Consider the following 288,358-nt stretch of genomic DNA (forward strand, 5'->3'; position numbering starts at 1 on the left):
TGACTAATCCTCACACACCAAAGGCCTCATGGTCAAAATTTTGTATCTTTGGCAACTATGGGGTATTTACAACAGTTGCAGTGTACTGGAGTCATGTGATTTCCATTTGTGACCTTCCCAGGGCAAATCCAACAAAGTCAATGAAGCTTCATTTAACAACTGTGTGATTCACTTAACAATCATGACAAAAATTTATAAAATTGATCCTGACTCATTGCTTTACAACAGAAGTTTCTGACCTAATTATGGCCGGAAGTCAAAGACTGCCTGTAGCATGGTCAACATTACTAAAAGTCTCCCTTAAATGTCCAGAAAGATTGCATTCCCCCCATCCAGGTTCATCAAAAGTCATCTACAAGAATGGCTAACCCTATTTCAGTTCCATGACTTGGTTTGAAGCCCAATATTTGCCCCACAATTTTCTTCAGAATCTTTCTTAAAAGGGGGAGATTGGAAGTTTATTGCCCAACACAGCCAGATCCAAATATAGCCTCTTCAGCCATAATTGCCTGTTCTGAGACTGACATAACTACCCCTTGCTGAGAGGAGTGTTAACCACCACTAGAATCCAATATTCGTGCATTTCCCCTGCATCTTTAAAGGAGCCAAATGGGACATGTATCATATTTCTTTTAACTGTCTCAACAAAAAATAATCTCTGCCAAGTTTACACTGAGCATAAGTCACGTGTGATTCAGAAATAGTTGGTATAAATAATAGGGGTTTTTTCCCTAGGCTGTTGCAAATTAAATATCAATGGGGGATGACAATGCAAAATGTTCCAATTAAATCCAAACATTCACTTATTATCATACCTTCCTAAGTAATTATTGTTCTTTGAATTTTGGCATTTTCTGCTCTAATGATTTAGTGAATTAAACAGTGGTATTTGGCTTTATGTTTTGCAGTGAATCAAATAAAAATGAAAGTGAATAATGAATGGCAGGAGCCTAGAATTGATTGACTACAGTATCTATTCTGGCATTAAAAAGTGCTTTAATATCTTTCCACTGCATATGTTTTCACCTCATATGTGCATATGTTTATGCAGTTTTGGCAAATACATGAAATATGGTAAGTGATGTGGTATAAAACAAACTGCAATCATTTGACTGCTGTGAGGATTGATCCAGAGGTGGGTTGCTCCTGGTTCGGACCAGTTTGGCCGAAGTAGTAGTAGCGGAGATAGGAGCTCAGCCCACTCACCCAGATGCTTCTGCGCATGTGTAGAAGCATTGTGCGCACATACACGAGTGCACACAAGCATGGGCAAACCAGTAGTAAACCGGTTAGCAACCCACCACTGGATTGATATCAACTCTCCACATTCAGAGCCTTCAACTTCAAATGGTCTCCAACTAGTAGTTGCTGAATGAGAACTACCTATATTTTCTTATTTCTTCCTATTTATCCCTGTCTCTAATATCTATGAATAAAAAGAAGCATAAGCATGCACCCAACCACAAACATAAATATAAACATAAATATTCTGGTAAGTACAAGTGAAGAGTTACATGTAATAGCTATAGGTTTCTATTATCCAATATGGTGTCATGGCTGAAATCTAGCTCACCAAAAGCAGCCAAATCACTTTGAAGATGCAACATAATTTTATTTGCATGCTTACAAATAACAGTATCAATTGGACCCCCAGCAAAGCTTTAATACTTTGTTGAGTGTCTGTGAGCAAAAGCAGAACCATGGCTTATATATCTTTGACCCACTACATTGCAAAGCGAAGGAAGGGAAATGTAAAGTAAATGCAGACACAATGGAAATTACATTGTGCATGGCACTGGGATATTTTGAATCTCTATGGCTTTACCTTTCTTCCCAAGTCAGTACACTGGCCATGGTATCTGTGTGATACAATCAGTCAATGCAAACAATTTGGTTTATTGGGCCACAGTTCCTGACATTGTTCCCCCAATTGCCACACAGGGTCAATTCACTTGTTGGGTAAATGTTTTCTTATAAGGGAATATTCATATGTATGGGGCAAGAGGGGTCAAAGAGGTCATCTATGTCAAAACTGAATAGTTCTCTCTCAACAGAAGGGGAGGGATATGACATCGTCTATCTCCAGTCTACAACACAGTCTTTTCAACAGCTCCAAGAAGGCTCTATATCCATTTGCACCATTAAGGTGACCCTGATGACACTGATAAACCTCCAGGTGGCCTTAATGACTCTCTAAAAGAATGCAAATGACCAGCTGTCTGCAAAGAGCACAAATCTTTCCATTGTCCACCATCCATCAGAACTGAAAAAGCTTCTTGGATGAGAAGTGAAACGTGTTCAAAGAAAAGCCAGAAAGCCCAGTTGCCTCTTGAAAAAGAACCTTTGTGTCAAAGCCACTCTTCTGGTTAAAATCAAGAGCATCCTGGAATATCTCAGCAAGATGGCACCCGAAGATGAGCTGATGAGAGAATACCTGAGGCAGTGGCAGACAGGGGACCCTCCATGGATTGCTATTTACTGTCAACTTGTAAAGCATTTCCATGATTACTATCAAGTTGACATAGAAAAAGGGGGTAGAATTCCATGCATACCTTTGGCCAGAGTCAGGTCTCATATTTCTACAGCTAGTGTATGAAATGTGCATGTTCATAGCCTGCCATAACATTTTGTTGGTGAATGTGATTTATGTCACAGACAAAAGGAAGGGGACACAGGAGGTAAAGTTCAAACGTAATTAAGCAGATATCAGTTTCGGCTCCACAGAAGAACATGCCAAAATGTTGATCCTAATAAATGAATGGATTTCTTTTGAACTTTGTCTCAAGGCTCGTAAATTAATTAGGTCATCCTTTGGAAACTTCACACTTACAGTTTCTCAAGACCCAATAGCAGGGGCATCAGCTAGCAGCAAGATCCCTGATAAGCAAGAAGCTGTACTGTGTCATGAGAATATAACTATTATGAATGTTTTCTCTAGCATGGATTCACCTGTTTAATATTTAAAAGACATAGAATTCAGAAAAAAATTAAGTATTTTTAATTGTAACATTATAAATCTGAAACAGGATGATTACTTATAGTACTGCATAAGAATAACCAAATAGGGTAATAGATGTGCTTTTACAACTGGACAGCTAGATCTTATTAATAGATTTAATAACTGCTGAAATCAATCCTGTTTTTTTTTCTCTTTCCCATCCAGAAACAATTAACTTTAACAACTCTCTAGGAATATGACCATAGCCCCATGGATAGCACTAATTGTGAAAATCTCTGCCAATTGTATACCAGAGACAACCAATATGCTATTGAAGCTTATTTTCTTTTAAACACATTCCCATTGCGGATTAACAAAGGAGGACAAACAAAATTTTCTTTTCATGATACTCCCCCCCAAATATACTTTTCATTTCTACTTCAAACTTTGCATGCAATTTCAATTTACGTTGTGTACATATTTTAGAAACAATTGTATATTAATAATGTGCCCGTGAGAAAGAGATCTGCATTATTATATCGTAAGAGAAACTAGAATAACAATAAAACTGGGCTGAATTTATTGGAGTGGGTAACAATAGAAGAAGTTTTCTGCAGCTCAGGTTGGAACTGTGGAACCTCTGAGCTTGGTTGTTTGCTTGAAGTAGTTTCATTTCCCAAGTAAGTAACATCATCAGTGCTGGCTCCATTCATTGAAATGGGATTTAAGATTGTCATGATTAAATAACCTCATTGGAATAACAGGTTGACTCTAGGTTTGCCCAGGTCCAGATGCAAGCCAGTGTTTTTATTACTAGCTTTCCATTGAACATTATTAATAAATATTCTAAAATAAAAACAGCAATAAAATATTACTCCTATGTTGTATTATTATGTGACCTTTCAGAAAGGGCAGGTCACTTCTTAATCATAGCTGGAATCAATTGACTTGTTTGGTTGTGCAATTCACTAAATTATGTTGAGAGCTTCTGACTCAGTGATGTTAGAGGTTTGAGGTGAAGGAGAGGACATGTTATATTTTTGTCTTTAATATGTAGCTATCTTTTGACCTCTAACTCTCTTCTTAACAAACTTAATGAATTTTAGAAGTCTAAAATGACTTTTCTATTTTATTAAGGGCCATAAGGCAAATTTCTGAAAGTATTAATAGAGTTCCTTTCACAAAAGTAGCAAGATTGCATTGTGAATACACACACACACATACACACACACATGGCAAACTATATTTTTTAAAATTTGAAATTCATTTTAGACCTTTTTTTTACTTAAGATCAATTATGATATTTCCTACTTTCAAAAAGGATTGAGGACTAATAAGAATTTGATATTTCAATTAATATTTCTTTTGTAATTTAATTGGTTACTCTATGGCCTGAAAGCAGTGAATCACTGTTAAGCATTTTTCAGTGTGACTACTAGGGGTCAGTGTTCAACTTTATATAGTATTTATTATTTATTGTAAAATCACTTACGTGGTTGAAACACAAATTTTCTTAAAAGTTACGTTTTCTCATATATTATTTTGAAGAATTTCATCCTGCATGTTTTTCATTAGAAAAATTAAATGATTTTGGCTTTGATTTATGTTAATTAAAAATCCCCAGACAGAAAAACACGTAACAGTACTTTTAATAACTTTACTACTCTACTTATTGCCAATATTCATGCAATTCTTTTTGGGTTTTTTTAAGTGTTGAGAAAAATTGATCAGAGACTAAGGATGTAATTAATAGTGGCAAGAGGCAATGTATTAACAGTGTTAATATAGCAGTATCAGCAGTGTTTTTCCTCATAATTTTATAGACGTTGACAACATGTCAGAGAGGATTATTTTTCAAAATTAATAATAGAAACTGTAACTATAGGGTATTACATTTTATTGACTTCTTATGATTAAGCTGAATTGATCCTTGCTTACATGACTATAAATTAATATCTCCTCCATGGAAAATGTCCAGAATAACGCTTGGGAAAAAATTGAGAAATGCTATATTAGAAAGTAATTGTACTACTTAAAAGCAAACAATTATAAAATTGCCATAAACATGAGACTATGAGAATATGCTTACTAGTAGTATTAGAGAAAATAGAATCAATGTATTAGTTTGTCGAAAAGAATAATAAGAGGAGACAAAATGCAGGAAATCACAATGACAAACATAATGGATTGGAGAGTCATTACCTCACTTCACCTTAAAATGTTAGGGATGGAAGCTATCCAATGAAACTAAATACAGAGAGATTCAGTATGAACAGTAGGAAATACTTTTTCACACCACACATAGTTACAGACTTGAAAAAGAGAAGGTTTATTTGCTGGGTTTCATAAATGCTAAAATCAATCAAATTACATTTAGAAAGGAGGGTTACCTAAGTAAATTTACATGATATCTTTTCTTTGTGAGATTTAACTAGAAGCTTAAAGGAATGAAGTTGGCAATGTGTTACACTCTAATATTGCTGAGCTATAATTTCCAGCTTCCTTTATCATTGACCATGCCAGCTGGGTAAGAGTTTGTGATTCAGCAATATCTGGCAGATCATATTTTTAAAAAACTATGCAAATGGAAACTAGCTCATAATCAGAATAGTAAATCTTTCTACTTATAGTATTACCTGTCGGCATACCTTCATGATTTAAATGCAATTATTCCTTTGCCTTATGGACTAATAGTTTAAAGTATGATAGGAAACTTATTATATTCAAGATTTCGCTTTCATTTCTGTCCTCCTATCTTATATTGCATTTTTAAAGCATTCTCTTTTATTATGGATAAATAGTATAAAGGGATTTGTACTATGAGTGTAATGTGTAGATATGCAGAGTGCATATCTGCATAGATTGTTCTATCACATTTCAGTGTTATTTATTTCATTAATAAAAACAATAAAGTAATAAAAAACAGTTACCTAAATGCTGGAGTCTTCCATTAAATCTAAATGTTCTGGCCTCAGATATCTGTAAGAAAGTATATTCCTGTTCTAGGCTGCAAGTATAGCTGTACAGTCTCTAGGCTGAGACTATAAAAACCAGAAGAAGCTTTTCTTCAAGGACTCCAAGTCTGTTATGTGTTAGTGAAAGAAAATTATTCTTGGTTCTGTAAATCTGAGAATAAAATCTGTCTTTCAAGGAAAGGCACCTTTGATGGGAGGTCTTTCTATGTACATTTTTATTCTCCACAGATATTATTTTATTTATTCTCCCTTGGCCCGTGCAATTGTATTTCATACATTCCTTTATTAGGGCACTGCTTTCCTATGTTTTTACTGAACAAGGTAAAGGTTCTCCTCACACATATGTGCTAGTCATTCCAGACTCTAGGGGGCGGTCTCATCTCCATTTCAAAACCGAAGAGCCAGAGCTGTCTGAAGATGTCTCCGTGGTCATGTGGTTGGCATGACTAAACACAGAAAGCGCATGGAACGCTGTTACCTTCCCACCCAAAAGGTGGTTCCTATGTTTCCACTTGCATTTTTACATGCTTTAGAACTGCTAGGTTACCAGAATCTGGGGCAAATAACGGGAGCTCACTCTGTTATGCGGCACTAGGAATTCGAACCGCTGAACTGCCGACATTTCTGATCAGCAAGCTCAGCATCTTAGCCACTGAGCCACCACATCCCCGTTACTAAACTAGAATAGTTTCCATACATTTTAATAAATAATGCTACATTTTTATAATTTCTTTATGCAACAGTTTAAACCATAGTAAATCATGAAGTTGGATATGACATGATTTACACTTTATTTAAACATATGTTTGTACATTTCCCTAAAATTGTTCAATCTCAGTACGATGTTATTACATGTATTAATTTTGAGAGAAGATTTAGTATTTTCAGATGTTCATATACCTTTGAAGTATAAAATGTATGGAAATTGACATATGGGCAAAGTATGTGGAGTCTCTGTGTCCTATTTACTTATTGCGAAGATAACTACTCATTAATCTAAGGAATCACTTCATTAGAATTTACAATGAGTCACTTATCAATGTTGATTAGCAATGGGAAATTATAATAAAATTTGAAGCATTGAAATGCTTATGTAGAATTTTTATATATGTACATGCATCTACTAATGTATGCCCTGCATACAATTGTTTTTTTAATAGCTGTCATTTGTTTTTGATTCTTTATTCTTTGTAATGTGGTGGATTAGTTATTTTTTATTCTGTTCAATAATTAAAGAACAAATATACTGTATAATGTTTTAAAATAAGCTGCAGTAGATTTATACTATTCTTCCTTATTCGTAAATGACCAGAAACAAAAAAATTATAAGGAAAAGAAAAAGAAAAAACCTTGAAAGTAGTAAACAGTGAAAATGCAAACCCAATCTAACTTCGTTTAATTTCTCCTCATTCAATAACAATAATAATGAACAAATAAATGTCAAACCAATACCCTTTTAGACCAAATAAGTGTCTGTGTCTCTGTCTGTGTATCTGTGTTTACATGGTTTATAGTTTATTTGCAATTTTTTAAGAACATGGTTGGTCACCCAGTCAACAAGATATTCAGCTTGGATTTGACATTTTTATCCACCTTTAAGACCTTTCCAAGGATTTGGAATAGGCTGATGTTGATGTTTAAAGGTATTAAAGTAGAATATTACTATACTTTGATTATTTGTTTATGGGATTTGGATTTAATGAAGGGCTTCAGAGGCTTGAATAGTTTCTAAGAGGGAAGGAGACAAAAAGATATAGCTATATGTTTAAAGGTTTATTTATTTATCAGATTTCTACACCATCATTTCCTTGTCATCTAAGTGACAAAAATGGTAAGAATTTATTCATATATTTCTTAAATTTAGAAGTTTTGTTTCATCTCTCTCATTTTCATTTCTTGCAGTTTTTCCCTTTTTTAGTTTAGAATTGTCTTTTATTGTATGAAAAAGTCCTTAACATATATAAATAAAAAATTAAAACATGCAATTATGTGCTAGAGTTGATTATTAATTGGCTGCAAATATTTTGAAATAGGTTTGTGTTTTTGAGTTACAATATCACCATTAACATTATTAAACACATATTGTATATTATATATTCAATTTGTTTTATAATGCCCTCATGTAGCTGGAATGTAAATATATATTCTAATTTATTAACGGGCATAGCAATATTTAGTGTTCCTTTGCAAATTAAAGTATCTCAAGAATGATAGCAATCTGGAAGGAGGAGCTAGTGTCGCAACGACACAACATGCGATCTTGAAGCTCCAGGATCGCAGTCGATATTTTTGTCGCTGGATAGTCTTTTTGGACCTAAACTGTCCCGCAGAGATGGTGACAGGGAAGAGTACGTCCTGCTGATCTCAGGGACATCGCAAAGTCTCTGATTGATCTAGGAGAACCTCTTCTTGCCGGCAATAGAAGCGCAGCCACTGAAACTGCTGAAGATGGGACAGCTCCAGAACAGGAGGAAAGCGGAAAGAGAAAGTGTGCCGTTTGGTGAGGAACTTTTATTATTAGACAAGAGATTACCCAAAAAAAGCAAAGTTAAATTAAATTTGAAAACAGAAGAAAGTAAGTGAAGAAATTAAGCTACATTTCACAGTGTGTTATCCTTGTTTTTTAAAAAAAATCTTTTTTCATGGATGGAACTTTTGCAAATATTTCCTATTTTTAAAACTGAATGGATTAGTTTTTCTTCTACTACTTTTTATTCCTTTTTGTATACCAATGGATTAAGAATTTTTTCCTTTATTTTTACAATGCTGGTCTGGATGGTTTTTTTCTCCATTTAAGAAGTTTTTTTCTTTTCTCTGTAAGTTTGGATTATAAAGAAGATATTAAAAGGAATACAAAGAGGTCTGTAACAATAGAAGGAAAGTAAGTAACATTACCACTTGGAGACTGGAGGCTGGAAATATTGATTTTTTTCTTCCCTTTGGTCATTTGTTTTATACTTCAAGGTCTCTCAGCTTGTTTACTGTGAGTGATAGTGGGAAGAGCACGGGTTGTTTATACAGGTGCCCTTTGGGAGGTCTTTCAATAGCTGGAGTGGAGAGAGGAAAGACTTTGAAAGATTATAAATGAACTAGCTTCAAATCTAACAAAAAAGCTTCAAATGTTATAGTGGTAGTGTTTACAAATTGGAAAATGGTGCAACAAGAAAAAGAAACCTTAACATTGCAAATGATTATGTTTGGAATTCAAAAATCTTAGCAGTAACAGAAAAAACTGAGATGAGATTGGAGATTATAGAATGCAGTAAAATTTGATGGAAAAATTGAGGATGTTTATCAAATGGAAAAAATGGAGGACAGAGTTCTAAAAATTGAAGGGAAAGTAGGCTAGGAGTATTCATATAGAAATTTTCTGAAAAATGTGGCTTTATAGGGGTTACTGTTGATGTTCTACAGATACATTATTACAAAATAAATTTGTTCAGCATTCTTCTTTGATCCCCTTCAAAATTTGAGACTAACTCTCAAATTAGCAATAGTTTTATAAAAATTGGCTACTTACTTCTATCAGAAATTAATTATATTAATACAATTAATAATAAATGCTACTCATCATAAACAAGGTCAAGTATGATTCAATGAATCTTAGGATGAAATAAAAGTCATCTTTTTTTTCTAGTAAGACTTCAGTTTTTTTTAAAGTAGTTATATAAAGTTTCATTTTTAAAAATCTCAAAATCAGATCAGGTAAGCTCTTGAGCAATCTGTCTTACCAATAACTCGACTCAGAGAATTACAAAAGAGATGAAAGCAAACAACAACATCAACAAAAATCAAAAGCAGGCTTTGAATGTGTCAGATTGTTCTGCTATCTAGAGAAAATGGCACTTCCCTGCTTCATCTTTTGTAGAGCAAATCTTTGGGGATCTATACAAAAGCTGCTTGTGAAGTTTCACAGACCTTCTAGAATTCATGGAATAGGAGATAAAATAAAAACCAATAGCATGAAGCATTTGGCAGGTTCTCAAGCCCTGTGATAGTTCTGCTTTGTACAGAGCACCCCAAATGTTTGAATGTAATACAATGGAATTTTTGGTTGTCATGTACTACCTCTTGTAGGTATATAAATGTATTAAACAGATTTATATGACTACCCAACTCACAAAGGGTGACTCTGGATAGTGTACAACATTAAAATATCACCATCATCAACAAAAATAATTATAAAACCCAGAACTCCACTCCCTGTGATGGCAACAATCCAGACACATGATCATATAAAATATTTCTGAGGTCTGCAGACCTGCTGATACAACCATGTCTTCAGGGCCTTCTAGAAAAGTAGCAACAAGGATGTCTAGTTGAAAAAAACATCTTTAGCATAGCAAGGGAAATTATGTTCCAAAGCAGGGGTCACAAACTCAAGGCCTGGGGGCCAAATCTGGCCCACAGGGTGCTTAGAACTGGCCTGCGGGGCCACCCTGGAAACAGCAAAGAACCAGCCCATGGTGCCTCTGCCAGCAGAGGGTTGCAGGGGGCTGTCACAGCCAAAAACGGAGCTCATGAGGGCCACACGCAGCCCTCCCAAGTTCCGTTTCTGCTGGCAGAGGGTTGCAGGAAACTGTCACAGTCGAAAACAGAGCTTGGGAGCCTGTTTTTGCTGGCAGAGTTCTCAGGCCACCACAGGAGCCCCTGATATGAGTGACGCAGAGGTGGTATTCAGCATGTTCTGGCCAGTTCTGGAGAACCGGTAGTGTAAATTTTGAGTAGTTTGGAGAACCAGTAAATACCACCATTGACTGGCCCCACCCCATCTATTCTCTGCCTCCCAAGCTCTAGCTGATCAGGAGGAAATGGGGATTTTGCAGTAACCTTCCCTGGGGTGAGGAGGGAATGGAGATTTTACAGTATCCTTCCTCTGCCATGCCCACCAAGCCATGGCACGCCCACCAAGCCAAGCCCGCAGAACCGGTAGTAAAAATTTTTGAATCCCACCAGTGGAGTGATATTGAGCTACCCCAGCGACACACACACACACACGTCTCCCCCCCCCCCAAGTTCAACCCTGATGCGGTCCTCAATGAAATTGAGTTTGACACCCCTGTTCCAAAGGAAACAGGTCACTACAGAGAGGGGGCCTTCTTCTATATCATTATATTAATTAGGTACGCTTCTTTAATAGAGAGAACTCACAACATACTCTACCTTCCCACTCTGCTCACTCTGGTGGGTGGGTGGATATAACTGAGGATAGGTGGATCTTCATATGAGGGGATTGTTCCTTCTAAATCCTAGCATCAATACTGAGACATGAGGAGTAATGAATTCAAATGGTGATTGGCCTCATGTCCAAAACCTGTACATCTCCTATGTATGTGTTCATCACAGATCCTGCAAGCTGCAAACAGAGCAAAAACCAGCAGTAGTATTGGATTTAAAGTAATAATAAAAACAGCTGTTTTAAGTGTTGTTCATATTATAACATGCATACTTTGTAGACTGAAAAAAGTATTAAAATCAGCTTGGGTAATCCATTGTTCTGAATTTCCTCAGTGGTTCTAAGCATCTATAATTAATTTAGGATTGTTCATCAAGCACAGTTTTTCCTGGTTAGAGGTTGTCCCACCATGCTGATGCATGTCGGATAACCTCTGAATAAATAAATCTCAGGTGGCAATTAGCCAAAATGAATCTCTTGTGATCTCCCAAACTCTATTTATGTGTGCTGCTGGCATTATCCTGATATTTTGGCCGAAGGACTGACTTTGTTTTTGCAAATATTGAAGCATACTATTCACAAAGACAGTATTTTCATAAAAGTACAACCTTTTCATTGTGGTTCAGCAATATATTTTATAGTGCTCTTCTTATTAGTAATGCTTTCTCCATATGTTACAACTGTTAGAATTAATATAGTAGTCAAAATGTTCAAATGCTATGAGGTGGGTATACTAAACGAAATTATTTTTTTTGTTCTGTAATCAGTTACAGCGCGCGCGCGCGCACACACACACACACATGTATATATATGTGTGTGTATATGCACACACACATACATATGTGTATACACATATGTGTCAGTGGTGGGTTTTAAATCCCGTTCCAACCGGTACAGTTGTAATGGGGCCGGCAGTGTGCTTATGGATGTGCACAGCGCACGCTCACATGCACGCAGCATGTAAATGTGTCTTAGCGCTTCTGTGACACTCCAGCTGATCTGCGGAGCATTGCGTAGGCACTGCGTGGTAGCTCAAAAGTAAAAAAATAAAAATTTGATTTTGTGTTTTAGCGATTAGATAGATTTGTTGTTATAGAAATGGCCAGTTTCTGTTATTATGAAAAAGTAAAAAGTTGAGGGTAGATCTTAATGCCTTATTTTACTGCACCATGTTGTAAGAATGCCTTTTTCTTCTTTTTTCCTTGCTTTCCCCCACTATCCACTTTCCTTTTTCCTTTCCTAATTTCCCTAATATTTGCTTTTGTATTTTCTTTGTATGTCATATTATAAAATTAATAAAACTATTTCTTTTTTAAAAAAGCATACATATGCAACAGAGAAAGGATAGCAATGCAGGGGAAGAACAGTAACCATTATGATTGTTTATTTTTATGCTTTGTAATTTTATACGCATGTAATAATTTGGCATTATTAGTATTACTATTAGGCAATATCTATATATTTCTATCTATCCTGATTTTAGGACTGGAACAAAATTATTATTATTTATTTGTTTGTTTAGCATTTATTTAGCATATGGCGTACAATGTCAGGGAAATCTATACATGCTAGATACAATGAAATCCTGGCAGCCTAGATTGCTAGTTCATTTTGTTTGGTGCTTGCACATCTACCCTGCTAGCTTTATACCAAGGTAATTGGTGTACTCCAAGTTAATTGGTGTAAAGCTAGCAGGATTATTAACACCACACTACTGTCTTCCTAATTGTATTATCTAAGTTTTTCAGGCTTTTCCTTTATAGTTTCAATTTTGAAGGATCAAGCACTAAAATGAAATAAAATATAAAAGTGATATAAAAACTAGAAGTGACATAAAAAGTTATAAAAAACGTAAAATCTGTTGCAAGTTTGCTGGTGATGAGAAAGGTAAATAGCAATCCAGAAAGTCCCCGGGTACACCACAGGCCCAGAAGAATAGCATTGACAATATTTCAAGTAGCAGCTGAAGACTATTCAAGACTTAGCTCTAGCTCATAGCCCCTACCTGTGAAGCACATAGCAGCTGTAGCCATAAATCCTTGTACAGATTCCTTTGGTGCACCACTTGCACCCTTTCTTGGACACATTATCATTCATGCTTTAGTTGTATGTGGATTACTGCATTGTGCTCTACACAAGGCTGCAGGCCATTCTGAAGCTACCACTGGTCCAGAATCAGTGGTGGGTTTCAAAAATTGTTCGAACCTACTCTGTGGATGTGGCCTCCTTTGTGGGAGTGGCTTGCTGCCCATGTGACCGGATGGGAGTGGCTTGCTGCCCATGTGACCGGATATGAAGATGCCAACGACACTTGTCAGAACCACCTTAAATTACCTCACAGACAGCACCGGCATGCATAAGAATATGATGTAAACTTGTTTTTTAAAAGGCATCTTTGGTTTGAGTTAAAACAACTTCAACACACGCAATGTTCTGATTGCACCACAAACGCAGTAGTCATCCTTACCTTTCACAGAGGCACTGAGTTTTATAAATATGAGCATGATAGTGTAGAATAATCATATCCAAGGATCAGTGGTGGGTTTCAAAAATTTTTGGAACTTCTTCTGTAGGTGTGGCCTGCTTTCCAGGTCCACTGGTGGAACCTCTTCTAACCGGTTCGGTAGATTTGACGAACCGGTTCTACCGAATAGGTACAAACTGGTGGGAACCCACCTCGAAGAGCCGAGGTGGCGCAGTGGTTAAATGCAGCACTGCAGGCTACTGCTAGATCAGCAGTTCAGCGGTTCAAATCTCACCGGCTCAGGGTTGACTCAGCCTTCCATCCTTCCGAGGTGGGTAAAATGAGGACCCGGATTGTTGGGGGCAATATGCTGACTCTCTGTAAACCGCTTAGAGAGGGCTGAAAGCCCTATGAAGCGGTATATAAGTCTACTGCTATTGCTATTGCTATTGCTCTGTCCAGAATGCACTGGAGTGCAATTCAAGGTGCTGCTTGTCATCTCTAAAACCCTACATGGCATAGCCCTTAGATGGCTGCAGGAACATCTCTCTCGCATTGTGTTTGTGCATTCAATAAGATCAGACAGAATCAGTATACCTGAATGCCACCCATTAAGCTCTGTCATCTCCCAGGACTTACAAGGAGCATTGATGAAGAAAAGAATGTTATTTTTGTTGCTGCACCTCAGTTTCCTCTCCTCAGCTCCAAACTTGTCTACTTTCAAGAAAGCATTGAAAATGTTGCTTTTTTTTTTTTTTTTACAGGGAAGGATATTTGTGGTATCACAGTGTGGTTGAATTTCATGGAATTGATGGTTTTCCTTTCCCCTGAATAACTATTAGAATTCTGTTTTAATTCTTCTGATGTTTTAATCTTCTTATTCAGCATAAGACAGGGTATGATAATGCATTGGTTTTAAAAAAGAGCCGAGGTGGCGCAGTGGTTAAATGCAGCACTGCAGGCTACTTCAGCTGACTGCAGTCCTGCAGTTCGGCTGTTCAAATCTCACCGGCTCAGGGGTGACTCAGCCTTCCATCCTTCCGAGCTGGTTAAATGAGGACCCAGACTGTGGGGGCGATGTGCTGACTCTATAAACCGCTTAGAGAGGGCTGAAAGCCCTATGAAGTGGTATATAAGTCTAACTGCTATTGCTAACTGCTATTGCTATTGGTGTAGAGTCAGTAACCAGGACATTCCACATTTTATATCTGTGGGATGTTTGTGGAGTTATAAGATCTGGTCCTGAAGTGTTTTCTCCAGCAATAATCTATATTGAATTCAATGGCTCTAAATACAGTAAGTGTGTTTAGTAATGCACCTTCAGCTTCCAAACTCTATTTCAGAAGGTTGTAGCTTAATGGGAGATCCTGTTCAGGAAAAAACGTGTAAGCTTTGCCAATCAATACACAACGTACTAAACTAGCTGTACTGAGGGGCTTCTGTTTCTGTATTTAGGAATCAGGTGACTTGTCTTCTGCCAACCTAAGCTGAAAACCATTTCATTGATTTAAGCAACAACTCCAGAGTAAATGGACTGTACATTGCAGCCTTATTGACACCATTAGCGTCTAATCCACACAGAATATAATGTATACTATGAAGCCGTTTTAAGAACTACTTACTATCTATTTTAATTTCCATTAAAATGAATAGAAATGGATTTTCTTTTCTTCATCAATGCTCCTGCCTGAAAGCATTGAGTTATAAACTAAGAAAATGAAACATGCATATTATAACATTGTTTTTGTCAAATATAAAATGAATTTCTGGGAAATATATATCTCCACCTGCCTTGCTGGTGACATCTGGAAGCAATCAGAGGTAGAAGGCATGGATAATTGCAGATTCTTGTCTCAGTTTGCTTCACTGAAGGTTTATTGACACAGGCTTACATGTGGTGAAGCTGAATACCTCACTGTAGAAATGATTAAAAAAATAAATAAAAAAACAACCTGTTTGTAAAGGTAAGACTTCATAACAAAGAATATGGGATAATTGTATCAAATACACCAGTGGTTCCCAAACTTGGCAACTTTAAGACTTGTGGACTTAAAAGTGACTTGTGAAGTCCACAAGTCTTAAAGTTGCCAAGTTTGGGAACCACTGAAATACACGTTCTAGTTTGCGATGTCCATTTTTATAATGGAAAAGTGTTGACTCTGTATAATCTCACTTCCCTGTGGAATTTATTTGTTCACTCCTCAAACTTTTATGACTGGGGACCTAAATATAGCTGGTCTTCCATATGTAGCACTCAGAGACTCTCTTTGTATAAGTGAGCCAATGTGTTCTAACTTAGATTAAATTTGATTAAAATAAAATATTAACATTAAAGGAGAAATTGGTAAAACATTTCTATTTCTTAAATAAATATCAATCAAAGTCAACTAGAATTAACTGAGATGAAGATAATTTATAGTGAATGGCACTTACATGTGGAATTTTGGTAGACAAAAGTCCACCCAATTTTACCAATTTTATTTTCTACAAAAACGCTCTAAGCTGTATTTAATGTTACTTACTCAAAGCCATCATTATAGTACAGTTAACACAATACACTGCACTTTATTGTTTAGACACTATGAGAAAGGTATGTAATCCCCCTCTTTCTGTCTCTCTGTCTCTTTCTGTCTGTCTTTCTCTGTCTTTCTTTGTCTCTCTCTTTCTCTTTCTATGTCTCTCTCTTTCCGTCTCTCTCTTCCGTTCTGTCTCTCTTTCCATCTCTCTCTCTTTTTCTATTTCTCTCTCTCTCTTTCTCTCTCATCTATATCTGCCTGCCTGCCTGCCCGCCCGCCCGCCCGCCCGCCCATCCATCCATCCATCCATCCATCCATCCATCCATCCATCCATCCACATACCTCTATTATCTGTCTACCCATCTATTATCTATTAACCTGTAAGAAAGGAATGTAATGTAATGTAAACTCTCTTTCTCCCCCTATTATCTGTCTGTCTGTCTATCTGTCTATCTGTCTATCTGTCTATCTGCCTACCCGTCTAGCCATCTAGCCGTCTACCTACCTACCTACCTACCTACCTACCTACCTACCTACCTACCTACCTACCTACCTACCTACCTACCTATTATCTATCTGCCTGTACCCTGCTTTGGAGGAATCAGGATGTGATGGTTCCTTGTTTATATTTAACATCTACACAAAACAATTGAGTAAGGTTGTTTGAAGTCAAGTCATGCGTTAGTATTATCCATATACTGATGATACTAGCAGTATTCTAGGCTGACCTCTTGTTCTGAGTGCCTGGATGCACTCAGGTTTTATTGAGGTTTAGAGAAGAAGAAACACTGTTTGAATAGAATAAACTAAATAAATATTCAGTTTGAAAAGAAAACTAAGCAATTGACTAGGGGAATTTATTCATTTTGGATAACAATTATTGCTCAGTATAATAAATGCTAATGTAATTTGTATTAAATACAAAGTTTTGTAATTTAAAAATAAATGAGGCTCTGGCATCTCCACAAAGTAAGAAAAATAGTCATTAGGAAGAAAATCAATGTTTTATTTAAAATGCTTACCCACACAAATTAAATTTTATTGATCATCAAATATAACCGGCATGTTCCATGTATCAAAATGTTCGGGCCAGAGTTGCCACTATTATCTATTTCCTTCTGACACTAGACAATTGTCTTCAGACAATTTTAATATAGCTAGTAAAACAAAGGACAAAGTCAGATTTTGTTATAAAGCTTGAATGCAAAGAATCTGAAATACAAATCGTATAACTATTTCTTTTTCCCATTTAGAATTTAAGGAAGGAGATGCTATAATCCATGCTTAGGTATAGATTTACCTGATTTGGTCATTTAAGTGATTGAGTACATGTAGTCCACAACTGATCCCAAAATTTATGTTGCTAAACAAGGCTGTTGTTGTTAAATGAATTTTGTCCCATTTTACCACCATCCTGGACACAGTTATTAAGCGAATCACTGCAATTGTTCAGTTAGTGGCATGGTTGTTCAGTGAATGTGGCTTCCCCATTGACTTTGCTCGTCAGAAGGTCACGAAACATAACCCTAGGACACTGCAACCATCATAAATATGGTCCATTTGCCAAGTGTCAGAATTTGAACCCGTGACCATGGGGATGCTGCAATGGTCATAAGTGTGAAAACCAATCATATGTCACTTGTGTAACTTCAAACAGTCACTAAACAATTGGTTGCAAGTTGAGGACTTCCTGTAATGCAAACATAAATGAATTGAATGGCATAATTCCCAGGCATTAAAATGGAACTGCATTTGATAATAGTTGTTCTATAGATTTTAAACTACTGTATTTTTAGGAGTATAAGATGCACCAGAATGTAAGATGCACCAAGATTTCGAAGAGGCAAATTTTTTAAAAAGAGTTTTTGAATTGTGCAGACTTCCCCAAAATGGCCCGTTTTTCGTGGAAATGGGCCTGTTTTTTTTCCACAAAAAGGGGCATGAATAGCCTTTAGGAGGCTTGTAGAGTGCTATTGGAGAAATGAGCAAAAATGACCCGTTTTTCACAAAAATGGGCCTGTTTTTTTCCCCCCACAAAAAGGACATGAATAGCCTTTAGGAGGCTTATAGAGTGCTCCTGGGAGCTGGGGGGGATTTGAGTAAAAAACCCAGCCCATTTTTTGCTCATTTCTGCCCTCCCCAGCCCCCAGAAGCACTCTGAAAGTCTCCTAAAGGCTATGCATGGCCATTTTGGTGAAGGGGCGGGGTTTTGGGAGGTAAAAAAAATGTTGTATTCAGTGTATAAGATGCACCCAGCCTCTTTTTGAGGGAAAAAGGTGCATCTTATAGTCCAAAAAAATTGGTACATGTCCTTTTTCCTTGATTATATCACAGAACCTCCATCAAAGCTGAGACCAGGCAGAACATAGAACAACTCAAAGAAGAAGTAGTGCAAGATTGGAAGATGTGGAGAGACCCGGCTCATAGAATCACCAAAAGTCGGACACGACTAAATGGATAACATCATCATCATGTCACAGAACAATACCATATCACAGTGATGGCAAACCTATGGTGCGTGCCACAGGTGGTAGGCAGAGCCATTTGTCAGAGTATGTGAGGTGCTGCCCTGTCAGCTGGCCAATGTGCATGAGTGTGCTGGCCAGCTGAGTTCACCCTTTTTTAAAGCCATTTTTCGCCCTCCCCAGGCTCCATAGGCTTTATAGGAGCCTGGGGAGAGTGAAAAGAGTCTGGAGGCTTCATGAACTTTCGTGAAGCCTCCAGAGAGCGAAAAACCGGCCCCACAGGGAATCTGGAAGCTTGGGAATGGACTTCTGGTTTGCTTGTTTTGACTGCTCCGGAGGCGTCAGGGAAGCCTCCTGAAGGTCCCTGAAGCCTTTGGAGTGCTCAAAACAACCCTCCCGGTTTGCTTGGAGGGTCATTGTGACTGCTCCGAAGGCTTTGGGGAAGCCTCCTGAAGGTCCCTGAAGCCTTCGGAGCGCTCAAAACGACCCTCCAACCAAACCAGAAGTGACTAGAGCCTGGGGAGGGTGAAAAAAGCATGCAAAAAATGGGGGGGGAAGTGCCTGTAGTGCGCGCATGTGCCCTGGGAGGTGTCGTGCATTGCATTATGGGTGTGGCACGCCTACACATGACTCCCCTGCACTCCCCCCACTTATGGTATGCAAGCCAAAAAAGGTTCGCCATCACTGTCATATCATATTTATTATTTAGAATATCATAATATGGTTAACTTAGCATGAAAAGTATTAGACAGGAAACAGGTTGTTTCCCAGTAGGCTTTTTCAATGGGAAATGGTATTTTTGAATGCTCCATTCATGCTACCTTGCACAGTCTAATTCATGGAAAAAGAAAATCAATATTAGCTGATATCTGATTTAAAAAGTTGAGCTAATACTACATAACAACCCCTTGTTCAATGACTGTTCAAGCTTACAATGGTGCTGAACAAGTGGTAGTTACAACTGGTCCTTTTACTTACATCAGCCACATTGTTCCATGGTCACATGATCACCATTTGCAACCTTCTTTTCAATCTTCCTACAAGCAAATCACTGGGGGAAGCCAGCAGGAGATCCCGAGTGGTGACCACATGATGTTTCACTTAACAATCTGTGGTGATTTGCTTAATGATGGCATCTGGAAGAACTGGAATGTCTATCACTAAGCAGTGCAGTCACGTGATACCATGCTTCATGACTGTATTGGTTATCAAAGCAAATTTCAGGCACAATTGCTGTCATTAACTAAGGACTGTCTGAAATAGTATAGGATCTCCTGCTTGAGCAGGGGGTTGGACTAGAAGACCCCCAAGGTCCCTTCCAATTCTATTCTGATTGATTCTGTACCGAAGAATGCCTGATTCTAGCCTGATAATGGATTCTTGACATTAGAATTGACTAATAAAAGACTAATAAAAGTCTGAAGATTATTGTATGGATTTCATAAAAGCTTGCTGGATAAAGGAATTCATTCCAAGCCAAAAGAAAGTCCTTTGAACTATTTATTAACCTGTACATAGATAAGAATTGCAGCCATTTAGAGGTTGCTTTAACAAGTAGACAATCCAACTCCTTTGGAAAAATCCTGCCTTTGGTAGGAAAATGTGACTGTCAAGAAAGCTAGTAGTCACTTTATCTGTCATCTGTTATCACTTCAACTGGAGCAAGCCAGAAGTTCATAGGAATGATGTAAATGCATTGCAATGTCAAAATTCAAGTTCTGAACCTTACATGGTCATTCTTGCACCTCTCCCCTCCCAGGAAAATCTCCAGCCTTCTAACCCAGGAAACAGTTAACTAGGTGACTTAAGGAAGGTTTAGCCCTTCAGCCACTCCTATACAAGTTTTAGTCGAGAATAATTATTTTGCAGATGTTTTAGAAATAAACACATGCCCTGGTTCTCTGAAACGGATTCCAGAGTTTATCCCCATTGTTTTACAAGGCATTTAACTGATTACACATACTGTCTAAAAACAAAGGCACATCAAAAGCCATCAGAGACCATTCCTGTTACTGACAGGGCTGGTCTAAAATCCAGTGCGTGAAAATATGCAGTAATGCTCCAGATAATTGCCTTACCAAAGAAAGGAGTGGGGGGGGGGGCAGGAAGGGAAAAAAGGAAGAAAAAAGTGACATTTATTGTTTGTTTAATCTTGGCTTCCAACTGTGGTGTCAGTTTGCATGTGATGAGAAAAACATGTCTAATTTTGCTGTTGATACAAAGCATCCCTAGAACATAATTATTAGCACTTGACTGCAAGGTCAAGCTATCACTTAGACTGCAAGGCCCAGTGATTCTAAGTATATAATCATGCTCACAATAGCACTGGAGATGCCATTGCTTCACATCTGAGAAGTGTGATAAACATCCACAGTTGGAGGCCTTGCCCTAATGAGGAGGGAACACTGCCCATTTCAGGCGGCAGGAGAGACTCACATGATGGAATACTTCTCTGTAACAATTTTTTTCTTACAGGGAAAGGCAGGTTTGAGGGAGGAGAGACAACAAATCTTCCCTGTCATTGTAACTAAGCTCCTTCTTGATCCTAAATGGATGGATTTATTGAAGGTTGACTTGTGTGTGATCATTAATGCTTCCTCCAAGCTGGGTGTGCTGCAGGCCCTACTGAAGATCACTTCCTCTTTAACCAGTAGAGGCTAGTTTTTAGATTTACTAATATTTACTTACTTACTTACTTATTTTATTGGCTTTTAGTTTTACTAACATTTACTTACTTATTTTATTGGATTTTAGATTTACTAACATATGCTATTTACTTTTAAAGGGATGCGATCGCTCAGTGGCTAAGACGCTGATCTTGTTGGTCAGAAAGGTAAGCAGTTTGGTGGTTTGAATCCCTAGCATCAGGTAACAGAGTGAGCTCCTGTTACTTGTCCCAGCTTCTGCCAACCTAGCAGTTCAAAAGCATGTAAAAATGCAAGTAGAAAAATAGGAACCATCTTTGGTGGGAAGGTAACAGTGTTTCATGCCCCTTGGCTATTTAGTCATGCCAGCCACATGGCCACAGAGACGTCTTCGGACAGCGCTGGCTTTTTGAAACGGAGATGATCACTGCCCCCTAGAATCGGGAATCACTAGCACATATGTGCGAGGGGAACCTTCACCTTATTTATTTATTTGTTTGTTTGTTTGTTTGTTTGTTTTTCCATCCATCCATCCATCGATCCATCCATCGATCCATCCATCGATCCATCCATCCATCCATCCATCCATCTTACCTCACAGTAATTCTGGACAGCTTATAATCATAAAAGATAAAAAATTGTTCAAGCTAAAACATAAATAACTTGATATAAAAGCAAACAATGCAGGATAATTAAAGGCGGGGAAGGCAGGAGCCAGATGAGGACAAAGTGGGATCTGTTGTTAATCGATCAATCACCTCCAATGTGATGCTCCCCCATTGGAGCCCTGAGCTAACTGGCAGAGGCAGGTCTTAGTCTCTTATGGAAATTGAGAGGATCAGCCTTACATTTACTGCTTCTTTTGAGCAGATTATGGCTGAGCACCTTTAGAAGCTTTTTGAGGAACCAAAAAAGATACACGCACAATTTCTGTTTCGCTTTGTTCTGGGAAAATTCTGGTCTGTATTGTTATGGAAGTTGCAGAATTTTTTTTTTGACTTGCCTAATTGCTCTTTGTGGGTTATCATAATGTGCCTTGGCAGTTTAGTATATATTATTGATTATTATGATTACATGGATATTTAGTTTTCTATTAATTGCCATGGGATGATTTGAGTTTGAGCAAGCAGGATTGAAATTACAGAAACAGAAATATACAAATCCCTTACAAGATAAATAGCCATCCATGGTCAAACTAAGCAAACTGAACAGCCATCTTCAGGGACTTTTGGAATGAAGGCAATATCAGAGCCACTTGGGTCTCCAGAAGGAAGTAGTTGTAGAGTATGATTCCTATCATTAAGAAAATCTAACACCTAGTCATTCTGAAAAGGGTCAGTAATTGAGAATCTGCCAAGACAATGCTGCTCTTATCACCCCTTAGTAGTTTGTGTATGAATTCAGATAAGTACTTAATGAAATTTACTTTTAATTTTACACTACTGTCACTTTAGACATCTGTTCAGTCATTTCATCTTCTAAATGAAGGAAAAGGGAGATTTCATTTTTTACAGGGGACTTGTATTCTTCCAAACATTACTTATATCTAGAAACATCTAAAAATATTTTGAGATATGCATAAGCAGCCTTTCTAAATGTAGATGCTGTATTTTGTTGTATTTTCACATACATTTTCAATATGCATTGATACTGGAGGGTACTGAAACAAAAATTTGTACCTTTCTAGATAATAATATTCTGCCTAATTTATACTCTCATGTTCATGGTATTTCACGCGTGTGAGTTTCATGTATTGGTGATCCAACATGCTTTCAGGCCTTTCCAATGACTATGCTATCTTTTATTTTGTCTCTAGATTATTTCTGGATATCTCATTTGTTGGTATCTAAAAAGGATACCATATTTATTTAATTAATATACCAACATTATTTCTTCATAAGCTTTTTTTACAATAAAATTAATAATAAGATTTGAATAAGCTTATTTAAAGTTTTAAAATGGTCTATGAATGTTTTTGTTGAATGGTAAGATTATTTTTAATATTGATTACATCACTATGCTATGGGATACTGTCAAAATATGTAATAAAAGTCATATTTTTGCACATGTTCCTTATTAAAAAGAAATATCCTTTGAGAAAAAATTGAAGAATTGTGGATATTTTATGTATCATATTCATTTCTTGAACAGTATTGATCTTTGGATTCTGCTAAACATGAACTAACTTTATGCTTCTAACTTTTATTATTCTACACCAGCTAACCAAATTGGGGAAAGGAGGAAATCCAATAAACTATTGACTTTTAGACTAAATAAAGCACTTTACTTTTGTTCATGCCACAGAAAGGAAATATAAATTCTGTATCTGTTACCCAACACTTTAAGTGTTTCATTCCAAACTGTAATGTTCTAATTTTTCATCAAAACATTTGATATAAAGCAGACATCTACAGAATGTGAGACTCCCAGAGTTATCCCAGGACCAGCCATATTTTAATCAAATTTTACCTCCTTTTCTCTCTCACAAGAATTTGTGGCTGTATTTACATCAAGAAAATCAGGAAGGCTGTTCAGCTTGATGGATTGCCAGTTTATTAATACTGTAGTACAATAATTACAATATCTCAGGTACAGTACCTGAAGTACTGTATTGAACTGACGTTTCGTCCTCCAACAGCATAGTGTTCTTTCAATCCACAGGTTGTCACTAAAAATGCTTTTTAAGTTTTTATATTGTAAACACTGCACATTTGACATTAATACCCAAATTTGATTTTAAAAGCTGAGTGGAAAGGATGTATATGCTACTATTAAGGAATCCTTGGATGAAATAAGTCAAATCATCTTAAATGTTGCTTGGAGAAGATTTTGGCCTTAGACAATAATGATTTTACTTTTTTTTTTCTACAGTTGCTTTTAAATCAAACCTATTGTTTCTTGAGCTTGAGAACTGCTGTGGATAGTTCTTGTTCTACTGTGCTGATAAATGTAAGATTTAACTGGTTTTCTTGGCTTGTTGAATACATCTTATTCTTCCAAGAAATTATCTTCATATGCACTCTTGCATGTTATGAAGCACTTATTTTGAAGTGTTTGCCCAGCCATATTAAACAGCTTTATATTTTGAATGCACTGATTCGCTAGAGTAGGAATGCCATACAGACCTGATTGTCCCTGTAATAGGCTTTAGTAGTGAGAAATATGTACAAATTTATCCCTTTCAAGATACTGATGGCGGGAAAGATGTACAGTATGACTGATTTATTGATGCCAGATTTTCCAAGAGGCAATAATAAATGATACATTCCTTTTATGATTGGCTTCTGCGAGGCGAATAAAAATTGAATGAGAAGATTAGACAGATTTTTTTCTCCTGAGAATGTTATTTTAATCTATCAGAATTGACGTGCTATACTGTACAAAGCATTACAGCAGATCAAAAGCGGAGCACTTCAAAACCAAAGGCTATGAAACTGAAATCCAATGTTAAAAATCTTTAGCAAACTAAAAATGTTTTACTGTCTTTCTGAAACTAATCAAAGACAAAACCTAATTTCACTGACCTACAAAACGATGCCAAAAATTTGTGCATATCGTGAAACTCTCCTGAGAAAAATCTCTTAAGAACACCTTCCAATGAGGGAACAAAAAACCCAGCCTACAGATTAGGACCAGCCTGCTCACTCTCGGGTGGCCTCCAGAGTTGCCCTGAGTGAGCACAACGGAAACATTGCATACTTTAAAAAAGTGTGTGTGTTTGTGTGTCTACCAGTGGTGGGTTCCTACCGGTTTGGACTAGTTCAGCTGAACCAGTAGTGGCTTGGCAGTCTGGGTTGCTGGAACTGGCAGAGCTCTCTTGTTTTTCGCTTCTGTGCATGCGCAGAACAATTTTTATTGCACTGCACATGCGCATGGTGCACACATGAGGGAATTGGCAGTAGTGCCTGCCGGAACCCACCCCTGATGTGTGTTTCTGTGTGTGTGTGTGTGTGTGTGTGTGTGTGTGTGTGTGTGTCTGTGTGTGTGTGAAAAGCCAAATAGAAGGGGCTATAATATTGGAAGTAAATAATTAAATATCATTGCATCTTTAACTAAAGAGAATAAAAATGACATCTTATGGCTGTATGGTTAAGAAATAGGTGGGACAATTTTGCTGTTATATAAGCCTCACCAAGTAAATAAATTGTTGCACCAGGCTATGGTGCTATCATGTTTTAAGATGCAATCATAATCACATGCCTAATGTTTACTGCCCAGTTGCACTCACTTCCATTATGAGGAAGTGTTTTGAGAGATTGGTAAAGAACTATATGATTTCATGCCTTGCCCCTACATTTGACTCATTACAGTTTGCCTATTGGAAGAACTGCTTCATAGATGATGCACTTTCTTGTGTGCTTCATCTTATCTTGTGGAAAAGAATACTCATGTGCGAATGCAGTTTGTTGATTTTAGTCCAGTGTTTAACACAATCATTCCTCAGCAATTGGTGAACAAACTGGCCTATTAGGTTTGAATACTCCTTTATGTAATTGGATACAGGGTTTTCTTACTGAAAAGCCTCAGTTTGTGTGAGTTGGAAGAAAAGTTTCAGACTTCATCTCCTTGACTACAGGTTCCCCACGGGGCTTTGTCTTGACTCCACTACAATTCACTTTGATGACCCACGACTGCTGTGCCAAATCTGCTACGAATCATATTGTGAAGTATGAAGATGACAAGACAGTGGTCCGGGATGACAGTGGTCCGGGTTGACAATGAAGATGCATATAGGGAAGAAGTGAAGGTTCTAGTGGGCTGGTACAATAAAAGTAATCTGGTTCTAAATGTTAATAAAACAAAGGAGATTATTGTAGATTTTATAAAGAGTCAGCATGGTTATACTCCACTCAGTATCAAGGAGGCAGTTGTAGAGGTAATCAACAATATTAAGTATCTGGGGATGCAGATAATTAACAATCTGAACTGGTCTCTCAACACGTCATCCTTGGTGAAGCATGCAAACCAGCACCTGCCTTTCCTGTGTCAGATGAGGAGACCCTACTTTTCTCCTTCTGTCCTGGCCACTTTTTACAGAGCCACAATTGAGAGCATTTTAACAAACTGCATCGCTGTTTGGTTTGATGGTAGCAGTGTCTCATGAAGAAAGATCATACAGAGAGTGGTAAGGATAGCCAAGAAGATTATAGGAAGTTTGCTTGCTGTTATTCAGGATACTGCTTATAAATGATATGTGCTTAGAGCTCAAAGCATTGTTAGAGACCCCACACACCCACTTTATGGTCTGTTGCTCCCCTGGGAAGAGGCTTTGAAGTATTTCTAGCAGGAGTACCAGATTCTGTAACAGCTTTGTTCCCTATGTCATCCATCTGGTAAACTTGCAAGATTCATTTTTCTCACCATGTACATGTATACATCCGAACTAGACTGTGTTGTTTCTCTATGTCATATAATATATGTGGGTATATGCATAATTTGGATGTATTTATTTTATCATGTTTATGTATATTGGCGGAGGTGACCCTTGGAGAGTTTTATGCAATGAAATTTCCTTTAAATGTATGATGATTAGTGTACATTCAAAGTGACAATAAAGTTATTCTAAATTCTAACTTCTAAATCTTTATGTAAGTTCATCGAATTAAGAAAAATAAAAGAAGTGGCCTGCCCACTTTTTGAAGGCTCACCTTTTTCTACTGTGTAAGCATAGTGTATCCTTTGAGCTAAAAGGATTGTAATTTATGGGAAGCTAGTTAAAATGGTATAGGAAAAGTGTCCATACATCCTTTTTAAAAAAAATAAATAAAGGATAGTCTTTTATTTCAGAAAGCTGTCTATCAGACTTATTTATTTTTCAGAAATTCACTTTTGTCCTTTATTTGGTTCATTTGATTTTCAATAATGTATTGAAATTATTGTTCCTAGTGTAAAAATGGTATCTGTTGTGGCCCAACAGGAGCCGTTGGAGCTGCCAATGGACTCCGATAGTGAGGGACCCTATAAGTCAGCTCTGGAAGATGTGGAGGACCCTGGGCAGGGTTCAGACTCTGAGCAGGAACCAGAGAGGCTGGTTGGCCACCAGGAGGTGCCTGAGGCATGGCAGATCAAAGGGAGTTGATCCCTGATGTCGGGCACTGGAGCAGTGGGGAAGATCAAAGGGAGTTTGTCCCTGATGCCAGGCAAAGAAGGGTGGAGAAATGGAGGCAGCAGTTATGGAGACAGACTCATAAGAGAAAATCAAGCCCAGGTGGTTGTGGCTTGGCTCCTCCCAAGAGAGTATATAAGAAGAGACTTTGAGTGGAGACCTTTTGCAGGACACAACCGTTCATACCAAGCTGGAGAAGCTCTTGTGTGTATTGTATCTCTTATCTGTGGGAGTCTGGGTTGCTGCCAACATCTTGCCTGTGAGTAATTGCTGTGAATAAAGTGTGGCTAAAGGTAAGCTTGTGTCGGCGTTAATCACCGGATGGAGGGGGGTCAGAACAGGTATCACTTAATGCATTCTTTGATTTGAAAAAATATGGAAACTGAATTGTCATTTAAAATAAATTTATTTTAATTAATGTTTGATTTTAGATATTTTTTAAATTATAATATATATTTTGTATGTTTTTCTTGGTTTTGCTTGTGAGTTTCCTTTATAAAGAAAAGTTATAAGTAATTATATTTCAGTAGCAAACAAGATATAAACTTAATAAAATTATTTTTATTATTCTATATTATATACTTTATTCATTAAACATGAAACTCAGCCAACTGAACTTTCAAAAATGCATTACAAATACCAGTGACTGGTGCTGCTATTATTATTATTATTATTATATTATTATTATTATTATTATTATTATTATTATTATTATTGTTGTTGTTGTACAATTGTATCACAGCGGCCAGTTGTTTCGCCGGATTTGGCATTGGTTACTAGTCGGGCCCCACCCAGGGGCCTAGGACGTCGTAACGTATTTTCGTAATATGCGTGCAGATCCAAGCAGTGCGGCTTTTTGCATTTGACTGATGGTGATTTTGTCAATTTTTAACTGTTTTAAATGTAATTCCAGTGCTTTTGGAATAGCACCCAGTGTGCCAATTACCACTGGAATTACCACTGCTGGTTTGTGCCATAGTCGTTGAATTTCGATTTTTAAGTCCTGGTATCTTGCGATTTTTTCATGTTCCTTCTCGACGACCCTGCTATCACCTGGTATTGCGATGTCTATGATTGTGACCTTATTTTTCTCAACCAGTGTGATGTCTGGTGTATTATGCGCCAGTATTTTGTCGGTTTGTATACGGAAATCCCACAAGATCTTGACCATCTGATTTTCGGTGACTTTTTCAGGCTGATGTTCCCACCAGTTTGTTGCTGTTTTAATATTATAATTTTTGCACAAATTCCAATGGATCATTTGTGCTACTGAATTGTGCCGCAATTTATAATCAGTCTGCGCGATTTTTTTACAGCAGCTGAGTATGTGATCAACAGTTTCATCAGCTTCTTTGCAAAGTCTGCATTTGGCATCATCAGAGGATTTTTCGATTTTGGCCTTAATGGCATTTGTGCGGATATCTTGTTCTTGCGCAGCCAGGATTAGTGACTCTGTTTCTTTCTTTAATGTACCTGTTTTTAACCATAACCAAGTTTGTTCACTGTCCACTTTATCTTTTATTTTTTCCAGAAATTGACCATGCAGTGCTTTGTTCTGCCAACTCTCCATTCTTGATTTTATCACATCTTTTCTGTATTCTTGTTTTGTCTGTTGGGCCTTCAGTAGATTTTTGTTCTTTACTTCGATTAATAGATGTTCTTGAGTGTCTTTTAAATAATCAGCCAGTGCATGTTTTTCTTCTTCAACTGTTTGCTTCACTTGTAATAATCCTCTGCCACCTGATTTTCGGGGCAGATATAGTCTATCAGTATCACCACGTGGATGTAAACTGTAGTGCATTGTCATTAGTTTCCTGGTTTTTCGGTCCAAAAGGTCCAAATCAGCTTGTGTCCAGTTAACTATGCCAGCTGTGTATCTTATAACTGGTATTGCCCAGGTATTTATGGCCTTGATTGTATTTCCACCATTCAATTTAGATTTCAAAATTTTCCTAACTCTGTTGGTGTACTCTCGCCTGACAATAGTTTTTACTTCTCCATGCTTGATGTTATCCAACTGCAGAATGCCTAAGTATTTGTAGGCTTCATTTTCTTTGCATTTAATTAGTTGGCCATTGGGCATTTCAATTCCCTCAGATGCAGTGATTTTGCCCCTTTTTATGGATACAGTGGCGCATTTTTCCATGCCAAACTGCATTGAAATATCGGTGCTGAATACTCGGACTGTATTTGTCAATGATTGGATTTCTATTTCTGACTTTCCATAGAGTTTCAAATCATCCATATATAGTAAATAAGAAATTTTTTCAGCTTTTTTGGCTGTTTGGTAGCCTAATTTCATTTTTTTTAAGATTACTGATAGTGGGATCATTGCGATGATGAAGAGAAGAGGTGAAAGTGAATCACCCTGGAAAATTCCTCGCTTGATATTAACCATTCCGTAGCTCTCATTCCCTACTGCCAACTCAGTTCTCCATTGTTTCATTGCCTTTTCAGTAAAGGATGTAATATTTTTGCTAATGCCAGTTGTTTCTAAGCATTTTATGATCCAACTATGTGGCAGTGAGTCAAATGCCTTTTTGTAATCAATCCAGACCATATTCAAGTTCGTTTTTCTGTTCTTACAATTTTCTAATATCATTTTATCAATTAGAAGCTGATCTTTTGTGCCCCTGCTCCTTCTTTTGTTGCCTTTTTGCTCTACTGGCAAGATGTTGTTTGTTTCCAAATAATCCATCATGTTATCTGCAATAATGCCTGTGAGTAATTTGAAGGTTGTTGGTAAGCATGTTATTGGTCTATAGTTTTCAGGTGTTGTTCCTTTAGTTGGATCTTTCTGAATCAAGTATGTTTTTCCAGTTGTCAACCATTCATCAATTTGGCCCTTTTGTAAAATTTCATTCAGTTGCCTGGCCAATATTGCATGTAAACTGGTCAGATATTTGAGCCAGAAACCATGTAATTGGTCCTTTCCAGGTGATGTCCAATTCTTTACCTTTTTAACTCGATTTTTGATCATCTCAGTTGTTATTTCTAATACTTGCATTTGTTTGTTGCCAATGCTTTTCTCAAAGTCATGTATCCACTTTGCTTCCTTGTTGTAGTCCTTTGCATTTTCCCACAATTCTTTCCAGAATTCAACTGTGGCCTGCTTTTCTGGTTTTTCACTTTTGGTGTCACCATTCACATTAAGACTTATTATACAATTGTATCACAGCGGCCAGTTGTTTCACCGGATTTGGCATTGGTTACTAGTCGGGCCCCACCCAGGGGCCTAGGACGTCGTAACGTATTTTCTTAATATGCGTGCAGATCCAAGCAGTGCGGCTTTTTGCATTTGACTGATGGTGATTTTGTCAATTTTTAACTGTTTTAAATGTAATTCCAGTGCTTTTGGAATAGCACCCAGTGTGCCAATTACCACTGGAATTACCACTGCTGGTTTGTGCCATAGTCGTTGAATTTCGATTTTTAAGTCCTGGTATCTTGCGATTTTTTCATGTTCCTTCTCGGCGACCCTGCTATCACCTGGTATTGCGATGTCTATGATTGTGACCTTATTTTTCTCAACCAGTGTGATGTCTGGTGTATTATGCGCCAGTATTTTGTCGGTTTGTATACGGAAATCCCACAAGATCTTGACCATCTGATTTTCGGTGACTTTTTCAGGCTGATGTTCCCACCAGTTTGTTGCTGTTTTAATATTATAATTTTTGCACAAATTCCAATGGATCATTTGTGCTACTGAATTGTGCCGCAATTTATAATCAGTCTGCGCGATTTTTTTACAGCAGCTGAGTATGTGATCAACAGTTTCATCAGCTTCTTTGCAAAGTCTGCATTTGGCATCATCAGAGGATTTTTCGATTTTGGCCTTAATGGCATTTGTGCGGATAGCTTGTTCTTGCGCAGCCAGGATTAGTGACTCTGTTTCTTAGAAACTTAGAGACTTATTATTATTATTATTATTATTATTATTATTATTATTATTATTGTGTGGTTAATCTTTGGTGAGATTCACAGCCTTTGGGGCTGGTTGGTAGCTCAACAGCTCGAGTCCTAACCAAGGACCTAGGAACTGTTAAGGTAACATTGGAGGATATAAGCTGTTCCAAGTAGGGTGGGTTTTTGTAGAATCAGAATGTTCAAGTCTGATAAATTTAAAATTTTCAAATAGTGAGGTAGCCCTTTAGGTATTGCTCCAAGGGCTCCAATTACAATCGGGACAACACACGATTTCTTTTTCCACAGTCGCTCAACTTCAATTTGCAAGTCCCGGTACTTTGTGATTTTTCCTTGCTGTTTATCTTCAATTCGTGCATCTCCAGGTATTGCAATATCAATGAACCATACTTTTTTCTTTTCAACTATTGTTATGTCAGGTGTGTTGTGGGCCAAGTGCCTGTCAGTTTGAATTCTGAAGACCCATAAGATCTTGAATTTCTCATTCTCTAAAACCTTCTGAACCTGATGTTCCCAGTGGGTACATCTGTACTCAAATGTAAACTTTTGGCACAATTTCCAGTGAATGACCTTAGCAATGCGGTCATGGCGTTGTAGGTAGTCAGTTTGTGAAATTTTGCTGCACCCACTGATTAAGTCTTTCTCATTATAGAGACAACATTTGCTGTTGGTGGTAACATGTTGAATTTTTGCCTTCATGCAGTTTGTGACTAAGGCTTGTTCTTGAGCTGCCAAAATAAAGCCTTCTGTTTCTTTTTTCAGTGCTCCTGATCTTAACCAGTTCCGAGTTAGCTTTTGGTCAGCTTTGCCTTCAATACTTTTCAAGTATTGGCCATGCATAGCTTTGTTTTTCCAATTTTCAGCCCGCTTCTTAATTATTTGTTTCTTATATTCAGCTTTTGACTTCGTGGTCTTTAAAAGGCCTCCTTTATTTACTTCCTTAATATTGGTTCTTCACTTTTCTGGATGTAATCATTTAAGCTGTGTTTTTCTTCTTCCACAGTCGGTTTTACTTGTAGGAGTCCTCGACCACCCTCTGCTTTTGGTAGATATAATCAGTCAACATCACTTTTAGGGTGCAAAGCATGATTCATTGTCATAAGCTTCCTTGTTTTTCTGTCCAAATTGTCCAACTCCATCTGGGTCCAGTCAATTATTCCTGCAGAGTATCGAATCACAGGTATAGCCCAGGTATTTATGGCTTTTATGATGTTTCCTCCACTCAATTTGGACTTTAATATCTTGCGAATTCATTGGATGTACTTGGCTGGTTAATTCCTTGACTTTATTATGCATTAAGTCAGAGGCCTCTAAAATCCCCAAGTACTTGTAGCCTTCTTCTGGTTTTATTGCCTTTATCATTTCTTCATTCTCAAGTTCTATTTCATCATCTTCTATGACCTTGCCTGCTTTGGTTGTCATTGTTGCACATTTGTCAATTCCAAACTGCATACAAATGTCTTGGCTAAATTCTTTTATGCTTTCAATTAATAAATTCAGTTCAGCTTTTGTTTTACCAAAGAAGCTTCAATAGCAATAGCAATAGCAATAGCAGTAGACTTATATACCGCTTCATAGGCCTTTCAGGCCTCTCTAAGCGGTTTACAGAGAGTCAGCATATTGCCCCCAACAATCTGGGTCCTCATTTTACCCACCTCGGAAGGATGGAAGGCTGAGTCAACCCTGAGCCGGTGAGATTTGAACCGCTGACCTGCTGATCTAGCAGTAGCCTGCAGTGCTGCATTTAACCACTGCGCCACCTTGGCTCTAATCATCCATGTACACCAAGTGTGAAATTTTCAGCCCTTTCTTTGCAAGTTCGTGTCTATAGTTTATCTTCTTCAAAATGATGAAGTAGGTGTGAAAGGGAATCGCCCTGGAAAATGCCTCATTTAATTTAATTTCAACTTCACCCAATACTTCTTCATTAGCTATAAGCTTCGTTTTCCAGAGGTTCATTGAAGTTTCCATGAATTTTTGTATGTTGCTGCTGATGCCAAAGATTTTCAGGCATTTCTTGATCCAGCTATGGGGAACTGAATCAAACCCTTTCTTATAGTCTATCCAAGCCATGAACAGGTTGGTTTGTCTTTTCTTTGAATTCTTCAGGATTAGTTTGTCAATCAGCAGTTGGTCCTTTGTTCCTCTTGAATTTTTTCAGCATTATTATTATACAATTGTATCACAGCGGCCAGTTGTTTTGCCAGATTTGGCATTGGTTACTAGTCAGACCCCTCCCAGGGGCCTAGGACATCGTAACGTATTTTCGTAATATGCGTGCAGATCCAAGCAGTGCGGCTTTTTGCATTTGACTGATGGTGATTTTGTCAATTTTTAACCGTTTTAAATGTAATTTCAGTGCTTTTGGAATAGCACCCAGTGGGCCAATTACCACTGGAATTACCACTGCTGGTTTGTGCCATAGTCGTTGAATTTTGATTTTTAAGTCCTGGTATTTTGCGATTTTTTCATGTTCCTTCTCAGCTATCACCTGGTATTGCGATGTCTATGATTGTGACCTTATTTTTCTCAACCAGTGTGATGTCTGGTGTATTATGCGCCAGTATTTTGTCTGTTTGTATACGGAAATCCCACAAGATCTTGACCATCTGATTTTCGGTGACTTTTTCAGGCTGATGTTCCCACCAGTTTGTTGCTGTTTTAATATTATAATTTTTGCACAAATTCCAATGGATCATTTGTGCTACTGAATTGTGCCGCAATTTATAATCAGTCTGCGTGATTTTTTTACAGCAGCTGAGTATGTGATCAACAATTTCATCAGCTTCTTTGCAAAGTCTGCATTTGGCATCATCAGAGGATTTTTCGATTTTGGCCTTCATGGCATTTGTGCAGATAGCTTGTTCTTGCGCAGCCAGGATTAGTGACTCTGTTTCTTTCTTTAATGTACCTGTTGTTAACCATAACCAAGTTTGTTCACTGTCCACTTTATCTTTTATTTTTTCCAGAAATTGGCCATGCAGTGTTTTGTTCTGCCAACTCTCCATTCTTGATTTTATCACATCTTTTCTGTATTCTTGTTTCGTCTGTTGGGCCTTCAGTAGATTTTTGTTCTTTACTTCGATTAATAGATGTTCTTGACTTTCTTTTAAATAATCAGCCAGTGCATGTTTTTCTTCTTCAACTGTTTGCTTCACTTGTAATAATCCTCTGCCACCTGATTTTCGGGGCAGATATAATCTATCAGTATCACCACGTGGATGTAAACTGTAGTGCATTGTCATTAGTTTCCTGGTTTTCAGTCCAAAATGTCCAAATCAACTTGTGTCCAGTTAACTATACCAGCTGTGTACCTTATAACTGGTATTGCCCAGGTATTTATGGCCTTGATTGTATTTCCACCATTCAATTTAGATTTCAAAATTTTTCCTAACTCTGTTGGTGTACTCTCACCTGACAATAGTTTTTACTTCTCCATGCTTGATGTTATCCAACTGCAGAATGCCTAAGTATTTGTAGGCTTCATTTTTGTTGCATTTAATTAATTGGCCATTGGGCATTTCAATTCCCTCACATGCAGTGATTTTGCCCCTTTTTATGGATACAGTGGTGCATTTTTCCATGCCAAACTGCATTGAAATATCGGTGCTGAACACTCTGACTGTATTTGTCAATGATTGGATTTCTATTTCTGACTTTCCTGCTTTTCTGGTTTTTCACTTTTGGTGTCACCATTCACATTAAGACTTTGATAAAAACGCCATTGGTCTGATCAAAATTTCTGATTTTGTTTATATTGGATGATTCGTGCCTCATATTTTTCAATTTTTCTAGCTGTTGCTGTTATCTGCTGTTTTACAATCTCTACAGCTTCATTGATGTTTCTTATATCCAATCTATATCTTCTGATTAGCCGATCTATGATTTTGTTGTTTTTAAGCCATTGCTCATGCATGTTCTTTAAGTTACTAGCATCTGCCCTTAATTTTTTGACTTTTTGTTCTAATAGTATTTTCCACTTTGGCTTTGATGCTTTTTCTGTTGTGTGACTAGGTACTTTGATTTTAATGCCAAGTTCATTAGTGACTATTACAGCTGCACTGTACATTAACTGGTTCGTTTCCAAGATGGATCCCGATTCAATTGTTGAAAACACTGCATTAACCATTTTCATGGTAGGGGCCAAAATTTTCTTAGGCACAGTTTTTAGTTATGGCAAACATTGCCTTTCCTCATAAAGCAGAAAATGCTCCATGATCTTATCCTTCAATTCTTTTTGTTTTTGAGTTAGTTCATCAGTTGGTTCAGTGATAACTGGTTCTAGTGGTGGTGTTGTTATTTCCTCCCCGAGAGCTTCTTCTGGGAGTTCTACTATAATGTCTTTAGTTGTGTCTTGAATATCAATTATTTCCGCTTGTGATATTGTTTTTTTGGTTTTGCAATTTGCCTGAATTTCCTCAAGTTCAACTTCACTAAACACTTTATTCTGTATAATAAATCGCCTTTGATCTGCTAGTCGTTGTTCACTAACATTTGAATCTGGATATTGTTGTTTCCATAATTCATACATTCGCTTTAAATAACCTCTTTTTTCTGGCTCTGAGTTATAGTAATTATGGCATGGTTTTCATCTGCACTATATTTTTGTCATTTTATTGGCTGGTCTACTTGTAGCCCAGTTGTCGACGGATGTCCAGGGACTCCAACATCCGCTGCAGCCCTTGTTAATCTGTGCGACGACCGATGCGGTATAAAATTTTTATTCGTTTCTTTCACCATATTGTATGGGTTGTCGGGTTTTTTTTATGGGGCCAGGTTGCCAACTGGCAACGGCGGAGTTGTTGTTGTTGTTGTTGTTGTTGTTATTATTATTATTATTATTTAAAAGTTATTCTATTCTAAAATTATTATTCTAAAAAGGTACTATCAAATTCCTGATTTTGGATTACCAGGATATATTTCTCCTTGGCCATATTTCACTGTAATTGTCTTAGGGTCAAAGCTGTTGAGTTAAGAGCTCATTATATTAAACTGACTGGGTGTCACAAGTAAAGGTAATGCATTTATCTGAATATACTTTGATATATTTATACCAAGAATAATAGAGTGAGAAAGGGCCTTGGTATAGCATCTCAAACAGGAGACCCTATACCATTTCAGACAAATGGATGTCCAATCTCTTCTTAAAAACCTCCAGTTTTGGAACATCCACAACTTCTGGAGCCAAGCGTTTCCACTAATTGTTCTCACTGTCAGGAAACTTCTCTTTAGTTCTAGGATGGTTCTCTCTTTGATTGGTTTCTATCCATTAGCTCTTGTTCTGCCTTCAGGGTCTTTGGTAAATAGATCTTCCATCCATTTATTCTTTTATTATTTGACTCTATGGCATATCTTGGTATGTTCAATTGACTAATAAATGAATTAACTAACTAACTATATTTGTCCATGCACAATCAATGTGTATAGGCAAGTCATTTGTAGAATATACATAGAATCAGTTCTTCAATTAACCAGGTAATTGGGGACATAAATATGCCTTTTCAATGTTAAAGGCCTAATCTCTTGGCATTAATAAAGCCACAAAGAGTCCATTTCTATTTTCCAGCTGTCAGTTTCCATATAGGAACATATGTAGTTCAAAAGACTGTAGTTCAAAAGACTTAAACTTTGTTTCAAAACCAATTTATTACATGAAATAGAATTCTTTATTGGCCAAGTGTGATTGGACACACACGGAACTTGTCTCTTCTATTTCCTACAACACAGTAACTTTAGACCCTTGCAAAAGCATGCTTTAATGAAGGCTTGTTCTAGTTGCATCATCAACAACACAATGATTAATTTAAATTCTTTCTGTACAAATGCAATTAGGGCCCAATAACTTCAATTAATAATTTAAGATCTAATGTTCAGGTTTTGATATTAAAAATATTTTCTCATTATTTAGGGATCTCTGGTTGTTTATTTCATGCAGACTTTAAAGCTTGCATATCAAATTAATTTATTCATAATAGCTATAAAAATAATTGTGGGCTTTTCAGGTTCATAGTATTTAGTATTTCATAGTATTTAATAACTTAGGTGTCTCTGAGGCTGAACATGCCATTGTTCCAAGTTAGGGTTGTAATGTTGTATTGGCAGATACAACATTATAAAGTGGGGTGCAACTAAGTAATATCACAACAAACAATATTTAACTTTTAACATAGAAAAATGATAAAACCTCATTGTTATAACCCACTAGTTGGTTTAATATAAAGATCCAGCATCTGTCCATATCTTCCAAACTTAGCCAGTCATAATAAAAAGAGAGGAGAGAAGTGGGAAAAAGTTGTAAAAATCTGATAGTGGCAGCAGTTTGAGGAAACCTTTGAGGTGATCTGGTTACAAGCCAGCTGTTCCTTAGATCCTACGGTAGTTGCAGCTGCCTGGTTGAAAAATTAGGAGGTCACATTCCAAGTATGGGTCTTCCAGATTCCAACTCGGAAATATAGTTTCCTTCCTTGGGATTAAGTTGATTGAAACCATTGCTTGCTTGGGTAGCTGAACAAGAGGGAGTTTGGCAAAGCTTTCCCACAACTCTGCTCTTCTGGTTGGCAAATTCCAAGTGGTCATATATTGTAACAATCCTGTTTGCCCTATGTTGGGCCAAGTATATGTTACGGAACTTGGTTCTGAGCATGTCTCCTTTGGCTGACATGAAGGGGTCCGAAAGAAATTGGAACTAGTAGACAGTTATGGAATAATATGCTCCACCTTCCCTTTTTATGCCCCCCTCTATCTCAGTCACTTTCCGCAGTGACAATAATAAATCTAAATTCAAGGCTTAGCTGTTATTGCATTTGGCTCACTATGAACCTAAACTATTCTAGGACTTTTCCATTTTTATAACTGTATGTTTTTTTTGAGAATGAATCCAAAGAATAATAATATTCTAACTATTTATCATGGCAGTACAATTAGAACACTACATTATATTGACAGATGTTAAAACACAAAGATATAAGGCCTGGGAATAGACATTGCAAAACAGCTGTCTGCAAAATGGTTTGGCTGCTAAGTTGTGGTCATTGGCACATGCCCATTTGCCACACCGATGGCAGCAAGTTCCTTTAATTTCATGGACAAAGGTTAATGGGCAATTTTGCTCAGTGTCTGAAAATAAGAAACTCAACCCTTTTTGCTTTCTTACTAAAGGGATCTTGTGAAAGCTAGTTACAGCAAACCAGAAAAATATCTACCATCTCCAGTGGCTAGTTTATAAGTGTAATTACATCTTGTAAAAGAGTTGTTTGTTGATTTATTTGCTGTGACTTAATACTACATTCCTATGTTAAAACGTCTCTCAGTGGTGCATTTAATTAAAATGAAAGATAAAACTTTTTAAATGCAGCAAATAAACGATCCAGTGTGGTGTAATGGTTAAAATGCTTAAGTGGTTCCAGAGATCTAGTCTGAAAAACACTCTTAAGTGGAAGCCACTTCCTGGGAAACTTTGGTCTAATCTCTTTCTATCTATCTATCTTCCTCGCTCCCTCCCTCTCTTCCTCCCCCCAGTTAACTCATAAGGTTGTTGTTTTGAAGAGGAGGGAAGCAATGTGTAGTCCACTTGAACTATTGGACAAAAGATTAGATATGAATGTACCATATAAATTAATCTATTTATTGTAATTAATTAGGATAATCAAATAAAATATTTATATTGAAATGATAACATACAAGCCATTAACAGAAATTTGACTCCAATATTATTATATAGCCACCTACTTCATTCCAAGGTTTCTGAATTCAGTGGGGTATATTTCTAAATACACATTGTATTAATACCACGACATTAAGTTTGCGTCATTTAAAGCTTAAAAAAAAAATCCAGAGCAGTCTTATCCTGATTATGTTAGCTTAATTCCCCCCCACCCCACCACCTTTACTAAAGTTCAGATAAAAACCACCCTAACGAAGCTATTCTGGAATTGAAATTTCCATTGGCAATAGGAGTTTCCATGAAAATCAAATTAGAATCAGCGACATGAACTTCCTTCCCTTGGATTGACACCTGACTTTTGGACAGGGTTTTTCAGTGGGGTCAAACAACTTCCTGTCTATCAATCCTGCATTATTGGAATTTATGGGAAAGTGGAAGCATTTTCTTAGCACATATGTATATGTGTGTATGCATTTGAGAAGTACAAAGTTTAAGTTTAATGAATTAAGAAGCAAAACATGTATGAAAGAATATTTGAGGCCAGTGGCAGGCAGGGCATCAAATAACCTGTTGGATCTGCTACAGTTACCAGTTTACATGCTAACACAGTGAAGTTAGGCAGCCAGAAGCGTGGAGGCTAAGGCAAAGATCTTGAGCAGCTAACAGTCTGAAGGTTAACACAGAGATCTTACATCATCAGCAGTTTAGGGTCTAACAGAGATCTTGAGTACACTGGTCAGAATGTTGAATTTATTATGAGATGAAAAAAAGAAAGGGAACTAGATAAAGCAAAGTTAAGAGAAGTAAGGTGGACTATGCTTGTGTTTGTTTTATTTTGGGAAAGTTAACTTTCTGGGGAAAACTAAACATGATGCACAGAGCAGACGTTGGTTAATTTCTAGGATAATTAGAAAAGCAAAAAGAAAAATGAATTGGTAAAGTAGGACATTTCTAGCTCAGAATTGAAATGTGGGCTCCTTAGTGCTCTCTGAGCTAGCTTGTTTTCTTGCAGACATTTCATTACTTGACTAGGTAACATCATCAGTGCTATTGAGGAGTGGGATTTGTTCTAAGTTTATATTCTAGTGGCTTACCCTGTCAGTGTTGGTGGGAGTAGTCTTGGGTGATCTTTGTTTGGGCTGTTTACTGTTAGCTCTTTTGGGCAATTCCTTGATTGGGATAACAAACACGGCTCCACCAGCAATCGACTCCCAGATGAGCATAAATTAACACCAAGATTAACCCCAAGCCAACAATCAAGAAGTAAACAATACCCTAATCAAGGAAGTGAGTTGCTGATTGTCATATTTTTCTCTGAATAAAAAGACCCCAAAATCCCCCAACAAAAAATAACACAGGAAATTTTTTCACTGAGCCAGGAACCTGGACTTCTTTTTATTGTTGAATGGTTGATGATGAACATTTTTATACTTTCTTGGGATGTTGGGAAACCATTACAGAAAAAAAAAGATAGTCTCTTCTTTCCTTTTCTGACTTGGGCTGAGGAGAGGGGGGCTTATTTATTTTATTTTATTTTTTATTTATTTGTTTTGTCAAGCATGTATAAGATAATAGATACAATTATGAATACATGAAATGGCTACAAATAAATGGGGTTGTTAGGACAGAGACGGTAGGAACATTGGTGCGCTTATGCGCGCCCCTTACAGACCTCTTAGGAATGGGTGAGGTCAACAGTAGACAATCTAAAGTTAAAGTTGTGTGGGTTTGAAAGTGTAACAATGGAATTGTGTAACTCATTCCAGGCAATTGATCACTCTTTTGCTGAAGTCATATTTTCTGCAATTGAGTTTGGAGTGATTTACCTTGGGTTTGTGTGGTGGTCTCTCATGAGGAATAAGACACGCAGGCAAGGTGTCTCAGAATGAGAGATCAGAACTCCCGAAACTCCCTTTTATTCTTATTACACTCATTAGCATACAATGTTATCACTTAGGGTCAGAGCTGGCTGTGGCCAGTTACTTTTATGAGTCATTCATCCTGTTTTCCACATCCCATGCGCTTTCATTGTTTCGTGTGCACTATGGGACATCCTGTGGGAGCAGGTCTCTGCAATTATTCCCACATCTCCTCCTTTTTTATATTATCAATGGAGACCTCCTCTAAGTTCAAACGGACCTTGGTTTCCATGGCCAGAGGGTCCGCCCTATTAGAGGGTTTTGCACACTTGTAGCAGGGATGGAAGGCATTGAATACAACAACAAAGTAATACCAGCAATACAATGATGGTTATTATCACAGGAATCAGTGATCTCAGCCAGGAGCCATCAGGTAGCCAGGACCTCAGAGCCCCCCATAAGTCGATGGTACCAGAGCCATCACTATGCAGGGGGTTGTTACGTACCAAGGACTCCATTTTTTCCACTGTGGCCGAAATATTAGGTTGATTATCATGAATGTACATGCAACAATGTGAATGAATCAAAGCACAAACACCACCTTTTGCAGCCAAAATAATATCCAAAGCAAAACGATTCTGCAATGTTACACTACGTATTTCCCCCAGTTCCTGTTTAATTAATTTTAGAGCAGTAATAGTTTCATTAAACATAACAACAGTCCAATTATTTAACTTATGCATTTATTGACTCCATCTGGCACTGTTGTATTAATGGCATCACAACAAGTAGCCAATCCATTCCAAGGAATCAGAGTCTCACAATTAGTGTAGGTGCCAAGATACGTTGCATTCCTCCATCGGCCTGTGCTGGAAAAAGAGTAATGAGCAGGTTCCTGCACACGGGTAGCTGCAGCATATGTGATGTCGAGCAAACTTTGCATTCTAGGCCAGGTAGCTTGTTTCCATCCTGCTTCATTTAAGGGAATAGCATGTAACACCATGCCACCTTTGCTATCAGCCAGGATATGTAAGCAAATCCAACAATTAGTTAAATTAAAAAGGTGTGAAACCTTCTTCAAGTCCTGTAAATAAGTATTGGGACCCCAGGGCCCCAAGTCATGTGTACTACACTGAGGAACATCAGCAGGCACCATGTAAGGCCGAACACAGCGAGCAGGTGTCCAGATAATTTCACCATGATCTTCAACTGCGGCGTAACCACGGCCCCAAGTAATGAGAGAGGCAGGACCTTTCCAGGATGGGTCCGGCAGACATCAGTAGTATACTTGTGGACGTGGAGAGTCTGCGGGAGAAGCAGAAAAATGCCTGCTGGCGGCCGTGAGACCTGGGGTGCCGGTAACATTAAGAAAGTTGAGAGTGTAAAGAGTAAGATTTAAAACATTTTGTATTCCAGGTAAGGTGGGGTTATTTCCCCCTTTATTTTTGGAGTGTGCAGCAAGAGCAGTTTTCAAAGTTTGATTAGCTCTTTCCACAATGGCTTGACCAGTGGAATTATAAGGAATACCAAATTTATGGATAATGGACCAGCGATGGCAAAATGCCGCAAAGGTGGAACCAGTGTAAGCCGGGCCATTATCAGTTTTCAACTCTGTTGGGTTACCCAAAATACAGAAAGTCTGAATGCAATGATTAATAACATGTTTGGTGGCTTCACCCCACTGGGGGGTGGCCATAATAAAGCCTGAATGGGTGTCAATGGAAACATGTAAATATTTCCAAGGGGCAAATGGCAAATATTGAGTCATGTCCATTTGCCACAACTGACAACTTTGCGTCCCCCGAGGGTTGACACCTTGGGGAACTGCATGTGCTTGAAGGCTACAGGTAGGACATTGTTGAATAATGGCTGAAGCCTCCTGACCTGAAAGAGAAAATTGTTTCATAACAGCTTTTTTATTCTAATGAAAATAGGCAAAATAGGCAAAATAGGCACTATCCCATGGAGTAATCGGAGAAAGGACTAAAATGGAGGAGGCTGCAGAAGCAGCTCCATCCGCCCATGCATTGCCCTCTTGAAGCATGCCCGGAAAAGGCAAGTGGCTACGAATATGGGCAGGGAAGAAGGGACAAACACGACGTTGCAAAAGGAATTGAAGGGTAAGAAAAAGGCTTAGGAGAGAGTCAACCAAAGAGGGAGAAACATAGGAATTAGGCAAAGAAATAAGAACACGATACACATAAAGGATATCCAAAATCAAATTAAAGGGTAAATGGGGAAAAGTCTGAAAAGCCAAAATCATAGTGGCAAGTTCAGCACGTTGAGCAGAGGATTGAGGCGGGGTGATTTTTGTATGCCAGGATCCGTCCTGTTGCCACACACAAGAACCATATGTTTTTCCCCCATCCACAAAAAGCGTCAACGTATCCAAGAGAGGGGAGGTTACCAAGGAAGTAGACAGAGAAAGGGGAATGTTGAGGAAAAGTTGAAAACGGGGATCAGAAGGTAAATGACAAGACATAAAACCCAACCAATCGGCCAAGGAAAGTTGTAAGACATCAGATGTGGCCAAGAGGGGTTCCCAAACAGCAAGATCAAAACCAATAAGGCATTTAGCTCGAAAGTGAGCCTTATTTATTAAAAGAGCCATTAAATGAGGCTGGGAACTGATGAACTTACGTGGGGTATGAGAGAGGTATAACCATTCTACAACGTAAACTTTTTTGTCATGGCATTGTATAAGCGCCCCAGTGGGTAACGGAGGAGTAGCAAAAATTGCCAATGAGAGTGGGTGGTCTGGTAGAGCTTGATCCACCGAATGGGTGGTCATTGCCTCATTTATTAAACTAAACACTTGCTCCTGGGCCAGAGTAAGAATTACAATAGAAGAGGGGCCTAAAGGTCCCTTTAATGCCATAAATAATGGGGCTAATTGCGAGGTGGTAAGAGCCAAAAAGGGTCTTACAAAATTTATGGTGTCTAAAATTTGCTGCAAGGCAACCAAAGTCAAAGGCGAGGGTATTTTGATGGAGAGTACCACCGAAGATGAGTACGAGGCCAAAACCTTATGGCCTAAGTAGGAAAAAGGTTCATGGGTCTGAATCTTGTCTGGGGCTACTTGAAGACCAAACATGGCCAATAATGTAACAAGCTCCGATAGCACAAGTTGTACTGTACCCTTTGGGCCAGGGGCCGCAACCAAAATGTCATCCATATAATGGTAAACCAAAAAAGTAGGATGAGAATTACGGAAAGGTTGTAATGCAAAATCCACAAAAGCCTGACACATAGTAGGGCTATTAAGCATTCTCTTTTGTACTCAGACTCAAACACCACATACTGGGTTCCATTAAGCAACATCCGAGCCAAATCTTTCCAATCCTGTGCTAGCAGTTGATAGGCACCCGCTAGAGAATTAAGAAGTCCTCTGGAGTAGTGACTGGTAATTCCATAATCCTTTACCGCAATTTTTAATTCTTTAATCATTACCAGAGGCATGGGTTCCCAGTCCAAAACAATACCTGCTTGTGTATTTTGGTATGTGACTGGAAATAGCTCAATGTCCTGCAAATCGGAGGTGTCTAAACCTCCTTCTTTTATTGCTTTTTGATAAGCTTCTCTAATAATTCCTGGCTGTTGGGCATCGCCAGAGGGGCTGTCAGCAGTAGTCTGACAGCACATGGGTTGGGAAAAACTCTCAGGAGCCGTGGGTTGGCAAACCCGTAAGTCTGGAGCAGGAGTTGTTAACATAACAGACGTTGTTTGATAAGGAGGTGGACTCAACAACGGCTGAAGAGGGGATTCAGCATGTGTCTGAATCAATGTATCAACCAATCAACTTGGTGGAGGACTGCGCCAAGTTTTTCAACATGCACTTTCTGAGCTGCAGACATTCCACCCCCCATACTTACGAATTAGAGTCAGTCGCCAGCGATGTCGTCAGGTGCACCGAGCCTATTCCAGGCAGTAAGCAGAGGGTTAGCAGGGACGTACCCATCGGCACAGGATCATGTCGGGGTCACCACGTGTGGTGATCTCTTATGAGGAATAAGACACCCAGGCAAGGTGTCTCGGGATGAGAGCTCAGAACAGAGTCCGAAACTCCCTTTTATTCTTATTACACTCATTAGCAGACAATGTTATCACTTAGGGCCAGAGCTGGCTGTGGCCAGTTACTTTTATGAGTCATTCATCCTGTTTTCCACATCCCATGTACTTTCATTGTTTCGTGTGCACTATGGGACATCCTGTGCGAGCAGGTCTCTGCAATTATTCCCACAAGTTTGTATCTATTGTGTGCTTGTATATTGTTCTGGTTGAAGCTGAAGTAGTCATTGACAGATACAACAAATGAGAAAAATATTTAGCGCACCAAGTGGTTTCAGCATTTGAGGACTTCTGTGCCTTTCCATGTTAGAATAGAAGCCCCTTCTTTCAAATATTTTCCGCAAAATATATAGAAGCCTCCTTACTTGTTCTTAGGCCTCATACAATGACATTCTGCACCTCCTCCACTGATCACCTGAATGGGCAATATTACCACAGTAGGATAAAGTACAACAGAGGAAGTCAGGCTGTTAGGCTATAACCACAAAGTATTTTTCATCCCAAAGGATACAGCAATTGTTTGTACTTTGGCTAAAATGAGATTGATTAACCAATTTGTTCAGCCTGACCAACCAAATACTGCTAAAGCCCCTAATTACTCTAGCTGAACCATCTCTTACTAGAAGGGGGAAAGAATTTTTAAGAGCAGAGAAAGAGAATTAGTTTTATAAAATGAATGCTACAAAAGCAATAACATGCACTGCTTGTTTTAGTTAGTGTGCATTTCTCACTGTTGGAACTAAGATTGCCACAAGGTATTGGAGGCTGATAGGATTTTTTTTCTCTTTTTCCTTTTGTCAGCAGAAAAAGATTTTATAGAAGACCTCCTGGATTGCTGCAAGAAAGCTATTGTCATTTCTTTGCCATAATTGGTCACGTAGATCTGCAAATATTTTTTTGTCCTTGAAGTCAGATCTTTGCCTGGAAAGACCGGTTCCTTTTAATAGAATGTGTAATTTTATTGCTGCCAGAAATTTCTTGGCAAAAGGATGTTACTACCAGGTGGCCATCCCCTTTTACCTGCCTGAATGACTCCTTCCAGAACATACAACGCCACCAGCATTCACTCAAGAATTGAGCTTCTGGTTGTAAATAGAATTTTGATGGAACTGGAACTATATAAACATTGAGTAAATTAGGAATGGAACTAAAGCTATTGCAACCATCAAGCAGATTTGACATAGCAAATCAGGTAATAGTTTCCTCTGCTAAGATCTCACCTCTACTTCTTTTTTCAGGGTCATAGCTGTGACACTTGGATTCCTACCCTGGCGGTAAAAGCCTATAACTCTGATTAATTATTGAACTGATATAAGATATTTGGCCTTATTTCATGTTCCCTTGTCCTATAGATGTTATTTATTAAATTTATATACTGTACTGCCCATCTCACGGTTTCAGCGACTCTGGACATTTACAAAATGACAAAATGATAAAAAGACAAACAATTAAAATTGAGAAAAATTAAATGAAGACTAAAAGGGCAATATGGGAGTGGAGGTCATCTCCTTCCCCCCATTAGCCAGTACCAGCATAGAGTGCTCCAAGTCCCCCACCCCAAGCCAGTCAGCAGAGTTAGATTTTAAGGAGCCTTTTTAATGTTGCTGGGTAACCTCTAGACTATACATTAGCTCTCCTTAAATTACTGCCTTTTAAAAACAATTAAAGTAGACTTTTAATTGTGAGTATTATAAAGCATGATTGTAATGGCTATTGGCATGTATGAGGGAATGGATGCCTGTAAAATATGTTTGAGATACAAATTAGCTTTAGGTGTTTACTGTCTGATGACTTTGCCCATTTGGGGCAATGATCATTTGGGGTGACCTTGCTATGATGAAGCCTAAAACTGACTTGGGACTCCCAATTTACTTTGTCCAGTTTGTGCCATGAAATTGATTCCACAATTCCAGCTTAGGCAATGCACTATTTCAGAATAGCGGTTGCACTTTGGATAGATATGTGTTCTTTATTTATTGATTATATTTTACTTCCATATTATGTATTTTAAACATTCAAAGTGACTCAAATGTATCTCTGTATTGATCCTATTCTACATGTTAGAGGTGAGAATGGGATAAGGCTTCGGCTGAAAGAATAATGATTTAGACTGCTTAGCAAATTTTGTACAGTGAAATAGTCAATAATTCCAAAATTAATTCTCATTAATTCTGATATGCTTTGGTCTTGCATTACTTCAATTAAATAAATAAAACAAGTCCTTTCTTTAAAAAACAAAACCTCATGTGATTTTGTGCTTTCAGTGGAAAAAACTCCCTTGAATTTACAGGGAATTTTAAAAGTTGATTTGGCACAGTTGAAAAATGATTAGAATTGCTGTCTCCACTGCAAATACCCAGGAGAACCATTTAACAACGAATGAAGCCTGCTGGTCTTGGCTGATGGAGAAATGTGGAAATATGTGCCACAGACTGAAAAATTCCAGGACTCCCACTGTGTCTAAAAGAAAAAAAGAAAGAAAACATCTAGACTATTGCTTTTATCAAATTCCAGAGTCATTTATTTCCAGTATAGCAAACTGATTAAAACGTGGAAAGAATTTTACTGTAGGTTAGATTTTTAATTACGCATATTGATACTGCATCATATTCTCAGTATAGACAATATTGAGCTGGAACAGGTTTCAGTTTCTCCAGCTTCCTGCTGTGAGTTTCCACAACTATTACACTGAGGTTATTGAAAAATACACACCCATGTGGAGACTGATTCTGCACTTATTTAATAGGCTTCTGTTCTTTCCAACTACATGGAAAGAAATTCGGTCTATCTCAGTCCTTAAGCTGTATATTTTCAGATCAGACTGAAGATTTTAATTGGCATAATTCAAAACCAACAATAATTTACAACACTGAAGAATTATCAGAAAATGGCAATTGGAAAACAACTTTGAGTGCTTTTATCATTTATATTTATTTCATATATTTGACCCCAAATGATAGAAACTTTTTTTTTTGTTTCTTTATCCACTATACCCTTCATAAACCAGATTAAAACAAATAGTGGTGACTTTATGGAAATTTAATAAAATGTGATGTTTTATTGCAAATTAAAGGAATTAAATGAGAATCCTTATTTAATTCACTGGAAATTTATTTAGAAATAAATGAATAGAACTGCTGTCAGACAGGCAGGTCTGACAACTGCTTCATACAAAGTCTTCTTACAATTAAAATATTAAATTAGTGGCTATCAAAATTATACTTTGAAGATTTTCAACAGATCTCTCACACTTGGGCTGTTCAAAGTACAAACACCATTTCACAATATTCTGTCCAATTTTTAGTTCAAAGAAAACTGAAGATCAAGAAAGGTTTTAGACAAAAAGTCTTAGATGTCATCACATTTTTAAAAATGTGGCAATTCCTTGAAGTGGCTTACACAAGTTAAATCTGTTTTGCAGATAAAAATATTTTAAATTCACATACCTCAATATCCTAGAAAACTTCCTCTAGAGTCTAGAACAGAGGTATCAAACTCAATTTCATTGAGAGCTGCATCAGGGTTATGTTTGACCTTGGGGGGCTGAGGCGGGCCTGGCCAGGGTGGGCCTGACATCAGGGGGCACCTGTGGCGGTCTGAGCGCTCTGCCAGTGAAAATAGGGCCCCAAGCTCCATTTTTGGCTTCCCGCAATCCTCTGCCAGGAAAAATGGAGCTCGGAGGGGCAATATCTGTTTTTGCTGACAGAGGCACTACAGGCCAGTCCTTCACTGTTTCCAGGGCAGCCTCATGGGCCAGATCTAAGCATCTTGCAGGCCAGTTCCGGCCCCAGGCCTTGAGTTTCATACCCCTGGTCTAAAACCACTCATTTCAATAAGGCACAGGAGGCTTCATGAACTTCTTTTTTCAGAAAAACTGTTCATATTTGATATTGTTGCTGTCGAAAACATTGCAGTGTTTGATTGTAAGCTCTATTCCCTCCAACATATTTTAAGTGAACCCAAAGATCCAATAACCAGTATAGGAACTGCAACAGCCGCTATGTAGAACAGACAAGTATATGATTGGTAGATCATCTACATACATTAACTGGAAGTTTTGATGAAGTACATCTACATACATTACATCAACATACATTAACTGGAAGTTATGATGAAGATTTCTCAGTCTCTAGATGCACAGATGAATTTAATCACAATTTCACTTGGAAATTGTTAACAAGCTACACTTCAGCCAAGTTGGCTGATCAAGCTTATATGCAAACTAACAAATTATTTTCTTCTATGGATAGATATTATACAGCCTGGTAAGAAAACATCTTTAGGAGAACAATCAAGTTCAGAGAATAGCAACAACAAGAGAAAGAGATGGAGAAAGAAAGCTGGGTGGAGTTTATTTTTCCCTGCATTAAAAGCTATTTCTCACAATTTATGATCTTTTAAGAATGATTGTATTTAATCAGATGAAAAGCTTTTAGAGTACAAAGGAATCAAAAGTTTCTGTAGTCAATACATTTTATTGCATTAGGCAAGTATTATTCACCTGGAAAAAATCCTATTAAAAGTTTTGCAGCATGAAATTACAAATTTCAGGATCTAATTTTTAAGAAATAAGCTATGCTTCCTAAACATCTTTTTATAACGCTAGGCAAAATCAGTGAATATGGAAGTCTATGGAATGTGGAAGATTCTTTTTGAATTGCGTTGCGTTGCTTTTTTTTTTTTTTTTGTTTCTTTTGAACTATTATTGTTTTAATTTATTTTGTCTGTGACTTTCATGCTTTTATTTTTCATTCCTTAAAAAGTTTGTCTGAGATAAATTGAATGTTTTCCTTTGACTTTCAGAAGTGGTGTCTTGCTTAGGTGCAGCTTTTTTCAATTAAGCTGTCTTTCACTCTCTTGTGGAATGTAAATGGCCTTGAATGTGTTTTCAAGAGCAAATAAATACTTTTGAAATGGAATAGTTTAAATCCTGAAGGTTTATCATTTTTTTTTGCTTTTTTATAGAAGAAACACTTATCTGTCCACTTAAATGAGAAAGCTATTATTTTTTAAAATTAGAAATTAAATTGATTAAGAATGTAGCTATTCCCCACTATCGTTGATTAAGTGTATATATGTGTAAAATTAAAAATTGACTAGGGTATATGGTAGTAATTTTGATTAACAATTTTTGGAGTTGATGATTAATTATTCTAATAACTATATTGCATTCACCATGGCCCTGTTAAGGAACCTCCAATTAGTTTTACATAACTTTTTTCTGAATCTTTATTTTTGCAACAATGTGGATCAAATAATTATAGTTGGAGATTTCAATCAAATTTTAGATTTTAAATCTAAATACTTGGCTAAACATTGATTAAAATCTCCAACCATTTGCCTATTAAATTAAACAACAATATATACATATCAGTTTAATTTAATGGGCAAATGGCAACATTTATATCCTTCACAGCAAAAATACATGCAGGGCACTTGAATCAAAACTCACTCTTTTATATTATAATAAAAATAATTAACATTGATTATTAAAAGATTGATTATTTGATAAAAGAAATGAAACAAAATTTTATTTTTAAATACATAAGCTGTTGACTTAAAACATCTAAAGAAGAAAATATGCAAATAAAATTGACCACTTATTCAAGACAACCCATAACAGAACAATATAAAACTCTTATGTCTGCTAAGCTGAAATTTAATTTCTTCAGGCATTTTATACAAAGTTTTTATTGATTCATATGCTGTGAATATATTGGGAGAAAGACCTGATAAATTATTGCTTGCCTGACTGAAACAGAAAAAACCCCCGAAAGTAATATGATTTCTACTGTCAAGAATGCTCACGGTAAAGTACACATTATTTTTGTACTATATAATACTGAATCAAAAGTTATCAAGGGAGAAATTAATCATTTTTTTAAATTTTCCAAAAATATGCATGACCAGAATATTTATTTTGCTACATGTTTATCTTTTCAGATATAATAGGTATTTTGGAAATAGGAAAACCTCCAAGTCCCATTGGTTATCCTTTAAATGATTTTTACGCCTATAATGTTGGAAGTTTACAATGTTGCTTTTCTGAATATTTTTTTATTCATCCTCTAATGAGGCTTCTATTACTGGATTGGCTCTATGAGCTTTATTTTTCATTTGTAGATATTTCTTTATCTAAGTAATATGTTTAATCTTACAATCTTGGAGAAATAAGTATTGTTGATTAGTTTGTAGAATAAACAGTTGTCTGCATTACCAGCCAAGTCTGTGATTGGATATTTTGTTTTCTCTGTGCCTGGCCAATTGTTATCTTATCCTTGTTATCCTAGTGTTCTTGCTATCTGAATGTTGATTAATAGTTGTGTGTTAAAGTGGGTTGTTGTTGTGATCTATACCATCACCTCTTCTCTTTGACCTTTGGATATTTCTTTTGAATGATTCATAGATGAGGTGTATGTGGGCTTGTGTCTGTAGATTCCTAATTTGTTGCAGTGTAAGGCTTCTAGGAATTTGACTTGACCTGATTTAGAATTTCAACAGCTTCCCAGATGAAGATATGGTTGTAATTTCCTGGGCATACTGAATTGAATAGTTTATTAATTGATTGGTCTTGCAACCTTATCAATAAGATAAAAGAAAAAGAAAATACGTAACTTTATTCCAGGATAAAATAGATGGATGGTAATATGGTGACAAAATAATATGTAGTCATATAAGGATAAATGAATCTCCCTTGCAGGATACCACAATTTGTTCAATATATTGGATTCTTAGCGTATTTAAAAACTTGGAAGTTCTCCTTACAATATACCAGGCTGTGAAACTCACGTCAACTTGGTGGCATCACATGATCCCCCCTTCGCTAAACTGGGTATGGGTGTGGCCAGCATGTGAGGCATCTGGCCCGCATGCCGGGAGTTTGACAGCCTGATATATACTGTACATTACAGCCTAGGAGGAAATAGGACAATCTGTAATTTGGATCCCAGTGGGCTGTTCTTTCCAATAGGGATGATAAGTATCTAAGACAAAGGAAAGCATGAAATTGACAGTTAATATGGCAAGTAGTATAATGAAATATAAACGTGATTTGAAAGTCTGCTAACTGCACATGTTGCGTATGCTTCCCGTAAAATATTGATGCATGAAAAAATTGTGGGGAAAATAGAGAAGGGGTATTGGTATGCTCACCAATTCAGTTGTAAATGAAAAAAGGCAGGATAAAAATAAAAAAATATTTTTTGATAACAATCTTGTCACATAAATAGTAGACAATATTGACTTTGTATATCTTACATGAATGGTTTTATAACAGAACAATAAGCATTTGAAAATTTTAGCTTTTTTTGTAGTAATTTCATTAAGGATTATAATTATGATATAAAACTAATACAAATATATAGACTTATATATAGAAGAATAAAAAAGAAAGGTCAGAAAAGAAATAAAAAAGGAAAGAATACATTAAAGAAATAGAAAGATGTAAAGAAGTAACTTCCTATCTTTATCATAATAACATAAAAATTAGTAATTTATAATCTCTTCTTAAAATACAACAAATGATCTATTTTTCCCATATCTCAAGCTATTCTCCAGATGGAAGCTAATCAAGGAGAGAAACAACTTAGAACTAAGGAGAAATTTCCTGACAGTTAAAACAATTAATCAATGGAACAACTTGCCTCCAGAAGTTGTAAATGCTCCAAGTTTTTGGAGAAGTGATTGGATAACCATTAGTCTGAAATGGAATAGGGTTTCCTGCCTAAGCAGGGGGTTGGACTAGAAAACCTCCAAGGTCTCTTCCAACTCTGTTATTCTAATTCTTATCAATAACACATCCATAAAGCATCATTATTTTATCCAGGTATCAATAAACGTCCATTAAAGGCTTATTTGAAATAACAACAAAACTATTTTAATTTGATCAAATAAACCAATTTTACATCTAACAATCTTAATCTTTGCTCCACTCAAATATTGTAGAACTTGATTTCTTTTCATTTTTTCTTTTTCTCTTCTCAATAAATTCTTCAAAGCTTTTAGCAAATCTCTTTTGTAAATCCAATATAGTTATTCTCTTGGATAATTGTATGTTCCATTTAATTATTAGGACATCAGCTGGTTTTGTTTGTATGTCCACTACAAACATTTTTTCTGCATATCATTCTGGTAGCCTATCATTTGTAAATACACTTTCAACAGTCTCAATCTTGTCATGCAGGACTTGTTATCTCCTATAAAATGATTTAAACACAGTCTCTCCACAGAGGCAGATGTCTCTGTTGGCGCTACTAAAATTAATTTCTGAGTCCATAGTTCAATTTGTTCGATGTCAGAAAAGTTTGCTTCATTCTGTAATTGTAAGCCAAGTTTATGTGCTCTTCTTTAATTTTAACTTTAGTTTCCTCTAATTCTCTCTAGTGTCCAATTTTTAAAACCTTGTTATGATGTTATTTTTTGTTTTTAAAAAAACCAAATGCATTTTCACACAGGGAGGATTATGTATCAGTAATTTCAAAATCTTATTTCAAATTTATCTGCATTTGCAACTTTCCAAAATTAAAGTTTTAATTGTCTCTGTGGTATTCACTTAAAAAATTGTTACATAGTGAACTTGTAGATAATTTTTTATTTCTTTTAAGTTTGAAGAAAAGTCACCTGGTACTGTCATATTTGTCAATCCAAATAACTGAAAAGCAGCTGAAATATAAGAACTTAGTGTCCTTTCAAAAGTGCTGAGGAGTAAGATGGCTACCCTCTCATCTCTCAGTGGTCAAAACCTACTGGAGACTAGAATCTTGTGATATGAAGCACTCATGGACAATCTCAAATCCTCTCCTTTTCCAGAGAGGAATTACCAAAGAGCCAATTTATTCCATCAGAGCTCTTTGGTGTACTTTTTTTGACAAATATGACACCAGGAGGTGACTGCATGAAAATGCTTCTGTTTTTAATAGTTTTTTAAAAAAAAGAACATGATAATAACATAATAATATTTTAAAAATTGTACACTAGGGAGAATGAGTAGATGGATTCACTTTTCACCCGTTGCAAAGGCTGGCTCGTGCAAATTGCTGAAGTTTCCAGGTTTAAAGCCAACTCCAGTAAGTGATGCTACGATCATTGGGAAATGTAATACTTCAAAGTGTCTCTGTGTTGACCTCAAAACAGTGAATACATATGCATCAGAGCATTGCATTGGGATAGCCATGTGCAATGCATCAAGAATATTTTTATGTTTTTATGTAAGATCCTCTGCTGTTGACATACAATAGTTTCCCCTTGGAATAGCTTTAACAATCAGAATATCCTTGGCATTCCATAGAGTATACAATTTTAATTCTTTTAAAGTAAATGTTTAATATGAAAAATCTGCTGTGGCGGTGCTAGCAATCCGTAGCCAACTAGAATTTGAAATTTTGACAGAAGAGAAAAAATAATGTTCTGCACAGCAAGAGAAACTAGGTAATCCACAGCATACAATTTCTATGGAGTTTGGGACCATTTGCCTTTAAGAGAAACAATTGCCTTAAATATAAATTAGTCAAGATCATCATATCTCACAGGAATTAGTTCTAAGATATCCTTTGTCAGGAAGCAGTACATTAAAGGTAAAGGTTCCCCTTGCACATATGTGCTAGTCGTTCCCGACTCTAGGGGGCATTGCTTATCTCTGTTTAAAAGCCAAAGAGCCAGCGCTGTCTGAAGGTGTCTCCGTGGTCACGTGGCTGGCATGACTAAATGCTGAAGGCGCATGGAACGCTGTTATGCTCCCACCAAAGTGGTCCCTATTTTTCTGCATTTTTACATGCTTTCGAACTGCTAGGTTGGCACAAGCTGAGACAAGCTCACTCCATTATGCAGCACTAAGGATTTGAAATGCAGAATTGCCAACCTTTCTGATTGACAAGCACAGTGTCTTAGCCACTGAGCCACCGTGTACATATCAGTACAGTAAATATATTTTAATATGTATTAATTTGTTAATATAGTATGTATTAATATCATTACTTTTATTATACACGCACACAAAGTAACCATGGAAGCTATTAGTTCAGTTACTGGAAAGCCGATGATAAAGGGAAATGAAATTTCTCTTGGGTTAACAGAACCCAGATATATTTTTGACTGGTAAAGGATACAGGTAGTCCTTAACTTACAATATTGTGTCAATACTAAATAAATACAGTACGTTGAAATGATCTGGTCATACAGAGAGAGTTACTGAATTGCATATCCTATAGAATATAAATAGTGAATGAGTGAAGAGGAAAGAGAAGGGTGGGAAAGTTATGACTGGATAAAGTTGCTGAAGTTCTCAAAAAGAGATTAAAGACCAAAGACCATATATGAATGGTATATAGTAGACCATGTATGAATGGTATGTTGGTATGTAGTGCAGGGCTGTCGTGTTGTTGTCATATGATGTATTTCTCCCATTGCTAAGTCGGAGGTGGACATGGCCAGCGTGTAACACATCTGGCCCGTGGGCTGTGTGTTTGACACCCCTGATGTAATGGAACTGATATAGAAGGATATTGAAAGATATAGCTAATGATGTTGCTATAAACAAGTTTCATCTATGTTTCTTTCTTTCTTTTTCTATCCCATGCCTTCATTTGTTTTGCTATTCCATATTCCTTTTCTATTCTCTACATATCATTGGTTATTCTTAAAGGGAATGGCATGCTGGCATTATAAACTAATATTTAAGATTTTAGGTTGCAAGGAAAAACATGATTTAGCTTTTTTTTTAAAAAAAAAAGATGAAACTTTATTTAGTGCTGTTATTTTTCTTCCAAACCCTTCTTGCAGCCAAATAAAAATTAAGCAAATAAATTAAGCAAATTAGCAAATAAAAATTAAGATTAGCAAATAAAAATTAAGATGATCTCACCATCTTCATTTGCCTTTTTTTTAAATTTCCATTGATGAAGGACTTGTTTAGTCAAGCTCTTTGGCTCAAACAGGCTATATTGAAGTCAGTGGGACTGTTTTAAGTGGTTTGAGAATGGCAGCCAGAATATTACAGTGATATCCCAAAAACTATAGGCAGCACATTTTCTGAAATCTATCTTTTCCAGTCTCATTTTCTATTTTCATTGCCAAAACATTGAGTTTGTTCGCAGTAATGTATTTTCAGCATCAACTGCTGTCTCAGATTCGTGCTTATATAAATGAATCCCTGGCATCTTCAAATGTGCAAATAAATGCTATACATATATAATTTGTTGTGACTGTACTGGGAATTTGTTTATATGTGTTGCAGGGCATTTTTCCAAGATACGTTCACCACAGAAAATTTATTGCATTTCCCTTGTATTTACTCAAAGTAATACTTTATCTATTTTTGTAACTTTTCTTTGTTCAGAATCACTAGTGTATTTGCTATTTTTAATTTATTTTTTTTCTCCACCAAATTCAAACAAAATGTTGCTCTTGCTTTCCTCCCTTTTGTCTATATGGAATTTTATTTGTCTGTATTCTTCATCTGTGTTTAATCAGCCTCCATATTACATGGTTTTGAGATTTTGAAATCTGAACAACATTTTTATCCATGGTTGTACAAATCATGTCATGCGCAGAACAACTAATTTTGGATATTCCATGCTTGAAATGAAACATGCAGTTTTTAGATGTTTGATCCATACATAAAATTATCTGAAAAGCCCCCCAGATATAGAATAAAACACAGTTGAAACATAGCTGTCCCAGACAGAAGGCGTTCAGGAATGTGATTGTTAACTTCAGGACAATGCCAAAACTTAATCATTTCCTTGGTGATACGGTGTGTAGAACATTGGTGGCAACAAGAGATGAAGACACCCATTGGCTAGGCTGTGGTTCCTTTCTTCTAGTTTTTCAAGGTTATTTTCAGAGTGCATTACCACAGGCCAGTGAGAGATTGGGCAGTGGTAGCAGCTGAGGGGAGGCTGGGGAATGAAGTAAAGGGAAACATGGGAAAGATGGGAGACAGGCAGCCCCATGTGGGCAAGTATGAAAGAGAAATACATGCACAGGAGACTTTCAATATCACTCAATTACCCCTCCAGATTTTGTTTCATCTAAAATCTGGAACAACCAAAAGGTTCTGTATTCATACTTATTTATTAAACAAATTTATGTAGCTGGCCAACTCACACACAATGATTCTGAAGACTTCAGAGTCTTCATCTCCAAGCCATTACAGACATGATAGACAACTTTGCATTGAAGAAGTTTCTTCAGTTCTGACTGAATGGGCAGAAAATATAAAGATTTATACTCCTTACAGTCATCTGGTTGTTAGTACTCTCTCTGAGAGTCGTTGATGCCACTTGAGTGACTGAGAATCTCCATAGATCTCTATATTCTTTACATTTTTGCCTAGAACTCAGAAATGTCAGCATCTTCTTCTTCATGCTTTTTCAACTATTTACATGACAGCTAGTGACATTTGAGAATCATTCATCCCTGTGGGATGGATGAAAATTTAAGAACATTTAAAGGAAAACGCAACTTACTCACTTTAGTGTTTGCAAAATGTTATTTATCTCTTTCATTCTCAATTCAGTCTTAGTCTGAATGGATTATGCACTATTTTTATCAAAGCATTCCTTTCTATAACATTTGAGCCTTGCTATTTGCAGTGCTAAGACTTGGGCAAAGATGATTATCAGAGCTTGCTAAAGGAGGTTTTGAACAGTGTTATAGTGCTAGTTCCAGAATTTAGTTTCTTCTGTTGCTCAAATGCTTTCAATCTGGAATCTATTTTCCATCTCAGTTAACATCTTTGCCTCTAATGAAAACAAAATTCACTCACTATAGGAAGCTGAAACCAGGAACTGTTGATTGGAGAACAAATAAATTGAAAGCTGACTGGAAAAAAAAGTAACATGCACATAGCAATCTTGGTCTTAAACTCCAACCCATTGTAGGCAAAATTAAATTTTAATCCACTTTTGTTTACTGTCTTCTCTTTGCTGCATCTGGCATCTTATGTGAAAATACCAGTTTATATGTCCTCCACCTTGAATCTTCTACTTTGTCACAATTAGGAGTAAGAAACAAAATCCCTATAGGGAATTATCATCATAGTCATTCTACGCCTTTCTATTGCTAGACCCCTAAGTTTTGTGTGGAAACTGTAAAGGATAGTAAGCAAACACATTTTAAAAATATCTTAACAGAAACCAAAATCATAATTGCTTCAATTAAAAAACTGCAATGCAAATGAAAATCTTGATTCTTTTCTTCCTGCTTTCTTTGTCCTTAGAAATGCATCCATATAAATGTTCTTCCTTTGAATGATAATATCTCACCTCATCTCCCCAATGACTAGTGAATATCTGTGTTATCCGAATTCCTGTTTGCATGAGGATAAAAATCATGTTCATACAGAAGGCTACATATTTTTAGAATACAGAAAAAATGTAGGTACCAGTGTTATTTAATTTTATATTTTGCAAAGTGAACCCAACCAACTTTGTTTTTAAGTTTTCAAAGTATTTATACTTCCAGGGTTAATCCTTTCCTTTCAATTCCTAAAATGAATTCCTAATTCCTAATTCCTAAACTGGTTAAGCAAGATACTGTGATACAACGCAATAGCAGAGTTGGAAGGGACTTTGGAGGTCTTCTAGTCCAACCCCCTGCCTAGGCAGGAAACCCTATATAGTTTCAGACAAATGGCTATCCAACATCTTATTAAAGACTTCCAGTGTTGGGGCATTCACAACTTCTGGAGGCAAGCTGTTCCACTGATTAATTGTTCTAACTGTCAGGAAATTTCTCCTCAGTTCTAAGTTGCTTCTCTCCTTGATTAGTTTCTACCCATTGCTTCTTGTTCTACCCTCAGGTGCCTTGGAAAATAGTTTGACTCCCTCTTCTATGTGGCAACCCCTGAGATATTGGAACACTGCTATCATGTCTCCCCCAGTCCTTCTTTTCATTAAACTAGACATCCCCACAGTTCCTGCTACTGTTCTTCATGTTTTAGCCTCCAGTCCCCTAATCATCTTTGTTGTTCTTCTCTGCAGTCTTTCTAGAGTTCCCACATCTTTTTTACATCATGGCGACTAAAACTGAATGCAGTATTCCAAGTGTGGCCTTACCAAGGCATTATAAAGTGGTATTAACACTTCACGTGATATTGATTTTATCCCTCTGTTTATGCAACCTAGTACTGTGTTGGCTTTTTTTGGCAGCTGCTGCAGATATTGGAACACTGCTATCATGTCTCCCGTAGTCCTTCTTTTCATTAAACTAGACATACCCAGTTCCTACTGTGAGTTCAAGTCCTGCCTTAAGCATGAAAGCCAGCTCGGTGAATTTGGGCCAGTCACCCTCTTTCAGCCCAACTCACCTCACAGGATTATTGTGGCGAAAATAAGATCAAAGATGTGTTGAATATGTTTGTCACCTTGAGTTGTTTATACAAATAATGAAGATGGCACACACACAAACAAATACAATATCAGCCAAGTTTCAGATGTCCCATTCATTGTTTTTAAATGAATCAACATGATTTTGTTAGTGTGAAAATAATGGATTGAGAAATATAAACAGGGCATTGTGGGCTAAGGTTCCAGGGATATACTAAACAATATCTTATTTAATGTTATTCATTAAAAAAGCCATGGTCCAAAATTCTCTATTGCAGGCCATATCTGAGCTGCAGTTCTGTGCTCATGCCAGCTTGAAGAAACTCGGTCTTTACTGAGGCCCTATGGTAGCAGTGCAAGCTAACTACATCATTGGACAATTGTCTGCTTCCATACCCTCTCAACCTTCTGTTCCAGGAAGCAATGGCCAATTGTTTCCCTTCCTATGGACAGGGCTTCCTGAAGATAGCTAGATTGATGGCTGTGCACATGAACAGAAAGACAGATAAATTTGTACAAGGTTAAAGCTTCAAAATGCACAGCAACCAGTTGATAAAAGCACCTTCCTTGCATTTTTCTGATTTCTCCTCAATAAAGTCTGATGCAGCTTCTGTCTCACAATGTATTTTTTTTAATCAGCACTCTGGTTATAAAACATATCTGATGTACAAAATATTCCTAGTTCCAAACTTGACAGAAATGCATTTTTTTAATATTACTCTTCCCCCCAGTCGAGCAACTTACTTTTTCTCTTACCTTTTTTTTAAAGTTTATGATGTGGCATTACAGATAGTTCTCTATTTGTGACAATTAAAACTAGAATTTCTGTTGTGAAGGCAGTCATTAAGTGAATCATGCCACTTTTGCTACCTTTTTTATTATGATGGTTAAGTAAATCGTTGCAGTCTTTAAGAAAATCTGGCTTTTCATATTGACTTTGAATGCCAGAAACTTTTTGGGACATGGTGAGTTCCTACCAGTTCGGACTGCTTCGGCGAGTAGGTAATAACTTGGCCTGCCATGCCTCTGAACCGGTTCTATTATCAGTGGCGCCATCTTGATTTTGGGTTCTGCGCATGCGCAGAATAACCTTCATTGCAAAATATATATTTTTTTCCCTTTTCTAACATTGTGCACATGCACAGACCTTTTTAGGTGCAAATGCGCAGGGGCACGGAGCAAAAAAAATTTGTCCGCCGAATCGGCAGTAATGTCAGCAGCAACCCACCCCTGGTCTGGGAAGGTTATTGATGGTGACCACGTGACCCCAGGACACTGCAACCATTGCAAATGATTATTTATTTATTTGATTTGTCAATCGTTTACAACAGTGGTAGTCAAACTTTTTCTACCTACTGCCCACGAATGGATCTTTCTTGATGGAAAAATTTCCTTAGCGCCCACCAGTTTTTGCGCAAGTGCGGAACATGAACATATTTCTTTTATTCAGATATGTGTTCTAAATTTGTTTCACAATTTAACAACTACTTTTACTCTTACGTTTTGATCTGCACTCCACACAGTGCTTTTTTCCCTCCTCTTTTCCCTTTTATTACAAACACCAAAAACAATGCTGTATTAGGTGCCAATTTTTATTAAGTGTCACCATCAAAACAAAATTCCTTTTCCTGCCTTCCTCTTCTTTACCTTTCTTATAGTATTTCACTATATCAAAAAGGTTCTCTTTTTACCTTTTTTATTTTCTCCTTCTTCTTCCTTTACTTATTTCTTTCTTTTATTTTATAACAAAACTTAATTTATGAACCAGACTAAACACTGCTTACTCTCCTCCTTTATTTTATCCCCTTTTCTCTATTTTTCTTCCCTCTTTTTGTTAATTTTTTTTATCTTTTCCTTTTTATCTCCTTTTTTTTTACCTTCCTTAGGGCAATGTACAAAAGTAAGGCTGAGCTAGTTAGCCCACTTATTATTATTAGCCAACAACAATTCTCTCCTGCCTATAACTTTTCTTTCTCCTATTTTGCAACTGCTCTGCTCCTCTTTATTTTATAAGATAACAAAACTTATCTGCCTGTCCCTGCTATCAGTTTCCACTCCTCCTCTTCCCATGTGTTTGCTTGTTTGTGTGCACGCGCACGTTGGTTTATTGATGTGTGTGCTCGCGCCTGGCCGCTTGCTCAAAAGGAGGTTTTAACCTCCAAAGTCCCTACCGCCCACCTGGAATCCCGAAACACCCACTAGTGGGCAGTAGGGACCAGGTTGACGACCCATGGTTTACAAGATAATAGGTATAAGAATAAACCTGAGTATGAATGAAATGTGTACGAATAAATGCTGGATGCCAAGCAACCAAATTGTGATCATGGGGACTGTTGGGATACTATGTTGGTTGTAAGTGTGAGGACTGGTTGTATGTCACATTTTTCAGTACTGTCGTAACTCTGAATTAATTGAATGGCTATAAGTCAAGCCTGTAAGCCTGTAAATTGTAAACCAGCACACCCATTTTAAAAAGTAACCCTTGTGCTAGTGGGAAAGACACATTTTGGCATAAACTACAACTTAATTCAGAAAGCCTGGAGAAAATGAGGCAAGGAGACATTCCTCTCTCCGTGAAGTGGCCAATAGAAGTGGAGAAGGTGGACTAGAAGAAAATTAGTGCAGTGGGCAAACCAGACCAGACCATGTAAACTGTCAGAAGCAGCAAAAACACAACTTTGCAAACAGATCTGTAAAGGGCATCCAGAAGTCGAGATGAGGCAGCTTCACAGCACGGATAAGCCCTTTAAGATAATTGGCACCAAGAAAGGGATTATCTGCAAGCTTTTTCTTGGCTATTAATGAGGTTGTATTATTTGCATTGTTGTTCGTTTCCTTACATGAGAAAATTGTTGGCATTTGTCCAGATTATGACTACCCGCTGAAGGGAACAGATCTCACATTGCAGGGGAAAATAGCAATAGAGAGAATGAGGCATTCTTAAACTCACCATAAACGGGTTAAGAGAGGTTCAAGTATTTATTGCGAACACTTGTGAAATGAACTGTGAGTTTCTGAGTATGAAATCTGAGCAAGAATTATGTGACAAGAATCCCATCTTACTTAATTCATAACTGCAACATACAATTTTATGTACATTCTCTAGACATTGCCATATATTGCTGCATGCTATAAAGGTAAAGGTTCCCCTTGCATATATGTGCCAGTCATTCCTGACTCTAGGGGGCAGTGCTCATCTCTGTTTCAAAGCCTTAGAGCCAGCGCTTTCTGAAGGCGTCTCCGTGGTCATGTGGCCAGCATGATTAAATGCCAAAGCCACACAGAACACTGTTACCTTCCCACCAAAGGTGGTTTCTATTTTTATACTTGTATTTTTACATGCTTTCAAACTGCTAGGTTGGAAGGAGCTGGGACAAGTAATGGGAGCTCACTCTTTACATAGTGCTAGGGATTCGAACCGCTGAAGTGCCACCCTTTCTGATTGACAAGCTCAGTGTCTTAGCCACTGAGCCACCACGTCCCTGCTGCATGCTATACATGTTTATACATGTTGTGCATGTTTATGTATAACATGTATAAACATGTTTACATGTTTATATAACATGTTTATATAAAATGTGTAAACGTGTATAGCATGTTTATGCATGCTCTACATGTTTATAAAACAAAGTAGCTATAAGGACAAAACCTGAAATTGTATTCAAAACAGCTTCCATACGCTTTATCCTTGTAATTTTTCTCTAATAGGCCAACATCTTCCAGGGAAGGAGTTCGTGCTGACAGAAAGTACTTTAACTTCTACAATTTTTACTGTGTTGTAAATTGTTTTCCTCAATTATGGGTGTAAATGTCTTTTGGCAGTGGATGTTGAATTTCCATTTCTGGAAAGAAATGGCAGTGGAAAATAATTGGACACAAACTCTACATAGCATTAGTTCTCATCATAATCAACATCTACAGAGCGATTGCATTGTACAAACTTTTAAAACATTTTGGATGGCTTTGCTTAAATATTAAAAACATTTTTTAAACATATTGGCACTGGCATCTTTGGACGGAAGTTTAATTCCCCAATATTTCTTAAAGTCACTATTTTCTGCCAGTCAATTTCTGAGGTTCCATAAAGTGCTTCAGAAATCCCAACTCCAGATGATATCACTATAAAGGCTAACAGCCTGCAGGAAAAAATGGTCTTTGTGAGTTTATCTGTATGTGTGTTCGTTTCCACATAAATCTGAATAACCCATAGCTTGAGAAGTCTAAATACAAATAGCCCTTGAATTACAAGAGTAATGGAGTTGCCCATCACGGTTGTTGTTTGTGACAATAGTAAATCAGGTCACCTGCATGATAGATTATATTTTACAACATTTTTTGTGGGGATTGTTAAACAAACCAATAGTTAGCTATGGTTCAAACTCAAATTTGCTAAAACCTGGAAGTTGATGGGTTTTGTCAAGACCATGTGACTGTGGGATGCTCCAGGTGGTAAATGCGGGCCAGTTACTGAGCACCCGACATGCAGTCATGTGACCATGGGAAGCGCAGCTCTTGGAACTTTGGGACTGGATCACAAGTACTTCCAGAGAGGTCCAATGTAGTTACAAACGGGTTGCTAAGAGACCAGTTTTAAGTTCTAGGGTTTTTGTAATGCATAATACCAAGGATTACATGGTCATTTTTAGAAGTTCTAGATGAGAAAATAGGCTTTTCTATAAAAAGCCCCATATTGTCCTAAATCAGCCTGGATTTGAAAAGCCCAAAATACTCTTTTAGGGCATATTTGGTCATCTTATACATTTTATCATAAGTACAAATAATTTCTTTGTCCTGGATTGGTCTTGCACATATTTTGGGGGATTTCTTTTTCTGAAAAATAAATTGATATCCAAAAACGTATTTGCTAAACATGGAATAGAACAAAGCTGAGCTATGAAAACTCCCCAAATCCCTCTTCTCCATGACTGCTTTTGATAAAATTCATAAAGCCTCAGATATCTTCATTGTGCCATTTAATTTGGCTTTGAATTCCACATTGTTTTATCATATTTCTCCATTGTTCTATATAAGAAACATATGCTGTAATAGTATATAAAGTAACAGCCAAGGATACATCCAATATAGGATTGTGTGCAAATGTTGCTACTTGCTACCTTGCATTATACAAACATATACTTCAGTTATTGAATAAGAGCAGAAAGCTGTTTTATCAATACATTTCCTTTTCTACCTCCTTCTAAGCTTTCAAATTTCTTTTAAGATTTCCTTCTCTTCACTTCCCAGCTTACCTTATTGTTAAAAAATAAGACAAGATTAATTCTGTGATATATTTCTCCATTTTTCTGGATTGCTTCCTTGCTAACTATGATTACTTATAAATGAACCTCAACAAGTAATGCTTGGAAATGTACTTGCAATTTATTTTACTACTGGTTCGACCACACGATCACGTGATGCTTCTGTGCATGCACAGAAGCGTCCAGGCAGGTGACTGGAGCCTCCCGCCGCTACCACTACTGGTTCGCCCGATCCAAGGCAAACCAGCAGCAACCCACCTCTGGTACTTGCCTTTGAAGAATTGAAATTTACATTATGTCCTAGTCTTCAAAATATGTTTTGTAAAACAATTTACTCTTGGTATAGGTCAGGAGAGAAATTTTCTAGAATGTTTAAAATTACTTCAAATTTATGCTGGAAATATGAACAATGTAAAGGGACATTTTATCATGTTTGGTGGACATGTAAAAAACTAAATCTATACAAAGGGTGTCAAACTCAAGGCGCCAGATCTGGTCTGCAGGGCTGCCCTGGAAGCAGCGAAGGACTGGCCTGCAGTGCCTCTGGCAGTAAAAACGGAGCTATGGGGTTGCATGCAGCCCTCCCGACCTTTGTTTTTGCTAGCAGAGGGTTGCAGGAGGTTGCCGCAGCTGAAAACAGAGCGTGGCTGCCCGTGCTCTCTGGCAAAGTGCTTGGGCCACCACAGGCGCCCCTGACACAAGTGATGTCAAGTTGGCCACGCCCTCCCTAGCCATGCCCACCAAACACAATGCTGATGTGGCTCTCAATGAAATCGAGTTTGACACTTCTGATCTATTCTGTCTAATCATCAAAGACCATAAATTATGAATTCATTTTTTTCCTGCTTTGCACAAGAAGTCCATAAGAGGGTTACAGTCAGCAATAAGCATATTGTCATTTGGAGGGATTAAAGAAGTTAATTTGGCCATTTCAGTCTGTTCCATTATCTTCATGAATCATTCCACCTTTGGAATGCATTTGGCTTTATCCACAATGCAAGCAATAATCGTGCTGCAGTTATCATATAGTTCGACACCCCTGATCTATACCATCTTCAGTGATGCACTTTCAAAATCAGGATAGTCTTTACCAATCTAAATGAAAATAAGTGATCTCTCTTGATATAAAATCACACAACAAATTTTTGAAAGAGACAGAATGAATGGAATATTTAAATAGATTGCTAGCTTTATGACCTTAATATTAATCTTTTAAGTTTGTCACGGACTTTAAAATTAATATATTACCTCTGAAATACAAACTGACTATTCCTTGAAAGATATAGTAAAATAATCAAAATACTATAATTTGTTTTTTTTAAGTTAAATACTTTTATGTCTACCTGAATTCAATAGTATTATTTACAAACAACATGTGTTGCTATTTTTCTTAATTTGATTTCGCAGAGCTGTACATATAATACATACCAATAAATCATAACAAGCCAGGAAATTTCTGTCAATATAATTCCTTCCTCAAGGTTGTTCTATATTTCTTTATAGGCCAAGGTAATTGTACACTTACTACAAGACTTCATACCAAGCGCTGCAATAAATATTGAGCGTCTAGAAATTCAACCTCACTTTCAATAACAGCAAAAGCTTTACAAATCCAACCTTGCTAGACTCAACATGCTTTACTAAAAAGAGGTCTTACATATGCTGAAAAATTGTGGAGTGCAGAACATAGAAACCAAGCCCAAAATATATATCAATCCTACAGTTTAAATCCTAGGGCTTTGCCTCCTTTCTAAACTGAGATGCCAAATAAAGCAGCTCAAAGCATTAAACTTATACATTAGCTAGATATGAAGAATCTGATTTTAAATAGAAATCAGATGTTTGGCAAATTTGTTAATGGACATTTTTATATAACAGCAGGAGATAGATAGTTAGATAGATAAATAGATAGATAGATAGATAGATAGATAGATAGATAGATAGATAGATAGATAGATAGATCGATAGATTGATCGATAGATATAGATAGATAGATAAATAGATAGGTAGATAGATAGATAGATAGATAGATAGATAGATAGATAGATAGATAGATAGATAGATATGGATGATAGATAGATAGATAGATAGATAGATAGATAGATAGATAGATAGATAGATAGATAGATAGACAGACAGACAGACAGACAGACAGACAGACAGACAGACAGACAGACAGACAGACATTAAAAATTATACCACAATTGATACAGTGGTATTTATTTTCTTTTTAGGCACTATGTTTTAACTGCATGTCTCTAGCCTAATCCTACTGCCTAATGCCAGTATGGATATTTCCAGCAATACGTATTATTCTGCAAACAGGTTCAGAGGACAAATCCTGCTATGGTTATGCACACCCTTTCTTCATTGACATTGATATTTATATATGTAAGCACCAGATTGTAACCCTGCTGACTTTTTAATGGAAAAGAAAATATTTCACTCCAGTGCTATTTATTCACTTTTAATGACACTTGACAGCGGAGAGTCCTGAGGGCCTATTCCTCTACTTTTTCGTTTCCTTCTAGGTGGCAGTTTCCTCTCAGTTTTCTTCTGCAGGCTTAATGTGTGTCGACCCAGAGTGGGCCTCTCTTTCTGCCTCTGTTGGTAGAAGAGAATAGATAAAATGGGCTCTTTCTGCCATGTTCTTTTTTCCGTCCTTTCCAATAAAGTTGTTGGGGGTAGCCATTTTTCATGCCTTATAAATATCTCTAGTGAGACAGGAGTGGAACATGTTGGAAAAAAGTCAAAGCTACTTTTACATTACAGGGTCAAAGGTTTATAGTGGAAAATAGCAAATACGATAAATCTTCAACAGAATACTCCTGTGCTAGATGGAACAGCATGTTGCAAAAAAAGTTATTAAGAGGCAAATATTTTACATACTTCTTTATACTCTAGGATTATGTACTCCTACTTACATTTTATATGAGTGAAAAAAATAGACCCATTGAAACTTCCAGATGCAAATGACCATCGAATTGCAATCTTCATATCTCGCATTCTTTCTGATGTTGCTGAAATTATGCTACCAGTGTACTAAAGCATGTGATGCGGATGTGTTATTATGGTGGCTGTGCCACATGGGAGTTCAAATCTAATATATACACAGACCACAATGATGAGAATTATTTTTATTCATCAGAGCTTAATTTTTGAAGGAACCACGTTAAACCTGGAGACACATATTATACAGATTCCCCCATAGTCTGAAGACTACATAAAATATCTAACTAGGAAAGTAGGCTTTCCTTTCATCAAAACTGGAAACAGTTAAGGTAAAGGTTCTCCTCACACATATGTGCTAGTCATTTCTGGCTCTAGAGGCGGTGCTCATCTCCATTTCAAAGCCAAAGAATCAGCGCTGTCTAAAGACATCTCCATGGTCTGTGGCTGGCATGACTAAATGCCGAAGTAGCATGGAACGCTGTTACCTTCCCTCCACAGGTGGTTCCTATTTTTCTACTTGCATTTTTACATGCTTTTGAATTGCTAGGTTGACAGAAGCTGGGACAAGTAATGGGAGCTCACTCCATTACATGGCGCTAGGGATTCAAACTGCCGAACTGCCAACCTTTCTGATCAACAAGCTCAGTGTCTTAACCACTGAGCCACCACACCCCCTTTTGAAGACAGTTAGTTAAGAAAAGATGTTTGTAGTTGTGGTGATGCTGTTATTGATGGCACATGGATTCAAACACTATATGAGTTCATCAGCATGTTATATTAAGCCATTACATATGGTTGTGGTTTTGGCTTAATGTCATGCGTATACCCATCTTTATATCATGGTTATGTGACTATATTTTATAATCATAGGTAACTCCAGCTTATATCACAAACAGTGATTAATCATTTAAATGTAAACATATAGTACTCAGTATAACATTGAAAATTCAATTTACTATTTATTGGAATTAGACAAGTTTAAGTTTCATAAAAGACATGTGCATCAAAACATATTTTTAAAAGTAATTTCACTCAGTGACCACTTCAGTGAAAGCAAGACCCATGAACTTGGTGCAAACTTTGTTGATCTTTTCATGCTGCCTCCCATCAGCAAACATGGATGCAACGTTGCTATTTAGATTTTAATCCTTTCTTATATACAAACAGGAGGAGAAAAAGATGTGCCTACTGTGAACAGTTGGTTTCACACAGGTCTGAATATTATTTCAGCTGGATAGAGGATGTTTGGGATATACATTGGACACCCATCACTTTTTTTGTCAAGGACATTTTCAGTTAAAAGCACTGCATTTTGAAAAGGGTGAAGTGGACAGCTTAATAGGTAATTTATGCATCACTCCTCTATGACCTGCAAATTTCAGTAGCTAAAGTCAAGGAGCACTGTGGAAAATTGAGACTAAAATTAAATATCAAGAAGATCAAAATCATGAAAACAAGTACAGCAACCCAGCTATAGAACTGACAAGGAAAATACTGAAATGGTGGGTAGCTTCTGTGTTTAGAATCAGAATCAGAATAGAGCTGTAAGGGACCTTGGGGAGGTCTTATAGTTTAGCTTCCTGCTTAAGCAGGAGATCCTATACCATTTCAGACAAGTGACTGTCCAGTCTCTTCTTAAAAACTTCCAGTGATGAAACACCCACAGCATCTGAAGGCAAGCTATTCCACTGGTTAATTGTCCTCATTGTTAGGAAGTTTCTCCTCAATTCCAGACTGCTTCTCTCCTTGATTAGTTTCCATACATTGTTTCTTGTTCTGCCCTCTGATGCTTTGGCAAACAAATTGACCCTTTCCCCTTTGTTGCAGCCTTTAAATACTGCAATACTGCTATCATGTTTCCCCAGGCCTTCTTTTTTGTTGATTAGCCAAACCCAAATCCTGCAACCATTCTTCATATGTTTTAATCTCCAGGCCTTCAATCGTATTAGTTGCTCTTCTTTGCACTTTTTCCGAAGTCTCAATATCTTTTTTGTAATGTGGTGATCAAAATTGGATGCAGTATTCCAGGTGTGGTCTTACTAAGACTTTATAAAGTAATACTAATACTTCACATGATTTTTATTCCATGCCTCTTTTAGACAATCAAATATTGTATTAACGTTTCTGGCTGCTGCTACACTACTGACTCTTGTTTAAATGATCATCCACTAAGACTCCAAGGTCCCTCTTACAGTTACTGTTTTTGAGTCAGGTTTTGCCTAATCTGTACTTGTACCTTTGGTTTATCCTGCCCAGGTGTAAAACCTTGCCTTTCTGCACATTAAATTTTATTTTGTTGGATAGGACCCATTCTTCAAGTCCAATAAGAGTTTTTTTAGACCCTGAGCTTATCTTCTGGGGTGTTGGCTATTGCTACCAGCTTAGTGTCATCTGCAGATTTGATGAGTTTCCCTTCTATTCCCTGATCTAAGTCATTTATGAAGATAAATCACGTGAAACAGCAGTCTCTCATTCAGTAAGTCCTCAGTTAAGCAAGGAAGAAGGTAATCAGATACTTCAAAGATTAGAAATATAGAGATATTAGTTTACTCTGGGAGATCCTATGGTTGTGAAAGTTGAAATCTGAAGAAGCAAGATAAAAAGAATACAGGTATGACCACAATTGAGCCCCAAATTTTCTGTTGCTAAGTGAGACATTTGTTAAGTGAACTTTGCCCCATTTTATGACCTTTCTTGCCACAGTTGTTAAGTGAATCACTTCAGTTGTTAAATAACATAGCTGTTAAGTGAATCTGACTTCCCCAGTGACTTTGCTTGTCAGAAGGTCACAAAAGGAGATCTAACGTCACTGCAACTATCATAAATAGTTACCAAGTTTTGTGACCATGGAGATACTGCAGTGGTCGTAAGTGTGGAAAACATTCATAAAATCACCTTTTTTCAGTGCCATTGTGACTTTGAAAGGTCACTAAATGAACTGTTGTAAATTGAGGACTACCTGTATTGATACTTTTGAATTTGGTGTGGGACAGAGTACCTAAGAATATCAAAGATCGCTAAGAAAACAAACATATGAACTCTGGAACAATTTTCACTGAAGCCACAAAACCATTGTGGAAGAGTTTTCACTCGAAGCACAAATGTGCAGACCCAATCTATCCCATGACCCAACAAAAGCGTGAACCCGCGATGTCAAAAGTGCGCTGACAACAGCGCGCCGACAACAGCGTGCCGACAGAAGTGCGATTTAATTTAAGGTAAGGTTTAGGGTTAGGTTTAGGGTTAGGTTTAGGGTTAGGTTTAGGGTTAGGTTTAGGGTTAGGTTTAGGGTTAGGTTTAGGGTTAGGGTTAGGGTTCCGTTACAGCGCGCTTCTGTCGGCGCGCTTTTGTCGGCGCGCTTTAGGGCTAATTAGTTGCTCATTTGTCGTGCGGTTTTGTCACCGCGCTTTAGTCACCGCGGTTTAGTCAGGCGCACTTTTGTTGTGCGCGCATTTGTGGTGGAACCATCTATCCTACTTTGGACATATTCTGTAAAGGCCGGGCTCTCTTGAGAAATCCATTATGCTGTGAAAAAGCAGAAGGAAACAGCAAAGGAGGATGGGTATAGGCAAGGAGATGGACTCAATTGCAGCAGCAATGGAAACCTGCTTGAGGGAACTGAAGGATGTGGGTTGGCAACAGACCATGCTGGAAAAAGTGTGTGGTAGGTTTGATGGCACTGAATCAATTATTCTTCTAGAAGGTGTTCATATAGAACAGCTGGCTGGGGAATTCTGGGAGTTGAAGTCCACGTATCTTCAGGTGGGCCAAGGTTGAGAAACACTGACATAGAAGGATATGTACAGAGTGAGAAGTGAGTTAGCAATTTGTTTAAAAAATTCTCCAGGCAAAACGAACAATTTCTTTTCTCAACAAAAAATAATAATCTTCAGAATATTAACAATACGCTTGAAGCACAAGCTAATATATGATTACTCATTTTATGCATCCTCAAAGACTTATTTTCAAAGCAAATGGATTCATCCCTTTAGAAAAAAAATGAAATAATGTTATTTTTATAGAGTTCAGCAACAACACTCCTGAGCAATCTATTTTTCATTCTGCTAATGTGAAAATATTTTTTTGACATTTTTTCATAATATCAGTAGTAGATACATTGGAATATGCCATTTTTAATGAATCATATCCCTAAAGTCCTTGTGGCTGGCTTGGTGTTATCACGCCAGATGTGAAATATTCTAATTATGTAATTCTTTCTCCTTCCTGATCAACATCAGGACAAATTATAAATATGAATGCAACCTTATTAAATGAGATTATTTATGAATGCAATTGCAATCATCACTGTATACTTAAAAGAGGTTGCAGGAATTCATTTTAGTACCAAAGGGAGTCATATTGTCTTGAGATTTTATAGGTTTTGCTTCTGACATCACTAGTATTATAATCTGGTTGCCATACAAATCTAAATATGAATGAATTGCTCTTGCATTGCCAGATAAAGTCGCTTTCCTAAAGAATCTCTTGCTTTCACGAAGTGCAGCTAGGAAATAGGAGGATCGCAGCTGCAGCAGAATGGAAATGTATGAGGAAATGACTCATCTTCCATGCTCTCACTTGGATTTGCAACCTACACAAAGAATGCCATAAAATTTATAGCAGTGTAAAATTTGGAGGCTGTTTGGCCAAAGAACAACATGTATTTCCGCTGTAGAGTTTTGGTGCATTAATTTTTTTTCAGGTTGTACATTTAATTGAAATATGTTCCTATGATCAGAAATCAAGTACAAGATACTAATTATCCCCAGGTGTCAGGGGATGAAAATGGATTGCAATTGAAATCAAGATATATTTTCTATATCATTTAGGAACTAAATAGCTGCATAAGGCAGAAAAGAACAGCGATCATTTCAAGTGCATGCATGGCTAAAATTGCAACATGGAAAAAAAAAACCTGTTATGAAATAAATGAAGACATTACTCTCATGGCTTAAATCAGTTGCATGTCAGAGAATTAAGCCTTGAAATGTGAGATACCAAGGATATCTAATTTGCAAAAAAAATAATTATAAATAATGTGCACTTTTCTACCTCACACCCAAAGCATGCTTTTAAAAATAAAACATTAGTTTTTATTATGATAAATTCTAACACATTTTGTATGGAGAATGACTTTGGATTGACATTTCTGCTCAGAAGTAGACTTCTGAGGATTGGTTTGGAAGCCTCTTTCAGCCACTGCTATACTTGTCTATACAGATCAATGTTCTAATTCAGGGGTATCCAGCATTTTGTAAATATTTTGAGGAAACAACTTGCAATAGATGAGATATGATGTAGAATTAGTAGTATTGTATTAAATACCTTCAGAAGGCTGAAATTGCATTGCTAATTAAAATGGTGGTATGTGCATTTAAGGCTTACTCTATAGTTTCCAGATGCTTCATACTTCAATGTGGCTGAAAATAGGCTGTTAAAAATCAGCAGCACCACGGGAGTTCTCCAAAACCACAATTTATCCATCTTGGTTAAACGCTGCCTGTAAAACAGGATCATATCTTCATATGTATTTTGAAAAACAACAAAACATCCAAATTGATTTATATTTAGAAGTATGTATTAATTCCTTTGAAACATCCATCTTACGAGATGTAATCTATGAGAGGGTAGTTTTGTGTAAAGTATTATTTTCTGTTGCTGTTAATTTTTTTCCTAGATCCTATTTATTTGAAATCCTGAATTGCATGGATCAAAACAACCCAGAAATCCTTCACTGCTTATGTGTAGAGCAATAATTAATTTTTGGGACCTTGTAGACCACACTAAGCATTGGGTTATCGGTTACCCTTGTATGCCCATGTTTGCTTATGGGCATACACAGACACACTGAGAGATGTACCCATGCAGGTCTGTGCATACACATGTACATTTTTCAAGGCTTTGAGCAAGGTTGGGAGGTTTCTAGAAGAACATTATTAGATCTTCTCTGTATTCTTCCATCAACACCGTGCAAGAGATTTTGAGTAATTGCACTACAGCTTTGGAAGTGCAATTCCCAGAAAGTGGCTGGCTTGATTCCATTCCCATTGGCTTCCACAGAAAGCATTTTTCTTTTACTCAGCATTAAGATGCAGCTTTTGGAGAAAGGCAAACACATAACTCATGAAACTATTTGAAATTTCCTCCTGGTTTTCTGGCTGAAAACATAACATACAAAGCTTTTGTTATCTAAGTTATGGTCCAGTAAATTAGACCTGAAATTAGAGCAACTGAAGACAAATCACTTGTGTATAACAATAAGTACATGAGACCCAATGATTGTGCGATGAAAATTTCTTTAAGGTATTGACTAGAAGTGAGCTAGAGTGCTTGTTGTTTGTTGCTGTTTGTTGCTCAAGGATGATTTCTGGAGCAGGTAGAATCTTCTTAGAAACAACAACAAAAATGCTCTTACACAGGCAATGATTATGATGTATCGGGTGCCAACGTAGTCAGGACACTCCTTGCCAAGGAAGACAGATTACAGGGATTTCATACTTTTGTTTACTACACTGAAAAAACAGCAGCAACAAAGCAGTATTGGCCAAATAGCCATTTTAGAGAATGTGTGGCTATAATGAACCTAATCCATCAGTTGAAACCACATGTGTAAGGTATAGGTTCTACAGTCTTGCATAAACCTATTTTGTAACTCATTCAAAATATCTAGTGCAGAAAATTGGTCTAACAAATATCTAAGGAATGGATAGCACTTATGTGAAAATCTCATCTTCAAAACACCATGCAGTTCAGATACAAGAAGATCAGGAAGTCTACCCTGATCTGCAGATTATACAGGGAAGTTTGGGCCGGGGGGGGGGGGGAGAGAAGATGGCAATTTTTTAAGATGGTAGAAGGCAGGAGCCCATTCTGTGCCAGGTATCATATGTAAATGACAGAATTTCATTTTATGTTCATAATATTGTAAGAAGATAGTTATTAAGTGGCTTTGGTATAGTAAATAACAATTGCAGCATTGATCTCTGAAAATTTGCTTGTCATTAAAATTGAATTTTGTTCAATAGGAAGTGAAAAGAATCAGATGTGTACCACAAGATGAATTTGGGCAAAATTCAGAAGTTAAAGTGTAAAACAGTGCCAAAACAAGATAAAATGATGAGATAAGCATCCATTTGATAATTCAGATGAAGATTATGGTGCTGGAAATAAAAAAAGTATTGGAAATAAAAAAATAGAATATAATGTAATGAAAAAGGGATTCAAGTTACCTTTTAAAAGCTATTTCTTTGTTCCATCAGGTGAGTTCTCCATATTTTTAATTACATGAACACATAGATGTATTTATTTTGTTTTCGTTTTTGCAAAACAAAATGATAGCCATTTATAATCATAGTCATACCATTTATTATTTTAAAAACCCTTCAGCATGTCATTCATATTGTTGCAATCATTATATACTCCAGGCTTATGTTAAAATGATACAAAGTTTGACCTTTTAAAAAATGTATATACTTAAAACATTTAGCTGTCTCTGAGGATAAAAGCCATCCAAGTCAGTTTATGTGATAAACTCTAACATAGTAAAATGTCATATAATAATAATATTGTTGCAATCAATCCATAAGCAAAGTAGAAAGCTTGGTTTAATAGGTGTATTTAAGTACATTTTCACTTTCACTCTTTGCTAAGAGTTCAATCTTTTGATAGGTGATAACACACAAATCCAAGAAATAAATTATATTACCCAAATTGTACTAAAATCAAAGTCCTAACTGCATTCTAATTGCCAATAAAAATGAACAGAACAAGAGATCTTGACCTAGACGTTATTTGTGTTCTGTGAAGTCGGTACATTCAGAGACCGTGGATATTTCTGTTCCTCTTGGGTTGAGTGAAAAAGACCCCTTATAAGTCCCAAAGGTGCTTTTCCAGGAGGCAACTGGACTTTCTTGTTTTTTCTTTTGAAGACATTTCACTTCTCATCCAAGAAGCTTCTTCACCTCTGACAGGATAGTGGGGAATGGAAGGACCCTCTATAAATGCATTTGAATGTTCTTTGCTGAATCATCATCAGTGCACTTTGATTGACAGCTTGATATTCTGGTAGAACCTCAATTTATACTTTCTTATAGTATGTTAAAGGAAAAGGAATACCAGGAATTTGTATGGGTTCTCCAAGAAACTGTGGCTAAATAACTGTTTGATGCAAAGCTTGGAAAAAAACAGATGATCTAGATCAGTGGTTCCCAAAGTGAGCAGTACCGCCCCCTGGGGGGCGGTGGGATGACTTAGGGGGGCGCTAAGAGGCAAGGGGGGTGGCAGGGGAGTGCTAAGAGGCAAGGGGGGCAGCAGGGGGCGCTAAGAGGCAAGGGACTAGATCATTATATGAACTATAAGGTCCCTTCCAAGTCTGTCATGAGTTTGTAGGGTAGGAAGTAGGCAGTTGCCTGAGGCCATGGCTCTTAACCCCAAGAAGTGGACAATGCCCCGCAAGCACCATCCCTCCCTTTCCCAATAGCTCACCTAGAGCGGCAGGTGCCGGGCTGGATGGCCAGCCATGGCCCTTCCCATGCAGTTCTGTCCCGCAGATGCTGCCCCGTGTCGGACGTCCTGCTTCCTCATCTGATTTGTCTTTCTCTTCATTCGCTCCATAACAAGCAGAGGATTGCACAGCCTGGGCTCCGTCTCCTCCCGCTGCCTCTCCTGGCCAGTGGTGGGTGAGGCAGCAGCTGTGCCAGATGCCCTTGGGGACCTGGACAAGCCTTGGTGCAGGGATCGGGAGGGCGGGGGGGGGGATGCAGTCCAAGGCCGACTTAGGACACGCGTCTCTTGGCCCCTAATACAACTCATGGAATCTGAAAGGACTAAAGGGGGCCTGGGCAGATGATATCCCATGCCTTACACCATCATAGACAAGTGATGCAAATTGAATATGTGACTTCTGTCATAATGTGGCTAACACAAATTATATTGTGTCGTTTAACCTTGGTATCATGACATCTGTGCTAACCTCATGGTTCCCCAATTGCCCTGTTGACACAAGGAATCATTTTGCCTTTGCCAGCTATTTTCTCAAAATATGCAATCACAAGCACTGAAACCTTTAAATGTTCATGTTGATATAATCTGTAAAATTGCTTCAAGAACTGTGTATTGTTTAAAGTTTCATGTTAGGAAATATTTGCTTGTGCAATTAGCCTTTCCCTTCCTCTTGCATATCCCACATTCCCCTTAATGCACCATGAAGAATTCAGAGCAAATTTGATGGTATATAGGATGCTGTAAAGACAAAGTGGGATCTGCTCCCCCAATGATATTTCTTACTATGGCAGAGGATATAAAGGCATGTAACAGTGTTGATTCAAGAGGTATTAAGAGAATACAAATGTTTTAAGCAAAGTGAATATTTTTTTTAAAAAAAGATTGGAATTCTGAACCATTTAAATATGAAATATTAGGTAATACTTAAGTTTAAGCCTCTTTGTTTCCCATTGGGTAAATCATCGGATACTAAATGGTGGTTGGCAGATCCTCATGCATTCCAACATACAATGCACATTTAGTTGGGAATAAATTTCTTCGGGACTGACTTTCAGTTCCAAAACAATACTGAATGATGAGGCAACAGCAATGACCTTTATTTAATAAACTTTAGACTTACATTGCTGCTGTAGATGGAATAAAAATATAAAAAGCCAGGACAAGATATTTTCCATATATTTTTGTTTTCTTTCACCTGTAACCAGCCAACGATAAGTTATTTGAATTATTTGGATAGGCATGTTGGCACTTGATAAGTCAGCAGTTCTATAAGATGAGTCCATAAAGAACACACAATATTGACATAATAAGTGTGAATCCCTTGTCACAGTAATTTTCCTATTTCTGATGAATTCATTATTCATTCATTGTTTTCATTTGCATAGTAGAATAACCCAACAAAATGTCATGCAACTGTCTATCCGGTTGATGGATAATTCAGTCTTTATTATGGTCATGTAACACATTTATATAAAGAACACAAATAACAGAATATCAATAAAAATGACAACAAAATACATGAGATTTAGTTTAGTTGATAAAATCTGTCAGTTAAGTCTTGAAATGCTCTGGAATTAAAATGTTAATTGTCTGCTCAATAAAGTATGAGACCTTATTTGACAGATAATGCATAACCTTTCCTTTTATCCTAGTAAACTAATCTGAGGTAGATAAATTATAGATATGCAAATCCCAATATAAATCACTTTATACCTTTCAGAATAGGTAGACTATTAAAGCAAAATATTTTGTGTGGAGGGAGGTGTATGTATGATTGACTGCATGTGCATGATTTTCTTTCTTTTTTCTTCCTAGCATTTTTTTTCCTGCAAGTTCAGGGTCTACTTGTTTCAGATTAACCAAATGTTGATACATTTACTGCAAAAGAAATTGACCAATCAGTTTGTTCCTTGAGCTTACCATTTTGGGCTAAAAGAGAATGATTGGCTCAAGTTCATTCAAGCAGGTCTCATGCCTAAGGCAAGGTTAGAACTCACAGTCTCCTGGTTTGTAGCCCAGTGCCATAACCACAGACCAAACTGAGAAACCAAGGATGTTGATTTTTAAAACATACTCTTTCTATGGAATGACATTATTTAAGATTGCAGCACTTTATGAAGAGGTGCAGTGGCTCAGAGGCTTGATGATGCCTGTACTCCAGTGATTGGAATCCTAGCACCACATGACAGAGAGCTCCCATCACTTGCCTCAGCTGCTGTTAACCTAGACGTTCAAAACATGTTGCATGCATTAGATAAACAGCACAGGTGGGTTCCTTCTGCTTCGGCCCAGTTCTGCTGAACTGGTAGTGGTGGCAGCGGGAGGCTCTGTCCACCTGCCCAGATGCTTCTGCGCATGCACAAAAGCATTGCGCACATGCGTGCACGATCAAACTGATAGTAAACTGGTTAGCAATCCACCACTGATAAATAGGTACCATTTATTGGGGAGGAGGGGAATGGTACTTCATGCAGCAGTACAAATTCAACCAATGCTGGACCTGCCTGAATGTGATGTCCAAATGTGGGGTGATATGGTCGTGGGAAAAGCCTCAGATGATGCTGGAGAAGGCCATCAAGTGTTATGAGTGTGGATCTAGTCTGAGCCCTGTGGTGCCCTCTGGATAGCACATGAGTGTGAACAGGACAGACTGGAAATCTCTGAGAAGAGAGGATTCATTGAAAAAGACCCTGATGTTGGGAAAGAGTAAAGACAAAAGGATAAGGGACAGCAAAGGATAAGATGGTTAGATACGTAGTGGGTATGAGTTTGGGCAGAGCAAGAGAGACAGTGAAAGACAGAGGCCTGATGTGCTATGGTCCATGTGAAGAGTCAGACATAACTTAGTGACTGTATAATAACAACAACAAATTAAAAAGAGTGTCAAAAAGCAAAAAAAGGACCAAAACACCTGCTCACCAGCAATCAACCTCCAGATGAGCAGAGATTAACCAAGATTAACACTAAACCAACAATCAAGAAGTAAACAATACTCCAAACAAGGACCCACTAACTCAAACACACAAGCTAACAGTAAACAATAGCTTAATCAAGAAATCACCAACAGTGACAGGGCAAGCCACAAGTATATAAAATGTGAACAAATTCCATTCCCTATTAACACTTGTTTCTGTTACCTAGTTTGGTAATGAAACGTCTGCAAGAAAACAACCAAGGTTAGAAAATACCAAGAACTCCTCAGTTCAACCCTGAACTACAAATATTTTCTTCTAAGGGTACCATATTTCCTGTTGTTCATTTTCTACAGTTTTCATATTGTTATGACTCATTTAGGCTCCACTTTATTGAATAGGGCCATGTTGTGATCTACTTCAAACTTTTGATGCCTTGATTCTTTAACAAAAAAAAAGGAGTACTAGGAAATAGAATAAGAGCATCTATGTCCATCCAACACCAAGGGTGTTAATGGAGAATGCACATGAAGACAAGTCAGTGACTAGGTTATCATGTGGATTTAACATCTTTAGATGTATGTATGTATGTATGTATGTATGTATGTATGTATGATGTATGTATGTATGTATGTATGTATGTATTCATTCATTCATTCATTCATTCATTCATTATTTATTTATTTATTTATTTATTTATTTGTAGAACCCACTGGAGTTGGGCAGCCAAAAAAATTCACATAACTGATGCAATCTGTGTTCTAGTATCAGTTACTGGGATGTAAGTATGTAAGGAAGGCATCTGTATGTAGCTGTGTCAGCATTTTGGCACCATTGTGGTTCACTGTGGAGGCAGCTGAGAGACAGTGTGGCATTTTCTCCTTCCCTTATCTTAGCACTTTTCATGGTGTTGCTCCAAGTGTTCGTGATTAGTTCTGACTGTAGAAATGATCCAGGAACACAGAAATATGTGCAATGCCCACTTTCTATGCATACTTAGAAAGACAGAAAGAGAAGGAGATAAAGATTTAGAGATATAGAAATATGGGGTACGTTCAAAGTGGTGCATTTACTTCATAATCCTGATTTCTCTTTTCCCCACAGCAACAACAACTCTGGGAGGTGAAGTCACCAAGCTGATTTTCCTAGCTAAGGCAGGACTAGAACTTAGTCTCCTGGTTACTGGCCAGCAATTTCACCTCAACTCCAAACTTGTTACATTACATTACGTTATGTTATGTTATGTTAACATTACAGCAAAAGCAGCTAAGATACAGAGCTCAAAATATTAACTATAACAGAAAAGTTATCTCTGCAGAAGCTACACTTTCAAAGGAAAGGAAAATAAAAAAAAACTGGGAATGTGACAGTAAATGATTGAATTTCTAATTGGAAACAGTGTTCAGTTTCTTGAAGTTGCTTTATTTGAACATAAATTATTCTAAACAACAAATGCATACTTATTAATTAAATATGTATGTAGGTATCTAAAAATGAATGTATACCATAAAATTAGATTATGATTTCCATATGCAGAAAAATGCTGGTTGAATGAATTCGGTTAAAAGCAGAAAATGATATTGGGAGGAAAAAAATAGTTGGCAACTCTGTTCCTCATCTGCTTTCTCATTTCAAAAGTGAGACAAGCACCCCAAATAGGAAGATGAGCGTCTTGCCACTTGCACATCAAATATGACTCTTTGCTTACTTAAGATATTTAAACGCATTTGAGATGAGTTTTTAAATAGGCCTTTCCCCTTCCAATAGATTTTAATAATTGCCATAAGTATGTCATTAGTTAATACTGAGCTGAAAGAAACCCAATTATTGAAATGGGTTGCTATGACATGAATCTCTGGTTAGCATATTAAAGCTACTCATTCATGTTTAATAATGGAATTGGCCCGTGGGCAATGCTGAAAAGAAAAATGATTATTATTACTTTTCTTCTCCAAACTTTAGATCAATGTTCTTTCTGGAAGGCTTCCCCACTGGCTAGGAATTTGAGGACATGCATTCCCAACACGTAGGGGGGCTGATTGATTGATTATGCAGGCTCCTAGTGACCACATAGATAGATTTTATCCATGACGAACTATCCCTAATCTGTTCTTTCAAATCTCCCAATCTCCCACATTGCCACCGTAAAAGAGGTATGAAGAGTACAGCTGGAAAAAGGTTTAGTATTATGGACCTTCCTTGCTTTTTTCCATCCTTCTCCAATTTACTGTATATGGCCACCCATCTCAATGAATGAGTCTGGATGGTGAACAGAATTAAAACAAAATAAAAAACAATTACAACACAAATGTTAAAATACAAAGTAATTGAGAAACAACAAACCCAAATCACTAACACAACCAAAATATAGGTTATGCACACAACCAGGTCTCCAGACTTTTGGAGCCTTAAAGGTTTCTTTTCTCTTTAGCTTAAAAGTGATGACAGACAGACAGACAGAAAAATGATAGATGGGTGGATGGATGGAAGGATAGATGGATTGATAGATGGATAGACAGAGAGTCAGACAAATAGACAGATGATAGATCAAGACAGAGACAGAAATGATAGATGATGATGATGATGATGATGATGATGATATAGATAGATAGACTGACTGACTGACAGAAAAGTGATAGATGATAGAGGGGTGGATGGCTGAATAAATGGATAGACAGACAGACAGTCAGACAGACAGATGATAGATCGAGAGAGACAGAGATGATAGATGCTGCTGCTGCTGCTGATAATATAGAATAGATAGAGAGAGAGAGAGAGAGAGGGGGGGGGGGGGGGAGAGAATATTAGTGACTCACTTAAGATGCAAGTTACAATGAATGTTAAGATATAACCTTTTAAAACTACTGAGGAAAGTTGACATTTCCTCTACTAGTCTTAAACTAATGTTCCTGCGCTAGCAAGCTTCAGATTTATTGGATTGCAGTTCTCATCCTAATTGCTATGAACATATTATGTCATTGTAAAAGTTTATCCAGAGGGGATGGGTGGGAGGCAGGGCTGTAACTTGTGCAAATAAACGGGATACATATTGTTGGGATTTTTATTTTGTTAAAGATATTAGAACAAGGCTTTCATTCTTGGTAGAAAAAAGCAGTTGCATTCAGTTCTCATTTATCATAAATATTTGGAACAGCTGACACATATAAACAAAACTATGGATAAAACAACTAGCTCTTCTTTGATCACTTCAATATCTGTGTCTCACTATCACTGCTTCCAACTCATAGATCTTTAGGGAACTCTGTGATAAAGTTTCATGATGCTTCTGCAGCCTTCATTTTTTAAATGTTCAGATATTAAAATCAAAAGGACTATATAAAGGAGATGTAGGAACTTTTAGATTGGGTAAAGGAGGCACAAAAGGCTTCAGTAAACAACAGCTCTTTATTGCAAGTCAAGTAAATATCCAGCTGGAGAATGGTTGGGCAGCATCCCCTTTTAAAGGGATCTGTCAGACCTCTTGACCAATGAGATTCAATCTCTGTTCCCACCAGAACAGAGTACAGTGGTGGAAACCTCTTGCAGTCAGCGGGGGGGGGGGAGGGGGAAATATCTAACACCCCTCCCCTCTAGGATGGAACAATCTAACTAGTGAAGTAGTCACACAGGTAGGCGGGCCTTTGCGTAGCTCTGCCTGACCTGCGCAAATCAGTTCTGGTGTTTCCTTCGCACAAGTCAGATGGACCTGTTGCTCCTGCAGACCCACCTGATAGAACCACCTGGAAGTTCTCACAGGCCGCGGCTGGAGCTTCTGGCATTGATTCGCTTGGAGCTCGCCATGGGCCTGCATTGAAGTCAGATAAGTCTTCCGATATTCTCGGGCTTTCCTCAGAAATGCTATTTTGTATGTAGCTTCTTTCGGTTTGTGCAGGAGTTACGTTGGGTTGTCTAAGTGCTGAGTTAGACAAGCAGTTACGGAGTTGGTCAATATGCCTTCTCCAATTTCTACCATCCTTGAGTTTTACTGTGTACGATCGAGGACTGGTAATTCCAATTATAGTTGAGGGAACCATAACATTCCCCTGATGCAATTGTGTGCATATAGCGAATCCACTATGGAGAAAGACTTGACTTTGCTTGTGGAGTCAGGGGCAGTTGAGCTGGAATAATTTGGGTGTAGCTGATCTAGGTGAGACCTAAGACAGCGGCCCATGAGGAGTTCAGCGGGGCTTCTTCCAGTAGTAGCACTGGGTGTGATGTGTTGAATGAGTAAGTAGTGATCAATTCGTGTCTGCCAATCGCCAGGGCCCATCCTATTGAGGGCTTCCTTTGTGGATGTTACCATTCGTTCTGCCTGGCCATTGGAGACCGGATGGAATGGCGCAACCAGGGCATGTCTGATTCCCTGAGCTGATAAGAATATTTCAAATGTCATGGCCATGAATTGGGCCTGTTGTCAGAGACTAATACATCGGGGAGACCATGTGTGGAGAATAGTTTCTGTAGTACCTTGATGACCGATTCTGCTGTAGTGGAATTTATCAGGACTACTTCTAACCAGTTAGAATATGTGTCCACGACTATGAAGAAGGTTTGGCCATGGACTGGTCCAGCGAAGTCAATGTGTATTGTGGACAATGGTGCTTGTGGGCGTTCCCATTCCTTGGTGGGCGTTTCTGGGGGAGCCGGTCTGGACTCCTGACAGGGCGTGCATGTACAAATGCAATAGGTGTTGTACAACAGGTACAGGGTAAGCGCTTATTAATTGTGCATTTATAGTCTGCGCAGATGCGTACAGACCTGTCAGGTTTGACAGGTGTCACAATTGGCGTCTCCCAGTATGCATGATCGCCTGGTTCTAAAATGCCCTGGCTCACGAGCTTATCGATTTTTGGCTGGAGAACAAAAGATACTCTCCTGGGCTTAAGCCTGATTGGGGCTCCTGGGGGGTCTAAGCTAAAGGAAATGGGGGTTCCTTTGTACTCACCAAGAAAGGTGCCGAAGACATCCTCAAACTCCTTAAAAATGGTGTCAGCGGCAGCTTCAGCAGCGGCTTCAGCGTTGTCCTCCTCCATGGAGTTGACTCCGGTCACTTCCATTCCCAGAGCTTGGAATCAATCAAGCCCCAGCAGGCTCTGAAGGTCATCTCTGACTACCATCATGGGGAGTTTTTTGTAGAATTTCTTGTGGCTTACCTGGAAGGTGCCTTGGCCCACGATGGGGACCTGGTTCCCCTGGTAGTCGCATAGGCGGATGTCGGGGCTTCTGAGGTATCTCTTTTGTATCTTGGGGATTGTTTGCTTCAGGACTGACCATGGAATTATGTTCAGTGACAACCTGGTGTCGATCTCCATTTCGCATGGAGAGTCCTCGATGAGGACAGTGACTTTCAGCTTTTTGGGGCGAATGGTACGGATATGTCTAACCGGAACAGTGACATTCAGCTTTTTTCTGCATCCAGGGCGGCTTTGTATGGCAGTAGTGAGGTTGGTGATTCTATGGTCTCCCTCTGAACCCTGTGGATACTTCTGCCAAGCTCCTGATTTGGGTCACTGTTTGCGGTTTTGCCCCCCCCTTGGGTTGTCCTGCGGTCGCAGGATAATCGCTGTGGCACACCTTGGCGATGTGGCCTTTCCACTTGCATCGCTGGCAAATGGCTTTGTGGAACCAGCTGGATGATTGTACATGGTTGCCTCCACAACTGGCACAGGTCAGAATTTTTGAGTTGAATTTCCGTGCCGGCTTTGTTTGGCTACTGTGCATGCAGTAGCTGTCTTCCTCCTCGCTCTCAGAACTCTCGGTCTCTGTGGTCTCATGGTGGACACGGTTACTTTTCTGCGCATCTGGAGGTGTGTTGTGGCGCTGGATGGTCTCCACTGATTGCTGATTCAAATGTTCTAACTTCATCTAGTGCAATCTGCAGAGAGAGGTTGGATCGAGCCAGAAGCCTTCTCTGCAGGTTGAGATCTCATACCTCCAAAATTATGCGATCTAGAATCAGGTCATCCAGTTCATGGAACTCACAGTGGGCTGCGGCTTTTCGGAGAGCCGCCACATATTCATTGATCGATTCACCCTCCTTTTGGTACCGGATGTTGAACTGGTACCAGCGAATGTATTTGGATGGCTTCAGTGTAGTGGGTCTTCAGCATTAGTTGAAGTGCAGACCAGGATACTGCTTGTAGTGGGGTCGGTTCTAAGAGGTTTTTTGCCATCTCAAATACTTCCCGACCACAGTATTCTAGGAACAAGTTCTTTTTCTGGGCTTCTGGAATGCCCGTGAGGTTGTTCGCTTTCAAGAAACACTCAAATCGTAGCATGTATGATTCCCAGTGTTCTGTCACTAGGTTATACGGAGTTGGTGGGGCGTACATGGTCATTCTGGTTCTCTCTGGGTGTTCAGTGATGGCTAGCTCGATGTCTCACGGGATGCTCCAGGCTGGATGTACTTGCAAGGTTTCGCTCTCTTTGTTTGCCTAGTTGTCTTCCAATCCCACCTTCGGTGCCAGTGTTAGATCAGATAAAGGAGGCACAAAAGGCATCAGTAAGCAACAGCTCTTTATTGCAAGTCAAGTAAACATCCGGCTGGAGAATGGTTGGGCAGCATCCCCTTTTAAAGGGATCTGTCATACCTCTTGACCAATGAGATTCAATCTCTGTTCCCGCCGGAACAGAGGACCTTGGTGGAAACCTCTTGCAGTCTGTCAGTGGGGGGGGGGGGAGATATCTAACAGGAACAATATTATGGTAAGATGAAACCAGAAAAATATTTAAAATATGTTTAGAATACTGTTAAATGCTTTAATATTAGAAACTCTTAGAAAAAAAAGGTTCTCTTGAAGATTTTTAAGTTCACAATTTCAGTGTTTTTATCTGGCTTCTGTCAGTCCATATGTTTTTTACAAAACAATTTGGAATACTTTGCTTTATAAAACCGTTTAGCCTTTTAAACTGTACCTCTTCCCCAACTGGGATCATTTTGTTGTATTATTGATGGCCAGTGGCTGGTTAATTCTTGATAACTAGAAGATATACTTAAAATTTCAGATCATTAAGTAATGGGAGAGTAAGTATTTATTTCAAATAACAATTATGCAGGAGATCTATGTAAATATGAATGATACTAAACAGCAATTTCAAAAAAAGAGACAGCCCCGGTGTAAAAAATTTGCACCTTTTTTCCTGTTTCTGTTTCTGTTAAAGAATTTCCACTTATCCAAAGATGTGTGTGATGATACATATACATATGCATATGCATATGCATATGCATATGCATATACATATACATATACATATACATATACATATACATATACATATACATATACATATACATATACATATACATATACATATACATATACATTCATTATCAATCAATTATTTAACTGTATCCATTATCACTTCATTTTATACATAATGCTCTAAATTTAACTAAATTTGACTTATTTTTTTTACCAAAACTGAGTCTAGCTCAGCAAAGATATGTTAAAACTGTTTAGGTGTCTATGGAAATTCTCAGTCATCCCGGTCATGGTTGTCTCAAAGGTGTTTTTCAAACGACAACTGAACAATATTTTTTTCCCTTCTTCCCTTGAGGAAGATGTTTCATTTCTCATCCAAGAAGCTCCATCAGTTCTGGCCCTGGCGCGTGCGGGCATGCACACATACACACGTTTATGTGTGTATGTGTATGTGAGTGTAGTATATGTATATCTCTCTGTGTGTAATATGTATATGTTAATGTGTGTGTGTGTAGTATATGTATATCTCTGTGTGTGTAATATGTATATGACCGTGTGTGTGTGTGTGTGTGTGTGTGTGTGTGTGTTGTTGTTTTCTGCAAAAACTGCAGAATCAAGTAAGTACAATTTATTTTCTTACAGCAACACCTTTCATGGTGGCATACAATTAAAAGCACCATGAAATAGCAATAAAAAGCCATAATAAAAACATCAATTAAAGCAAATCAGTTAAAAGCATCTGGAACACTAGACTACATGGGTAATGGTAGGGAAAACACTATTTAGCAGCACTATATGATGGCTGAAATATATAAACATGGAAAGTATAATTCAATTGCATAGGCATAAATATATCTACTAATGCATTCCTGGAGCCTTACAACTTGGTTGGAAAAAAAAAAAGTCCAGAATGAGATGTTTTGATATAGTAGTCCATTATACATTACTATGCTACACACCCATGAATTGTTAGATCTGTTTTAGTACGATCAAGTGTCTTCTTGATAAGTTGTTTGTGATCAGAAATGGAAGTGCTGTGGTGCATTAAGTCCAACCTTAGCTGGATGGCCAGTTTTAGAAGGTGGTTCTGTGAAAATCTTCTACTCCTTCATTTTGGAATATGGCAGTAATCTTTTCCAGTGCTATATTGGCCAAATTCTACTTAGTAGCTCCCCACCCCACTTCTAAATTATAAATTATCTGTGCCTTATCTTGGGTAAGGGTTACTTCAGAATGGAAGATATATTGATAATTCTGTATATTGATATATTAATCACTTCCATATTGATTTTGGTATACCACTAAATGGCCTAGGAAAGCAAAATGAAGGAAAGAGAAACAACTTAACTTTTTCTGCCACTCCAATCATTTCTTTGAACAACCAAAGCAATACCTATGTACATGGATATTACAAGATAAAATAAACAGAAATCAAATTAACTCTGATATTGATACAATGAGGTGGAAGAGCTTACTGATAAAAGCAAAGACATCGTGGTGGGTTTCCAAATTTTTTACTACTGGTTGGTTTGCATGCTCTTGCGCACTTGCGCTCATGTGCGACGCTTCTATGCATGTGCAGAAGCATCCGGGCAGTGGGTGGAGCCTCCCAACGCTACTACCATTTCGGTTGATCTGGGCAGACCTGGGAGCAACCCACCTCTGAAAGTCATGGCTAGGAGTTGGCTGTGGAACAGATCACGAACTACTCACAGGAAAGTTCCAAGTCAAGTTTAAATGAAAGAACAATGACACCCAATTTCCATAATAAACTCTTTCAAGCATATACCAGGAATTGCTTTGGTCCGGAACTTGACTGATAGGGCTCCAAAGTAACTGTGGAATGAAATTAAACAAATTATTAAGGATAAATGTGAAAAGAGACTGTGAATGACCAAGAAACAGAAGAAAGAAAACTGGATGTCAGAACAAAGGGTGGAAATTATGCTGACTATGTCAAGCTATGGAATGTCCTTGGGGAAAATGGGAATTCTCAGAATATTTCATGGCCCTCGTGTTTCTCACGAAGACAGCTAGGCACAGTCTAGATAGAATATGACAAAACAGTGTGGTTTTGGGTCAGCAAAGAAGGGAAATATAGCTGTAGGGTATAACCAGGGATGGGTTCCTGCCAGTTCTACAGTGCCATTTAGAACCGGTTCCAGCTCCCTCCCCTGCCTGTCCGCACATCATCAAGATGAAGAGCGAGAGGAGGAATTCTGGAAGTTGAAGTCCACAATTCTTAAAGCTGTCAAGTTTGAACACCCCTGGGGTTTTTTTCTAAAGATTTAGGGGTGCTAGGGTCTTGTAACTTGACAGCTTTAAGACTTGTGTGCTTCAAATACCAGAGTTTCTGAGTCAACATTTTGGTTGCTAAGCAAGAGCGTTGTTAAGTGAGTTTCACCACATTTTACAAGTTGGCCACCCCCACCCAGTCACATGGCTGGCAAGCCACTCCCACCCTAGCAAGCCACTCCCATAAAGCAGGCCACACCTACAGAAGAGGTTCTAAAAAAATTTGAAACCCACCACTGGATATAACCCTCTCCTTATATATTCAAGTTACATGCTGAATGTACAATATAGTGGATACTGAATTAGAAGATGAAAAGAAGGTTTTAAAATTGGAAAAAGAAATATCAATAATGCTATACTGATCTAGACATTTTAGTAATGAAAGTCAAGGAGCACAGTGAAAAAATGTGTTTAACTATAAAGAAGGCCTAGTTAATGGCCAGCTTGTTTAGTACTTTAAACAACTTTTAAAAAGTTGATAAATAAAATGTAGGCAGAGGAGCTGAGAACATTTCTATTGGTTTGTTTAAAGTTTTGGTTAGTAAAAATGAAAATAAACTTTTCATTGGACAAAGATAAATGATTAAAATGCACAATTTCTAAGTACATTTTAGACCAGTTTCAACCTCAATAGCTCTTTTTTTTAATGCAAGTCATGGGATCAGTTAGGAAAAAAACACCCTCTTCTAGCATTTGGATGAAGTATAGTTAAGCACGTAATTAAGCTAACGAGACTCATATGTTCCCACAATAAAAGAAAAGTAAAATTTCTAAATAAATTGAAAAGCTAAAGAACAAAACGATTGAGAAGACATCTTGAAATAATGCTAAAAATGCAAACGTTGATTATTTTTTGCACTTTTTTTCTCATGTAAATCACTGGTAAGTATGGCATCTGGTGGATGAGCAGATCGTACAGCTATTGAATTCATTCTCACAGTAATGAAGCTAAACTGATTTGAAGAAAATAACCAAGCTGCCAGAATCCCTTCAAATTGCAAAAGATGGCAAGTCACAATAAGAGACTCTGCTTTTAAAGGAAATGAAAATGACTATGAAACTGAATAGCCCTATTATAACATCTACATAAACCTAAGATTTCAGAGTATGTTTAACATATATTATTCTTGAAATTTGCATATTGAACCATGGAAGTTTCAGCTGACTTTCTATAACAGTTATCTCTCTCTGAGCTCTTTCATATTGGTGCTTTGTACAATTTGAGAATTAGTTCCTGTTTGATCTCACTACGTACTCTATTTTTGTTCCTGAAATTGTTGAAATTGTTGTACTTAGGTTAAAATCACAGCAAAGCTTGCACTATCTTTTGAATTACCATAACCTCTATAGAGTTTGCAAGTAGTCCATTTTCTAGTTGGCAAGAATTCCTGCTTCACTTGGATCTGGATTTCAATCAGCCATTACTCACCCCTAGAGGCTTAAAAACATCTGGATTTTTCTTTCTCTTCCTCCCCCCCCCCCCACTTCCCCCAGTATTCCAATCTATCTGTAGTCTTCCATTGCAACGGGCTGTAATTGATTTTTTAAAAAGGCCTGGTTGCGAAATCATGGGCATGATTACATTTCTGTTTCACAATTCACCAGGACTTTTAAATGTAGCAGGGGAATGGTAACAAAGCAGCTGGGAAGCTTCTTGTGCAGAATTTCAATGTTTTTGCTTATTTATATTTTTAAAAAGTTTTCTTTGTGATGTTTTTCAACATAGCAACTTCTCAGATTCTTTTTCTTTTCTTCTTTTTTCAAACCACTTACTAAAAAGTGGAGTTTTTTTTTTAAAGGTGGAGTAGAAGAAAAGTGATTCTTTGTACAAACACGTTGGGATTAAAATCAGCCCAGCGCTACTTACATATAAAGATGAAATGATTTTTTTCTTAGAGAACCCTCTGTCTCAGTCATTTCCAAAAGTTGTCTTACACTGGTCTTTAGAAATGCCTCTTTTTCTCAGATAATAGCTCCTGCATCTCCATCAGAATTCTTTATTCATTCTCTACAAAAACTTAATACTGGAAGAGCTCCATGCAATCAGATAATCTTTTGCATTGGGCCTTCAGACCTGCCACATTTAATGCTGTGGGAAACTGGTAGGGGAGATTGTATGGAGTGGGGTGGATATAGTTAAAATCTCTTCTCTTCTCAAAGAGTCAAGGACATCTTGCCCTGCACCTGGAGTGGCATGACTGGGAGGCATCTCCAGTTGGGACAGTGCTTGATTGGACTATGTGATGGACATGTGGGTGCTGGGCCGGGACTTGAACTTTTGTTTACGTGGAGAAAACCTGGAAACTTTCAGATTCGGATTTCCCCAGATGTGCCAATATGACATCTTTAATAAAATGGAACTTTGAGGAAATTCAAGCCTCGGATCTTCTTTCATTGGGGGGTGTTACTTGGAACCCTGACAACCTCTTTAAACCAGTTACTGTGTTGGCAGTATGAAACTAGCTTTTTCCAGCAGACAAAACCATGCTGGACTAAATCAAAATAATACATTTTAAGCTTTGCCTACACAAGTCAGGCGTTTTGTGTGTGTGAAATTATTATTTGATTTACTCTTCTAATAAGTTGATGTCAGTCCCTAAGTCATGTCTGACTCTTCTTGACTCCATGAACCATAGCATGCTAGACCACTCTGTCCTCCACTGTCTGCCCAAATTCATATTTATTACACTGATGACACTATCTAACCATCTCACCCACTGGCGTCCCCTTCTCCTTTTGCCTTCAATATTTCCTGACCCCACGGTCTTTTCCAAGGAGTCCTCCCTTCTCATTAGGTGGCTGAAGTATGTGAGCTTCAGCTTCAGTATCTATTTCCTGATACAGTGGTCCCTAATCTGTGGACTGGCCCTGGTCCGGGCATGCAAGAAACAGGTCTGTGCAAACAAGCGAAGTCCCATACACGGGATGCAGACAGCACGTGAAACCATGCCCCCTTTGGTCCGTGAAAGAACCTCTCTCCATGGAACCAGTGCCTAAACAGTTAGGAGCCGCAGGTGCTGTCCTAATACACAGAATAAAGTTATTTATTTTCTGATTTGTTTCCTCCATTGGTCTCAGTAACAGAGAATTAGCACATACTGTATACTCCCATATTCTTTATGCCTAAACTTTTTTTTTCTTGTAATGATTGTTTCTTAGAATGTAAAAAAAAAGGCTTTTCCTGCACCACCAAGCAACCACTCCACCTGAAACACCTCGAAGATTAAGAGGAAATCTGATCTGGCCAGGCTCCCAGACGCCTCAAAGATGCAAAGGAACAACTGTAAACAAAAGAGCTTAGCATGAAAAGGTAATTAGAAAAGAATCTAGTAGGAATCTGACTAGGAGAAAAGATAACCTAGACTTCTTGGTCAGAACCGTGTTTATTATTTTTTTAAAGAGAAAAACATTTAGCTCTATATTTTGCACACGCACACACCACAAATGTAGCCCGAATCAATCACACATTGTTTCTTTTGTAGCAATGTTTTATTTTTGTAATGGGAAGATGTGTTTAATTTTTACTTTCCCCCGACCTGGTAGCACTTGCAATGTATCAGCACAACTCAAGGAAACCTCCCATTTTTATTACCCTCATTTCCTTCCTTTCCTTGCAATACAAATGGTTCAACAAAGCAATTTAATATATTTGAACAAGAACATCTTCCTGGTTGACAAAATGCTTGCATTGGCTGTTATACTTCCCTCCTTATTGTGTGAAGCTCACAGGCAGGTGCAGCTGTTATTATCTCCAACTGACCTCTGACAGCCAATTATCTGCACACTTAGGATGAATGAAAAAGTGTGCTTCTTCAGTCCCAATTCCAATACAATCGGTAGGCACAGAAGGTCTTCATTAGGACCACCTATGGAGGTGAAGAGGGTCATTCCTCTCCATGCTCTCTCCATGCCAGTCAAATTGCCAGCATCCCAGGCCTTTATAGAAAAGATTCTGAACATAGTCAAGTGTGATCAATCACCTCCCAATATTGTACAAAGATTCAGGACAGGAGTGATTAGAGAGATTAACAACATGGATACCAGCAAATTTATCCAATATATTTACTGTCATTATTTTAAAAAACAAAAAACACAATTGTTCAATTCATGATGGCTATTGCAAGATGAGTTATAGCCCAATACTGGAAAAATTCAGAGCCTTAGTCATTAGATCTGATATGAAAAATTGCAGAAGATTGTTGTTATAGAAAAATTGGTATATAAAAGATGGAAGATGTTATGATATATTAGACAAGTTATCTTTGATTCATTTGGGAAAACAGTTATCCTTTTTGTAAAACACAGTAATCTAAGATATTTTTTGTTTACTCCAGTATTTATGAAAGTTGTTGATTTCTTCTTAGACTTCTTAAAATACGATCATTCTGTGATATTTAAAAACTTTTATTACTGTCTTACATTTCCTATTATTGTTTTTACTGTATATTTTATCACCAGATCACATATCCCTCACTCTGTATCTGTGGTAAGCAAAAAGATTAAAACAAAAGTATAATCAATCACCTCCCAAGTGCTAAATTACACTCCTGAATGGTGAAATGAAAATGGCAGCTAGACTTTTCATTCAAACCAATTCAAAATATTTGTTTTTCTCTATAAGCACTAACGAGGAGAGATGTAACTCCATCAATTATTAATTTTCTTTCATGTTAATGATTATATAAAGTATTTTTTGTGTTTAATCCTAGGTTATTGCAGTCTTTATTTTAAGGATGTGGCTATGTTATATTTTGAATGTTCACACACACACACACACACACACACACACACACACACAACAAAGTAATAGAAGAAAATGTAAAGTTATACAGAAAAGGACAAATATCAACTGAAGTGTACCCCTATTGTATTTTAGGAAAGTGTATCTATAATAATAATTTCTGAGCAAGCTGGTGTGGTAGTCCAGAATATATATACAGATAGATTTCAAAAACATCACATTTCCAATCCTATCCTCTTGAAAGAAGAAAGTTGGAGTTCCTTTTATCTCAAGTCCTAATAGTGTCAGTTGAAATATTTGCTTGTTTACATTCTCTGCATTTTTTCACTCTACAGATATCAAGAAAGTCCACAAGGTTTGTTTGGAACCCTTCTGTCATTTAGCATGTTTTAAATGATCAGCTTAATATGATCAGTGTAATCATCTATGAAAGAAAACTCCATTGTTTTGCAGAACAATGCCTTGTATATGTGCTTCCAATTGCTGTATATAATGCAGTAAAATTGCTGAAAAGAATCACTTTTCAGAGTGCGGCTTACAATTCTAAAATAATAAAATATTTTAAACCTATAAAAAACAGTACAAAAATAAATATAAATGGATTCTCATTATTGCCATATGCTGTAAAAGAACTACAGGAGGGAGTAACTCATGTTTATTTTATTTTAAAAGTTGTACTTGGATTCTTCTCCAGCATTTCCACTTTTTTTCAAATTAATTATCCAACTGCATAAGGAAGACTGTTAATTTCCCTTAATTATTGTTTTCCTGAATTACACACACCATCAGCTATAGAATGGATTATTGTCTCCTGGTGACTGTGTAGATTAGTCTCTGTACTTTTCTTGGCAATATTTTGGAAATGGTTTCTTCCTAGCACTGCTGCAAGAGATTGACTGATCCATGGTCATTAAGCTGGCCTTTATATAAAAAATGGGACTAGAATTTACACATAAAGCTTTTACATGATTCAAAACAATCAAAGAAGGCTTTTGGCTTTTCTTTACCAAGCAAGATGAAGTGGCTGTTGATTCAGAAACCTTCTGCGTTTAGGATAAAATTAGCTCTGTACTGGGGAGAGCAGACTAGCAACCTCAGCATTTTGGGATTCATGGTTTCTGTTGGAAGCTGTGGCCAGAAATATTTTGCCCATTTCCAGCTGATAAGCCAGTTGTTGCCTTTCCTGGAATAGGATGAACAAAGGGCAGTCACTCATCCTCCTATAATCTCATGATAGGATTACTGTAATTTGCTCTACATGGCCCTGCCCTTGAAGGCCATCCAGAAACTTCAGACAAAGTCTGTCCTTTTCTCTTAAGCTGATTTCTGACAGATGAATATGATTTCTGAGCAAGAAGATCAAAGGGAAGTAAATAAAAGGGACATAGATTTAGTTTCCTCTCCTTCCTTCCTTCCTTCCTTCCTGGTTTCCTTCCTGGCTTCCTTCCTCCCTCCCTTCCTTCCTCCCTCCCTCCCTCCCTCCCTCCCTCCCTTCCTCCCTTCCTTCCTTCCTTCCTGGCTTCCTTCCTTCCTTTAAAAGTATTCTAGGAAGCAAAGACAGAAATGAGTGGAAGAGTTGTGACAACAAGAATTGTCTAACACTAGTTTCACATTGGATGCCTTATATGTGCACAGTCTAATGAAAGTGCTAGTATAAAAAGATAAATGCTAACCTTTTTCAAATTGCTGGAATGTCTTAGTACATTTATACAATGCATTAGTGTCTCAGATCTTCTAGCTATTTAGAACTTGACAGAATGCTGCTGTGAATGAGTATCAGCTGTGGTTGTTTTCTAAGGTTGTAGCTCTTCCTGAAGTGGATTTTGCTTTTGTTTTCATGCTTGGGATTAATGGTTGACATAATTTTTGAATTTTTGTAGCAGAAGAAAGGAAATGACTGATAGTTCTGAAGGTATATCAAGACTTGGAAAAGGCTTTTTGCCCTGAATGTGTAGTGTTAGGTTCCATTATCATATCATTTATTCCTGGTATCAGAAAAAAAAGAGTTCTTAATGGATCTAGATAACAAACAATGGATTTTCCACCACCACCACCCACATGATAGCTTTCTGGAAAAGGATTTTTTTAAACTACATTTAACATTGACATTTACAGCCCAAATATGTTTTTTTAAATTATGTTTATTTCAATCATGTTTCTGATAAGACCCAATTTTAATTTAACATCTAATAATTTTGACAGTGAAAAATGCATCTTTGCCAAATAATCCAAGGAGTTAAAGCAGGGATGTCAAACTTGGTTCGTCATGTTGTCTTCACATGACATATTGTGGCTTTTCTCCCCTTCACTAAACCGGGGTTGGGTATGGCCGTGTGACGCTTCTGGCCTGCAGGCCATGAGTTTGACACCCCTGAGTTAAAGGATTGAGAGAGATAAAAGCCTCTTCAGATGTCCATAATGCTTTGTGGCACACAACCAAAGTGAAAAGATAAGTCCAGGTATTCTAATTCCATTCTCACTTTGTTCTTGTTACCTTCTTCATAAAGTATATCAGCTCCTAAAGCAAAATGTTGTTTCTGTTGATTTGATGAAGCACTTTGGAAAAATTGAGGTTGTAGAGAGGAAATTCCCATTTTCAAAATGTGCTTTGAACATTAGGAGGATGCTGATAATGTGGACCGAGTAAGTATAGCTAGCTTGTTCAATGCTTTTGCTTTTTACATGTTGCTACAGTAAATTCAGAAGACATAAAAAGAGCTAAGCGCAATTGGAATATGCACCTATCTTGGTTAACTTGGTTAAATTAACTTGGTTATTTTAGTCACTTTCTTGGACCTGTAGACATAATCCAAATTTTGCTTTGTTTTCCAGAGTATTGTCCTCTGCCAAATTAATAGTTATTCCTTACACTTCCTTATCCAGATCATTAACGGAGAAAAATGAAGAGTATTGTGTCTAGGATTGAATCATATTTCACCTCGTTGTACCAAACTGATGAGTGCCATGGGCACTCTGTGGGGGTGATTTACAACTCTGTGGATTTATCAAGCAGTCATGCAATTCATCCCCACATTTATTAATTTGCTAATCAGCACATCTTGGAATACTTTAACTCAGGGGGTCCCCAACCCCTGATCTGTGGTATGCCAGAAAAGGGGTACACAAACAAGTGAAGCTCATCCATGGGATCAGGCAGCAGACAAAACCACACCCCTTCAAGTCTGCAGAAGAAACTCTCCATGGAAGTGGTCTCTGGTTCCCAAAAAGCTAGGGGCCATTGCTTTAACTCTTCTCTAGAACTATCTATGCTATAGTTAAAATGTTTTGCATTATTAAAAAATTGCTGGTGATTTCTTCTGGAAATACAGTAAAATACTGCAATCAGTATCATTCTACCTATATTAATCATTATAACTTTGAAGGATGTTCTGGTATGTTCCTTCCTATTGTTGTTGTATTGCTATTTCCTTTCTGACATGCACACAACCAGATAATGCAAAAAAAAAAAAAAGAACTGATCAGCAGAATATATACACTCACACAAGCACACACATACATATTGGGTGTGTTCCTTTATAAGCAGAATCCAAACTGAATGTGTCAAGCCAGAGGCGTTTAATTATTTTAAGTGTTTTTAATCCATCACACCCAGGAAATATCTATCCAAAAATAACAGCTTCCTTTTGGTTATGATGATACAACTGCTTTCTACAATTAAGGAAAAAGCATAATAGCCAAAGTTTTGATCAGAGGAATGAGAGCGACATGCATAAGATAATAAAACATTTTTTAATATATTCACTTAAATGATCATTTGGCTTGCATACAAAAGTATTTTATTACTTAAATGTGGAATGTTTTATATCTCTAACTTCATAATTGCATGCACATTTTGCTTATGAGCTGAGCAATGACTGAGCCCAGTATTATCAAAAGGCTGGGACATCAGCAATAGTGTAAAGAAAAGATAATAAAGGGGCATGGGGGGGGTGGAGGTTTGTTAAAACAATAATTCTCAACCAAGTTCCAAACACTGGCATGAGAAGACCTTCTATTCAAGATGCAATTCATGAAAACATTGCTTTGGGGGTGGTGATCTGGTGAACTGCTTGAACAATGTATCAATTATTCCACCTCCAAAGTTATTTAAATAATGTAATCCAAGGTATTAAGAACTCAGTTGCCTGGAAAGCAAAGAACTGTATTGGAGGAATTGATTTATTTTGCCTAAGCTTCTTCTGATTCTACTTTAAGCTTTTGTTTATGGCGTCACTCTGACTAATTTACAACATCTGAGTTCAGAGATCACTTCTAATTATCACTCTGCCATGTATCTTTGCCATAAAAAACCCTTAAGAATAGTAAAAGAGAATAACCACAATATTATTTTTGTTCAGTTGTGTTGATCAAAAGCAGAAAAACCTATAGTAAGGTTTTATAGTAAGATAGGCTGAAAAAGAATGAGCTCTCATCCTTCAAGCTCAGGTTTCCACGATCCAAGTGAGGATAAAATAAATGAAGAGTATCATAAGTGGTTCCATGTACTCCCATTAAAAATTCAAGAGATAAGACCCTATTTCTACTGTTTTTTTTTAGACTGACTCTTAAATACCCTAATTCCTTAGAGAAACAACACAACTTACTGCCAAGGCTGTTAATTATGGTTGTTGACTGGTATGATCCATTTCCTGGATACCAAAATTGTCACATTTCCTTGGTATCCAAATCCTCACTATGGTAGTTTCCGTAAGAAACCAAAAGAGCTGAATATTCACCAGTAATAGCCATGAACTATTATGATGCCATCACTCAGCTATATCTCAGCTTATCTGCATTCACAAGTGATAGTAATAATTTGCCTCCTTATGACATGAATAATTTCTGCCTTCTTAATTACTTTGAAACTTCTGTTTTGTTTAATAAAGCTGGTATCCTTCATATATTAAGCAACAGAAAAGTTTAGTGAAGCTAACAAAATGCATGTGTATATGTTCTATTTTACTTTGGGGAAAGGAAAGTGATCCACCTCCAAGGCAATTGTAGATATCTTTTTAATTGGGATACAGTTTCTTTTCATTTTGTGGTTGGTTTGTATAGTCCTATTGTAACATACCAGACTAAACCTCTCTTTCCCTCTCTTTCATGTCTACTTTGTCTAATTACAGACAGAAAATGTTTGGGTGAAGCCTCTCTTTATCCCAGATTTTTTTTAAAAAAACCACAATTATTACAAATTGTAACTTTAAATTATGTACCCGTTCTTTTTCTTTCTCAGTGAAATGAAAATTTAGTGTATCTTCCATTACTCTTTCCTTAAATTCACCTTGCACAGCACAACTTAGCATCCCTCCATTTCTCCCTTTCTTAAAAAAAAAAAACACGCCACCACTTCCGTTATTTCAGTATGTGCAACTTGCCTTTTGATTGTTGAAAGGGATATATGTGCTTGTGGTTTGCTCTTTGCAGGGAGATACCGTGTCCATTGCCTTTAAGGGGAATGGGGTTAGTCTTCACTAGAAATCTCCTCTTTAAGTCCAGACTCCAGAGTGAAATATTTCCAGCCTTCCACCCCCAGATTCCTTTTCTAACCTTTCCTCGCTTCTTTACAAACCAATTTCCCTTCCTGGGGATCTCGTGCCCCATCCCGTCTCTCATAATCCGTCTCTCCAGCCCCGCTGCCCACCTAGTTTGAATTAGTCCTGGGTTCTCATCCAAAGTCCCATGGACTTCTTTCTCCACCCCGTTCGCCCCTCTGACAAAACTTTACTCTAAAGACGGAGGAAGGCAGCACTTCTACTACGTGGAGAGAGAGGAAGAGGTGGGTGGAGAGACATCAAGGGGGGTCTTCACGATGACTGATGGACCCCAGCCTCCGGGTTTTAGGTTAGATAAACAAGTTCTGCAGTTGGTCGGTTTCCTTGTGCTCTTCTTTTAAAAAGTCCCTCCTTCCTTCTTCTTCCCCTCCCGGTTTCTGTGGCTCTCCCTCCCCCATTTTTTTTTTTGGGCAGCTGCACTAGTGACGGCGGCGGCAACACAGCAGCAACAGAGTAGCGCAAGGGCGCCTGACAGTTGCGTGCATATGGGGTAAGTTTTGGTGGTGGGTTGAGTGGAAGGGCAGAACTGGCCGATCAAGGGGTTCAAATGGGGGCCGCTGCTGACAGTCAGGAAAGGCGGGTCGCTGATGAGACGTGAAAAGCCGATCTTCGGGATAGACTGGAAGCTTTCGAGTACATATCAGGTCCACCTCCGAAGCGGAGACACCGCTTTTGGTCAACTTTGAGACACCCTCAATCTCCCTCCTTTCCCAGACTCGGAAGACGGAGGCTTCCGAGCAGCCCTCCCAATCCTCCCTTTCAGATTGCGCTCCCGGTGCCCAGGAACCAGGTAGTCCGGTGTGTGTGTGTGTGTGTGTGTGTGTGTGTGTGTGTGTGTGTGTGTGTGTGTGTGTGTGTGTGTGTGTGTGTGGGCGAGCCAAGGCAGGGTCCCCGCGACTTTTCTCTGGGAAACCGGGCTGCTTTTCGGAGTCCTTTGCAAAGGAAGGAGCGCGGCACTAGTTGAACTTTGGAAGTGAAGGCTCTAAGGCTGAGGATTTGGAAGTGGCTCAGTCAGTGTTACTGAACGGCAGGAGGTCCTGCTAAGTGATGGAGACGGAAAGGGGAAAAGCAAATCTGCTTCTGGACGATTGGATGGGAAATGGTAGAAGAAGCCAGAAAAAGTCATTCGGGAAAGATGGGGGGCGGGGAGGAATATGAAAATGAAATCACAGCGCTAGTACCCGCGTGATGGAAACAAAGTGTGGGAGAAACAAAACAACAACAAAACGTGTTTAAAAAAAAACTTCAGCTAGGCTGCAAACAATTCCCTGGGCAGAGGCATTTTGGTAATTAAGTGAGGCTTTTAAGAAAAGTTTATGGTGACAGAAGAGGACTAAACAGCAGTAAATAAAATAAACAAACCTCACTCCATTCTTTCAAACATGCATTCCCAAATCCTGAAACTCTTTCTGGAAAAAGTTAAAAGGAAGGAGGGAGGGGTTCCCACCACTGAGCAAATTAGGAAAAAAAATGGAAGAAGGGAATTATGTAAATATATTGCAACCTTTCTAACTTAGTACCTTCTACATTCTTTGGGATGATGCCTTTTGGGTTTCCCAACCAGAATGGCCAAAGGCTTTGAATTATGGGAGCTATGATTCTAATTTATCTCGGGGATACTAAGCTAATGACCTCTGGCCAGATATTTCATACATGAAATCCAACACATAATTACTACCTAGAGGTAACCAAATTGACCTTGGAATAAGGTTTTATTCTGCTCTTGCTTGGTTATATCTGTATAAGGTAAAATATGTGGCTAAATCCAAAAAAGAGAGCTTTAAACATTCTTTCCCTGAACCATTTCAAAATGAGTAAAGCAGATAGGAAAAAAATGAAGAGTACATGTAGAAGTCCTTTAAATTTTCCATAGGTTCTACTCTCTTTGGATGAACAAACTGGCCTCTTGTCCGCAGCACTGATCTATTTTACAAAATTTCTGTGACAGCTAGAAAGCAATGAATTGGATCTGGATTTTTATTACATAATATTTGGGGTGGATCCTACATAATCAAAGAATCTGAATAAGTTCCTAGTAAGTTTTTGTGATTCCATTCAATGTTTGGATTTAATCTGTGGTATGTGAACTATTGGGATGATTTGAAATAGCCCCTTCATAGTAGTATTATGTGAGTATAAATCATTTTCTGAAACAATTCAATCTCTATCTCCTTCACTCACCTTATTTCTATTCCTTTGACACTGAAGCTGCCACTTGGGATTTAAGAATTTTGGGGGGTGGGAGAAGAGATTCATCTCTGAATCATCTTTCATGCCAATGTGATTAAAGAAAGGCCTTAAGTAAAGAACTATGATGTAGATAACATTAGTGACATAAACACTTACATATTTTTAATATAAAACCAGTAGAAACTCAAAAAGGACAAGATGCTTGAAGTACATGCAGTTAGAGAAAATACAACCAGTAATATTAAAGGTTTGGTAAAATTGGAGGAGGAAATTAATGGGGTATCCAAAAGCATGAATTCTGTAAAAAAAAAAAAAAAAGAAATAAACTGTACTGGAAATAGAATTGTACTGCAGACTGAGAAATATTGTTGACTTCTTCATTCTTAACGTTTTTGCTGTTTACAGGTATACGCAATACATTCTTTTGTTCTCTTTAAGAAGTGGTCTCCATGATATCCTCCTGCTTGTGTTTGCATGAATGAAAGCTTTCCTTCCCTGGATTGGAGCCTCACTAGTATGTGGTTTGGGCATTGTCTGTGTCTGACAATAGTAGAAAAATATATCCTTTGTCTACTTGGCAAAAAAAAAAAATCAGTTCTGTCTCAAATAATCTTTCCCTAATATTGTTGTAGGCTCCATTGTATCATCTGCATATTTTCACATGTACTCAACCTGCTGCTGCCAAAATATCAAACTTTTTGAGATTGCTAGTTCATATCTCCTGGGCCTTAGTCTCAATGGTTACTCCTTTTGGTTCAACATCCAGAGGCGTGGTGGCACAGTGGTTAGAATGCAATACTGGAGGCTACTTCTGCTGATCACCAGCTGCCAGCAGTTTGGCAGATCAAATCTCACAAGGCTCAAGGTTGACTCAGCCTTCCATCCTTCTGCGCTTGGTAAAATGAGGACCCAGATTGTTGGGGACAATATAAAACTCTGTAAACTGCTTAGTGAGGGCTGTAAAGCACTGTGAAGTGGTATATACATGTAAATGCTATTGTTATCCATTGTTACCTACAACTTTTTTCTTTTCTCAGACTGTTTTCTTTCTTCCTGGACCACTTTTCCAAAGCATCTCTAATGAGATAACACACCTTTTAGTTTTTATAACACATTATCTTAAAATACATTTCATGATAAATCTTCAGTTGCAATTCTCTAGTTCTCAAATTCCACTTCAACTCATGCTGTAGATTAAGTATAAACATATGCAACTGAAAGAGTGTCATATTTCTTCCATGTTAATGATACTTCCACTTTTCTGTCCTTCATCTGTTGTTTCCCAGAGAAAATTTTAGATGGCAAGCTCTTTGGAAGAGAGGCCTTAGTTTTCTACTTTATAAAGTATCCTGCACTGGTGAAACTTATAACTTGCTGTTGCAAGAAAGAACAGAGAAAAGCACAGAAGAACTTTGAATCAAGGAAACATGTTAATTCCTAAAGTCGTAAAATAGAAATTGCAGGTTCTAAAAAAATCAATGTATTTTAAACAATCAAGTAAAGTGTGGTAGGAAAAGAAACTGGCAGATAAAAGACTGAGCTATTTTTGATGTATTGATTTCTTCTGCTGGCATTAATAGATCTGTGGATCAGAAAATGTAGTTCTTCTTGAAGTGATAAAACTAGCAGAATTCAATTACTTTAGAGAGATGAAAGCTGGCATAGCTTAATGCTTCTCCATTAAATAAAGTTTGAGCAAGTAAAGCCCCTCTCCCAAACTAGGTTCTCTGTCCCTAATTTTTTTTATTATAGTTGAACTCATAAATCTGGATGAAAGACAGCGTAGTGATAACTGAAGTTTGGTGGAAGACAGAGAGAGAAGAGAAAAATATTCATTTGGGATAATACTAAGGGAAGTGGTTGATGGTTGAAAGATCACAGAAAAACTAGCAGAAATGAAAGCAAATACTTAATGTGAGTATTGGGAAACGATTGCAGATTGAATGGGTAGGCCATCTAAAGTGGGAATATGTCTTTACTTAGTTAGTTTACAGCAGTGTTTCTCAACCTTGACAACTTTAAACTGTGAACTTAAGCTCCTAGAATTCTCCAGCTAGCCAATTCCACACATCTTAACATTGCCAAGGTTGAGAAGCATGGACTTATAATATTTATCATCATATTATTTATCATTTATCTTGGCTAATGTGGACTAACTCTCTAACATTTAGAAAAAGATTAGCTCTGAAAGATTCCTGCAAGGTGTTCAGTAATAAGGCAATGTCCTGGATTAAAGAGATTCCTTTGAAATGCAGCATCACATTAAAGGTACTATAACAGCAGTACTGTCTGCACAGTTGGGTGTTTTTTTTTTCATTTGCTGGACAGTTCCCTTGTAAAGGGTATCTGTTTAAACAACTGGATAAGATTATGGAAGAAGATTACCCTGAGTTGTTTACAAAGACAGATAAGCCTGCCTTTGATACACCACTTCAGAAGACTGCATTAATTAGGAATATTGAAATAGTTCTCAATCAATGTCCATTTCCTTTCGATTTTACCCAGCTCCTAGCGAAAGAAATGTATAAGCAATTGGTATCTGTATAATTCTTTATAATCTCCTTTATGCCATCATCTCAGGAATAATTTCTAACAAGCCATGTGTGCCCATGAATCTTTATCTATATGCATCTACTCCATTTGTCTGTGAACTGAGTATATTTATTCTTGGAACATGAATGTAGATAGTGACAAGCGTTGGCAGAATGCTCAATTCTTCATGCTGATAAGTTTCTTTTTTAAGCTTGTGCATGGCTAAGTGAACAAATTGTTAAGAAATGCTCTGCTTTATGAATTTTTGGTCATGCTTGTTAAGGAAATCATTGCAGTCATTAAGTGAAGCACATGGTCATTGAGGGAATGTGTTCCCTCCATTGATTTTACTTGCCAGAAGCTGCTGGGAAGATCGCAAATGGTGATCAGGTGACCCCAGCACACTGTAACCATCATCAATCCATGCTGACTTTTGACCATGTGACTTCAGAGGCACTAAGTGTAAAGATTGATTATAAGTCACTTTTTTCAGCAGCATCATAACTTCAAATGGTTGCTTAACACATGTTTGCTAAGTAGAAGATTACCTGTATATGCATGCCAAGTAAATCTGTATGCAGATTTTAATTTTAAGTTTATCCTTCAGCTTCATCAGATTGCCTTTAAATGAATTATATTTTTTTAAAGTGCTATTAAACATTAAACACAACAGTAGGAAGAGAAGCATGCATAATTGGGGGGCCCAGAGCTGAGGAAAAGATAGAATGGAAAGGAAATGAAAAGATTAACTGTACAGTCTTATTCACATCTTCTCCAAAATTTACTTCCAGCAAAAAGGTTACAGATTACACTCTTAATCCCCAGTCAAGACATTTAAGAGGTAAAACAAGGGATAGAGCTAGTTTGGGATAGACATTTTGTGGTTAATAGTTTTTCACATTTGTTTATAGAATTAAACGCTGAGGAGATGATCAGAGAGAAGTAACTTCTTTAGCAGATTTATGTTTAATAATATAACTGCTCTGAGATTTAAGAAATAAATCCCAAAATAAGATAGGAAGAAAGTGTGTTTGTGTATTCAGGAAGAATTAACTGGCATCTTCCTGTTAAAAAATTCCCAAACTGCTATGTTCACAGCATGACTTTCTGATTGAAAATATGAAAATGAAAAAAGACGGAGGGGCTAGCATCTGAAAAATTTATCTTTTTTGTAAAACTAGAATTTTTTGCAGCGATCTAAATATGTAATTTAAAAACCATCAGATCTTTCCAAAGGGTAAATATAGTCCACCTTGCCTTAAGTTCCGAAAGCAAAAATCTTATTGATGTTACACTATGTCATTACCTCATGTACAAGCTTTTACTTTGTTTTTACACATTGTGCACCAACAATTTAAAGATATCTCATGTCTGTTTTGGATAAACATGCAGCTATTCTGCAATCCATTGATAGTTGCATGACAGTATTTCTGAGCAGCTAAACATCATCTTACATAAATTACCCTTCCGGTTTTTCTTCCTGAAATAAGTAAATGGGACAAAATAAAACTGGGCTGAGACATTTTGTTGAAATATTTGTGAAGAAATGGTTTATAATGCTCACATCACAGGCTGAAAAACACAATTATCTCTTGCATATTTGTAGGATGACTATGAAGGAGGTTTGCTTTTATTTTTTAAATGGCAGTGGGTTTGAGGGAGAGAAGAAAACTCTAAAAGTTGCCCCAGACAGCAAGAAAACAAACAAACAGGTCTAGATACCGAGTTCATTCAGGTACTGTATATCTCAGGCTGGAAAAGAAAAGATAAAGGGAACATCATTTATGGCTCCCTAAATCCCCTGTCACCAAGCCACGCTTGACATATTCAAAAGGAAGTTGCTCTAAAGTGTTTTGGGTGGTCTTTGATGGACCTAGAATAGGGTTGTCAAACTTGTGGCCTGCGGTCCAGATGTGTCATGCGCTGGCCATGCCCATGCCTAGTTTAGCAAAGGGGAAAAAGTCACAATACATCGCATGACAATGCCGTGAGGATGCAAGTTTGACACCTCTGACGGTGAGATAAGATAACCTGTTTCTTGCCAACAGCATCATCAGTATTTTATTCTTATTTTGCTTTAATCTGCCTTACCTGATCCTCACGATCTTCTGAATTCCCCTTGTTCTCAAATGACAAAATATTGAATACCTTAAATTAAGTAAGAGGTCACAAATGTGTGCTACATTAAATGTTCTTTGATTTACCATCCCTATAATCCTTTGTTATTGGTGGTATTGGTCAGATCTCACACATCTTGAATTCAAAGAAACATATGTTGTCCAGTGCAGGGCTGCCAAACTGAAAGAGTGGGATCGGGAGAACCACCCACCCACTTCATTATATCCTCTAACTCACCACTAGTGAGGCTATTTACTTCTGGAATTATGGTGAGAACAAAGTTGCCTGTGCACAAGTAAAAAAAAAATCACAAGGAAAAGCTCCTAATTAACTGAGGATGGTTCTTATTGAACGTCAAGAAAAGACTTAAAGATTAAGGCAAAATCAGGTTCGGTGTTCGTTTTTTCTTTCCATTTCTTTCCCTGTTTCTCTTCTTTCCATCAGGCATTAGAGGCTCTTTGCAATGTTCTTCATCACTCTGAAACTGAGCAGTTGTTAACAGTCTTCTTAATTGACTTCTCCGTCATTCAGTCTTTTCTTATATGAAAAAACAGCTGTCTTTATTACATTTCTGCTGCTCTAGTCTTTGAAACATCCCTCCTGATTCAGGAGATACAGAGTTGACTCCACCAGAGTCATATTGACATCAGGCATCCTTCTTGGGGAGTGTGAATATTGCCATGGACAAATATGTGCTGCAGTGCTTGTTCAACTATATTGTAATCCCATTGTCTTTAGTTCCACTGCTGAGACTTGCATCAGCAAAAAAACTATGTTGCTATGCAGTCGTGCAATTTGTTAACCTTATTGCATATCCCTATCTTGCCTCCACCCCCTCCCCCTATATTCAAAATCATTACTAGTTAGTATTGTCTGGATGATACACTGCTTGATTAATAAAACAACTTTTCTGGATGTGCTACAGTTCCTCTTCACCATATTGACAGTCAGTGGGAATATTTCTATATTTCTGTCAATAATAGCACTGTGATAGGAACAGGGTGGGTCTGTAGGCTTCATTTTTGGCTTTTTTTTCTATTTGATCAACCTGAATTAACTAAAACAGCAGAAATAGAAAATGTAAAAATGAGCCAAAGAATTAGGAGAGACTTTTTTCGGGGGGGGGGGAGAGCACTTCTAATTAGGATATCTTGTCTCCTCCTCCTCTCTTTTTTTAAATATCATCAGCAAGGATCAACTTCTGCCTTACTTTCTTTCATTGTCTGAATATCCTTCAGAGGAATACAAGGCTGAAATAGTTCAATTGTGGGAATCCAACATTTCAGCCATGCACAAAACTGATAAAATAGCCTGCTACTCTAGCATTTGCATGAGAAACTTGCTACAAACCTGCAGTTCTGGTGAGTACAGTTGGCGCAAAGCTAATGGGACTTCTAAAAAGTGGCTTGTTGGGAAAACTGGGACAGAGGGGATCTCTGCCATGCTACTTGCCCTAGAAGAATCCAGTCAGGTGATCTATTGTTGCTGCCCTTGCCCTTAGCTCTAGATTGAGAGAGCCGAGGTGGCGCAGTGGTTAGAGTGCTGTACTGCAGCCACTTCAGCTGACTGCTATCTGCAGTTCGGCGGTTCAAATCTCACCGGCTCAAGGTTGACTCAGCCTTCCATCCTTCCGAGGTGGGTAAAATGAGGACACAGACTGTGGGGGCGATATGCTGACTCTGTAAATTGCTTAGAGAGGGCTGAAAGCCCTAGGAAGCGGTATATAAGTCTAACTGCTGCTATTGTTTCCCACTAGTTTGCTTCATTGAGAAGCACCTACTCTGAGCTTTACAAAAGTCCATGGATATTCCATAAATGGCAGGAGTAATTTTTTTAGGAAACTGGAAAGAAAGTGGCCAGGTTGCCCCAGTTCATGGAAGATTTTAACCTCCCTGATTAAAGATTTTTTTAAAAAAATCAAGCTTAATGAGTCCAAAAGTAGAAAAAACCTATGAGACCCTACAAGAGCGGGGCTTAGGAGATGGTTAATGAAGCATGCCCAAACTATGTAGCATGAAATGTGAGAGTTAAAGAGAAATTTGTGGGAAGAAAAAGAATCTTTAGCAAGAATCTTTAGCCATGGAGAGAAATGACACCTTCCATCCCTGCCAAGTTCTTTGGGAAATACAAAAGTGATGAATCAAATTTAAAATATGCAAAAAAAATAGCGTTAGTTAGTAGCAAGCTGCATGTTATTAATCTGGGAAGAAAAATGCTAAGGTATTTTAACACCGTTATAATTCAGTATATCTGAAACGTGTAAAAAAACCCTTTATTTTTAAACATTCTTCTGCCCAAATTAATTTCCTTGATCCCTAAATTGGCCAGAGTAAATATAAAGGTTTCAAAGAATTTGGGGAACCCTATAATGCAAGGCTTCCAAACTCTTTCCAATGTTGACAATTAAAGAGGAGAAAAGAAAGCCCGTGGGTTGTAGGTGGAATCTTTTTTTCTTCATTTCCTCAAGACAAAGTCTTGTCATGTTGATTCTAAGCATTAATCTACCAGGGACAACTTGAATCCAGGGAAACATAAGAAACACATCTTTCTAGTGTACTTGACAACACATGCTTCATGCTGAGTATTTTTATTGCCATGTCAGATGCTGCTGTATCCATGTCTTAGTGAGACAACATCAAAACAGCAACAGAAAAGCTGACTGGGAAGGGACGGGGTAAAGTATTTCTTTAGTTTGAAATAACAAATAAAGATATTTTCTTGCACCAACTTGTGGTGCCTGTTTCAGAAGGCAGGGTTGTGGGGGTAGAACAGAAAAAAGATATTGCTGAAACATATTTGTTTCATGATTGTTGTAAGTGTGAAAAGGTCTAAAATCCACCAATTATGGGGGATGGCTTATATGGAGATTCTCAATCAAGCAGGTCATGGTTACCTAAAGATGCTTTCTATCAAAGGCAACTTGTTTTGCTTGAAGATGTTTCACTTTTTATGTAAGAAGAAGTGAGAATCCATAGCTGAAGAAGTTTCTTGGATAAGAAGTGAAACATCTTCAAGCAAAACAAGAATGTCCAGTTGCCTTTTGAAGGAAAGCATCTTTGGGACGAGGATTTTTCTTATTTAGGAGAATCAGTGGGGGGTTGCAGGCTGTATGCCCCGGTACAGGTGTACCGGTGCCTGCCGAGAGCACCAAGTACTGTTTTGGTACGGTGCTCTGGATGACTCAGCTGCCAATCCTCGTTTCTTACCTGTATTTGAAGGAAATGGGCCATTTGCTCAAACGTGCACAGTGTACGACACCTGTGCGAAGCTCCGCCGAGCAGCTGGAGCATCGCGGAGGGTCGCAGGAGGTAAGGACGCATGCGTGTGCTGCACGCGTGTGCTTGTGCACTGCACACATTCATGTGGTGGTCGCCAGGCCCCGTTGCACCATACCGGTTGCAATGGGATTCGGAACTCACCACTGGGGAGAATAGATATGGGGGCTGACATAAACATAAGGTTGAAAATTAGCATAAGGAAAAAGTAAAGAAATGAGAAATGTTAGAGAGGATCATAACAAGATTAAAAACGACAAAAGCATTGGAGTTCTTTTCCCTCCTCCCTTTGACATTCAGAAGAACTGCTTGAATGTATTCTAGCAGAAGAGCAAGATATAAACAGCAGCAAATCTATACATTTCCCAAGCTTTTTACTAATGAAATTTGCAGAGATGATAAAGCTTAATGATTAAGCACTCATGCCAATATAAGAGAATCCATTATACCCATGATGGTGAACTTATGGCATGTGTGCCACAGTTGGCATGCAACGCCCTCTCATGAGCCATCACCCCAGTTCACTTCTGCCACACATGTGCGCGCTTCCTGCCAGCTAGCTGGTCTTAGGGTCTCTGCTGTGCATGCATGGGAGGTGGGAGGCTCAAAATGGGATGCAGGGTGGGGGTCATATGCACATGTGTGGAGGTGGGGGAGTATGCATATATGTGGGAGTGGGGGACAGTGGTGGGTTTCAAATTTTTTTAGAACCTATTCTGTGGGTGTGGCTTATTTTGTGGATGTGGCTTGGCTGTCATGGGACTGGGCAGGTATGGCCAACTTGACATCACTAATGCACACTCAGTCACATGACTCCCCCTCCCAAGCCATGTCCATGTGGCAAACATTTTTGGGATTCCAATGAAGGGGGGGAGGTAGAAAGGGGGGAACTCCCAAAAACAGACAACTGGGGGATTAAGGGCTGAAATTAGGGAGATTGGAGAAGGCAGGACAGAAAGAAATCCAGGAGAAAGCTATCACAGGCTGGAACGAGTGAATGAGGCAGACAGAGAATGAAAAGAGATAGCGTAGCCAAGGGAAAATGAGCCTGCAGCCCCCTTCATTCACTTTGGGCAATGGGGGGGGGGCTTTCTTGCATGCCTTCCGGAGAAAGAAAGAAGGCATGCGAGAAAGCTGTTTAAATGAAGGAGGCTGCAGGCTCCTTTGCCCTTGACTATGCAATCTCCTTTTGTTCTCTGCTACCTGGACGATGAAAGGAGATCACATAGGGCGGGGGGAGCAAGTGAGGGGGCAGCCAGGAGGCAGCATTCCGGTACTGTGCCACCTGACGAACGGGTTCTAAAACGTATGCTGAATTTCACGAATGGGTTCTAGCGTACTGGTTAGAATCGGCTGAAACCCACCCCTGGTAGGGTAGTACGTGTGCATTGTATTATGGGTGTGGGTCCGCATGCACATGCACGCTTTTGGCACATGAGGACAAAAGGTTAGCCATCACTGTCCTATGCTATAAAGGGCTCTATAAGTGATGACCAACATTTAGAATTGTATTTGGAAGTTATTTTCATGTTTATCATAGTAGCTTCAAGGATTTTATATGCTTTTAATTGGAAAATATTTTTGATCTCTGTGGAAGAATGGTTATTTAATCTATGGGAATATGTTTTGATGTCTAGAACCACTACACGTCTAAAGAATAAATCTGATGTACAAATCAATATTATTTGGAAACCATTTCTGAATTATAATTCTAAATAGGAATTGTGTTTCCATTTTATTCAGGCATATAGTCTACACACTATATAAAGTATTGTTTCATTGTATTATTTCTTTTTTAGCATATTGATTCTGATTATGTTAAAATATATTAACTATTTCTACAGTTCAGTAAAAATATGTCTAGATTAGAAATTTGATATGGAATATCTTATAGTAGTCCAAGTTGTTAATTGTGTGCTATATGATATTTTAGATCTGATGGTTATTTAGCAGTTGTTGGCCATCAACAAGTATTTTAATGCTTATATTTTTTCCTTCCTTGCATTGCATCTGGAAACATGTTATTTAAAATATAAGAGATAATTGTAAGGGACATGAATTAAAAGATGAAATATATGGAGAGATATAGTGAAGGTGTTTAAAATAGTTTTCACTATGTTTCTTTTCTCCTCCGTTCAGTATTAATTTCTTTTACTTACTCTTTCTTACCACTCTGCATAATGTTGCTTATCCTGAAAGGGAATAACATAATGGTCATATACATGAGTATCTAGTGTCAACTCGCAAAGCATTCCTGGCCTGCTCTCGAGTTGCCATAGGCAGGGGGATGGGGAATGGAGCCTTGAAACTGCATCAAGGAACTTGCATTTCAGTCAAAACAAAGCACATTCTAGCTGGTAATGACAAGGTCATCTCCACACAGACCCACAGTGGCCAGAGGAAGTGACTTCTACAACCTGCAAAATTGCTTTGTTGGGGAATGTGACTGATGACACCTTGGGGGGAGACAGAGTCAGAGCCAAGGTGCAAATTAAATGAGGTCCGAGTTGGCTTCACTTGGTCTGTGCTGACATGAAGTTCCTAATAAGTAACTGGTTTTCTTTTGAAGCTTGGCTTGAGGCTCATGGTTTAGTTAGGGCATTGTCAGAACCCTGACAGCAAGCCAACTCTCCCAAAACTAATTAAAATGACTGGGATTCCTGAGTCCTGGGCTCTCTACTCACTCCCCAATACCTGGGGTGCATGGAAAAAAACTCAGGCTACCATGACAGAGGGTGGACTAGCAAGAGAGCTTGCTCCAGGTGACCCAGAGCAGGGCAGACCTTGCCCCCACCCAGGGAACTCCAGGAAACAGCCTGACATCTAGGTATCTTTTGTTTTGTGTTGTGTTGTCAGTAGGAATTCACAGCAAAATTGTATGTTGCACTTATTCCACACAAACAAAAGTCTCCTGCCCCTATGCTTTGTGTGTACCTTTTCAGTAGTACCAAAGTCCTTTTATTTTTCTACTATCCTCAAAGTAACAACATTAGAAACAATATTCTGCTTGCTGAGTATCAGTGAATATTCCATGCTACTATGACTACTTGATCAAAAGCATCTTACCCTCCAAAATTAATAACTTTCACCTGATAAACACAGAAAATACAGAATATAATATGAGCTGAAGAATATAATTTAAATGATAATATAGTTCTGGGAGGGAATGCAGAACTTACTATCTATTTTCAGAAAGAGGTGAAGGGACTTGCTTCTTTCAAATAAAAACCATTGAGACTGTTAATTCCTTCCCTCAGCTGAGTTGGGAATCATCCACAACTCATCATGAGACTACATCACTCATTGTAGTCTCAAATATTACAGCAAAGAAAGATTCTTATCCCCATTTCCTTCTCCCGCCATAGAAGTGTCATACTTTTCATGTTACAAAGGAATAAAAAGTGAGTTATTGTTTTTTTTTATTTTTATTTTTGGGTTCATTCATCAGAATCGAGTTCCTCCTTATTTTGAGGGAGGAGCACACTGAGAAGAAATATTTCTTATAACACAATACCCTGAATCATCCAACTAAAGCAAACAATAAGCAACATGAGGCAGATTAAAGGAAGTGCTACTTCCTACAGCACATATTTAATCTACAGAATTTGTTACATCTGAATATAATGATGACCATTAATTTAATGATCTGTGGATAATAAGGTTCTCCAACATGGTATATGCTATCTCCAATAAATATTCTGAATAATCAGCTGCTGGGGAATAACTGCTATTGCCTTCCTGCCTTATTTAGGTTTCCAATTTGTACCTGATTACTTATGGGGGAACATAATAGAAGAAAAATCTCTGTTCTTCTCCATTAGGCCCTTATGAACTTGTTAAGCAGTTAAGAACACAAACTCACTTAAGCACTGAAAAATCGAACTTGCTTTTTGGTTCAACAATTAACTAAACCTTTTCCAAAATAATTTGGTATGAAACAAAATCAATCATAATAGTTATATGATAAGATCAATTAAGTTACCTATTTCAGCTGCAACAGTAGGGTAAAAATGCAAAAAATAAGTATCAGGAAGAGTTTTGAGAAAATTTATTTTTCCAAATAATCTCTGTTATCGTTATATAATGTAAGTTCTTCCCACTCCTATACAGCATCCACACACATCCACAAATACATATTTAATGGACTTCATGAAAGAGATGACCAGGCTTAGTCCTAGGGTGGGGTCAAACATGTTATTAGTTTGGAGTCACTACCTTCCGATAAGAACCTAAGAAAAGCCCATACATGACACTTTTCCTGGGCCAATTTCCCTTGACTGTTAGTAAATAAGATTCTTGTGTAGAGGTAGCATGAAATAAACTCATAGTACTTATGAACTCTATCCTACCTCTGGTTTCTTGCACCTGACAAACAGTATTTGGATTTAAGCTTAGATTTTGACTCAAGTCCCACCAATAGGACATTCTGCAAAGTCCCTTAAGTTCCTCTGGAAGGGGGAAAGAAATCCACATTTTCCTTCCAAAACCAACAGTCTCAACAGGATCAAATGCCCTTGCATAAATTTTAAAAAATCCTTCTTTTCTTAGAATGGAAATTCTGGATCCATACCTTAAGTTGCACATTTATTTGCATTAGACTCATATCTACATATTTGTTACTAACAATTCTACTATTACTTGATTATCTACTGTAAACCAGAACATTTCCATAATATATTTAACTTTTTGTTGTTATTTTAATTTTCATAGATTTCAAACACATTTCTACTTAATAGACTCTGTTGGAGGTGAGCTGAGTTAGTTTGTGGCAACAAAATATCCAAGGAGTCTACTAACATCTTTTCCAGCTAATGCTTTTTATAAAAAAAGTATAAAGATCTTTAGGAACTGAACTGGGTTAATCAATGATAGCAAACAGGAATCTTTTGAAGTGAGCTGCAGCTCACAAAAGCTTATACCTTTCAGTAAAAGGTATTACCAGATTTCTTCTGATTTTTGCACTTAATAGTTAACCCCAGTGTATGCATTTCCTGTATACTCTAGTTTTATGTCTGCTTTTTATTCTCTGAGCGTCCTTGTTCTTGCTTCACTTTAATCTTCTCCTGCAGCTGTTTGCAATGTAACATTCCCCTCCAGGTGTCTCTCACTTTCTCTCAAGTGAAAGCCTTCCTAAATTTCATTTAAGGTAGCTTTTATTCCTGGCTCCCTTGCCAGGAGTAGTAAAACTGCCCTTCTAGAGCTTAATATTGCAGCAATACAAGATGACACTTCACAGGGCTGTACAATTCTGGGTTTTTTTCTTTGTTTAATATAATAGTTCTTTAAAAATATTTATATCCAAGGTTTGATAAAGTATTCGTAGAAAAGCTTTGCATATTAGGGTAGTCAGTTTTACTTTTTGAGAGTAGTTTGATAGTAGCTTATGGGACAATAGTGCTGGAAGTACAGTGAATAATGTTGGTGAAATATCCTGGTTATGAGGTTATGGTTATGCAGGAAGAATGTATAAAATATTGTTTTCTGATCCTACTAGATTCCTTGTATAGCATTCAGGCAATGGAGAAGTGGTCCTTATTTAAAGTCTAATTAAGATATTTAATCATGACTTGTTGAATAAGGAGCATGACTACTTCTGCCTTTTTCATTTTTATTGTTTGTTTTAGATTTTCAAACCAATTGTCAAGATGGTCTATAACCGTGATGGCAAACCTATGACACGCATGCCACAGGTGGCACGCGGAACCATTATTGCTGGCACACCAGCTGTCAGCTCGAGAGTGCATGTGCATCCAACCAGCTCATTTTTGGGCTTCCAGAGGGCTGGGTGAGGCCATTTCCATCCTCCCCAGGCTTCAGGAAAGCCTCCGGAGGCTGGGGAGGGCAAAAAACAGGCCCAACGGGCCAACCAGAAGTTCAGAAATTATCCATTTCCGGATTCTGCAAGGCCTCCGTTGGGCCGGGGAGGCCATGTTTGCCTTCCCCAGACTTCAAGAAAGCCCCTGGAGCGTGAGGAGGGGCCGTGTGTGCATGCGTGTGTGTGTGGGGGAATGGTCATGCACATATGCGCAAGTGGGCAGAGAGGATTGAATTGCTGTGGGCATGCATATATGCACAATAGCATGCACACGGACATTTTGGCACACCATAAGAAAAAGGTTCAACATCATTGGTCGATAATAACAGAATTCCTAATGTAGTAAAAACTACAAGAATTAGACTACTCATGAAGTACACAAATAGAAAAAACTGCACAGGTGTAGTCTTCAACATACAACCACGACTTAGCTCAACATTTCAATTTGCTAAGTAAGGCAGTTGTTAAATGAGTTTTGCTCCATTTTAAAACCTTTTTAATCCTAGTTGTTAAGCAAATTGCTAAATTGTTAAGCGAATTATGTGGTCATTAGGCAAATCTGACTTCTTCCATTGTTTTTGCTTGTTGGAAGCTTGCTGGGAAGATTATAAATGGTGATCACATGACCCCTGGACAGTGCAAGTGTCATAAATACTCATCGGTTGCCAAGTCCCTGAATTTTGATCATGTGACCATGGGGATTCTGCAATGGTCATAAATGTGAAAGCGATCATAAATCATTTTTTTTCAATGCTATTGTAACTTTGAACAGTTACTAAATGAATGGTTGTAAATCAACCTGTACAGATTAATTCAGAACAAAACTGAAAGGATGTGAGATTTTTGATAGGTGAGACTGTCCGAGGAAAGCATCCTAAAGAAGGATACATCTCCACACCCACATATACCTATCCACTGTTCCTTTCCTTAGTAGCCATACTCCTGATCTCACAAGTTTTAAAAAAATTGAGAATCCCCTTCGAAGATACGTAATATACAGGTGACCCTCAATTTATGATTGAAAATGTGCCCACAATTATGGTTGTAAATCATGCTGGTCTTTAAATGGGTCTTCAAGTGACCCTACCCAATTTGAATGCCATCGACATTTACAAGTTGATAATTTCTAGCAGAAGATGGCTTGGTCAAAGTATGCATTACAAAGGAAGAGGGCTTTGTAATCAATGGCCACATTTGCCATCTTAGCACCTGGTTTATTCATTCTATATGGAAGAGATTGAAGACCTATAAACCAGAGGTGGGTTCCTACCGGTCCGATTCAGCCGAATAGGTAGTAACTCTGGCAAACACTGATTTGTGCAGAACAATCTTCATTGAAAAAATGTTATTCCCCTCCACATTCTTAATGTTCTGCGCATGCACAGACCATTGTTAGTGCTAATGTCACACAATATTTTTCGGGCACCGAACTGGTAACAATGGTGACCCCTTCTATAAATGAAAAGTCAACATATCTGATTTCTGAAAGAATTCTACAGACTAAGCAAGATGATAGATTCTTGAAAGGAATTTAAATTTTGTTTCACTTCACTGTTCTTAGAATAATGTTAATTGCTGGCTTTTATTTGTAATTAGGGGTCAGTGAGGCCAAACAAATAATTTAAATAATCCTATTGATCTATGACGCAATAAAAATATTCAGAATGTTTTTAAAAAAACTTCAACAATATCTTTAGTTTATTCCTTAAAATGGAAGTCTTGGTGAGTTTATACATCCACAAAATTACCATAGTACTTCGAATATGATTGACCTTCGTCCCACTTTAAGACTCTCAAGAGCTTGGAGAATGGTTAGCATGCATGCAGAATTAGGAAAAAGGTTTTATGAACATCCAGATTTTTTTGTTTTGTTTTAAGATTTCCACAATTGAAGGAGCTGCTATATTTTTTAGATTCCACCAAACTGAGGAAGGAAAAAAACTTTGGTCATGTTGGTGCTTTCTTTTGTTGCAAATTAGAGGGAGGTAAAAGAGAATTAACCATATCAGAGGCACATGGTATTTCCCTGCTCATATTACAACACAAAATCTGGGCAGTTCCTTTGGACAGGGCTGGGAAGAAGAATTTGTGAGCAGAAAGGAGGCAGAACAGCAGTAAGATGATTGGAGACAAAGGTTATAAGAAGCTGACTACATTTACAGGTCTGTAAATCTACATATTAGATTGCAGCTAAATATTTCTGGTGACTAAGCATGCTTATAGTTTGTTTACCTTTAGTTTTCTAAAGATAAAGGTGCTTTGCTGGTTTTGATTCTATTTTGTTTTGCTACTCTTTGATTCTGTTCTCAAGGTTTAACTCTCAGCCTTTCAAATTAGTAGCAGTTTTATCTTTGGCTTGACAAAATTTTAAAGTTGGATGTAACAGGATTTAAGCAGGACACTTAAAGTACTGAGCTCAAACTGCAGCTATGTTACACAAAGTTTCCTTGCAGGATATTTAAGGTTTTTTTTTCTTGAAAATGTATTATTACATGTCTCTCATGGAACTGCTTTAGCTCTTTGCAAATGGAAAACTTTTTTTTTGCAGATGCTGCTTCTGGCTTTTTAACTCATGAATTAAGGACATTTTTACCTCTCAACTTTAGCTAAATAGTTTGTTATTCTTAGGACAAATCAGAAGGAAATAGTGATTCAGTGTGGCATGTTGAATGCAAGCCATATGAGGCTGTACAGAGTTAAACCTCAATTCAAACTGATGGTATGAGTTACAAAATATCAGAGAATAAAGTCTGTACCAAAGTTTTCCTCCCTGCACAAACTTCTTTTCAGCTTCTTTATCTTATGTGATGGAAAAATGCCTAGTAAGTGTTATATGTAATAGGTGCAGAATTTTCAGATCTCTTAAGGATTTTTGCAAACTATAAAATGTTTAATGAGAAAATTTTTGTTGTTTGCTGTACAGTTAATTATAGAAACAATTGCCCCTAACTTCTTCGTATTTCAACTTTTTTATTTTTCTTTAAAAAAAAAAAAAACACAAATATGTCATCATTTGTCAATCATTAAGACATTGAAGTACAATTTTTTTTTTGTTGTGTGTATCCCTCCCTCCCTCCACCCCCCCACCCCTCCTCCTCCTTCCCCCCCCCCGACTTCCCAGAACCCGTACACGGTATGGATTTTTAACTAACACAGTCTAAAATCTATTGAGAAAAAAGAAATAAAGAAATTAATGACATTCTAGATTGACCTTAGCTTCTTCTTACTGAACTGACTTTTAACAGTTTAAATCATTTCTGATCTTAAGCATAGGCTAACTGGAATTTCTTAGTCCCGTATTTATTTTGTATATAGTCAATCCATTTTTTCCAGTCTCGTTTATATCTCTCATTTGAATGATCTTTGAGATATGCCGATATTTTAGCCATTTCAGCTAAGTTTGTTACTTTCAATGTCCATTCTTGGATTGTAGGCAAGTCTTCCTTCTTCCAATATTGCGCCACCAACAGTCTTGCTGCAGTTATCAGGTGCAGAGTCAAATTGGTCTCTACCACTGTAAAATCAGTACATATACCTAGTAAAAATAACTGAGGACTAAACTTTATCCTTCTTTTAAAAACATTTTGCATGACCCACCATATTTTATCCAAAATGCCTTAACCTTTTGGCAGGTCCACCATATATGATAATATGTAGCATCGAGAGAACCACACCTCCAACATTTAGGCTGTACATTCGGATACATAGAAGCCAACTTTTTAGGATCTAAATGCCATCTATAGAACATCTTGTAAAAATTTTCTCTCAGATTTTGAGCTTGTGTAAATTTCACATTTCTTACCCAGATTCTTTCCCATGTATCCAACATTATTGGTTCCTCAATATTTTGAGCCCATTTTATCATACAATCTTTAACTAATTCTGTTTCCGAATCCATCTGTATTAATACATTATATATCCTCTTTATATGCATTAAGCTTTGATCTCTTATTTGTTTAAACAGATTATCCTCAACTTGAATAAAACCAATTTTTTGATCTATTTTCCACCTAGCCTGTAATTGCCCATACTGGAACCATGTTTGAACTACCTTCTCCTCTTTTAATACCTCTAAACATTTTAATTGTAATACCCCCCTTTCCGAGGTAAGAAGCTGTCTGTAAGTAATTCTGTCCTGTTTTTGTGCTGTATTCATATTTTCAATTGCGTGTCTAGGAATTGCCCACATGGGTATCTTGTCATTTAATTTATATTGATATTTCTTCCAGACCCGCAATAAAGCATTTCTTAAAATATGACTTTTAAAGGTCTTATCCAATTTTTTGCTGAATAACAGGTAAGCATGCCAACCAAATACCAGATCGTGTCCCTCAATGTTCAATATTCTATCATTAGTTAAATGAATCCAATCACTAATTACAGATAATGCCACTGCATCATAATATAGTTTTAAATTAGGTAGTTTCAATCCTCCTCTCTCACGTACATCTTGCATTATTTTCATCTTTACCCTCGGCTTCTTTCCTGCCCACACAAATTTGTTGATACCCTTCTGCCATTCTAAAAGGTTCGCATCTTTTTTAAGTATAGGTAACATTTGGAAGAGAAATAAAAATTTTGGTAAAATGTTCATTTTCACTGCCGCTATCCTACCCAGCAAAGATAAGTGCAATTTCTCCCATTTTTTCATCTCTGTCTGTATGCTATACCAAAGTGGTTCATAATTATGCTTATATAATTTCCCATTTGAAGTTAAAATGTTAACTCCAAGATATTTGACTTTTTTAACTACCTCACATCCTAGCATCACTCCTAATTCTTCCTTTTGTTTAATATTCATATTTATAGCTAATATTTTCGTTTTTCCTAAGTTTATTTTAAAGCCCGACACTTGACCATATTGATTAATCATATTCATTAAAACCATACTGGATTCCTGCGGTTGTTCCAATATTATGACCAAATCATCCGCAAAAGCGCGGACTCTATATTCTTGCTGCCTAATCTTGATCCCTTTTAAACCATCCAAGCCCCGTATTTTATTCAACAATACTTCCAAAGTTATAATAAACAATAATGGGGACAAAGGACAGCCCTGTCTTGTACCTTTTCCAATTTGAAAAGAGTCTGTCAGACTTCCATTGACTATGATTTGTGCTGTTTGCTGTTGGTATATTGCTTTAATTGACTGTAAAAAATTATCTCCTATCTGCATTTTTTGCAGTATCTTCAACAGAAATTGCCAATTAACTCGATCAAAGGCCTTCTCAGCATCCAAAAATATAAACGCAGCAGGGATCTGGTTGTTCTTTCCCAAATATTCTAATGCATTAATAATTAATCTAACATTACTTTTCATCTGTCTCCCTTGTATAAAACCTGTTTGGTCCGTATGTATCAATTGTTGAATGACCAACATTAACCTATTTGCTAATATTTTAGTAAAAATTTTATAATCTACATTCAGTAATGAAATGGGTCTATAATTTTTGGGTTGAGTAGTATCTTGATCTTCTTTGGGTATCAAAGATATAAACGCTGTCTTCCAAGATGGAGGGACTTTACCTTCCGTTTGAATCATATTAAATAATTCTCTAAGAGGTTCTACCATTTCTAACTGTAAGTTTTTGTAGTAAACCGCTGTCAAGCCATCTGTACCTGGTGCTTTCCCTGGCTTTAATTGCTTAATTACCTGCAGGATTTCCCCCGAGGTTATTGGTTGATTCAATTTTTGCCTGTGTTCTTCTCTAACTGAAGGTATTTTCTCCTTGTCTAAATATTTGTCTATGTCTGAACCATTAATTTTATCCCCTTTATACAGTTCTGTAAAAAATTCCCAGAAAGCCTTTTGAATCTCTTCCTGTTGGAACACCTCCTTCCCTCTGTAAATCAGTTTAGATATATTTCGAGTTTTCCTTTTTTTCCTAATCTGATAAGCTAACCATCTGCCAGGTTTGTTTGCATTACAAAAAGTATTGTGTTTTGCATATAATAAATTAGTAGCTACCTGGTCAGAGATCAACATGTCGAATTGAGATTTTAATATGTTAATAGCTTCCTTAACCTTTGTATCGTCTGGTTTCCTTGTTAACTCCAGCTCTTTTCTCTTAATTTCCTCTTCCAGTTCTGTTCGTTTTAACCCTTGCTTATTTCTATGTGTTTTATTTATATTCATCAAAACTCCTCTCATATACGCTTTGCTTGCATCCCATACAAATTCCATAGATGTACCCTTATTCATATTCAAAACAAAATATTCAGATAGTAATTTTTTACAATCATTAATATAGTTTTCATATCTAAATAAATTTTCATTCAGTCTCCAAAACCTTCTTGCCTGCACTACCCTTCCCAACTCCATCCAAACTGGGTTATGGTCCGAAAGGACTCTAGCTGCAATCTTTGTTTTCTTGACCCTAGAAAGCAAATCATTAGTGGTTAGAATAAAATCAATCCTTGAAAGGGATTGATGCCTGTCCGAGAAGAAAGTGAAGTCATATTCCTCTGCATTTCTTTCTCGCCAGATATCTCTCAATTCGAAATCATCCATAATGTCAAAGAAAGATTTGGGTAACTTTGCTCGCATCTTGGTATTTAGGCGGGAAATCTTCTTATCTCTCTTAGTGTCTATCACTCCATTCCAGTCACCCAATAGTATACAGGAACTATAGTCCCACTGTACTAATTTAGCATGAAGATTTCTATAGAATCTATCTTGCTGTTGATTGGGAGCATAAATTCCCAAAAGTAATGTCTTTTTCCCTTCTAAGATTAAGTCTAAAGCAATATATCTTCCGAAGGGATCTGCTTCTATTAATTCAGCTTTCATATCTTTTCTTAAGTATACAACTATACCATTCTTCTTTTCCATAGCAGAAGCTGCAAAATGTTGACCAAGTTTTGAGTTGATCAAATATTTTTGATCAGTTGACTTGATATGAGTTTCTTGCAAACAAATTACATCGTTCTTAAACTGTTTAAGATAATGAAATATTTTCTTCCTCTTCTGTGGAGAGTTCAGTCCGTTGACATTCCATGTTAAAATCTTAGTTGTCATCTTTGGTTGGTTGAAGCATTTTTAGAGCTTCCTGCACGGCCTGTTTAACCTTAGGTCTAGCTCCTCCCACTGCTTCCAGATTTGTTGTTGTAGTTCCTTGATCGATGGCCGATGATTGTTGATGCTGTTGCTTCTTAGCTTGTTTCTCCATACGTCTAGTAGTCATGCGGCTAGGTCTTGGTTCCATAGCACCTTGCACTTCTAGAGAAGAGAGATGCTCCATCTTGTCTGGTGGTTGTATAGTTTGCTGTCTATCCTGTCCTTCTTGTGGTCTTTCTCTAGGTCCAGATGGTGCAGGGTGTCCGGCCTTCAATATATTATAATAAAAATCTCGGGCTTTCCATACAGAGTTGAGGCGGTACCTTTGCTTATCAAATGTAAATATGATGCCGAATGGTGCATCCCATCTATACTGTATCTGACGATTTCTGAGTTCTTCGACCAAAAAAGCGTAGTCTCTTCTGGCTCTTAACATTTGAGGTGGTATCTCTTTCAAAACAGCCAGGTCTTCACCGCCAATTTGAAGCTTAGTGTTATAAGACGCTTGCAGTACCATATTTCTGAACTCTCTTGTAGTAAAATATATAACGATGTCTCGAGGAAGCTGCTTCTGCTTTGCCAGCCAGGAGTTAACGCGGTAAGCTTTGTCAATTTGCCAGCCTTGGTTGGTCCCTGGTCTTCCCATCAGGCGGTCAAAAGCTTCCGATAGGATCTGTTTCAGGTTCTCCTGTTTCTCCTCACGCAGCCCCCTTACTCTTAATGCGAACTCCATTTGTCGGTACTGTATCATAATAATTTCTTTTTCAGCATTTTCCACTTTTTGTTCCACCACCTCTGTTTTCAATGTCAAGTTAGCATTGGCATCATTAAGAACCTCTAGAGTATCTTCCACTCCAGAAATATGTTCTGTTAATACAGTTACAAGACTCAGCATGTCATCTCTAATTTTATCAACCTTAGCCTCAAATTTCTCATACAACTCCTGTTTAAGTCCTTTTATTTCACTTTTAATTTCACTTTTAATTTCTTCTTTCATTTCTTTTATTTCCTCTTTTCCCTCCTCTCTATTATCTCTAAATTTATCTTCCATTTTAATTGTCTGTGCATTAAGAGCCTCGCTTAGATTACTCAGAAAAAATTCTTTCGTTAACACATCCCCAGCAGGGGGCGTAGGAAGCGGAGGCTGCAGCTTTGTGCCAGGCACTGAGGATGTGCCCCTGGAAGTGGAGGGTGACGACTTCAAGTTAATATTTGGTTTTGAGGCCATTTCAAAATTTGTCTGCCTGCAGTTAATAAAACTCTATTGCCTAAATATGCAGCTTTAAGTAAAGAGGCTTTTATTTTGAAGTTTAAGGCTTGGCAAAAGTTTCAGTGAGTAAACATTGTAACAAGACCGTTCAACAGATTCGTCACCATTTAACTTCCAAATAAGCAAAGTTAATGAAGGAGTAAAATTCTTCTATTGTGAAACCAAAACATATGATAAGCTATCTCTTTTGTTTTGAATTCTTTTGAAGTCTTGTGAGAATTAGCAAAAAGTGTTCGTTATTACCGGAGAAACCAGCCTGCTCGGCGCCATTTTAAAAGCCTCTGAGTAAATAATTTTTCGGAGGAGAAAAAGAGAAGAAGCTAAAATGTTGATAAGCAATTATTGTCCTCGCAGTAAACGGATTCAGCTCGTGATAAGATTAAATCAAACAAAACTTAGAGCAGAGTGGGAGAGACCTACTTTGTCCTGCACAAGGCAGTTTGAAGTTCCCAGCACGGACAGCCGTTCTGCCTTGGGCTAGCCCCCCTTTCCTTGCAAGCACAAAAGCTGCAAAAATCGAAGAGCATTTGCCAGCAAAACAGTTTCTTCTTTCCCTCTTGCCTGAAGGATAAGAAAACCTGATTAGACGTCAGATGGAAGATCCTCTAAACAGGTACGTAGCCAGGAATTCGGAGGCAGCTGATTTTTTGCTGCCTTCACCAGTAGGCTCCTCCCAGGAAGTCCGCGCCCCTAACTTCTTAATTGGTTAAAATAAACAGTGTTTTAAAATGATACATTCAGATAATCCCCACCCAACACATAATAGGTCTATTAAAAAAAAAGTGAGCTATGTTTTGCTCCAAGCATCTGTCGTCTTTTAATAAAGGATTACATTTTTTCTATGCCTGTGATAGAATGTAATTTGCACAACTCCTATTAACAGTACTGTACTAATAAAAAATGCATGCTTATTTGGCTGAACAGTTGTTCCTAAGAAGATTGCAGTCTTACTCTTGCTTTCAGGCAAAATCTTTTCTTTTTTCTTTTTTAAGGAATATTTTGATGAATAGATTCTTTCCAACCTTATACTTCTGTTTTGGAACAGAGGCTCTGTCTCCCCACCCCTTGGCTATATAGAAGACAAATGAAAGCCATAAGAGAATTGTTTAGTGAGTCCTATTGTCAGTAAATCATGATGTCCCTGAGATAAATTTAAAATGCATCTGAACACATTTTTGTTTCCATACTTACCTAATTGATACAATCTGCTTAGGAGTGATGACTAAGTTTTTATGTACATAGTGAAGAAAAAAGTGCAAAGTGGGTATTTTGTTCATCCAGATGTAGTTTTTAAACATTTAATATAGCAATGTAAAGTGATTAATGGCATTATGATAATGGAGATGATAACGCTGAAGTTGCTCTAGATTTAAAAGTAGTTTCTGCTGGCAATAGCTTCTCCAGATGTTACTGAAAGATCTCTGCTTCTTTTGGAGAAAAGCAAAACAAAAAAGAAGATTGAAAGGCGTGCTTAGGACAGTAGTTCAGACAATCGTGGTTCTAGGAAGAACTTAGAATAAAAAACAGAGAGCAGAAGTTTTTGCAGGATGGGGGGAAAATGATGAGACCATTGTTGCCCCATTTGAATATGCATTGACATTACATGGACCTATGAAAGAGATAGTGCTTGTGTCATAATAATGTGATGTGATGTGAACCTTTGGTCCTTATCTCTATAATATAGATAAGCTTGAAGATGTCATATATTATTCTGAAATGCACAGCCAAATTTGAGGTTTCAACATTTAACCAAGGATTCTAATTGTAGCTGTTATTATAGATGGCTTTTTATAATAGTAGCAGAATGTAACTCCAAAATCAGTAGCCAGCCCAAAAGATACCAGAATGGGCAGGTTTTTAATAATACTAGAAATGGCAGGATGAGGCACAGAATTGGCCCCAGAAGTAATCTTCTAAGATCACAGAGGTCACTTCTTTAATCCTAAAACAAGGTACAATTTAACTCAAACATAAATATATCTCCTGTTTCAGTACTGCTTCCTGAAGACCATTCCATCAGAAGACCCTATTGTTAGATTTCAATATTGTCCCTTATCTTATAGTTATAGTTGAGGAATTTGTCTAAACTACACTCTATTCTTTATTTATACTATGTGAAATGGTTTCTGATATTACTATTACTCTTTCAGAAACATGGTGGTTTAGGCAAAATTTTGGTTTGACAGGTAACATTCTCAATCTTCGACAGATCACATCAGTAAGGAAGACTTAGTAATCCTATGAAATAAATCCAATTAGAAGAATTTGAGTTCTGTTGTTTACAAATAACAAAAACAACTAAGACAGAATTGTTCGGGATACAATATAGTCTGAAGCTTTTCCAGGGAATTCGGATTGTATACCCCAACTTCTTTCAACAGGCCCTGTGAATATTAGAAGTGTTGCTTTTGTCAGCTAGGTGAAAACAGCAGGTAATCAAGAACTGGAATGCTAATTGTTGAGAGTAGTAAAATGTAATGACTGCAAAAAGCTGACATCTGCTACAAGCCACCAATAAAAGGAAGATGTCTCTTTTTATACAAATACTACTGAATGAACAGCACCAAGTGTGATCTGGGCCAAGCCCATCTTGGCTAAAATTTATGGCCATCCTCATAAAAATTAAGAAAGGTGACAATATTTGTTCAATTCACAGTCCTACCTGTTTGCACTTCTAGAAACAAAGCACTAATTGAAACAGTAATTATAGTTGAATTTTGTCAGATTGCTGTGGCAGGTGGCCCTCATCTGAGAGATTGGAATAGAGGGCTAATTCTCTCTTGGAGGAACCAATGGTTTGCTACAAAATTTACTTTACAGCAACATGTAAAAATCTTCAGAGGTGTTGGGATTATCCAACTAGCCATATCTACCTAGGCACTCTGCTGCTCTGCAATTTTACATCAAGCACATCTAGAAGGCTGGAAGGGCTGCCCTCAGGATTCTTATAATCCTCTTTCTGTGCTTCTCAAGATGAGTTCATTGCTCAGAATAGGCCAAGTCATTTTCCAACTCAAAAAGCAAAATAAAGTTAATGGAAGGATGAAAAGATATACAGTAGCCAAACAGGAGAGGGAAAAACAGTTGTATTATGTTGGAAGCTGGTTGAGGTTTCAGTGTAACATTATTAACTGTGACTGCTTAATTAAGATACTCCAAGTAAAATTGTCCTGTCCAATGTCTAAATTGAAAAAAAAAATCCAAATGAAGTAGAACTCTCTTAAATGTTTATACAGAGTGTAAGTAACATACTGATATAGATTTTTAAAACAAACTTGAATCAGAACATGGAATATGTGTTTTCCCAAAAGGTGGAATTTCTATAATAATAATAACAACAACAACAACAACAACAACAACAACAACAATAACTCCACCATTGGTTCCAAGCCCGGATGAGAAAGGAGGAGGGTTGGGGTCAGGTTGGCAACTGGCCCCATAAAAAAACCCCACCAACCCATACAATATGGTGAAAGAAACAAATAAAAATTTTATACCGCATCGGTCGTCGCGCGGGTTAACAAGGGCTGCGGCGGATGTTGGGGTCCCTGGACATCCGTCGACAAGTGGGCTACAAGTGGACCAGCCAACAAAACGACAAAAATATAGTGCAGATGAAAACCGTGCCATAATGGCCTGTTACTACAACTCAGAGCCAGAAAAAAGAGATTATTTAAAGCGAATGTATGAATTATGGAAAGAACAATATCCAGATTCAAATGTTAGTGAACAACTACTAGCAGATCAAAGGCGATTTATTATATGGAATAAAGTGTTTAGTGAAGTTGAACTTGAGGAAATTCAGGCAAATTGCAAAACCAAAAAAACAATATCACAAGCAGAAATAACTGATATTCAAGACACAACTAAAAACATAATAGTAGAACTCCCAGAAGAAGCTCTCGGGGAGGAAATAACACCACCACCACTAGAACCAGTTATCACTGAACCAACTGATCAACTAACTCAAAAACAAAAAGAATTGAAGGATAAGATCATGGAGCATTTTCTGCTTAATGAGGAAAGGCAACATTTACCATGACTAAAAACTGTGCCTAAGAAAATTTTGGCCCCTATCATGAAAATGGTTAATGCAGTGTTTTCAACAATTGAATCGGGATCCATCTTGGAAATGAATCAGTTAATGTACAGAGCAGCTGTAATAGTCACTAATGAACTAGGCATTAAAATCAAAGTACCTAGTCACAAAACAGAAAAAGCATCAAAGCCAAAGTGGAAAATCCGATTAGAACAAAAAGTCAAAAAATTAAGGGCAGATGCTAGTAACTTAAAGAACATGCATGAGCAACGGCTTAAAAACAACAAAACCATAGATCGGCTCATCAGAAGATATAGATTGGATACAAGAAACATGAATGAAGCTGTAGAGATTGTAAAACAGTGGATAACACAACAGCTAGAAAAATTGAAAGATATGAGGCACGAATCATCCAATATAAACAAAATCAGCAAATTCGATCAGACCAATAGCATTTTTATCAAAGTCTTAATGTGAATGGTGACACCAAAAGTGAAAAACCAGAAAAACAGGCCACAGTTGAATTCTGGAAAGAATTGTGGGAAAATGCAAAGGACTACAATAAAGAAGCAAAGTGGATACATGACTTTGAGAAAAGCATTGGCAAGGATTACCTGACCTTAAAAAATGGAATTGATGAATGCCTAAAGGGAAAAGAAGGTATGTTCCATTTTTGAATGGAAGTGGTAAAACACATATAGTACGAAAAACAATGGATTAGTGCTATATAGGCTGTTGTGGATTTGTACAACAAATAGGCTGGTGATCAGTGCATGTTATACTTCCATCAACTGTGAACATCGAAATAAGTTGGAACTAGTTTAGTTTTAGTTTAGTTTTGATTTTATTTGTAGGCCGCCCTTTTCCCTGAGGGGACTCAGGGCGGCTCACAGAAACCAGGGAGAGGGGAATACAATACAATACAGTACTAAGACAACAACACATAATAAAAATGATACACAACATGCATACAACATTCGGGCGGGGTAATGGTCCTTATCCCCAGGCCTGACGGGTGAGCCAGTTCTTCAAGGCTGTGCGGAAGGCCTGGACGGTGGAGAGGGTACGAATCTCTACGGGGAGCTCGTTCCAAAGGGTCGGGGCCGCTACTGAGAAGGCCCTCCTCCTTGTGGTTGCCAGCCGACATTGGCTGGCCGATGGGATGCGGAGGAGGCCTAACCTATGAGATCTTATAGGCCGTAGGGAGGTAATTGGCAGAAGGCGGTCTCTCAAGTATCCCGATCCACTGCCATGTAGGGCTTTATGGGTGGTCAATAGCACCTTGAAGCGCATCCGGAGATCGACAGGTAGCCAGCGCAGCTCGCGGAGGATAGGTGTAATGCGGGTGAATCGGGGTGCACCCGCAATCACTCGCGCGGCTGCGTTCTGCACTAGCTGAAGTCGCCGGATGCTCTTCAAGGGCAGCCCCATGTAGAGCACATTGCAGTATTCCAGCCTAGAAATCACGAGGGCCCGAGTGACTGTTGTGAGGGCCTCCCGGTTCAGGTAGGGTCGCAACTGGCGCACCAGGCGTACCTGGGCGAATGCCCCCCTGGTCACAGCCGCTATATGATGGTCGAATGACAGCTGTGAATCCAGGAGGACTCCCAAGTTGCGAACCCTCTCTGAGGGGTGTAGAATTTGACCCCCCAGCCTGAGTGTTGGATTAGTGGCCGAATTTTTGGGAGGAAAACACAACAGCCACTCGGTCTTTTCTGGGTTGAGCACAAGCTTGTTAATCCTCATCCAGTCCATGACGGCTTCGAGCCCCCGGTCCATCACGGCAACCGCTTCATTGATTTGGCACGGGGCGGACAGATACAATTGAGTATCGTCCGCATATTGATGGTATCTAATCCCGTGCCTACGGATGATCTCTCCCAGCGGTTTCATGTAGATGTTAAATAGTAGGGGGGATAAGACCGAACCCTGCGGCACCCCATATTTCAGGGGCCTTGGGGACGATCTCTGCCCTCCCACTAACACCGACTGCGACCTGTCCGAGAGGTAGGAGGAGAACCACCGTAACACGGTGCCTCCCACTCCCACCTCCCGCAGTCTTCGCAGAAGGATACCATGGTCGATGGTATCGAAAGCCGCTGAGAGGTCAAGGAGGACCAGGATGGAGGGATGTCCTTCATCTCTGGCTCTCCAGAGATCATCCATCAATGCGACCAAGGCGGTTTCAGTGCTGTAACCGGGTCTGAAGCCTGACTGGAAGGGGTCTAGGTAGTCTGCTTCCTCCAAGGACCGTTGGAGCTGGAAGGCCACCACCTTCTCAACAACCTTCCTAAACTAAAATACTCTACTTTCTAATGAATCAGATCCAGGAGAAAAATATTACTGTATTAGTCAACATAAACAGATAAATAATGATAAAAGGTTATTAAGTAATTCATAAACCCAAGAATGAATTAGAATAATTGCTGTATAATCTGTTTAGAAAAAGTTTTCCCCCCAAATAAGGGTTTAAACATGTCTACCCCTCCATACAGATGGTAAAGAAATGGAATAAAACATAGTTAATTTAATTTTTTGTTATGAAAAATTAGAGAATGTAATGAAGAGTACAATGGTAATAAGAGGTTCTGACTGTGCAGCAGATAATTTTTTGCTAGCACCAAAACAAGTACTTTGATATGCTTTGGTTATATAATTCTAAATACGAAATAAATACAATAGGCACATGCAATAAATGAGATTATTCAGGTACATGTAATTACAGGTGCTTGTGTAATTTCGTTTTTGAGAAAAATTCATAGGATGAATTTCTGTTCATTCTCTTATTGTGATCATCAGTTATTACATGATTTTCATGACCCAAAATCCAATTTCAGGCAAATGGGAAAACTCTTGTAACCATATACAAAATATTATGTGTGCACATGACCTCTGAAATAGTACAATCTTAAAGGTTTTTTTAAATCTGTACAAATATTTTGTACATGGTTTTTTCTACTGCATGACTACATGTAGTCCTTGACTTATAACAGTTAATTTAATGATGGTTCAAAGTTACAATGGCACAGAAAAAAGTGACTTATGACCCTTTCTCACACTTACAACAATTGCAGCATTTCCATGATCATGGGATCAAAATTTAGATTCTTGGCAAGAAAGGTAATGTGTACCTGGGCTCAACAAAATTCGTAGCAAGAAAGGTAATAAAATGGAGCAAAATTCATGTAATAACTGTTAAACAACATAAATTTCGGGGTCAGTTGTGCTTGTAAGTTGAGGACTACCTGTATTTTTTCCAATTATGACCACAATTCACATGAAAATTTCTGTTGCTAAGTGAGACATTTGTAAGTGAGTTTCACCCCTTTTTACCACCTTTCTTGCTATAGTTAATAACACAAATGTGGCTTCCACATTGATTTTGCTTGTCAGAAAGTCACAAAAGACTGGGACTGCAGCTCTCATAAATATGAACCAGGTGCCAAGCATCTAAATTTTGATCACATTTTGAACACTTACAAATGGTTGTAAGTGTGAAAAAGGATAGTCAGTTTTTTCAGTCACTTTGAACAGTCACTAAACAAATAGTTGTAAGTTGAATAATATGTCTATTCACTTGCTTTTCCTATTGTCAATGGGTTGTGCATAACATGTGCAGATGGCTTGATCATTAGCACATCTTCATTCTTGTAATAAACAAATCATATGTTCTCTTTCCTAAATCATCAGTATTTATAATTTTTTGTTTGTAGAAAATAATTATGAGTAGCTTGTTTTCAAGTGGGAGAAGATTGGGCAAAAAGAAAAGATTTGTGTACAGGGTTAGTATGTTTGTATAACAAATATTTATTTTATTATTTATTTTATTTATTTGTTTGTTTTATTTCATAAAATGGATATGCTTTATGTGTACCTGGGCTCAACAAAATTCAAGATATCTGTTAGTCAAACTATTATCCAAGGCACGTGAGGGTAGAATAAGAAGCAAGGGGTGGAAACTGATCAAGGAGAGAAGCAACTTAGAACTGAGGAGAAATTTCCTGACAGTTAGAACAATTAATCAATGGAACCGCTTGTCTCCAGAAGTTGTGAATGCCCCAATGCTGGAAGTCTTTAAGAAGATGTTGGATAGCCATTTGTCTGAATGGTATAAGGCTTCCTGCCTAGGTGGGGTGGTGGTGGACTAGAATACCTCCAAGGTCCCTTCCAACTCCACTATTGTATTAAGATGAAGGATGTGCTGGTTATATATTTATCAAGATGTGCTAGTTTATATATTATCTCATATGTAGAATGATAAAATGTTCACATATGGTGATAATAATAAGTATATTTGGAAGAGCCATATCCAATCAATATTCTGCAAAAAATGAAGTTTATGTATTTTAAAGTCGGAGATTAAGATTTTAAATTACTGAGGGACCAGATCAAGGAAAGTATAGGTGACTATATGGTTCTGGAGGACTCTTTGGTTCTAAAAAGAGGAAACTCTCAGCATGGCCAAGTAAATAATGTGGTCAAGCTTTTGGTGTCCACTTGTCAAATGATAAGTTAAAGTGGTAATATTTGCTCAGATTATGAAAAATATGTGATTTTTCCTGAAATTTATCAAGAATTACTGCATTGACAATTGGATTTTTCTAGAAAGCAGTAGCTTGTTTTTAAGTGGAAGAAGAATGGGCAAAAGGAAAAGATTCATGTACAGGAAAACAGGTTTTTTATGTTTAAGTGCCAGTTCTTTGTCTTTTAATAAATTTGTCTTGTCTCCACTTGAACAGGCAAATAATACATATAATTTATATCTTTTAAGCTAATCACACTGATAAAATATTTGCAGAATTAGACCACAACTTTATCCTTCTTATTTAAAACCATCTTGATACAGAATAAATTTATACACCACAAATTATTATGGAAAAGACCACAGCAACTTCCTGTGGTAAAAAAGAGAATATAATCTGTAATTACCAAAAGAAACCAAAACTGGAATTCTAACATGATTCTGGGTTACAATGGAAACAAACTCCAAGCTCATTAAGAATTTACCACACATATAGCTCAAAGGCATAATCTATGTGCACATAATCCACCTGAAAGGCTACTATTTGAAGATAAGTGCTTATAAATTGAATTAAAGCTACAATCAACTCACTTATGTCTCACCAAAATCTGGTGAATTTAGCACGAGACTGAAACGTTCAGATTTTCTTCAATCTATATTTTCTAGTTGACTCCACTTATTTGCTTATCATATTCAAGCATAGTATTTTCCCCAGCATATGACAATCCGCTTTGAAAACTGAATCAACTTTAATAATCTGTTTATTTTATATAAAGCCTGCTGTTTAAACAAAAGCAAAAGTTAATTTTGTTTTCTATTTTCAAATCCTAAAATGTGGTAGATTATATTATATTTCAGTCTGCAATTGGTACCCCATTAAATACACCTGATGATTTAGCATAATAAATCTTCCCCTCATTGCTTGCTTACTTTTTTTGTTCATAGAGGTGACCTTTGCTGCATCTTATTTTATGAAATGGCATCTTATTTGACATTCCATTCAAGTTTTCAAGGTACTATTGTAGCTGTGTTAGCTCAATCCTTTATTCATCTTTCCTTAGGAACACTTTTGAATTTGTAACAAAACATAGAATATTTTCAACATTTCCTGATTTGGAAGTTTTTCAATGGCAGCTGAAATCACATTTTTGCCAGAATAGCAGTGGACTTATATACCGCTTCAGGCCTCTCTAAGCGGTTTACAGAGAGTCAGCATATTGCCCCCAACAATCTGGGTCCTCATTTTACCCACCTCGGAAGGATGGAAGGCTGAGTCAACCCTGAGCCGGTGAGATTTGAACCGCTGAACTGCTGATCTAGCAGTAGCCTGCAGTGCTGCATTTAACCACTGCGCCACCTTGGCTGATGATGCATATAGTGTGATTTTAAGAATACACTCCAGTTCTGAGTTCTTAACACCTCCTATGTTGTGAAATGGTGCCAAACTAGGAAATGTGGTTACATGGAACAATTTCATCATACAGCATTTGAACAAATGGCGGTAAGACCACACTTGGAATACTGCATCTAGTTTTGGTCACCACAATATCAAAAAGATATCGAAACTCTGGAAATAGTACAGAGAAGAGTGACAACAATGATTGAGGGGTTGAAGGCTAACCTATGCAGACTAGTTGCAGGAATTGGGTATGGTTAGTCTGGTGAAAAGAAGGACTAGGGATGACATGATAGCAGTGTTCCAATATTTGAGAGGATGCCACACAGAAGAGGGAGTCAACCTATGTTGCAAAGCACCAGAAGGAAGACATGAAGCAATGGATGGAAACTGAACAAAGAGAGAAGCAACCTAGAATTAAGGAAAATTTTCCTGACAGTAAGAACAACCAACCAGTGGAACAACTTGCCTTCAGAAGTTGTGGAATGTCCAACAGTGGAGGCTTTTAAGAAGGGACTGGACAATCATTTGTCTACAATAGTATAGTTCAACCCCCTGCTGGAGCAGGGGATTGAACTAAAGACCTCCAAAGTCCTTTCCAACTCCATTATTCTGTATTCAGTTCTGCTGCCTTCAAAATTATTTAGATAACAGTAAGAAACAGAAATGAACTAACTTCCTGCAGTTACTGATTTGAATTCTTTCTTTGGCACCTTTGGTTTTTAAATATCTAAATAATCCAGCAAGTCCAGACAATATGTAATTCAGGAAATGACCGAAAATACCGTTTCAAAAGGTTACACTTCTGTTGCACTTTATCATATCAGAAATGGACATCATAAAAATCTAGTTACTCTGAGGTGGAAGTTACTGTAGTGTGGAAAGAACGTGTCAGCTCAAGGCTTGGTGAGGCATTAATTCTGCTAGCAAGACTATAGTTGAGCCTTATATTGAAATGCATCTTCTCTGTTCTCTGCGTTGCAAGAAAGCATCCATGTTTTCATCCACTGAGATATCTTACCACGGGTAAATATGTGGATATTGTGTTGAATCTTATCTCTTTTATCCCAGGAGGGATATTTGATTCATTATTGACAGCTGACCATTTGACTGCTAAATATAACAAATACAAGAAGGCTGAGGAATAAATCAGTTTCTTCTATGGTTGAATTGCTCTGAAAAGTGTTATTTGTCACTCAGGAAAGCTCACTTGTGAACTACAAAGGGAAGACAAAGAGGGTGGCACAGAGAGGGATTACATTTTTAAAAGTACTGCATTACAAGATTACCAACCAATTTAAGAACAGATATGATTGGCAGACCATCCCCTGGAAATTGAATATTGTTCAATAGTCTGAGTATTTGGAAGATCAAAGGCTAAAATACATTTATAGGAGAATATCATCAGTAGTGATCAGTTTTGTGCTCTCAAAAATATGTAAACTGATAGAAACAGCTGGAACTAAACTGTTGGAGGCTGATATGGAGGAAACAAAATACGGCCCAATTGACATGTTACTGAATTGGCACAGCATTTAACAATTCATTATAGAAATTATGTTGCTTGGGTAATTTATTTTCCCACACACAGACTCTAAGCTAAAATTTATTGTGACACAAATGTTCTACGATCTCTTCAGAATTTATTTTCAGCCTTGAATCAATCCTGTGCATTGTTTTGGAGATCTGACTAAAATAAGACATGAATTTACTAGGTATAATTGTAAATTCAGAGGAGACGGAAAAGAATAACCTTGAGTTGGGGAGCTTCTTCTGTGTTAGATTTAGATTATTCTGGCTAGCATAAAGTTTAACAAATTTAGGAATACATTTTTGGTTTGAAACAACAACAACACACACACATAGATATATAGGTAGCAATGGCAAAATAACAGTATATACTGTATTCACAATATAAAGTTTAATCAAAGTTAAGCAAGAATGATTATCATATATATTTATAATGTATGATGCAGCGTGGTAAATATAATCACAGTTTGGCCTTTAGGGGGATCTTTAGAAGATTAATTTAATTTATCAGCATTGTATATCATCTAATAATAAGCTATTTTGAGTCACCTATAAAAATAATATAATATACTGTGTAAAATTTAAAACAATATAATAAAATAATATATACAACTCTTCCACCTCCTTGTTCCAATAATTTAATCAATTTGTTTTTTGTGTAGTTTATCTGGTGACACCCATGTGTATATGGGTGTGAATGCACATGCAAGTGCACTCATACACACAGACACAGTATGTCATTCATCGTTTGAAAGATATGTTAGCAATGAAGAAATCATTGGATTGGCGAAAATGTATAACTAATTCTCTAAATTATTGTTTTCTAGGCCAAACAGAACTACCTTTTGAGTATTTGCGGTGGTAGCATTCCCTTTTCTAACCACAAGCAGCATAAATGTGGATAGCTGTCATATTACAGGGTAATCCATGGTCCAATTGACCAATTTTTGGTCATTGATTATACTATATCGAAATACTATCTTTACTGTATCCAAATATTACTATTTGGATAGTATCCAAATACTATCCTTGCTGAATAGTAAACAGTTTGATCTTCTGACTGAAATTATTCAGTCACAGCCCATTTCAATTCACTGATGCCCAAGATCTCAATGCACAGTGAATTCATTTAATCATTCACTGTGTTTTCCGTGTACAAGCTTTATTATTTCCCACGTTCTTTCATTCTGTCTTTGCACTTTGGGACTTTCCTTTCCTGCACTGCAATATCAGCAACTAGACTTCCCAAAGGCTTTAATTTAACTGGATCATAAATGCCATTGATACTCTGAAAAACTTAGTACTTTCTCAATAACAAGTTCAGTTCCATCTGACCTAAGGGGCCTATCATCCAGTGTAATGTTGTCAATCACTTTTATCTTGTCTATATATGTGGCATCTTGTTAAAACCCAAGAGTGTTTACTGTTGCTTTTCCCCACGTAACACGAAACAATGCCTTTACCATTGTCACTAAAATGATAATCTGCCTCTAGCCTCTTTCTAAATCCCAATTGCCCAGAATAATATTTTAGCTGTGCAGTTGAGATGGTCTTCAGGCCTTGGGTGATCCTGAGGGAGTATATATCTTTGACATGTGCTTCTTTACTCTTCCCTCTAAGGAACACCCCCCGCTCTCCCAGCACCTCAGGACTTGAAGAAGGATCCAAATACACCCACAGTTAAATCCTCACCAGCTTCTATGGATTTTATATGAGAAGGCTATCCAGTCTTTGTTTTATAGCTGCAATTTGCTCTTTCTGTCAACAATCTCATTCTTTTTGCTTTCCCCAAATTGTACTCTACGGTCTCATTTGTGGTGCACTCAAACTTTTTGCTGAGATGATTTATATCTTGGGCAATTTTATTCACTTCAGGAAGAATACACCAGGTAACTATCAGAAGAGAATAATGGCGAGGATAAGAGAAGGGCCATGTGAGATTTGGGCCCAGTTCAAGAGCACATCTGATTTTCCATCATTGGAAATATGTATTTAATTTGAACAGCATAAGGGAGAGGAAAGGAAGGTTCTCATGAGAACTACCCAGATCTTTCCAGTTACACCTTCCCCCAGCCAGCCTTGGTAAAACAACTAGCTATTCATAGAGTCTGGGGTAACATTCAAACATATGACTAAGAAGCACTGAAAAAGAAGCATTCGTTTATTTAATGCAGCTCAGTCCAAAAGACAATATTTCTAATGGCATAAGAAAGCTATTCATTTTATTTGCATGCTTTCCATTCTCTTCCAAAGATTATAGCAAAGGAGGCGTGTAAGTCCATTGTAGGCTGAAATCATGGAAGGCCATTGCACAGAGATGAATCAAGATTGCAGCCTTCCAAAAAACAGATACAAAGGCAAATTCTTTGAGAGGTTAGTTTGATGCCTATCAAAGTTATCAAATCGCTTAGGGTCCATGTTCTAAAGGCACACAGGAAATACTGCAAAAATATCTCTGCTGAAATCTGTTTTTTTTTACTCAGTGCTTGAAGTTCTGAAAAATTAACATGGGCAGATTTATGAATTAAGGCATAAAAGAGAAGGGGAACAACATCACTTTAAATGTTTTTTCATGGTTGCTAGTGGTGATGTTTTCTATTTTTCATGATACCATTACCAGCCAGCATCTGGTGAGCATCAAATTACAAAAGATGAATGTTTGCCATTTTTTTCATGGTTTCTTTGACTTCTGCTCATCATCATTTTTTTAATATTGTTCATCCAGTCTTGTTTTTCTCACTCATTTGGTAAATCTTCTAATCTTCTTAAAATTTAGCAAACAGTGGTTACAATGATCTTATGGCTTCTGTTACCAGTATTCATGTTCAAGTAGTTGTCATTTAGCAAACACAATTAGGATTGGCAACTTAGTCAACTTAAGCAAAGGGGCCACTTAATGAAATTGCAATTGTGCTTATGGTTTTCTTCAGCTTTCCTTTGCTTTAGAGCTGAGGTGGCATAGTGGTTAGAGTACAGTACTGCAGGCTACTTCAGCTGACTGCTAGCTGCAATTCAGCAGTTCAAATCTCACTGGCTCAAAGTTGACTCAGCCTTCCATCTTTCCTAGGTGGGTAAAATGAGGACCCAGATTATTGGGGGCAATATGCTGACTCTGTAAACCGCTTAGAGAGGGCAGTAAAAAAGCACTGTGAAGCTGTATATAAATCTGCTATTGCAATTGCTGTTGACTGACCTGTGAAAGTTGTAAGGATTTGTAATGCAAGGGTTGATTTTAAAGCTTCTTTTTCATCCCCATTGTAACTGAATGATTGCTAAATGATGGAGTTTCTGGTCCCAAGCAGTGTCATTAAGTAAGGACTACCTATCTTGTAAACCATTAGGAATATGTATAAATACAATAAATGAAGATGTGATTATTAACAGTTAATTAATATGATTTAGCAGTAGCAATAGATCTGGAAGAGGGAGAGCCAGATTCTAGTCCATTTTCAGCTATGAAAGTCATCTGGAGACTCTGCACCACACAAAGTGCATTTGGGAAGAGTAGGGAAGGCGATCTCTTTAGCTGCCCAGTGAAAGGAAAAGTGTGAACCTAATAGACAAATATGTAGTCAGTTAAGCCTGAGCTCCAGAATTTATGGAGAATCACTAGATGTTAGCAAAGTTATCAGGTTCTTTTTGCTATGTGATTGTCATCTGTAGTTTAGAGTCCATGTTTGACAACCCTACTATTAATAGCAAGTTATTTTTGTAGTGTTTTGACTGCTCAAGTTCTGGGAAAATTATATAATACTTTTCTTAAGGGATACTGTGCCAGTTATCCATAATTAAGAGAGGTAGCAATTCAATATAAGATCAAACCTCAACTACAACCTGGTCCTCTGGTAGTGAGCTCAGAGAAATAAAGTTGGAACAAATTATGCTATTTCTGTTCAAATAACGGGGTTTCAATGCAGTGCAATTCCTATCAGATGCCTAGTCAATTGGGGTTCCTAAGGCTTCATCAATGCGGCTTTTAAGAATCATGTTCATTTTTCCGGGCTCTCCTCCAAACTGGTGCGGTTGCCGTGCCCAGCATTTCCGTTGTAACTGAACTTTGATATTTTGGAAGGATGTTTTAGCTTTCACAGGAGATTAGGTTTTGTTAATGCTTTTTTTCTGATTGCTTGCTTGTGGTAAAATCAGACTTTAACTTCATAGAGCAAAAGCTTATTTGCATTGCAGTTTTGATGCACATGGTTTTAAGAAGAGAAGAAAGCTTGTGAAGGAGTGCCTCAGTCTGACAAAAAAATTGGCCCAAATGACTTTACAGTATTTCATTTTGTCTGGCAGAAGCGATTCTGGCTGGTGAACACAGTTGCAAATATCATACAGCGATGTTTTGTGGCATGATTTTGATCGTTGACCAGCCTTGAAAGTTTCAACAGAATTCTTTAGCTACAACGGTTTTCAAACCAAAGCAGGGATCTGTTTCAAAGCAACAGGTTGAAGCAGATGGCTTCAAAGTGTTTTGTGGCATTTCAAAGGAGGTTATTGATTGAGTGGGTTTTTCTCTGCTTCTGGAATTGTGAACAAAACTGCTGCCATTTTATTTCTATATATGGAGAAAGAGGAGGGAAGGCTGAGTGGTTTAAGGAGTTTGCTGAGCGCTGGGGAGTAAATTTTGTCACTATATTAGACTCTTCGTCTGCCAGAGCTCCTTTCAGATTATACTGTTGGTTAATGCAGCAGTGAGTCTTCTTTGTAAGCTCTTTACTTTCTCAATGTCATCAGCCTTAAACCTGGTTAGGGGAAATGTAGTAAGAGAGGGGTTTTGTTTGTGTATTCGCTTACTTCTGCACTAGTGTTGCCAGTGCACAGGGAATTCACCTTAGCTTTCTGCACATTGAATAAAGACACAAAGCGGACTATTCCGAGAGGCACTCTTGGATTAACTGTTTCAAATGTGCATGAATGGGCAGCTTTAAAGGTCTCAAAAATGAGAAAATGGCTGCAAGGCCAACACTTAGAAATGCTAGGCCAAACTTTTGTAAATAATAGGCAGTATCAGACTTAGTAACTTCCTTTTTTTATTATTATTCCAGCTTCTTTCTCCATGACTTGGGCCTCAGTATCATTGTATTTATACCAGGTTGTGATTGCCACCTCTGCTAGTATAAATTATCTGTTGGAGAATATTATCAGTAAACTATACTACTGAAGTACTCGGGTCTTGAAAATATGCCAGGGATAGGGTTATCAGTCCTCTGGCAAAAGGTGGACATGTCTTCTTACTCCTCATGTCCTCCTGTCAGAAAGCATAACCTTAAAATCAAATATTGTCTGGCTGTGTGTGTGTTTTAGTGCCTAACAAACTTACTCTTCCCGAGCAGCTTTGCTCTGTGTGGGGCAGCACTTCCTTAAGTGCTAACCATAAGTTAACAAGCTCTGCTCTGTGTCTTTAATTAGTTGATTAGTAGCCTCCAGCCAGCTTGTCCTGCTGCATGAAAGGACAAGACCATAATCAGTTACAGACTGAAGCTTTTGCCTCTTAACTGGCCCTAGCACATTCCTGCAATTGAAAAACCAGTCTTTCTAATGCTGGTAAAAGGAATCTCATATGTATGTAGGTCCAAATACATTTTGTTTGCAGCTTTCTCCTCTAATTTTTGTTGTGGATGCCAAGAAACTTAAATAGTTTGTGTTTTCTTTCCCTCATTTATTTGGCTTTCTAATTGTCTTTGTCTTTCTATGCCTGTTCAAACATCTGATAACCCGAACCAGGCGGTACTTTGCCAGTCAAATATTGCCAGTCAGATGTGCCCACCCTCTTGTTACTCCACAAAAGCCCCCAGGGATCTGTGAATCACAAGTTGAGAACCACTACTGTAAAGGATTATACACTAATCCATTCCTGATATTTTTACCTGACCCTATAAAAAATGAGATGCTTCCTATTTTAGCTAATGAACAAATACTCAAATCAAAGTTTGAAGTAACTCAAATCAAACTCTCAATTTTCAATTTTGTAGCTATGTATCTAATCAGAGTTGATTTACAGAGACCTAATACATTAACAAGCAACATCTTTTATATCCTAAATGCATATTTTAAATAACTGCTGTTATAATACACCATGTTCAGAACAAACTAAGAGTTAAGTTCATAATTCCTGTACCAGATATACTTGGGTAAGCCCATCCATGGATAAGATGATCCTTGGTTTTTTTTAACCAAAATTGTAAAAAAAAGTATCACTTGTAAATAAATTGACCCTTTGTGTGTTTTAATTTGCACAATAAGATTACCCATGGGTAATCCACAGATTATCCTCTTCATGATATTTTGCGGGTCATGTTACTTGTAGATGAGTCCCAATGTTCCATCTATGGTGCGCAGCTGCACGGCTGCGCATGTGGCAAGAAAACACCAAACAGCAGTTTCCAACTGCCGCACAGTGATTTTTAATGACACAGGCTCCGGAAGCTGAGGGGCCTCAGATTTTCTGTCCTGGTTAGGGTTAGCACGGGTGCGGGGGGTGGGGATGGCAGAGGAGCTTATGCTGCATGGCTGGTCTCCTAGGACCTCCTAGGCGCCAGCTGCGCCGCTCAAACTACCATCAGTCGCCCCGTGTTCAGCAAAGCAAGCATGGGGAGGTCCTTTGCAGGCGGCTAGAACTGGCCACCTGCAAAGGACCTCCCCAGACTTGTTTTGATGAGCACGGGGTGACTGATAGTAGTTTGCACCAGCCGCGCCAGCTCAAACTACTGTCAGTCGCCCCGTGTTCAGCAAAGCAAGCCCGGGGAAGTCCTTTGTGGATGGCCAGTCCTAGCCGCTTGCGCCCAGTGCTGCGGCTGAAGTGAAGCCCCAAAGTCCCCACTGCCACTGGAATATCTGCTGCCACCTCCTCCTCCTCCAACAGCACTGCCAGATTTTCCGCCCGACGCTTCAGCTGAGGTGAAGCCACCAAAGCTCCCGCCGGCGCCCCCGCCCATGGCAGCTCGGAGCACCTTCAGTGTAATTCATTCTAAACTTGACTGTAAAAAATATGATTTCTGTAATAGAGTTGTCAAAGTCTGGAATGCCCTAACTGATTCAGTTGTCTCAGCTACAAATTTTCACATTTTCAGTCACAAATTGAGTTCCTTACTTCATACTTAAGTGGTCAGTAGAGGGGGCGTGCAAAAGCCTATCGTCCCTGTTATTGTATTTTTATTCTCTTATTCTTGTTTTTGTTTGACAAATTGCAATACATAAATAAAATCAATCAATAAATAGAAGTATTGTAAACATGTTAATGTGCATATTTTGCGATGATATTACCTTCATATATTCCTCATGTAACTTTGAGAGAAGGACAGTGGTTGATATTGGTATAGCTGAGATTATGAGATTCAGCCATCTTGGGTCTTTAGATCAACTAATGCTATCTAGACTTGGTGTCTATTTGTCCACCAAGATTCTCCATAGAATCCCGGTTATAGTTGAACTTTTTTTAAAAAAATATGCTTCACTTCTTATCCAGGTTCTGAACTGAGGAAGTTTTTTGAATGCGACATAAAACATTTGAAAACAAAACAAAACAACCCCCCCTCCCCAAGAAAATCCAGTTGTCTTTTGGAAAAGCACATTTGGGACAACCAATCTAATTTAAACACAATTTGAGGGCATCCAATTGAGAAACTTGTGCTAGAATGATCAGTGAATGGATTTTCCCTTTTGATGCCAAGAGTGCCAATACATTTCTTTTGTATCATCTTTATGTCAATTTTGGTTTAACATGTTGATTTGGAAGGGGCTTAAGTCAGTGTGTATCATCAGTACCTTCATGTACAAGACTTTTACCACCATCATCTGAATTGTATTATCAGTTTTATTTTCAATTCAGATTTTAATTGCTTTTGTAATGCTATATTAAGTATAAATACACATCTAGCGATGCAGTGGCTCAGTGGCTAAGACATTGAGCTTGTCGATCAGAAAGGTCATCAGTTTGGTGGTTCAAATCTCTAGTGCTGCATAATGGAGTGAGATCCCATTACTTGTCCCAGCTTCTGCCCACCTAGCAGCTCGAAAGCATATAAAAATGCAAGTAGAAAAATAGGGACCACCCTTGGTGGAAAGGTAACAATGTTCCGTGTGCCTTTGGTGTTTAGTCATGCCAGCCACATGACCACGGAGACATCTTCGGACAGCACTGTCTCTTCGGCTTTGAAATGGAGATGAGCACTGCCCCCTAGAGTCAGGAACAACTAGCACATATGTATGAGGGGAATCTTTAACTTTACATAGCTAATCAAAAATACAAGTCTTTAAATCAAGCTAAAATTTGTTTGCTGGTATGTAGGGTTTGTGTGTGCATTTGAAGCTGGATGAATATTCTTAGGTGGGTGTCCAAATGTTTGAAAAGTAATAGTTAAAAAAATGTTGCAAACATTTTAATAGTAAGTTTAAATTTTATGAGTGACAAAGGAAAGCAGTTCAAACATAGCCACTGTGTTCTTTCCAGCTAATATGCAGTGGAGCCAATCTTTCCTACAGGTATGTCCAGAACCAATGAGGGTCAGGAGTTTTACTTTCAACATCATAGCAGAAGTAGGTGGACAGAAGTAATTTGTTTCCCTGACTCTACATGACATTTTTGACCTCCTATTGAGAAGTGTTGCCCTATGGTCATTTACCATACTTTGGGTACTACAGGAAAGAAAAACAAATGTTTGGAGTAAGAACATTACAGTACCCAGATCTTTATAAAAATAGTGATTTTCCACTTGACCTACAAGATTGAGAAAGGACTCAAAGAAATGTAAGAGAGATATAAACAAGACTGGAAAAAATGGATTGATTATATACAAAACAAATACAGGACTAAGAAATTCCAGATAGCCTATGCTTAAGATCAGGAATGATTTAAATTGTTTAAAGTTAGCTTAGCAAGAAGAAGCTAAGATCAATGTAGAGATGTTATTAACCTTTTTTTAATTTATATTTTCTCAATATATTTTAGACTGTGTTTGTTAAAAATCTATACCATGTACAGGCTCTGGGAAGTTGGGGGGGGAGGAAGGTGGGGGGTTGGGGGGAGGGTGGGGGGAGGGAGGGACATATACCAGGTTAGATTTCAATGTAATGTGACTTCACATGTATACTGTTTTTCTATAATTTCTCTGTAAAAATAGGATAAGTTAAGTATACTGACATATAGTGGAAATACACCAAGGGGAGGAGGAGTGGGATAGAAGAAAGACGGGTAGAGCGGGACGGGAGAGAGGATGGGAGGGAGGGTGAGAAGGAAGGGAGGGAGTGGATCGGGAGAGAGGAGTGGTAGAGGGGGAGGGGAAGTAGGGTGGAGAGGGATGATGGAGGGAAGATAGAAAGTTGGAGGGGGGTGAAAGAAAGAGGTGTATGGAGAGGGGAAGAGGTATATTGGGTTTGTATTTTGGGGGGTATTGTTGACAAGAGGAATTGCTGTGATTATTGTTTAATGTTGTATGGCGCTGGCTATGCACAGTATATATGTGAGTGTATGAAAATGAAAAAATGGAAAATAAAAACTTAAAAAAAAAAGAAATGGTTTATGTTTAATGCTAAGGACAAATGATATTTAGACCAAACAAAATGAACTTTGGGGTCTTCTGTGCTCCCAATAATACTTTAGTGATAAAGACTCATGTTAGGTGCAATAGCATTGAGAAACTAGTTTTCTGATTTCTAATATGCTTACTTTCATTACAGGTCTTTCTTATGGTTCCTGATGACCACACCTTGTCCCATGCTTGCTCCTTACAGCAGTTAGTGCTTCATAGAGGTCCTGCAATGGACAGTTACTGCAAGTAAGTTAAATTGGAGGTGAGGAAATTTATTTTGGCCAAATACAACTTTTCAAGTTAAATTCAGATTCTGTTGGGCCCAAATTCAAAACTAATTCCAATTAATATTTTGATGCTATCTTGCCATTCATATATCTATTAGAAAACAGAATGAGATATAGTGCTAAAACACATTCAGACTGTATCACTATGAGAAAGAATTGTATTTTTGTCAATAATTATTTTAAAAGTTAGAATTAAGAAAAATACACCCAAGAATATTAAATCTGTAAAATGAAGTACCACAATAAAAACTTGCTTTTTTATTTTACTTGGTGTTTATTTTATAAATAGATAAAAAGACATTTCTTAAATGCTATTTTTTTAAAAAAGTAAGAATAAGAAATTTAAGAAAGTAAGAGAAGAAATTTTAAAAATGTAGTCTGAAGTTTGGTGTCTATACTTGGATGAGGGTTATGATTAATTTTATGTCAGCCTCCAGATGTTGGGGCTTTATCCATTTTTAAAACTATTGCTAATGTTTACCAGGATATGTGTGAAGTATAGTCTTTAACAAAGTTCTCTTTCATAAACCTAGGCTCTAATTCCAAAACAGAATCCAGGGAAATATTTCTGACCAAGAGCTGGATGAACAAGAAGTTCAAGGGGGTAATAAAGAAAGGAAAAGAAGCCCATAAAAGATTAGAAAAACTGAATGCTTGCCAAACCTATTTAGGAAGATTATGGATAGGCACCAAATGTTCCACTTACATTGTATGAACACTGTCCTTTTGGTGCTTATTTGGACCGGCATTGCAACAGCACAGAAGGATTGCACAGGTGTGGAGTGTAAGCAGCCAGAAAATTGCATTGAAGAAGTTCTAGAGCCTGGAGAATGCTGCGCCTCTTGTCTGCAGAATGGCTGTACTTGTGAAGGATACCAGTACTATGATTGTGTGAATGTGGGATTTATCAATGGAAAAGTGCCTGAAGGGCAGTCCTATTTGGTCGACTTTGGAAGCACGGAATGTTCTTGTCCCAAAGGCGGGGGTAAAATCAGCTGCCAGTTTATGTTATGTCCAGACCTTCCACAAAACTGCATTGATGCGGTTCTACCAGCAGATGGATGTCCCGAATGTGGAAGAATAGGCTGTGTCCACGAAGACCAGAAATACGCTGCAGGACATACCTTCCACATGCCTACGTGCAAAGTGTGCCATTGCCCTAATTCTGGCGGCGACTTGATGTGCTATCAGCTCCCAGATTGTAATGAATCCACGTTAACCTCCCCTAATCCATCTGATACCATGGAAGTAGAACAGCACTATGATGATCCCTACAGTTATGACCAAGAGGCACCAGAAGGAGACACCACTCAGGTGGAGCCACCCAAAAAGTATTACAGTTATTCAACACAATTGGAGCAAGAGAGCATAGGCCAAGAACAAAGTGAGGATTATGACTACCTTGCAAGCAGTGTTACTCCACCTTCACTGACTCAGTCTATTTCAGACCCAGCAATGACGCAACAAACCAGCACAAATATCCCTCTCCTAAATCGTCCAGAAAACAGGAGCAACAATGAAGATAGCAAAGTCAGGATGGATACAAGCACAGTATCAACAACCAAAGCACCACAAAGATATAAGATGACCACTACAAGTAGTGTGTTAAAGGAAGAAGTCATGACAACAACTGAGACACCCCAGAATGGGGCAGAAGTGGAGAGACAAAATGCAATCAGTCATGAGAAAATTGAGCAAGGAGAAAATCCTCCTTTTAGAATCAAGCTAAACACGAAAAAAGACCAGAAATTAAAAGTACCCAAATCATTGGATTTCAAGGAATCCAAAAGAGGTAACTTCCCTGAAGTCAAATTTAATCCGACGCCATCATCGCTGATTGCTTTAAAAGAAGACCGTAATTGGATAGTCTCCAAACAATCTCAAACACTTTATCATTACCAGCCTGATGAAGATGTGGATCCCAACTCTGTTCATACCTCCTCCAAATTATCAGAAGGTAAGATGTCGGTTTCAGTGCCTTAATGTTACATCAGTAAACAGTACAGTGGGATTGCTGCCTGTTTGCTACAGAAATGAAATGTACAGAGAGTCCTCAACTTACAACACTTCATTTAGTGACTGTTGAAAGTTACAACAGCACTGAAAAAAGTGACTTATGACCATTTTTCACACTTGTATCTATTGCAGCATCCTCATGGTCATAAGATCAAAATTCAGATGCTTAGGAACTGGTTTATAGCTTATGATGGCTTCATTGTCCAGGAGTCATGTGATCATGTGACCTTCTAACAAGCAAAGTCATTAGGGAAGCCATATTCACTTAACAACCGTGTTACTAATTTAACAACTGAAATGATTCAGTTAACAACTATGGCAAGAAATGTCGTAAATGGGGCAAACCTCACTTAACAAATGTCTGACAGAACCATTAATTTTGGGGTCAATTGGGGCCATAAGTTGAGGACTACCTGTAGTCTAGTTAACAGTTGCAGAGTCAAGCGATCACAAAAAAATCTTAGCTCTTTGTAGAATAATGATGCATAGTTTTAGTGAAAGTGAGTGGATAGCTAGTCAGCTGTATTGTAATTTACCTTTTTTTTTCTTTTTCTTTTAGAGGTTATCTAACATTTGGACTTTTTAACCATTTGATTTGATGGAAAAGAAACAAAGTTTGGGTTTTTTTTTCTTATAGATAAAAAACAATTGAATGAAATTATCATGGTTGGGATGTAGGCATTTTGAATTTATATTAGTTTTGATTAAGAAGCGAGTGTAAGTATTTTGCTATCTTTTATTGCATAATCATTATTAAAGTATTTCAACTTTTTAGCTTTGGAGACTCCCAAGGAAAGATGTAAGAATGCTCCTCCAATGGAGAAGTAGAGGCAGCCAGAGATGAGAAATTAGCATCTTCTACCAGTTACAAAGAGTTCATAACCACCCCCAGATGTCAGGAATTCTCCCCACCCTTTTTAATGAAAGCATACTGTGAATACAACAAACAGGTGGCCTTTTTACAAACGAAGATATTTTTACAGGATTGTTAACATACAGAATCATAAAATGTTAACGTATCATAAAAATGCTATTGCTATCTATTTTACTTTAATTCATATATCTTAATTAAATATATTTCACTTGACTTACACTAATTTTCCATTGACAAAGGAAAATGAAAGTTTGAATTCAAGTGGCTTTAAATATTTGATGAAAATATAAAATTATTATATTTATTGAAAAAATGAAGGGCATAAGTGTTTGGGTAATGCAAAGTAAATGTCTTATCCATATTTGTTACTGATAAAATTTAATATTATTTAAATTTTGACCCAACTGAACTCGGTAACTCCTGCATATATTATGTAACATTTGGTCAAACAGCAATGTGAACTGGTTTGTGACCTGTACTGAAAATGAAGCTGCTTGCTGCTTTGAAAGAGAAATTCTTTGTTAATAATGGCTTTGCTAAATGAGCAGTGTTTATGTTAAATCCCTCTGTGCATTAATACAAATATTAGTCCATCTCTTAGGACAATCTTTGTAGATTTGCTTTCTGTAGATAGCTTTGTCATGTGTTGAAAGGAACCAATGATGTTAACAATCTGAAATTGAAACAGAGGAGTGATTAATGTTTCCACCCAATCAATGGGTACTTCCAGTGAGCCAGTCACCCATTGCCATAAGGACACCGAGGCTATGCTCTCATGGCAAAATTGGCCAGATGTGACCATCCTATATGCATGAACGCAGTTAATACAATGTTATGTCAGTCTATTTTATGGAAATTCTAGAAGTGACGTGTCTATGGAGATTCTCAGTCATCCAGCTATGGTTGTCCCCAAAGTGCTTTTTCAAAAGGCAACTGGACTTTGTTTTTCCTTGAAGACATTTTGCTTCTTATCCAAGAAGCTTCTTCAGTTCTGACTGAGTGGTGGAGGATGGAAGGATATATATTCCTTGTGGTCATCTGGTTGCACTCTTTTTAACAGTTGTTAAGCCCACTTGGAGATTTATCTGTGCCCTTAGGATCACCTGATCCTAAGGCAAATGAGTGTGGAACGTTCTTGAAAATGTGTTGTAAACAGAATATAGGTGGTGTCTTAACAAGCTGGAAACATTGATTGTTGCACATCCAGTTGCACTATTCAGGTGACCCTGAGGGCCACAGAAAAGAAAGAATGCTAACGACCAGATGACTGCAAGGAATATAAATTCTTTCATCCTCCACCATTCAGTCAGAACCAGAGAAGCTTCTTGGAGGAGAAGCAAAACATCTTAAAGGAAAAACAAAGTCTAGTTACTTTTTGTAAAAACACCTTTGGGTCTAGAAGTGCAAGGACAAGATGGCAGCAGGGATGGTATTGACTTACCTTCCTACTGGCTCGCACACACCACCTCCACACATGCACTTTGGTGAAAAAAGGGCCTAAATAGGATGCCGTAGAGCCAGGGTGAGTGGGTGGTGCCACCAACAATTTCTGCTATTGGTTCGGATGAACTGGTCCGAACCAGTAGAATACCACCTCTGGATTGCAGTTAGAGTAATTAAAAGAAAGGCCACTATAGCACTATGGAGTTCCCTCTATAGTTACACTACTTATTATTTTCAGACAAATTGATATTACTTTTCTGGCATGAAAACATTTTAATATGCTGACCATCATATTCAATTATGCCCTTGCCACATATCTGCAAAAGCATGCAGGAAACCCTAATTGTTAAGGAGCTTGACTTTTGTTACATTTCTTCTCTGTAACAATGAGCCATGAAATGATCCCTTCCTGTTCCCATTGTGATAAGATGAGAAGTGAGATCAGATCATAATGGATGTTGCCCAAAATAAACCATGCTTGTGATCTAAAGATTGCTGGGCTTGCCTCTCCCTTTCCTGTCACTCAGAGAGCCTCCATGCTTGCATTTCTCATGTGCTTTATTGCCAGGTCTAACCTAATTGGTCATGTTTGCCATCCTAATCAGAGGGAGACCTTATGGGTTTGGAGTTCATTAAAATAATATCCTGATTCAGGTTAAAAAAAAAAGTCCCGTGCCAAAAGATAAAATCCATTTATTTGTACAGTAACTAGGCTAAATTCCTGGCTGCTGAGCATTAAAGTTGGGAAGCTGCCATCTCATGACCTAAAGCACACATGCTGAAGAAGAAGATATCTATGGAGAAAGAGAAAGAAAAAGAGATTATTCTGCATATTGGCATCATTAAACTCCCAGTGAAGGAGCAACTGGCTCTTCCATTATACAATGGAAGCAGGGGTGGGTTGCTAATCCCGTTCCAACTGGTTCGGTTGGAATGGGGCCGGCGGCGTCCTCATGCACGCGCGCAGTTCACGCATGCGTCTTAGCGCCTGCGCGATGCTCCAGCTGCTCGCGGAGAATCGCGCAGGCGCTGTATGTGCCATCCAGCTGCTCGCAGAGAATCGCGCAGGCACTGTATGTGCCATACGCCTGCGTGGAAGCGCAGAAGCCTTCAAAGACCGGTAAGGAGCGCGGGCGGGCGGGTGGGCCCTTCGCCGTTCCCGGAAGTTACTTACTTCCGGGTTCGCCGACCAACCGCTTCCCAGGGACCGCCGCGAACTGGTTGAAACCCACCCCTGAATGGAAGGCATGTGGAAATACTTTCACATGATAGCAACCTTTGGTTTCGAGAAAGAAGACTCTTGAGCAAGTATCCTCAGTGATTCTCTCGTCCTTTCCACTCTCTGCCAAAGTTCTCACTAGTCATTCAGTCAACTCTTGCTATTTGGAACAAGGGACGTCAAGCATCAGGGAAATCATGCAGTTCAAATGTGTATAAAGATTTATTGTAAGCTTAAGCTCTCTACAAGAATCTGAGCTAGTAACGGTCAATGAAAATTAATGGTAGTTAAAAATAGAAAGGAATTCAAGGTGGGCCTGACTTAGATCTCTTATGGGCATGCAGGGACTCATGACTCATGATGCATTTGACCCATCTCTCAGGCTCAGCCTGGTCATCTCCTACAAAGGGGAAACCATGCCCCTCCAAAGCTACATCTTTAAGCAAGCTTGGCAAGCAAGACCAATTATGAGTACTGGTGGAAGATCAGCAACAATTTATCCATACTTTCTGCAAACCATACTCACACTGATATAAGAAGTAGATGTACCCCCCCCCCCCTGTATTTATTCTGCCTTATTGAGAGGAAGAATGTCTGGATCAAGGAACACTAGAATTGAGGGCTTTGGTGACCAACATATTCTGTCCTGGGCTGGGATACAAACCTAAATCATTTCATGAAAACTTTGCCTAATACATGTTCTGTATCCTAGGATAGATTGGTGCTTTACCGTGTATTGGTGCTTCCAGTCAGACTAGTTGAAACATTCTCTGTGACAAAGCTGGAACAAAATGTAATAAAATACAAGTTGGCTGCTAGTAAAAGCAACTTTACATATCCTCTGCTTCTCTTCTCAATGACAACAGGGAAAGCTATGAGGTTACTTATGGTCTGTCCAGTTTTGTAAAGAAGCACCCACTGATTATGATGGCACAATGTTAAGTATTACTAGATGTTTATGTGTAGAGATGTTGAAAAGAGGTGACTATGATTTTCACGGGCAGTTTGGATCTTTTGTCCTGCCCAAGAGAGCCACTGGAAATTCCTAGGCCTAAGCCACAGAGATCAGCACCAAATCAGCACCAAGAGCCAAGGTGGCACAGTGGTTAAATGCAGCACTGCAGGCTACTGCTAGATCAGCAGGTCAGCGGTTCAAATCTCACCGGCTCAGGGTTGACTCAGCCTTCCATCCTTCCGAGGTGGGTAAAATAAGGACCCAGATTGTTGGGGGCAATATGCTGACTCTCTATAAACCGCTTAGAGAGGCCTGAAAGGCCTATGAAGCGGTATATAGGTCTACTGCTATTGCTAAATCAAAGATCCGAGCTCAAATCAAAGTTAGAAAACAAGCTAAAAGTAATTAAAAAGGTAAAATTTGTGAGGAATTACTTTTACAACTTAAACTAAGAATCCTTTATGTTTTTTTTAAATTATATATATCTTCAGCAAGAAGGTTTCTCACTGAGTTATTGTTTTGGGGAAAAAGAAGGAAGGAATATTGGGTATGGTTGCTGTTTTGAGTTATTTATAAAAATAGTAAAGGGATATAAATAAATTTGGCAAAAAGGCAATACTCAAACATGCAAAATGTAAATAAATAAATAAGATGTTAGAAGCCTGTCACAATGGAAAGTTCTCCCTTTTCCTAATGCACCTTTATTAAGCTACAATTGATCATGAAGTTTTGTAGTAAGTGGTGGTAGTTAGCCAGTTTTGGACTAGGAAGCAAAGTAAGTGAAGATAGTTCTCAGACAGGAAGTAGGCTACATTAGGAAGTACATATATCTGCAGTATTGTCAAGAAACCTTCATGAATGGGGTCACAAAGTCATCAAGAACTTGGCTGGGACTGAAGGAAGGTTTACTTGTTGTGTATTTTATATGTGATATATCAGATAGTTTAAATCTGAAGTCTTCTGAGATGTGTAAATGTGTTTCTAATAAATAAATGATTGTATTTCTTGCAACTATAATCCTTACTTGCACCCTCATATTTTGGGGCTACTGAAATAGTTCTCAGTACTGTTTTAGATGCTACTCAATTTCTTTAGTTTTCCCAATTATTTCATACTAACGATCCCAGTGTAGGCCCTGTGAGGACATTTGGCATAATTTTAAAGGTTGGCAAAGGTCTGTTGATGTTGGACTGGATAAAGTTTTGCAGCTGTACTAGTGAATTTTCTAAGCTATAGATTAACAATTTAGGCTCCAATAAGAGAAATACAGAAATAGCTAGTACCTCCAGAAATAATCATACAATTATACCTTTCCCCAATTCATTCTGTCCTAATTCTTAACTTCATTGCATCCCGAGCAATGGTCTCAATTCCCCAATAAAATTTCAATTATAAACTAAGATCAATGGAAATAAGATCCATATTGGTGATTTAGAAATGAATAATAAAATTTTCTATGCATTTTAAAGCTGCTTTTTTTTAAAAAAAAAAATCCATCCTTCATTAATCTTCAGTTGGGTTATATTGATTAAAATAATTACATAATTTCTGGAGTGAATCCACTTTTAAGAGCCTAAGTAACATATGAAAATTAGTTTTTTAAAAGGCCAACGTTTAAAATACACAGAAAGGCTGGAAAGTGACCTTAACATCTGGCTGGATGAGGTGGAAGAAAGTATCTAGTTAGGTTCTGGGCTCCAGGGAGGCAATTTTGAAAGGCCCTCTCTCTTCACATTTCAACTATTGCCCTCTGGAACAGCTGCAATTTTCAGGCCAACTTCAAAGACAGCCCCAGGTAGATAAATGCTAGCAGTTGTCTGAATGGAGTTCTTGGAGCAAGGATAAGCTTGATTAGACTTGTTCTTGTTTGTATATCAATAGAAATGTTGCAACAACACAATGGTGTACATAATCAGGACTGTGCACATTTCAGGATTAAAGCATTTGTATTATATTTTCTTATGAAAACAGGTGATCTGAACACTTTATTTTTCAAAACAGGAATGTTACAAAGAATGTGATCATTAGGATTGCTTTCTCTCATTGTTGGGGGAGTGGAATCAGATTACAAGCCTGGTGATGCTTGTTCCTCTCCTTGGAAGTAATAGTGACTCATTTGACTATATCCATATGTGTTTCATGATTAAACGCACATGTCAATGTTTCTTTCTTTGCAATTCCTTGAACCAGCACAACTGATGGCTACTACAAGAAGGAAAATCAGTGGGACAGAATGGTCGGATGCTTTTCCTTTGGTGACATTTTGAGTGCAAGATAGAGTAAAATACTTTTAAAAAATGCTTTGCTGTGCTTTAGAAATCCAAAGTGATTATCCTTGCTGACAAGAGGAATGAAATTATCTTTTTAAAGGGTCAGTTGCTAAGTGCAGTGCTCCCTTTCTCTTTCACCTTTCCCAGTTTTGGCTTAAGTAAGGTGAAAGTGGTCAGCCGTTTCCAGCTTAACAGGCCCTGACATTCCTGAAAAAAGCAATCTCCTGAGTAAATTAATTCCCTTTTTTTGACAGTTTAGAATTCTTACTTGGATTTCTATTGAGCCCAGCTCAAGAGGGCAATGCATTTCCAAAGCGGTAGACTTTTCTCAATTCGCAGGGGTTTAAGGAAAGTTATTTAGCTCAGAATTACACTGGGCACAGCTTCTCCTGGATATATACTGGCAAACTAAAAACCCAAACTAAACAGCTATTTAATAATATGACACTCTTTAGCGGAAAATCAAGAAAATTTGCAAGAGCTCATAAGGGCAGGAGAAAAAGGAAAATTTAAAAAACTAAATCTAAAGATATATATTAATAAGACAAAAGCAATGTTAGGCAACATTATTGTTCATTATTTATTTAGCATAAGGCATGATTAGTGAATGCTTGACAATGAAGAACTGCAGGTGGTAGATACTTCTCTTTTCTTGGACTCAAGAACAATTTAAGATGAAGTGTTTCTTATTGCTTATTGCTCTGCTTATTGTACTTTTTTAAACAAATAATAAAACAAAAGCAAAAGGCTGTAACATTTTTAGGATGAACAAATAAGAACTTTTTCAATAGCAATAAAGTTCAGAATAGTTGAAACAGTGGACTTTCCGATTGGTAAGGGATGTCTGTGAAAGCCACATATTGAAAAAGAAAGAACAGAAGACTGACTGTCTCCCTGAGGCAATTATTAGCATTCATTTAGTGACCATTAGAAGTTAGATGGCACTGAATAAAAGTGACTTATGGCCATTTTTTCCACACTTATGACTATCACAGCATCCCCATGGTCACATGATCAACATTTAAATGCTGGGCAACTGATTTGTCATGTGACCTTCTGACAAGCAAAGTCAATGGGGAAGCCAGAACAACTGTCACAAGAAAGTTGGTAAAGTGAGGCAAAACTCACTTGACAATTGTTGTTGTTACCTATGGAAATTTTGGGGTTCAGTTGTGGTTGATTACCTGTACCATTTCCTGAAATGACCATCCCCGGATAATAAGCCCAATCAGGTTTTTGAGTGCATGAGCTAAAATAAGCCTTCCCCCAAAATATTGCAACACAGCAGCAGTCATGAGGTGACCACGCTCGCTGCCTCCTGCACCTCAAAAATGATATGAATGATAAGACCTCCCCAAAAATAAGGCCAAGCACTTATTTTGCGGGTCAAAAGAGTATTTGTTTAACCCTCCTCTCCATCCAATCAGATGTGGTTAGTAGCATCATGTCATTAAACATCTACTTGCATTTTCTTATGTCTTTTTATTGCCTGGTGTTCAGATTTTAGCATCTGAAATGTGTAAGTTTTTAACTTATGAAGTTTCACATAATAATGTTGAATTTGTGTAGTTTTTTTGTAGTTTCTATGATTTCCATTTTTCATTTGATTTTATAATTTTGCATTTCTTGGAAAGAATAACACTGAAGGGCATGGAATAAGTTAAGATAATTACTAGAGGAATGTTTTCTAACAATGTAAGCGTGATGCAAACTTCGAGTGTTACAGGCCTTCAGGAAACTAATCATAGGAGCCAAAGAATGCAAATTGCCCTTTGTTAGTTCAGGTGGGCTAATCTGAAACAGACACCAGTCAAAGTGATTTATAATGAGTGGACTCTACTTTATAATTAAGTGGAATTAAAAGTTGCTGATTTTAATGTCAAGAAAGATGAACTATAGTCTACACATTTCAGAATACTAACTTATATGGTAAGATATCAAAGGCTATATGATAACCTGACATATTTTCAATGTTTATGCTTTTTGTCATCTTTATTAAGCAAGGATAATGCATGTTGATTCTACATTTCCATTGTTCAGATCAGGTTAGTAGTGAGGATAAAATCTTCTGCCCAATCAGGAATTCTTAACTATAACAGAATAATAGAGTTGGAAGGGACTTTAGAGGCTTTTTGGTTGAGTAAAGAACCCTTAATTGAGAGACAAGGGGCATATGAAAGAAAAGTCACTCATGCTTTACTTGTTCAGGATTATTACTTTTTTTTAGCCTTAAAGAACATGGACACTTTTATTTTTCAGAATATACTGAAAAATAATTGCATTTAATACTTCTGAACTACATGAAGTAAATGATTATTTTATTAGATTCAGATGCCTCTACATCAAAACTGGGTTTATACATCACTCAAAAAACACAATTGTGTAAGGCAAAATTGATAGCATTGTTTAATATTTTAGACACAAATGTTTTGCCAGTGCAAAACAAATAATATTTATATGAGTGTTGGCGAACCTTTTCATCATCGAGTGCCGAAACGGGAGTGCCCATGCACCGGAAGCAGGAAGAACAGCCACCCAGTGTGCATGCACGCACCAGGAAAATAATCTTCTGGTTTCTGACATGCACATGCATACCAGCCATCTGGTCTTCATGCACACATGCATGCCATAAACCAGAATACCATATGCATGCCAGAAACCGGAAGATCATCTTCCCGGCTTGCGCATGCAATTTTTCAACATTTTCACAGCATTTTTTTTCTTTTCATTATTCTTTTATACACTACTATTCATAGCATTAGTTTTCAATTCACTTTTAAACATAGCCTCTGTCACTGAAATTTTCCAACATTTTCATTACATTCAAAGTCATTTTCTTTGCATGGTGGCTTACAAGATTAGAATGTTGGATTGACCATTGGCAGCCTCGCATTCAAGACCTGCTGCTGATGCCATGGGGCAGGGTGAGCTTCTGTCATATGCTCCAGCTCCCATCGAACTGGTGGTTGGAAAGCAGGTGATTGCAAATAGATAAATGGGTACCACTTTGGTGGGCAAAAGGAGCCCCCAACTGGGCATCCTCCAGGCAACAGTGATGTCATCGGCAAATCCTTTCACCATGGAAACATTTTGGTGATTCTGACACAGAAGCATTAGTATTCCATTCAATTTTTTGTAGGCTTCTAGTTTAGCCAATTGACTTTCAAAATCATGCTTTAATTCCATGAAAATCACTTGGTGTTTTTTTTAATCCATTTTAATTTATTTAGGAATGTGCAGTGTTTGGTTCTGAGGTTGAAAAGGAGTTTGTGTATGCATCTATATGGTACTACTTGATGCTTTCTTAAAGTTGTATCTTTTACTCTTCTTTCTCTACCCTGGGCTCTTACATAGCTGCACAATCCCAGACACCAGTGGTGGGTTTCAAAAAATGTTGAAACCTCTTCTGTAGGTGTGGCCTGCTTTCTGGGTCCACTGGTGGAACCCCTTCTAACCGGTTCGGTAGATTTGATGAACCGGTTCTACCGAATAGGTGCGAACTGGTAGGAACCCACCTCCGCTAGACACCTGGCCAAAGGTATGTCTAGTTTGGGGAACTGATAAAGTCATTTTGCTGAATAATTGGTGGAATTGTAATTCTGAATGTGTAACGATGGTCATCTGCTGAGCTGTCATGTTTACTTCCGAGAAATTTTGAAGACTGTAATCATGTAGCCGCCATTAGGTATGGTTCATTTATATCCTATTAAATAGATGAAACTTGTGGCTCATAATTTATTATAGGAACATTTATTCTGGATAAACAAAATATTTCAGGCCTTTCATAGGTAACATATCTTAACTCTTTAGGGATTTTTAAAGAACAAGTCGAAAGAAATTAATAGTTTACAATGATTTTTCAGGTGGGGGAATATTTTATATTATATTGACTTTCACCAAACTACACGTACCAAGGCGACTTGTTACTCACTCAATCTTTTAGTTGAAGCCCTTCAGAGATATAAAAGCTATTATATCATTAAAATTAGCAGAGCTCAATAAAAAGTTGACTGCCTTTGTCAAGAAGTCTTAAGGAATCATTTTAGAGCATTTAAAAAAATCTATGTTAATGGAATGCATGCTTGAAGTCTTTCATTATGAATTTACCATATATGTGTGTGTGTATACACATACACACATACGTACATACATACATACATACATACATACATACATACATGGATTCAAAACTCAAACTTGGATTGTATTTTGAATTGTGACTGCATAAATTATAAGGAGGAATGATAAATACTTTTCATGATTCAAGGACTTTCTGAGTGGAAAATTGAAATAAAGAGTTTGAAGGGAAACTTGTGCCAATGAATTTGGCTTGCTTGGCTGCAATGTTTAAGGTTGCCAACTAGGATGACTTAAAACCTAATCACCCAAGCACGGTGGTTTTGTACCTAATGAGATGGGACATAGTGTATAAAGTTACTTTGAAAAATAATAAAGTTGCATATAATTTGGCTTCATGGATTCGTTTATAGATAAGAGGTGGGATAGCCGAGGTGGTGGAGTAGTTAGAGTGTAGTACTGCAGGCTACTTCAGCTAACTGCTAGCTGCAGTTTGGCAGTTCAAATCTCACCAGCTCAAGGTTGACTTAGCCTTTATCCTTCCTAGGTAGGTAAAATAAGGACCCAGATTGTTGGGAGCAATATGCTGACTCTGTAAACTGCTTAGAGAGGGCTGTAAAAGCACTATGAAGCGGTATATAAGTCTTAAGTGCTATTGCTATTACTATATGGGAAGAACATTTGTTGTATTTTAAGAGAGATTGATAATTAAATAGTTTATACTTGTGATGAAGAGGGAAGTCACTTCTTCAGATATTTCTTTTCTTTCTTTCTTTTTACTATATTCTTATTTTTTCTTTCTTTTCTATGTCTGATTTTTCCACCCAGAGCTGCACATATGATGGCATTGTAAAATGGTGATACAATGAATCATATCTGAGCTTTTCATTAAAATCACTAACAATATTATGGCCAAATACCAAGCTGTTTTTCATTGAAATCATTTCAACGGCAGGTAATGTTTGATTCAACTGATAACATTTATGCTTTTCTTGGTTCAGAACCAAAACATGTGGATATGTTGATTTTATAACAGTTTAATTCAATAGAGACATAAGAAACATGAAAGTCTGCCAAGTTTTTAAAGTCATGAATTGCAGATGTGAGTGAATATTGCTGTTATCTATATGGACCTAACTTAAGTTGTCATTTGGGTTCTAATACTGTTCTGCAAGCTCATATTTTACCTATGTGTAGCATTATTAAGATTTCCTTGTCAAACAATTGATCACTGATAATAATCAGATAAAGATGGAGAATCCTACCCTGTTATTCACTAATGGTATCAGGTTAAATTTCTGTTAAATGTATTTTGAGCAATATAATTGGTATCACAAAATAAAGAAAAGGAAAAAGTTGTCAGGATTAATGAAAATTTTATTAACAAATTAATGGATATTTTATTAATGACATTTACAATATATTAGGAAAAATTTAGCAAATATATCTAAGACCTGTCTATAGCAGCAAAATAGTCAGCCAATCCTACTCACCTTCCTACTGATAATCTTACCTACGGTAGCCTGGAAATAGAACATCTGCAAGAAAACAATTAAAATCAAAATCAATAACCACATGAATGACTGAAGCAATACATTAAATTATACAAGGACGAACTGAAAAGTACAATAAAGAAATTCAGCCTTTTTGTCAGGTTAATAAAGCATGAAGTCCAAAGATTTAAAATGGAAATAAAAGGGTTTTACTATTTATCTAGGGCAGAAGAGGAGTCCACATTTTCAGCAGTGCTATTGAGAATTATTTTTCTTCTGTTCAAGTCTGGTGTAGATGGGACAATATGAGAGGCTTAGTATCTTTATCGACGGTTTCTGAAAGGACATTGTATTTCATTGTATGTGGAGCATGATTTTTCAGGATTTACATTATCATTTTTGAAGCAATCAGCATAGCAATTTCCCTGCAACTAAGGAGTTGAAAATTATGATTCACATGACCAGCTATTCCTGTAAAGTTATGTACCTGAGTGGAGGATGGACATACTTTTTTAAAAAGTTAAAAATATAGTTAAAGAATGTCCTCCACATGCACATGCAGAGCAACAGTGTTCTGAATGGAACTCCCTAATATGCTGAAAGTCAAATTGTGGTGGTTTCCATACGTTCTAAGCCAGAGGTGTCAAACTCCAGGCCAGCAGGCCAGATCCACAGGGTGCTTAGATCTGGCCTGTGGAGCCACCCTGGAAGCAGCGAAGGATTGGCCCACTGTGCCTGTGCCAGTGAAAACAGAGCTCGAATGGGAGAGCATGCTCCATTTTCACTGGCAGAGAGCTAGCAACACTGTAACAGTAACAGAGTTGGAAGGGACCTAGTAGGTCATCTAGTCCAACCCCCTGCTCACGCAGGAGACCTAACTAGGGATTCGAACCACCAAACTGCTGACCTTTCTGATTGACAAGCTCAGTGTCTTAGCCACTGAGTCAAAGCAAAACAAAACAAAAGGAGAAATGTTTCCTCTTTTGCAGGTGTCCCCGACATGAGTGATGTCAAGCTGGCCACACACCCCCAGCCAAGTCCCCCTGCCCCCCCCCCCGAGGTCAAACACAACCCTGAGGCGAGCCTCAATGAAATCAAATTTGACACCCCTGTTCTAAGCCATCTGAATCCCAATTTGTCATACATAGTAATACATACATCAGCTATGATATGGAGAATGTAAATCAAATGGGTTGATAACATAATTCCCATTGGAACAGTATCTGGAAATTAAAATCTTCCCATTCAAGAGTTTACTTTACTGCAAGACTTTCAGATTTCGGTGGTGTGCTGACTTCTTGGTCCAGACGGTGAGTATTTATTTTCAAGCAACGTCTCCATCAAGGACATGAGATTAAAATTATTAAGGAGATGCATTCTTGCAAGTAAATGATATCATTCTTTCTTCTAATCAAAGTTAGGGATATCTCTAATTTTGAGAAAATATGTCAGCTTTGCCTTCATTATCTTTCTGAATGTGCAAGGAAAACATGAGCATGTTTTGGCTTGAACATAAAAAGCTCTTCCCAAAAAATCTAGTTGCCACAAATTAATTTTGCTTTAGGGACTTTGAATATTTGGCTGCTAAGTACATGTTTGGAATTTTTACTGGGAATGTTACTGTGGTGTGATGACATTTTCAATGATTTCTGGCAATTGTTCACTTGGATAAGCAAATAATGTTTGTTTTATTTGGTTCTCTAATAGTAACAGTTGCAAAGGATATAAGCATGAATCTGTCTTAAAATGTCAGTTACACAACTTGTGGTCCTCCAGATGTTGCTGAGTTACAATCTCTGGAATAATTTGATATTAGCAGGGGTCATTGGGAGCGATGCTTCTGTTTATGGTTTTCTGGGGAAAAAACTAGCATTTCTCAACAATGTTAACTTTAAGGAGTGTGGATCACAACTCCCACAATCCCTCCCCCACACACCGTGGATTTTACTGGGTTGAAATCAGTAGTGGGTTCCTACTGGTTCAGGTGAGCAGCGCCGTGCGCAAAACATTCTCTCAGCAAATTGGTAGTAACCCAGTTAGGAACCCATCACTGGTTGAAATCCATGTCTCTCAAAGTTGGCAGTTCTTCAAAATGAAGGTCATGATTCTTAAAGTTGACAAGAAACACTGCTATGGACCATGACATTCACATGAGTCTCAAGCTAAAACAAATTTTCTGAGATTTCCAGAAGTGCGTCTGGGCATTTGAAGTAGGCATCATTGACATGCTAATGACACACTGTTCCATTTTTCATGTTTATCTAATCCTGGAATTGTAGCTTATGTGTAGTTTGGAGTTGGTAATGGTTTGCACACGGAATGACAAGTGAAATCCAGACAACTCTGGGTATGTTGGGCATGACAGTCTATTTGATACTGAATTGGAGCTTGTCTTACTTTAAACACCAAATTTGAAGGGAAAATGAATAACTTTTCACCAGCTTTTATTTAGTATAAAGTTGTGATCTTGCACTGGAAAGTTGTTGTTAATATCAGCCAAAACCTACAACCCGTCCAGAATATGGCAGTCTCTTTCTCATCAAAGTTATGTCCCTGCTTTTCCCTCCCTGTTGTTCACCAAGTCAGAGTTCAGATCTTCACTGTTAAAATCTTATCTCTAGAAAAAGTAGAGGGTTTTTTTATGGACTGTATTACCAGAGTGGTAATTCAGCCAGAGGGACAGCTGAAGTTGACAAACAATGAATAAAGACAGATTCAAGCAAATGTAGCCTCTTATCTTCTCATCCTCTTCCCTTTCCAGTCAGCAACAGCAGCAAACTGCCAAGGAAGGACCATGGCTCTCAGTTGATAAGTTGCAGAGGGCAGTTGAAATTAGCCCAAATCTGTGTGAAATTAGGCTGAAGACTGGGTGGACTGCCTATCCTTTTCCAGTACTGTCAATGATGTGGTTCAAGTTATAGCTTCTCTTATATTAATCTATTTGGAACATATTTGTGCTGTATTTCAAAGACCGAAGCCAGTTCACCAAATTATTGACCTATCTTATGATTCATTAACCCCAGAGATCTTGTACAAAAGTCTTTGTCAAAAGTAATGTAGGAGGCAGCAGCTGTAGAAGTTGGACAATCTTCTTCCCAATTAAGTCTGAAGGGCTTTCTTTCTTTTTAATGGCAAAAATCAATCTTGGTTCATCACAATTCTGAGAGAAATTATTATATCTCATTTGACTTCTTTTATTATAACATAACTTTATTGGTTATTATTTTACTCTACAGCTTGCACATAAAGATAAAGGTTGCCCTCGCTCATATGTGCTAGTTGTTCCAACTCTAGGGGGCGGTGCTCATCTCCATTTCAAAGCCGAAGAGTCAGTGCTGTCCAAAGACATCTCCATGGTCATGTGGCTGGCATGACTAAATGCCAAAAGTGCACAGAACACTATTACCTTCCCACCAAAGGGGGTCCTTATTTTTCTACTTGTATTTTTACATCCTTTCGAACTGCTAAGTTAGCAGAAACTGGGACAAGTAATAGTAGCTCACTCCATTACGCGGCGCTAGGGATTCAAACCGCTGAACTGCCAACCTTTCTGATCAACAAGCTCAGCATCTTAGCCACTGAGCCACTGCGTCCCTTAGCTTGCACATACAATTGTATTAAATGGAACTGAGGTTGCAATCTTCAGCAAGCATTAACCTCAGTAGGAGGTGCTTCTCAACAACACATGTTTTTAGACTTCTTTGGGTTACATTTTTCATAGAAAGCAAGGATGTAAATATTTTTATCTTTCTCTGTTTGCACACAAATATATCTGGGCACATATGCACATACGTTTGTAGCCTGTTTTTCAGAGCTGGCATCAGTCAAAACATCACCATGGAATTTCAGTGATTGTGTTGCTCTGGATGTAGATTTGCCAATTGACACAAGTTTGAATGCTGGCCCTTGAACTGTATAGTCTGCCTTTTATGATTTATTTCCTTTCCAGTTTTTCCCTTGGTAGGTGGTACAGAATAGGCATTTAATCAGTTGCAGGCTGCAGACGCCAATCGAGCCTCTCAGATTGTTTACATTTCAGAGCCAGACGAATTTGGAATGTACTGTGTGGTTGACTGTATTTGAGCCTCTATAGATTTCTTAGCTTGCATTTACGAGATGATAGCCATCTTCTCTGCTGTACTGAGAAACTATTATTCACTTCCAAATAGTGGACATTACTGTTAATTGTATAGTCATAAAATCCTTGGAATGATACAGTTTCTTGAATTTACTTTAGGAATGGCCTGCATAGATTTGCTTCATGTCTTTCTGGTTTTACATATTCTATAGCCAAGTTTTAATGCCAAGCCAACTCTGTTTTCCATGCCATTATCAGTGTGCTGTGGTGCATATATGAAGAAGAGATCCTGACTATTTCCAATCCCTAAGGCTGCAAACAGTTGAAATGCAGTTAAAGTGGTGTATACGCAAAGAGCGATTCAAATGCTTCCACATTTTAGCCTAGCAAATGGTTACCCAGAGAGCTGTTTGATGAGACTCTTCGATAAAATCCTGACTAATAGTGTATACTATGTGCACTATGGACTTGCTCTTAATTTATAATTCTTGGGCATAGTAAGGGTAAATTTTAAGGATTACTGCTCCAATCAATGTACAAATTAAACTCCTTTCTTAAGAAGTAAACAAAAATATTTCTGAAACTAATTGTGTATAGTCAAGTGACTATATGGACAAATGGTTCCTCTTACGTCTTGCCTTCAGTAATAATTCAGTTCTGTTCCAAGAAGTTTCTAATAAATTCCTTGATATTATACCTCCTCTTATTCATGATCTTCCTATTCTTCTACATTGTTCAACCGTGCAGGTATACCCAATTTCTAGTCCCATTGATATAGAGCCGAGGTGGCGCAGTGGTTAAATGCAGCACTGCAGGCTACTTCAGCTGACTGCAGTTCTGCAGTTCGGCTGTTCAAATCTCACCAGCTCAAGGTTGACTCAGCCTTCCATCCTTCCGAGGTGGGTAAATGAGGACCCGGATTGTTGTTGGGGGCAATATGCTGACTCTGTAAACCGCTTAGAGACGGCTGAAAGCCCTATGAAGCGGTATATAAGTCTAACTGCTATTGCTATTGCACCATAATGCCTAAAATCTGTAAGTTTTTCTGGTCATCCCTTTTTTTAATCAGCTTAATTCAAAGGCATTTATCTTCTTCTTTCACTTTTCTTAATGTCCAACTTTTACTGCTGTAGGTTGTTACTGGAAAGAATATTACTTAAATGATTCAGTTCATTGTTGTCTTCCAAATATCCTTAACCTTCATAACCTTGTTTAAACTTGTCATTATCTTACTTGCTTTGATAATTGTTTCTTTACTTCTTCATCATATTACATCTCTTCTTGAGCCCAAAGATCAAAATTGTCTACCAATTCTTTGAGTCAGCTATATATTCATTAAGGGTGCAAGTTGTGTTACTTTGACTTCCTCTAGGTCTTTTCCTTCAGCTAATAAAGTGATTTCATTAAGGAAAACATTTATAAATCTGTGGTAGTACAGAAAGAATTCTCTCTCTTTTTTATAGCTTACAAGATATGACAGTATAGGAGTGGCTCTTAATAAATATTATATAAGATTACATTCATTTTCCTGACTATGGTCATATTAATAATGGATAAAGAGGGGGATTTTTTTTGTTCTGCCTTTTGCTACAAATTGCTCCTTTCCTGTAGCTGTTTCTGGAAACTTTGGCTTGATTTGCCTATTTGTTTTATTTATAGTGTTGCGTATGTCACACTGTAATTTGACCTGTAAGCAACAATTCATCCAAAACAGTTTGTTGCCTTATGGAAAGGAAAGAATAATAGTTCCTTCACTCCATAGAGAAAAGCATGAGGTGGTTTATATTTGTAAATAAATTGTTCTTAACATTGGTAACAGATAAAAGAATAGTATCTTCCATCACTAGACTGACAATGACAATAACTAAGAGAATATCAGATGACTGGTCTATAAGGTAAGAGAGGTAGATATTAGGACTAAGATAAGGTGACCAGATGTCCCGATTTCCGCAGGACAGTCACGATTTTGCACAATTTGTCCCGCGTCCCAGGGCATTCTTAAAAAGTCCCAATTTTTGTGACCGGACCCGGAAGTAAGCCTGCCCCACCCAGAGCCCTGTATACCCGTCCCAGCAGGCCAGTATTTTGTCCTTCTGTCTCCCCGTTGCTCAGAAAGCAACTTCAGGAAGGAGACGCCGTCTAGGACGCCTGCCGTCACGGGGAGACCGAAGGGACGCAATCTCCTTTCATTCTCCCTCTGCCTCATTCATTCATTCGGGCAGCCAGAGAATGAAAGAAATTGCATAGCCAAGGACAAAGGAGCCTGCAGCCTCCTTCATTCAAACGTTCAGGCAGTGGGGATGGGGAAGGCTTTCTCGCACGCCTTCTTTCTCTGAAGCCACGCCAGGATTCAGCAAACCAGGCAGCGCCTGCCCTTGGGATTGTGCATCAGCAGAGATCGCCTGGTTAAAAAGGAGGAGTAGCATAGCTTATTGCCCTTTATGCTCTGTTTATTAGGTAGCAGTCCTCTTGTAAGTAGGATATTGTCTATTACTTTGAAGCAAGATTTGTTTAACAAAATGTTCCACTTTTTATGTGGAATGAGACAACCAATTTTGCTTCTTTCTCAGGCAACAAATCTCCCTCCTCCTCCTCCTCCTCCTCTTTCTCCTCCATTTTCATCCAGGTAACTGCCTCATAAGCTGGATAGTAAGACCAAAGGTTGATTGTGGGGCTAATCTCTATGTGTGGCAGTATATGAAAGTTTATTTCCTTTAACTCTGAAATTTTATGTGTACAGTTTGAGGAATAGAAAGGGATAATGTGGAAGGGTCTTGGGAGTTCAGGAAAAATAAATATTTTTTTAAAGATGTTGCAGTAATACCTGCAACCACCAAACTATTTTGCCTTCATATCAGAAATACAACAGGACCCCAGACATTAACCAAACAGAACTTAAAGTTCTTGGCTTAGCACACTTTCAAGGAAAAGAAATATTTCAGTGGGACTATAAATTGGACAATGGGCTGTTCATGCCAAAAGTAGGGTTCCCAAAACTGGCAATGAGAGGGGGATGGAGGAAGGGAGGGAGAGAGAAAGAGAGAGACAGGAATGGAAGGAGATAGAGATAGAGAGGCAGGGAGGGAGAGAGAGGGAGGGAAGGAGGGAGAGAGAGAGAGAGAAAGAGAGAAGAAAGGGGGAGAGAAAGACAGGGGAGGGAAGGTGGGAGGGAGAGAGACAGAGAGGGGGAAGGGAAGGAGGGAGGAATGTGGAAGAGAAAACCAAGTACAATTTGTGATTTTTTTGGATTTTAAGCATACATAAAAATGAGACTTAAACAAAACAAAAAGACCTCTGTTCTCCAACGCTTGACTTTTTTCAAATGTTGTGCAATTTATTGACTTCAGTTTTCTTCACGTGCATCATACACTCACTTGAGAATTGATATAGAGGGCACACAAATCAGAGTGCTGTACAAGGATAGCTATTCTGTATTTTTCCATATTGCTTTTAGGCACAATCCATCAGTAAAGCAATCATAGAAAAATAATCATTTAAAATGAAAATATTTGAAATTTAATCCATCCAATGCTGAAAACACTCACTTTCCATTTATTTAAAAAAGAACATTTTCAGAGCCCTGAACGTTTGAGCAGATTCATAAGTTAGCATTGTGTGCATGTACGGATAAAATGAGTCTAAATCTAATCAAATATGGTGTTTAAATTCATAGAAATAGAGAACTTTGACTACATGATTGGAAAAGGATCATACCTCATAGATAATTCATTTATTTAATTAATTAATATTTAAATAGAAAATGAGTAAGCCACTCTAAGGCCAAGGATAAATGTGGGAGGGGATAACTTCTTTTTTTTAAAAAAAAATGGGTAGATAGTGAGAGAGTTCATTAATAGACAGATATCCCTACCAACCCGACTGGCCTAGAAGATGGCAGTCTTACTTTTTGAAGGATAAAGTGATAATGACTTTTACCTAAAGGCTCTATATTGGTAAGAAAGGCAACATAGCAATTCTTGGGGAACAGTGGAAGGCATGAAAATGCAAGCATGCTCTGTTTGTGGCTTCGCAATGCCATCAGGCTGCACACTGATTCAAAAGTTTCCCAATTCAGCAGAATTTGTAATACTTTATAGGAAAAGGAAATATTATTTAAAGCAGGTATATTTTTAGACAGAATATACAGAAAGATATATTCATTTTCACCTATATCTATTCTAAAGCATTAAAGAAAGTCAAAGGGTTAGGGTTGGGGTTAGGGCTGGGGTGGGTTCCGGAAGTCACTACTGCTGGTTCGCTCATGGCTGCACCACATGCACGCATGCACAGTACAATAAAAATTGTTCTGCGCATGCGTAAAAGCAAACAAACAAGATGGTAGCACCTATGGACAACTAGTTCAGGGATGTGGCAGGCCTGGATCATTGCCAGTTTCAACAACCCAGGCTGCCAAATCACTACCGTTCAGCTGAACTTGTCCGAACCAGTAGGAACCCACCATAAGGTTAGGATTGGCTCAGCGATTAAAGATGCTGAGCTTGTCATCTGGAAAGCCTGAGTTCAAGACCAAAATGCTGCATGACAGGGTGAGCTCCCGTTAATTGCCTCAGGTCAACTTAGCAGTTTGAAAGCATGCAAATGCAAGTAGATAAATAGGTATCACTTGGATGGGAAGGTAACATTATTCTGTGCACCTCTACGTATAGTCATCCTGGCTACATGACCACAGAAATGTCTTTGGAAAACATTGGCTTTTTTGCCTAAGAAACAGAGATGAGAATACCCCACCATCCCCCTAGAGTCAGAAATGACTGGACAGGGGAAACATTTACCTTTACCTTTAAAGAAGGCCATATTTGTGCATTGACATGTTGCTGACCTAAACAGAAAACATGGCAATCAATCCCAGTTGTGTACAATTCAATTCCAGACAACTTACATCTATCCTTTCGATTGACTTGTGATATCAAATCCCATCTGACTGGTTTCAAGGTCTCATTCTTTTGGAGCCTAAAAACAGAGTTGAATATAGTAGTACCATTCTGTAATTATCCCAAGGCAATGTGTTATTGAACTCTAGGAAAAATCACCCCAGAGCTGGCTGCATATAGAACTATTTTTTGCAGGTGACTTATGCTTCAATCTTCAGAGCATTTTTTTTCATTTTTAAAGCTTTTACATTCTTTAAAGATATTGAATAAGGTATTGGACTTTTTTTTTAAAAAAAAACATGCTCTGATATGTACCACACTAGGGTGTGTTTGTTTTTGTTTGATTTTGTTTTGCATAGAACAATATTTGATTTGCTGTTATGCATGCTTGACATTTCAGTAAGGAGGACAAGAGTGCCTGCAGAACTGAATAATGGATGTGAGGTCATTTTTTTATATCATGCTTGCCTTCATTCCAAAGCTGTAGATTCAAGCACATCTGCAGTCTCTTGCACAATTCTTAATGAAATGTTCTTAATAGGTGGCAAGTTCATGTATTTGTAAGATCACCATGGTGACACAGCATCTGTTTAAACAGAACTGTCTCCTAGAGATCTGACAGCCCAACCCTACCTCCACTTCCCATTGTGAAGTGCTTATTCCCAACTTTTTTCACTCTATGAATGAGATGCAAAGAACGATTTCACCCTACTGTTTGCTTTTTACCTTAAGTAACAAAAAATGCATATTAACTGAAAAGGAATAGTGGCTATTTTATGTAGACATTTTTAGTTAACATTCAAAACCATCATTTGATGGAAAATGCTCATAGATGCATACTCATAGCACAAAAAAGAATCTTTAAATTGATGCACTTGCACAACAGTATCTAAGTTATATAGTGCCCGGACATTTCAAAAGAATGTTTATATGCAATTTTTTAATCGTAGGTTAGCCATGGCTATCTCTGTAACATTATCTGGGTTTTTTGGTTCAGTTAATCCAATAAAAATGTAATGCTTTCATAGAGTCCATGAGGATTTATACACAGAAGATAAATTGCACAAATAATAAATATTAATCTAATTATATTACAAGTTTCTATAACCATTGTGAATACAATGTGTAAGCTGCCTTCTCCCTTCCGCCCCCACAAATATACATCATGAGATTTATAGTGTAGTATAGCAGCAATACAAGTTATAAAACAATTTAAAATATTAAAATATTAAACATTTAAAAAACCTACAGAGGTTAGAATATTGTTAAAAACTGTACCAAAACTGAAATTAAGCAGATTGATAGGCAGATGGGACAGGGATAAGGTCTTCTTACCCCATAAGCCGCTTCTAGTGGTGAGCAACCTGCCGTGGACCCCCAGACCAATTGGCTATAGCCAGGTTTTAATACCCTTCAAGAAGATCAAAAAGGAGGAGGCAGTTCTTACCCCTGGCGGTAGTGCTCCATCAAGATGGAGGTCACATCTCTTCTTGCCTTGCTGCTTCAATTCCTAGCAGATGAGATCCATAGCAGGCCTCTTCTGCTGGCTCAAATGGTATGCTTTGTCCTATTGGGAAGAGATGGCTCCTCAGATGTGGTATAGTCTATATCTAGGAGAAAATGAGTCTAACAGGGTAAGTGAGCATGCATAGACCACTATAAGATCCTGATCTCATGATGGAACAGTAAGATAAATTAGTTGCAAGAGCAATTTGTTCTAACAAAAGTTAGGAAATAACAAAACCCTTGGCCAACACATACCTCCCTATTGGGCTCCAGTTGCATGAGATCAAGACAAAGTCCTAGCTGAGATAGGAAAGCTTCCATATTCCCCAGGAACTTCTTTCTGATAGTCTCTGTTATGCTGGAAGTGCTCACTTTTGGATCATGCCTCCATCCTTTTGCAAATACTTAGAAGACTTTTTTTTGTCAAGCAGCAAATATGCTTTCATTCAAAGATAATTTAATTACTTTATATTTAATTTTATTATTTATGGTTACCTAATTTGAGTACCATTCTTGAAAAGTGATATATACAAAATTAATTCAATTATTTTAAACTGGAATCTACCCTACCTCATAAAAGTATGGTAGTCCTTTTCCTTTGAATAAAACCAAGTAGAAGTACTGTCTGAATAGAAGTATTTTGGTTGCATAAATTAATGAACCCAACCATCATTTTAGGAAAGTATCTTTTGATTATTAATTGGTCTTAAGTCAGAATACTTGAAGGTGTACCTCAGCCTACCTAGAAAGTGCTGGGCCTATGGCAACTCACTGTGGTCAACTTGGTGTAGCCAACTTGCTGTGGCCATCTTGCCATGGCCAATTGTTGAAATATTCTGCAGCAAGTTGTCTTATAGTGAACTGGCCACAGCGCATTGTGCTGCAGCAAGTTGGCTGTGGTGAATTGGCCATGCCAAGTTAGCCATGGCAAGTTGGCTGCACTAAATTATTCCTTTCTGGAATATACCAGTGTGTATAAGGCATTCCTCTATATATTATATTAAGGCTGTGTAAGCAATAATTGTATAAATGATGTGTGTGTGTGTGTGTGTGTATTTATCAGCACAAATACAAACACACACAAACACACACATATATATATGTGTGTGTGTGTGTGTGTGTTATATTTGTGCTGATAAATAAATAAAGGGACAACTTTATCAGCACAAATAACACAAATATAACAAAGGCAACAGTAAAAATATTGGATTTCTGTCGTGATGGACTCTTGTGAGGAGATAGACAGATAATGGAAGCAGTTAGCTTCCTCCCATAATTGGGGCTTACCAGGGGTTTGACACTAAATTATATATATATATATTATATATATATATATAATATATATATACAATATATATACATATATACATATATACATACATATACACATACATATATATATATATACATACATACATACATACACACACACATACTACACACACACACATACATACACACATACATATACATACATACACACATACATACATACACACACACACACACACACACATTTTCTCTATCATAATTTCCTTACTTTGTCTATAACTAAGGAGGTCTTCCAGTTCAGACCATAATATTGAATTTTCAGGAGAACAAAAATAAACAAAAATGTGTTGATTACTTCCATCTCTCCTAGCCATCTCTCTCACATGAAGTCTAATAGCAATTACAGCTCAATCCACAATGATTTCCTGGGGATTTAAGAGCTCTCCTAGTTAAAAGAATCAAAGAACAACTTAAGGATCTCAACTTTTTCATTAATCCAGAAACTATTCCCAAAACCGTGCACAAAAATTGATTACGGAAGCTAATAAACAGAGAAAGCTTCAGTAGTTAGCTGGTATTGATTTTATGTTTATTTGCTTTAGTGTAGAATGAACATGCACCATGTCTATACCTTTGAACTGAATCTAAGCAATGCCTGCTTTTTAGTTTGTACCATTGAAGAAAGTTTGACTTCTTCAGTTCTGTTTAGAAACTGCTGCTTTGATGCCTCAAACAGTGGCCTTGGGACAATCATGGTCTCAAAACATATTTCTAAAGAAATGTACTGGCTTTCAGGGGTTCCTGGGCTTTGGAAGTAAATATTTTCTCATTGTACCACATCAGCCTGATTTTGATTCTGTTTCCCATCAACAAACTCACAAATGCTCAAACTATAATTTGAGGCATTGCTATATATTCCATATTTCTAAGAATGAGACAAAAAAGATTTTATCTTCTGTCTAAATCATGGGTGTCCAACCTTTTGTCTTGCTTGGACTGAGTAAAGAGGATTTGTCTTGGTTGCATACAAAATGCATAATATATTTAATATATGTAAACACATAATCTTATGGGGCTATTTTACTAGCCATCCAGAATAGATGTGGCCTGTGGGTTATGGGTTGAACATGCTGGCCAAAATTCTTTGTCCAAGCCAGCTGTTGCAAACAGAAAGCCAAGCAAATTCAAATGTGAAAGTCTGAATTGGTGTATTGTCAAGCAGCTGGGATAATTAGCCAGAGAGCTGCTAATACAGTAGTTCCTTGACTTACAACCATAATTGAGCTCGGAATTTATGTTGCTAAGTAAAAAATTTGTTAAGTGAGTTTTGCCCCATTTTATGACTTTTCATACTACGTATGTTAAGTGGATCACTGTAGTTGTTAAATTAGTAACATGGTTATTACTGTAAGTGCATCTGGCTTCCCATTGACTTTGCTTGTCAGAAGGTTTCCAAAATGATCAACATTCTTGCAGTGCAGAAAAGTAAATGCTATTACTGTGAAATTGACATTTCCACAAAAAAAAACCCTCTATATAAAGCACAGGATGGACATTATGGAGAATGCAAAGAAGATAGTCAGGTAATTGACTGTCCAGTCATGGGAAAAGGTTCATGGGCACTGCGCTTGGGAGCCAGCCTTCTATGTCTATGGACATAGACATTCACAGCTACTAATCCCCATCAAAATGGGACTTGACCATTGCAAAGAATGCTGAACAACCATAAAAGGCTGTAAGGAACATCTTGAAATTAAAATACTTACCATGGTGAGTATCAACTGTTTCATGCATTTTTGAGTACTATCCCGGGTTTTGGATAACTAGCAAGTTTTCTAGTAAATGTTAGTTAATGCTGCATGAATTTAAAAAAACAAACCAAAAATCCAACTAATACCACATTTATTTATTTATCTGAATTCTCATTAAAGGGCTTTGGATTATTGTTATTCATTTTTCTCTACACGGTATAGTCAGATTTGCAGTATGGAATGCTTCCTTTAAAAAAAACCTGAATCCTTACATTATTCACCTGCAGCATTGTTAAATGTTGGGGTGCCATTCAGTATCAGCAGACAACCCTATTCTGAGTAAGAGTAGAATGAAGTAAAAAAATAAACTCCTTGCGGGGTTCTAAAAGTATTTATGAAGTGACATTTCACATGCTATTGTTTATCTGTGCCTGTAATGCATCCAGCTGAGGACTGCACTGTTTCCTTCTCTAAGCAAAACCAAAACAAGAATCCTGAAATCTCATTTACAGTATTTCATTGCAAGGTAAGTGTGACTAACATATGAGCCTAGTGGTACCTTTTCCTGTTGAAGCTTTTAATAGCTGATGCCACAAAGAAATTCTTGGCCTCCAGCTGCATTTCAGCATCGCCTTGGTGTTTGTGATATTAGCTAAAGGGTAGATTGCCACATATACCACTGTTTACCAATCATCTCAAGGATGGAGATATTTCAGAAGCATGAGAGATTATTAATTCCCAAGACAAGTTAACAATGAATAATGTCTTTTCTGCACAACAGGCTGTTTTCCTTTTATCTCCTCCTTGTTATAAAACTTCATTCATAAATAGGTGATCCAAGTAATTAGGGAGGAAAATAATTCTTTCATACTTATTAGAAATTCACTTAAGCTTTAGACATATATCAGAAGAAAATGGGGATTCTGCATTAACCTTCCCCTGGAGTGGGGAAGGAATGGAGATTTTACAGTATCCTTCCCCTGCCACGCCCACTAGGCCATGCCCATCAAGCCCGGCCCACCAAGCCATCCAACGCCCACCAGGCCACACCCACAGAACCAGTAGTAAAAAAATGTGAATCCCACCACTGCATAGGTTCTCCTGCTTGAGCAGGGAGCTGGACTAAAAGATCTCCAAGGTCCCTCCAATATCCTATTCTATTCTAGAGTAATAAAATGCACGAAACAGGAAAGCAGAATAAGTATTTGTAAAATAAACAACAACAAGCAAACATACAGAGAGGAGAATGATTGCTGTAAGATGAGGATGAGAGGCATTATGCAATATGTACAGGAAAAGATGCAAAAACATAATGAAATTGAACAAGAAACAATTAAGATCAACAGATGCAGAGAAAATGGGACTTTGGAATGTGTTTTGGAATGAGTGAGTTCCAATTATTGTAGATGACTAAACAAGGAACTGCAAACAGAGTGAAAAGAATTTAAAGAAATGATGAAACTAAATTTGGGGTAAAACTAAAGAAATGGTGACAGGAATGCTTTACAGATTTGTATGGGACTGATGAGAATATGTTCAAGAGTGGAGTTAAAACAAATGCTAAATATTGTGCTCAAGACAAAATTGATCAAGTCATATGTGCTGTGACAATTTTGAAAAATTGTAAATTTGCAGAGGTAGGGCACATATTTATTTTATCTATTTATTATTTTATTTAGAGAATTTATATTGTCGCCTATTCACACATGGCAACTCAAGGGAACTTACAGAGTATAAAACCTCATAAAAACAATAAAACAATAAAAGAGGAGTCATGCAATAAATTAATATACGTCACATGAGTCATTTAATGGGCTCCATCCCACTCTGGGTTCCCCAGGCCCACTGGAAGAACCAGGTCTTCCAGAAGACTGCTAGAGTGAGGGCTATTCTAATCTATAGGGGAAAGATTTTCCAGAGAGATGGGGCCACCATGGAGAAGGCCCTTCTTCTGGGTCCCACCAGGTGTATCTCCCTAGGGGATGGGATCTGCAACATTCCCTTCTTCCCCGTTCTGATAAGGTCAGGTAGATGTGACCGGCAAGAACGGTCCCTCAAATAACCTGAAGCCATGAAGGGCTTTAAAGGTGGGATAACCTGCCCCATGAGCAAATTGGCAGTCAATGCAGCTCCACAAGAGAGGTAATACAAACACACACCGAGGTCCTCACAAACCATGGGGGCTGCTGCATTTTGGCACCAACTGGAGCTTCCAGATGCTCTTCAAGGGCAGCTCCATGTAGAGCGCATTGCAATAGTCAAGACGGAAAGTGACTAGGGCATGAGTGACTGTGAGTAGGGATTGTTGGTTCAGGAAAGGACGTAACTGGCGCACAACCTGCAGTTGTGCCAAGGCCCTCCTGGCCACGACTGCCACCTGCTCTATAACTTCAGAAATTGAAAAATATGGGTGCAGTTAACATGAGGTGGCTGTGCAAAATACTTAACATGTGAAAGCTAATGATTGTAAGTATGCTGTTACCATTTTCCTATACAGAAGAAATAACAACCAGAGTGAATGCAAATTAAGTTGGTTGGGAAGGTGATTGATTGAAAAGTGATAAGGAGTAGAATTTGTAAGTGGAAAGGTGGGAAAAGCATAAGCTGGGCAGGAGCTGTACAGACCAAGTTCTGCTTTTCAGCATGATACTGAGAAATGCTTGGATGTGGAGAAATATAGTTAGAGATAGTATATAACAAAATGAATGGGACTGAATTGTTATAATGTAATTTAATGTGAGTATGTCATTGAAGGTGGCAGAATGTAATAAAATTGGTAAATAAAAGCATTGTGAGAAAAAACTAAATGATGAATAGTTCAATTTTGAAGTGGGAGAGTAAGAAAGGATGTGGAATGCCCCTTGGTTTTTTATTTATAGATAAATTATTGTATTGTTAGCTTAGAACTTGAATGATTTGCAGGAAATGTAGGTAAACTGTATGAGGCAATGAAGAATATGAATCTGAACATCAGTGTACCAAATAAGAATGAACGATTGCAATGTATGTACAAATGGTGAACAATTGAATACATAGATAAAACTATGTACCAGATAGAACAATGACTAAAGATGGGGGAATATTTAAAAAGGAGCAAATGTAAAGAGGCAATATATGGTTTGTTGCAAGCAATGAATGTTTGTCAAAAGAAGCAAAACTGATTGGGTTTAAGAGCCTATTTTGTTATGTGGAATAGTTTTGTACATCAGGAAAAGCAAAAGTAAATTGAAACAGTGGAAATGGGGTACTTAAGAAATTTTGTTACACAAAGTGATTGGGTCTAGAATGTATGACTGCTGAATGACAGAGGACTGAATGCAAAAGTGAACAAACAATATATAGGAAAAGTACATTGAGGTGGTTTGTCATTTGGAGAGAATGAATGAGGCTTGAATTGCACAACAGATACAAGAAGGAAGAGTGAGTTGAAAAGAAAGAAAGACCAGGAAAGTTGGAAAGTTGGATGTGGTTGGATGGAGTTGAGAAGAATCTAGAAAAGAGGTTAGTACTTTAAAATACAAAACACAACATATGAATTTGTGGATGGACATAGTGAAATTTAGGATGGTTTGCAAGGATGGAACATTGTGGAGCAGTAGATAGTAGTGAATAGTGTGTGTAAAAAAACATTCTTAGCTCACATCTTAGCTCACATCTATTTGTTGAGTTACTATCTTCCCTTTTTTGTGCTCTACATAACAATGCATGTCGTGTGATTGTATGTATATAAGCTTCTAAATGATAATAAATTATTGGAGATTTATAAAACAGAAACAAACAAAAATGTCTCCTTCCCATTTTTGGATGTTGGGTAGAACAAAAACATTCCCTACAATGTCTTTTATGATAGGAGATGAGGTTGGACAAGTTTGATCAAGGTTACTTGTGTTTTTGAAGTACTAAACACAAGAAAGTCTGTTTAGTATCCTCAGAACCACAATGCAGAAACAGTAAGTTGGGCAGTGATTCAAATCTCCTGAGAAATGACTGCATGTGCTTATTTACCTCTTTTGTTCACTTTCCATTAATGTTTGAATATGAATGGATTTCTAATCTTTCTGTCATTGCTGTTGCTAATATTTTGGTTGCTGGAGAGTAGCAGTAGCTGCATTAATATCAGACTAGACAAGGTAACAAATTATGTTCCACATGAATCAAAATGTTCACTAATGGGCTAAAATGAGAAAGCAGAAAATATTTTCAGTAAAACCATATTGATAAAAAATCTTCATGGCAGGATAAACTTTCAAAATTACTTCCCTGGATTGCTGCATAGGTTTATAAGCAATACAAAGAATGGTGCATCAAAAAGCAGAAAGTATATCTAAACTCTAGGGCTACTTATAATGAACAATGACTTAAATATAAACTAGAAGTTTGATATTCCTGGTCAGAATGAATGCCATTGTTAGTGGCATGAAACTAAGCACAATGACAATGTTCCACAAACGTAAGGGTTTTACTTCCTACATTGTTCTCATCCCATTTTAAAACCATTCAGAAGTTGTTTCCTTAGGGTTAAAAAGGGAACTGAGGTCACATGATCCTACTAGCTGGCCCCATTTTATCTGGAATCAATTTAACACTATTTGTGAATGGAGCTCTGTAAGCCGAAATCTTTATTGAAAAGCCAATGGTGATGCAGTTTCTCTTCCAAAGTAAGTCCTAAAGGAATGGAAATGAATCATTTGTCATGTATGGCCTCTCAGTCAAGTACTTAAATAGGAAACCACCAAAAATACCATGACTTTAGCTTGATTGGGAAAGTGTTTAAAACATCCCCAAAGATAGCAGTAGGAGATATCAAGCAAATAATGTGGATATGTTCTTGAAATCACCAGGAATTGAGTTATATTTGAAAAATATTTTTTAAACCTGTGGATAGAAGGTTTCAAAATTGAAGTACTTTTGAGTATCTGCAGAGTCTTCCTTCTCTTCCATTCAAGCTTAGCAGTGAAAACCATTGTTAATGAAAATGTAAACTAAATATCTAATTTAGCTGACCTCTGTCCCAGATAACTCAAAGTATTCAAAGTATTCATCACTATAGTTCAAGAGAATATTAAATGTTCATTTGTTTTAGGAAGAAGATCAATCAGATAATACAGCCTGATGCTTATTCTATTCTGTGCATGAGATAAGGAGATACATCTATTTGTCCCATTTGAGCACTCCAGATTTTTAATTTAAAAATCTAAGCATAGATGAATTATTTATTGAACACAGATTAATTTAAAAGATCCTATTACTCGAAGCAGAAAAAAGATCTGAAAGATTGGTTCCAAGAAGAAGCAATGTATGGAAGCATGAATTTTGAAGGATATAGCACAAGAAATTTACAAAAAGGGAGAAAAAATTGTGAAAAGGAAATTGGTATATAAATACTTATATGTGTAATTGAGGCAACATAAGCAAAGTTCCAACTAAGGTATTTGTCTTTTTGCTTCATGTTAATCTTGAATTTGGTACCCAGGATCCTATATGTTGCAAAATGTAGTGACAACCCCCACTAACTTTATACTCAAGAGTGACTCTGGATCCCACATACTTGAGAGACCGCCTACTGCCAATTACCTCCACTAGACCGATAAGATCGCATAGATTAGGCCTCCTCCGAATTCCATCAGCCAGCCAATGTCGGCTGGGAACTACCCGGAGGAGAGCCTTCTCGGTGGCTGCTCCGACCCTCTGGAACGAACTCCCCGTGGAGATTCGTACCCTCACCACCCTTCAGACCTTCCGCACCGCCCTTAAAATCTGGCTGTCCCAGCAGGCCTGGGGCTAAAGACCCTAACCCCGAATGGTATGACTGTTGTGCTTTCTTTTAATAATGTATTGTCTTATGTCTATAACTTGTTTGTCATCCCCTCCCTCCTGAATTGTGAGCCGCCCTGAGTCCCCTCAGGGAGAAGGGCGGCATACGAATAAACTAATTCCAATTCCAATTCTAGAACTTTGCCTTCAAAAATTAACCAAGGATGAATAACCGCAGATCAAGGCTTTCTTTGGAAATATGCCCACCTGCCTAAAGAACAAATCTTGCAGGATTCTATGGAGCATGTAGGACTGGGAGATGGCACTAGAATAACTGTAATTAGGGTAACACATTTTTGTTCTGTGTGCATTGTGTTTGACTTCAAAATGCAAATAAAAAATCCAGTGTGGGAACAAAAATAATATGGTGATCAGGATGATTTAAAGATCTTTGGTTGTCTTTCCCTGGCCTCACATCAAGTAATATCTCCCATCACAATATTCCATTTCAGAGATAGTTTAGAGTAGAATATTTTCATAACAATAAATTAGACAAGTTAATGTAAGCACTATGCATCTCCCTGATTCTGCTTTCTATTTTTCCCCAAATTCTTCCTTAATTCCTGAACCAATTAAAATGTTTTCACTTTTTTTCAGAAAAGATACCTCCTATCACAATATTCAATTTTAGTAGACCTTTCCATTTTATTTATAAGTATGTGCAGAAGGCTCTTCATCTGGATCATCGCTCTTATTCAGAGAAGGGGAAATTTGATCTCTTCTTCATTATCTCTTATTTTTCATTAGGTGTACTTGTCAGATTCAGAACATGTTTTTTCTATTGTCTTTCTAGGTTTTTCTTTGAAGTAGAAATTAAAATTGTAGGCATTTTTTAAAATGCAATTATTTTGATGAAATCTAGCACTAGGAGCAAATTTATCAGTGACCACATGGCTACGTTTTCTAAACCTAGGTATCCTACGGTTTCAGACATTAATGCTATAGAATACTTAGAATGACTTCGGCGTTCTTCTGCAACAAAATGTATGTGAATTAATGTTTATCAACAATAATGTTATTCTATTTGGTGATGCTAATTAGCCTTTCATTAATACCTCATTTATATTTGAATGCGCTTACTGTATCTTGGCTCACCTTGGATGTTAAGCATTTATATCTGGTTTACTGATAGATTGAACTCTTGAGTGGCTCATTAGCTTCGTGAATTTCTTCAACTGAACAGCTAATTTAGTATGCCTCAAATTATGGACCATAAACTACTCAATATAAATTCTATTAACCTTCTGTATTGAACATAGAAAGTCTGAGGATCAGCAAAGTTCAGACTTTATCAAATTAGAGAACTTCATCACCCCAAGAGAATTTCCTGTTCAATATTTGACAGTGATGCCTTATGTAATATTTCTGGACAATGAATTTAAAAAAAGACAAATCATTCTTAAATAGTTGGACAATACTGGGTCAGTATAATATATTTTTATTTATATCAATAGGTAAAACAGCTTAATTCAACTAGGTTTTATTTGTAAAATGACCTAGAAAGCTTCACAAATATGCTTTAAAAATTTGTGAAACTTTCTAGGTCATTTTGCAAATAAAACCATTCTTGAGAAAGAAATCACTGTTCTTCGGTCATATAGATTGATTCTTTTTTGGGGGGAGTCAGCTTTTAAAAAGGTTGCTTTTAAAAAGTTTTGAATCTGAAATGCTTCCTGTGCTACCATTGACAGCACTGTCTGCTGTGGCATAACTTCTTTTCTTGTGTGTTGTCAGAAACCTGCTTTTCCAAGCACTATTAGAAAAACACTATTGGAAGTCTAGGTAGATGGAAATGAATATGCAATCTTGTTTTAGAGAGGACAAGGAATGGCATGTGTACTGTAAAAATGTGTTGACTAAAATGTCAAAGGCTTTATTAGATTTCAATTCTCAATTTCATCCTATTTTACAAGGCAGTTTCATAAAGTATTTCTTTCTCCAATTTTATCCTCACTGTCTCAATCCTCTGAGTCAGGTTGGGCTGAAAGACTAAGTTATAAGCCAAAAAACATCTGGTGAGTTTCTATACCTGAGTATGAACTTAAAATGGTTCTCTCCAGTCTTAGTCTAATACCTTAGCTATTACATACTGTGTATAGCATGTACTACATCTAAATGGAGTCTGAAACAAAATACAGAATGTATGGACGGCTTTCAGCTATTCATCCTTTTTCCAGGATATAATTTCATCTCCCCTCTGTGCATTTTTGTTCTCTCCCTTGTTCAGCAGTCAGCCAATATTCTGAGGTCACTGAACACGGTTCTCACTATGTTCATTTGGAATCTATTTCCATATAAAAATTGTTTTTGAAATATGATGTTTTTGTGAGCTTCCTGATCTCTATTTCTTCTGAGTCGATGGTACCATTTTAGAACAGGAGAATGATGCTGTGTCTATTTAGAAATAAGTCATTTTCAATAGGGTTTGTTCTCTAGAATTTGTGCAATGATTGACGCCTAAATTATAATCAGATTTTTAAAGTCTACTGACGTATATATCATTGGAAATCTGCACTAGCCATCTCTGGAGTTCATCATTTGAGGAGCAATAGAAAACAAGAATCAGATTCAATCAGAGATGGGTTCCTCCTGGATTGGGTGAACTGGTAGTAGCGGCAGTGGGAGGCTCCTCCCGGATGCTTCTGCACATCCCATGCGTGGGAGCGCACCCGAACCGGTAGTAAAAAAAATTAGCAACTGACCACTGGATTCAATCTAATTATTGAGAAGCTTTCATAACTATCTGGCACTGTGCTCACATAATAACAGAATGGTATCAGTGACTTGAAAATCGTAAATTTTTAAAGATTCCAAAATAGTTTTAATTTTGGGGAGGGAATAGAAGACCCAAGTTTCCAATGTGAATTCAATATTAATATAGACCCTCAATAATTTGAGAGAGTTCCACTCACCCAAGTATTAAGATCAACTAAGAGGTTCTTTCAAAGAGGTTCTTCCATTGTTGAGAGAGGTACATTATGAAGAATTACAGGCTAGGTAAGAAACATATATGCATAAAAAAACTAATGCTGATTGAGCATGTTCAGGGTTCTTGGAATTCTGATTGTTTACAGAAGGATTATTACATCTAGAAAATCTAGGATGGAGGAAGGTAATAGAAAAGAATGGCCAGAATCCTTTACAAACAATCATATTTTGTAACAGGTGTTATCAATCTGCTCTGATGTCGCAAACATATTTCATGTAATTATACCTGTTATTTTTCAGATTCAACAAAAGATTTAATTGAAACTTGCTGTGCTGCTGGACAACAATGGGCTATTGATAACAATGAATGCATGGAAATTCCAATAAGTGGAACAAGTGGTGATATTTGCAGGTAGGTAAAATAATCTTAAAAAAAAAAAACTAAGCACAAAAATTTGAGTTTACAAATATCCTGTACATTATAATATAATCAACTTGCTATTCTTTATGTCAGGTCGATACTAGGTGGCACTACTGTCAGATCTATTACTTAGATGATGATGATGATGATGATGATATTATATTATTATTATTATTATTATGAAGCTTTTCAGATATTTTCTAATGATATTTGGGTGTAACATTGCATATATACTTAAATGTTCCACTCTAAACATTCTCAAATCTGTTCACAACTATCCTGGAAGAGGATTGTGCATTGTCAGACCTCCACAAATAATGTTTTTTTTTTTTGCAATATAACCGTTGGCATCTTATCCTTTACAAAATACTAGCTGTCATGTGAAGGCACAGGATTGTTTTGTGCAAATTTTAAAAAGGTGTCCCTGAAATGGAGAGAGTTTGTGCTCCCTCAAGCTATCAATTATAATGCCTTCTAATTATATTTGTTTTAATATTTTAATTTTATGATTATTTTTATTTTAAGCTGCCTAGAGTCACTTTATGGTGGGATGGATTGCTATAGGAATATGATAAGTAAGGAAATAAGGAAAGTGCCACAGATTCTCTGTACTTTGCTGGTACTCCCTCAACGTGGTGCCCTTATGCAAAACTCAAGTCTAAATAACTGAACATAGTGGCCCCCACCAACACTGACAGGTCAAGCTGTTGTATATGCAGTAAACAAAATGCAAGTCCCGCTCTGTTTGGCACTGAAGAAGTCTGGTATAATAATTACTGCAAGCAAACAACCAAGCTCAGAGAGCACCCAAGAGTCTCCTGTTGTATATTCCGTCAACATTCCTTGCCTGTTTGCAGATTAAGAGTTCAGTTCTTTCATATCTGCCCCTGCCTGCCTGCCTCCTGCCTGCCTGCCTGCCTGCCTGCCTGCCTGCCTGCATTTCATATAATATATGAAGGAACAGAACTCTTGATCTAAAACGTAGAGGTATTTCAGTAAAGAAAAAGAAATCTAATTATTCTAGCTGTGAAGGACAAAAAGTCTAGCACAATGGGAAATTAAATTGTTGAAGTTCACATTTAAAATGCTCCCCTAGTAAAGAGGTGTAGTATTTTAATGGATCTTTATTTTCATTCCATACGCCAGTGTCAAGCTGAACGCCTGCTCCTAAAATTCTATTAATTTCAAAGCATCTCACTGTAACATAATTTCCAAAACATAGCTAGTCTTTATATGTGGCTTTGCAAAAGAACACGTCTTGTGATAAAAACATGGCATTCGGTACTGTGACAGAATGGAGAGAATAAATACCATCTGCCATTCTGTCATGTGATCTTCCAACCATACAAACGATTTGTGATAACGGGGAGGTAAGAAAAGAGCTTGGGGCACACACATAAACAGTTGCAGGGGTTAAGAATCTGGCAGGGAGTTAGTTGTGTTGAGCTTTGAAGGGAAGAAGAAATAAAATGACTTGTGAATAAAGATGCCATTTGGCAGTCTTGGGCTGCTGATCAAACACAGATTCCAAGATGATTTTGGCATACAAATTGCTATGCAGGGAGGAGAATGACAGGACATGGGAACTATCTAGTTGGCTCAGATTTCCAGACAGAAAAATTCAATTCACCCTAAAGAAGATCGTGGTTGTTGTAGCCATAGGAGATGTCTAGTAGTCAGGCTCTAGACATTTGATTGCCCTAGACAAAATCACTTTCTGGCACCCTTTATGTTTTGGTTCATCTTCCAATTTTATTAGAAATTTCAAAAAGGCACTTCCTTATTTCTTTTTTTTTTCTTGAGTGTTTTTTTTGTTGTTGTTTGTTTTATACTTCTGATTTTCAGTCCCAGATATATATTTTTCTTGGACATTTATTTACACAGCAAATTATTTTAATTACATCAGCATCTATTGTTGTCATTGTTGTTTGTCATTATATTGATTCCTCTGTCAAGAATTCTGAACAAGTTGGGGCATGATTTTCAAACCTCACAAACATCCCAGGCCATCTCACTTCCTTTACATGGATGATTTTGCAGCTGTGTGAGAAAACACCATCTAAATGGAGTCCTTGAATGTATCATTTTCCCTGCACTTTTTTGTCTACGAACTTTATCATAAAATGTAAATGGTACATGTTTGTATTATAGCTTAAGGAGATATAAGGAGTATATCATCAAAACTTTTGTTGAAGTTTGATTTCTTCTCCATTTTTAGTGCTAACCACTGGCATTTTTATGTCTAAAGGAACATAAATTTGATTGTACTGACTCATATATAACACCTTCCTGCACCATTTAGCTATACATTTCTGTGGTTGTGCTCCGTTCTATTTATTCAGAGAAGCCTAACCACCTGCTTTATGTTAAGCAAAATGATATAAATAGAAACTGCCAGTTGTATGATTTGGTATAAATATTCATTTAAATTTGAGATAACATATTTTAAACCTATATTGCTTGTATCCTATGCCTTCCATCTTCACTGTATAAGAGTATTTGCCAGCAGCAGCCTGTGTTGTGAAAGCAATATATTTTTTAATTTGTTGCAGAATTGCCCAAAAGCAGTGCTGTGTCTCGTATTTAAAGGAAAATAGCTGCATTGCTGGCATGATTGCTGCCAGGGAAGGTGATTTATGTGGATCCGATGAAAGCGATACCTGTGGAGGATCATTTTATAAGGCAAGATATTCTGCTGAAATCTTTGTGGCATCCTTGCTAATACAAACCAGCTTATACTTGCACCGTTTTAAACCTTTAAAAAAATAATAATCCTGAATTTTACTCAATTGCAGAGCATTATGGGTAGGAGATAATTCTTAAAAGTTACTTAGCTAAGCAGTTTGGCTGTTTGCCTCCATTTCAGAGCTTAGGCCAGATGTACAATTTATCTAGCTGATAAGAATTTCATTAGTGCTTTGCTTAAGCAGTCTGTCTTCACTATTATAGTTAACAGCATGACAGGATTTTTTTAAAAAAAAACAAACGATCACATTATAGATAATTGTCGAGTTCCATGTGTGGTTAGATATATATTTTGGCTTAAAAGTAAACTAAGCAATTAAACTGATTTAAACTTTAAAAATATTTTATCTGATTATATTATTCTTTGTAAAGGTGGTGTCTGGCAAAACCTGCGATACAGTTAGTTTCTTCAACTCAAGGTCTGACACCTTATGTATGAAACCTTTTCTTCCAGATGCTAACTATATTTAAGATTTCAAAATTAATATTGAGCACAGAATAATTTTGATTGATTACAGTTGGTGTCGACTCTTAGTGACCATATACCCTGTTTCCACCAAAATAAGACCTAGCATGCTTTTTATACATATAAGCCCTACTCTTGAAATAAGCCCTACTTAATTGCCTATGCAGCCACCCATCTACCCATTCTGTTTGGTTGCTCGTAATGCCACCGACATGAGGTGAAGTGAGGAAGAGATGGAGCTGCCCCACGCACCCCACACTGATTTAGTTCAGTTCAGTTTATTGTATTTATATGCCGCCCTTTTCCCCCGAAGGGGACTCAGGGCGGCTCACAACTCGAACCGGGGAAGGGGGATACAGACAAAAAAATGTAAAAAACAAGCATAACAATATATAATTTAAAACTCACAACAGTCATACCATTCGTGACGGGGGCAACAGCTCTTTAGCCCCAGGCCTGTTGGAACAGCCAGGTTTTGAGGGCTTTGCGGAAGGCCTGGAGGGTGATGAGGGTTCGAATCTCCATGGGCAGTTCGTTCCAGAGGGTCGGAGCAGCCACAGAGAAGGCTCTCCTCTCCTGGCATAGTTGCCAGTCGACACTGGCCGGCAGATGGAATTCGGAGGAGGCCTAATCTGTGGGATCTAATCGGTCTAGTGGAGGTAATTGGCAGCAGGCGGTCTCTCAAGTACCCAGGTCCAATACCATGAAGGGCTTTATAAGTGACGACTAGCGCCTTGAAGCATATCCGGAGACCAATAGGCAGCCAGTGCAGCTCGCGGAGGATAGGTGTTACATGGGTGAACCGAGGTACACCCACGATCGCTCGCGCGGCTGCATTCTGGACAAGCTGAAGTCTCTGAATACTCTTCAAGGGCTGCCCCATGTAGAGCACGTTGCAGTAGTCCAGTAGTCCATTTACCTCAGGGCCCACACAGCCAGGTCATCCACGCTCCGACAACTGCCTTGTGGTTGCAGCAGTGGAGTGTCACTCAGCTCCTGTTCCATTGGGGCTATGAGCAGGCAGAAGTGGGCTGGCGGTCACACAGTGTTGGGTTGCCAGAGCTGCCACTATGAGCCAAGACAGGTGTCAGGGAATGGGTGGCCTGGTTTGGGGGGGGGCTGAGATAAACTGGTGCAGGATGCATGGGGAAGCTCCACCCCTTGCCTCATGGCAGCAGCACTGACAAACAGTGTGGCCTCCTGCTCCAGGACAAGCAAGCATAAGAAGTTGGCCTCCTGTACATGGGAGAAAAAATAAGACATTCTCCTCAAATATGTCCAAGTACTTATTTCAGCGCCCAAAAGAAAATAAGACTGGGTCTTATTTTCAGGGAAACACAAGTAGATTTTTCCCTCCATCAAGACCTGTCCCTGGTCCCTAATACCTTGCAATCCACCTGGCTGCTGATTATCCTCTTTTTTCTTTCCTTTCACCTTTCTCAATGTTAGAACCTTTTTGGGAGAGCTAGGGCTTTGCATAATGTGTCCAAACTAGGATATTTTGATTCTGACAGTATATTTATTCATTCACAAGGATATTTTGCATAGCCCAGTGTTGGTGAATTTATCTCTCTTATCAGCTCTTTGGTTTTCTGAGAACTTCTAAGAGCCAAGGTGGCGCAGTGGTTAAATGCAGCACTGCAGGCTACTGCTAGATCAGCAGGTCAGCGGTTCAAATCTCACTGGCTCAGGGTTGACTCAGCCTTCCATCCTTCCGAGGTGGGTAAAATGAGGACCCAGATTGTTGGGGGCAATATGCTGACTCTCTGTAAACCGCTTAGAGAGGCCTGAAAGGCCTATGAAGCGGTATATAAGTCCACTGCTATTGCTATTGCTATTGCTATTCTGGGAAATAAAGTACCAGAAAGGATACCTAAAGTGCTAGTGAAGAAAGATGAAAAATATTCTGATTAAACACATGTTACACTCATATACGATGATCAGAGAAGTGAATCACTTTTACTTTTCCTCTCTTATTGTGTCATAGGGCCATTGTCTAATAGCCTTGCTTAATAACCAACTCTCTATTAAGACATAATTAAGACCAATGCTGATATAGTTATTCAGATTTGCCAGAATCTCAGTGCTGACTATGTCAAGACCTAGGTGTGGATAGTGTGACTCTCCTGAACCTTTAATATAGCTCAATGGCTTTTGATACTATCAACTGTAGTACTTTATTGGGCAGCCTTATCAAGTAGCTACTGGAAGCCCTGTTTTGCAATGGTTCTATTTCCTCCTCACTGGGCAGTCTCAAGCAGTTGTGGTGGGGGAAGAGAGGTCATCATCTCTGGTGGCCCAGTGGTTAGAATGAAGTATTGCGGGCGACTCTGTTGACTGCCACCAGTTTGAGTCTTACTGGCTCAAGGTTAACTCAGCCTTCCATCCTTCCGAGGTCAGTAAAATGAGGATCCAGATTGTTGAGGTCAATATGTTGATGCTGTAAACCACTTAGAGATGGCTGTAAAGTACTGTGAAGCGGTATATAAAATCTATACGCTATTGCTATCCTGGTGGCTTCTACATCAGAGGGCCCCCAGAAAGGTCAGTCCTGTCTCTACTATTGTTTAACATCTCTATGAAGTCTGTGAGTGAGATTTTCCATCATCATCACCACAAGATACACTGATGCTGTATCCCAGTGCCCTGGGGTTGTCAGAATCTAGATAGGACAGAAAAGGTTGACAGAATCCTGATACGTGGGGCTCCTTTCATGGCCTTGCCAAGAAGCTGGAATGAATGACAGGAACTTACTTTGCCACAGAGCAGCACCGTGGGCTTGCTAACCTCCAACCTGACCATGTCAGCCACCTCACTCCCATTTCCACTGGTGAATTGACCTTATGAAATGGTATCTCTGAAGATTTCTCTCTTGTGCCACTGCAGAATATGTTTTTAAATTTTCCTGCGCAAATTCAGTTTTAAATTGTTGTGCCAGCATATTTGGGGAAGAGAAATATGTACCAATATTTTGTCCCTATGGTACTTATTCTTGTTTCATGTACTGTTTTATTCTTTTAGCATCTTTGTAAACTATGCAAGAATATTTCTAATTGGGTAATTTTTTAAAAGTAACATTTCCCAATTATTTTCAAAATTGTTTTTAGTTGCTGAATTAGTATTTTGTGTAGCAACCAAATCATAACTTGCGGTGTGATATAGATACATGAAACAATTTTCCTTTTTGAGAAAAATAATTCCATTTTTTTCACATATATGATACTGATTCAATAAAGGTATAAATAAAATGTGGCCATAGTATAAAATAAATAAACATTTTTGTTATAAATTGATCTGTTTTACACTTGTTGCTATCTTATTTATAACACTATTAAAATCAATACTTCTTATGAAGAAACAGTAAGTGAAAAATAAAATGAAATGCCAAGGATTTATGTAATTCCTTTAATTAGTTCTACATAGTAAACCTGTACTACACACAGACAAAACTCAGCAAAGAAGCTTCATGTAGAAATGTGATTCCTTGTCCTCCATCTTCAGCAAGGTATTTATTGTGTATAGGGATATGTGCCAGTTATGGAGAGTCAGGCAAATTCTCATTCAGCCATAAAGTTGACTGTAAATTTAATCTTGTTTTCATAATTGTTAAGTTAAAATGGTATAAGAAGAAAATATCCATTCATTCTGAACTTTCTGGAGGAAGGATAACATATGTAGTACAGGAATAAATAATTTGATTCTCTGGTATAATTTAAGGCAACGTTTTGTACATGTTCTGGTATTAGAAGTTGTTTTGTTCTGTAGTCAGCATGTAATGGATTTATATAATGCTCCCCATAGCAACAGTAATAAACCATAGTATACTGTATCATGAATGGACATAATAAGCTGTAGTGTAATTTCAGCCAAAAACATATGTTCTGGGTTAGCATGGTTTCTTTTGTCTTCTATATGTAAAAGGGTGGGGTGGGGAATTGTCTGTATGTTTTCCACTCTAAATGAAAGGAACTTAAAGTCAATTCTATAAAGAGCCCTGCTGCTGATTTATTTCTTCGCTAAGGGTGTACTAGAAGGACCTCTGAAACATCTCAACTCAGCACATGTCATGTTAAAATCATAAGTGTATTCATGGGCAATACAATGGATAGTCCTGCAAATATTTTGTAACAAAAACTATTTTTCTTTAAATTTCTACATTCTAAAGCCTTATGGAATAATTTACAGTGATGTGCAACTTCAATGAAAACAGTATAATCAAAACCCTCCATATAGAGGTAATGGCAGTATTGCACAGATAATATCTAAAAAAGAAGAAGACTAAGTTAGAGTTTAGCTCTTTGGCAAGGCTGAGTTATCTTGGTCGGAGTATGGAAATGTTTATCACTTGTCTTGAGTATCTTGAGTGATGTTTTTTGAATTCCCAGTAATCTAGAACTCTGTTTTTTTCCTGGGTATCCAAGCACTATCTAGGTTTGACAATGCTTTGTTTTCTTAGTCAAGGTCAATTAGGAAGACAGAGAGAGGTATGCATTTTGATGCCAGGAAAAAAAAAACATGAAAACCTCTGTTTAAATATTCAGGGAATTTCTGTATAATTAGTTGGTTTGAAATTTTAGGCGGTAAAATATTTAATTGATTATTACTGTGGCCCTCTAAACAAAACAACCATATTGTAATGGTTCCAAGTAATAGATCCATTGCAAGCAAGAACTCTGATGCAGGCAGATTCCTCAAAGAATAGCTTTATTGGAAATATCAAATTGGCACATATTTGGTGAAAACCAACTCTAGGAGGCCCCTTGGTTTTCACCTAATTAAAAGTAAAAGTTTTCCCCCTCAATTCAAACACTCACAAACATGGCCCAATAAAGGCAACATCTGCAGGTCTGGTGACATCACTCCACCTTCTTCCGGCCAGGTGTTAGATTGTCCTTGGTTCTCAGGACACAGTATTTTATTTTGACTACACAACCCCAGATATCTCTAATCCTCCCTCCCTATCCCTCGCTCCAGTATAGCAACACTGAAGCTCCAAAATGGCTTCAGCCGGGTCATTTTCAGTGTTGACACATATTACACTCATTATAAAGAAGAGTATAAACAATATACAGTAGGTACTAAAACTATTTTTTATTTTATTTTTCAAATGAACAAATAGACACTATTTTTTTTAAAAGACAACAGAACAAAACTTTTAGGACAGGTTCTTTGAAAAAATCAGCAGATTGACCCTATGAAGTTCTAGAACAAAGTCATGAAGTATATCTTACATGACTTGGAATACTGGTAAGGTTTAGTGCACAAACTACATGGTTTCAAAACATTATTTCTTAAGGATGTCCTTATAAGAAGAATTGGGGCCAAATAGTTTCTGGATCAATACCAATGTTACTTTTTTAAAAGAGTAGTTAAATTGAGACGTATTACAACCTGTTGTGTGTGGTTTCTTAACTTAATTCAGTTGCAGACATGGTGAGAAATGCAGCAAAATATGCTCAAGGTTGAGAATCTGATTTAAATATTTATTATGTCCTTTTCTTATTAACCATGTAACCAGTAAAGCCATTAAGGGAGGGTGCTATGGGAATAAAAAAACTGAACTGAAACAGCGTGGAAGAAGAATGTCTGAAGAATTCAGGTTAAATGGCTTTTTAAAAAGAGTCTTTTAAGTTTGCCTGGGGTGTATATGTAATATCTTCTTTTAAAGATTTTATTTTATTGAATATGTGAAAGATGGTTTTGGAATAAGTTGGTACCCTTTTGCTCTTTTGCATTTTTTGGGGGGGAGAAATAAATGTCTATCCCCCGCCCACTCCAATCTTTATATCATAGATTAGGAAATAGCTTCTATTAGTCTTTGTTTGTGGTGATGGTTTGGAGATTACAGCATTCCTCCTATTTGCTGTAGCTTGATTTAACAATTTGCAAATAGAATTATAAATTGAATATCTTGGGGGTAAATATAATTACCTGCTGAGATACATTAACTTTCTCAGCAAGAGGTAACAGGTCTATTAAAGGCAAGTTGCAAATTATTACATTAACAATAAAGTAACTATGAATGACCTCAAGGACAGATGCAGCTGTGGAGGATCAGACCACCAGAAACGTTTACCTAGGGAAGCCCACAGATTGGATATGAACACAATAGTTCAGGTATCTCTGTACAATTTTCTTGGCTGCAGAATGGAAACCGTTTGTTAATGCCTTATTATGAAATGGCTTTGACTTCACAGTCTAGCCTAAAGCCCAGTATTATCTTGTGATCTTCTGCCCAAGTATTAACCAACCCTTTTACCTTAGAGGCCCAGAGGACATCAACTGAGGCTGCTGAGATGTAGCTCTTTAAAAATCAGTGATATACTGTACTTGAATCTTCAAATTCTTTTTTTTCCCCTCTACTTGGTATCAGTGGCAAAATTAATGAGATGTAGTAAAAGATATAATGGAAAATTCATCTCATGTTTTATACCAGGGATCATATGTGATTACTTTTTTCATTTTCTATGGTTTGTTTAGTCCCTGGGATTTCTTTCCTCAAGCAATACTTTTGATTGCCTTATAAACAGTGACCTTTTGCTACAGAACTTCTGCCTCTTCTGAAGGTTTCTATATTGCTCTCAAAAACACAAACAAACAAAAACTTTCATCATCAGCTTTATTGGAACGGACCAAAAAAGTGAGGAGGAATAGTCTTGTTTCATTTTTTTTCTGTACATGCTGACCGGATTAGATATTCTAGAAGTCGAATTTATCAGGAACAAGTCTGATTGGCAAAGACTTGCTTAGGTTCATTGCCTCTGTCAGGCCTGCAATTATATCCCTTTTAAAATTTTGGCTTGCCACATTTTCTCTTATTTCATTATGCTGTTTCATTAGTATAGTTGATGGGAGGGGGGAATAGAAAGGAGTAGAATTGTGGAATGTGTTGTTGTCATTCTTTTCTAGAAGACCAAGGTCATCTTTTGTCTCCACACTTTTACACCTGACTGGAAGCAGCTGGGTGGAGATGCCAGCGTGGAAGAAGACGATTGGGCCATATGATTGATTTGTGGGTGTGGGGACAAGATTATGAACTTTTAACTGGGTGGAATCCCAGGAAGCTCTTTAGAATTGGGATTACACATATGTGCTAAGATGTTTGATTTATTAAATTTGAACTTTAAGGATCGTTTTGCCTTGGATTCTGATTTAATTCTACATGATACTTGGAACACTGAAAGCCTCCCTATCTATCATCCTTCTATTATCTCCTGCCATTTTTATTTACAAACTGTGTTTCATCCCTAATATATGCATATGTTTGTCTAGTGTGAATGCCAAAATAAAATTATAATATAGGAAAACCTTGGGAGAGTTTCCATTAAATAAAAGTTAGGTATTCTTGCTCAAAAATGGCACACCAAAAGTCTCAAAGATCATGTAATAATTGAAAAATAATTTTTCTTATTTAATATTAGAGCCTTGTGGCTGTCCAGGGGAGGTATATGTATCTGTCCACCCTATGAGCAGCTTCTTAATGTTAAGATCCCATAGGCATTTTTTTGCTAACTCTTACTTTATATGGTAGCACTCAAAATTGTCAGTGATAATATAATGGTCAGCACAAAGAAGGTTTGGGAACTAATTTGATAAAGCATCTAATGTATAAATATTAAAAATTCCTCCGAGGAAAGAAACATTATAAAAATGATGAAATAATTTCCTTTGAGATATGGTATGTCAAAGTTAATATGGTAAACAGAAACAAAACAAGGCATAAAGGGGAAAAAACAGCAGCCAACAGAATATTGCTGTTGTTGGTTTATTTGTTTATTTCCTTTAGCTGTTTCTCAAAAAATGCTTGACAAAGAGTGAGTCTGACTTGAATGAAAGTAGGAACCTGTATTAAGGAATAACTTGTGGCAATAATGGCAGCTAAATCTGCATATTTCTTCATCATTGTTGTACAGTATTTACTGATAGTTGCCTCATGGCTCTGGTTTGGATGATTCGGGATTCCTTACAGGTTTGTCATAAGTATTTCACTAAGCATGATGGCTCATGCTGGTCCTATGGAGATGATTGAGGTCAGTCTTGCCTGGTTATTTAATGGAAATTTATTTGATTATACTTGAGGAAGTGAACAGGGTCCTAAGAATGCTTCATCCTGTCACCTGTGTGTTAGATCCACGTCCTCCTGCATAATCAGAGTTTTCTGGAAATAACAAGAAGCAGGGGTAGGAAGAGGGAGGGGTTCAGCCTGCTCTTAAGAAATCAGTGGCTTCTCTTCAAGATGCCATTACTGGGATCAGGCTTTACCTGACAATATTCATCCGTCTCCAGCCTTGCATTCTGGAAAAGCTTATGGCTACAGGGATTGCTGGCCCTATTGCTGTCAGGGTTCATGCTTGAATAGAGATCCAAGGCAATTGATTGAATTTGTGAATGATCTCTGGTGGGTTGGGAAATATAAAGTGATCATGTTGTTGCTTGAGAAACAAAAATCCTAGACCTAAAAAAGCCACTGGAGAAGAAATAGCATATGAATCTTTGATAGAAGCCATGAAGTTCTATTTCCATTATGTCTAACTACAGTTGTATTAATTTTGCATATGACATGAAAGATTATCTATTTGTTTAAAAAAAGTAGAGTACTTTATATGATTTTCTGGTATGGGCAAAATGAAACCAAGAATCAGTCAAAGCAGGAAATTTAAAAATATTACTTCTCTTCATATAAAATATGGCCATGAGTGTCAGGAGTTTCGAGAATAGGTTTTAACCAGATTAGGTACAATAAAGCCCACAGAGGCTCTTGGTGGCTTCTTTAGGGCTGTCAAACAGCAAAAATGCTAACAAAATGTCAATTTGTTTTATATGGATGATCTGAAGCTTTACAGTTAATCGGAAATAGAAATCCAGTCATTGACAAACACTGTGAGATTTTTTAGCACTGGAATTTGGCCTAGAAAAAACACTATATTAGCAATAAATTGGGGCAAAATCACTATTAATAATTGATTTTAAATGCTGAGTAACCATTCAACTAGGAACCATCCAGATGACGCCTACACATAATTAGGCAATTTGCAGTTGAATAACATTAGTTGAATAACATCAAACATTAGCAAAGAATATATCCAAAGAGTTTAAAAAATTGTTTAAGGCAAAAATGAATGATGGGAACACCATCAAAGCCACCAGTACCTTGCCCATACCCGTAGCATGATACACTATTGGAATTATTAACTGGACAGAAACTGAACTAGATAGTTTATACTGAAAAACTGATAACTATCCACTATGTAGTATACCCCCATAGTGATATTTCTAGAGTACACTGGCCCTGTAGAAATGGAGACAAAGGTTTACTTTAAGTTAAACTGTTGAAGAAGAAAGAATGCATTAGTTGATTATGCAAAAACAGAGCAAACATTGATGCAAGTTAAAAATTGGAACTTACTGAATGCATGGGAAACAAAATATGAAGACTGAAATAATGCTGTAAACCAAGAACGGAATACTGGCAAGGCAAAGAATTACACGGTCATTTTCTATAAAAGAAAGGGAAAGTGGATAAAGATAAAACCTGGCAATGGCTTACAACTGGAGCATTAAAAAAAGAAACTGGAGGCTTGATTTTGGCTGCTCATGAGCAAGCTATTGATTCAGTCAAGGCCAGATTTTTTTTAAAAAAAAAACATCAAATGATCCAGAGTGCCGATTATGCAAAGAAACAGAAGAAGCAATAAATCATATATTCGTCTCATTGCAAGAAGATTTCACAAGCTAATTATAAACAATGACATCACCCAGTTGCCAAAATGATTCACTGGAACATCTGTAAAACGTAATAAAAATTAGTAGTGTTGTTGAAAAAGTGGTTTAAAATGTGCAGGCTGTAATACAATATAACCTGATAAAGTCTTGGCTCATAACGCATGAGATTTAAATGTGGTTGAAAAGAAGAATGTGTGGATAATTGATGTGGCAATGCTAGACGATAGTAGTAAAGAAGTACAGTGGTATAGAAAAGAATTGGAGGAAGTCCCAAAGATCTGAAAATCAAAGTTGAAAGATTATGATGTAAACTGCCTATGGTGGCCCCATTTGCACAACTGGATGAAAAATTCTTGGACAATAATCATAAAATTTGCATTCTGCTTTCTGTCAATTGCAAAAGACCTCATTGCTGGGATCTGCACAAATTTTACCCCAATACATTGATCTCCTGGGTTTTGGAAAGAACTTGATGGATATTAAGGCCAATATCACGAAAGAACTGACAGCTGTAATTACATATTGTTATTTATATAATAATATACTATAATAATATATACAAGTCCAGAGGTGGTATTCAGCAGGTTCTGACCAGTTCTGGAGAACCGGCAGTGGGAATTTTGAGCAGTTGGCAAACCAGTAAATACCACCTCTGACTGGCCTCGCCCACATCTATTCTCTGCCTCACAAGTCCCAGCTGATCGGAGAGAAGGGGGATTTTTCAGTAACCTTCTCCTGGAGTGGGGAGGAAATGGGGATTTTACAGGATCTTTCCCCTACCATGCCCGCCAAGTAATGCCACGCCTACCAAGCCATGCTCAAAGAACTGATATTAATTTTTTTTGAATCCCACCACTGAAGTGGTCCTCAACTAACAACCATTCATTTAGTGACCATACAAAGTTACAACAGCACTAAAAAGAGACTTATGACTGATTTTCACACACTTATGACCGTTGTAGCATCCCCATGGTCACGTGATCAAAATTCAGATGCTTGGCAACTGGCATGTATTTATGACAATTGCATTGTCCCAGGATCATATGATCATCATTTGTAACCTTTCCAACTGGCTTCCAATGAACAAAGTCAATGGGGGAAGCTATATTTGCTTAACAACCAATGATTCACTTAACTTAAAATGATTCATTTAGATTCCACTATGGCCAATAAATCATACAATGGGACAAAAAGCACTTAACAATTGCTTTGCCTAGCAGTGGAAATGTTGGCCTCAATTATGGTAGTAAGTCAAGGACTACCGGTAATAATTTCTACATTTAAACATTGTAATGTCAGGGATCCTGAGGCTTCAGACATGAATTTGAGGGCTTTATGAGAACTGTAGATTTGTTATGTCAGACTTAAGGTGGTTTTATAGGCTCTTCTTTATGTTTCTCCATCTAGAAATGCTGTCTTGGTCGAAACACAAAATAAAGTTTGATTTGTGGTCAGTTCTGGAACTTTCTTTCTAAGACTGGACTAAGTTTTTCTTTCTTATTTTTAGGTGAATTATAAAACTTTATTTCTTCTGAGTTCTAAATGGTTTTTTAAAAAATACTTTGAAGTACTTAATTTTTGCAGTTTGCAAATATGTAAATAGTATTAGATTCTGTGTCATACTGGCTTCTCTTTGACTGGAAAGATGATTCAGAAATAAATTTATAAATCAATTAATAATCCCTATGGGTTCTCTATGAGATTGTGAGAGCAGTGTTTATAATACTGCCACACACTACCTCTTTTTGATATCCATATAGCAAAAAGGCATTTTGCTAGTACTAAATTACACTAACATAATTGCTGTGTTAATGGCATCTTTCTCTTTCAGCAATGTTGTGATTGCTGCATGTTGGGCCAACAAGTAAAAAATGAGGGTCACACCTGTGAGTCGAATCCAAATCTTGGCTATCCTTGCAACCATGTGATGCTTTCCTGTTGTGATGGAGAAGACCATCTTATCTCTCCAGAACTGAAGAGACAGCCTGAACCATTGTCAACAGTGACACCTGAAAAATGTAAGAACATTATTATTGTCTATAACAGGGGGAGGCAATTATTTTTTTCCAACACGCCACTTGAGAAACTGGGACTATTGTGGAGGGCTGAACCAATAGGCTGGAATTGGCCATATATTGAGGGAGGAGGACAGTGGTGGGTTTCAAAAATTGTTGGAACCTACTCTCTGAGTGTGGCCTCTTTTGTGGGAGTGGCTTGCCACCCATGTGACCGAATGGGAGTGGCTTGCCACCCATGTGACCGGATATGAAATTATGAATTAGTACTTAGGTCGGTCCAAGTAGCTATTAGTGGCATTAAAGCATGCAAGTCTTAAAGCTGTCAAGTTACAAGATCCTTGCCAGTGGTGGGTTTCAAAAAAATTTGGAACCTCTTCTGTAGGTGTGGCCTGCTTTCCGGGTCCACTGGTGGAACCTCTTATAACCGGTTCTACCGAATAGGTGCAAACTGGTAGGAACCCACCTCTGGAGGAGGAATAAGGAGCCTCACCTCACTTCACCTCACCTCAGCCTGACTGCCGTTCTTCTACTGCAGATGCAGAAAAGTTCTCCCCCACACACACACTATTAAAAAATAATAGTGTTTAAGGTACACAAAACTGCATTTGTTACCAAAGCAACCAGGTTTTTTTAGCAAATCATATCCAAGAAATACAGGTGACTTTTAACTTCTATAGCAATGTTTCTTTGTGCAAAATTTGATTCTGTTTCTATTTCTTCTAAATGGTTTTTGAAAGACACTTAGGGAGGCCAGCAAGTTTTTAACAAAAAAGTCAGGGCAATGTATATGATCCTATTTGTTTCACGATGCAATTGTTATCCTACAGTATATCATGTGCTGCCCATATATACTAGGGAACTTGCTGAGGTTGGATTCTTCTGAAACCAAAGAGATATTAAACCATATAAATTATACAGTCGGCATTATGGGGTAGAAATGGCTCCATATTTAATATGGAAACTTCTACATAAAGGATGCCTACTTAAATAAAGCTCATGATTTTCCTTTCATAGAATACATACATCAAATGGAAAAACATCTTGCATAAAGGCAAGATGTTTGCACCTCTCTTTTTAAAGATATTTATTAGCAAATGGCAGTTTTGAATTTTATAATAAAACATCAAGAACAAAAACACATCTAAAAAAAGAAAGAATCAATCTTTCAAAAAAGACACTAGATACGCCTTGGCCTTTTTCATTATTAATTAGAAAATTATGCAGGTGAATGCATAATCAAAGAGTATTAAAGTTGAAGTGTACTTTATCGCCATGCATGATATACTTTTCTTGTTAAAGAAAAATATGTTCAATTAGTTTGTAAAGCTAGATACTATAAAAACATATATCCAATATGCTCAGATATTGAAATTATACTATCCATATCTGATAGGTTTTTCCCATACATTCAGTCTAGCAAAATGGATTTAAGAACATTTTAAAAATACTACATATAATAGTATTTTTTAAATGTTCTTAAATCCATTTTGCTAGACTGAATGTAGGGAAAAACCTATCAAAAGGCAGATATGGATAGTATAATTTTTATAGTCACTAACTTGGAATCAATGGTGCAGGACAATATAATATTTTAAAGTGTCATTTTTATCATAAAATGAATCTAAATTTAAGAAACACACTTTCCTTGGTACAGTTGAGGGAAGACAGGGGAATTCTGCATAACATCCATCACTTATGGATGATGATCCTATTACGGAAGAAGACCACAGCATCATATTGGCATGCTGGATGTATCAAATTATTTTCCCCACTTTGAGGATGCTATAATCCATGATCCATCTGGCTTTTAGACTTAGCAACTGGCATTTTACCAGTACAGTAATATTTGTACATGGCTGCAATATAGCCAAAGAAGTTCTTATGAAGTCAATAGAACCTTCTAAGTAGATCCTCTCAGGCTGTCCACAGTTGAGAACTGATTCTGTTATTTCTAGTAACTGCAGCAATTTCTTTCCTGACTGGACATAGCAACAAATTGCATACAAATAAAGAATACATATCTGGCATCTTTTAATTACTCCATCCATGGGGAAAATACATGTTTGCCTTATGTGTGGCTCTGAGTCACCAATGGTTTATATCTGGGATTAATAAATGGAAAGATGTCATTATTTTGTGTCAAATTACATCCGCTATTATAAATGATAGATGTAGTCTTTTCAATAGTTACACAGAAGATTGGAACATGCCCATTTTTTCCTGTAGAGGCTATATGGGTATAATTAAATTATTTTACATGAATGTTCCATAAGTTATATTTATAGCGGTAGACAATAATTAATGAAGTACATTATTGTTTTTGACATTTAATTTGGTTTTAAATAAAACAGGAACCCAGTCATGTAATATAGAAAATCTATTCCAGAAATAATGTAGAAAAGAATTATGCATTTCATTTTTAAAGAGAATGAGCTAGCCTTTAGAAAATCTGGAGGGTTTAAAATAAAGTTACTTTAAATGTGTGGTGTCATTTTCACCGTAAATGTACCTACTAACAAAATAAACTCTTAAATGAATGTGATGAAATTCAAGAAAAGGGAGTCGGTGATGCTATGTAAGCTCAAAGATACATGAAAGAAAAGTAGAGCTATTGCAGTTTTGAAAGAAATAACAACTTTGTGGGTGTCATCTGAAGTGAAAAATACAGCTAAGGAGTAGACTCCTATAGAAACTGGATAGGAATCCAAGCAGAAATGACTTCTGCTATAATGTCATTTTAAGTCAGGCATAATATCATTGAATAGAGACAGGTATCCAAACTCCAAGAAACAAGGTTTCATTGGATTCATCTTGCTTCAACTTTCCTTTAAAATATATTGAATATTTTTTATCCCAGTGTCAAAAAGTTCCTTTCCCCCCTCAAGCCTTCTATTTTTTTTCATATAATTTTTCATATAAACTATGAAATTTAAGAAACACCCAAACCAAAAGTACAACAACAAAAAAGTAGAGCTGTAAAAGTATTCAAGCATGAATTCCATTAGGAGCAAATTTAGCTGTTCAGTTTCCACTGGACTTCTCAGTGGCTTAGATGTTTGCATCAAATGAAATCTGATAGGGTTCATCTTTCCCTAATTAAAAATCTGCAAACACTCTCCGATTAAATGAAACTGAACTAAATTAAATTAAATTAAAACATGGTAATTGAAAGTTGCACGCAAACAGCAGCCATTATGTATTTTTAAAAGCTAAGATAGTAAAAGACTATTGGCTGAAAGTATGAACTGTGATCTATATGGTAATTGCTTATCTGGAACGTAGTCCAGATACCTACATAGATAAGTTCAGAATCCTTCTGCTGGTTCACCAGCAAATGGAACTTGCCTGGATTAGAAGTGATGAGAAACAAGGTCTTTTAGTTAGCTGTGTCGTATTTGCCCTAGGATGCCTTCTCTTTATATCAGAAATGCAAGAATTATTTTTATTCTGTCGCTTATTGTTTATTACTATTGCTTTGGTTTATTCAATGTTTGGGGTATGACAGATGGTGGAGTTTACGCTCTAATAAAAAACACTCCCTTGTGGGTTCTTTTGGGTAAATGGTGGTCTAGAAAAATTAGTAAGTTGTCGTGTTACTCAATTTTTTTTAAAAAAATGCTTTTCTGTTTCTAATAATAAACCAGGTAGCTTTTGACATGAAGTCATAAGAATGACTTTTGAGCAGTGGGAACAGTGCTAGATTAACCTTAGGTTTTTATGGGTGGGTCCCTCTATTTTGTATTGTTCATCTTTTGAGCAAGCTTTAAAAAAACACCAGAGCTTTATCTGCTTTTGCTATTTCCACCAGTAGTTCTGTCTTAGCTCATGTCATCTATGCTAATCACTTTCCCGACCAATGAAGACAGAAGTTGTATTACAACACATCTAGATTACATCAGGTCAGGGTGGTGTGATATAAAAGCTTTAAAAGAAAGCATCAGGTTTTTTTTTTGTCCAAGACAACCTGAAGCTCCAAGGCTGTTTGCAATATTTGAAAGATTTTGGGCTCCTCTTAGAAATATCATTTGTAGTGTGACAGAAATGTGAAATGATTAAATATGTGATAGTAATAATTATATTTTTTCATAAATAAAATTGAGTATAGTCCAGTCCACGGTATACCAATCATAGGCCAAATGCAGCTACCCACTGTCTGGAAAACAATTGTGAACTTTCCATGAAACCCATACAAACGCATGCACGCATACATAGGAGCACAAACACAAAATAGCTGTGAGTTCTTATCATTTATAAACTCACTTGTTTTAAATCTGAAAAGCAAGAGTACAATCAGCTCAATCAGAAGATGGTGAAATTTATATGGGCCACTGTCTGTTGTGTATGACCAAAGCAAAATCAATTTTACTTTTTCCGTTTGCCCTCTGTATTTGCTGACCAGATGAACTGTGTACTTAGAGATGAAGCAATTGCTTTTAATCAATGGGCATTTTAAAGTTCAGCTCCCCTCTCTGAGTTTTTCCTCCTGCCGGTTTACTAGATCAATAATGCTTACCGTTTAGATTCCCTTCCTTTTCCAATTCATAGCAATGAAAACAGAAGGGCTAATTTATCCCATGTGTTAATGTTTCAGCATGTTCTGAACTTTCCCAGAGCTTGCAAGCTTATAACCTGAACGTGAAAAAAAAAGATGTTTACCATTAAAAGCAAACCTTTTTTTTCCATATGTATTTCATTTTTTCTGCTTTGCCTCTGTTGCAAGTGAAGCTTATTTTGGAAATCACTGTTACATGTTATATCATTCATTGACTATGAACCATTTTTTCTACAAACTGACCACTACTTTGTGATTATCTTAATAATCTTTATGTGTAAACCATGGTGCAAGTGTTGTAGAAATTTGATAGCTATCTAATTAGATGGATAGATAGATGACAGATAGATAAAGTTTTTTTCTGCATGCATAAAACCTCTGACCTGTTGCAAATCTTAATTCATGGGTCAGTGTCTTTATTGCTTCTTATCCTACACCTTTGCCTATCATGTAGCATTTTTGCAATACCGAGTGCCACAAATAAGAACTCTTGGGATCCATCACTTGGCTGTCTAACAGGCATCCTGCAACCTTCTTATTCTCTGTAGATTTATATGGGAAGGCTCAGTAAGATAGAATGACAGGGCTGACAGTGATTATTTGTATTGGGAGTGGGAGCATTGTCAAGGGAAATGCTGCTCCAGGGCACTCAGGAGGAGGCAAGTGCTGTTGACACAAATCTTCAACTGGATGAAGATCAAATTATCTATGCCCATTGAGGATCCCCTGTCATCTGTAGTACGCTGTCCATTATTATTAAGAGGTATGTTAAACCATCTTGTAGAAGTCATTTCTTTTTAACATAGTCCCCTACACATAGTCATCTAATATGCATAGACTGTTTTCCATGAATTCTCATCTTGATTGATGACTAAGGAATGTTGTCAGTGACAGAGATAGAGGATCACCACGAAGCCTTGTCAATTAGTCATGAAGCTGAAATGTCAAACAGCCTGCCTGGGGATGACCAGGACGAGTGCCTTGCCTATCCAGGAGAGCTTTGTCAACACCTCTGTATCAACACTGTGGGGTCCTACAAGTGCTCATGTTTCCCAAGCTTTACTTTGCAAGATGATGGACTCAGCTGCAATCCAGGTAAGAAATAAATCCAGGTAAGAATATGTATGTTGGGCCCAACTACAACAGCATTACTTTCATAGTTAGTGTTTCTTCATTAATGAAGTGCCTGTTTGTTTCTAAATATATTCATAACTTAGCCACTTAAGTATGTGGTGAACTTTGATCCTTAACATTTTTTGTTTGTTTGATCACCTTTATTTTTTATCTTAAAAGATGAGATATTACATAATGTTCAAATTTCACAGGCTGAGAATACACACACACACACACACACACACACACACACACACACACACACACTTTATTCTTCAAAAATAAGACCTCCCAGATAATGCCCAATTGGGATTTTGAGCGCATGTGCTAAAATAAGACCTCCCCCCAAAATAAGCCCTCCCTGAAAATATTGCAACACAGAAGCAGCCATGAGGTAACCATGCTCGACATCTCCTGCACCTCAAAAATAATAATACCTCCCTGAAAATAAGGCCAAGTGCTTATTTGGGGGGGGGTTCCAAAAGAAAATAAGACCCTGTCTTATTTTTGGGGAAACATGGTACATGAACCCTTCTTCAATAGCTCCACCATCTCCAGGAACAAGTAATATTGTAAGCCACCCAGAGTTGCCCTGAGGTAAGATAGGCAGCCAATGAATTAGATAAATAAATAAAAGTAAGTAAATACAAATCAATTGCATTTATCCTCATATGTGGATAAAAGTTGAACAAGGTTTTTTAAAAACCAACTAAATAGCCCACAACAAACATTTAGCATTCTTTCTTATTTTCTAGGGCTTGTCTTTTTTCACTCAAACATTGTTATATCCTGAATAATTCGACATCCATAACAATCTCTACTAGATTGTCAGTGATGTGCAGCTGTAACTATCTTGTTTTACCTAATAGAAACTAGTTTAGGAATTAGTGAACTTTTATGGTGGGTATTTGAATATTCTACTTAAGCAAGCAGAATTACCTTATTATTTTGGATCAATCAGATGACAGTCTTCAAGAACATCCCCGTGGAAGTAAAAAAATCTTTTTCATTGTCAGTTGGTTCATTCAATAGGCCAAATGTTCTTGCAGTCATCTATCAGGTGCAGTCCTACTGAAAGAAGAAAAATGGGTCACAAACTTAAATAATTTTGCAAGTCTATTTGTCATGATAACTACATACTGTTTCTAGGATCCAGAGACAATGAGCTATATTGCTGGGAAATGGCAGCAAACAGCAGCTCTTTTGAGGGTTATAGAATTCTAAACGCTATCTGGGTAACCAACATGGCCTTTAATCCAGCAATTTCTTTTTATCTATTAGTAGACATTGTACTACAAGTAGTCCTCAACTTACAACAGTCAGAAGGTGGCTGAAAGACTTGCAAATGGCAATAAACACATGCTGATCATAAACACATGCCAGTTGCCAAATACCCAAATTTTGATCATGTGACCATGGGTATGCTGCTAAATGCAAGGATCAGTCATAAGTTCCTTTTTTTCAGTGCTGTTGCAATTTTGAATGGTCACAAAATGAATGGTTGTAAGTTGAGGACTACCTGTATATCTTCCAAATTTAATTCACATTTATAGATATTCCCAATGTTTCAAATGTAAGTCTTTATGAATACCATCTTTATGCATCTTATCTATATAAAGTAGAATAAGTAGATTGTTCACTTTCTGCACTGTAAGGCACAAATTATCAGTTTTTCCCTTCTGAGTGTTTCTGATTTTTTTTTAAGGAAAAAAACTGCATGACAAGTTGTATTTTCAATTTGTCAGGCCTCCTAATGTTTATATGCTTTTCCTAATACAAATAGCTTTACAAGCAGCTCCCTGCAATAAATACATATTTTTAGTGCATGGTATTTTGTATAGCATACATAACTTTACATATCTTTTAAAAATATATTTTATATATGCTTTAAAATCAGAGATCTACATTTCAAAAGCTGTAGAACTGCAAGGGCAAATTATAACTGCATTATGGTTTATGTTGTAATTTGCAGGATGCAAATTGGGTAGATAAATATTAAAACGAGAACCAAATAAAATTCTGCCCCATCCTCCTGAAAGTATGGAAATAATCACATTGGTAAAGAAGTAAAATCCAAAACACATAAGCATTTCCAGGACAACCATCAGGCTCATATATAAACTGATAAAACATTTAAATTGACACTTCAAATGTCTTTTTTCCTTCTTCTCCACCTAATAGAGAAATAAACACAGCATATGTCATGAGATTATTGAATTGTTCATTAGTAATCTCAGCTAAGCATCATTGTACTGCTTCAAGTGCTCCACTGAACATGGGCAGTAAATAAAAAAGGAGGGGGGGAGAAACATGAAAGTGGAAGAAGGATTAGTTTCCTTTGAGTTTTTTGTTAATAATAGTACAAGAAGAAAGGAGAAGAGGTGGTATTCAGCTGGTTCGGACCGGTTGGCCCAAACCGGTAGCGGAAATTGCACCCACCTGCCCCGGCTTTATGCCATCCTATTTAGGCACATTTTTGAGGCTGGGTGTATGTGCGGAGGGGGCACATGCACACAGCGAACCGGTAGTAACAAAATGTGAAACCCACTGCTGGAAAGGAGGTATTAAAAATGCTATGGAGTGAATCAGTGATTCTATTCAGAGTCAATCAGAACCTAGCCAAACCATATTTAAGCTTAGCACGTTGAACAGATTCTATCTCATGAATATATTGAACACAAACACAAACCCTCGAAATTAACCCAGTAGAAATAGTTAAGAGTAAGAGAACCCTTACTTGTGAAGTCACTTGTGCAAATACTGTTGAAAAGTAGAATTTACCCGAAAAATCTGTACCTTGTTCAATGCAATGATTTCAATTCTTTTTCAGAGAAGAGAGGAAAATATAGGAAAGGTACTATCTTAAACCTCTGCTTTCTTTCCACTGTTCAGAAAGTGTTGGAATTCATACATAATTGCCCTTGTTTAGTGACCATTCAAAGTTGTAGCACTGAAAAACTGACTTTGTGACTGGTCCTCACACTTACAACATCACAGCATCCCTGCAGCCACCAAATGAACATTCAGGTGTTTTGCAAGCTGCAGGCATGTAGGACTATTACAGCATCCCACAATCATTGCCTTTGTGCACCTCACAGCTGGCTTCTGACATGTCAATCGAGAAGCTAGCAGTAACATCACAAGTCAAGATCATGTGATGTCTCCCTTAATGACTGTGGCACTTATTGACAGAGTTATTGGTCCCAATTGTGGTTGTTAAGTGAGTGCTAACTATATTCACAATGATTAGATTACTTTTCCTCTGCTTTCCTATATGCACCCAACTTTCTAATTTTTGCTCCTAGCAATAAAGCAGAGAATGAGAGAGGCATCCAACTTTTACAAGATAGGATCAGGGCTGGCTGGTTACAGGAGCCAGTGGAAATGGAAACCATTCATTTATAATAATTTATCTTCTCCACAGAAAGAGATGCAGTCCTGGGGTGAATTGGACTGAATCAATAAATCTAGTAGACACATGAAATAAAGGTAGTCCAATACAATTCCCTTATCCAGAAAAGTTTCTTGCACAACTGCTTTTAATTATACTTCAAAATAATGTGAAAATGTGCTCTTTTGCATGTTTTCCAGGCTTTTTATTTTGAAAAGTTGGTCCAAGCATTTAATATTTCCCTGCCAAAACCAATAAGCCTTTCCCCTCTTTCTTTTGCTATGTTTTTGTCCCATTTTTGCTTCTTCTTTTGAGGAAAATTCAAGAAAATCCTTAGAAAAAGTCATGTTTTATTTGCGGAATAAATAGCAAGATTTTGATTCAGTGCAAAATGGACAGTCTGTTAACCATATGTTGCATCTTATTTTTTACCATTCTATACCATCTCTATAAATACATTTGGTTCTTCCACTCATGTAAAATTAAGGAGGAAAAATAAAAATCATAAAATTAAATTAATTTAAGTTGATTTCATCTGGCCGGTAGCTTTTATTAGACAATCCAGTTAAATTGGGCAACACTCAATATAATTAGGGAGAACAAATAATGTTAGCATATTTTTCTTTATATGTTGTCTTCATTGGAGTTCTGTTTTTAAATAAATAATGTGTGCAGTTCTTAAAATTTATGCAATAAAGATAAAAGCTTTCTGATGTTATAGTTTGAGATCTTGTCATATGTGCTGATGTTTTAAATTTAAATTCATATCTGTGATATCAGGTTCATACCATGTTTGTTGCTATCGAAAATAGACCTGTTTAAATGTACTCTATTGCACTTATTTTCTTAAATGAACAACAACTCAAAAATCTGAAACTTGACATTTAACATTACATCTCTTCCTCTATTATTATGTCCATTTTGATTTTGATTTAGTATTTACAATGCTAAAAACATTTGGTTACAAGGCAAAATTCAGTGTAACATAAGGGTTTCATAGTTAAAAATCCATATGTGAAACAGAATGTGTTGATTCTGTAATATTAATTTCATAGTGGATTAATATTGACATTTTTTCTTTTCAAATTATATCTATTCACATCCATTTCTGTCTTTATAGCAGTGAAAATGTAATACTTTAAGTACTATTTGAAATGAAAAATACTTAAATTCCAGCTTAATTTTTTTATGACCTTGTAATCAGCTTAATGGATTTCAGATGTTCATTTCTGAAAATATTGTTTATGTAAGATAAAGTCAGTGTCAAATCTTAGTGACAACAAAGAGCAAACAGCAGCCCTTTTGAGGGTTATGGGGTTTTGAACCTAGGTAACTAATATGGCCTTTGATTCAGTAGTATCTTCTGAAGATACGTAGCTCTACTAATAGACATTGTATTAAAGGTACTACAGAGCGAGGGATATGTTTATGTACCATCTCGAATCTTAGTGATCGCATGAATAGATTTTCTCTATGATATTCATGAAGTTTAGTTCAATCAGATTGCACACTTGTTGGCATTCTTAAGATCAAAGTAATGAATGACATCACCCTAATGAATATCACCTGGAGCATTTGAACATTTTTTAAAAATAATTTTTAATTTGCTTTTTTTATCTTCAATTTTTTACTTGAGTAATATAGTAAAAAATAGTAAATAGTAAATGTACATTACTAGTGGATTCTGCTGACTGACTGCTGACTGACTGCCATTCAATCTCACCAGGCTCATGGTTGACTCAGCCTTCCATCCTTCCGAGGTGGGTAAAATGAGGGACCCAGATTATTGGGGGCAATATGCTGACTCTGCAAACCGCTCAGAGAGGGCTGTAAAGCACTGTAAAGCGGTATATAAGTCTAAGTGCTATTGCTATTGCTATTTCACAAGGCCTTCTGAAGAATATTTGTTGCAAGGAAATTGTAGGGTAGAAGAATAGCAAAATAAATTTCTGTTGCATGATATAAAGTTTAATACACACACAAGGAGGGAGGGAGGGTGAGAGAGAGAGAGATTGATTGATTGATTGATTTTCAGGACTTTTTCAACTGTTTATGACTGACTTTCTTGTTTACATTTTCAACATAAATTTGACAGGCCTTTATACACTAGACAATTTCCTTTGCATCATGTAGCATCTGGTTTTTAAACTTGCCATACAAACTTAGATATATCCTTTTGGCACTTTCAAATAAATCATCGAAATTCTCCCCAGCAATGACATTGTAGTTTCTCCCATCTTAATTTGAAATAGTACACAATTAGAATTGGACATGACTGGACAGGGGTAATGTTTACCTTTTTAAATATTTGTCCTGCTGATACTTGCCTATTTTATTTTCTTCTCCATTGAAAACCTGTTTTATTCAACAATTCTGTTCAATTCCTTATTTTCATATTTTTGTTAAAAGGCTCATTTTTTCTTTGTTTATAACTTTTAAAACCAGCTGGTCTACCAACTTCTTTTAATTTAATGTTTCAATTTCCCTAAAGGATTTTCCAAAATCAAGACCAAGTCATCTGCAAAAGCCCTTGACTTATAAATTTATTTTTAAATCTTTACTCCCCATCCCCACTTCTTTTCTTATGTTTAATATTTCAAGGATCAAAAACAAGCAACAGATGAGACAGTAGGCATTCCTGTCTTATTCTTTTTACATCTCACAAGGTGCTAGAGTTTAATTTGTATCTTCCAAGAAAACCTTTTTTAAAAATATAAAGACATGAAAGAATGTAATTAAAATATTTCTGTAATATATACTTTTTTCAGATTTGAAGATGATGCACAAAATACTGCCCTTAGAGGAGAAAGCCTCTCCAGCTCCAGAAGCTTTAAAAATATTCAACCTGCAACCAACAAACACTTTACAAGTAGAACAAGATAAATGTAAAGGTGTGTCTAATATCTATCTGTCTGTCCTGTCTGTCTGTCTGTCTGTCTATATATCTATCTATCTAATTTATATAGTCACCCCATTTCATAGAACAAGGAACTCTCATGTGTTTGAAAATCATTAAAAGCTTCCTTAGCAATTTTTATTCAATACTAGTCCAAACAGCTTCCAATAGGCTGACAAAAATAAAAACAGAAGCTCAGAGGATAATGTGCTGCATAATTGCAGGTTAACTTGAAACTCAAGGTTATTTAATATTAGCTGTTTAGGACCTTGTTTGTGCAACACAGCTGTGTGTAGTAATTTCAGCCTTGTAGATAAGCTTAGCTCAGTGTGTGTTTACCAATAAAAGAATATTCAAAGAATGATTCAGCATATGAGATATGTGGTTTATTTACATGTTTATTTTCTGATGTGATGACCAGTGATATAATTATAATATAAAGAATTCACTTTAATTATTGAACATGTTTTGAAATATTGTGTTTTCCCAGATAATGGTCCCTGCAAGCACATTTGTAATATGGTGGAAGGGGAAATTGTGTGTTCTTGTTCACTTGGCTTTGTCCTTCTGTCCGATGGTATTTCCTGTGAAGGTAAGTTTGTTGAAATCAAATCCTTACTTCTCAGTTCTACCAATTGAAGGACCTTTAACAATGTCAGAATGGTTCTATTGTTTTATTTAGTTGAAAAGATAAATATACCTATGAAGCTTACATATTATATCCCTAAATTTTGGTCTATTTATTTTAACAAATAGTTGTAAAACAATTCAAGCATATGCTTTACCTTTATTTACAATTCTCTGATTCATTGCATATTCTAACTGGTCTCACTATGAAAGTTAGTTCCTTCACTGGGCAAAATATACGATTCAATTTTGCATAATTTGCAGGGTGCTTCCATATGGGTGTCTCCTAGCGTGCCTAACAGAAAGGCAAGAAACACTTATTCTATATATCTTTCCTTAATGGATATTCTGTAATAAGAAAGCATGGGAAGATTTCTATTGCAAGAAAGGGTTATTAAACTGCTCTTTGAATGGGCAGGTTAGTTGCTTCTTAAAAGACTCTGGTGAGCTACTTTACATCTCACTCTCAACCTATCCATACATGGGATTTGACCATAATGTACTGAAAATGTAAAATATGCCATTAAAATCAATGTGATATTGTAGCTTCTGCTAAAGTTTCTTCTTGGTATTCCCACCAACACTCATACGGCAAGCTACTGTATATAAACAGCTACTCCCTTTTAGCACAGGTGATGTTACTTAGTTTGTATTGAAACATGTTTTTAAAAAAATCTCCAACAACCACAAGCGTTTTACTTACACAATTTTTATTTTCCCACTTTTAATGTTAAAAGTGTACATATCCATAGATACATATATACCAGGGGTGGGTTCCTGCAAGTCCTAACCTCTTCTATAGATTCCACAAATCTAGAATGCCGTTTAGAACTGGTTCCAGCTCCCTCCCCCGCCCATCCACATATCACAAGATGAAGGTGAGAGGAGGAAGTCTGAGAGTTGAAGTCCACAAGTCTTAAAGCTGTCAAGTTTGAACACCCTCGGGTTTTTTTCTAAAGGGGTTAGGGGTGCAAGGGTCTTGTAACTTGATAGCTTTAATACTTGCATGCTTCAAATGCCAGAGTTTCTGAGCCAACATTTTGGGTTGCTAAGCAAGAGCTTTGTTAAGTGAGTTTCACCACAATTTACAAGTTGGCCATGCCCACACAGTCACATGACTGACAAGCTACTCCCACTTGGTCACATGGCTGACAAGCCACTCCCACCCATCACATGGCCAGGAAGCCACTCCCACCTGGTCACATGGTCAGCAAGCCACTCCCACAAAGCAGGCCACACCTACAGAAGAGGTTCTAAAAAGTTTTGAAACCCACCACGGATATATACATACACATTATAAAACTTGGTCTAACTTTGTGATACTTTAACTCTTGTTCTGACAGTTTAGTAGTATTAGTAAAACATCATAACATTTCTGGCTTATGTTAACATTATTGGTGTTCTTGGTTTATGGCTCTGTGCTACAAGGTAATTTTGAAATGTGGAAATGGTTCCTGTATTGTATTGTTTGCTATTAATTACATTATCCCGCTTTTCAGCCAGTGAAGCTCAGTGTAGCAGATAGCTAATACCAGTATGATCCCAGCTGCAGGGTGGGAGAATCAGTGTACTTGTTATGTCAGTGAAAGCTATTATATGTTTCCCTGGTGCAGAAACTGTTTGCATTTAGCATCAGTATACTGGTTGTCTATAACTTTGGTTCTGATGACTGAATAGCTAAAGGAAGTAGTTAGTCAGGCTTTTAGGCAATAGCAAACATGAACCTTAGCTCTGGACTGAAAATAGTTTATGCCAACCCCAAAAGGGCAATAGACCTGCAGGGTCTGAAGAAATTAGTTCTTAATACTGAGATCCCAATGGGTTCCTTTTTTCTTGACCATTCCATTTGCTTTCAGTAATTAATAAAACCCTCAGATGGAATTTCTGTTAATTAATAGGAGCCATTTCCGTGCAGGTGTGGTTGAGTTGCCAACTGTGAGCAAAATGTGTAGATGCTTGGGGAGGGAGGGAGTCAGACTATTTTAAGATATGTATAAGCTACATTTTATTTTTTTCCCATAAGTTTTGAGTCACTGCTTCTGTAAAGTGCAGGAATGAAATTCTATCACATTGCCCTAAAGAGCAACGTAATTCTCTTTCTTTCCATTCAATGCCCCATTTTGCCCTATAGTGGTTGCTCGCATGACACTTCTAAAATCTATATTGTCCAATATCTAAATACTTCAGTGTTGGAGCCTCTACAACTTCTGGAGCCAAGTCATTCACTGTCCTTTCACCATCTTGGTAACTTGTCTCTAGACTTGCTCCAGTTTATTTTAAATTGGAGTGTGTAGAACTGAACCCAATAGTTGAAGTAAGGATTATTATTGCAAAACTAGCCCTTCTCCAATCTTCTGGGCCCTTGGCTGTTCTTCAGGACATCTCAGAGGTGCTGTCCTAAGTGGTAAATGAGTGACATTTCATCTGTAATTTTAACAATATTCAAGGAAGTTGTAACTCATCATTCTATAAGTGATTAAGATATAATTCTATTATGAGCTCTGTTGAGTCAGCAGGCATAGAATCAAGACTAGAAACTAACTTTTTTAAGTATAAGTATAATCTTTATTGTCATTGTACTTAAATACAATGAAATTGGTTCTCTAAACATTTAATTAAACTTTTATTTTTCCAAGTATTTTATAATTTGCTTCTGCTTGCATTACTGGAAATGTATGTTCAATTTACACTGAAGATATGGAAAAATGTTCCTCATAGATGTTTTGTGGTTTTTACTTTCCTTTCGGCTGAAGCAAGTCCACATTTTGCATTTCCTCTTCCCAGCCAAGACCCTGCATTCAGCTGAAATCAATCAACATGCAAGTAAAACCTGTGAAATTGCTTTGACATGTACATTTTCCCAGGAGAAGCTTTTATAAATCTTGCAGATGCAGAAAAATAATTGGACACTTCTCTGTTTTCTTGTTTCCATATCGTTTGAGTTTTGATTAAATATTCAAGGTCACTTAGGGATTCATTGTACATTCTATTTTCTTTCACCTGTAATCTCTGAAGCTTTTTGACAAACACTGTGGCTTGTGGAGGATAATCTTGTAGGTCAACCTTTCCCTGCTTGGTACTTTCCAGATACTTTGAAATTGGTTGAGTATTATTGGGAATCAAAATTCTAATAGACTTGAAAAACAACAGAATGGAGAAAGTTCCTTTCCTTGGGGCAGGAAATCCAGTGTCAGGATGGCTATCCATTGTTTGAAGAGCTCAAGAAAGGGCAATAATTATGAGATATAGTTTCTGTTATCCAGCTGCTCTATCTAGTGGAAATCTGTTATTCTTGCTTAAAGGGTCTCTGTTTCCTTGTATGGTCATTCATAGAATTACATGATGTTTCTTCTGCCCTGATATCTTTTCTTGATTACAGTGTTTGATTGCCTATTTTATTCCTTGCTGCTAAATGAGATTTCTACTACTTTTCTGCCCTTAACTTGATCTTAGATCTTTGCTGGACTGTGACACAATTATTCTATCTGTAAAAATGTGCTGTTGGATGCAGAGTTTGTATGAGAAAGCATAATAAGCTACATTATGTTTCCTTCTGAGGCCCTACTATGTGTGTGTCCATTGTAGCATGTGAAGTATATATTAAATTGATTGTGGGTTTAGAAATGAAAGGGAAATAACTGAAAGGTTTCTCTGATCCACCCTTTTGCTGTTCTACCCTTAGATATCAAATTGTGCCATGTATTACAAGTCCTTCATGTGTAGAAGTTGTGGTAAGATCTTGACATTTGAAATGGAACCTAATCATTGCCATAATTTTGAATTAGATTGTATGTCCACCATATTGGTGTATTCGTGCCCAGCATGTAATGATAACAATAAAACATTTCTAGGATTGCAAATTATACAGGAAGCTGGAAAAATAAAATGTGAGATATATAAGGATCCATACAACCTAATAACCATTTGCTGCCAGTCACAGTAGGATCACAGACAAAATTCATTTCTCATTAACACATGCTGGGCATGAAACATACCACTGCATACATACTACCTAATTCAAAATTATGGCAATGATTAGGCTCCATTTCAAGTGTTAAGCTTTCACTACAGTTCCTACTTGAGCGTATAACACAAGTTATTCTTATGAGCTTCAAAGCATATTTGTCCTTTCTACTCATTCCTGTGGTTTTTTCCTTGGTTCCTTTGTTACATTATTCATATATGTCTTTGTGTCCTGTGGTGACCAAGTGATTGCTTCTCTTGTGAAATTGAATTATATTTGCTATATAAATTAGGAATATTCTATATGTAATATGTGTGCTTGCATTCATACTTTTCTAAATTCTGTCCAATTACAGTAGTTAATTATATAACGACCTTGACTGAATATATCACTTAAAGCAAAATTAAAGATGGAACACCTCCTAGAATTCCCTATAAAATAAAAAATTGCAAACATTTGTAAAATTGGCAAGAAAATTAAAAAATGCAATAATATATTTTTTTCTTTCTGGACAAATAATTTCTGCTATATCTTTACGAAGTTTCCCCTCATGCTGTAGTAAATTTGAAAAAGGTCTATTGTTTACGATATGATATGCTGGAATGTGGTCTTTTCACAGATATTAATGAATGTTATCAGATACTCATACTTGCAAGAGAGGAGAACATTGTATCAATACAATTGGATCATTTACATGTCTTCAACAACTCAGCTGCCAATCAGGATATGAATTTAGGGATGGTGAATGTGTTGGTAAGATTAGAATTAATTTTTGCATGAAAAGAATTGCTTTTTCAAGCATTTTGTAAACTTATTTGTCAAAATCTTGAGCTGAAGTACATACAGATTTTGAAGAAATGAAATTTAAAGTTACAATTAAATGTATTGTTTCATGAAATTAAATGAATTATTTGTGTAAACCCCCCCTCAAAACAACCTTGTAAAAGAATGAATTGTTAAATAAAACAATATATCGCAATCTTTGATCCCAGAATCGGATTACACAATTTATGGTTGTGAAATAGATATTCCCCAAATATTGTTGTAGCGGTTGAATATTGTTGATGCTTTGATAATACACAGGGAAAAAACATTCTCTCAATTTTAGCTTGTAATTTTGTTTGATACTTTCCAGACAAAGTGGAAAATGCCTCTATTTATCTTACTGAATAAAGGTTACCAAATTTTGGGGAGTAGTTGTTGCGCTTTTATAAATTTTCCATGATTTCACTACAGAATTGTTTTGTAATTATCAATTCTTATACAGCACAACAGGAATTCTAAATTCTTAGTAATTCAGAATACACAAAACAATTGTGATACTATTCTCATATTGCAATCAAAGAAGGAAGGATCATAATAGCTACCTACTTGTTGCAATGCTTTCAATTGTCTTTGTATGCAAGAAGACCCACTGGTAGGAGTAATTTACTTTGTTGACAAATTCAGCTTTCTCAGGAAACAAAAATTGCTACCCCTTCTTTAAGTTAATTCAATGGCCTGGATAAAGCACAGCTTGGTAATTTTAGAATCTAGACTTAATGGGTATTATCTCAATTGTGAAGCATGCAATTAATGCTGTTATATACCGTAAATTAACACATAGCCCACCCTTGAGAAAGGCTGGCCAATAATCTGTATGCTATTCCCTTCCATGTTTTGATCAAACATTTTGAAGCAACAGTGAAAAGAAATAATCTATTTCGTGCTACTTTAGATATTTGCAAATATTGTGGGCTGTTTTTTTTTTTAAAGTATTAAATCACTCCCAGCGGTGGGTACTGATTTTATTAGAGATGTTGAGGAGGTAGCTTGACCACAAAGATAATGATTTTGTTACATTCACATTTTCCATAAAAGTATTGGAGTAATACAAGTATTATCAGAGGACAAAAGTTATATTAAGAGTGGTCAACATGCCAAAGCTTTTTTTTTTTTAAAAAAAAAACACTTTGACAACTCTGACATACAGATTTCCTATGTGCAAGTAGTCCTCATTTAGCAACTATCTCAGACAATGACCATTATAGTTATAATGGGGGATGAAAAAATAACTTTGTGACCAATCCTGCATTACGACCTTCATGGGTGTGTAAAGCAAAGGAAAACCTGAAGCAAGAGCACAGTCACAGTTTCATTTAGCAACCACTTTGCTTAATGACTGAGTTGCCACTCCCAATTGTGGTTGCTAATTGATAACTACCTTATTTATAAGCATCCAGCAGCCACTTTTCATATCCTAGTTGATTTTAAATCTAGCGTATTAAAATGACAAAACATTTTCTGTGTGTTTTTCCAGTTAATTCCTGGATTCTGGGTCTACTATAAGCATCATTATATTAAGCAATTTCTAATTATTTGCTGTCACATCCAGGCTCTTACTTCTGGTTTGTGATATTATCATATTACGCTATGATTATGTGCCATCAAGCCAGCATCATTTCTCTACAACCCTACAGATGAATAATCTCCATGATGTTCTGTCCCTGAAAGAAGAAGAGCTTGAAAATGGGTTGCTGATTAAATTAAAGTCCAATAGCAATATATTGATATTCAATCCACTGTCATTAATGAGTGTATGAGTGCATCTATCACCATTGTAATGGAATCCATCCATTTTGTTGTGGGTGTCCTCTTCTTGTTCCTTCTACCTTTCCCAAATTAGAATCCTTCCAGAGAGCTATGCTCAAAATTGGATCATTTGAGCTTTGATATTAAGTATAGAAGGGTATTGTTTATCCTTTATTTATTTTTTACCAAGGAGATCTGGAAATTTGAATAACAAAAGAATTCAATGTGACTAATACTTGTGCAAAAAGTATCTGACTTTGGAGTTCTGCATTCACATTGACTATACAGATACAGAACAATTAAAACTAGGCCCATGCGTCTTCTGAATAGCTTTTATCCCAGAGCTATAATTGCACTCAACAATGAACTAAAGGGCCACCATCAGAGAGCTATTGGACAGCACTACTTGATCTCTTGTGTGGATGCTTGGGTGGTTTAGGGGCAGGTAATTTTTTGGTGGGTGGGGGTGTGTTTGGGGATTGTTATGTGTGTTGAGCCTGGTCTCTGAGTGTCATGTGAATTTCATTGTATGTGTATACTGTGTATATATGTACAATGACAGTAAAGTAAGTAAGTATAAATGTAGAAAGGCTGTTTTTCTATTTTGTTGAATTTCCTTAATGGATTGCATATACTTTTCCAGGGTTTTTACACGTCAGTATGGTGAATATTCTTTCCAAATGGAATGAAGGCTAGAAAAAGAATGATTGTTGCATCTTACATTTACTATTAGATGTTAATAGCACTTTGTATTGTTGCATTGCTCTTTATAAACTTACACATGTACATTATCAAAAGATACCACAAGAGTTTTAGAAATAGGATAGCTAAATTGTTTCTTTTCTTTTTTTTATACAAAAGATATTGATGAATGTGAAAGAGGAACTCACAGCTGCAAGATAAACTTGCATGTCAAAATACAAAAGGATCATTTTACTGTGAATCAAAGCAACGATGCATGGAAGGATTTTACAAGATCCGGAGGGAAACTGGTGTCGGTGAGTATTTTTATTCCTCAATTAATGAGTTCCAGATGCTATTCTATCACCTGCGATACATTTAATTACATTCAGTCATCTGTAATGTTATACTGTTTCCCCCATTCTTAAATAATTTTCTTTAAAATACAATAAAACAAGAAGTAAATATTAGATTTTTGAATATTACAATTTTAACTATGGGCTAAATAAAACCCTATTAGTCTGGAATTTATTGTACAATAAATCAAAACCAAATGAACAGGAAAGGAAGAACAGCTGGAAGATAGGTTGCTGATTAAGTTAAAGACTGATAGCAATATATTAATATTTATTCCACAGACATTAATGAATGTACATCACTTCCTGAGCCATGTAAAGCTGGATTCAATTGCATCAATACTGTTGGGTCTTACACTTGTCAGAAGAACCTCTTAATATGCAGCAGGGGATATCATTCAAGTGAAGATGGAACCCGATGTGTTGGTAAGAGTCAGATGAAACAACCTGGCAATTGATAGTTAGGTTTACCGTCTGTCCTTTAATCTCATTTTCAAAGAGTTTTGATACATTTCTGTAAACATGCATGTTCTGAATTCCAATCAATACATAAAAGCATCTGTTGCAAATCTTTGTAGTGCTGGTAGAGATACATTCAATGTTCTTTGGCTTACACTGGATGGCTTTAATTGCCATCCAAAACAAATTGAGTTATATATACATTGCCTACCTGCTAAATCTTAAAATAGACCTCAACAGGTGAGAAACATACGTCTGCCAAATTCTTGGCAGTGAACAGTGTTACTGATTGCTGTTGCTTTCCACTAGGCAGTGTTATTCATCAGGAAATGTTGACATTTAAACTAGTGTTTGCCAAAATAATTACTCTTGTCCTTGTTAATGCCAACAAGGGAAATAAAATCTAAAATAATTATTCCTATGAATTAATATAAGACACATACATGCATCAATAGTATAGATGTTTCGGTGATTCATGCTTCTTCTGTTCCTTGTGATTTCTAAAAACTGAAGCAAGCATAACTCAGGCATACACTGAATCATGGGAAATGCCCTTTTATGGATCAGTAGTTTTATTATAGAACACGGAGAATGGGAATAAAATAAATTAAAATAAAATAAAATATATATATAGGTCATCCAGGAACATGGACTTTGAATCATATATGAACATGAGAGATAAATTTTGCAAGTAACATAAAGTGAATATGGTGGGTTTCCAAACAATTTTTTCAAACAATGATAGGAGACATTCAGTGTTGGGATTCAAAAAAATTTACTAGCAGTTCTGTGGGCATGGCTTGGTGGGCATGGCTTGGCTTGGTGGTGTGGCTTGGTGGGGGGGCAGGGGAAGGATACTGTAAAATCTCCATTCCCATCCCACTCCAGGGGAAGGTTACTACAAAATCACCATTTCCTCCCAATCAGCTGGGACTTGGGAGGCAGAGAATAGATGAGGGCAGAGCCAGTCAGAGGTGGTATTTACCAGCTCTCTCCGAACTACTCAAAATTTCCATTACCAGTTCTTCAGAACTGGTCAGAACCTGCTGAATACCACTTCTGGAGACATTAACATGAAAACAAGATTCAGTCCATTTTACAGTGACGTACACTGGGCAAAAAGTTATCTATGTGTATTTGTAGGTATATCCCAACATAAAATCTTTCCTCATTAGTCTGTTGCCTTAGATCATTTTGTAATTCTCTAGTGCAAGGCTGTCAAAGTCCTGGCTTGCAGGCCAGATACATCAAGTGCTGGCCATGCCCCCACCCAGTTCAGCAAAGGGGGAAAATTCCCGATACATCATGTGACACTGTGATGACATAACTTTGACAGCCCTGCTCTAGTGCTTCAATATCCTTCTGGAGATACTGTCTGTGGACAGAACTTTACACAATCTTTCAAATATGGACACACCACACACTTAACTAAAACTATTAATAATGTGCAAATAATTTCCAATTTAGGGTTTGTTTTTTCATCATATTCATCCAATGGAGTAATATCAACTACAATATTGAAACTCTTTTCTTCAACTCAGATCCATATTCACATTTGGAACAGTCTGTATTGTTCTGGTCATCACTTTTTTCTCCCCTCCCTTTTTTGTGCATATTTTTAAACATTTCATTATTAGATAAAAGTATAGAAGAAGCAAAAAGTTTAAAAAGGAAAGAGAAGGATGCAAAGACAGAAGAAAAAATGACCTCTGTCTTTGTTTGCTGCAACAGAAAATAATTCAATCCTAACCTTTTGTTTTACATTCACATTTTAAGCCATTTCTATAAACTCCATCATCTCTACCATCCATTCTTCCATTGTGAGAATTAGTGTATCTTTCCATCTTGGTGCATATAAATTCTCACCATTGTCAACTTATATAGTAATAATGTTCCAGATTTTTTTTTTCAAATTCTTTATCTATCAAACCTAAAAGGAAAAGTTTACATTTGTCTTAAGAATCTGCTGAAATAAAGTAGAAATCTGATCTCAGTAGTTATTGGCTACATTTCAAGTCCATCAGAGATTATTACAAACTACCTTCTTTGCAGTTCATTTCTAACACATATTTGAAACTTCTTATGCATTTTTGACAATTTCTCCGGTTTTAAATACCAATGATAACATCTTATAGAAGTTTTCTTTCAAATTATAATTCCATGTGAATTTCAATCCATTAGAGTACATCTTTTCTCATTGGCCAATCATTATACTTTAATCAAAGTTCTTTGCCCATTGGATGATACAGTCTCTAACATATTTATTCCCTCCCTCCACCCCACTTTAAATGAGCAACTCCAAGAAAGGAAAATAATCAAGACAAAAAACTGGATAAACTGTCTAAAATAATAGAAATAAAATTATGCATGACTTAGAACAAGGCTCCTCAAACTTTTAAACAGGGGGCCAATTCACGGTCCCTCAGACTGTTGGGGGGGCAGACCAGCTGGGTGGACATGCCTAGTCATGTGACTGGGTGGGCATGGGCAATTTAACACTCCTTTGAACAATGCACACAAATTAAACTTTAATTTGTTTTGTTCCTGGGGTGTTTATTTGTTTTTGTTTGCATATAGCTCTTTTGGTTGCCTTTTCTTTTTACTATATCTTTTTTGCCCATTTTTTGTCTCCTGGGGTGTCTGTGCGCCAAAACCAGGCAAAAACTGCTCATGTTTTGGCCAAAAATGGCCCATTTTAGCCCAGTTTTGGCCTCCTGGGGTGTCTGTGCACCCTATTTTTCACCTCCCCAGCCTCCAAAACATCTTTGTAGGCCAAAATTGTTGGCCTTACCTTTCAGTTCTAGGATTTGCGAAGGTAAGTCCTGTACTTGGCCAAAGGGTGGGCAGGGTGATGTGGGTAGGGCAACCTTGTGGTCCTGCGTGGGCTGGATTAATGGCTTCAGTGGGCCGTAGTTTGAGGACCCATGACTTAGAAAAAGTCGATATTACTTCTTTTATCTATGAAAAGCAGGTTTATATAATAGCTAGATCATGTTCTATTTAGGCTAGAGAAAAGAAGGTGCTTCTTTATACTGTCTCAATCTACAAAAGTCTCAATTTTAGAACAAGATTAGTAAGATTCATCTGACTCTAAAATTCTTGTGCCTATTTGATTGTTTGTAACCCTGAATTGGGTGAAATGGTGTATCATATCATAGGGAACAATTTTTGCTCAAATGAACTAGCTTACCGAATGCCTCCAAAATTCAGGACTGAATTGAAACTTGGCAAAACTGTGGCTGCTTCAGGGCTGGAAGCTGCTAGGGCTTCAAATTCAAATATAATCTCAGTAAGTTGAATGAATAAATAAAAGCTATGGTATTCTGTTCAATCCATCAATGGATATTGATTAGGCAGGAGTAATGGTGATGTAATGCAAGTAGAAAAAGTATACGACATAATTTGTATATAATAAATCATATAGCTTTCTTCATGGTTGATGTCAGGTTTTAAACAGCAGTTCAGTTGAGTAATAACAATGTGTTATTTTTACTTAGAGGGAAATTAAGAACAGCTTGGCCAACTATCATTAACCAATCTAGGAATAGAACAGTGCTTTGAAAAATATATCTGCTATACTAAAGTAGTGGAATGCTGATGTTGGTTGTGAAATTCTTCATCTTGCTCATTTACCCTATCAACTTCCTATTTGGTTAGCACTAGTAAGATTTCCTTAGAAACTTTTGAACTTATAGAAATTAGAGCTTTGTTGTATTTAGAAACTTCACAGTTCATTCTAATATTAGTAATGAAAACATTGTGCCACTTTCCTTGTAAGTATACTCCTATGCTTAGTCTTTAAGCACTCTAACATTTGTGTGTGTGTGTGTGTGTGTGTGTGTGTGTGTGTGTATCTGTGTTAATAGAGTGAAAGCATAAGCAACCAAATAAAACTCATTGTGGTTCTAATTTTCTGAAAGAATACAATAATTAAATTTTAGATTGGATAAATGGTTTCTAGAAATAGACCATTGGAGCAGGTTATGCAGAAGAATGGAATTGTGGTAGCTTCTTTTTGCTTACAGAATTCTCAACAAATTATTCTTTTTAGTGCAATAGAGTGGTTAGCAGCAGTTTCTTCCAACATTTAGCTGGAAAACATTGTCATGAAATGGGATGCTCTTTTGACAGAATATGTACTGAAAGTAATTAAAAGCAGAAGTGATTGGAATGCACAGTTTCAAAGAAAACTAATCAAAGACTTGAACAAATGAATTAAAGGCAACTTATGTTGCTAATTGGCAGATTTAAATCATTATTAAAATCAACATTTTAATGCTTGCTGTAAAGTGAACAGAGATGCAAAGAGATGATGCTTTAATTTTTAAAAAAATCACTTTTTGATTGAAGATATTTGCTAGGCTCCTTGAAAACAAGTTAAAAAAAAGATTAAGACAGAATCTTTCTAGCCAAACTCAGGTTTTGTACATGTAGTACTGTAGAGTATATTATATGCCATTTATTTATTGTGTTGGCCATAGAAATGGTATTTGAAATTCTGGCTATAATTTATTTATCTCCAAATAAAGTTGTCTACAAGTAAATCCAAGGTTCCCAAAGGTTGTAAAAATTGTTATCCATGCTCATGATATATTATATGCTACTGCCTAGCATGATGCCTGTACTGATAGCCAATATTATATAGTAGTTAAGATATTAGACTGGAATGGAGATCATATGAATTCAAGTAAACTCCATCCATAGTTGCTGTTGCAGTAAAAACAGGAGAAGGAAGTGTTATATACCTTACTTTTTGCTCTTGAATGAAAGGCCAGATGTAAATCAATCAATCAAACAAACAATAAATTAATTTTAAAAATGTAAAGCATTTGTTGGCACACATGAATAAATGAAAGTATTATCAGTCCTCAGAGTAGGTGACCAATTGCTTGATTGGTATGGAAAGAGATCAAAGAAAGATTTCAATTTGTAATGAAATCTAATTCTGCCTTTATTATTTTATATAATTGAATTCATTTCCTACTATCTGAAAATGCCGGTTTAATAACAGAACAGAATAATAAATAACAGATTTGGAAGGGGCATTGTAGGCGTTTTAGCTCAAGCAGGAAACCCTATATCATTTCAGACAAATGTTGTTCAGTCTCTTCAAAACTTAAAACTTCCAGTATTGGAGGACCCACAATATCCACTGATTAATTGTTCCAATTGTCAGAAGATTTTTCTTAGTTCTAGATTGGTTCTCTCCTTGATTACTTTCAATCCATTGCTTCTTGCCTGTGCTCAGGACATAATAATTCAGGACATTCCAAACATCATAGGGGAATTAAGAATGTAGCTGTTTCTATATTCAATATAAGAAAAATTAAAAGGAAGCTAATGTTCGTTTGGATCCAAAAGAGAATGCTCACCAAGGCTTTGCAAGTTGAATTTCTCTTTTATTTTAAATTATAGGATTTGTCTGTAAGTATCACAGAGCTGCAGGAGGCCAGCTTTGGCAAAGGGAATTGTAATCACTAATAACAGCACCTGCAGTTTCTGGGGAAAAATTAACACCCGTCTGCTCCTGCTGCATGCTCAGGCTGCAAGCACCTTCATTCCACACATTTGCTGAAAATTGTGATACAAAAGGAGAGTGGCCATCAACTGGCTCATGGTGGTTAGAGTAATTGCTACTTTTTTGCTTCTATAGATGTTGATGAATGCCAGTCTGCCACACACCGCTGTGGAGAAGGACAGATTTGTCACAATCTACCTGGAGCCTACCGCTGTGATTGCAAGATGGGATATCAGTATGATTCATTCAGCAGAACTTGCATTGGTAAGTATGACACAGGGGAATTGATACTGCTGATTGTTGAAAAATATGGACCTTTGGACATATTTTATATACTATTGATTTCAGCATAAGTATTAATTCCTGTACTTAAGCTCAAAATAAGATAGGATGATTGCTTCTGAAGTACTCTTCATTCACATAGACTAATTTGTCTGTTTGATAATTGCATGCTCCAGTTTTATTTCAAGTATAGCAATAGATTGAAATTAACCTAAGCCAGTACATATTGATGAGCTAAAAGTCTCCAGCTCTCTGTTTTATTAAGTATCTTCACACTTGCAAAGAAAATAGGTCCTGAGTGATTTGGATGCTAGGTAACGATCTACCAGGTATTCAATTTCTGAGTGGATGCTATAATCCAGTCAGTGCAAGTAGGTACTGTAGCCTCCTGATGACACATGTCAAGTCACTTAATTTAATTAGACAAAAATGAATGGCAAATTGTTGTAAAACTTTGTGCACATTCATGCACAAGTGCACAGCATAATTGTGTAAGCTTAGCTTGGAAGATTGCCTAGAATTAGAAAGAATGGCATGAACATTTCTTCCCTTCCCCAGCTTTCTTCCCCAAGGTAGCATTGAAGTCAAAATGAGTTTGAAAGCGATGACCATGGAGATATGCTTGAAGATTTTGACCTTTGCAAATTTCTATACACAACGCATGTTATAGATTATACCTTGCTACAAGAACTTCTGGATGTTATAAATAAGTGAATTAAACTGGCAATCTCAGAAACCATCAGCCAGTTTGTGCTCCTTTGAGATTCCAATTTCAGAAAATTAGAAGAAGGGAGAAAAAGGAGGGCAGAACACTCCCCCTTTACAGAATTGCTTGTAAACCTCTAGACTACTATAATGATGATATCCCCTCCTGGTCTGTTTCTACTCCAGGTTGAATGTGCTTTGGATTCTAAATGATTTCAGCTGAAGCAGAATATCCAAGAGAACTGATTTATTTACAGTTATAATGATTGGGAAAATGTACATGAATGGACTCTTAAGAATGCTGATTTGGAACAAACAGATTTAAAGGTTATGAAACTTAAGAGTCTGAAATAAAAAAAAACACAGACAGGGGTCGGAGCTTACATAGCTTCAGGATGCTGAGCCAAAGAATATCTTCTAGTAGTAGTAAAAGTAGATCGACATTGCTGGGCCATGGGACAGGGCTTTGATGAGATAGAAATTGTAAGAGAATGATAGTTGAAAAAGGAGGTTGTGTCCCTAACTTTAGCTAATGAATTACCTTGCTTACCACAAAATTAAAATTCATGAACTCTCAGTTTAAAATCTCTAATTATAGAGAAAAAAGAAGATGACACTGACAGAGATATGCAAGCTCCATTGCTAAAGTAACAAGGCATAAAACTTACTTTAAGTTTTAAAGTTAAGTTTTTCTCAATTACAGAAAATATGACTTCAGCAACAAAGTGGTCAATGCCTGGAATGTACTACCCGACTTTGTTGTTACATCCTCAAACCCCCAAAACTTTAACCTTAGACTGTCTACAGTGGACCTCACCCTATTCCTACGGGGTCTGTAAGGGAGCGTGCATAAGCTCACCAGCGTGCCTACCGTCCTACTGTTCCATTTATTTGTATACATTTCTTATGTATATATGTATACCTGCCTATACTTATATGTTTAAATGTTATATTTATACTTATACTTGTTTGCTCATACATGCTTGACAAACCAAAATAAAATAAATAAATAAATAAATAAATAAAATAAGTCCACAACAGTCAGATATTATTGAAAAGCAACTCAGATAGATGCTTTGCTAATTCACTGATGCATGGGTGGAAACTAATCAAGGAGAGAAGCAATTTAGAACTAAGGATAAATTTCTTGACAGTTAGAACAATTAATCAGCGGAACAACTTGCCTCCAGAAGTTGTGAATGCTCCAGCACTGGAAGTTTTTAAGAAGATATTAGATCACCATTTGTCTGAAGCAGTATAGGGTTTTCTGCCTAAGCAGGGGGTTGGACTAGAAGACCTCCAAGGTCCCTTCCAACTCTGTTAGTCTGTTTTCCCAAGTAGGAAGAGGAGTCATCAGACTTGCATGAAAGTAATTTTAACCTTCCTGTGCAATTCATTTCTTCGTCTGGCCCTACCTAGTGGGACACATCCATTGGTATAACTTCATATTCTGGAGGTTTTCAAAACCATTCTATGTGCTATACGTGATTTAATAAGTCAAAAACATAGGATATAATTTTAGACAATTTTGCAAAAATGAAGTGCTGGTTTATTTGATAAGGTGGCAGCTGCATTTTTCTATACTTCGTTATTTCACTATACTGATAAGCAAATAAAGTAAGGAAATGTCAACATTCAAGGTGGAAACGATTACACAAGTCTTCCTCTTAACCTCTTTGCTCCCTTTCTGCTTTCCCAGGTGTATTTTATGGCTATCAATTTTGTTTTTGTTTTGCAACAGACATCAATGAATGCTGGAATTATCCAGGCCGACTCTGCCAGCATTCGTGTGAAAACACTCCTGGATCCTATCACTGCTCATGTTCTTCTGGATTTCGCTTGGCTTATGATGGGAAACATTGTGAAGGTATTTGTAGATGAAGCTATCTCAAAGAAAAAAAATCAGTGGGGCTAGATTGCACAGTGAGAAATGTCTGACAGAAAACAACACATTTCTAAATGCAGGTTTTGAAATTCTTCTGCTTTCTTTTCTATTATTCTATTCTTTACTTGTCACAATTAGCATTCCAATTTTCCCATGTACTTTGTATATAGTATAATATAAAATGAAACCCTGACATAACTGCCATTGGGTCCTTTTTTCCTGTATTTGTATTTCACTGAACATGAATAACTATAGTCTAATTCAACTTGCATTACAGGCCTACTGTTTTGAACAACATTACAATGATAATAGCACAATAAAAATGAGTTGGGTTACAACTGTTAAGTCAAATGTGGAGAAAGAGAAGCCCAGATCTTTATGTAGACTGTTAGCATCCCTTTTGGTCCTAGAGCTTCTTCCTCCTATATTGCAAAGCCATATCGACAGCATCACCTGCTGACCCATTTGCTTGTAGGCAAAGTGCAAGTAGCTTTGAATGGACCCTAGACTTGGCAGCCATTAAGTGAGAATTGTAATTTGCATATGTTTATATGAAAAGTTTAAGACTTTCAATGAAACTTAAACTTCCTGAAAACGTCCTGGCTCCATCTCTTTCTTGATTGTGTGATACAACTTTCTATAGACCTCGAGATACTAGAAATGATACAGCCCACATCTAAGTTACAGTTACAATCATCTGTGACTTTCAAATGCTTATTAATATTATCTCAATTTAGTATTATAGTATTTTAATCAAATATATTTCCTACATGTATAAACCATTGTCTTCCATACTCTGTCTTAGACTTAAAGATGCTCCATGTTTTGTTTTGTTTTAAAAAGGCAATCCATTTAGTTAAGGGATTTTTCTACTTTGCCTTCAATGACAGACATGTGGCACCAACTGATTTTAATGTTTCTGATACTCATTTTTCAATACAGATGTCAATGAATGTGACAATAATCCATGCAGTCAAGAATGTGCTAATATTTATGGTTCCTATCAGTGTTACTGCAGGCAAGGCTACCAATTAGCAGATGACAGCCATTCCTGTAAAGGTACATCTGATTTGTTCCACTGCACCACTACTGTACATTTCTCTGGGACAATAAAACCATTGCCCTCACATGTTTGCTAATGTACCAATTCCAGATATTGATGAATGTGCCCAAAGTGCAGGCATCCTGTGTACTTTCCGCTGTCTCAATGTGCCTGGGAGTTATCAGTGTGCTTGCCCCGATCAAGGATATACAATGGCCGCCAACGGAAGGACTTGTCGAGGTAAGAATGAGATTGGAGAAAGGACAGAGAGAAAATTGTTTCTTGCCATTAGGTCACGATGAATTGACCTAATTTTCATTTGCCATCACTGTATGTGAATAAAATCTTCATTTTAAAAAAAATGCAATAAGGGATAGGAAGTTAAACATGAAGTAGGAAAGTGTGTGTAAATGAACCTGGCATATCCAAAAAAAGTATTGGGGAAAATCACTTATTTATATTTGTATTTGTATTTGTATGTATATTTGTGTTTGTGTTTGTGTTTGTGTTTGTGTTTGTGTGTATGTATGTATGTATGTATGTATGTATGTATGTATGTATATCTGTATGTATGTATGTATATATGAGATGAAAAATATTGAAATACAATTTTAGGGAATCTACAGCATCACAAAAGTGCATGTATTAGAAATTGTGCACAAAAATACATGTAGAAGCTAATGAAGACATTTTAAAATGTACATCTAAATTTTTTCAGCAATGTAATCAAAAGATTGAGAAAATGATAACTTAAAAAAATTAAACTTATGTAGATTTGTCTGTAGAAAAATACTATTATCTGGGTAATTGTTTCACAATATATTATTATTATTATTAAAATTGCAATAAAATCAAACACAGTCACTCAGTGACAGTCCTTGAAAATAACTATCTAGGTAGAGAAGCTTTGGCTTATTAGTGGGTGAATGTGATTCTCCCTAGTAGGATAGGAGGTTGTGGCAGCCAAAAAGACTTAGGGTGAAGAAGAACTGAGTCAGCATTTTCATCATTGTTTTTTGTTGTCCTACTAGATTCTAGAAGAACTGTAATTGGTCAAATCAAAACCATATTAGCCAAATGTTGAAATAAAGTTTCATAGGTTCATTATTACTTTAATTTGATATCAATATAGGTGGGAGTCAGCTAGCATCAATTCCCAACACAGATCAGTTTTTATATAGTACTAGTTGATAACCCGGCGTTGCCTGGGTATTTTGTGAAATTATATTCTCACATGCGCCAGCCATTGCAGTGATGGTCAGACTGGGAATTCCAAGCATCCCGAAGAGTACCATGTTGGGAAGGTAGCATGGATGGTCAAGTGATATGATTCATACTAGAAGTCATCCTTTAATATGCTCAACATAGCTCCTTTATAGAATTACCCAAGCAGCCTTAAAGAGATATATTTCTATTGTTGCTATTTTAGCACACAAAAATGTGTATGATTCTTGAAGATATGGATCACTAATAAGGAAATGATTTGAAAATTGCGAAACAGCTTTTTTGTTTGGATTATTTAATGGGATCCAATACCAATGAAAACTTTTCAGTGCTTGACTCAGAGAATTCATATGTCAGTCTTGATTTTGGTGCAAGAGGAAGTTGTCCTAGTTGCTAAATCTTGGATGCTACTTTTGCCCCCCCCTTTAATAATTATAATTTTTGCAAGTTTTTCCCCTGCTTTTCAAAGCTGAATAGCACTTAGCACTATCACTTAGACTTATATACCGCTTTCCAGTGCTTTCCAGCCCTCTCTAAGTGGTTTACAGAGTCAGCATATTTTCCCCAACAATCTGGGTCCTCATTTTACCCACCTAGGAAGGATGGAAGGCTGAATCAACTTTGAGCCGGGTGAGATTTGAACTGCTGAACTGCAACTAGCAGCAGCTGAAGTAGCCTGCAATACTGCACTCTAACCACTGCACAACCTTGGCTCTTATATAGGAGATAAGATATAGGATAACATATGATTATAGAATCTGAATCCCTAATGATTGTAAATCCAATATTTCTTGAGGTTTTAGGGAGACAATGAGTACATTAATTTATGTATTAGGGAATTTTGGCATATATTATTTGTGACATTTAAACACTGTTTAAACACCATTTGTGGCCCTTGGAAGTCTTGAACCTGGGACAGGATTGGGAAAATATATCTTACACCCCTAATATATATAACAAAAAGTATTATTTCCACCCAGAAGAAATCTTTGTTTTTCTTCCTTTCCTTCCTTCCCACTTCTTTCAGGGCCATTTTATGGTTTGGTGAATTAAAACTACCATAGTACAACACTATCATATTATGTTATGGATTGTTGTTTTCAAAACCATGTGATAAAGCTTCAGAGAGTAGTAAATCTTTTTGCAACATCAAATTCCACGTGGGAACAATTTACCTTTTCACCTAATTTTATGAATCAATGAGAAGGACTTCAATTCTTTTAATTCATTTTTTATTCCCCATTTAATTTCTTTTCCTATGCCTTTAAACAAGCCACACTCCATGCAAGAGTGATGTTGATTTAGGAGATTGTCTTCTCTGTAAATACAGGCAGATTTCACTGCAATACTTTGTTCATGGATTGTTTAGCATTTATTTTAGTGGCAAACCTCTGAATGCTGTCTAGACATTTGAGACTTTTTTTTTGAATAGCTAAAGAGTTAAGCCAGGATTTCCTTCCCTGTCTTTTGTAGCCATCACAGATCAACAAATGGCTATTGTGTTATCTTGCTCTTCAAAGATTTTTCTTGTAGGATTTTCATTCTTATCTTAAGTACCCTAGGTAGAAATAAATTATTGCATCCCTCAAACACAATGACACAACTGGAATTGATGAAATGCTGGTCTTAAAAAAAATCTGTAAGCCTCCCAACCAGACATGGGTTCCTACCGGTTCGGCCAAGTAAATAGTAACTTGGCCTGCCACACTTCCGAACAAGTTCCCTTGGCAGCACCATAGGCTGCTCCATCTTATTTTTTGGTACTGCGCATGCGCGCATAGCAGGCATAATGTACATGGGCACAACGGGTTCCTGAGCAGACCAGCAGTAGCAGCAGCTAGAACCCACCCCTTCTCCCAACCATATAGAGAAGTATATATGCAACAAGGATTCTGCAGTCTTTTTATCAACATGCCTCCACAGCAATTGGAGGTCCAGAAATGGGGAAATCAAAATATATTTAGGCCCATCCTTAAAAGCAATCTTATTCAGCCATGTAATTAAAAAGTCCTGCAGATTGCAGGCAGAAATGGAAGCTGATTGGTGTCTGCCTGCCTCTGGGCGCTTCCACAGAGAGCTTTTGATACTACTTCTGCAGGGACACATTTTCCTCCCCTTTTGAGAGTTGAGCTAACTCTTCTGGCTGTAGTTCAAACTGCAATTTGCAGCTTATGATTTGTGATGCTTGTGTTTTGCAAGAATTGGAAGAGTTCTCCTTTTTGCCTTACCTTGCCTCACCCCATCTGCACTCAGAGATCTCCAGAAGATGTCACAATTGAATTTATTAGTTTATCCAGGTTTATTCTCTCTAGTAAACTTTGCAATGGTTTCATAATTCCTGCTTTAAAAAACCTGTTCAGTTTAATATTTTCAGCTTAGGTAAGCATCATATACTAAACTATTTACTTTACCCCACTTGCACGATCTGGACTCAGGAAAGCCCTTCTTCTCCACCCAAAGGTATACCATAGAGGTCCTATATAACAACTTATATCTATGAATGTATCTTTGGAGAAGAGATCCTGGTTGCAAAAGAATGATGCTAGGTTTTCAATGGGAATTTATATAAATAAAATTTAAAAGTATGCTCTTGATACCTACCAAAACTTTCCCCTACTCAGAGGTTATGGAGTTAGTCAAGCAAATGCATACTAGATGTTATGAAATGTGTTGTATGGATAGGATGAGGCAATTCATTTTCTCTGTGTGTAAAATGAGGGGGCATTTATGTCTCTGGAGATTCTCAGTCATCCAGGTCATGGTTGTCGCAAAGGTACTTTTTCAAAAGGCAACTGGACTCGCTGTTTTTCTTTGAAGATGTTTCACTTCTCATCCGAGAAGCTTCTTCAGCTCTGACTGGAGAAGTCCATTTCATTTCTCACCATCCATCCAGAGCCAAAGAAGTGAAACATCTTCAAAAAAAACCCAGAAAGTCCAGTTGCCTCCTGGAAAAGCATCTTTGGGACGAGGCGACATTTACTGCTCCAGGAGCTGTAGAAATTTAGAGACCTGGAAACTATTTTTTTTAAAAAAATATTCAGCTAGTTAACTGGAGGGGGTGTTGATTTGTCTCGTTTTGTCTCAGCCAGATGGGGTTGCCTGTAGTGAAGACCACATCATAGATGACTACAAAGTGCTTAGGAAGGATTGGATCAGATGTGAAAGTGCCTTTTTTTCCTTATCTGTTTCTTTAATTATTTCACTTTATTCATTGAAATTCAGTGTATTCAGTGAAAAACAACTTAAAGTTATTAGAGGGGATGGCTTTTAGTTCAGTTGAAATAGAAGTGCCCAATCTAACCCATATATCTCCTTAGACTTTCCAAGATATCTTCACCAATAGAGAGAAGAAATCTCAAATTTCCCACCCCAGCTATTTCTCTGACTTTGGATAGGGAAATTTACCTACGTGTATGATTCACGATTATCCTGCAGGTGATAGGAGTACAACCTTTGTGTGTGGAAAAAGTACTGGCTTGGGGTGGTTGGATTTATTTATTTTATTTCTTAACTGTTAAGTATTACCAAATACTGATATTAAGGTTAACTCAGAAAAGGTGCCTATATTCTTCTCTTAAGCAGTTTATAAAATGAGTCCATCACTTACAATCTGTTTAACTCATTGAACTGAAACCTTTAGCATGGTGAGGTGAATACATGCATTCTTTCTTTTTACAAATAGAAATGAGTCATTGTGATTGATTTTCCTACAGGTAACCCAGTGGAATTAGTATGATTTGTTCACTTTTGGAAGAAGGATGCTACTAAATTGCCATTTTTTTCTGTATGCTTCATCCTCAGATATTGATGAATGTGCAATGGGAACCCACAACTGTTCATCAGCAGAATCTTGCTATAATATTCAAGGGAACTTCCGATGCCTTTTAATTGAGTGTCCCCCGAACTACAGAAAAGTGTCTGACATGTAAGTCTAATAATTGCCCTTTCAATTCCTCTACATGGCAGCTAATTACATCAATACTCAGAGTCCTTAATAATTACTCGGCTGAACATAGGGTGTTTGTTGCACTTTTATTTGTTGTGATTTTTTTTTCAAAACTCTAATCCATTAACACCAATAGGTTATTTAATTTTTAAAGACAAGCCTGCTACAAATAGCTTCAGGCAAGCAATTGGGGAACCATGTGCCATTGATTCTACAGTTCAAAGTAAATGTGACTATAATCTGAAATGGGAAGCTCTAGTTTCACTGAAAAGGAACTCATGGTAGACTTTCTCAAAACCAAACATACATTTTACTTACGTGTATACATGTACACACCATCCTCATTTACACTTATTCCATTTTCTCGTCAGAATGTACTCCCCACACTTATCTATATTCTTGCCTTTCCAAACTAAATTCCAGCAATTGCAGCAACAAAAATGTGATATATACTACCATGAAAATTTTCTAGAAGCCTGTTTTCAATCAGGGCACTACATTTGTATATCATATAATGCTTAGGTAAAATTCAACTAGATACGTTTAGTTATTCTGATGAACAGGCCACCGCCTCTTATGGCCATGGGAAAATATAGTCTTATCCATTTTTTGATAGTTGAATTTCATGCTGATTTTTAAAAAAAAGAGTTGTAAGAGCTATGACATTAAAAGCCATGCAGGTGCTCTAAGGGGCAAAATGTGAAAATAATTTTATCCCCAGATGACTAAGAATGAATAAGGATCCAAGGCACATTCCCATTAAATAAAAGTTTTTGAAACAAATGGCATGGTATTCACAATAAATGATCTATGGATCTTAAATTACTCCTCAGTTAATGAGAGAGAACATTGTCTTACAGAAAATGAGAAGCTGGAAAGTGACATTAGGGAGACACTGGGTAATACATTTTTTTAAATCAGAAAGTTACCAAATAACTAATGGGAGAATAGCTTTGATATACGATGACCTTAAGGAATCAAACAACATGTCTGGAGAAGGCAAGATTTAGGGGTAGAAGGGGAAAAAATAGTTTTCTTAACAGTATCGGGCACCAGTGATGGGCACAGGAGATAGCAAGGAGAGAGAATGGTCCAAAGTGAAAAGGAGAGAGAAGGAGGGACTGGCTTTTTACTGAAGAAAATTATTTTGGGGAGGAAACCACATATTCAGAGTGTAGAAAAAGACACAGAAATCCATCGTCCAGAATTATGTCCAAGGAAGGCATTTCACAATTGCACCGTGGTTGGGATTTTCAGACATAGTTCATCTGATAGAGATCTACAATTTTTAAAAGAGGACCATCACTGGTCTAAGGTATTCCCATCATTGAGAAGGCTCAAGCCAGAATGTGCTAAATATGACAATTTCTCAGTGATAAGATCTTCAGCAAATCCTCTCTTCCAGTTGATACTAACAAGCAGTTTCAACTTAGGGAAAGTGGTCATGACAATATCTAAGCCCTGAACATATAAAGGTGACAACCAGCAAGTCAAATTGTATCTAAGGCTAACTCTTAATCAGTGCAGCTCTCACAATAGTTATGAACCATAAGTACCCAGGATGTTTCAGGTTTCATCAGCTGAAATTTAGGGTTTGTTTTCTAAGGAGTGTTATATAGAATGCATTGTGATAATCCAGTAATGCAAAATAGCTGATCCAGGAAAGATCACAGCTGGCACAGAAAATGTTCTTCTATAGTTTCATAAATATGTATATAGCACAAACTGGTATCTTATTATGACACTTTCATTTGATACAGTGTGTTCAGCCATGTAATCAGAGGGGGTTGCTAATTTTTTTTATTACCAGTTCGGGTGCACTCCTCCACGTGTTCCCGCACACGTGCAATGCTTCTGTGCATGCGCAGAAGCGTCTGGGCGGGTGGGCAGAGCCTCCTGCTGCCACTACTACAGGCTCAGCCAATCAGGGCTGAACTGGCAGCAACCCACCTCTGCAGGTAATAATTCCATAAAGTTCCATAATGAAAGTTTGCATAAATCAGATTGCTGTGCAATTAATAAAATGCCATTTTGATACTCATACTTACATGCTTACTTTACATGCACAACAGAATTCCATGAAGGAACAATCACATTAACTTTCATAAGGTGGAAATGATGCTAACTTTGTAAGCATGAGTCTCAGAGATTTCATGTGGCCTGATCAGAATATTGTGATTGGATGAATCTCACTGTTCATTTCCAGACCAACCTGTGCAGAGTAATTTTCTAAGCATTCCTTTAAGTTCATTGCAGTTTCCAGGAGAGGTTTTCAGGTTCATGACTTGTTGATACTTGGCTCGTTACCATGATAGTTGCATTGACACAGTGAGAGTTATATAAGAAGAGCAAGCAGCTGCTAATTGTACAGTCAGTAATATTAACCTGGCCATATATTGCTTAACACCAGAGACAGGGTTTCTGGAACACTGCATGCTGTCCAAGAGCTCGCCTTCAAAATCCCAGTTACTAAAGTGCTAAATATTTCCTATTTCTCTTCTCTCAGGAGATGTGAACGTATCAACTGCTTCAACTATTTGGATTGCCAAAGCACTCCGCTCCGCATTACTTATTATCAGCTTAATTTCCAAACAAACATTGTTGTTCCAGCTCATATTTTCCGAATTGGTCCCTCGCCTGCTTATGCTGGAGACAACATAATCCTTGCAATCAACAAAGGAAATGAAGAAAACTACTTCAATACTAGAAAGCTTAATTCCTATACCGGTATAGTCTATCTTCAGAGGCAAGTGAGAGAACCCAAAGACTTCTTGCTAGATGTTGAAATGAAGCTTTGGCGTCAAGGAACCTACACAACATTTCTGGCCAAAATTTATATTTTCATTACATCTCATACATACTAAGATGGATGTATTACTGTTGAAGCTCATTGGTGCTATTTTTTTAAAAAAATCTTTCCTGCCAAAGCTTGTGGTAATAGAGAAAAAAACTGGTAGAAAAATATAACCTTTCGTATTTTTTCTAGCTCCTAAAATATCTTTGTTTTTGTAAAATTAACTTAAAATGTATTCACCTGTTTCTCTTTTAACTCTGAATGTTTATCTGAGCAAAATAAGGTTGTTGAGCTTTGTTGCAAATATGTACAGTCGTTATGCTGTCCTTTAAAAGTTATTTTGATATTGCACCAATGACAACCTCAGAATTAGTTACCAAGGTTGGGGTCATGATCTAGCCAAATTTAAATAGTCCAGATAAGATGGATTTCAAAGGGAAAATAAATATGTAGCTGTTAAAATAAATTGTATTTGAAAGATGCTTAAGTGCAATTCAGTTGAGCTGATGAGAGGGCAGAAAGCCAATTCCCAGTCTTTAAAACAACTAAAAAGAGAAAGAAATTGCATGTCAGACAGTGATTTTTTTTATTTACTGACAATTACACAATGTAGTTCTAAAGAGGAAACAAAATCTTCCTTTGCTGAAGATGCCCATACTATGTGAGAAGAACGTGCTGTGCCAGTCAAATTCTGCTTTTATCCTTCCATTCCCTTGTAACACATTAGTGAATCAGATATTGATTTGTCCATGTGATCCCCCTTTATTGATATCCCTACCCAGTTACTAAAGATGCTGCCTCCTATGTTTAATTGGAAATTATAAATGCAGTGCAGAGGAACAAATAAGTGACCAGGAATAAGTCTGACAAAACTTGATATGCATATAGGCCTCACAGTTAATTCACCTGAAAAAAACTCTCCTCATATAGTATTTATATAATCAATATTTACTTTTCCCATATCACTGTGAGACATTTCCATAGAACTCCCATAGATTCCATAGAGTTCCCATAGACTTATGACCATAATTGACCCCAACATTTCTGTTGCTGACTGAGACATTTGTTGAGTGAATTTTGCCCCATTTAATGACTTTTCTTGTCATACTTTTTAAGCGAATCACGGTAGATTTTAAATTAGTAATTCGTTACTAGTTTGTGCTTGTTAAGTGAATCTGGTTTCCCCATTGAGTTTGCTTGTCAGAAGATGACAAAAGGTGGTCACATGACCCCAGGACACTGTAACTGTCATAAATATAAGTCAGTTGCCAAGTGTCTGAACTTTGATCACATGACCATGGGGATGCCGCAATGGTCGTAAATGTAAAAAATGGTCATAAATCACTTTTTTCAGTGTCCTTGTAACTTTGAACAGTCACTAAATGAGCTCTTGTAAATCAAGGGCTACCAGTATAAAACTGTTACCAGACTTTGTTGGCCAATAAAATTGTTGTATAAATCTCTCTTTGCGCCAAGAAATACATGAAGGCTGAACATTTATGTCAATGAATAACATAGAGCAGTGGTGTCAAACTCAAGCTGGACCTTCTCAGCAAATGCTGAGAGTTCAGGATCCTGTCCCTCATGACGGAGACATGTGGTTTGCTCGCTGTAGCAGCTTGTTTTCTCAAAGGAGCCTCATGAAAGATCCATACAGTCATCCTTTGAATCTAAATAATCCCTGGCACTTAATTCCTTGGGTGTACTGGACTAACTTTAAAAGATTGGCTCTTCTTAGCCACTCAAGTTGCATAGTACTAATGCTATGAGCAACCAGATGACTGTTAGAGACAATATCAGACAGCAAGCCAAAACCAACGTGAGTAATTTCTTTATCATTGCTCACCCATAGAAAGAATCTTGCCAGATTAAAGCACAGTCTGCATAATTATCAGATGTGCCCTGTAAATAGCTAGGGTGGGTTCACTCTGGCCTTCCTCCTGCATACCAAGGATTCCAGACTGATTTGCCTCTTAGCTCCTCCTGAAAGAACCCTTTCCCTCCAACAAATCTTCACCAGACTCTACCACATACAAGAGAACGAGAATGGGTGATGCATCCTATACCGTGCCATCTAATAATTCAGAGTTTGGCACTCCTTTGGGCTATCTTAAGGATTTGTTTCCTCCCTTGTTATTCTGTATTGGGGAACCATGGCTGCCTGGAAGGAAAGCATAGCCCTATTTTCCTGTGCCTCTCAGGAGAATGCTTACCTCCCAAAGCTATAGTGAGGCATGTTGTATGCAAGCCTATCAGTCTGAATAACTTGTCTTGTAAATAGCAATCTCTGTCTCCTTCTAGACAACTTTTCAAGATAAAAAACCCATATCTGATCTTGCATTCAACACAGATGAACATCTCTTAAGTGGTCCATATTGTGATGACAGATGTTCAGAGGCACAATGAGCCTGTAACTTAAATCCCATTTATTTGGAAAATAGACCCATTCAGCATAAACTGGAATTATTTGTGAATAACATAGAGCAGGGATGTCAAACTCAAGGCCCACGGGCCAGATCTGGCCCATGGGGTGCTTAAATCTGACCAGCAGGGTTGTCCTGCAAACAGCAAAGGACTGGTCCGGGTGCCTCTGCAAATGAAAACGGAACTCAGGGGGACACAAGCCCTAACCCTCCCCAAGTCCGTTTTGACTGGCAGAGGGCTGCAGGAGGCTGTTGCGGCTGAAAATGAACATCAAGCTGGCCTCTCTCCCCTCCAGTCCCCCTGAGGTCAAACACAAGCTTGATGTGGCCCTCAATGAAATCGAGTTTGACACCCCTGACATAGAGGATACTCTGTCATTCACTGACTTTTAGATTCTTTTTTCTTCCCCTGGAAAGTAATGCACACTTAACAGACAATATTTAATTTAAAATTAAATAAGGACTTAACATCAATAGGCAGTTGATCTATAGTTACAGTGAAGTAATTTCAGGTTGAAAGAAAACAATGGATGCATGGTGCTTTCTTGTTAAACTGTAGCTTGCTAATTGGGGCTTAGTTTTTAAATTCTATTCTGAAAGGACACTTTATTTTCTAGGAATGTTAGATTCAGACAAGATGTATTATAATTTTTCAAGGAAATATCAGATATGAACAATGCCAAACCAAGATACTGAAATGTTATAGTATTAAATACCTGATTGTATTGCATGGCTATCCAATTAAGATAAACTTGAAGTAGAGCGATAGGTATGTTTTCTACTTTTCTAGCTTGAATTGCCCAACAAAACTGGAAGACTATTTGGCAGTGTATGTAGACTATATCGTATACTAATAGCCCAATGAAAAATGTACATTTTTACATTTCTCTTACGCTATAAAAATAACTGAATGAAATTGATGTCTACAGCCCATATGTGCTAATAGATACCTTAATCAAAAGATTTGTAGAAATTTACAAATGAACAGTGATTGTTAAAAATAAATTTTTGGGTTTTTTAGATAAAATAGTTTCTAGGATTCAAGTTCTATTTGAATATTCATTAACTTGGTTACGTAAAAGCTAATTTTTAGCTGTTTGCTAAAAGCATAGCTACAACCCACATCTTCATGTATTTGTATAGTACCTATTTTTGGTATGATTGAAACCCTTTGGTATGTTTGAAATATTTTCCTAATTGTGAAGACAGTGCCTCCCTCCAATGTAGCTTAACCTTTGATATGTTTGGTCCCATCCATGGAATTTTCTTGGCAAGATAGAAACACAGCCACCACTATTTTTTTAAAATCAAGTCTAATTCATATATATATTTGGTGGCATCCTCTTGAAGAATTAATCAGGTCCCTGGTTAGTGTTTTGCAAGATCCATTAAGGTCAGCTTGATGCTGTACCTGGTGTGGCCCAGATGCTGTAGTGCAAGGGTGTCAAACTTGCATTGTCACAGCAGCATCATGTGACGTATAACAATTTTTTCCCCTTTGCTAAAATGGGTGTGGCCAGTGTGTGATGCATCTGGCCTGACAGTTTGACAGCTCTGCTGTAGTGCAACTTAGATACTATGGCTCTTCCTAATAATTGTTTGTGACGTATTGAAACGAGCATGGGGGCCCACTTTTCAAATCATTGCAGCAAGCACAACATTTGTAAGGCTTTGGAAGCATTTCTTGGGCTGTCTCCAGATATAAAGTGGCCAAACAAAATCTTAGCAGTACGTGGACAATTTGAAAAGAAGCATTGTGGTGCAGTGCTGTTACACCTCTTTCAAAGACTTTTTGCAGCCCTTTGTACAATAAGTTACTTTTTTTCAGCACTGTTGTGACTTCAAATTGTCACTAAATGAATGGTTGTAAATTGAGGTCTACTTGTACACACAAGATATGCAGTACTCAAAACTGATTCTCATGAAATATCGTATGAGGCCCAAAAGAAGAGTGATTATGAATTCAACTTAAATTCAGGAATTTTAAGTTGGTTACATAGCATAGCGTGTTTTTTGCTTATAGCCCTGCTGTAACACTGTTGTGGTCCACTAGCAGCTAGCAGAGCTGCCGTCAGACTCAGACAGTGAGGAGGTTGGTGAGGAACATGGATCATTCCTGGAGTCTGGGGAAGGCTCTGATGAGTGCACTTCGTCAGAGACAGGGATGGGACCAGGGCCACCTGACAGTTATCAGCTGCCTTCAGATTGGACATCAATAGGGAAGAAAAACAGCTTGAACCTGTTCCCAGTGTGTGCATGCACAGAGCTGCCAGGAGAGGGGAACAGTTAAGGAACAAGGGCTGACTCAGGAGTAAAGGCACAGGTGGATGGTGAATGGCCTCTCCCATAGGGAATAAAGAGGAGTGAAAGGGGAGTGGAGTTTGCAGGAGACAATTAGTTCAATTAGTTTAATTAGAGTGAAGATCTGTTCCTGACTTCTTGCCAAGTATTGTCTGCTACATAGTGGCGTTTGGAAAATATCCGCCTGGCAGCTCTCCAAGCCTGATAAAGGTCTGTAGTTGTGAAATCTCTTGAAATATTGTTGGTCAGAACTTCGCTGAAGAGGAATTCATTTTAAACTAAATAAAAGGGCTTTATTGGGACGAGGAGTCAGCTTCATGCTTTTGGGAAGCCTAGGTCAGAACAAACACACAAAAAAAATCAGTGTATGTTAATATACTAGCAAAAGTACCCATCTTTCATCCAGGATATTTCGGTGTTCAATATTGTTCACACATTTCATAAAAGCACTGACTGTATTGTCATTCTATTAGATGCAAAAGGATCAATAAAATTATGTGGGGGCATTTGATTTCCAAAGGTAAATGTTACAATTCACCACCTCCAATCTTCAGACTTTTAAGTACAGATAATTAAGAAAATGGAGCACTGTTTAATATGTATTATTTAGCATAGACCAGTGAACTCATGCAAAGAAAACAAGCCCTTGTACATTTTTAATGCATTTTGAACAAAAATAGGATGTTCAGCAACTTCTCCCCTCTGCAGGGCATTGGCCTATCTGTCTAAGTACTTGGGTCAAAAGAAGAAAAAGTGGTGAGAAACAAAGGAAAGCCAACTCTCCCTTCTGTCTTGACCTGTGTAAAATCAGCAGTACACAAGAGATGGCAACACCTCCACAATGGTCTTTCTCCAAGACTCCATAGCACTGTTCTGCTTAGAAAATAGGAAAATGTTATTATAGCATGTGGCATTCATAAATTGGTATCCTGGATTAAACTACCCTGAAGACACCACTGTTACTAAAGTGGTAGTATTAGGAGAAAAAGGAAAACCAAGGTATTATCATGAGTTTTTTCCCAGTACGGCAGTGGTGGGTTGCAGGCGGTACACCTCCGTATGGGTGTACCGGTGCCTGCCAGGAGCACTGGGTACCATTCCTGTACAGTGTTCCGGAGGACCCACCCACCCACCCAAGCTCCTTACCTGTACAGTGTTCCGGAGGACCCACCCGCCCACCCAAGCTCCTTACCTGTATTTGAGCTCTTTAGTGCTTCCGCGCATGTGCACGGAGCGTACGGTGCCTGCACAATGCTCCGCTGAGCAGCTGGAGCATCGCAGAGGCATTGCAGATGTAATGACCCATGCTTGTGCTGTGCGCGTGCATGTGGGGGACGCCAGGCCCCATTGCACCATATCGGTTGCAATGGGATCCGGAACCCACAGTATGGTATCTTTCAATCTAAAATAAATAAATAAAAAGTAAAAAAAGGAAGGTAAACATTTCTTAGCTTGACACTTTTTGACTTCATGGTTATGTCCATCATATACAAACACAACAAGTGATTTGCCATTGCCTTTCTTTTACTGTACATGCTGTTTCTCTCTTCCTATTCTGTTAAGTTTTCAAGTTTAAAAGAATGTTTCTTGTAATGTCACTGCAATTTAAATCCATTAACAGTTGTCCTAGCCTCTGGTGCAGCCAAGAACAACTCTGCTGTCTTCCATATGACAATATTTCAAATACTCCCCCTTCGTCCATGTTAAGCAATTTCTTTAAGCCACATCATTATAGACAATTCATATTTAACAACGCTCTTCTTAAAATATGAAATCCAGAACTGGACATAATAATCCTAAAATGGTTTGGGAATAAAATAACAATTTCTCCCTATAATCTTGATACAAGGATTTTGTTAAAATGTGTTACAGCTTGAAGCCAAACTACATTTATTTTTTGTAGCAGCATTTCACTTGTGGATTATAATTATCACAATAATACTGTGATTCACTAACCATATGCATGTTTATTGGGAAGTAAGCTCTATTAAATTTAATTGACCTTAATCCAAACTAAATGTGGAATGGGATGCAGCCTAAGACGCCCAAATGTTTTGCACATGTGTTGCTGCCAAGCCAGCTCATTCTTAGATAATAATGTAGTTACTTTGCCTGTAATGTGATTAGCAAAGCATTTCCCTCTTCAGGCACGATCAACTTTGCCATACCTTAATCCTCAGACCATGTTCAATTTTTTTTTAAAGGAACATGTCACAAGAAGACAGTTTTATTGTTCATTGCCTATCCATTTTTTATAGACAAGCCCTCTATAGTTTAATTGAAGCATGAGAACATGAAATGCCACATTAATTTTCAATTGTTATACTGCACTTGGTTGCATTTTGATCTCACTAAATAGTAAACAAAGTATGTGGCACTTACAGAAAAAGACCACTGCAGTGCTGTTTTCTGATAAGTTTTTTTTTTAAGCTTATAGAAATTCACTGATCGTGCCCCATCCGATGCTGTCAGAAATAGCCTAAGAACTTGATTTCTTATATTTTAACACTTGGTTTACATTTCATTGGTATTTGCTCATATTACGAATTCTTTTTCAGCAACACACAAGATAGCCTACAATCAATTTCTACGATCTGGTCCCTCTTTTTATGTTCCCAATCTCTATAAAGATAATTGCTTGATTGCCTAACTGTGATTTTCACCTTTTCTTGAAACAGCCAAAATATCTCTAGAATGAAATGATTTTAAATCACTTCCAAGAGTCTGAGTATTTTTAAAAGTAGCGTGGTTTTTTTCAAAATTCTTGTAGGACTTACTCCACTAGCACAATGTAGCTTTTCAGACTAGAAAGGAAAATGTGTGTGTGTGTGTGTGTGTGTGTGTGTATGTGTATGTGTGTTTGTTTGCCAAGCTTGTACTACAGTTCTGCAGAGCAATGATCCAAACCAGAGTAAATTCTTTTGCTGATCTTGGTTTTCTTCTTGCAAATGTTTCATTATTAAAGCACTGACAATGTTATGTGGTTTGGTAATGAAATGTTTGCAACAAGAAAACCAAATTCAGCAAGCAGCAAGGTACCAACATTTCAACTCTGCACTATATGCATTCTCCATTATTTCCAAAGATAGGTTTAGAAGGAAGTACAGACATATATTAAGTGGGCATCCTAAAGTGGTCCAAAGTCCCTTTATATTTTTGTATCTGAAACAATGAACAGTCTCCTACTCGCTAGCAAATGGAGTTGGGATGAAAGCTTTAATCTACTAATATTATGGTATTCAAGCAAACATTCCCTGAAGCTATCTAACTGAAATACAATTAAAAAATGTAATTAAAATGTTTAAAATTTATAGTAACAAGAAGTATTCTCATTAGATCTACATCTGGCCAATAAGCATACTTTGGTTTTTCTTAGTTTATATTATTTTTATCCTGTCCATTGGAAAGACTTTGAGCAGGATACAATAAATGTATCATTGCAAAATCTGTTAAGTATTTATTCAACATATATACCTCTCTGCAATTCTTCTGAAAGAATCATTGTTCCATCCTCCCCTTCTTCACTGTCCAACAAAGATTTTCTACAGAATTATATTATTGCCAAGTAGGACTAATAGCAAGGAATATTGTTGGTTCCAAATGCTCTGCTAGGCTTTTTCTATTTCATTGACTTCATGCCTGGTGTAGTTAAATTACTGGGGGCCAAATTAAAATACCACCTACTTGATTGATTGAAACCAGCGGTTTCTTTACAATCCCAAGATGTGGATAGTTCAGCCTCCATTATCAGCATTGTTCTTCTGAGACACTTTGTTCGTATAAGAGTTCATCAAAATTCAGTGGATCTGAATTTTTGCTGACCTTGCAGCTTTATCAAGGGAGCTTTATCCTTCCTCCAAAAAACCAGACTTGTCTTACTTGAAGGCACCCATGAAGCTGGTGCCTGGTAAATCATGAATTTTCATTGCTTGGTAATTTGAATCTTTAGGCTCATCTGAAATTTCTTCCTGACATGTAGTGAATGGATCGTGTCATCCAGTCAAACTGGCAAGGGTATTTTTCTAGGGCATTTTTGTAAGTCTTTAAGTTACCGGGTCATGGGAGAAGAACCAACCATGATGCTTATTGCAAGAACATCCTTTTTACCTCATTAAATGAAGCTAAATGACCCACCCATAAATAAAACTAACACGGTCATAGAAGTTAGATTTTAATAAGAAATTACATGACTTTTAGTAAAGAAATGCTAATATACATATCAAATTAAACATGATGCAACATATAACATTATAAAGAAATCTATAATTCAGGATTTGTATAAGTCCTGAAGTATAGATTTCATTATAAAAAGAGACACTTTTACTCACCAAAATTGGAGTGAAGAATGATAAAACTGGTATTAAACTTATGCAATTTGCAAAATGTTAGTGGGCTGTAATTTGCTTTGGGTGATTTCTCTCCTGCCATAGTGTGGGCCAAATGACTTTCTTTCTTTCCAGAATTCCAATTCCTTAGGGATTATAATCAAGTCTGAATGTTCAGAAGCCTGTAAACTATTCAAAGCCTAGAAGAGCTAGGTAGGTTGAAGAAACATACCTTAAATTATGTTATGTGGCTTCTAGAACTCCTGGAATATGGGGAGGGGGAAGAGCATCAGAATTTGAGCAATGAAAAACATTAGTCAAGAAGAGAGACAAATGAGATGGAGGTTGGCATGGATGTGACAATATATAAGCAACCTCATAAGATTGACCTCATCGCTCTGGTAAAAAGGTAGAGGAAAACCCTACTTCAGCTTGGATAATGCACTATTTGGCGATTAATCCAATTGAGAGATAATAGGAAGCCCTTTTTCCTTCCCAATCAGTTGGGCCACCAATCTCTAGATTGACTTAGTTCTTCAATAAAACATACCTTAAAACAAGGAAAAGAAGGAAACAAGAAAGTCTAAAGTCAAGAGCATCAACAGTTGGGTGGAAGATGCCTGAGATGAAATGTGTGTTGTGATACAATTGTGGAGCTTCTTTGGTAATATTCCGACACATACATACTTAGTACAGGTAGTCCTCAATTTGCAACCATTCATTTAGTGACCACACAAAGTTACAACAGCACTAGAAAAGTGACATGGCAATTTTTCACACTTAATGACTGTTGCAGCATCCCCATTGTCATGTGGTCCAATTTGAATGCTTCATATTTTTGATGGCTGCAGTGTCCCAGGGCCACGTGTTCATCTTTTGTGACCTTCTGACAAGAAATATCAACAGGGAAGTCGGATTCACTTAACAATTGTGTTGCTAACTTAACAACTGCAGTGATTCACTTAACAACTCTGGCAATAAAGGTCATAAAATGGAGCAAAACTCACTTAACAAATGTTTATTCAGCAAAAGAAATGGGCTTCATTGTGATTGTAAGTTGAGGACTACCTATAGTTTATGTAATCTCAGAGCAAACATCTCTGACTGCTAAAGGCATTACTGTCTGATGATTAGATTGAGCAGGCTGGAGAATGGTTTTTCTACTCAAGTGGAAACTTACTTAATGGTAAGGCCATCATTGAAACAGAGCCTGCAAGATGCAGCTGCTACACCCCAATAATCCCCTAAAGGGAAAGCAGTTGGAGCTGGGAATGTTGCCAATATCCTGTGACCTTGAAACTAGTTGGTTTTGTTCCTATCAATGCACTGCTGACTTGTGCAAGGGTTGGTTTTCCTTGTAATAAATACTGCCACCCACCATTTTTTTAAAAAAAATTTGTCAAGCATTGCGTGACTCTCTCAGCACCCCAAGGCTTTGCCATTCTCCATCAGCCCCACCACTGTTACGTTATTTGGGAATTGGAAAGGGAGAAATACAGTGTGAAAAGGGTGTGTCGGGAATGCCAAACCAAGGTTTTCTCCTGAAAAGAATTCACCGAATAAACTCTCTCTCTCTTTTTGTGGGGGGAGAGATACACAAGCTGCTGCTTACATGGAAAATCTGCTTTTGGAAGCTCTTTGCATGGGGTAGAATCAGTGCGCTGTCTGTTTTGCTGCATTGGGAATCCAGAGGGGATGATCACTGGTGGACAGAATCTGAAAGGTTTGTACTCCAGCTGGGAAAAAAATTATTCACTGATACCATCTATTCCAGTTAGCACTTAGCAGAGCACCATCCACATAATTTACTCTTCTTTTGCCAGCAGTAATCCTGAATTCTTAATTTCTTTTGCTCTTTACTCATCCTTACATTTTGTGGATTTTTTTTTCTGCTTTTGGAAGGCTTTAGCATGCATTTAAACATTCAAAATCCTGTGTGTGAGTGACTGAACTGTCCTCTCAATGTTAATTTGACATAAGTGCTTAAACAGAAGCTGGATGTCACCAATATCTTAGTAGTAGATTGCTGCTTATCAGGGTATTTTACTAGATGACCTCTAAACTCCTTTCCAATTCAATATTTTATTATGAAATTGATGGGGTATTTTGCTGCAAATGCCTCTTTGGATTTCTTGGTCTGATAGTTTGCTGCAGTGTCAGTTTTTCTTTGCATTTGGTTTGGGTTTTCTGCTGAGCTGGGTATGTGCATTACTGTAACATTTGTTCTCCGTGCTGCAGAATAGTACCGATAAAGGCAATGTTACATTTAGGATGCACAGCACAAAGGAAATAATTTCATGTTGCTGTTGTTGTGGGGGCAGGCAGTTCATCTATCTGCCTGTCTTATAGAAACTGCAAATCATTTCTTTTCCGGCATCTAGCCAGTACTGGACAGCCCCAAAGGGAGAAAAAAATAAATATTTAAAGAACCCGAATCTTACCTCCAGGACATCATTAGGTGACGGCAAAGAGGGTTTTTTTCTGTATTTCTTTGTTGCCATCTAAAGGATCGTCAGATTTCTACACCTTCAGAATTCTACTCCTTGCAAGGAGATTCCACAACTGCTTTTTTTGGGTTTCATGTGGATGAAAATCTGAGCAGGCAATTTCAAGGGCCTTTCTGGATGCTGTGTGCCCTAGAATGAAGGAGCAGAACTTGTAGAGCTCTTTAAAATGAGTAGTAATTTAATGTTGATGTTAATGTGGAAACAATACAAAAATATTACAGCTGCAATCACTGGAATGAAATATTTGTATGTTTTAATGTTGGATTGCTAAATGTATGCAGCCATCAGGAAAAAAACCTACTTAAAATATGCTCTCTTTTTTTGTACCTGATAACATCAAATAAATATAGATTGGATTGGACTGAACCCCTTATTTAGGCTTTGGAACATTGTCCCATTGCTTTTATGTACCGAGGCATAAATGTGACATTAACTCAGTTAACAATGAGTTTCCAACTCATTTTCCCCACCCCCATTTTTCTGCAGTGTGAACTTGGCAAGATTTAGAAGACCAAGGAAAGGAAAGGAGGCCCAATTGTAAACTTCCTCATCATTTGATGCAAGTGCTTTGCCAAAAATAACCTGTGTTGAGTGGCAAAGATCCAGAACTTCTCCGCAATCACTTGGAGAATGTAGATGTCTGATCTGACTAGTTCAACAGGACAGGAATGCAAAGGGCCACAGAAACTGAAGTGGCAGGCCATACACAGCTCAAACGTTTTCCCTGTCATCTCTCAGCATTCCACAATACATCTTTCAGAGACAGCCTGGCATTTCTCTTCACTCTCACTTCTCCTTTGATACCCAGACAAAGGATTGTGTTCAGACCAAGATAAATGCTGGCTTTGGAACATGCTTTGCCCCTAAAATTCTCTCATATCCTTCAATGTCATGTTCTTCATTCAAATTATACATGTGGACCAAGCAACGGACTCCTACGGGATTGGGCGGCATATAAGCTTATTAAATTACGAATTAAATTACAACGTGTCACTTTTTTCTGCCTTTTTTTTTTCCTATCAGTTCATCAAAGAAAAAGAGTCAGAATATATAGGCTGGGTTAACTAACCCTTCTGTTAGTTACGTGGTGCAGATGCACAACAAAAGTAAAGACCTCATGGCAGAAGTCAAATGAAAAACAATTGTGTTGTTGTTTTAAAAAAAAGCATGCCAGTTTTTCCATCATCTCTGGGATGAATTCAACCATTAAATTTTTATTGTTAGTTAAAATTCTAGGCAAAGGGATTTGATGATGATGATGATGATGATGATGATGATGATGATGATGATGATTCCATTATAGCCTGTTAACCTTGAGGTTTTCAAGGTGAATGAATTATGAATCCTGTAAATTTATTATCAGAACAACCTCTGAGATAAGTTGATCCAAGAGAGGTGACCAATCTGTACTGAACACCATGTCAAACTCAATACATTTTTCTTTTCTCATAATTCCATGGCTATGAAACAAACACAGCAAAGTCCGTAGCTGTTTCCGTTCATCAGAAGACCAATGGGGAGAAGTGCTGTTTCTTTCCTACTGCTGATCCCATGAAGAAAGAGTGCTAGACTCAACAGCATTAGGGGGCCTTGCTTACAATTCTTCCAAATGGCTGCAATTTTCAGGTCATAAGTCAAAGCCGTAGAGCATGCAGTCTGAGTTTCAAGATGTAATAAGAATAGTTTCAAAGAATCTTATTCCAATATAAGCTAGCAGCAAAGTTACCCAAGATCACAGCAGCAAGAATTAGCAACTGGGCCAAAATAAAGTACAAAGCAGGTCTTCATCGCTATTTTCCAGGAAAAATACACACTATATATGGCCTTTTTGTCAATTTTGCTTTATTTATAAAAGCCAATCATCTTTTTCTACTATGTTCTTCTAGGGTTTCTTTGGAATGCTGTGGCATGGGATAAGGAGAGGAGGAATGCTAAAACAGTCTGCCTAGGCAGCCTATTGGATCATGTGGTGCTGTTATAATCCATTAAACGGAATCCTTGCTGATCTGGTTGGTCAGGCATGAAGCTATAACAGAATGGTAGAGAGATTGACATGCTGAGAGCTTTCCAGTTTGCAAATTGTTGCTCATTATAAAAGCAAAAGAAAAGGGCAAGAACTGGAGACTTATGGCCACACATGCTGTTTCCATCATCTAATGGCAGGCCTGTCCAGGGCTGGGAGTGATGAACTAGATGAGAGCAAAAATGGACTTTCAAAATTCCCCTGTCAATTTATAGGCAGAGAAAGGGGCGGGGGAGAGATGTCTCTCAATTTCTGCAGGGAAAGTGAATATTCTCCAACAAGGCAAGACATCTGACAATAGCACTGTTACTGAAAAAAGCAAAAACAACAACAAAGGAAAGAGTTTTATCATGACACCCTCCCTGGGAATTGAACTGAAGAATGTCAAGGCTACAGACTATTAGAACAAGAACAGGAGAATGAAGGCAAAATGTTTGCAGAGAATTTTGTTGTGCTGAATCAGTGTGTTTAAATCAGGTTATATCAGGATTAGGAGTTCATTGCTGCCAATGTCTCAATATTATTTGAGCAAACTCTACACCATAATTAGCAGTAAGGGGAAGAGATTCATTTATAGCTATGTATGTATAACGTAATATTTAAATGAAAGGCAATCTCGGGAATTCAGTGGGACTTAACACTATAAACATATATAGAATCTTGATGCATGACTGAATATTATGCACAGAAATCAGCTTGAATTACACCCGAATAATGTTTTACATACACAGAAACACACACACCTACATAGTTCCAGTCTGTATTGTTAGATCAATTTGAAATACAAATCAATAATAAATTTGGCTCAGTTCATTAATTTGGACGTAAACATTTGATTGATTTGAACATTTGATTTAGTTAGGACAAAACACCTTCGGTAACTGGAGAATACATTAAATGGTCAAAGCTTCATAAAGATTTGCATAAAAAAACAAGGAGCGGAATTCCTTGGAGAGAGGTGGTTTTTTAAAAAAATAATAATGTTGCACACAAATATTTTCAGAAAAACACTGAATGCTGCTTTGTCATGCCCTTTCTTGTCCCTTTGAGAGCAGCTTTTAATTTGCAGACTAGTGTTGCTCTAAAAATTCTTCAGAGAGAATACAACTGATTTCAGCAGCATCGTGTATCCTTGGCCATTAGTATTCCGTATCAAATTTACACCTGTGAATGATGATCCTTCAAAACACCTGAAGGGTACCAAGTCTGAGAAGGCTGGTGTAGAATATGAAGTTAGTTTTAGCTCTGCTACACCATGCATAATGCATTTATGAGGAAACATCAGGAATAATTGATGGTACAATATTATGCATGAAATGAGTAATATTTAAAATATGATCCAAAGGTTTAATAATTTCTCTGGGAGGGTAGATGTATGCTTTACAGCAAAAGCCTATGTATCCTTATGACGAAGAAGCCCTGAAGTTGAACTCAATGGGACTGAAACTGCTTATTGATGGCTGACCAGCTTTGTTTCAGATTAGCAGTTTTACAAAGTATTTACTAGAAAATGTGAATAAATTCTGAGCTGGTTATCTTCTCCCTTTCTCTCTTTGTCAAAATAAACTAGTTTAATCCAATATGTTTGTAAGAGCAATTATCAAATATGTATCATGAATTGGATGATTCCATTCAATAACTTAAAATGTCTTTGATTGGGAATAATGGTGAAAAATGGAACCAAGACCTGTTTTGTTCAGATTTAAGATCATACCTTGATTGCAAGCACTTACAATGCACTACAAATTAGAAATATAACTTCTGATTGGTAGCTTTTTCCTGAGTGCCATGAAACTTTCTGATGGATTAAAAACTACATACAAGGCATTAGAGCAACATCTTCAACAAGGGAATGGTTAAGATAATGGAGGCTGCATTTACAGTGGCTGCGACTGGGTGTGTCTAGTTTAATGAAAAGAAGGAATAGGGGTGATATGGTAGCAGTGTTTCAATATCTAAGGGGCTATTACAGCTATTACTGTACAAGGAGGAGGAGGTCAACCTATTTGCCAAAGCACCTAAAGGCAGGACAAGAAGCAACAGATGGAAACCTACAGAGGAACAATTCAACCTGGGAATAAGGAGAAATTTCCTGACAGTGAAAACAATTAATTAATGGACCGTTTTGCCTTCAGAAGTTGTGGGTGCTCATCACTGGAAGATTTTAAAGTAAGGCGTGTGAAATAGTATTAGGTATTCTGCCAGGTGTCTTCCAACTTTGCTTTTCTATGTGGCAGATCTCAGCATAGGCATTGGCTTCATTTTCTGGGGCTCCCAGGTGGGAAAATATTGGACTGGAGAAAGTGAAACAATGGTCACTTTTTCCATAGTTTGCAAAGACATAGGAAAGAAACAGAAATTAAAATAGTTATCAGGTGATCCATTGCCTGTAGTTAACTAGTCCTAAGTAAAAAATGGAAATGACAGCTGATGGAGTTCAAGTGAACTCAGACTATGATGTGACTAGAGGAGTCTCTAGCCCCACACTGTCAGCTCAGCAACAATTTCTTAAGGCAATTGGCTTCTCTTCCTGCCCACAGAATGATAATTGACTGTATAATCAAAAATGTGACCTCATCAACTTGCAAGGTATTTAGCAAGTCTCTTGGCTTTCAGACTAGTAAATCCATGTCCAGTCGAAGACTAGAATTTATCCTTATTTCAGAAACAATTTAAATCTCATATTTTGTGTCTTGGAGAAGAGATGGAGTAAAGCTGAAGAGACTTAAGTTTGCTTTGCCATGCTCATTAATTTAACCGCCGGAGATTTATTTGCTCATTTAAAATGATGCACTGGTGTCTGGAGTATGTTGTTGTGCTTATGAGGATCATAATTCAAAAACATGAAATGCAGCCTTGCAGGGTTTTCTCAAATAAAATTCAGTCATTATCTTGCATGAATGTGATTTTATTTCTGACTTAAATAAAGAAAAATAAATACAAACATTAAGAGAAGGCAATGCTCATATTTAGCAGCACTTAAGAGTATAATAGAACATTCAATGCTTAATTTATAATTCTACAGGAATTCAACTTTATATGTATAAAATATAGACATGTATAAGTACACAGTGTTTACATGGGAATAGAATACCATGTTTCCCCGAAAATAAGACAGGATCTTGTTTTCTTTTGACCCCCGAAATAAGTGTTTGGACTTATTTTCGGGGAGGTGCAGGAGGCAGAGAGTGTGGTCACCTCATTGCTGCTGCTGTATTGCAATAATTTTGGGGAGGCCTACAGGGTATGAAGAGATAGATCAAATTGTATTAGATCACACATTCAAATAAAATAGGCAGCATGTTTCAAGCAGAAATTCTCGTGGTCTCCAGTTTGGACTGCTGTGCCCATTATCATAGTCATCCTAATCAGATTTAGCCTTACTGAAATCAATGGCAAATATAGCACAACGTAACTGCAGGCATGGATTGGGAAAGGTTTTTACACTTTGGTACTTTGTAATCCAATTTTTAAAGCTATGCTCCTTTTTTTCCATATTTGCTACCATGAAATGGTCCTAACTGCATACAATGTTGTGTCCTTCCAAGTATAAATATGAAGGTTTTGTTATGTTGAGAAAAAAAGTAATCTAGCTGAAAAGACTAGAACTCCTGAAATTTTAGAACTCACCATGGGAGAGAGTGCTGACAAGGTATGTAAATTGGTCTACTGCTTGCAGCTTTTGTCCCTTCACTGTGATGATGAGCTCTTGGTGTTGGACTTTCGCAGCTGGCTGGTGCATCACTTTGGTCTTCTTTGTGTTGATGAGGAGGATGAAATTGTTGCATGCTGCTGCAAATTTGTCCATGCTGGTTTGCATTTCCTGCTCTGATACAGCATACAGGGCACAGTCATCAGCAAAAAGGAGGTCTCGTAGCACAGTCTCTTTTATCTTAGTGAAAACCTGGAGTCTTTGCAGGTTGAACAGTTTCCCATATCTGAAGCTGACTCCCAAGTAACTGTTTTGGAAGGTGTCTGACAGCAGGGCTGAAAACATTATGCTGAACAGGATTGGTGCGAGCAAGCATCCTTGCTTGATGCTGTTTGTGATGAGAAAGGCCTCTGAAGCTTCTCTGTCATCCAGAACACGAGCCATCATGCCATCATGGAACTGACGTACCATCAAGATGAATCTATGAGGGAACCCAAACTTCGACATGATATGTCACAGAGCTTCGCAATTGATAGTGTTAAAAGTCTTGGTGAGATCCATGAAAGTGGTGTACAATTCATGAAGCACAATGGTGGTTTCACTTAGCTACTACCTTGCTTAATAAACAAGTTGCCAGTCCCAATTACTAAATAATGATTCTCTGCAAAAGTAGCTGCAATACTCCACACTGCCTTGAAGACCACCAAGAATCTTCAACTGGTTCACTATGCAGCAACACAAGCAATGATGGGCATCACTTGGTATACTATATGCTATTATTTCATGAGCTGCATTGGTTGAGAGTTTGCTTTTGGGTGCAGTTCAAGATTTTGGTGATTACCTATAAAGCCCTAGATTATAAGTGACTGCTATCTCCCATATCATCTGCCTGACTGATTCAAGCCTGCAGGTTGGCATAGTGTGGGGTCCTTCAATTAAACAGAGCCATATATTGGGATCTTGGCAATCCACCTTCTCTGTAGCAGCACTACACCCTGCAATGATTTTTCTACCGAAATCAAGATGCCCCAACTCTGCTGTTCAGAAAAACCATGAAGACCTGATCCTTCATCCAGGCTTTTGCTAAGGAAGAGTGAGACCTCTGCCTTCATTCCACCTGGTCTGTTGTTCTGGCCATGTTTTATCTTTTATTGAAATTATTGTAATGTCTTTGACTGTTGAGAGCTGTCCAGAATCATTGGGAGTACATGCAAGTTTAAGGATGATGATGACAATGATGACAATGACGATGATGATGATTTGAAAGTCCCTGACATCCAACTATTATATATGTAGCTTCATTCAAGTGTTCTGTGGTAACAGGTCTAATATAGCCAATTGATATTTGTGAATCTCCTGGAAAAGCCAGTCTGCCTAGCTGAGCTAAGGGTTGGGATGTGATTGATTTCTTGTTGAGTCCAATCTGACTTCTTGATTGCTTACTCCTATTTTCATTGATGCATGAAGAGAATCATCATCTAGGGATAAAGGATTTACACAATGCCAAACTTCATCTAGCAATCCAAACTAAAGCAGAATATTTGTAGCTCAAGGTTGAAATGTGGGGTCCTTGGTGCTCTCCGAGCTTGCTTGTTTTCTTGCAGATGTTTCATTACCCTAACTAGGTGACATCATCAGTTCTTTTATTAAGAATGAAACAGATAAAAGTAATACAAGACTCTAATACAAAAATATATTTAAAGAAGAAGAAAAGGAAAAGGAAGGCAACACATTTCAAAGTATAAAAATCCACCCCAAAGAAAAAGAAAACTCCTCTTTAGGAAGTATATTACACATTAACAAATTAATTCTTAAAATACAACAAAATACTCAACTTGAAAACAGGCACTTAGCAGCTGTTCAAAGTTATGACACAGCCCCTAACAGATACTTTGTACTTTGACCCAGTTTCAAAGTTCCAGTAGCTGCCTATCACTCATCCCTGTGCTCAGATGACTGCATTTTGGGGGCTCAGCAACCAGACTAGAACTCACAGTCTCCCTGTTTCTACCCTGGAGTCTTAATCATCATACCAAATTGACTATCCTGGTACATAAGAACTAGTTTATTTCTTAAAGAAATTCAGATGGATTTTAGCCCAATTAAAGAAGTACAACATCTTCTTATTAAAGCAGTTTCTTTAAGGGCAGGAGAATTCTCTTGTTTGATTTCATGAAAATACTGTATGTTAGCAGTTACAAGCATTTTTGCACTACAGTGGGCAATTAATAGTTTTGTGCCTAACTTCATTCTTTTCCATTAAAAAAAAAATCTAATCTGGCTAAAGCATTTCTCTGAGCTTTCTGCCAAGTCTAGCTGAGAAGTTGAGCTGAGGGTGAACTTTTGGAAAGTTAGTGATTTATTGCTAAGATCAAGTGTGAAGCCTAACAGTAATTCTCTGTAGTAAGAAGTACCTTGAGTCCTGCCTTGACTGTTTTTATAAGGCATTAGATATTCAGAATGCAGGCAGTGTCATCACTATCATTTAGCCATCACTACTTTCTGGATTCTCCAGTTTTAAAGCAAGCGCTCCATGTCCTTGCTCAGAAGCTAAGCCACACAAAACACTGAACTTGATCAATCCCTCTGTAGTTTATGCAGTTCTATTACTCTTCTAATCTAGTGCAATTATAATGTAATAGTTTAGAAACTGTATACTTTTTCTAAGCAGAAAATGCTATTTTTAAATTTTGATTGGTATTTTTGTATTTGCTATAAATCCAACTGGATAATGAGAGAACACCAATACTAGAGCTATTTCCTGTTATAGTAATAGCACTTAGACTTATACACCACTTTAAAGCCCTATCTAAACTGTTTACAGAATCAGCCTATTGCCCCCAACAATCTGGGCCCTCATTTTATCCACCTCAGAAGGATGGAAGGCTGAGTCAACCTTGAGCCTGGTGAGATTCAAACTGTTAAATTGCAAGACGTAGCCTGCAGTGCTGCATTCTAACCACTGTGCAACCCCGGATCTTATGCTACTTTTCTAAACTTGGTGGGATTCACATCCATCTAAGCATGCTTTGAATTGCACTTCAAATTTGCATAAAGGGAAAAAGAAGCATTCAGTGAAAATAAATGTAGCACATGAGCAGTAAGCATAAGAAGAAAAGATTAATGGCAGGAAGCCAGCTGATGTATTGATGGAGGCACTGAATCTGTTGTTATTTTCAAAAAAACATATTGAAGCACCAGCTAATTGTTTTGCAAATAAATCTGCATGTGTAGTAGAACAGGCTTTAGTATTTTTTTTAGAATGAAACAGGGAAAAGAAGCCATAGTTCCAAATAAAAACTCTCTAATATAACAGAAAATATAAAATTGAACAGAGTAGCTAAATCTAATTTATAAATGATCAAATCACCATGATTACCATACTGTTGTTACCATACAATCTAATATCTAATATAATGAATAAACTCTATAGTAATCTGATTTCATAATTATCTGTGCAGTCATCAGCAATGTGTGTTGCATTAATGTGGAACGAAGCCTCTATGCCAGGGACAAATTAAGCGCTAGCATTTTTCTAGGATTCAACTCTTTATCGAGAAACATTATTTCTCTATTCTTCTAGAAACTGGCTTATGGGAGAGAGGATAACTGGGTCAGTCATAATGTCAGAAATATATGTAAATCAATAGAGTTTAGCTATTTCCAAACCCACACTATGCCGAAATAAGTGAGGCTATATAGAATAATCCAATGCCGCAGAAAGAGGAAGGGTGAACCACTGACTTCAAGCATGTAGTAATCTTCTCCCACATTTTTCTGGTTCCTAAACAAAAATATGGTTCAATTAAAAACTGCCCCTTTTTTTACAGCCTGCCACAAATGATGGCTGTCCTATCTCACTGTGCCGGCCTGCTGCTGTTGCTGCCATCTTTGTTTAGTTGTTTACTGTAGGGAGCCAGGGAGATGACCTTGAGGAAACTATTCAGAGACTATCAAAACAATAACAGTTAAGCCTGAGAAAAAATGGAGACTTCAGGAAGAAATTCAGATTGGATTCTATGAGAAAAGGTGTGGGGTAAAGGTAACAGAAAATACTGTCAGACTCACAAAAGTCTGATAGAGTCTCCCTAAATATAGTTCTAGCTTTCTTATGGAGTCTGTTTCCTGATCTGTACAACATCATAGTGACAGTGCTAAGATAGAGCATTGCTAGCAAGGATAAGATACAGCATTGCTAATAACCCAAACACAAGAAAGTCCTTTCAATTTTAAGAGGGTAGGGATAAGCTTGGCAACACTTCTGGAACTTCAGAAAGTCAAAGATTTCAGAACTAAGTCATACAACAAAGGCAAATCACTGTTAATCAGTCATACTCAGAAAAATCCAAGTCTGCCCTTGTATTCCATATAGTTTGGCATCTCACTGGAGGCAATAATCAATATTCTTCCCTATCTTTGCCAGTTTTTTACACTAATTTACCTAACACCTTTCAAAATCTTGATAGAAACAGCAAAGCTGCACCACCCCATAGGGAAGTATGTGGTGACTCTTTGATGTCGCTCTAAGCCTGACATCCATTAAAAGCAAGCGGAAAGGTAAGAATTAGATCTTTGAACATTTATGGCATGTTTTTATTTTTAAACTGAAGTAGATTTTTGCTGGGTTCGAGCAGCACAGCGTAATCTGATGGCTACTGCATTATCCATTCCTTATCTCAGCTATCTCTACCTTAAAATAGGTCGAGGGAGAACATTTCAAAACTGAAATCCCTTGAAGGTATATAGCTGAAATCTGGCAAGATTAACATCCTCTAAAGCAATATTTTGAGCAGCTGTGCTGCCATGTGGCTTAATGAGTTCTAGTATGCTTGGGGAAAAAATGAAGGAAGCTTTTTGAAAAGTCCCTAATATGTTTCCTGACTCATAAGTAATTGGATCCACTGGTAAATAATTTCCTTGTATTAGTGGCTATAAACAGGTTTTGACTTCTCCAGAGTACCATTAAAAAAAATCTTTGTGCTCTTCCATAAACATTTTTCTCAAATTAATGGCCCTTTCTTTTTTGCGTTCTGAGCCAAAATTATCTCAGCATGCGCTGCTGGTGCCAGTATGATGCTATTTCACAGAGATAAAGTTAGATCAGTCATAAGCGAAGTCTGCATGTCTGTTATTCTGCCCATGAACAGATACATGGTTTATTAAAAATATGTAGAAGCTCTATAGACATACACAGATCAGTATCAGCCCCCCCTCCCCAATGCTCTACAGCATCACTATAAACAAACACAAAATGGAAAGTTCTTGTATTTTTTATGATCTGGAGTATTTCCTTCTTTACACATAAATATGGGTCAACCACCCACCCTGGCGCCCTCTTATCTTTGGCAGGCTGCCTTGACATCATTTTCATCTCATACCCTTCCCATATCTAAGACAACTTTAAGTCAACCTTAACTGTTCTGGTGTTAAATCACTTTGCAAAATATGACATGGACTGAGGTTGGTGCTGAGTCAGGAGACTGCAGAGGATGGGATCAGTCTACTGCAAAGTTATGCATGGCCAAATGAGAAATATTGAAGGCAAAGCTGACCAAAAGCTAACTTGGAACTGGTTAAGATCAGGAGTTAGAAAAAAGGAACAGAAGGCTTTATTTTGGCAGCTGAAGATCAAGCCTTAGCCATAAATTACATGAAGGCAAAAATTCAGCATGTTACCACCAATAGCAAATGTCGCCTCTGTAATGAGAAAGATGAGACAGTCGACCATTTGATCAGTGGGTGCAGCAAAATTTCACAAACTGACTATCTACAATGCCATGACTGCATTGCTAAGATTATTCACTGGAAATTGTGCCAAAAGTTTGGATTTGAGTATAGCAAATACCACTAGGACCATCAGGTTGAGAAGGTTTTAGAGAATGAGAAAGTCAAGATCTTGTGGGACTTCAGAATCCAGACTGACAGGCACTTGGCCTACAACACACCTGACATAACAATAATTGAAAAGAGAAAAGTATGGTTCATTGACATTGCAATGCCTGGTAATGCACAAATTGAAGATAAACAGCAAGAAAAAAGCACAAAATACCAGGACTTGCAAATTGATGTTGAGCGACTGTGGAAAAAGAAATCATGTGTTGTCCCAATTGCAATTGGAGCCCTTGGAGCAATACCTAAAGGGCTACCTCACTATTTGAAAATTCTAAATTTACCTGACTTGAACATTCTGACTCTACAAAAAACCACCCTACTTGGAACAACTTATATCTTCCAACGTTACCTTAACAGTTCCTAGTTCCTTGGTTAGGACTCGAGCTGTTGAGCTACCAGCCAGCCCCAAAGGCTGTGAATCTCACCAAAGATTAACCAAATAATAATAATCATCATCAACAACAACAACAACAACAACAACAACAACAATAAGATAGCATACCCAATGCAATCCCGCTTTTGAGGGATACCCATTGGCATCAGGGTAATTGATACTATGTACAATTTACAAAACACATAAAGAAATTGCAGCTTCCTGCAATAACACCAGCAGAACTGCAAAAGACTATGCTAGTAGGAACATAATATATTTTAAGAAGGTACTTGGTTGATACCTAGGATGCTGGCAGCAACCTGTATCAACCATCAGTACCAGTCAATGGTATTTGTGATGCATTTTTTAATGTTAAATTGACTGAGTTTCATGTTTAATGAATAAAGGAAATAATAATAATATTCAACAACAACAACAACAACAACAACCAGATAGCATACCCAATGCAATCCCTCTTTTGGGGGTATGTGTTCTTTTAAACCCTTTCACCCAGTAATTTTATTTCTGAAGAGTAAGGGGCTTTGCACTTACATGATGAATATTCATGAAATCATTTTTTCTCCTGGTCTCATTTGTTTCTCTGCATTATGCTGAAGAAGAACTTTCTTTAGAACTTCCTATTAGCTGTCATTGTCAGAGTGGGAAGATGAGGATAACCTTTCACTCCCTTACCAGGGAGGAAATCAATAGCTTTATTAGGATCTCAGTATGCTTTACTGTAAAGCTCAGCAGTTGTTTGGGTTATCTGCTTAAATTTGGATTCAGCTGTGCTTTCTGACAAAAATAGCTAAAGGGCATAGAGTACTTTACCAGAGGGCAACAACAAATTGACACAGCACTGAAACCACTGCAGATTGTTATCTTTCCTTCCACAGAAGCCTTTCCTATTTTCAGTGAGCTCAGCTTATGCCGATTTTGTCTATAATGACAAGCGTATGATGGACGGGACTGTGTCAGCAGGAAAGCCTTGGTGGGAGGAGAGGTGTGGTTTTTATTTTTTTATTTTTTTGCTTAGATGCAAGTAACATGGCTGTGCAAAACCTTAAACGTTTACTTTGATGGTGCTTTGAACAAAGCATCCTTTCAATGCTGTTTTGTTAAGCATCCTTCAACTGCATCCACTTCAAAAGGGTGATGGAAATTGGCTGGGATGCTTTGCTTCGTAGTACCCATACAGTACAACTGAGGATACACAGAGACCTCTTCTGGTGCTTGGATGAACTGGAGGAGGACCTGAAATGACCTTAAGGAGACAAATTCATCATATTTGTGCCTTGACCAGGTAAATATCAGAGAACAGGGGTTTCAAACTCAAGGCCCATGAGCCAGATCCAACCCACAAGATGCTTAGATCTGTCCTGTGGGGTTGCCCTGGAAACAGTGAAGGACTGGCCCACAGTGCTTCTTCCAGTGAAAACGGGCTCCCGAGCTCCATTTTCACTGACAGAGCATTGCAGGAGGCCGCAGCAGCCTAAAATGGAACTTGGGAGCCCATTTTTGCTGGGAGAATACTTGGGCCACCATAGGTGCTGACAAGAGTAAAGTTGAGCTGGCCATGCCCACCGTGGCCACGCCCACCCCAGTCCCTCAAGGTAAAACACAACCCTGATGCAGCCCTCAATGAAATCAAGTTTGATCCCCTTGTCATAGAATCATTGTTAAATGTTGATTAGTTTAACAAGGTCACCTCTGTAGCACAAAACACTCTTAGCAATAGCAATAGCAATAGCAGTAGACTTATATACCGCTTCATAGGGCTTTCAGCCCTCTCTAGGCGGTTTACAGAGAGTCAGCATATTGCCCCCAACAATCTGGGTCCTCATTTTACCCACCTCGGAAGGATGGAAGGCTGAGTCAACCCTGAGCCGGTGAGATTTGAACCGCTGAACTGCTGATCTAGCAGTAGCCTGCAGTGCTGCATTTAACCACTGCGCCACCTCGGCTCTTGTTTCTTCTTCTGAAACAAAATAAATACATAAATCACCTTTCCCAGATTCATCATGAATACAAAGTTGGGTTCCCACCATGCAGCTGCTTCCTTGAACTCAGTGGAAAGGTAATCCTGCATGTCTTTTCCCTTTCCCTCGCTTCCCTTTACAGTTAACTATTTTTTGCATTACAAGACCACATAAAAACAGAAGACTTTGGGCAGCACACAAAACTAAAATCTCAAAACATTCTATACAAAAGGGAAAACAATACAGAAATACATTCAGAAAAAGTGATAATAAACAAATCATCGTTAGCAATATTGCTAGCAGTAAATACAGTAAAACAAAAAATCTCAGTAGGAAACTGGCACTAAAATAGCAGGAAACTGTTTTCAGACCTCCCTGCTCAACCGGGCAGAAATCAAGCTTGGCATATGTGGCTCTGCAATTGTAACCCAGTCAAGTATAGCACTTGAATAAGACTTTAGTCTCCCTCTTTGGCATTCTGGTTCTGAAAGATTAATTCTGCATCTCATGTATTCAGATGGCTTAGAGTATCTTATCTCCCTGCAATGAAGCCAGTTGGAATAACTGAGCACCAATATTTTTCATTACAAAAGAAACAGAAACAAAAGGACCCCATATTAGTTGATGTATCACGCCTCCTCCAAAGTGTGCTGTGCAACAGCTATAGTAGCAACCCTGTACTTTTTCTTCAGCAGAATAGAACACTATCTAAATACAAATTATTAACACATAAGCATCTTCTGCAGAGCAGATTAAAAGCAATTAAAGCAATTACTCCAGCATTCTCCGGTCTGGTGCAATACACAGTACTACAGAATTCACACAAGAAACCAGTCGCTAGGTATTTATGAAGATATTAGATCTGCACCTGGTTGATTAGAACATCTTGTTTTTGCAGCTCTAAGGGGTGGGGGGGTAGCTTTAGTTTACTTCTTTTGGATGTGACCTGCTGCCATGAGTATTCCATGAGGAAATTCTTCCCAAGCCCTAACTTAAAAGAAAAAAATGCATTTGGGCCTGAAGAACCAGCAGATTGGGTTCTAGAGAAACTGCTTGGTGCAACACAGATGGAATCTTACTTTTGATCAATGTGCATAGTGAAAAAGGATCTATCAAAGATAATAACAATTGCAGGCAAGCAAACAAGTTTGTTGTAGGGATAGGAAGGATTTACAGATCAGCCAGAGTTATGGCAAAAAATCTTGATAATAAATCACATTTGGCAAGGCTATAAAAGGAAATACCTAGATTAAATAAAATGAATACCTTTCATTGTGATCTAGCCTCAGAAAGGAACAGAGAAACATGATCATAGTGTTGATATCTATTTGGTTTCAAAAACAGTGATAGTTGTTTGAATAGGCTATTTAGCTTCCCCCCCCCCCACCTCAAAGTTCCTGATATTTTTATATGAAATCAGCTTGGGCAGCTGAGTCATTTTTGTGACATTTGCTTTCCATTTGTATGTCAGCATATCACCCATTACATTTCTAATGAGCTTAATTAGCCTGTTAAGATAGCAAAAGTTATTTTCTCAATGGGAATGCAAGATCAAGGGAAGGATGTGATCTTTGGCTCCACTGCCACAGTCCTCTGATAAAAATACATTTTGATTCAAGCTTTTAATACCAGGGCAGATCAAATATAGTGGCTCTACTTGCAGAATGACTAAAACCCCTGAATCTGGTGAATTAATGAACTTTGGTTCATCGATGCAACAAGCTTAAAAAATTCTAAGCATGCTGAAACAGTTTTCACATCAAAGAGTCTTCACAGCAGATTAGGACAGACCTGAGGAAGGAAAAGACCATCTATATTAATATATATGTAGCAGGTTCCAAATCCATCTATGTGGTCTCTAAGAATTGGCACCAGCTTGACGGCACATATTCAATTAATCAATCAAACTCTAAAAGCTGCCCTAGCACTTCACGGGGTTTTAGGCAACAAGAATATAGTGCTGCTAAATTAATTGTATGTTCTGGCTGATTCTTCCTTTTGCACATTTTTGGCTCTTGTATTGGGTGGCAGACTTGTAAATTGGTAAAGTGTATGGTAAAGTGTAAACTCTGCAAATTCTAATAAAAATCTGATGAAAATTAAGTGCATAAACACGGTGAATAAAGCAGTTAATTAATCTGCCAAAGCACATAATTAGGCAGCAACAAGAAAGCAGCAGCAAACTTGTTTGGTGGATAAACAGAACACCCAAATAGCAGGAAAAATGTAGATGTTCCTTAACAATCTTCCTGTCATTTCTTCAGGCAAGATAATGCAAAAAATGGGATGGCAAAGATTAAAGCAAAATTAGGCTTTAATGCATGATGTGTTCTTTTGCTTCTGAGCCACATGCAAGCATATATATCTGTACGCTGGGAGCTAGAAATAAAACTCAATATATTTTTGTTTAATTCTTTGTGAGGGTAAACTGCAACAAAACACAATCTTGGGAAGATTTTTGTTTTGTTAAATACCTTTAGGGTGTGCTCAGTTTCTGAGGGAGCTAAAATCTTTCCAGATAGTTCAAGAGTGCCATCTACAGGATGAATCATCTTTATAGGGAAGGATACCTTCGACACCATGACTTTTAGTTAGCTCTGTGTGTGTGTTTGTGTAACTGCAGCTTGTGTATTCATTCCGAGTATTTGTGACCCTGATTCTAGTGTTTTTATTTGCATCCTGGTGCTTTCCTTTGTCCCATATCAGACTAGTATGATTACATTAATTTTTCACTATGGAATGAATGCAAATTGCTTTGAACATAGACGTTTGAAAAATCGGTGCAGGTGCTCAAAAACCTTTGGCAGCTTTAAAAAAAGATTTATCAGGAGATTGAAATTTGATTTAATTTATCATTCTGAGAATGTCTATTAAAAACTTCTCATGCAAAGATCAAATTGTCTAATCACGATATTTTTAAAGCGAGTTGTGGACTGAAAACTGATTTGTTATTCCCATTTCTTCATTCAGTGCAGAGGTGAGAGGATGCTTTGCCTGACTTTTTTCAAAGATTTTTTTTTATCCCACTTGTTTTCATATGCTCCTCAAGGTATCAAGCATACCTTATTCCACCTCCTATTCCCCCCCCCCCTCACAACTCTGTGAAGTAAGTTGGGCTGAAAGCAGTGGTGGGATTAATTTTTTTTTTTACTACCAGATCAGTGGGCGTGGCTTTATGGGAGTGGCCAGGGAAGGATACTGCAAAATCCCCAATTGCTCCCTACCCCACTAACCTGCTTTCCAGATCCATTCTCCAGTTCAGGGCAAGAAAAGAAGATCAGCTGGGAGGCTGGGAGGCAGTGGGGGTGGGACCAGGCTATTTGCCAGTTCTCTGAACTACTCAAAATTTCCGCTACCGGTTCTCCAGAACCTGTCAGAACTGGCTGGATACCACTTCTGGCTGAAAGAGAGTGACTGGCTCAAAATCACCCAATTGGTTTTTCATACCTAAGTAGGAACAAGAAGTCACTGACTTCTAGTTCCCAGGCCAGCAATTTAACCATACCACCAAGCTGGCATTCTTTCTCCATTGTATGGTCAAACGTATTGCTATAATTACATTTTTGTTCTCCTGTTGTAAATCTTTCTTCTGCTCTGCTGCAGTGATATCTCTCGTTACACTTGGCGATTGGCTCCTGTGAATTAACAATTCATTAATATATAAAGGGGGAGTGCAGATTCAGGTTGGGGAATCTCAATTGTTTCCTTTTGATAGTGCAATACAGATTGTCCTTGACTTACAGCAGTTCATTTAGTGACTGAAGTTACAACAGCACTGAAAAAAAGTGATTTAGGACCATTTTTCATCCTTGGGACCCTTGCAGCATCCCCATGGTCACATAATCAAAATTCAGATGCTTGGCAACTGACTCACATTTATGATGTTTGCATGTCCCAGGGACACGTGATCATCTTCTGACATGCAAACCACTTCTGAAATCTTGTCAAGAAAACTGCAATAATACAGTTCAAAGGCAGTGAAAAACCAACGAACCAACGAAAGTTTGAGGAAGAGAGGGAAAAGAGCCAATTCATGGACTGAGCCACGAGCTCTTTCTAGAGTCAATCTACAGATTACTTCTTTAGAAAGGAAACTTGGAAGCTACTGATGGAAGCATTCTCTTATAATAATCTGCCAATGGGCAGATTTCATGTTTTTTTGGCCACTACGACTAGGCTTTGAGTTCAGATATGTGTGGAACTGTAATAAAAATGATTCCTAAAATTGTTTTTCTCCCATTTGTAAGACAGGCATTAGTACTATTAATGTTTATAGGCTAAAAAACAAAATGTTCCCTAATATATAAAGAAAGAGGAATTATATGAATGCTTAATTTCTAGGAGCATTAATGAAATGAATATTTAATGGCAACCTGGGCATAGCAACCATTGGCTAAATTATTGTTGTTTTTTTTAAACAAAATGCAATCCCAATGCACCCTTTAAGCATTTGCAAACCTTTCCTTTAATTTGTGAACCTCTGTGTTTGCACATTCTTGTAATTTAAGGAGTACAAAATTGATTTTTCGTTTTCAAACATTTTAAAGTGTTTCTGGGCTTGCAGCCAGGTGTCAAGTTCCACAAACATCCTATTCTTTTTCTTTCTTTTTGTTGAAAAAAATAAATATATTAGCAAGCCTCACGACTCATTCATAATGAATATGCTGAACTCCATATTCAGATTTAACTGTGGGCCTCCATCCAAGACAGGCAATCTAGATTGTGATGCTCACATACTGGGGCTACTAATAGAATTTATCTTCTTGCAAGCAAGGAATGTTGATGGCTTGCAACAAGACCTCCTGTACTATAAAATGAAGAAATAATGCTTCTTAGCAGCAGTTTCCACTGGGGAAACTGGGAAAGGAAAGCCAATCAAAAGGTTAAGGGGAAGGGACAGTGTTGCTCATTCCTTGGCTGCATTCATCATTTATGATAAGCCTTCTGCTAATTTCATTACTCAGCAAGCAGTTGGAATTGATTTTGGTTTCTCAGCTGTTAGCAAGAGGAAATTTACATTTTTAGTAGATTTCTGCCTTTCAGCAAAGAAAAATGAGCCAATCAGAGTTCATGATTGGCATTTTTTTCTCCTGGAAATTAAAGGTGCTGGAGAGGTTCTGTATTAGCTGCCTGTGAGTTAACAGGAAATGAAGGAAGGAAGGAAGGAAGGAAGGAAGGGAGGGAGGGAGGGAGGGAGGGAGGGAGGGAGGAAGGAAGGAAGGAAGGAAGGAAATATGATGTGTAGTTCTTTGTGGATCTTAAAGAAGACAGATATCAGATTTACTTTAATGTAAATCTCCATAAAAGAGGCATATTATATTTATTTGCAAGGTTGTCTAAGAAATTGCAGGTTAGGAAGAACATGTTAGACTGGAACAGTAAAGGACATCACTACAGTATGATTGCATTTAAACTTAATTCACAGTCAATTTCTTGAAGGAGATCTAATTAAAGCAGGATGTTGAATAACAGGAATTCAATCAAGTGAACTCAGAAATAACTCAGAAGTTGCATTCAGAAAAACTAGAATCAATTATGGTGTTCCCAACAAGCTGAATCAAAAACACTACCATCCAATCAAATTATTTTCACAGTGATTTGATACCAGAATTGAATCAACTTGAGATGTGAAATGATGCTAGGAGAAATGCATGTTGTATACTGTAATTACAGTGCGTATATTATATAAAGTAGCATATTCAGTAGTTGACGCTAAAGGAGAAATAGTGCATCAAACTGTAAGTTAGATATAATTATTTCTACTGAAAAGTATGCTGAACTTCAATCCTGCTGAATCCAGGTGTGTTACACCAAGTTTGGATGTTATAGGCCAAAATCAGGGCCTTGGGAAAGCAGAGGATGATTTCTGCAAAGAAATTTTCAATTTTTTTTTTTTGCAATTTTTTGAAATTTTGCAAAAATCATCCTCTTCCCCTTTCTCATCGATTAGTGATAAGAAGTAGCTGGGGGTCAAGAAATCTAGAGCAGGACAGCAGAGGCCTCCTTTTGATACAAGCCTTCACACTTTACTGAGAGTAAAAGTACAGCTTTCTGGTCCTCAGTAGAAACCACTCCAATAGGGTGTCCAATGGTGAAAGAAATCAGTCAGGAATTCCTAACTGCAGGAATTCAGGGCAGGTAGGAAGTAAAAAGACGAAACAGTGTTAAGCAGTTCCTTTTCATGTGCTGCTATTTCAGCAGTGGGCCTTGGAGGTTAACAATGAGAATCCATGAAGCCACAAGGGCTTCTAAGGGTTTCCTTTCCACTTCAAACCCTGATTCAGCAGAACAGTGCCAGAGGCTCCTCTTCACTCATAGCAGGGTCTTGTTAACACAGCTGCTCTTGAAAACTGAGGTGTAACAGTATCAGGACCAGCTTCTGAAGGACATGAGGTACTCTCTTGGGATACAGGTACACTAGCAGTTTTCATTGTTAGTTTCTGTCTGAGACTCCATCCCACCTTTTGTGCTACCATATAGGCAAATTACAGGGGACGGGGTGGCTCAGTGACTAAGAAGCTGAGCTTGTCGATCAGAAGGTTGGCAATTCAGTGGTTTAAATCCCTAAAGGGGTGAGCTCCCATTACTTGTTCCAGCTTCTGCCAACCTAGTAATTTGAAAGCATGTAAAAAATGCAAGTAGAAAAATAGGGATCACTTTGGTGAGAAGGCTAACAGCGCTCTGTGCGCCTTCGGCATTGAGTCATGCTGGCCACATGACCACGGATATATCTTTGGGCAGCGCTGGCTCTTCGGCTTAGAAACGGAGATGAGCACTGCCCCCTAGAGCCAGAATCGACTAGCACACATATGCGGGGGAACCTTTACCTTAGACAAATTACATTATGCCATGGGCACGTATGAGCTGACATGGGATGAGTGTTATAAGGGCTAAAGGTTTGGAGACTCATAGACTTTACATCTCTGTTGCTATGCCTGTTATTGGCAACCTCTCTCCTCCTGATATTCAATCATTTCATTAACTATGTGAATTATTAAAAGCAGACTTATATAGAAAAGCTTTTGTCTAGAGAAATGTTGGCATCTATTTATTGATTAGTTATCTTATGGTTTGCTGTGGTGGATGGCTTTGATGTGTTCTTTTGAAATGTTTGGTGTTTATTCCAATATCTCAGGGGTTACCACTAAGAAGAGGGAGTCAAACTATTCTCCAAGGCACCTGAGGGTAGAACAAGAAGCAATGGGTGGAAACTAATCAAGGAGAGAAGCAACTTAGAACTGAGGAGAAATTTCCTGACAGTTAGAACAATTAATCAGTGGAACAGCTTGCCTCCAGAGGTTGTCAATGCCCCAACACTGGAAGTCTTTAAGAAGATGTTGGATAGCCATTTATCTGGAACGGTATAGGGTTTCCTGCCTGGGCAGGGTGTTGAACTAGAAGACCTCCAAGGTCCCTTCCAACTCTGTTATTCTATTCTATTCTGAAATGAGGGAATGTCAAGAACATTTGAAATGGACACATTACAAAAAAGATACCTCAGTTTCAGAAAGGTAGAAAGTGTGAAAAGCTCAAAACAACTCCACCTTGACTGTCTTAGGCATAAGTTGATGTATGGGGGGGGGGGGAGTTGACAGGCTTTCAAGACTGCTATCAGCCCTTACAGGTAGGCAGAATCAGGGAACATAAAGTATCTAGCAGTCCTATAAATGTAAATGTAGTTAGGTTATTATAATAGGATTATGAAAACCTGTCACAGCCCCTCTGTACTTCAACTTACTCCTGGCACAATCAAGGAAGAATTATTTCAAGTTCTTTCTTATGTTTTCCCACTTCCACTTCTGAATGCACCTTTATTCTTTACAGCTCCAAATTCTCCTGACATTCCATCATATTACTGTACTATGGGCATTTTAGTGTATTCAGTAACGATACTGTGGGTTTCCAAAAGGCTTTCAATTGTGAAAGATAGAAATTTAATAGATGTTCCTGGCCATTTTTTAAAAAAAATAAGATATTAATTAGCCAAGTCCTTTGAGTTTGCAGACCTCCACATTTTCACTATAATTACATCAATGCCATCCAAGATTTGATGTTGAATTCCAGCAACCCATTATTTCTCGGTGAGACATAAATTCCTCTTTATTTCAGCTACGAGAGGAAGATTAAGTGGAAGTGATAACTAGGGGAAATAATTAAGAGCTAGCCAGTAAACTGGCTTCTTAAACCTCTAAATGGACCAGAAATCACCTACAAGTGACATACACCAACAGTTCTGACCCATCATCAGATGAGATCCACAAAGACTTGGAGAAAAGTTATGATTTAAATCTTGAGGTAAGTCTTGGTGGTCTGTGGCCATGGTCAGTGGCCCAAAAGGAATTTAAAGAGGGTCTGTGAAAAAGCTGAGAAAAGGTTGAGAACCATTGCCCTAAACTAGGGGTCAGCAATCCGCGGCTTTGGAGCTGCATGTGGCTCTTTCATCCCTCTGCTGTGGCTCCTTGTCACCGATCAATAAAAGGAAAAAGGATGCCACACTAGGAGGAGACTCTATGGTGGGGAAACCAGACTTCTGATCGGCAGAGTAAAAAGGATGCCATACTAGGAGGAGATTCTAGTGGGGGAACCGGACTTCCAGTCTGCTCCAGAAGTGAATGGGGGGGGCTTCTGATTAGGACCTTTGTTGCTCTTTGAGTGTTTAAGGTTGCCGATCCCTGCCCTAGACCATTGCTTCTTGTGAGGACACTACAAGTTAGTTGTCTCCAGCAGATTTTGAATACTTCTAATTCCTAATGTATATAATACCAAGAAAGAAAACTATACTTCTATTATTCTACAAGAGGCCTGTCAAATTGGAGGCATGAGAGCTGGATGCATCATGCACAGGCCACACCCATCCCAGCTGTGCAAAGGCAAAAAACATTGTGATATGTCACGATACGTAACATATGTGACTTATTGAGTTTGACACCCACGTTCCACAAGATACGTATTTCCTTTGACAGAGTGTACCAATCACCTTCATCAACCCTGCTACTTTTATAATGTTAATTTTTCCCCTTTCTAATACTATAAATAGAATAGGAATAAGAACAACAAAGTTGGTTTAGTTAAAATGTGATTTATTTGGTTTAATTAGTATAAGCTTATTGCCTATTCTTCTTTAGTATAAAACTAAGGGTAGAAAAAAATTGTCACGGTGTATTTACAGTTCTTAGAAGAGGCTGAAGGCAAGGAGCTGACATGATGAAAGCTTAAAATAACCAATAAAACAGCAATATGAATGTAGTATATAGGGGAAACACTGTACATGCTATAACAATTCTGGAATAAATTGTTTATAGAGTCAATATGTGATACTGGTGACATCTACTGGTTGACTGTGATAATTAAAGATTCTAAAAGTTTTCTCCTTTACAAACACATTCTTGAATAATTTAGACAAGTTACTAATTGTTTCACTGCAATAAATACATAACTATGAAAATATTTAGAATAAAAATGTAAGCTTTCTAATAGGTTGGAAGAATCAAATATCCTTTATTTAAATCAGATTTGAGGGGGGGGTTGCTTTTTGTTATTTTTCTCAAAAGTTAACAATACAAGGTTGGCCTTTTATATGTACATCCCATTAAATTAAATTTAGTATTTTAATTACTATCACTCAAAAATATTTATGAATCTGAAACTTTTGAAGAATAAATCAAAAGAATATTTGATATTCACAATATTACTTGTATTTATTTCCATTTTAATTCATGGCATTTTGCATATTGCAACATTGAATATAAATACACCACCCAGAGATGGACAGCTAGATTTTTTTAGATTTTAGATTTTATTTGTGATTTATAGGCCGCCCTTTTCCCTGAGGGGACTCAGGGCGGCTTACAATTCATGGGAGGGGGAGTGCAAGACAAAACATAAAACAATACGTGAATGAGAAAAAAATAAAGCAATAAAACACAACTTTCATTCAACATTCGGGTGGGGGCGAATTAGAATCTTATCCCCAGGCCTGACGGGATAGCCAGATCTTAAGGGCTGTGCGGAAGGTCTGGACAGTGGTGAGGGTGCGAATCTCCACGGGGAGATCGTTCCAAAGGGTCGGAGCTGCTACCGAGAAGGCTCTCCTCCACCTATAAATTTGATAGAAAAGTAAATAAATATCACAGAAGGAAGATAAAATTGAGTATTGCGACCTGAAGAAATATAAATGGAACAATCTAGAAAATAAACTCTAGAACAATCTAGAAAATAGCAATAGCAGTAGACTTATATACCGCTTCATAGGGCTTTCAGCCCTCTCTAAGCGGTTTACAGAGAGTCAGCATATTGCCCCCAACAATCTGGGTCCTCATTTTACCCACCTCGGAAGGATGAAAGGCTGAGTCAACCCTGAGCCGGTGAGATTTGAACCGCTTAACTGCTGATCTAGCAGTAGCCTGCAGTGCTGCATTTAACCACTGCGCCACCTTGGCTCTAAAATAAACTACCAAGCAGGGCAACCTATATATAAATCCTCACAAATGCCATGAAACTCTTGATAATTCCAAGCTGCTACTTAGGCAGTTATATACTATTCAGTATTAATAGTATAGTATAATGTAGTATAGTATTAATCTTATTTTGTAAAATCAAATGATAAATTCTGGAAGATGCTGTGTTCATAAATGCATTACAATTTCTCAATAACAAATTTGTTAGAATTTCCAGAAACAGGGGAACTAGCTGACTTTCTAAGCATTGGGAGAGCTTAATCATCAGAGCCGAGGTGGCGCAGTGGTTAAATGCAGCACTGCAGGCTACTTCAGCTGACTGCAGTTCTGCAGTTCGGCTGTTCAAATCTCACCGGCTCAGGGTTGACTCAGCCTTCCATCCTTCCGAGGTGGGTAAAATGAGGACCCGGATTGTTGTTGGGGGCAATATGCTGACTCTGTAAACCGCTTAGAGAGGGCTGAAAGCCCTATGAAGCGGTATATAAGTCTAACTGCTATTGCTATTGCTATTAATTCATATTAATTTCCAGACAAACAGCACTCAAATCTTTGGTTGCATGATCTAAGATTCATTAGCTGTTTTTTTTAGTTTCAATTTTTTTATTTACAAACATGTAAAATACACATATACAAAAATTAGATGTACACCACATTTACACAATACAATCCGAACAGGAGCTTCCTGTTCTTTCTAATAGCAATTGCCAATCGATATCGCTCACCTTATATTGTTTCCCCTTCTATTATATTTCATTTGTATTTCACCATTCTTAACCCTCTTATCTTATTCCTCTGTCTGCTATATTGGCTGATTACCTCTAGTAAGTTTAAACCACTTGGATACATATTTATGTGTTAATTCTCCTTAACTACTATTTTTGGTCTTTGTTGTCTTCCTTCATTGATCCTTGTTTCTTTCCTCCATCCACCTATACTATTTATCCCATATCTGGTGGTATTCTGTTTCTTCTTTTCCCTGGATTTCTTTTGTTAATTTGTCCATTTCAGCACAGTCCATAACCTTTCTTATTATTTCATCTTCGCTTGGAATTAATTTGTTTTTCCATTTCTGGGCAAAGGCAATCCTTGCCACCGTAATTATATGCAATATTAAATACTGAATTTCTTTTTTATATTTCACAGTCATTATTCCTAATTAAAAAACTTCAGGTTTCCATTCTATTTAACACCTGTTATTACCTCTAGCCACTTTTTGATCCTTTTCCAAAAACTTTTAGCCTCCTCACAGGTCCAGCATAAGTGGGTAGTATGTTCCGTGTATTGATTCACATTTCCAGCATTTTGGGAAGATATTCGTTGAGATTTTAGCTAGCCTTGTTGGTGCCAGGTGCCATCTGTAAAACATTTTGTACTGATTTTTCTTGTATGCAACTGATAGTGCCATTTTTAAGTTTGTTCCCCAAAAGTTTTCCCATTTATTCAATTCAATATTATAATCAAAGTTCTGTGCCCATTTTATCATTTGTTCTTTCACAATTTCCTCTTCAATTTTATGCTTCAGGAAAAATTTATATATTCTCCCTATCATCATTCTATCCGAACTATGAATTATTTGATCCAATTCATGTGGTTCTGTTTTGATGTCATATATTTTAGTATCATTATTGTGTTTAGTTTTGATTTGCAAGTAGGTTAGCCAGTCAACTTTCTTGTTTTGTTCTGCCAATTCTTCCATTGTTTTTAAATTTCCTCGTCCGTCAATTATGTCTCTTTATCTTACCATTTTATTCATATCTATAAAATTTGGATGGATCATCCTTTCTGTTGGTGATAAGTTCATTAGCTCTTAGTTCTTGCTCATCCAGAAAAAGTTTGGGAAATAAGTGCTTTAGATATAGTTTGGGTGCATAGTTTTAAGAATAGTTATTGAGAATGCTACAAGATTTCTATTTTTTTTCCACACAAGTGCACAATAGATGATTTCACAAAGAATCTGTCAACATTCCAGAAATGCAAGGTACTATTTTTGCATAATTCAAGATCAGTGGTGCAAGTAATGAATTTTGTTTTGCAGAACAAATTGCTTTAGGTTTTCTTGCAGACGAGGTGCGTGTGCATGCATGTGCGCGCTGGCCCACCCCTTGCACGGCTTGGTTCCTTTTTCCCTTCCCCAACCAGGTGATCAAACGTGGGGACTGCTGGTCTAAACAACATTAAGCCATGCACATAATGCACTCTGGACCTGTGAACAGCTATTTCCCTGTTGGCTAAACATTTCAGCAGCTCATTCACAGAGATCTTTGGTTCTGTTTCATAGATATGACCTGGAATTTAGATACCGTGTATAGTATTTCTCTTTCTGTAAACAGATCAGTCAGTCATGAAGAAGGTTAATAAGAAAGAAAAAGCAGAGTTACTCAACTCCTATTTTGGTTTAGTCTTCAACATCAAAAAACAATAGTTTCCATCAAGAATTTGTAAAAGGCAAAATGAAGGGGCAGGAATCCATCTACTTACTACCTATCCATCAATCAGTTTTTATAGCACCCCTCTCTCCAGACTCAAAATGCTTTGAGCATGTTACAACAAGTTAAAATTAATATACGTGAAGATAGGAATAAATCATTTTTAAAAAAAATCCCCAGTAATAATAAAGCTTGAGAAAGAAATCTCGAATACTTCTCTATTCTGAATGACATCAAAACATTTTGTATCACACATTAAAAGAAGCAGATGATCTGTCAAAATCCAAGTATATTATCTTAGACAAATCCCGAAGAAATAGGAAAGTCCTAAGAGCAATTGTTGTCCCTATTTTCAAAAAGAGGCTAACACAGATTTTTCTGGATATAGGAATGTGATCTAATGCTCAGGAATCCTTGTGAACTTTTTCTGTTTCATTAACACAGCAAAGCAAGTCAAACAAGTTTCTACTTTTGATTTGAGTCAGCATTCCTTTGCAAGAGTTATTTGCAACTAGCTAAGCCCAAAGCCTCCTTCCCTTGGCTCTCCCGCTCCCTCTGCCCACTTGATTGATAACGGCAATAAATTGCAGCTAGTTTGAAGTGACTGCCCAGGCATTTTTAAAGTCAATTGTTTTCCTCTTCAGAAGACAAAAACAACTAGAAAAAGTTTCTTGTATAGCGAAATCTACCTTGTTATGAGCGAAGCCTAATATATCAAATGTTAAATATAATTTTTGCTATTTTTATGTCTAAATTCCCATTCAGTTCCTAATTAGAGATACGAATGGGGTTTATTAAACTGGCTAATATTTTTTCTCCTCTGGGCGAACACAGAAATGGACTTTGGCTTCCTCTCTGGCTGGTAGAACTTGCTGTCTCTCATCAGCCGCCTGAAGAGACACTTTGCGTACTTGGTAGGTTTTGTTCAATTCATTGATCTTCTTCAGTCGCCACTGCATTCTTTCATTCTAAGGAGTTTCATCCTCCCCTCAAGCCAACAAACTTCATCTGTTCCATAACTGTGAACTTAATGTGATCCGTCACCCATCAGAACTTTTTTCTAAAATTTTGTTGAAGGAAACTTCAACAGCCAACCTTGTCTTGAATCCATGACAGTTGTCCAGCTATCATGTCTCAAGTTCACTTTATATAAAAATTCTGTCTTCTTTTCAAAATATCTTTTTTAAAGACTAGCTGTTGGGATTTATATATTTATTTATTTGGGTGGCACACAAGTTATAAATGAATACATAATTTGAAAAAGAATGTAACCCCTCCAACCTCCGGACAGAACCTACATGAATAATGTACAAAAAGTTGCCAGGGGCTCCACAAGGACCCTGAGAAGAGAGCCAGGTCTTAAGGAATTTACAGAATATTTGAAGGTTGGGGGCCATACGTACCTCTGGTGCATGTTGTTCCAAAGGACAGAGAAAACACACTCCCTCACTTCCACAAGAGGACAATAATTAATTGAAGGGACTCAGAGCTTATCCACTCTGCCTGACCAAATAATCAGAGACAGGGGGTCTCTAAATAACTAGATCCTGTGGCATTATCCTGTTCATATTAATTAATTAAATCCAATTTTGAAGCTGCCAAATCCTTGATGACTTATGGGAAGTTTGCAAGTAAAGGAAAAAATAATTCAGTACTTCTAAAAAGAGAATACGGCTGACTGGAAAAACAGGTGATGATCTCGAACTGCACCCAGAAACTGGTAACCAGTGCAGCTCATGAAGCAGCAATGGCATATGGGATTATAAGAAGCACCCATTACTACCTATGTCATTGTATTTTGAACTAGGGACCTCAGTGGCTGATGTGGTAAGGCGCTGGGCACCACTGAGGTCAGCAGCTTGGTGGTTCAATTCCTGTGAGCGGATAAACTGCAGAAGGGACAAGACTGGCATTCAGGCGTGCCATATGATAGATAGATAAATACATAGATAGAACCAGAAGTCAGTATAAACAAACAAACAAATAATACCAGAAATCAGTATGGCTTTGTTAACAATAAATCTTCCTAGACAGTTGATCCTCAATTCTGACTAAATCATGGAAACATCAACGGTATAATATACTTTGACTCCAGAGAAGCATTCGACAATTCCTCATGATCTATTGATTAGCAAGCTCTTTATGTATAGGTTAGTAGGCATAACTATTAAAGAGTTATACGCCATTAGCTGAAAATCATATTCAATGAATGTTCATTTGTGGTTTCTCATCAAACTGGAAAAAGGTATAAAGTGGGGCATGATTAATGATTGGGATGACCAGGAAGAGTGAACACTTATGAAATTTGTGGATGATAGAACATTGAGTGAACAAATAATACATTTGAATACAGATATAAAATTCAATACTGTCTTTATAGAATAAGCTGGAAGTAGCGAAATAAATTTAGTAGAGATGAGTGCAAAGCTTTTCACTTCAGAAACAAAAATTGACTATTCAATATGCTATGATAGGGGATACCTGGCTTGATAACATTATTATGTAAAAATGCTGCAACAGAATGTATTATAACAAGAATATGATGCGTCTGGGAAATGTAGTTTTATGAATGAAGGCAAATATATGTGTTCCAGAATAATGATGCGAGATGAATTTGCGTTGGTCACCAGGACCAGGCAAGTGGAGCCGTCTTCAGGGTTATAGTTTTAAATGTAGTTTTAGTCTGCATCAAAGGAAGTATCATTTCCATATTAGAGGAACTAATTATTCCACTGTATTATAAGATCCCTTCTTGAGTAGTGAAAACAGTTTTGACCAATTTTTTTGATAAAAGGGTGGATTTAAATTTGCAATGAGCAGGTTCCAGTTGAAATCTATGGGGAAAATAATCTTACATTAACAGAAATATGTTAACGAAACCACAATGACGTCCCCTTCATAGAATACTTTCAAGTAAAGACTAGATTTGCTATTCTTTAACTTGGATTCCTGCAATATTCAGGCTGTTGGACATTATATTTTAAATATCCTCCTCTAACTCTGTTATTGTATAATTGTATAATACTCTTACTTCTAAAATTTTATTACTCTATTGCCTGGTTGATGTAAGTTTTAAAAAGCTGCATTTTATATTCATTGTTCATTACTATGCGATGTTTTAGTGTTTTTCTCAAATGAATAACCTCTAAATAAAAGAAATTACATCATTCATCATTTTAATTCAGTGATTGGAGTATCCTTCCATAATGTATTGATTAAAACCAAGAGCTACATTATAATGACTCAACAAAGTAGCTACAAATAAGGATTGAACGTATTTCACTGATAGATTTTTAAAGCAATATATATGATTATGAATAGATATGATTATGGTAAGTGAAATTATCTGATCTTTGTGGTAGGTCTGAAAATAACCTTCAGTAAAGGGCAGCATTAATTGTTCTGTTCTAAATATATCAATGATGGAAAGGATTCCCAAATTGTATTCATAGACTTAATTACTTTTTAAAAGTACAATTTTCGAAAAGTAATCTCAGTATAATAGCACTGTTTTCTTTTTCCACTGACTATACAAAATGGTTATGACTCTTCCCCCCCCCACCCTAAAATTATCATTCTGCTATTATCCTCATAAATCTTCAGATGTGTTGAAAGGGTATAGTCTCTCTTTAGGGGAAGTAGGGACATGGGCACACTAGCTCTCTCTGTTCCCCTCCACATGTAGTTAAGGTTTCCTTTGTCTACAAATGTTTTCCAGGTGAAAGTCACTTGGAAAGCCAGGTTTCCCATCATAGGAGCCTCTGTAGAATAAGAACAGAGAAAACAAAAACAGAACAAGAATATTAGACTGAGCTGCCCTTCCTAGAGTGTAGTGTCTCAGCACCAACAAAAGTCTTGGGTACAATTTCCAAAGACCTCCAGAGGTTCTTCCTAGTATTCAGTCCTGAACCCTAAATACATTTTGATTGCTTGGTTGATTGTTTGATTAATTAAGTCTACCTGGATTGTAATATTTAATGTAACCAGAGCTGGAAAATAGTAACAAAATGGCTGGGGAATAAAAACATCTATTATTTTAATTTCTATTCAATTTTATATGTAAAATAAGATTTATTTTTTTATCTTTTGTCCCACATGAGTAGGAAGAGTAGACTCTGGCAAACATTTTCAAAGGCCAAGCATGGACCTTATGTAAAATTCAATACTTTAAGGATGCTTAGAAAAACCCTCAAAGGGCAGCCTTAATGGACCACTAGGTCTTTTTCTGCCATCAATTTTTATGCTTCCGTTTTTCCTATCTTCATTTACAACTCTCCCTTCTCATTAACATTTTCTATGCAGCATATTCCCCTCCCATTTCTGCAACACCAGAATATTCCAGTCAATGTTTGATGTGAAAATATTCTTTTTCATCCTTTCCCCAGTTCTTGGCTACCATGCTCATCAGTGTCTTGGTTCTTGGCTTCCTCCAGCCTTGTGTTCCAAGTCCCAGTCAGCCTCTGAAATGTTATTGTTTTAGCAATGTTAGGCTCCACCACCTTTGTCTGAATATCCATAAATTCTGTAACAGCTGATATATGAATGATTGGAATAGCATAACCAGCCAAGTGCTTCTATTGAGAAAATAGGAAATTAGAGCCAGAAAGCCAAGAGGACTAGGAAACAAGGACTGTACATAAATTGTTCAATTCCTTATATTGTTCATTTGAAATAATATGCACATCATTTCAATATATGCTATCATATTTATAGGAATGTGAATCCCAATTGCTGTGATATTTCTCACCAGCACTACGTAGCCTTGAATTTCTGCCATAGTTCTGTGTGAAATATTTTGGGGATTCTGCTTTTATCCTATTTTATTTATTCACAGACATAAGTGTGTATAAAACTCTGTTTTTGATGTTCGTAAGTGAGTGCCATTGTCAATAAAACCTACACTACATCATCCTCAAGAAGAGGAAACAAGCAGAAAGTACAAATATTGTTTTGCAAGTATCATTTAAAGTGGTTTGGGATCAGATCTGGCAGGGACCAAATACTGAGCATCTTCCTTGACCACTGAACGCTGGTTAACTAAAAAAAAATAATACAATGGAATGGAGTACCTTAAGGAGAAAAAATTCATATGTAGTTTTAGGATGGTATTTTAATAATACACTTAAATGGATAATGAAATAAATAGATAATGAATATACAAACAAAATAAATATGGTTGTTATCTTTATTGTTTTGAACAGCATACAAGAAATGTTTAATGCAGGAAACCACAAAATAGAAAATACATACTATTATCTATAATTAAATGGTCAACAAAATAACTGAAATCTATTGTGCAATAAGCTTCCTATCTCGATCATTGCATTTCTTCAGAATTTGATATTTGTATAGAGTTAGCAAAGTTCTATCATGGTAAAACATCCTGACCCAACCCAAAATGTGGTTAAAGGACCCACACATTGAAATATCCTTAAAACCGGAAAGAAAGAAAAAGAGCAAATGATAGAGAAGGGAGGAACCTTTTATTGGTTTTTTTTTTGAAAATTATCTTCAGGTAGGTTTTTTTTACCCCCAAAAAACCCTCTTTGGAGCTTCCCTAGTGTAGATGTAAGTGTGATGTTGGAATCATTATACTAGTTCAGATGCGTTCTACACCTGCCTCCCGCACAGAAATCAAAGCAAAGAAAAAATTCTTGTGGAATTTTATCAACTTTATGCAGAAAATGCATAACAGAAATAGATTCATTTTGGAAAGTATACCAATATTATTTTCCCCACTTTGAGTTTATCTTTCCCACTCAGGAGAAAGGAGAAAACAACAAAAATGCTATTTCAGATTTCAGCAGAGAAAAGGGATTCACTGCATGTATTTATCAAGCAGGAGTTTAAAATCCTTGTGTTTGGATTGTTAACATTCAACAGCTAGCCAACCACAAATTATGTATTTTAAGAATATGTGTCATATTTATGGAAGAGATCTTTCTTAGAATAAATTTAACGATGATAATGAACAAGCCAGTCATGGCTAACTTGCCCCATAGATTGAATGAGACTAGTTTAAATATTTTTCAGTAGTTTAAATATCTGGAAAAACAGGGCTATGTATGCCTGATAAGGAATTGCCTATTTACCAGTTTACAAAAAAGGATATCCCTGAAAATCAGATGCTTCAGAAAGGTGAAAACAAAGTAATACAGTAGGGCTGTCAAATTCCATTTCATTGAGGGTCACATTAGGGTTGTGTTTGATGTTGGGGGGCCAGGGGCATGGTCATGGTGGGCATAGCCATGGTGGGCATGGCCAACTTGACATCACTCGTGTCAGGGGATACCTGTGATGGCCCGAGCACTCTGCCAGCAAAAATGGGCTCCCGAGCTCCGTTTTCAACTGTGACGACCTCCTGCAATTCTCTGCCAGTGAAAACGGAGCATGAGAGGGCCACACGCAGCCCTCCCAAGTTCCATTTTCACTGGCAGATGCACTGCTGGCCGGTCCCTCACTGTTTCCAGGGCAGCCCTACAGGCCAGATCTCAGCACCCCATGAGTTGAATCTGGCCTTGAATTTGATACCCCTGTTCTTTTTTATTATTATTAACAAACATGTAAAATACACACAGACAAAACTTATACGTACAGCCCTGTTCTAAAGAGTTGAGCAACAGCTACTTGAGTTGTTGACATTTTCTCTGAAAATGCTTAACATGTTCTGTGGTGCTCTCTGAATTTCCAAGGGGAAAAGGTGTGTACAGATGAATTTCTGGCTTCTTGAGGGTAGCACTCAAGGTTTTTTGTATTTTTAGAAATTGCTAAGTGCCTCTTATTTAATTTTGTAATTGTTATTCATGTTCTTTTTGGAGCAATTAGTAACTCTCCTAAGTTTACATTGAACAGTAAAATGATATTTTTTTTTACAAAAATCCAATTTAATTGTGTGTCCATATATAATTTTTGTAAGTATGCTTGTTTTAAACACCAGTCCATATAAAGTACCAGGCCAATTATTTTTTATATAATTAAATCCGAATAAACCAATTTAGAAAGTTGTCAATAACAGATCCTTTGACTTATTAAAAGTAATAAATTATGATAAACTGTATATTGTTAAAATAAGGAAATTTATAAAATAAGTTCTTTCTTGAGTGTGAATGGCTGGTGGAAATATTTAACACTCAGAAGATAGGCTCAAAATCCAAAAGGACTTGAAACTTGGATCCTATGTAACAAAGTGAAATTCAATGGGGAGAAAAATATATACCTTGGCAAGAAAAAACAAATGCACAGGTATAGAATAAGTGATAGCTGGCTCAGTAGTAGTAACTGCGAGAGGGATCTTGGAGTCCTAGTGGGCAATCACTTAAATAAGAACCAGCAGCGTGCTACAGAGCCAAGGTGGCGCAGTGGTTAAATGCAGCACTGCAGGCTACTGCTAGATCAGCAGGTCAGCGGTTCAAATCTCACCGGCTCAGGGTTGACTCAGCCTTCCATCCTTCCGAGGTGGGTAAAATGAGGACCCAGATTGTTGGGGGCAATATGCTGACTCTCTGTAAACCGCTTAGAGAGGCCTGAAAGGCCTATGAAGCGGTATATAAGTCTACTGCTATTGCTACAGTTACTAAAAAACAATACAGTCCTAGGCTGCATTAACACGGGGATAGAATCAAGATGATGTGAAAAATTAGTACCACTTTATAATGCCTAGTAAGACCACACTTGCAGTATTGCAACCAGTTTTGATCACCACAATATAAAAACGATGTTGAAACTCTAGAAAGAGATGAACAACAAAAATGATTAGGAGCCTGGAGGCTAAAATATATGAAGAAAATCATATGAAGTTGCAAGAACTGGGAATGTCTAGTTTAATGAAAAGGAAGACTAGAAGTGATATGATAGCAGTATTCCAATATTTAAAGAGCTGACAAAAAGAACAGGGGGTCAACCTATTCTTCAAAGCACCTGAAAGCAGAAAAAGAAGCAATAGTTGGAAACTAATCAAGGAGAGAACCAACCTAGAAATAAAATAAAAAATCCTACCAATTAGAACAATTAATCAGTGGAATAGCTTGTCTCCAGAGGTTGTGGGTGTTCCATGACTTTTTACCTCCTTGCAGTATATTGTTAGACTGCTTGGCAATGAGTTGATCAGTGAGATGTTTCAGTCAACAATCATGCAGTCCATCTACACCTGGTACTGAGCAATTCTTGATCTTCCTTGCTCTTTTTTCCACCATTTCTAGTACAAGTTCTTTCAGTTTCTTTTTTCCCTGACCTCCTTTAGTCAAGGTATATTTTTGTTGTCTTTTTTGGCATTGTCCTGTAAGTACATCCACTGATAAGTTGATATAAATGTTTCTGATTCAACTGAAATTGGAAATTCTATCTATGGTGTGAAATTCAAGCTTTGTATCTGGTTGATTTTCTTGGTTATAGCTGTTATTTGCTGCTTTATTTTTTTCAGATATACCTTGATCTTCCTTGTCTCTAGGTGGTATTTCTTGATCAAGTATTCCTTGCTCTTTGGGATAAGACATCAGCAAATTTCTCTCTCCTGGTTGGAATCAACTGGCAATTGTCCTTTCCAGGGAGGTTGAAAGAAGTAGCATAGAACCAAGTCTGATTCTACTGCTTTTAAAAAACTGAGGTGAACAGTAATACAAGGAACAAATAAATGTTAGTACAGTTGACATTAGACATCAAGAGCTCTTTAAAAATTGCATTGTAATTTGCTAGTAGAATGAAAGAATCAGTCTTAACTACACTCAAAATGGTAGAAATTGTGGTAGACTTTAGGAGAAACCCTCCTATACTATCACCTCTTACAATACTAGACAACACAATATCAACAGTAGAGATATTCAAGTTACTCGGTTCTATCATATTGCAAGACTTAAAATGGACACCTAACATCAAAAATGTCATCACAAAAGCACAACAAAGAATGTTCTTTCTGCCCAAAGAGCTGTTGATTCTGTTCTACACAGGAATTATTGAGTCTGTCATCTGCTCTTCTATAACTGTCTGGTTTGGCTCTGCAACCAAATAAGACAAACACAGACTTCAATGGATAATTAGAACTGCAGAAAAAACAATTACTACCAACCTGCCTTCCATCGAAGGCTTGTAGACTGCACTAGTCAAAAAGAGGGCAATGAAAATATTTATAGACCCGTTACCTCCTGGACAGAAATTGTTTCAACCTCTACATCAAAACGATGCTGTAGGGCACTGCACACCATGACAGTTTTTTCCTGAATGTCATTACTCTGCTAAATACCTAATTCCCACAACATTGTCATATTACCTACTAAGACTTTATTACTATTCTTCTTCTCTTCCTTCCTAATTCCTATCTCTTCCCATTTATGACTATAACCATGTTACTTATGTCTTTAAAATTTATATTGTTTTATTTGTTTTCTAGTATAATTTGATTCTTATTAGTAACCTAGGACTAGATTATGTATCTTATGATTCTTGATTCAATGCATTTTATTTTATTTTAGGTACACTGAGAGTGTATGCACCAAAGACAAATTCCTTGTGTGTCCAATCACACCGATAAAGAATTCAATTCAGTTCTGTTCTATTCTATTCTATTCTATTCTATTCTATTCTAAATGCTGTGAATATATGTATGTAGACTTTAGGAAAGCCTTCAACTGTTGTTTCCCTTTTTTTCTAAGACGGGCCTCTTCTTCCTTTTGGCACAAATTTGGGAACTGTGGCAGTATAAATGAAATTCTTCAGAGGTTAAATCCCTTTTTGAGTTGATAATAATAGTAACAACAGCCCCAACAACCCACAACAAAGAAGTTTCTTTTAAAGCTGTCTTCAGTCTGAAGTGTGCTTTTCAAAGAGCAGAGTCATTATCTGCTCCATGGGGAAGGGAATCCCACAATGATTGGCATAAAATGGGCATGCTCTGCCCTTTGCAGGTCTTACCATAGCAAATGATAGAATAATTTTTCTGGAACATTTTAATGAAAATGGAGGAAGGCATCTAAAAAGGATACAAAGATTCAAGGGTTTAGATCAGCCAGAATGTGCTGTTTGTCAGAACCACTCATGCTCTGAGATGATAGAAAATAATTCTATTTTCTAACTGCCTATTCTCAGCATCCTCCTTACCAAAAAAAAGTAAGTTGAATATTACCTTTGGCATTCATAAAGCAGGCCATGTTTACTCTCCCTGCTTCACCTCCACATCCCATAATTGTTCATGGTTTTCTCATGGTTTCCTTGCTGAACCTCATGTTCATGGTTTGCTTATGGTTTTCTTGCTCAAAAGTCTTGAAGAATCATTTTCTAGATAGTCCTTCAGTTCAGGGATGGGTTCTTGCCGGCTTTACTGCTGGTTAGCTCGTGTGCATGCTTGGCATATGCATGTGCTGGATGCACGCGCATACACACTTCAAAAATTGTGTGCATGTGCAGAACTCAAAAACAAGATGGTGGCGGCAACAGCGGTGACTGGGGAACCGGTTCAGGGATGTAGCAGGCCTGGGTCGCTGCTGGTTACAGCGACCCAGGCCGCCAAACCACTGCCAGTTATCCGAACCGATCCAAGCCGGTAGGAACCCACCACTGGTTATGATCCTAACAGATTGTACAATTCAGGTATCTGTTTACAACTGCTTAGCAATGTTTGCTCACCTTTTCAAGATGAGGTGGAGGAGAAAGTGAAAGGAGGAAGAGGCGGAATAGGAAAGGGGATGGAGGAAGAGGAAAGAAGAAAGAAGAGGAGGGTGTTGCAATTAGGACAAAATCAAGGAAAGAAAATATTTTCTCTACCATCTCTGAAATAGTTTATTGGTTCATAATTTCCTCCCTCTATCACCTATCCCTTCAAACTGTAGCTGAACATAATATCTGTCTTATTCAAGTAACTGGGAGACTATATGCAGGGAACCAAACTTTCTATAGTCACCACTCTGATGAAGAGCTCTTCCATTAAGTTGTAGTTGTCTTTTTACTGAGGGGAAGCAAGGTTTGACAAATTATTCATTTCCACCATTCACTGTGTTATTTACTTTATTATCACTTTATTAGTGAAAATGTCTTTGCTTGACAGAATGCCAGTACATTTTTTTGGAATACCTAAGTGTAGGAAATGAAGCATGAGGGATGTTTATTTTTTGTTCCTCAGCACCAACAGTCAATGGAAATAAGTTCAGAAGAAGACTATCATTTCTGATTATGTTTAAGATATTCACCATTTTTCAACATGGAACCCATATATTTTTTTTTAACAAGACTGTCCTTAGAATACAATAATATGAGTATCAGTTATCTAGCCAAAATATAAAATGCAACTTTTTCGTAGGTATATAGCAATATGTAGCTCCCTCCTATTGGTCCTCAGTTCCAATGCAGATCAAGTATGGATGAACTTTCAACTTCTAGTGCACTAAAGGACTATTATATGACGAGTCCTTGGTGTTAAATGTCCCATTTTTCTCACTTGAATGCCATATCAGATATTAGGCAGGTGATCAAGGACCAGCAGGATCTGTTTTGGAAGAGTTTAATGGATGAAATAGATGAATTAATAATTTGCAATGTTTTAGATATGGCAGCCCCTACCTGCACAATACAAAGGGTTCAGTGCTATGGCTTCACTCATTATGAGAATAACTCTGAGGATTTTAAAAAACATATATGGGAAATCATGTTTCCATACCAAGGCAATACTTCACAGCCTACCTCTTGCCTTCCTGCTATTTAATCTCACCCACGACTAAGTTGGCTACTGCCAAGGATATAGCTTCACCTGCCATCTTCTTTTTTGGCACAGGTGACCTAAACTAGAGGGGGACTGTAGGGACAGAAAGATCAGTAGAATTAATAGTGCTGGATAGCTTAATAGTATGGTATGTGGGCATGAAGTCAATGCATTTGAAGATGGAAATGAATGTGAAAAGTGATAAGATATTTGGATCATACATGAAATAGAGGAACAAAGTAAAAACACCTCTTTCTTTCCTTTGATAAAAGTGCCATCTAATCCAACATTTGATTGTAAAAGCAAGTGGCCAGGTGCTTTAAGGAACATCTCATGCTGGGCAAGAAGATGGAATCTTTCCCTTCTTTACTTATTTATTAGATTTTTATCCTGTATTTATTTCTTTATAACAAGGTGGTGAAAATACCTAATCCTCCTCCTTCCTCCTATTTTCCCCACAACAAACCTGGCCAGGAATGACTGGCCCAAAGACTCCCAGCCGCCTTTCATGCCTCAGGCAGGACTAGAACTCACAATTTCCTGGTTTATCTCTGAAACTAGGGTTTAAAACTACACAGTGACCCACATGCAACAAATATATTTCAGAGGTGGAAATATTAAATAAATAAATACTTATTTGGAGACTTAAGGTTTTGAGTTTATACTTTGTCTTCATTTTTTCTCCTAGCAGATCTTTTTAACTTGGGATATTTTCAGTTATTTTAGCTGCTGATCCCCCCCCCCTATTATAAGCAGAAAAGCCAGAGAGAAATTTGATCAATATATCTTTATGGACTTGGATAAAAGTCTGACTCCAAATACTCCCACACCTAAACAGACTTTGGGTGTTTACACACAGGGAATGAAGGCTATCTCACCATCCTTTTCTGTCCCCAAAGGTGTATTTATGTCCTGCAAAGTTTTAGCAGAAACCCAATAGTGGCCAACCCCTAATGGAAAAATAGGAGATGGTCTTCTAATGCACTAATAAGGTCTGAGAGGTGCAGTGGAAGAGTTATTCTGAAATATAGATAATTGCTATCAAATAGGCCTTTTGGAAATAGGTGGATCAAGTCTTAGAGCAGCTTTATAAATTTTATCTTATTAGATAAGAGGCAGAGAGCATGTCTACTTATCTATTTTTGGCATTTTACAGACAGACATGAATACCCCTTTCTGTTGATTGTGATATAATTTGTGTGCCACTTGCTGATTTATTTATGTTCTCTGATCTGTTTTGCTAGAGTGGTATTTACAGATCATATGTACATTTGCAGATGGAATTCTGAAACATTAAGTGAATTATACAATGACCTGGTTGCTAATATGCAGTCTTGATGGCAGAAATGCAGGTAAAAGAGTATTCTATATCCATCTATTATTATTCATTTGTAAGAAGTTGTAGAAAGCAGACTGTTTTACTTTTGTTCATTCTGCTACAGAACCACTGGAGGGCAGAGCAGAGATAAATCTGTGTTCTAAGACCTTTGAGGTGATCTCTGTTTATTCTTTCATATCATTATTTAAATACCCTGAAATTTCTCCCCACTCCCTTATGATGGATAAACCTATGGTGTTCCTCAGTCATGCACATATCAAAAATATCTCTAAACTTATACAGTTGCCTGATCAAGGCAACCTGAGGTATTTCATTAATTGACAAAAGTAAATCTAAAAAGTGCATTGCAAAAAACCATAATGACCAGAAAAAATATATAATAAGTTTAAATATGTCAAATGTCAGCTTCTGGAATGAGACATGTTTAGCCTCGGGGTTTCTATTCTTTCTTATCCAGTTTCAAGACTTTTTTTAAAAAGAGGGGATAGAGAACTCTCATTTTTAAAAATCATTTTCATGAAGAAAAAGATACACAAAACTGCTGGACAAATTATAGAATAGTTCTCTGTTCTGACTTACTACATGGAAGTGCTAAGATAAATATTTCCTTAAATTTTATCTCCATATCACCTGCAAATGAAAATGTCTGTGCTTTTTGATGTACCATTTATTTTACATTTTGAGTACTACCCTATCTGTTAGACAACATGCCTATGGTAAAGTAGTATGGAAAGGGCAAGATGTGAGGTTGTCAACAACTAAAAACTTTATCTTTACTATTCAAACATACATTTGGGCAGTGGTGAAATTTCATTTTTTTGTTACCTCCAGTGATTCCAAGGATGCTTTAGTTGTAGATTATAAAATGATATCAAAAGATCCTGTGAACTGTTTTGTGAGGTTTTTTTATTTAACTAAAACAAAAGGAAAAAAAGAAAATAAAATTCTAACCTTTCATTATACTTTAACTTAAAAAAATAAATATGAAATGGACTACTTTGTCTATGATGCTGCTATAGATCAAATCAGAACATAACCATTTGTTTTATCTGTGCATGTGGAAACTGCACAAATAGAAATTGATCGGCAATGGCCATCCTTCAAAATTGCCTGCCGTATTTTTTGGACTATAAGATGCACCAGAGTATAAGATAAACCATGATTTTCAAGAGGTAAATTCTAAAAAAAAGTTTTTGCACTCTGCAGGTCTCCCAAACCCTCTGCATGCCTCATTTTTTGCAAAAAAAAAGCAGGGCCATGCAGAACTTTGGGAAGCTCATAGAATGCTCCTGGGGGGCTGAGGGAGAACAAGCAAAAATGACCTGTTTTTGGGTTGGTTTTGCCCTCCCCAGCCCTTAGGAGCACTTCCCAAACCCTCTGTACATCCATTTTTGCAAAGGGAGAGGGGTTTTGGTAGGCCAAAAATGCTGTATTCAGACTTTTACCCTCTTTTTTTGAGGGAAAAAGGTGTGTCTTATATCTGAAAAATATGGTATTTTGTAATCTAAACTATTTTCAGTCTTTGAAATTACAGGGAATGAACATGTTACTTTTAGGAAAGCAAGGAAATGGAGAACTTTCCCAAGGCAGCCTTCTTAGTAGGCCTGTTTTTGCTACTACACCTGCTGCTCCCTGAGGAAATTATTTGTCCTGTACATGTGTAGTTACCAAGACATGATTGTGTTCCTTGATACAAGTGCCAACCAATCAGATAAAAAGTGGTACATTTTCCCACCATATTTTCATAGCTTTTAGACAAAAGGATCTGGAAACAATTTAGAGGAGGAAGAGCCTAGAGTTCAGGGACTTCTGGGGAAGAAATAGTAGACTGAAGATAGTTCTGCAAAAAGTGATTGAATAGTCTCTAGTGCACGGGTGTCAAACTCAAGGCCCAGGGGCCAGATCCAGACTGCAGGGTAGTTGATTTGGCCTGCAAGGCCACACTGGGAACAGCAAAGGATCGGACAGCAGTGTTTCTGCCAGCAAAAATGGGCTTCTGAGCTTCGTTTTTGGCTGACATGGCCTCCTGCAACTTTATGCCAGTGAAAACAGAGCTTGGGAGGGCTGCATGCTCTGCCATTTTCCCTGGCAGAGTGCTTGGGCCACCACAGGAGTCCGACATGATCGACGTCAAGCTGACCATGCCCTCTCCCTCCCCCCAAGATCAAACACAACCCTGATGAGAGCCTCAATGAAATCAAGTTTGACACCTCTGCATTGGGAGGTGAAGGAACAGCCATCTTGCTCACATCATGGTTGGTGCCTTTGAAATGAATTTGCATACTTCATTTTCTAATCACTTTTGGAAATTGCTTGTAATTAGAAAATGAAGTATGCAAACTCCTTTCAAAGAACTTGATGATTTTTTTAAAATTCTTAGTGAAAGAAGTTGTAAAATTGTTTAATTTTTTTGAGGGGGTTGTAATAAATATTAAAAGGGTGATGAAAATTTAAAAAGTTAGAAATGGACTAAGCACCCACATAAACTTGAACTAAGATTTTGGAATTAATTATAAAGAATGCTTCCAATAGAAAAATGCATTTGTTTTGATTTTTTTTAAAAAAATAAGCTAACGCTTTAAAAATTGGCCATTGGATAGAACTAGAAGTAAATAAATATTACAATTAAAGAAGAAGAACACTCAAATTCAGCTTTCAAAGTGAAGTGAAAGTGAAGCAAAATATTTCAACATTGGACATACCTAATAAAGGATATATTTGAACAATGGTCCTAGGAGTTAACCTTAAGAGTGTGGGTAAACTATGCTTAAAAGATATTATGGAAACTACTTGTACCTGACAAGATTGACATTGATTTGAACATGTGTTTGTTTGTTTGTTTGTTTGTTTGTTTGTTTATTTATTTATTTATTTATTTATTTATTTATTTATTTATTTATTTATTTGTCT

At 37.4% G+C, this 288,358-nt stretch overlaps 1 protein-coding gene across 1 annotated transcript; it reads left to right on the forward strand.

The window, feature by feature from the left end:
* Positions 1-98,932: 98,932 nt before the first annotated feature.
* Positions 98,933-235,298, forward strand: FBLN2 (fibulin 2). Its single transcript, XM_032239092.1, is given in 21 exon segments — positions 98,933-99,033; positions 143,963-144,060; positions 144,635-146,058; positions 180,990-181,101; positions 183,663-183,792; positions 195,876-196,062; positions 201,503-201,709; positions 207,887-208,009; positions 208,505-208,606; positions 213,225-213,236; positions 213,239-213,358; positions 216,038-216,073; positions 216,076-216,144; positions 216,147-216,168; positions 216,491-216,639; positions 222,326-222,454; positions 224,919-225,044; positions 226,005-226,121; positions 226,216-226,344; positions 231,130-231,253; positions 233,781-235,298. Coding segments are annotated over 19 exon segments (3,531 nt in total). The 5' UTR covers positions 98,933-99,033; positions 143,963-144,060; positions 144,635-144,779; the 3' UTR covers positions 234,139-235,298.
* The last annotated feature ends 53,060 nt before the right edge of the window (positions 235,299-288,358 follow it).

This window comes from Thamnophis elegans, chromosome 2, assembly GCF_009769535.1.
Source record: "Thamnophis elegans isolate rThaEle1 chromosome 2, rThaEle1.pri, whole genome shotgun sequence".
In the NCBI taxonomy this organism is placed as follows: Eukaryota; Metazoa; Chordata; class Lepidosauria; order Squamata; family Colubridae; genus Thamnophis; species Thamnophis elegans.